The 288,358-nt window shown below is 36.7% G+C and overlaps 4 protein-coding genes, 1 non-coding gene and 1 pseudogene across 5 annotated transcripts; 2 read left to right on the top strand and 4 right to left on the bottom strand.

The window, feature by feature from the left end:
• Window positions 1-49,134: 49,134 nt before the first annotated feature.
• LOC120637012 (laminin subunit alpha-1) lies at window positions 49,135-227,231 on the top strand. Its single transcript, XM_039908594.1, has 51 exons — window positions 49,135-49,177; window positions 52,009-52,183; window positions 53,136-53,301; window positions 80,278-80,541; window positions 83,201-83,365; window positions 86,515-86,697; window positions 86,969-87,074; window positions 87,506-87,708; window positions 88,171-88,311; window positions 88,882-88,989; window positions 89,258-89,420; window positions 89,866-90,053; window positions 90,830-91,025; window positions 92,713-92,801; window positions 93,711-93,850; window positions 94,409-94,556; window positions 95,320-95,476; window positions 96,474-96,635; window positions 189,567-189,673; window positions 192,674-192,845; window positions 198,834-198,995; window positions 200,040-200,224; window positions 201,667-201,870; window positions 202,263-202,511; window positions 203,721-203,926; window positions 204,300-204,561; window positions 204,866-205,031; window positions 206,009-206,215; window positions 207,163-207,671; window positions 207,953-208,189; window positions 208,334-208,572; window positions 208,889-209,127; window positions 209,771-210,079; window positions 210,735-210,901; window positions 211,818-211,968; window positions 213,314-213,482; window positions 213,757-213,996; window positions 214,344-214,515; window positions 214,648-214,801; window positions 215,189-215,436; window positions 215,788-215,998; window positions 216,510-216,625; window positions 216,881-217,056; window positions 217,607-217,739; window positions 219,102-219,272; window positions 219,482-219,616; window positions 221,102-221,248; window positions 222,686-222,827; window positions 223,635-223,798; window positions 224,716-224,920; window positions 225,888-227,231. Exons 1-51 carry the CDS (start codon window positions 49,135-49,137, stop codon window positions 226,028-226,030), a joined length of 9,294 nt encoding a protein of 3,097 aa, XP_039764528.1. The 3' UTR covers window positions 226,031-227,231.
• Window positions 66,404-69,376, bottom strand: LOC120637036. Its single transcript, XM_039908625.1, has 2 exons — window positions 69,165-69,376; window positions 66,404-66,850 (listed from the first exon to the last, which is right to left on the bottom strand). The coding sequence occupies exons 1-2, from the start codon at window positions 69,374-69,376 to the stop codon at window positions 66,676-66,678; spliced, it is 387 nt and encodes a 128-aa protein (XP_039764559.1). The 3' UTR covers window positions 66,404-66,675.
• LOC120637494 lies at window positions 87,185-87,278 on the top strand (annotated as a pseudogene).
• Window positions 183,736-183,854, bottom strand: LOC120637498. The gene has a single exon (XR_005659437.1). It is a non-coding gene; the product is annotated as a 5S ribosomal RNA (ribosomal RNA).
• Window positions 227,232-235,904: 8,673 nt separating the features above from the next.
• LOC120635573 (lysosome-associated membrane glycoprotein 1-like) lies at window positions 235,905-260,775 on the bottom strand. The gene is made up of 6 exons (XM_039906588.1): window positions 260,589-260,775; window positions 258,049-258,420; window positions 243,027-243,251; window positions 241,960-242,145; window positions 237,106-237,251; window positions 235,905-236,176 (listed from the first exon to the last, which is right to left on the bottom strand). Exons 1-5 carry the CDS (start codon window positions 260,644-260,646, stop codon window positions 237,109-237,111), a joined length of 984 nt encoding a protein of 327 aa, XP_039762522.1. The 5' UTR covers window positions 260,647-260,775; the 3' UTR covers window positions 235,905-236,176; window positions 237,106-237,108.
• Window positions 260,776-265,879: 5,104 nt separating this feature from the next.
• LOC120637420 (sodium/potassium-transporting ATPase subunit beta-2-like) lies at window positions 265,880-279,627 on the bottom strand. Its single transcript, XM_039909259.1, has 8 exons — window positions 279,564-279,627; window positions 271,450-271,500; window positions 270,498-270,617; window positions 269,816-269,994; window positions 269,110-269,196; window positions 267,975-268,010; window positions 267,428-267,656; window positions 265,880-265,983 (listed from the first exon to the last, which is right to left on the bottom strand). The coding sequence occupies exons 1-8, from the start codon at window positions 279,625-279,627 to the stop codon at window positions 265,880-265,882; spliced, it is 870 nt and encodes a 289-aa protein (XP_039765193.1).
• Between the last annotated feature and the right edge of the window lie 8,731 nt (window positions 279,628-288,358).

Below are 288,358 nucleotides of genomic sequence, written 5' to 3'. Positions count from 1 at the left end.
TGGTGGTATTGGCGCTGCTGGTGACAGCGGTCGCAGCCAAAGGGAAGAAGCATCGCCATCAGAAACCTGGTATGTATTTTTTGTTTATCCTGGTCTTGGGAGAGGCTTCGGCCGTGACTAATTAATACCCCACCGACAAATATGTGCCACCAGCATTTCAGAACGATACTGAGTAGAAACCTATCAGAGGTATGTGTTTAATGTAGGGTTAGCCTGCCACCATTTTAATTTGTATCATAAGTTAACAATGTTTGGGATTGCAGTCAAGTAAAATATAATTGTTCATAGTGTATACGAAAGTATATTGTGGTCGGAAAATCCCTTTAGGTGACCTTCGTAGATATAATAGGTCCAGCAGTAGGTACTTTGTTACATGCAAACGATTGAGACACGGGTTCCTCGCTCCTAGAAGAAAGGGGTTTAGGGCAGAGTCCCGCCACGCTGTTTCAATGCGGGTTGACGGTTAACGTCATTAGTTTTGTATAATCAACACAGAACCATTTTATGATGATTGCCTAAAGCATGGCCGCTGACTATACTTATAAATACGCTAACGAGTGATGGCCAGTGTGGTGGACTACGGCCTTAACCCTTAGCATTGTAGGAAGATGCCCGTGCCCGGGTGACCGGGTTGATAATATGATGGTGATGTTGATGATAACAGACGAATATTTTTACGAATAATATACATAAATGCTTAAAATATAAATATATTAGGAGATATATTCCCAGAGTAAGCGTATCCCGTGTTACGGGTACTAAGATAACAGATGAATATTTTTACGAATAATATACATAAATGCTTAAAATATATATATATATTTTCACCCGGTCACTGAGAAACATTCATGTTCATCACACAAACATTTAGCAATTAAGGGAATCAAACCCACAGCCTTGGAATCAGGAAGGAGAGTCACTGCCCATTGCGCCAATCAACTGACATTTCGGAAGTTATCGGCCGTCATATTGGGAAGCTAGTGGTAATGAAAAGACTCGGAGCTCCGATAAACCTTAGGTTTCCAATATGCTGTAGTGACGAATCCGCGCTGAAAACTTAGCATTGGACCCCAACCATACAGAAAGACGACATCAAACGAGTTGTCAAACGACGAGACAAAGCTGCACAAGATTATAAATTAATGAAATCTCTACATAGAATATAATAAATACACTGAAAAGCAGTCATGTTCACAAACATTTTCCAGTTGTGGGAATCGAACTCACGGCCTTGGACTCAGAAAGCAGTGTCGCTTCCCGCGGCGCCAGTCGGCCGTCAAAAAAAAAGAAATACATTAAAAAATATATATGTCCAGCAGTAGACGTCCATGTGTTGAAATGCAGATTAATTTAGTAGTCGCAACCTACCTTATGGATAAATATTATAATAATCAAAAAGAAAAGGTCGATCTATCAAGCGAACATCTATCCCAGTGACACGTTCTCGACTATAACCGGATTTCGTTCTGATGTCCATCCCATGTCCCATGACAAGAAGAACAAAAATAATAACTGGAACCGACGGCTTAAGAGCGTGACACGACTTTATTAGATTTCAGAATATGGGAAACTAAAAAGCGACCTAAAAATCATATTGCCTAATAAGGGAATTGAACCAAAGACATCGTTGCCTCGTTGCCATCGTTGTTTATCAATTGACAATCATAGAGAATTAATAAATAACATCACTTAATATTATCATTGAAACGATCATTCAGTCAATAAATAACATTTGTGAATTAGCCACATTAAGTTTCCTTTAAAAAGATTAAAATTTCATTGTTATATATCTCTACCTATATATTTTATATATATATCGGTACCTTTCTTATTAAAAGTTTTGATGGCCATACAGTGATAATTTTTACTGAACATCTTAAGCGAGGCAGTTGACATTATACGCGTACCGACCGGATTCCGAGCTGGGATACAAGTAACAGCGGTCAGTCCAAACAAGCGACCAGGAAGCGGGCTCACGTGACACAGTCACGTTCCTCCTTCTCGGAAACTAATGGTGTAGTTACAGAGATGCTGTTTACTTTGTAATGTAGACATTACCGCTCCTACGCCGGGATTTATGCTATACTTTTACTTTGGTGAACTACGATTTAACAATCTCACCTCACAATTATTATGTAGACAAGTATGTATAAACAGTGCGTGTTGCCAGTGATGATTAATGGTAACGTGGTCGCTAACCACGGGTCTCATAAGCAGGCTAACGGTTACTAGAGTTATGCTTGGGTAATTTCAACGTGATGTTAAATCAGGAATGTGGAGATCCGTAGAAGAAACAGAGTTACCGACACAGAGTCGCGAAGCTAAATTGGCAGTGCACATAGCTCGCAGAACCGAATGGCGACCTCGCACCGGAAAACGCGGCGTTAGTAGACGCCCCACCATTTGGACGAATGAAATCAAGCGAGTCATAAGGAGACAGTGATAGGCCAACATAAATAAATAATTTTAGAATTTGAATTTAACGAAATGTTAGACCTTCATAGCAATCTCTGAGGCTGAGATCGACCAATAAAAAAAGTGTAACGTCCCGGTTTTTAACCCGGCGAGGGCAGTTTGCCAAATTATAATTTCTGAAATTTCTCCGGTCAGGTCTAGTAGGAGGCATTCTAGATACCACACTGACCACATGCAGTCATGCCGCTACGTGATTAAGTGTTTCGGTACGATACCGTGTATAAACCATAGAGCTGTGGGTTGACTAAACCTGTCATGCCTCTAACGTGTCAGCCCGTTAAATCTTAAACTGCATTATCACGTATTGAGAAATGAAAAAAAAACCTCAAGTCGATATTACAATAATTGTGTTTCAGTGGTCGATCCATATATAGGCTCACTGTTTCGATCAATGACAAAAAGTGATAATTAAAAAGTATGATTAAAAAACGTTTCGTAACATTACCAAAACATGTCTGATGCTACTTTTCGCTCGGTTAGTGTAAAATTTAAATAACGAATAGTTTTACGCAAAAGCCCAATCAAAACATAAAGCAGCCTCTCTCCTACAGCGTTTACGTACCAGCGACAGCGGCATTCTTAAGGTATTTGCTGCCAGATACGACTGCCCTATACTTTGCCACTGTGTTAGAGGTGTAATTGGGCGAGTGTAGTATTGTTATTTTTATTTATTTTTATTATTTAAACTAATCAATACTAAATTAGTAGTTAAGGAAAAATTGTTACTAATATATTAACAATCTATGGATGGAAACGTCTGAAATAAATTATTATTATTATCATTATTATAGGTCCATATACTCGTACATACATTTTTTTAGCGCTGTAAAGATCTTCAAGGATTCATTTAGGTATAATATATTTTGCTTGACCTCCATTTTGGACTACGTAAGCGATATCTGTAAATAATGTTAAGAAGACAGGTAAAACGATATGACGGTATCACACTCTAGCACAATCAGCACGGTCAGCTGCAGGAGAAAGGGGGGCGTTAGTCACGGTTGACACGCTTGACATAAAGAATTAAAAAAAAAAAATGATGAAAATTTCACAAGGTAGAATCGTTATCGAGTTCATTATTACTTATAGTTTAAACTAACTGCTGGCTGCGTACTTCGTTCACGTTTTATTGGGGTTTTTTTTTACAAATCCCAAGTGTATGTATATATCTTATTTGTAATCATAAGTGATATATATATATATTATAGTTGTAAATTATATTTATATATTTCAGTAATGTTTCTATCTCATTTATTACATTACCTACCTCTTTTCTATGTTTTTTCCTTTTGCGTCTTTGTTTGCCTGGAAGAAATCGCTATGTAGGCCCCAAAATTGTACTTTAAAAAAAATTAAACTTTTGACTTTTCTTGAATAAGTAGTAGCATTGTGTCATTTTTCGTCCTTTACTATTTGCATACATTTATATATATTATGCGTATTTATTTATATTATGTTTGTATTTGTATCTATACATTTAGGTAATTATGTTGATATTAGAACACTCTTGGCACTATCCAGTAAGTCCTCTCTACAAAAATTGCCTGTAAGAGATTGCTTGCAGCAATAAATGGCTGAGAGTTCTCCAAAAGTGTTCTGTCAAATCCACCTGCGCGGGCCTTACCCCTTCTCATTGTGTGTGAGACTCGTGCCCCGTAGTGGGCCAGTAATGGGATGATCAACCCGTTACGGGTCTACTAAAACTTACCCTGCCTTATAGAAATATATCCTAATTAACACGTGTTCAAAAACTTGGGTTTAATATCTAAAGTCGATCTTCCCGGAATACCCACCAGTCATTTAACGATAGTCAGTAATTGATTCGAGATCCCATTACAGATGAGGAAGTTTACTCTGGTGTCGTGAACTCCAAATCAGATTGTATGGAAATCTGATCCTGCCTCTCTAATAGCTATCTCACTACCTATAGGTTAGCTTCATTTAAAAGCCTTAGAACATTTTGTTTGTAATTTCTATACTGTGAGTATTTTTTCCATAGAATTTCGATTCTAGTACCTGGAATCTGGTAAATAAATAAATTGAGATCGGGCCTCCCTTTCGGAGGGACTGAGTTCGATTCCCAGCACACACCTCTCACTTTTGCGTTTTCAAACTTAAACAAGTACTTACTGAAACTTTAAAAAAACTTGGCGAACAAACCTGCGTTAAAGGCGTGATGTGTGATGAGGACATGTTGGGCTAATTCCACAAAACGCAAGTGTATAAAGAATTTAATAATTGAATATTTTTTTTAAATTTTATCCTACAAGAAACCGATAAACAAGTAACAACGTCGTTGCCCAAGCTGTGTAGTTTCGCCTGATTAAGCGAGTCGAACATGATTCTTCTGGTGCAACGATCCATCGCGTCTAAGGCTTAAATCTGGTACTCGCTGCATGCTGGTTCGGAGTCGGCCGAACTGAGTCAGGTTTATTATAAGAAGCTGAAATACCGCTTAACCTTGTTAAGGATATCAAGTGTTTTAGCAGCAGTTTTGGCCTCAATCTCGATACTTTCCCATAATTGAGATTGGATGAGATTTTGGTACCTGTGAAAAACTTAGCATGTAAAAAAGTCAATGGCGTGCGTAGAGGGTATGCACAGGGTATGCAGATGATAAAAAAATTGAAAAAATCTCCAGCGGGTACGAGTTATAAATACTTAAGAGTAGGTTTTTTTATAACTCTTCAATGCCTTTTCTTAAGTTTTTTATAACTCGTACAGGAGACTTTCTTCATTTTATATCATCTGCATAACCAGTACATACCTAGTATGCTAAAAGCTCGATATGGACGCTTGTAGAAACGGATACACCCCATACACCATCTCGTGGATTGCAACATCTTAATTTTCAATGTGCCGTGTTCTGACAGTAGGTACGAATACAATTGTTGTCACCAGTCCCCTTCTTCCCGCGCAAGGCGAGGCATGCGTTAGGCGAGAATGGGCAGCAGCGTCCGTTATGCTACTACTACCGTGCGATCACCAACCCGTCTGCCCAGCGTGGTGATTAAGTATAGTCAAAACCCTCCCGTCGAGAGAGGCTTTTAAGTGCAGCAGTAGACTTTAATAAAAGGCTATTCATGAATGTTTATTTAGTAAAATGTCTTTTATAATGTTTAGTAATACTTAGTTTCGATCTTCGCCTTTTACATATCCTCCCAGTCATAGATCTTCCTTTACAGACAAACTTTATGTTCATTATTGTAGTTGGCTATTTATTGCGCGTACCCTGCGCGTGCGCATTGTGCGTGCACGCTCGTATTATTTATAGCGCGCGCGGGAGATAGCGCGGCCGTGAGCGATAGCTGTCACTCGTGCTGTTTATTGTTTTATTGTGATTGTACTATTGCAATGGGTTTGTGATTTTATCAATGAATATAGAAAGTTTACAATTTCTAAATCTTGAACGTGTGACGAATTGTGAGCTTTTGTTTTTTTATTGTTGTAATTGACGGACCACGCAGATGGGCCAACTGATGCTATGTGATGTATAGAGGTACAGCAATTCGATTAAATCCGTACCCCTAATCGCTTTTTACGCAGCATCCTAAGAATGCCAAATCGCTTGGCGACACGCTTTCCGGGTATTGAACTCAGTCCCCCTAAAAGCCGGAAATTCTTAAGCACGAAGCTATCACCGCATTTGTATATTAATTGAAATTTGAAAATATGCTTATTTAACAGTGGAGTTTGGACCGAAATAACCATTGTTAGCACCTAACGGCAGTTTACACTTCAATGATATTGGGTGAGTCGACAAAACGTGTCATAGCCCACCCCCGGACACCCTGGCAGCCCCGGACAGGTAGGGGAATTCGTGGAAGGGCATTGTTTCACCCGATTAGCCACGCGTTCCAGCCCTGCGAGGTTGCAGGTGCGATTGTCTTCTTGTTATCGACAAGCGGACTTTTTTATTGATGACTTTGATATTGACTTTTTTTTGAGCACGTATGACCTAAGTATTTATATAATCGTACTGACTCTTTGTAAGCCGACCAATTAGGTACTATGTCAAGGTCAAGATCATGATGATACCGAAAGATATAACTTTAAAAGTTATTATGATAATAACTAAGTATCTCTTATTTATATTATGAATAGCTCGGCTGGCTAAACCAGCTGACTTTTTCCTGTACGGAAAATAAAAAAAATCCTAGGAACTATTCTACCTACCATCCAAGGACCTACTTTTTATCATTTATTTATTTATTAAAACAAAAAAAACATATTTTATACTGTCAGGGTATTGCACATTCCTCTTAAATAACAGATTAGGTACTTATATACTAAAATAAAACGAAACAACTGTTATCATGCTCGTAATGTATAAATGTATAACTTTAACACACATAATAAAATAGCTCTTAGATAGCATGATTTGTACCGACATCTTTAACATAACATCGTCATACTGCAGTGAATATAGGGAAAACTTTAATGAATTATGCACCTAAACTGTCCCCATGAATAAACCCGTCCGTTGGTGAAATCCGTATGAAAATCATATCATTATTTTTGGAGTTTATCACTTTCAGACAGACAAATAGATGCGGGTAACCTGCGTTTGTATTCTTCACTTTCTTCATTTCTTCTCTCTCTTTTTCAATGTATTTCTCTATCTTTCCAACTTCGACAACACAAATATCGGTTGCCAGGTAAGCTTTTAACAGTTCGAAATAAATTTTTAAATCATATAAACCAAGCTTACTCAATAAAGTATTTAATTTCTTAATCCATTAGTCTGAACGAAATATCGACTTTAATCTTGCATTAGTAACTATTAACGATCTTGCATTTAAAAAACTCACTAGTCTGGTGCCCCAGATATCAATCAATCAGCATGTTGATTGGCTATTTCAGTGTACTTATCAACATTGAATAATAATTATGTCTGTGTCAGTCTCGGTGTCGAATAACTGTTAATAATCGTTACTGACGCGCCTGGTGTGAGAATTATTGGTTACGATGCCATCCCTATCCGAGCTTCCTACTAATATTCTTAATGCCATAGTTTGTATTTATTTATTATTTATTTATTTTATTTATTAAGGCCTAAACAGTATACTTAATACTTAAAATTAGTACAAAGAAAATAACACATACACCAATTAAGTAGCCGCTAATAAATCTAACGAATACATTAAAATTGACAGCAAACTTATAACTTAATTATGAAACTTTAGAATATGTATAAAACACATATTACTGACAGATAATGTAAATAAGGGAAGACCCTTATTAACAATATCGATCAAAGTGGATATGTGAAAACATAAGTAGTACTTTTACGTAGAACAATTAGAAGTTAGAATTTAGAATAAAGATGTTTTTTTAACTGAGCAAGAGTAAGATTAAATAAATCTAAATCCGAGAAATTATTATTATAGCTTTGAGGAGCTCTATAAATATAACTATTAAGAGCGTATTTTGATCTGACTAAGGGCAAATAAAATGGAGTGTATGGATGGATAGATGGATGTTTGTTACCCTTTCACGCATCTGAATGTATACTTATTCAATAATTTAACACTGGACAATATTTGTGTGATGAACATGAATGTTTTTCAGTGTCTGGGTGTTTATATATTATAATTATTTATGTATATTATTCATAAAAATTATTCATCAGTTATCTAAGTACACATAACACAAGCTACCCTTACTTTGGGACAGATGGCGATGTGTGTATTGTCGTAGTATATTTATTATTTATTACATAACAAGTAACTAAAAGTGTTAAAAAAAAGAGGGACACTGTTCACTTCGCTCTTTGATTTTGTATAGTACTGACTGCGCTTATAGATTACCTACTAGCTGTTGTTCCCTCGTTTATTACGATTTTTTACAAGTCCAATGGGAACCGGTTTTTTTTCTGGGATAAAACTAACTCTATGCCAAATACCAAGTTGATTAGTTACATAGGTAATATAAATACAACCTATGACTAAATTACGAAATAATGTTAAAGGGTGCATAAGTATATTTCATAAGGAATCACCCAATATTAAATCAAAACAAGTATATTTATTTTTCCGTAACGAATTCAAAACATTGTAAGTGTTTACTTATGACAACCCTATTGAAGATTTTTGAACGAAGAACTTTTGAAACATCGAGTCTGTCTTTTTGCAGAGATTCTACCACCGAAGCATATTCTCCCGAGAAGAAACCGGCAAGAAACTCAGCAGTTGCTATTTTCTTGTCCTATCTCGTGTTAGATGATGTGTGGCGCGACTTACTTCCATGCAGCCTTGTTATTAAGAAATAAATCAATAGTATAGTAACCTCCATGTATTAAATGTGTTTTTATATATTCTTTAAACTTATCTAATACTAAATCTAAAATTACTTTCGGTATAATGTTATAAAAACATATTCTCAGCCCCACAAAGGTTTTCTGTACTTTCCTAAGATGCTGATATCACTAATTTATGACCGTTTAGAGTAATTTTCGTCGTCGTTTAATATTAGTAAGGATTGATTGAAGATGTTAGGTATATAAAAGAACCGCAATCAGTAGTTACTAAAAGGTACGAATAATCGCAAGTACTATCTCGTAATTAGATTATACAATGGGATAAGACGTGAAACAAATTGGACCCAAGTGGCCTGATGGTTATCTTAATATAATGATTTCGCAAGACCCTGCTCGACTCGGTCATGATAGCTGTTTCCTCAATTTGTTAAATGTCTCGTTGTCCCAATAGAAATGATTCATTGATCAAGGCACTGCCAAACAATCAAATGTAACGGATTATTTCTCACAAAATCGTCCCACATCCTTTCTCTACGCCATTAAAAAACTGTATCGTTTTTAAAATTATAATTCAATGATTTCAGTATTGCTTTACTAATTCATTGATTTTCCTATCTTCTTCTATAATATTTGAATGCAACATTAATTTTAAAGATGGGAAAAAGTATGAAGATACGAAACAAAAGTTGGCCTATCATTTCTTGGTTCAGAACTTATTGTTTTTTTTTTACACGCAGTCCGTGGATCAAGTTTACGTAGGACGTTGCTCTGCATGCCCATTTAAAAAAATATGCTCAGGGCGAGGAAATCTGAAATGCGTCGGACTTTATTGTGGGTGCTCCTGTGATCAGCAGGTTTATGAGCAGCACTCACAGCAGACGGTATCCTCCTCAGCCCGCTTCTTATTGGTTGGCAAGCTGGACCGCCCCCTAGATGTACTGGAACGGTGTGCATACGGGCATTAGGGGGCAGACGGGCATCATAAAGTCATAGGTAGACTTTAACTTTATTGACTACTGGTAGGGTTGTACTGACTACTGGTAGGGTAGTGATTGCAACTTAAATAATAAAAAAATAAATTTGTTTTTAAAATGAATATCATTAATCTTTACCTTGTCACTTAAACTCTGTGTGGTTTGAGATGAGGTCGTTAATTGTTTTACGCTTAAGTTAACCAAAAAAAAAAAAAGACAACATATTTATTTCTACTGTCCAGCAGCATTGCTGTGTCCAGGTCTCAAGAACGTGGTGGCTGTTTTTATTGCAAGCACATGGGACTTAACACTTACTCCTTAGGTTGATGGACACAGGGCGCCATTTTGCAACATGCCCTGCGAAGTGTTGATCTATTTACTCGCGATAGTTTTTCAATTATTGGCCGATTGGCGCAGCGGGCAGCGACCCTGCTTTCAGAGTCCAAGGCCGAGGGTTCGATTTCACAATACATATGAAAAAAAAAGATAATCATAACTTATTATAACTATTGTTAAAAGGTATTAAGCGGTTAGGAAGTCTAGACGTGTATCAAAAGTTACGATTTCCTTCAACATCTGATCAATGGATCGCTGAAAATGAGGGGCGGGGAATAAATAGTGCACGACGCAGGGAAGGGGTCGCTGTCGCCGACTACAGATTTAGACCAGACGATGACAAATAGCCAAAGATCATATCGCACGGACTGAATTATCGATAACCTACTTTAAAACGTCCCCCGCTAAGGTTCCAAATAGATTGTTACCGATTTGTCAGATGGTATTTTTGGTATTGAAGATGCATACTGAATCACCGGTCACTTACCCGAGTAGTTAGAAAATATATTTCGAAATGAAATTATTGTTTGTATTGGAGACGGTAAATCAAGCGAAACCACAGCGGAGCCTTGTGAATGACTAAGTTGGATTGTTGAGGTTCTTTTATAGGAACGCTATAGTGGAATAGGGCCGTTAAACTTTGTAGTGTATAAGCTTCAAGATATGTGTCCTGCGGATAATTTATAAAGTTACTTAAAGAGAAGTTATTTATACAATTAAAGTTTGCATCCTATTCTTATATTTTTAACCCAGACTAGCTGTTGCCCGCGGCTTTGTACGCGGTTTTTTTGTTTTTTCATACATCCTGCGGGAACCGTACCTCTTTCCGGGATGAAAGCAGCCTATGTGTTAATCCAGGCTATAATCTATCTCCATTCTCCATTCCAAAATTCACTAAAATTGGTTCTGTAGTTTTTGCGTGAAAGTGTAACACACCATGCAAACAAACTGTCGCATTTATAATATCAGTAGAATGATGAGTTAGTCAGTGTGTGTGTGTATGCCATCCTCAGCCTTATCGCAGCGATCAAAGATAATAAATTCGTTTAAATTTATTTAAGAAAAAAAGCTATAAACATATAAGCAAAAATGCAAGTACTACCTACCTAACCTTTATAACTCATTGTTTTTTTTTACAAAACATGGCAGCAATAAAAAACGGTTCGGATATCTTAATCATGACATCGTGGAGTTGGGCATATGCTTTTATAACATGATACCGATATATGTAATAATACGTCTACCTTTAACTAGTTTAACTGGACTTAAACGCATTTAATAAATCGTGGTACACGATTCTTGCCTTGGAAGTAGGCTTTTCCGCTCTATGTTGAATGAATTGAATTGTTAGAATGATGTTGAAAAACAGCAATCTGCTGAATTTCTCACCGGCTCTTGTCGGTACAACCTGCCTTCCGAACAATTGGTAGAGTCACTACAAATAGATTGACTTGATGTTTCAAAAGTGCTTATAATCTATGCCTATATATACTTTAGAATTATACACTAATTTGGTGTTGTATAAAAATTCCAAAACTTATTATTTTTTTTTAATTACGAAGTTTAAAAATGTTATATACTCCTAGCCGCGTTATCGTCATTGGGAACGAGTACTCACTGAAGAGTCAGGTAAACTTCCGGCCTGGGCCTACTTCTAGTATATTGTTTAACTGAATCTTGTTAGCGAGCGCATTGTGCGCCCTTCCGCCCGTCAGACCATCATTGATATTTCTCATTGAGATAACATTCAAGTGGTTGTCGAGAGCTGGAAGGTTTTTAAATGAGATTTTTTCCAAAGCTTCCTAAGCTTATAACTTGGTTAAAGTGGTATACTTTTGTATTATGTTCTTGTTCTTTGGGTTCTTGTACTGTAATGGTATGTAGCGGTGATAGCTCAGTGAGTAGGACTTCGACTTCACTTTCGGGGTGGCGAGTTCGAATCCCAGCACTTCTAACATGTCTAGTTATGTGCGTTAAAGCAATTTAAACATCACGTGCTTCGACGGTGAAGGAAAACATCGTGTGGAAACATGCATGCCTGAGAGTTCTAAATAATGTTCGCACAGGTGTCCACCAATCCGCACAAGGCCAGCGTGGGGGACTAAGCCTTTTAAACCTTCTCATTGTGGAAGGAGACCCGTGCCCTGCAGTGGTCTGGTAATAGGTTGATATGACGATGATGATGATGTTGACCATAATGGTAAAAACGAACTCTTGATAGCACTTGCAGTTCGCAAACTCTGCGAAGCATATTTGGTAAAAAATCTAAACATGATATTTATTTTCATATGCTCAATTTTAATTCATCCAAGATCAAATGTTCATGGGTAACATAGGCAGTGGCGTGCACTTCATACATACACAAAAGCACTGCTTACCCTAAAATTGGTATATAGCTCTTGTATGAGGAGGATTTTTGCCATTTATGCAATTTTCCTGCTGTATGCATACCCTGGTAAGGAACCCAGTGTACGCCACTGAACATTTTTTGTTTCATGGCTTTTCTCGTTTACCAGCAAAACCTATATTCAATAGTTTTCATAAAGATCCTAAAGAGTGTTTTGTATAGTAGTAGAGGTTTTTGTGACAGATCCAGGAAAGTAGTACCGTCATGCTTATTTCAGCTGCCAAGCAGCATTGTTTCAATGCTGTGTTCCGGTCTAAAGGGCGTTGTTGCGGTGTAATTACAGGCATATGAAGTTTAACACATACGCCTCAGGTTGATGACACGAGATGGCGTTTCCCTACCATATATCTGAAACGTCAAATAATAATAAAAAAATTAAAAAAAAAACAAAGAAAAACAACGACAAAAGTACAAAGTGTTAAAGTGCAAAGGCGTCCTTATCACTTAAAGTGATATTTAATTGAAAAGGCTAAATAAACGCGGGTGACTTTGCAGGTAACTGGCTGGAAGATTTATTGGTGTGGATGTAATCGGCATGTTACCGCACACCTGTCCAGGCTAGCTCTAATAAACAACGTGTGTAATAATAGTGCTAGACGTAGAACACAGGTCCTGTTACGTGTAGTCTAGACGGTATCTGCATACATTCGAGTGAAATGCTAACTGTGCCGTGACTGGTCGGGTAGGAAGTTTATAGTAACATTTAGTAATTATCATGTTGACAGTCTAGCAGTCGTGGCGCCATGAACCACGTCATTAAGAAATACGAATACTGAGTGTGGCGTGAATTTATTTTAATTTTGTTATTGCATTACCAACTTTCAAATTTTCCTGTTGTTTCCATACCTGGAGCCAGAGGCGTGCATAGAGGGTATGCACAGGGTATGCAGATGGTATAAAATCAAGAAAATGTCCAGTACAAGCTATAAATACTTAAGGGTAGGTTTTTTATAACACTTAAAATGCCTATCCTTAAGTTTCTTTGCACGCCACTGGGTGGTGATCCTATTTTCTGATCTGCTCTCAGCCCACAGCAAGATCTTTTTTATAGCCTCCTTAATCACAATACAAATTGAATCATCATCATCATCATCATCATATTAGCCCCCTACAGAGCACGAGTCTCCTCCATTAATGACAAGGGGTTAAGGCCGTAGTCCACCGGTGCCACAGGTACTAATTGAATAGCCAGTTAAAAAGATGTTAAACAAGTCGTTGTAGTGTGAGGTAAAATCAGTGGCGATCATTTCAGCCAAATAACAACATAATCCATCCGTTATTTATTCACTACACGGTGTCCAACAGCAATAACAGTAATAGCCATATTACGTACGATAATCAAAACGTCATGGGACAAAGATACCAGTGAAATAACGAGCGGGAACAGGTCGGTTCCCATAGCAAGTGTATCGGCTATCATCGTTTTTGTCATTAAAATATTTCAAGTAATACGCGTATATCATTCCTCTTCGTGCATCCTTACGGCCAGCTCACATTTATCGAGTAGGCACTCGGTCGAGTCAGTTCACACGGTATTTTTTGTTGACTTAAACTGAAAGTAAAGCTAGGTTTCCAATCTTGGTTTAATCAAAGTGATTATATTATAACTAGATAGCTGTAATTTAGTAAACCAAATCAATATTTCAGTTAGCCAAAAATTTTGAAAGCCTTTGAATATTTCATGCCTTATTGATTTTGGGTGAAAATAAAGATTAAAAACTTTTAAAAAAGTATTGTTAAGATGGCTGAAAAACTGTACAAGCAATTCTTTCTATCTTTACAGGTACGGGTAGCTGTCATAGAATGTCTGAATTTACGAGGATTTCAACATAACTTTAAGATTTTTATTAATCTGAAGTGACTTGTCATTTAAAACAAAATCATTAAGAGTACTCGCTCGAGTTAACTTCGTCTAAAGGAACGTTCTTTGGTACAGTAACTCGTTTGGCATAAACTACGCCTAATGCGAGGAAAGTTATTGTGTACAAATTATAATTATCAGAAGATCAGAGTTTAGCCTCTATTACGTGGAGGAACACGGTTTAATGTGCTTTGGCGTGTAAAAGTCATATTTAAGTGCTCCTGACATTAAAAATTTATGACATTGTCTTCTGGTGATACATTGTCGTAAATTAGAAAGTTTCCAGCTTAATGGCGTTCAATGGCGGTGTAAAGGGCGAAGAGCTTCCGGATAGTCTATTCAGAAATGAGACTATGATAGTCAGTTAGTAGACATCTTTATTTAGACAAGTCTCTTGACAACCCTGGCGCAGCGGTGAGCGCTGTGATTTTAAGTAAGAGGTACCGGGTTCGAATCTCGGTAGATTTGGTATTTGGGAATTTATAACACCTGAATTTTCTCTGGTTTGGTTTAGAGGCTTCGGTCCTGGCTGGTTACCGACAAAGACGCGCCGCATAGCGATTGAGCGTTCCGGAACGATGTCGCCTTATTACCGATTAGGGGTTTAGGTTTAATATAACTTCTTTACCCCTATTAGCTTAGCCGGTTATCAGCAGGTGACATTGCAGTCAAGTGCTAAGTTGAAGTGGGATAAAATAAAGAAATTTTTTTTTTTTTTTTTTAAAATAAAGAAGTTTTGATCTTGTATGCAATTAGATTCCAAAGGATTTATTCCATATCTCCTTTTAATCAAGATAGGATATTATATATTTTGTTGTTAGCTTATTTTACAAGCTATTATATAAAACTTTATGCCAGGAGGCATCCTGGCATAAAGTTTTCTAGGCGTCCCATCTAAGGCCACGTCTTCACTTTCCATCAGGTCAGATTGCGGTCAAGCGTGCTATTACTTTTTATATATCCAATAAAGAATTATTATGAAAATTAAGCTTAGTTTGCTATAGTCCGCGAAAAGCAGGAGAATCGGTATGGTGTAATTTATAATTTCTTCAATCTTTATACTCCAAATTCAAACAGATCTTCGGCAATATACCCTCTACACACGTTCCGCTCCGAAACCGGAGCACCGAGTGTAAGGATTGAAGACATTATAAATTACACCATACAGATTCTCCTGCTTTACGCAGACTATAGAAAATTAAGCTTAATTTTTATAATATATCATGGATTTCCGCAAAGTAACGCCTGCTTCTATCAATACAAAATAAAAAAATTATAACAACCATCGATAGTTGCCAGCTGAAGTGCTGCACAACACGTTATGCAATGTGTAAGTATTGCTATGGCCCTATACTTTCAAATTATGCTTTGTGGACAGTAAAGATTACGAGGTCGTCGGTTCAATGATCGGGTCGGGTAATTGCTTGGTTTTGGGTTATTCCACCCGAAACAATAAAATAAAATTTCTCATGCACAAACGTTAATGTAACTTATCCGAAAAGTAAGTAAATAATTGAGTAAATCACCTATTTCAAATGGCGTAACCGGAAAAACTTGTTTACACGTTGCGATTAAATTGAACGTGACCTATCAGTAAGTGTCCGCCGGGTGTCGGGGCTGTGTCGGAGTGGCCACACGCATTGATGTAATTACACGCGTGAGCCGATGCCGATGGTCGTCACGAAGGGCATTTAGGGCGCTGTTTACAGAACAAATACTAGCCGGTCGCGGGCCCCTCGGCAAGGCACAAGAGGCTAGCGGTAACACCGTAAAACAAGTTGGTAATAAACCATATCGTTCATTATCATAATCGCGTGCCATATTCAAAATGAAGATGCTTAAAGATTTTCTACTCTTACTCATCAATCGAAGGACAACCTAAAGCTTTGAGGGCTAAAAATGAAATAATTCAAATGATTTCGTAATACTCTATGGCAGTTTTACTCCTAAGGGCTGTTTAAAGAAAGTTTGCCTATAGAATGTTCATATGAAAGTCTATAATTTATCAAGTTTTTGCTTATGGTTTAAAATAAAGAACGTGTTTCGTAGTTTTAGTACCCTCGAAGACCACCATTTTTTTTTTAATTTTAGTAATATCAGAAGTACGATTTGTCTGTCTGTTTCTTAGGTACCTATGTTTGTGTCAACCGTTAAGTACGAGTTGATGTACAAAGTTTTACCTATTAATTTACAAGAAAAATTGTCTTTCAATTAAAATGTTCAACGCTTTGCGGTTATAACTTAAGTAATTGATGGTATTCAACCACACGTAAGTGTAACCAGATATTTTGACACCCGTACGCACGATTATTCCACTCAGCCGAATTCGGCATTGGGACATGAAATATTGGAAAGTTTAAGAACGGATTGTCACAAATGTTTGTGATGAATAAGGTCGTATTTTTGTGATGAAGGACAGAAGATAAAGTAGGGCAGTGGTACAGATAAATTGACACAAAAAAAATTAACAGTTAAGAATTATTATTTATTAAATAGTACTGACTAGCAATGCCTCACATTATCGTCCACATCTAGATCGCATATATGCCGGCATAAAAAAGTCTTCAACATAAATCGCTCAGTAATCGGTTAAGCTGTTACGAAGATCAGCCAAGACAAACAAACGGACACTCAATTATTTTGTAAGGGAAAGTTCTAGTTAAATGTCTTTATCATATACTAATTCAATTAAATTTTTCTTAGTATTTAAGTTGAAATCGTTATGTTAACACATTAGAAAAGTGGAACATCTTTACAAACCCACATCCATAGACTGCGAACACAATGCCTTTCATAGTCTGGTAAAAATAATTATATTTTATTAGCTTAATCAAGCTTAATAAATAAAAGAAACTTAAAGACAAAAACTTTGTAGCGAACGTAAGATTACTTTACATACAAACATTCCATACCATACCTGGACCTTATTCTATTCGGTTTACCGTAGCATTTTAAAATATTTTTCTTAATACGAGTAGGTACATACTCAGGGTGGTTTTCTAAAGCAATAACGAAATAAAGTTAAATATGGTCGTGTAGATGAGCCGTAGTGTATAGCTACGTTCGTTATATAATGTAACATGTATAAATTTTTCAACGCTAGCCGCTTCTGCCTTGAAGCCACACAGATGTCCAGCTCTGGTATGCCGCGAGTAACCAGAGCGTTCGACACCCGGAACCGTGTGTGTACTCTGGAAGATTATCCCAGTTAGCCGAATTCGGCGTGAGAACGTGACTCGTTAGAAAGTGCTTTGGCAATCGAGGCGAATAAGGGCGTATGTTTGTGATAGATGGGCACGCGTTGATAATCGCATTTTTATTTGGACAAAGTTGATAAAATGAACACCAACATAATGTTGAGGGCTTTGGCATATCCAACCGAAACAAAGCTTTGGTATACATACTAATCATACATTTTTACCCCGCGAAAGCATCCTGGAAGCGGTGATAGCACAGTGGAAGGACTTTGACTTCAACTTCGGGGGACCGAGTTCAAATCCCAGTACGCAACTCTAACTTTTATATAAGTTATGTGCGTTTTAAGCAATTTGAATAACACTTGCTTCAACGGTGAAGTAAAACATCGTGAGGAAATCTGCATGCCTGAGAGTTCTCCATAATGTTCTCAAAGCTACGACCTTAATAAATAAATAAAAAAAGGCCTTTATTAGTCCTTGATTGAAAATTTAAACAAAAAAAAACATAAATATAAAAATAGATAAGAATATAAGCTTTTGCAAATTTGTTACGTTAAATATTTTTTTTTTTGACAAATTGAGTTACGAAACCAAGGACCCCATGTGGGTAAAGGCCTCCTCCTTTTTCCTCAGCGCTCTTTCAAGCCAGTTCTCACCAGCCTCACTCTCCAATTCATCTGCCCATCTTACCTTTGGTCGACCCCGTTTTCTAATGCCCTTTGGACCTTTCCATAGAGATGTGCGTTCTGTCCTTAACCCCTTCTTATTGTGGGAGTAGATCCGTGCCCTGTAGTGGGCCGGTAATGAGTTGATATGATGATGATAAGTATTTATGTATATCTTTATATATATATTTCTTGTGTGCGTGTGTATGTCACTGAACTCATCCTAGACGGCGGGACCGATTTGTATGATTTTTTTTGTATACGTTTGGGTGGCACCCTGGATGGTTTCGATTCACAAATTAGCCCAACAGATGGCGCTGGGGTCTGCTAGTTATTTATAAAAATATTCATCAGTCATCTTAGTACCCATAACACAAGCTACGCTTACTTTCGCTAGGTGGCGATGTCGTAGTATTTTATTAATTTGTTTATTATAAATTTAATGCCGCTAATATAAAAAAAACTGTTGAGTGAACCCAATACTGATCCGTCTGAAGTTGGCGCATACCGCACTGCAATTTACGTGCCACTACCTCATTAGCGGAACAATGCGGCCCGCAATGTCGCGCGCTTCCAGGTATTGGGCTTCTTACGCTACCGCGCGCGCCTCCGAACGCAGCCTTAGTTTATTTTTCCTTTTTAAAGCGAGACTTTATAATTATTGTCCATTCTAATATTATGAATGCGAAAGTTTGTCTGATTTTTTATGACTAGGTTGACTATGTTTCCGGCGAAAAGGGAGGGTTTTTCTGATAGATCAAAAGAAAATCAAGAAATACTTGCACTTATTATTAGAAGATTATTAAAGTAAGAAAGGCTTATTAAGGCTTATAGTGGTTTGATCCAGGCAACCATTTTGAGGAATATACTCACATGTGAATTGTTTAGCGATCTTCTCGGCGCAGAGGTTAGCACTGCGGCCTGTGGGAGGTGGAAATTTTTGGAGATCTGTGGTCTGGTCTGGTGGGAGGCTTCGGCCATAACTAGACACCACCCTACTCTAATAAAGGCATAGCCCCCAAGCGTTAAATCGTTCCAGCGATTTACCGTGGGATATGGTTTTAATATAAATATTATAACTTTAACACGTTAGCCCGCTACCATCTTCACTTACATCATGCATCTCAGTTGAGTTTGCAGTCAAGGGCTAACTTATAGGGGAATAAATGAAATAAAAAGAGATTATAGATAGAGAGCGGTTCCACCGGTTAGCGACTATCAGAAAAATTATGGAATACGGGGTGAAATGGAACCTGGCCAGCGTTTGTTGCGTGGTCGGCTCCACACAGCAATCCCGAGCGCGCGGTAAAAAGTTCCGATAGAGGCCGCGGAACCGGTCCGAGCCCAATTATCCCGGTGCCCCCGCGACTAATTGGATGGCACAGAGCCTGATCGCTCGCCAACTACAGGAGTGCCCACATGGCTGTTAAATCACTGGATCTTAAAATAAGGGGTTAGTCATCATGACACCGTAATAATAGTATAGATATTATAATAAATTACCAGATGAAATCCTTGAGATGTCTCTCAATAAGTTCAAAGTTTATATAAAACGTAAGCTTATAGAAAAATATTATTATAATATTAAGGATTACATGTATGGTAAAAAAGCTTGGGTGTGAATTTCTCTAACTTCATAGCTCAACAATAACTAGACTGTGAGACGGTGATAACAAAAAAAAAACCTGGCTAAGTTTGTTGTGGGCTCTTATTAGACCAGGGCGCGTTTGGGACCCTCCTAGCTTTAGTTTTAAATTGACGAATGCAGTTATCTCCATCACTGACATTAGTGTAACATGTTAATTGTATGAACGCTGGATATTATTGCGACACTGGTCACATTTAGCACCATTAGAAGTGACAATCTTAAACAAGGAAATACTAGGTGAATAAGAAGTGCTGTGAGAGATCTCTACTAATGGCTCTAAATAGTTTTAGAGTTGGAGAGGGAGAGGGGAATAGGTACAACAATAATAAATAATGGGACTCCGGCAAACGCTTAAAATCAGAATATAGGTAGTACCTACACTGTATGTGTTTATTTTCTCAATAAACTGGACTGAACACTGGTCATTTTACAAGTTTTGGAGGTGGGCGTGATCACTGTTACGCAGTTTCATACTTTTACATTGACCATCGTTTCATTCATTAGCGGTTAAGTTATGTTATTGTTCACAAAATAAATAAAATTAAAAGATTAATTGATAATATTTAAATAGATAATATATGACTAGGTAAAATCAAATAAGATATGGCATACATAAGATTAAATATCATCGACCCTCGCGATAAACTGCTATTTTACAGAGACGTCAAATTTATTACCACTACACGGTTGTGTTCCGTTTGCGTCTAGGGGATCCCGACTCATGTTTTTAATTACCGACGGAAAAACTACGAGTAGGTATAAGTTTGACGTGTTTATGTGTGTGTGTCTGTGTACCACATACACAACCGATTTTGATTTTATCCCTTTTGTTTAAAGGTCAATTAGTCGGGAGTGTTCTTATCTAAATTTGATAAAAATCCGTCCACGGTGACAAGCGCCACAAAATGGTGGATCACATATTTTTCAATTTTTTCTCAATATGGGTATCAAATGGGCTTGGACTAGTGGAATAACGTACAACTAAATTGAAAGCCAGGGAGTTTTTAAAATTTTGATTTGGACCTGCAGCATTGTTGGATGGAAGCCTACTAATCTAAGTGTCCGTCATTCCGTTGCCGTTTAAGATTTCGTCGCATAGCTAAAAATACCGAGCAAGTCGAGTTTCCAAGGTTTTTGGGACAGACAAAAAATCTGTTACCTTATGCTAAAAATAGGCAAGAAACCCATAAATTTCGGAAAGAAAAGCTTTTTTTTTTCACATTTTAGACAGGTTCGCGCGAATTTTCATATTAAATAATAAGAGAGCGGCAAACTCCTCAAAACTATCCTGCTAACTATCCTGTAAGAGATTGCTTGCAGCAATAAGGCCGCCTTTGCATGTCTACATTGTGTACTATTTACTACGTACTGTTTACTCACTACTGTTTCTTTTCCTGTATGTTATAAGTGCAATAAAGTGTTTCTTCGTCTTCTTCTTCTAGTTTGATTAAAGCTAATCGAATGTGTTAAAACACATTTAATTAATTCGATCCATGCAACTGGTTCGAAATATCGACAAATCCAAAAATATTATCGTATGAATGGTACGAACTATATTTAAGAAATGATGATTAACCACGAAAACCTTAGTTTTAGGTCTTTAATCACATTTAAATAATCGTGGTTACTATGCGATTTATGAATTTCTTAACGACAAGGCTGCCGTCCGAACCGGTGGTAGAATCACTACAAACAGACTGACTTGACGTTTCAAAAGTGCTTATAATCTACTTGAAATAGGTAAATTTAGAGTATTTTTTTAAAAAATTTGTCGTTTTGCTTGCTCTTAGTCGGATAAGCATGTCACAACTGTATTATCAGAGACAATAATTAGTGCGAATAAAATCACATGTGATGGTTTTTGTACGATGTGCAATAAATCAGCGGGTGCCAGAGATAGTTCAATAAAGATAAATCGCTGTAAACTACAAACTAGCGAGATTGTATCAGCTGTGCGGATCTGTAACTACCTATTATTTTAAATGAGATCGCTTGTATCGCGCGTGTCAATCAAGCAAGGCGGTTAGTCACTAAGCGCTAGTCACTAGGTGTAGTGTAGGTGAGCAGCAACTTTAGCTGAGTCACTCGCTCGAGTATGAAGGCAAGTGTGCTGGAAGATATAAATAAAACCTTTGCTGTACTACTTTTGAGTTTGAATTATAATCGTCTTTCTAAAATTAGCCCATTACCGACCTACTACCTTATTTTAAATGAGTTCGCTTATATCGTCCGTGTCAATCAAGCAAGGCGGTTGGTCACTAAGCAATATAGTGACTAGGTGTAGGTGAACAGCAACTTTAGCTGAGTCACTCGCTCGATTATGAAGGCAAGTGGAAGATATAAACACAGCAGTTGCTGTACTATTCTTGAATTTGATTTTTTATACTCTTGCTGTAACCCATTCCCGACCCGCGGCACGGGTCTCCTCCTGGAATGTGAAGGGTTCAGGCCGTAGTCCACCACGCTAGCTACAAAGTGCGGATTGGTTTACTTCACACAAGCATTCTGAAGAACTCTCTGATATGCAGGTTTCCTTAACGGCCGACGGGCGCAGTGGGCAGCGACCCTGCTTTCTGAGCCCAAGGCCGTGGGTTCAATTCCCACAACTGGAAAAGGTTTGTGTGATGAACATGAATGTTTTTCAGTGTCTGGGTGTTTATCAATATGTGAATGAATGAATACACTTTTATTGTACACCAAAGTAAAAAAGTAGTTACATAGATATAAATACATATTATATGTATTTACGTGTATAATACATACATAAAGATATCCATCAGCTATCTTAGCACCTATAACACAAGCTATGCTTACTTTGGGGCTGGTAGTATATTTATTTATTTATTCGTTATATTTAATTACTCAGAACGACCGTAACTCCGAAAAGTTAGAGGTGCCCGGGATTAAGCACGGTCCACCCGAAAGAAAAACGAAGTCCGGACCACTAGGCCATTATCGTTTGTTTCGAAACCCTCGTAGCTTTAGTTTTAAGTTGACGAATTTATTTATCGCCATCAACTCACTCCTATGTCATATTTTACATGTAATGTACGCATCAAAAGTGCCATCTATGTGCCTATTTGAATAAAGAAATATTTGACTTTGACTTTATCACATTGGGGTTTAAGCATCTCAAGAAATAAGAAAATGATGGCTTCAGTTAGTCCGTTACTTTTGCCTCGGGGCCATTCGCACTAAACGTGAAAAGCCATTTTTAAAATATTATGACTTAAGCGTATAACTTAGCATACATTACGGTAGGTACATTAACTGTTTGATATCTGGCGCCGCACATACAGCTCCCACGAGCCATAACATAAGCTATATGATTGGACAGGTTCACAATTTTATCATAGAGCAAGAGTTCTCAGATACTCGCAATACACTCTAAAGATTTGAATTATTTTAATTAAGTTGCTCGTTTGACATAGGTTAATGCTTAAAAATATTTATATTTCTTTATAAGCACTTTTGAAACGTCAGGTCTGTTTGTTGACTGTTTGTAGTGACAGCTACAGCATCCGTTCGGAATGATGATTGTACCAAGAAAAAGTTGGTGAGAATCGAGCAGTTATTCTTGTCGCACTAAATTTTACTGGTTAACAGTCATTTCCACCTTAACTACACTCTAAAGAATTTATAAAGCAAATAACATTTCATAAAGTGCATGCTTTGAATATTAAAATATGTCAAGATTTTTTTACTGTCGCCAGGCTAGGTCAACTAGAAGATGTTGATTCTTGGCGTGGTTACATACAAATAAAAATAAAAGGCAATTAAGATAAAAACACAACGTTATAGAAAAATTCTGAGATTTTTATGAAAGAAATAAGTTGTATTCCTGGTAAGTATCTAAGCAAGAAATAAGTCAAAATGCAATATTATCTACGTTCCAATTTCATAGTAGACTCTTTAACTTCTTTAGGTTTTTACCTCCTCCTCCATTTTAAATTAGAAGACTCACAGAGGCTTCACTAAGATGGGTATTAGCAAAACTTTATGTTATCTCATTTTACATTTATGTAATATTGTTTTTATTCTTTGATCGGAAAATGATCAGGCTCTCAGATTTCAACAGCACTTCAAGAAACTGGTTGCAGGCGAAGACTGGTGCTATGATAGCGATCAGATCGATATCGCAGCTTGTCCGTAACTAAATTATATCTTAGCTAATTATGCATTTTATCTAATGATATTGCTAGTTAAAATTAGCACTGTTCAAATTAGTTCTTATCTGATCTTCTAGACATCTTCTTTTATAAACAAAGTGTATACACATACACTTTGTTTGAGAAAAATTAGAGGGAGACTAATTTTTTATACTGCTTCTTTCTTACTTTTTTTATTCTTCTTCTGTATTTTTTTGTGTGCGTATAAATAAATTGATAAATAGTAGTAGAAGAGTATTAATAAATTGAAAAAAAAAAATATTTATACGACCTCCTTTTTTGCGGGCGTATAGAAGCAAATGCTTGTAATCTCGCTTGAAGTATTGCCCAAATATAGTGAATTTAAATTTTTGTCTATCTGTACGGGCTAAGTTTCAGAACGGCTGAGCTGCTTACGACTGATTTTAACAAACGTGCAGAAATCTTGACTCCTCTAGTATTCTAGGTAACTTAATACCAAAGGATGGACTGACTAAACTTTGACTGTAGTATTTGGATTTGTTACGAAGAGTACTTATCTAGATTTGTATTAGTACGTTGATACCGGTAGTGCACAGATACTTTATTTACCTTATTAAAAATACTTTGAGTAACTTTAACGTAAGCCTACTAACTAATAAAATAAGCACTTTTGAACCGTTAATTTTGTCTATGAAAAGTTATTATTCCAGCGGTAAGGAATTAAATTTCATCTAAACTTACCAAAGTACGAGTATCATAACCGAAGCGGAAGTCTCGTAGCGAGATTTATGAAAAACGTTTTTAAATTTTTAAACTGGAATGAGTTCAGTATTCACCATTTTTAATCACAACTTAAAGGTACTTACCCGCTATCCGAACATCTTAATAGTAAATTAAAAAAAAGCTCTTAACAGCCTTTTAACTCCCCGATCAAATATTTATCGCTGTACACTCTAATGCTCCATACACCGAGCCTTGTTGCTTAACCCGTTTTAATGGTGCTTTTTATTTGTTTTTTGTCTGTACCAATCAAATGAGTGAATGCTTGTAGAGGCATGGCTTTTATATTTTTATGATTGTGTGAGAAATGAATGGGGGCCAGTTGTTTGGAGCCATTAGGGGCGGGATGTCTGTCAGCGGCTCTCGGGAACAAAACGAGCTTTGACAAGCCGGCGACGACATATAGCATCTACAGACGCGCTAAATTCCGGCTCCAACATAAGCTATAAAAAAATATGTATTCCTTATCGGTGGTAGGTCACAAGCATACAGACTTCAAAATTTTTTACCTAATATTTTATTTTTTTAATTGGAATAACTAAGATGGGTCAGACGGGCCAACTTGTCTAACAGACATATTATTTGCGAAATAGGCTTGTTTGACTGTGACTTCATTCGCTTAGATTTTTGTTCTCTCGGGATAAAAAGTTGCCTAAATGACTTTGACTCTTATGCTATCAATAAACTCAATCTGGTCATCGTATCGTAATTCAAAAGAACCAAACAATAAACAGTTTGTTGATTATTTATTATATTAGTATAATCCAAGTACTAGTATAAGATCTTCGCGACATAATTTTTGCACAATAATGTTAGCTTGGCTGGCTTTTCAGGCCAACTTGTCTCCACATCTGCACTGTTTACTATATTGGAAATGGTTATTTTAATTAATATTTTCGGCACCTTAAATTTTCACAATAATGTTGGCGTGGCTGGGCACTCAGTTTGACTTGACTTGTCGCTACGTCTGTAGACGCTTTAACAAGCTCCGGAGAGCCGGCAGCCGCGACGTCATAATCTTTCACGAGGGAAGCACTAAGTATGGCTTCAACGCTTTTGAGCATTAATTGAATAAACACTTGAGTTTGAGTTATACTCAACTGGCGATTATAGAATTCAAGAGATGAGAAATCAATACAAACAATTTCAAGACATTCAACGACCGAGTGAGTGGAAGGTTCCCAGTTTGTTTATTAGCCGTAATATTTTTTTTTATGTAATCTTAATCATAATGAATATTACAATTATTTCAAGAATGTATCGCCATAATATTTAATCATTAGCAACAATATTGCATATTTGTATGGCAAATAAATATTCTATTCTAATCCAATCTTCGTGGCTTAGATCGTACCAGAACGCTAAATGGCATGATAGCTGTAATAAATAATTCCCATTTTTTATCTCAGCCTGTGGGTACACTATTTATTAATGTCTGTATTAAACTACTATTTCGTAATATACTAATGAGCTAAGCCAGCAAAAAAAAAGCAATTTGTATTAAGCGCTCCTGAACACAATAGCGGCTGCTAGATTGATTACTAAGCATTTTCAGTTCGCGCTATAAACACCATAATACGGCGGCGCTATTGTGCCGTGTATGGCGCGGCGTGTGCTCGTTATCTCGCGCCATATTAGGCACCGGCGCCTGCATCCTAAGCCGCATCAAACGATCCATGCAGCTCTCAATAGCTTAATGGTGGAAGGGGACGGTTTGGGAATAAAATGCCTTATGGTCCCCGCTTTTCTAATAATATTCTGGGGCAATTTTTTTTTTTAATTTGTCATAGAAAAGAATAAATTGAAGTCCGAATTGTTTTTATTTTTATAGTCATAATTTACGAAGCGGTGATAGCGTATTGGGTAGGATTGAGTTAACTTTCGGGGGGCCGAGTTAGAACCCCAGTACGCACATCTAAGTTTTCGAAGTTATGCGCGTTTTAAGTAATTGAAATATCACTTGCTTCAACGGTGAAGGAAAACATCGCGAGGAAACCTGCATGCCTGAGAGTTCTAAATAATGTTCCAAAGGTGTTTGGGGTCCACACATCTCCACTGGTCCAGCGTGGTGGACCACGGCCTTAACCCCTTTTCATTGTGGGAGGAGACCCGTGCCCTGTAGTGGGCTGGAAATGTTGATGTGATCATGATAATGAATAATTTAGGGGCCAAGAATTTGGCCCATCTTCACGGCTAGCATCGTCAGGAGACAAAAGTTAAATAAAATAATATAGGTAAATTCTCCTATTCCATGTTTCTAGATAGATATTCTGTAGATAATATTGAATTTTATTTTAAGAACATTGAAAATTTCTTGTTTTTATGCTACAACAATGTTTGCTATTAAATATTACATATTAATATGAACAGTTTAACTATTTACACGGAGCAAGTAGCTGTGTATAAACTAAAAATGAGGACTTGACTGACAATAACCATTCCAGCTGTTTTTATAGATGCTCTAAATAATCGTATCGTGTTTAGTACCCAATTTTAGCTGCTGAAATACATTTTGAGTTATATTGGGTAAAAATTAAACACACCGAGATACTCAATTTGCACACTTTTTTTATTTTATTTTTTTATTTTATTTATTTATTTAGATTTATTATACTAAAATGGTTGTGTCCTATTCGAGGTCACAGCTAAAAGTGCCCTGTGGTGTCATGCCACCCTCATGCCAGAGCCGCCATAATTTTCACCCTATTTGTGACCCGATGCTGACGTAACAACGACCGACAAGCTGCCGAGGTGGCGCTTGCGTCGATCTTCGTACATCGTCGCACACGAAGCGCGGTGTTGCCAACAATTGGGATTATCAAAAGCCTTTAGAAGTCCACAGCTCGACTAAAGGCCTTTTCCAACTGGAGGGTCTGTCCATAAGCACCATGCTGGGCTGACGATGGTAGCAGTAGCGTTATATTCCCTTAGCCACATCGTACGACACCCGCGAGGCCTCGTCCTCTCCGGTGACAACTGTATTCTCATCTGCCGCCATCACACGGCATTTATGGATCAAAGAAGCTAGAAATATCAAATTGTTTGGCTTGGCAATGTCTTGGCCACGCTACCAAAATCCCCATAAATATAAGAAGTTGTGTCCGTTACAGCATTAAAATGGACTTCGAAGGAGTGAACCACAACATACAACATGGGACTTATAGAAAAGTCCTATTATAGTATAAAGGATTACGTAAACGATAAAAAAGCTTGGGTGTGAACAATTGCTCTAACCAGGTTGCTTCTTAAATATTTTCTAATGACAATGTGAGATGGTGATAACAAAAAGAACACCTGGCTAAGTTTGTTGTGGGCTTCTTCTTAGACCAGGGCGCGATTGGAACCCTCGTAGCTTTAGTTTTAAGTTTACGATTGTAGTTATCGCCATCACTACTCACTGCTATGTACACATTTTGTATATAATAACGCATCAAAAGTGCCATCTATGTGCCTATTTGAATAAAGAAATATTTCACTTTGACTTTGGACTTTTTGTATAATGTACAAAAACCGGCCGTGGCGTCGTTTGCCGGACCCCCGAGCGGTCCCAAATCGCAGCGGTCACAGCTATTAAATAGTTATTTAAGAGCCGGAATCCTGCGGTGACATTCGTACCTTGTACATTGTGAGTGTTTATCAGTTCGTAAGACTAAAACATCCTGCATATTTTAAAGCTGAGGTCAAACAAAAACTTTGCTTCAAACTCGCGTCCACGTTGCTGGTTGCGACCTATCACAAGACTTTTGTCGACTTCTCTGGTGCTGTGGTATTTTATGAAGTAGTCGGGTGTTGATTTCCATGAAGAGGCATAAAAAATTATTTTGTCTGATTTTTTCTGGTCTTGTCGGGAGCTCTTAGGTAGTTACGATCCAACTGACTAAGACGTGCCATAAAGTGATTAATTAGGCGTTCCGGTACGATGCCGTTTGGAATACGCTTAACATCGCCATGCCATCTGACGCAAAAAAAGTCTGTATGGTTTTTGGTCGGAAAAATCTATTCCTCTAATTTTTTTTTATGGCTGTCTCATTTTTTGCGCAAAGAATCAGCCTGGCTGTTTAGCGCGGAAATGTAGCCAACATTCTTGGCACCATTCAACGCGGGCAAGTAACTAGTTAGTTCTAAGATATATTGTAGTAGCATTTTCAACTCAGTTCTACTAAAAAAAAAAAATATGTATGTTATATTATTTATTTAAATACATTCCTACAACGAAACCTCACTCGAGAGTATTGCTTTCAGCTTTTAATTTTCGTGTGGTGAAGATATTGTAATTAATTAATTTAAATATCTATAAAACAGGGACTAAATTAGCATATTAAGAAATAGAGTAAAATACAAGACAATTTTTTTTTCACGTTTTTGATTTTTTATTTTCAACCTTCACCATAATTTTATGTTAATTACATTAGAAAAATATTGGTACACTAATTGTAGTACTTAATTACTTTTCTGAATAAAGAAGCTAGAAAGCTTTTATATAAATGGATAGCTTTTATATAACGTACAAGCGGTAACTAACAAAACATATTTCTGAACGAAGAAATGATATTTTCTCTTAGATGAATTCTAGTGGACATTTGTCACGGTTACATTGAGTCGGTGACCACAAAGACCCAAAACGCCCATAAATTGTTAATGAAGTGTCCATTTTAATAGCGCACGCTTGCCTTCGCAGCGGGCATCGCCAGGTATCAGCCGTAGGGCTGGCGGACTCGCCACTTCGCTACCTTAGGTGTTGCTAATCCAAAACAAGCGTTTTTTATTGATGTAAACCGATTTCTCCAGAGTTGCGAAAAGATAAAAGCGAGCGATGGAGCTCACTTTCGACTCCCAGCAGGCACCTCTAACTTTTCTAAGTTATGTGTGTTTTAAGCAATTACAATATCTATATACTAGCTTCAACGGTGAAGGAAAACATCGTGAGGAAACCTGCATGTGTGTACTTATAATAAAACTGTAGCTGGAAGATTTCTGTACATTTCACATATTTTGAAAATTGTGACCGGGGGATGCTTTATAATCGATACTGTGTCCAAAACAGATTTTTATTTAATTTTTGTCTGTCTGTCTGTCAGGCAGGCAAGCAGGCGGGTAGCCAGGTGGGTAGACAGGCGGGCAGCCAGGTGGGTAGACAGGCGGGCAGCCAGGTGGGTAGACAGGCGGGCAGCCAGGTGGGTAGACAGGCGGACAGTCAGGCGGGTAGACAGGCGGGCAGACAGGTAGGCAGCCAGGTGGAAAGACAGGCGGGCAGGCAGGCAAGTAGACATGCTAGTAGACAGGCGGGCAGACAGGCGCACAGGCAGGCGAGTAAGCAGGCGGGTAGACAGGCGCACAGGCAGGCGAGTAGGCAGGCGGGTAGACAGGCGGGTAGACAGGTGGGCATAAATTTTCATCCTCTATTTAATGTCTTTGGGGGTGGAATTTTTAAACATGTATCTGTATTTTAAACGAAAACCTTAAGAAAATTGTGATGTATGTAACTTGAAATATAATTTTTTAAGTTATGTGCTTTTTAATAAATTAAATATTACTTGAAATTGCAGCCTAAGCCATCATCATTGCAGAAGGAGGCCTTTAGCTTGTAATGGGTTAATATTATGATGGGTTAATATTATGACGATATTGTACGCCGCTGGAGCGTTGTGTGGCCGGCGCGGTACGACCAGAGGTTTGCATGTCACATCTTACTACTCGTAAACTGGAATCTGAATTCTCAGCTCGTAAAAGCTGTTTGTAGCAAATTTTATGGCTTTTGTTATTCTCGGGATGCTGGAAATTGTAAAACCTGTTGAGCCAAAAACGACTGTACGCCCACACTCATAAAACACACATCACTACAAAGTTTTCAGTTTCAAATCCTTTAAACTTACTGTCCATTGTTACGTGAAGTTGTCCATAAAATTAATTACTACTTTTAATTTCTAATTTCGTCCTTTGTTAAATTTCCCAATCCCAATTTTAGTGCTTTTGGGAAATGAGGTTTAACATTCCGTGGCTACTCCAACTAAGTGGGCAGTTAATGTTTCTTTTATACGATGACCACTGAATACTTTAGTGATGGGCCACGCTTAAATGCAGTATACTATGGTTTTACTCGAAACTAGCTGACCCGCGCAACTTGTTTTAATATCTTTAAAAAACCTAGAAACTAATTGCAGCGCTACCTACCAGGTTCCCAGAGGAAACTTATTGTTTATCGGGATAAAAAGTATCCTATATGTTGACCAACCAAATTCTACTATACCAAATTTTATTTCAATCCGTTCAGTAGTTTTCACGTGATGCCCGGATAGACAGACAGACAGACCCACGGACAAAAATTTATTAAAAATCTGTTTTGGACTCAGTGTCTATTAAAAAACTTCCCCCGGTCAAAATTTTCAAAACATATTAAATGTACAGAAATCTTGCAGTTACAGTTTTATTATAAGTATAGATACAATTTTTATAATTTTTATTAGTGTTTTTACATAAACTTGGAGGAATTATCAATTTTATAAATTTAAAATTCATATAAAAAATTTCGTAACCGACATGATGACACTGATGTGAAAGGCATATACTAATTTCGGCATCGACGGTAGGAGAGCCGTAGCTTAATTGGTGAAAGCGCTCAGGCCGCGATTGCCCGAGAGTCGCAGGTTCAAATCCTGTCGGCTCCGAAACTTTTAATATGCATTTTAAATTTATAAAATATAGATACAATGTCCTAAACTCTTCCCATAAAGTATCTATACAAATCAATAAGAAAGTTTTAGTGGACCTTTTCGTGGCGGGGGAAGTACATAACTTCTAGCACGCACTTGTAAATTGTGGAACAATCTGCCAACTGATGTGTTTCCTCAAAAATACAATCTAGGGTTATTCAAGGGGCGGATAAACAAATTCCTTAAAAGCCGGCAACGCATCGGTGGCTCCTCTGGTGCTGCAGATGTTTATAAGCGGCGGTGATCACTTACCATCAGGTGACCCACTTGCTCGTTTGCCCGCTATTAATATTTAAAAAAAAAATATCTGGCGCCAAGCAGCATTGCTGTGATCGAGTCCGAAGCGCGCGGTTGGCAACTGGCATTAGGTGTCCGTTATTAAACTTAATAACACTAACGGCCCACTACAGGGTACGGGACTCCTCCCACAATGAGAAGGGGTTAAGGCCGGACTACGGCCCAGTGAGGATAATTATTGAACATATTAAATATAATACACAAAAATACTTTTAATATACAGATAAACACTCAGACACTGAAAAACATTCGTGTTCATCACACAAACATTGTCAAGCAGTGGGAATCGAACTCACGGCCGTGGACTCAGAAAGCTGTGTCGCTTCCCACTGAGCCAACCGGCTGTCTAAACCAATGTTAGAGTGATGCAATTTACCACCAATAAGACTTTCGAACACCAAAAGTCTTAATGCAATTTTAGTCTTCCTACAAAAGTTATTTCGCAAACTGCCCACTTATTGCAAGCAGCGCTTATCGCACAGAATTAAGAACATACAGAAACCGTGTATACGATAATACTGAAGCATCAAAAACCACTCCACTTTAGAATGGTTTCTCGAAGAAACGGTAGGTCACTTCATAACATTTAGCAGATGACAGTAATTATATTACCTCTTATGTTTTAAGCGTTCACCATAAAATGCCATAAAATTGGGTAGCAACATTCCGCGGGTGTAAAGTGAGACGTGCGCGGGGCGTTTTCACTGTTTTTGGTCACAATGCACCGTATACAATATGGTTGAATGAGGATCCTGTACGTTCTTAATTCAATGACAAAAGATCTATTATTACCAATTTATAAAAATCGCCGTAACGACTATTAAAGAACGGATCCAAAGAATATCACGCCATAAAGAATAAGAGAATAATTCTAATTCGACACAGGTAATCTGGGCAACATAGCTAGTAGTTACACAATATTATAATGGACAAAGTCTCAACAATGGAGCCGCATCGATCATCCTAGTTGTAAGAACCCTTGTCGAGCAAGGCCTTTGGCGCCGGCGCCCGCGGCGCACCTCTGTACGCGTCAGACCGTGTATTGTATCCCTTCACACTCATTTGTTCCACTGCAATACCACTTAGTGATACTGGTTTATTTTTGCCATCATTATGTACCAACTGAAATAAAAACGAGTGAAACAGAGCGCAAATAACAGAAGAGTCGGTTTGTTGCGAGACCATCAACCGGCATCAGGTTTTGCACGGTAGTAATACTGCACTTGGGGCGGTTTGGAGTGATTGATAATTATATTAAGGATAGCCCAGTGGGTTGTAGCTCAAGTTCACGTTCGGGAAGCCGAGTTCGAATCCTGGAACTCACCCCTAACTTTTCTAAGTTATGTGCGTTATTATAATTTTTATAAGTGTTTTTACCTACACTTGGAGGAATTATCAATATTATAAATTTAAAATGCATATAAAAACATGCATTTTAAATTTATAAAATTGATAATTAATAAAAATATAAAAAAAGCAATGTGCCATCTCCTATTTTCAAACGTGTCTCATTGTAATGTGGACCTTTGAAAAAGTAGATCGAAACTGCAACGTTTCCTACTAGATGACGCTACAGTCGCTATAAGACTGATGTGAAAGGCATATACTAATTTCGGCATCGACGGTAGGAGAGCCGTAGCCTAATTGGTGAAAGCGCTCAGGCCGCGATTGCCCGAGAGTCGCAGGTTCAAATCCTGTCGGTTCCAAAAATTTTTACATGCATTTTAAAATTTATATGCGTTTTAAGTAATTAAAATATCACTTGCTTCAACCATTATGTTCTCCATAATGTTCTCAAAGGTGTGTGGAGTTCACCAATGGGCCAGCGTGGTGGACTACGGCCTTAACCCCTTGTCATTGTGGGAGGCCCATGCCGTGTAGTGGGTCGGTATTGGGTTTATATGATGTGATGAATAATGATTACTTTTCATTGGCACATGAATGAATGCACATGAATTTCTTGGATTTTCATTTAATATTCATGTATTCACACATATTAACCTAACTTTTGAATCACTCTACTTATGGCTGCATTAAAATCTGTTGCGATATTTTAAAGATCAAAGCTTTATTACTTACGTACATAATTGACTCAGTCACGTTATTTACTTACGTAAATTTTGTACTTACATACATTATTTACATTATTTACTTACTCGCTTTATTTACTTAAGATAGATTATTTTCTTTCTTATATAATTTACTTACATTACGTACATTGATTACTTACTGGCTTTATTTATTTGCGTATAATGATTACTTATTTACATTATTTACTTACAGTATATAGTTATTTATTTACTCGCTCTATTTACTTACAAACATTATTTACTAAATAACTTTATTTCATTTGTATATTATTTACTTACATACATTATTTACTTTTTACTTAATTTACTTATGTATATTATTAACTAACATTCGTTATTTACTTACTTACGTACATCATTAACTTACTCTCTAATTCGATACATTATTTACTTACATAATTTACCTACATTATGTACTTATTTATTCACTTGTTTTATTTACTTACGTACATTATCTACTCACTAACTTTATTTATATTATTTATTTTCATACATTATTAACTAACTCGCTTTATTTATTTGCGTATAATAATTCCTTAGGATACTATTATCCTAGGCTTGGCTTTTATTTTTGTTATAGAGTAAGTAGTGTACTATCTGAAACTGCTTCTAGGGATATTAATGTTCACAAAAAAAATTATACTTCGTCATATGTAATTTTTTCGATAATAAAATATTGACATATGATATGCAGTCTCCAATACGAGTGTTCGAGGCTTTGTTCATATTTATGTCATAGTGTAAGTAGTGTTCTATCGGAAACTAAAGAGTTCTAGGCTGTGGGAAACGTCTGATATGCAGTCTAAAGTACGAGTGTTCTAGGCTCGACTTTTAATTATATTTTATTAGTTGTACCCTGCCACGCTTCGCTGTGGCACTTTGTGATTGAATGTTTGAGAAAAATAGATAAAAATAATCCTTGATGCGTATCAATCATGCTAAAATTTCAGCCCGATCGGTGCAGAACTTTTTGAGTTTTTGAAGCGTACACAAAACAACATAACATTTTTATATATATACCCATAGATTAGTGTAAATATTTTTCTATCAGAAACTAAAGAGTTCTAGTCTCAGGGATGTTATGGGTTGCAATAAAAAAATTACCATTTGGAATTATTTCGATGTTAAAATATTGACATATGATATGCAGATTATAATACGAGTGTTCTAGGCTTGGTTTTGGGTTTTGCTTTTGTCTTAATGTTCAAAGACCATAAAGTTCTTATCCTATTAAATATTTAGGGTTTTCAAAAATAAATTTACTGTATTAATTTATTGTATGAATTATTTTGGAAAAAAAAAATTTACCTTCGTTGTGGTGGCTCTGGAGCTTTATTTCTAAGCACTTTAAGATTTTTATACTATAGTCTATGTGCTGGTCTGTGAGAAACCAAAGAGTTCCCAGCGGCTACGGTTCTAAATATTTTGACTCCAAAGGGTTTTGTGTACGATGAGATGTTTTGGGATATTTTTAAAACTTAACTTTTTTCAGTTATTACGACAGAACTATTATAAAAAAAGTATCAGGAACTATAGATCCAAGCTGCATGCATCCAGAACGAGCATCAAATTTTATTTTTTAGGTAAAAACGCCAGAACTATTCGTACATCAGGAACTCTAGAATTCAGCCGAATGCTAAGAGAACTCCCTTTTAATTGTGATCTGCTGACAAATGCTCTTCTTACTTCATCAGAATCTCTGCATCACCCTATAATCCCATGTAAACGGCCATTTACGACCCGAACATGGAATGCAACGCTTGAAAGGAGTTAGATCTACCTATAAAGACTATAACGGGATAACCAAGCTACGAATCCTTAGATAGAAGTCGGAAGGTACTCAAAAGATTCTTAACATTTTCCATGGAATATTGGCCTCTTTTAACTAGAACTGATAGTCGTAGATGAAAACAAGTGTTGATGAATAAATATTTTCTTTTCTATTTAATCGCATTTTATAACATAAGGAATAGAATATGTCGATACTGATAAATCTATAGCTTATCGTCTAACTTATGTGGGTTTAAAGAAATCATTATTTGTTTCTGGTAGATGATCTAAGATGTTTTAGCAATTAGCACAAGTATCCTTTTCAGAGCGCAATATAATGGAACAGGAGATGTTTAAATAATATTCTGGAGGAATTTATGATTTTGTTGTGAACATACATTCTTTACTCAGCATTGATAGTCTAGTGGTTAACACTTATGCCTACCTGTTTTGGAGACCGCGGGCGATGCCCGGCAAGCATCTTTAACATTCCGGAGTTATGCGCGTTTTATAATTTAAGAAAATAATGTTCTTAAAGGTCTGGGAATTCAAGCAGTGGCCTAACCTAGTGGTGAGGACTTCGGCTACACTTTCGGGGGCCGAGTTCGAATTCCAGCTCGCACCTCTAACATTTCTATGATAGATAATATGTGCGTTATAAGCCGGCCCGGCTAAGTTTGTTGTGGGCTTCTTCTTAGACCAGGACGCGTTCGGAACCCTCGTAGCTTTAGTTTTAAGTTTACGAATGTGGTTATCGCCATCATCTCACTACCGTGTAATTCTTATGTACGCATCAAAAGTGCCACCTATGGGCCTACTTGAATAAAGATATTTTTGACTTTGACTTTGACTTTAACTTTGACTTTAAGCAATTAAAATATGACTTGCTACAATGGTACTGGATGCCTGAGAGTTCTCCGTAACGTTCTCAAAGGCGTGTGGATAAATCCGCACTGGACCAACGTGATAGACTACGGTCTAAACCTTTCTCATTGTAAGATTAGCCCTGTATAGGGCCAGTAATGGTTTGATATGATGCTGATGAGGATCCGTGCCCTGTAGTGGTCAGGCAGTGGGATTGGTGGTATCTCATAAATGTATTTGTTTAAAGAATGTTAAATCTTTGATTCTGCCATCTTAAAAGTATGTCAGTGGGGTACAGTGTGTTTCTCAAGCGATGCAACCGCGACGTGGAAATAAAGAAATACGACCTTCAATGCTCAGATTCAGCGACAATGTCCGAGGAGAGCGGGAATGCTATAAATTATCCCGCATCCCATGACGCATCGATGCGTGTGCATGCGTCTCGATGTCGTTTGTCGATCGGGCAGCGATTGCGATGCGTAGGTTGATGGGTAATTCTGATGTTATATTTGTTTCTTAAAAAGAAGGCCGGATTTGATTTATGTACGCAACGTTGCAATTTTTTTTCGTAACTTTAATTTTTTTTTTTTTATCAATTTGAAACTAGCTGAGTAAGTATTTAATAATGCCTACATATATGTAGGTAGAATAGTATTTTTTCTTCAAAAACAATTTATAGTCAGTAATATGATGGAGAAAGACACATACTTATTGTTTTCGCTGCGAAGACATTACTTAGATTATTTATTAATAGTTTAAGTTATTTCAACCTTTTTAAGCCATGCTTAACACCTTCATTAAACCAGAAGATTATGCTAGAACCTAAGTCGCGTATTTCATTGTTTTTTCTTACAAGTCGAGGGTGAGAATACCAGGCTTCCGTATGCAAGGCGCTTTGTAAAACATGATTTTTGTGCCTGGAACGGTCCTGATAGATCTGAAGCTGTTTTTTTTACTACAAGTAAGCGCAACCTTAAGATTAATAAAACATCTAGTTCCTATTCAGCAATTCGTCTACTCCTTAGACTTCGAAAGTAGAAGACGACTCGTGCCTTTCACAATACGTAACGCATTACTCGGATAACGACTGAGCATCTACAGAAGATAAATTCTAGTGTACACAATCGCACATAATATGTATACTTTATTGTTTATGAGCTTGTTAGGAACTAACCAACTGTACTTACAAGGTAACTGGGATGCTTCATTATATCTGAAAAAAAAAATCGATTGAATCGTCCGATCGGATCGTTATAAAATCGCATCGGCTATCGGTGGGTCATAAAAACAGCTCGTGGCCATATTTGGCGTGCACTAATGAGCTTGCGATCGCGCATGGACAGGCCTCGCTCCCACGAGTCACGGAGTTTTCAGTTTTTATACCGAGGGACCCATTTTGAACGTCCAACTATAAGTTTCAAGGTTATAAATACACTTTTAAAATTTTTAAAATGCTTATAAAATTTCGGAACCGACAGGATTTCAGCCCGCGACTCTCTTGCACTCGCGGCCTGATCTTAGTACCCATAACACAAGCTACGCTTACTTTGGGGCTAGGTGGCGATGTGTGTATTGTCGTAGTATATTTATATTTATACTAGCTGTTGCCCGCGACTTCGTCTGCGTTTGATTTTGTTTTTAAAGTATTCAGTATCGCTAAGCCTTAAATGAGTATAGTTGTATATACATATAACATGTGACTGTCAATTAATTATAGACAAATAATTTGCAATAAAATAAAATTGTGACTTTACTTAAAGATCTAAGCTATCCTATCTCTTAAGTTGGACCAGACTGCTCACGGTGTGCCAATTTAATTTAAAATCGGTTCAGTAGTTTAGGAGTCCATCGCGGACAAACATCGTGACAGAAGATTTATATATATTAAGATTTATTAATATTTATACTTCTTACAGGTCCTTATTACAATGAGACACTATTTGAAATAAGTTATTATAGTGCACTCCGAGGTGTGGAATCTCCAATTTCCTTACTTTGAAATGGTCATCATCTTCATCATCAAATCAACCGACTCACTTCCACTGCTGGACATAGATATTTTGTAGGGTGTTCCAAATTCCGCGATTCTGGGTGCTTGTATCCAGCGGCGCCCCGCGACTCGTTTGATGTCGTCTGTCCACATGGTTGGGGGTCGACCGGTGAAGGGTTGCCACTCTAACACCTTGGAACCCCAATGTCCATCGGTTCTCCGTGCTATATGCCCCGCCCATTGCCACTTCAGCTTCGCGACTCGCTGAGCTATGTCGGTAACTTTAGTTCTTCTACGGATCTCCTCATTTCTTATCTGATCATGTACCATTTTTACTCATGAGCAATTAATGGTAGTAAAATAAAATATATTGCACGTTTTCTTTTTTAAAACACCTACCTACCTATATTTCGTTTAAATTTAGCCCGTGTTTGAAATAGCTTCGGTAAGTGAACACTTGACAAACACTTCAACCTTGTAAGGAAGCCAGTGCTAAAGAGGAAGCAATTTAGAATTACTTGTTGGCAGATATTTTTAAACAATACCTACGTGGTTACAAAAGCAATATTAACGGCAGGTAGCTCGCTCTTCTAGTAGAGATACCATCCGCTATTGTTTTAAAGGACTTTTCCTCATTTTAATCTTATTAAGAAACCTATGAAGAAATCTAATAGCAAATATCTGCGTTAGTTATAATTGATTTGAAAGTTATATTTGTAAAAATAAAAAATAAGAAGATAAACCACATATGTAGAATAACTAGTATATAATATGTTTTAATTAATGAACAAAAATATCCGACTCTCCATCTTTCTTTTCTAATGTATATCATTGATGATTATATTTATTTAATATATTTTTATCTACAGACGGCTAAACCACTGTTCCGATCAGATTGAAATTTCTCAAATAATAAGATATCCCGGAAAATTAGCAGGGTATCGTTCCAGGAGTGTTTAAAATTTATAGCCTTTGTTATCTACTCACGGTTTAACTGCTGAACCAATCTTAAAGGAAACTTAAGGTTTCCGCGGGATTTTTAAAAATGGATAACAAAGCTTTTGGCACCAGATAATTTATAAACAATACCCCTATTTGGCTGTCTAACATAGGGTCACCCTACTTAAGTGTCGGTAAAGTAAGAACAAACAAGGGGCAAGCATTTCCTTGGTTAAAATAAGTGTTTTGTTTACACTAGCGACCGCTTCCTCCGTACAGGAGTTGCTAGTGTTGCTATGAGTATGTGTATGGTTTCTATTCGGTATCGTGAATGTTTATATTGAGTGCACTTTACTTTCTGTATAGTGTTAACCTTTACGCTTATTTGAAAGGTTTTTAGGAATACCGGTGCAATATTTTATACCAAATATGAAGATGTCCAAATATTGTAAGTGTTCATTAGTTAAATTAATAAGTCTATCTGATCAACTCGTGCGCATGTTGAACTCAAGCTCTCAAGGTAGGTACTCGGAGTAAGTTTCCTGGGAGAAGAAATTTAAAGTATTATGTTATTGTCATAAAATTATCTAACCATTCCAAAATTCATATAGTTCATAGTTCAAAGTTTTAGATCTACAATAATTTATAATAAAATACCGAATATCATTAGGGAAGAAAACAATGACATCCATTTTAAGAGGAAATTCAAAGAATGGTTATTACAAAAATGTTTCTACAATATTCATGAATTTCTAACTTTATAGACCACAAAATCACGACATGCATTATCTAATCGGGTGTACATTTTAAAAGTAGATAATAGGAAATAATAAATGTATACTAAAATTATGTTATATAATATTAAATAATCGCCTTATTTCAATTTATTTTGATGACATATCACAGTAATTTTTAACATAATTTAATGACAAAACAATTGGCTGAGCAATTATTTAATATTAAAATAGATTTATTAACTTGACGATCTTTAATAGTAACTAATTATTCTGATATTTGATATAGGTATATATTTCTACTCATAATTAGAAACCTGAAATCGTGTATTTGTAATAGTTATAACGGTCAAACTGTTCGTTATTGCTATGCCTTGACAGGGCCTCCTGACTATGTAAAGGCATGGATGCAAAATAAATAAATAAATAAGTTAGTCTGTTGGCGTTGTTCACCGAATTGTCTCGGAGAGCCCGATAAACTGTTAGTCGATTTTTAGCAGTTATTTTAGCAGTAGTTGCAGCTTTTGCAAATTCATTAAAGGGCAATTGTATATTATTTTATAACAAATTACCAAATGAAATATTTGAGATGTCTCTCAATAAGTTCAAAGTTTATATAAAACGTAAGCTTACAGAAAAATCCTATTATAATATTAAGGATAACTTAAACGATAAAAAAGCTTTGGTGTGAATTGCTCTAGCTTCATAGCTTAATATAATTTTACTGGAAGATGGTGATAACAAGTAACAAATATGTATGAACGCTTCATGAGTGCCTGTGATAGGCCTACATGAATAAAGAAATTTTGAATTTTTGAATTTTATGAATTTTAGTAACAGAGCTCGTCCGTCAAGCAGCACTGTTGTATTCCGGTCGGAATGGCGTGCAGGTTGCTGGTATAATTACAGGCACATGGGGCTAAACAGCCACGCGTCAGGTTGATGGACACAGGGTGACACTAAATAGAGCGGGTTCCTTGCGTGCTTTTCAAAGTGCTGTTCATAGGCAATGGTTTTCTAATCACCTTCGTTCTGCCATCTGCTTTTTGCATTTAAACTCTATGATTCTTTTTATGAGAATTGTGCGCACGGAGGAGTATGAAATTTTCCATCCATAGTTTAGATAGTGCAGACTACTAATATATTTTTATTAACAAAAAAAAAAAGTTGTGTACATGAAGAATAGTACGTACGTTAAAGGTCATACTTCATGGGCGTAACGAGATAAAAATCTTTTTAAAAATGTTATCTTACGCGCTTAAAGAGTTCCCTAAAATAAACCGTCACCAAATTAAAATGGGATCACCACTGAAATATGGCATACCAAACAAAAAAAGTTTCATTAAAATCTGTGTATAATTGGCGGAGTAACAAATATACAAAAAAAAGAACATACAGTCAAATTGAGAATCTCCTTTTTTTAAGCTTGTTAAAAATGTATCGCTCTCGTAGAATACTTACATTTGTTTTTGTTTTTCCAGATCACGTAATCGGCACGTTTTTTGCATAGCGGCAGTTCAAGTGTGAGAAAGACATAGGCATCTACATAAAAAAATCGATGCGAACTAAATCGCGGGCATTAATTTTTTATCATATTATAATAACAATGGATGTAACATAATCTTGTCATTATTCAATGTGCCTGTGTGAGACAAAGACTTTTCTCCGATCAACTCCAGTTCGGACCACACGCAGCTAGCTTTCGATTAACTTAGCGCGCCTGCGTCACCTGCCTTTACGAAATCACACTTCTAGTTATTTACGTTATTATTTTCCAAGCAAACCAGTTGCCGACGGCCAAGCTTCCAATGTGGACTAAAATTTAACAATAAAGTAATATTAGCGAGCCAATATGGTAATTTATCTATCTATGAATATCTATATCTACTAATAAATAAATTTTGATTTTGAAATAATAAAATTGAAGGTAGTTTCTTGCCGTTTTCTTCTCTGTAAAATCTGCATTTTGAACCGGTGGTAGAGTAACTAAAAACAGATAGACTTGACGTTTCAAAAGTTCTTATATTAAGGCCTACTTGATATATATGAATTTTGAATTTTATCACCCGACAGTGTACATCGCACCTAGACTAGATGACGTTTAAACTTTATCATCGATGCAGTCTGTGTGTGGTCCACCACATCCAAACCGCAAACCATCTGTTGTCGCGCAAAACTGCATTCTGCAGAGCGGTCTGGACTTTGACCTTTGTCTTACCAAGGAGTAAGGTTAAGTAAGGTACAGGGCGAGGAAAAACCCTTACCTACTGTCCTCTGTTATCTATACTTCTATACTAATATTATAAAGAGGAAAGATTTATTTTTGTTTGTTTGTACCCAATAGGTTTTGAAAGTACGGGATACATTTTAACCATTTATTCGCAAAAGTAAGCTTTACTATCACAAAGTAACATAGGCTAAAATGTATTTTCAAAACAATTGGAGATCCTTAAGAAAATAGCTATAATGGAATAAATAAATAAACTACGCCAGTACACACATCGCCATCTAGCCCCAAAGTAATCGTAGCTGTATTATTATGGGTACGAGGATGACTGATTTTAATGAATAATATACATAAATACTTATGATGTACATGTAAACATCCAGACACTGAAAAAAATTCATGTGCATCACAAATACATTTTCCAGTTGTGGGAATCAAACCCAAGGCCTTGGACTCAGAAAGCAGTATCGCTACTCATTGCGCCAATCTTTCTTAATCTAACCGAAAATATCTAAATTTTGAAAATGTAGATAAAATTCATTGCTTGGCGTGCACTCGGAAACCTATTGATCATACAAAAAATTATGTTAGTCCATCGTTATAGTACTTTTTTTACCTACAAAGAGTCCGCGAGGGCGTGCATATGCACAGGGTATGCAGATGATATAAAATGAAGTAAATCTCCAGTAATAGAAAACTTAAGGGTAATCTTAATATAACTCTTACAAAATCCTATCGTTAAGTTTTTTATAACTCGTACTGGAGATTTTCTTCATTTTTTATCAGCTGCATACCCTGTGCATACCCTCTATGCGCGCCACTTCGCGAGGGAATATTTTACTATCATAGTTCCACGGCCGATAAAACTAAAGAGGGCTACATTAATATCGCGGTATTAATTATTCTTATTCTTATAAATTTCCACGCACGTCTTACTTTTTTGGGTTTATGTTCATTTTAAGCAATTAAATAATAAAAGTTAGCATTACACCTCAGTTGATTGCCTCACCTCTGGATAGAAGGGCTGGCTCATTGTTTGCGGAAAGGATCAGCCTGGCTGTTCAGTGCGAAAATGCGGCATTACAGTAATTAGTTATAAGTTTTATTGCAACATTATCAATAACTTAGAAATAAACTATACGTATCTTTCCCTAAATAATAAACTGCATCCTTTAGAATTCTGCATAGTGTTTGCAAAGGCGGCTGAGGTCTACCAAACCGCACTTGGCCAGTGTGGTGGACTTAGCCTCTATATAATGTCGCCTGTGAATGATTACTCGTAGTAGGTAACCCTTACTAATATTAAAAAGTTTGTGTTGATTCTGCTTCCTTCACGCCCTTACTTAGTAAGGAGTTTATTTTGATATTTAAAAAAAAAACTATTTTATCGCTTTATTTATTATTGTTTTTAAAACAAGTCTCAATTATGTTTAACACATACATCAAAAAATCGTCAAAAAGTCATTAAAATTACTGTAAGACGCACCCTATACTTCAAGCAAGCATTTGCCACGGTATGAAGCAGATCGTCTGCAGTTAATTTCCTCAATTATATGTCATGGACCGGTGATGAATTGACTCTCTTAGCGGCTCGGGCATCTTTTAAATATGTACTTAGGCTTCACAGTTGATAATTGGAAAAAAGTACTTCAGTAGCCTCATTACAAGATTTGGCTCGCAATCGAGGAGTTGTTTTCGAGTATCGCAATATTTGAAAATCGGAGTAAAATGGATCACATTTGCACCGAAGTACAGCTCAATTTTGCCTACCTACTGTACCTACAGAATTTGTGGTTCTACAACGAGTGATTTTAGGACCATTTTACTTTGACGACACAGAGTTTAATACTCAACTTCTCGATCGCGAGCCAACAATCTTGTACCAAAACTACAGACCAATTTGTTCATGCAATTTAATCGCCATAATAATTTATCCACCCTTATTTATATTTTAATAAGTGTTGGAATTTACGCAGTATGATGGTAGTGGGCTTACCTGTTAGGCCAATGACAGTTATATTATACAGTAAATATGGGTTCTAAGCAGAGGTAATCTTGAAATATAAAAGTAAAATTTATGATATGTGGAAAGAATATTTTGATAGACGTTCTAAAGAAAAGGGAATTTGGTATCGAACCATACAGAGTCAGCCTCCTCGAAAGCCTTGGTTCGAAGTTGGTTAGTTTATCATATTATCATAGGCCTCTATGATCAAGATAGCGCATAGGTTTCGTTCTGGGCACGTTCCATCCAATAAATTTTCATTTTTATATTTTATATATAATTTCGGTATTTGTTTAACATTACCGTTTATTCCTGGTTTGGTCCTTATTAATAAACTAGTAGGTAGGTAGGTACTAGCCGTGGCTTTACATTGATTTGTCGGCCGATTGGCGCCGTGGGCAGCGAACCGGCTTTCTGAGCCCAAAGCCGTGGGTTCGAGTCCCACAACTGGAAAATGTTTCTGTGATGAGCATGAATTTAAGCTTTTATTTCAATGCATATTCATTCATTCTTTTAAATATTCAACAGTCATCTTAGTAACCATAACACCAGCTACGCTTACTTTGGGGCTAGATGGCGATGTTTGTATTGTCCTACGAGTAGTATATTTATTTATTTATTATTATTTACTGATTATTTCTTTTTTTTATAAGAAGTAACATTTGGTAGGCCGTTGAAGGCCTACCTGGTAAGGGGAAATAATTCGCCTTTAAACAGTGCAAAACTTAAAAAAAAAAAATCAAAGTTCATTTATTTCAAGTAGGCCTTATATAAGCACTTTTGAAACGACAAGTATGTTTGTGTGTAGTGACTCTACCACCGGTTTGGAAGGCATATTCTACCGAGAAGAAACCGGCAAGAAACTCAGCAGTTGCTCTTGTCCAATGTTAACAATTTACATTTTAAAATTCATTTTTCTATCTTGTGAGAGATGAAAGCGGATCACAGGTCATACAAGATGCAGCCCTGTGTCCATCAATTTGCGGCGTAGGTGTTAAGCCTCATGTGACTGTAATTCCACCGGCAACCGCACCCTTCAGACCGGAACACAGCATTGCAACAATACTGCTTAGCGGCAGAAATAAGCATGGCGATAGTACTACCCGGAGTAGCTCTGTCACAAACAGCTATTACTACAAAACCTACTTTTGCCTACCCCCTTTAGAGTTATTTAGCAAACACAGTCAGTCAGCGTCAGTTACATACTAAGATACGAATTTTTCCTAAAACTTTCCTATTATATCTATAGTTTTATTTACACCATGTGGAAAGGAATTTCCGGCGGATATACCTACTAGTTATATCTAATCTTGAACGACGACGTTTGAAAAATACTTAAATGTACGATAAAAAAAACCTATATTGAAACATTTCCATTTTTAGCGTTGTTTTTTTTTTGGAGTCCTAAAGTTACATTTAAAGTCACGATGTAACATTTAGTAGAATATTGGTAGGTATGTAAATAAAATAATAATCTTTTCCTTCTTCATCTTCATCCAAACACATGGCCTTTTGACCGACTAATAAATATTAGATTAGCTATTACTTAAAAATAGCTTATAATTAGGTAGAAATTTATTTCATAGAAGTATTTTTAAATTGGACAAAAATCTTTTCTTAACGAACGTCTCATTAAAATTCTTGGATAATTCTGAGAAATTTTCTTAGCAGTCAACACATTTTTATATTTTCCTCTACCATGAACTCGTGTTACAGCAATATTATAAATAATTAAACTTTTGGTAGGTAACTATAAATTCGCTAATAGGTAATTATTATTTAATAAATAAATAGTTTTTAAGAAACAATTAAAATTAAATTTATTAAAAACCATTGTTCCTAACATTGAGTTGGTGGAAATTTTGATATAAATACAACTGCATAATCGATACAATTCCGTCCTGTATAGACTCGAACGATGCAAAGATACCTCCCGGTGTCTTAGACGTTTATCACTTGCTTATTTATCTAACCGATCAAGAATATCATCCGCCTATCTAAGTACCACTGTTGGATACAATACTTATACGTCATAACGTCGGGATATAAAGCTTGAACACGTCTCTCCAATTCGATAGATGGACGACACCAATTTTCTTATTATGAGTTTATACTGAGAACTATTTGTCAACGAAAATTTTTGGGAATCTGGAGTAGAACTAGCTTGACACGAGGTAGGTACTTGTAGACCATATGAGGTCACAGACCAGTCATCCGACTCATTATTGCAATTGTGCCAATTTCACTCCACACACCTTTAAGAACATTACTCTTATGTAGAACTCTTAGGCATTAAGGTTTACTTACAATGTTTTTCCTTTACTGTTGAAGCAAGTGATATTTTAATTACCCACTCAGGTAAATCGCAGATAACTCAGAAAAGGTAGAGGTGCGTGTTGAGATTCGAACTAGGCCCCCCGAAAGTAAAGTCGAGCTCCTTCTTACTGTGCTATCACCGCTTCTAAACGCATAAATATTTCGCACTAATATTATTTTATAAATACAGTAGACAGTCTGGACAGTAGGTAGAAGTTTCGCTGTAGATAATTGTCATCTGTATTACATTAAGATCTCAATACAGCATCTGGACCCAGTGTCCTAACTCCATAACAGTTAGGTATTACGACGGTGTCAGATGAAATGGGTGAAATTAAACCGTTCCCACTTCCCGCCACGTATTGAACATCAAATACTATAATAAAACCACGGCTTAGCAAGTTTACAGTACGAAAACAGACGAACATCTACATAAACATGCAGCTTACGTGGCGAAATTTGGAACTATTCTACTACTATATTAATTTTGTCGGTTTTTTAATATGCTAAAGTAATTTTTATTTAACATTGTGAGTTATGGTTGTTTGTTATTAGTTGTACCTATTCGTGTTTGCTAAAGTTATTCATATTTTATCCCACACCGTTACAAACGATTCAAGATACATTACAAAAGTCTATTCGAAAAAAGGCAATTTTAAATCTATTTTGTTAAAACTTAATATCAGATAAAGTGGGTATGACTTTTTTGATTCGTTAAGAATGAAGCTGAAGCACAATTCTAACTTACTAAGTATACTCGTATATACACACCTATACACACACACACACAGCTGAATGGCGCAGACGGTCCGGCTTTTGCAGTTGTTGCGCAATGTTTCTGAATCCAAGGCCTTGGGTTCGATTTCCACATTTGGAAAATATCTGTGTAATGAAAATTAATGTTTTTCTCTATATTAAAAGTATTTTTGTATATTTTTTCATAAAATATTCATCAGTTATCTTAACACTACCCATATCACAAGCTATGCTTACTTTGGGGCTAAATAGCGATGTGTCTTATTGCAGTATATTTATTTATTAAGTGCGTGATTAAGGTGCGAGCGCAAGAAACATATAAAGTACTAGCTGTTGCCTGCTTTTTTTCCTCGCTTTTATTATGATTTTTCGAAATCCCGTGGGAACCGTTTTTTTCAAGAGATGAAAGTAGCCTATGTTACTCTCCGTCCTTTCAACTAACTATATGCTAAAATCAAGTTGGTTGGTTACTTGGTCAGGGCGTTAAGTAAAGACAAACAAACAAACAAACACACTTTCAGATTTTTAACATAGTAAGGATGGTTACAGAACTCCTGTGAATAGAGCGTAAACTCGCAGTCCCAAACAAGAAGAACTCGAAGGCTCCGTACCAGCAAAAATTGTGAAATGGTTATTCTGAACTGTACGATGGCTAGATTGTGGTCAAACTATAATTCCTTGCGGCACGAGTCGTAAAGTCCGCGATTTATTCCACATCGTGTCATAACTATTATGACTAGGTATACGGTCTGAGCTCGTCGTTACTGGGATCGTGCAGCTTTGATACTTGGTTAACTTAACGAGTGCACTTATCACAATCACTTCGTAATGAATGAATGAATAAATCAATACACTTTTATTGTACACCACATAAACATATAGAAAAATAACCACATAACATATAAATTTTTTTTAACAAAAAGTATACAATTAGGCGTAAAAAAAGTATGTATCCTTAATACGAACTTAATTTGAGCAATTAAAAATCATGTGATTTAAAACATAACCTGCAAACCAGAAAGCCCTCCATGATGTTCTCAAGGCCTACGAAGTCCATTAACCCGTGATTTGCCAGCGTGGTGGACTGCGGTCCACCCAGCCCTTCTCATTGTGAGAACCCGTGCCCTGTAGTGGGCTGGTAATGGGTTAACAACGATTAATAAGAACTTGTGATAGGCTGAGATTGATTATTTTAGATTAAGATTATTAATTTAATTAAGATGGAAAAAAATTGCCAGAGTGAATCTTGCAATTCAAGCAGCGTCTACGCCCACGCCCAGTATTGGGACATCATTGTCTATGGTCTCAAGCTTTGTGCCCCTATTTCTTATGGTGCAGTGGGGCACTTATTTTCAGCTATTGATGATTTGGCAGAGACATTGAAATTGGCTATATAAATCAGTTTTAAAAGTAATATTAAAATTTTCCGAACGGATGAACCGATTTGGACAAGTCTCGTGAAAGAGACGATAAACTTGATTACTAGGCTATTTATTTTTCAAGTCGGAAAAACCTGAATTCATTTCGAAGAAACTTTTTAAGTTAACAACATGAAAGAGACAATTTAAGTAGGTACTACTTTACTTAGGTATATCTGTGAATCAGAAATGTTACACGATCGAAGTCGCAGGCACCGCTATTAATGCTAAGTTATGAATGAAAGCTAAAGTTTATAGCTTTTAAATCACATAATACAGCCAGAGTATGGTGACTGCTAATGAAGTGCAAGCAAATAAAGATATCAAACGTGAGACGCGCATCCAAAGTGGGGCCAGATGATAAGCGTTCACAAACACAACTTACGTAATATAAGTGCACATATTGAGCCTGTATTATATCCATGTTAATTATCAAATAGCTATATATATATATATATATATACATAGATAAGGCCGCCTTTGCGCATATATTAATATTTACCTTTTATTTAGTTCAATTTTTTTTTCTGTAGGTGCAATAAAGACTTTCTATCTATCTATTTGGTTTTGTGGTTAGTATGTTTAACTACGGATCGTGAGTCCTCGATTCGAATCCCGGATCGGGCCAAAAAAATTTTAAGGTATAAGTCTATCTGTTAAGTATTCTCAGTATCACCTCGGAGTTAGGTCAACCCCATGCCTCGCATAGAACTGGGCTAAATGCGTCTCGGTTATTCCACCAACTTGTAATACTTAGTCGTTAAAGCTCACTAAGTGTTTTGTGTGGACGACTGGAATATGAGCAAAACTTGTTGATGAGCGTGATCGGAATAAAAGTGGAAGGGTTTCACTGATGAGCCGACACAACCTCAGTTATTACGACATAGGTATTACGCAAAGTGCCCTGAGTAGCCCAACATCTGCGATCGCGATGGACTTCTATGAATTAGTTGCTTCGGCTCATCATTGAATCATACAATAGTATTTAAGTATTCGTTGTAATATTTGGTTCTTATTTTGTTTAATCTTAAGGATCTCATTGTGTAGGTTACGATGGGGATGTCATGTCTTCGAAGATAAAAGTCTCCAAAAAATAAAGATTTAAAAAAAAAAGCTCAGTAAACATTAGAGTAACGTGGTGGGTCTATGCTTTAAAACCCTTTCTTCTACGATATACGCAGACCTGTACCCAGCAGTTGGACATAAATATCATGCCATATTTATTGACTCCCTTCTTCCTAAAACTTCTCTAAAGCGGTATTAATATTGCATATTCTTTGACCCATCAATTATATAATAAGTTATCTACGGACACTATGGACACCTCAAGTCAACACGTATCTACGCTGAGCAATTGAGTTAGCACCTCACGTGTTATAAATTAATGGATGCTAATTGGAAAGACTTTTCAGTTGGAATATGGTGCTGTATTTGCTCATTTACTCCTCCAATAATTGACCTTCAATGGAATATTTCTCAAGATGCTGTCCTATACTTTACGATGTAACTGTACGATAACATCTTTACTATAAACATTTGAAGCGTTCAAACATCTTTGCAATTTATTTACAGTAAAAGTGGTTATACTCTGGAATGGATTGCCGAGGGGCATTAGACAGTCTAATTTATTAAGCATTGTTGGAAGTCGTTTAAAAACATATTACTTATCTTCTGAGTATGAACTTATATAATATGTACTTTGTATATAATGGTATGTCATTATATGTATTGGTGGGAAATTTTGCCATTTTATGCCATGTGCCCGCTTTATGCATACCCTGGTCAGAAACCCTGTGCACGCCACTGGTAAATAAATTAAATATTTGTATGAGCTATTTATGGATTACTAGCTTCTGCCTGCGACTTGGTCAGCGTGGACTTCAGAACTGGTTCTACAGCCTCGCTTGTTAACAATTTTTAATCTCACCACGAGAACTATTCGAGAGCGGTATGGAAAGTACATGTCCTTTTCCGTAGCATACCAAATTTCGAAGCTGTTTGCCTGCGTCGTAGCTCGTAAACAATTTTCTATTTTTCCTCGGAAACTACTTAAGGAATCGGGATTAAAGATAGCCTATGTTCTTTTCCATGTCAAAGGCTACATGCACGCTAAATTTCATCTAAATCGGTTCAGCCGTTTTTGCGTGATTGAGCAACAAACACTTTCACATTTATAATATTAGTAGGATTAGTAGGATAGTTGGACTGTTATGTAGAGTTTATGTAGTTTGTGTTATGACATATTGCATTCCCCTCTTCCAAAATTATTTCCTTCTTTAATTAAGGGTTATCTGGAGTAGATAGCTTTGCGCATTAAACCACTGTTGCGCATTTTAAATTTAGTTTTTTTTTATCTCTTAATTGTTGTCTTTCTATCTATCTTTGTTTCGATATTGTAATGTGATAGCTACAATCAATTACGATATCCTTACTAATATTACAAATGAGAATCGTGTCTGTTTGTTGCCTCTATTTGGCTTAAATACTGCACCTTAAATAAAAGCTTAGCGTATAGATTGCATCCTAAAGATGGGCATACTTTTTACCTATACAAAAAAATAAAATAAACTACGGCTTATGTCCGAATTGCCTGGCTCATGGGCGTACCCAGGCGGGGGAAGTGGAGAGTGGAAGTGGACAGATATTAAAAAAAAAATTGGTTGTATGTAAAGTCGGCTTACTGACGATAGTTGAACGTGACAACGTCGTAAGAAAATACTGATGGAATGGTTGCATTTTTCAAAAGAAAATTTAAATTTTATTTGTTTGATAGATATTATCGTTGCTATAATCAATTGACACCACATTCACTTTTCACTGCACTTCATCCTTGCCGAAAACATGTAAATGTATTATTGTATAGAAGCTGTCCACGCGGACGCATCGCTCACTCAAGTAGGAGAGAGACAGATGTCGAACGCGGAGGCCGACTGTGCCTCTGTGTCGCTCATTCCGCGCGATCGCTTGCACTTCAAGCCTTGAATGGAACGCCTCAGAGCGAGGTAACGCCGCATACGTCATGTTTTTTCGTGCGTGCAGCCGGCTCCATCGAATTATAAGACGTTGTCACGTCAAAAACTATATATTTATTCTTCTAATCTGCCGTCACCACACGTAAGCAATTGGCATACCTAATGATAAAATCTGTAATGTTTGACAGGTCGTGCCGTCCTGGACCGGTTGAGCAGCACTACGCTGAGCGAGGTGGGGGTAGCAAGTGCTGCCAGCGGGCTGCTGCCTGCGCCGCTGGACGTAGCGCCCTTCTCCTCAGTGGCCGCCAACGCCACGTGTGGCCAGCGCGGCGCGGAGGAGTTTTGCAGGGACATGCCGGGGAAGTGAGTTTTAACACCTTGGCGTGGCGGTGATTAAAACCATCCTTACATAGGTTATCACTACGTAGAAGTCGCTGAAGTCTGTCCCTATGTATGCTTAGATCTACAAAACTAAGCAACTGTTTTTTTTAATAGATAGAGTGACTCAAGAGTAAGGTTAAGGGAGATTTATAAAAACATTTTTTTCCCTTACATTGCAAACGCTGGCTGAACTCTACGAGATGGATTAAAATAGTTCGCAATGGTATGTGTATATCTCGAAAGGGTATTCAGTAATGTAATCATTTTTATCTTTAACACTTTCCGAAGAAACATATGGGTGAAATACAAAACTATTCTAAGTAATACAATATTATTCTTTACCCAACTAAATACATTACACTCGTTGAGAATATCATGAGGATAAAAATTGTCCTTTACAGTATATCAAGGATACATATCCTGTAAGATATTCAGAGATTTAAAAAGCGGGGCAGCGAGGATGGCGTTTGCTACATTACACTACAATTTCAAACACCCGATAAATAAATTCAATTTGCTAGGAAATTATAAAACTAAATCTCGCGCCATATCAAAGATACTAAACTGTTTTCACTTCAGTAGTCAATTCGTGTTATGTTTTAGGATCATAGCCACATTGTGGATTTCTCTAAATTGATTTTATAAATTCAAAATGCAAGATTTGAACCTTTCTTTAAATTGGCTGAAATATGACAACGATGTGTGTTTGAAGTGATTTTTTCCAACCGAAAATTACACCGACTGCACGCCGCATGCCTGTAAAGTAACTTTACAGGCATGCGGCGTGCGGCATACTGGGAAATGCCTGATTATTCGTAAAAATTTATAAGTTATGAATATAAAACAATATAATATAAAAATTATATGTAATTTATTTTAATAGATTCGACCTTCCCAACCTTAATTCATATTTTCACCGTCAAATCTATTATAGACGCGGGGTGGTATGCGACGTGTGTGGAGGACCAGAAGGATCGTCTCCGCGGCAGCACCCTGCCTCCATGGCAGTGGACGGTGACCCCGACACCTGGTGGCAAAGTCCAGTCATCACTGAAAATGGCGAATACCAGCACGTGGGATTGGTGGCTACTCTACCTGGTGTAAGTTAACCTTTACATTTTTAATAAGAAATATTTAAAAATTAAAAACGAAAATAACTTTTATCGTACCTACTGCTTCATTTTTTTATTTCTTCATAAGGATGGTTTAAGGTGATGCTTTAGACTCAGTAGGAAGTTGTGCTAAAAAACTCATTTGTAAGTGGGGGTGGCAATGGCAGTGGTAATAGAAGTGGCTATGGCAGAGCCGGTGGGAGTGGAAGTTTTAGTGGGTATTGCCGCAGGAGTGGCCTTGGGAGTGGCAGTGGGTGTAGGGGTAGGAGAGGCTGTGGGAGTAGGATTAGGGGTAGGAGTGGGGATGGCTATGGGATTGCCGGTGTGAGTGGCAGCCTGTGAGAATGTAAGGGCTGTGGATGTGACTTTGGTAGTCGCTGTGGGTGTCGGGGCGGCAGTGCAAGTGGTTCTGCCCGTGGGTTTGAGAGGGAAAGTGGTCGTAGGTACAGCTGTGGGTGTGGTTGTGGGTGTGGTTGTGGGAGTGGAAATGAGATTGGTAGTGAGACTGGAAGTGACTGGAAGTAGAAGTAGCTGCGGGAGTGAGAGCGGGAGTGGCTGTGTGAGAAGTGAAGTGGGAATACTAAAAACTTGAATAATTTTTTTATGCCTGATCAATGCCCTAAATTTATGAATTAAGTGCTGTGATAACTGGCACCTAGGACCTAACAGATTATTTTTTATTTAACTTTTAGTAGAGGGTGTGTTTAAATATTTAATTTAATCTCAAAGCTTCGCTCATGTTCGCTTCGCTCATGCTGACTGTCTAAATGCATAACAGACACGCGAGTAATATTTTTAGCTGAAACTAAGCCGCCGAAGTCTTTACAGATTTATGAGGTGCGTACAAGGTTATTAGAGTTTTAATTAATCGTTAAATTACTTTATGGTGCATACAGAATGGGTAATGTGTTAAAAAAAGTTAAGTTTAACCGTGAAGCAGAACATATTTTAAAAGGCACCTAAATCGATATTATAGGGTCTTAAGGGAAAAGTTATTGTAGACTGTTTTTTAAAAAGCTACTGTATATTCTTTTGGGATGTTTCTTTTTTTTATACTCGATAGACTCGCTTGAAAACTATCATGCCTGATGTTAAGCAATGATGCGGTCTAAGTTGGGTATTCACTCTTGCCTTGAAAGCATTTAGGTTATATGAATCAGGGAACACCGAAGCTGGATGAGCGTTCCAAACTTTAGCAGTCTGAAAATGTTAAATAGCATGAAAATGTGGGCGTAGCAGACTAAATAAACCAAATTGATGGAGGTATCAGTTGCTTAGCTTTCAATTATAGGCCTTCAATAGCTTCTCCATCTACTATCTTGTATAACAGCCGTTTTTAAATAAAGAGGTATAGTCAATAGTCGTGGTATTTAAGTTCAGGTTTATATTTGTGCGCTGCGCTCGCGCTGTGGATCCCACTTTCTGCACTCCTCGAGGGTGAGCTGAGCCGTGTCTACTTTATATTTTTAGGCCTGTCATTTAAGTTTAGGCTCCATTGAAGGGAAATGAAAAGCCTTTATAATATGAGTTCGTATCATATCGGTTCAATATAGGAGGAAAACTGAGTGTTTTGATTTTACAGATCCAACCTCTGAGCCGGTGTTAAAAAATGATTTAAGGCCAATAGGTCTACAGGGCGCAGCGGGAGTTTGTTTTTGTTATAGATTTAAAAAATATTTAATTTCAATACAGTAAAACAAGTAAACAGTTTCCGTGGGTTAGATCTGATTTGGTTTTTGACAAAACAACCGACCGACGTATTTTTTAGATAGTGGTAGTTCAGAAACAGAGAATACATAAAAATAACAACGCGAACGAAGTCGTAGTCAACCAGCCAAGTATTTAATAAAAATCTCGCATTCACGATTGCCATCGTAATTCGTAAGAAATAAGAATCAGAGGTTTAATGAGACAATGATTTTGATTTACTTACGTGCATTTACGGTACTGCAGGCGACATTTTATTATTGGGACCACTGATTTGAAGTTCACCGTTTTACATATCATGCGAATTAAGGCCCCAACTTTCGCAAGTCGTTTTAAATATTTTAATTAAATTACATGTACGATTCTTTCACTCTTTAATTAGTGCCAAAATATTCAGTGGCCCTCTGTACTGGCCGCCGCCGAATGAGTAATGGGGTGAGATATGGGCTCGAAAGAAATTAATTGCATTTTAAGGGCCGTTGCCATTGATATACGTACTTAACAAAAAAATGTATTATTTTATCGATATCGGAATGCCACTGATCTTTTAAAGATGGCAACATTGATAAAATTACAAATTCATTTATTTCAAGTAGGCCTAATAATATAAGCACTTTTCAAACGTCAAGTATGTCCGTTTGTAGTGACTCTGCCACCGTTTCGGAAGGCAGACTCTACCGAGAAGAAGCCGGCATGCAAGAAACTCAGCAGTTGCTCTTTTTTTTCTACATCATCTGTTTACATTGTATATTTTAACATTCATTTTTCTATCTTGTGAGAGATGAAATTGGAGCCGGATGCTTCCAAGCAACTTTGTCATTAAGAAATTCATCAATTGTAACCTCGCTGTAATAAATTTGTTATAAACATATTCTTTAACTTATGTATAACTTATGCAATGGCAAGTCCAAAATTACCTATACATAAAAATTACCGATAAAGCAAGAGACATACATCATTATTATGCGCTTATCCCACTTCTGAAAACAGTCCCCTTCTCATAGAAGACAGGGGTTATATCATAGACCCACTAACTTACAGAAAACCTTTTATTTAAGGGCGTGGTTACCGCTTTAAATACAGACGCACGCGACTTAACTCGGAGGTCTCAAGTTCATGGACACAGTGCGGTACAGGTATTGAAAGACGTGTTCCTTAGATGTTTGGCGAAGTGTTACTCTGTTTTTAGGCTATGGTTTTCCACTGAGGTACACCATCGGATGGGCCAATGCTATAAAAAACAATCCTTAAATTATTAGTATGAATTGTGAGACTAAAATGGCGTTACCGATACTTATTCCCGAAGTCGTTAGCGCATAGTTATGTCTATGAAAGTGTATATCTTTGTTTTTTATAGCCGACCTATACCGATTCGTAAATTACACCGATTACGCCTGCAATGGTGTAACACTAATTTAGTTAATCGGCGTAACTTATATCGATTAATGGTTGAGTAATCTTATCAAAACGGTCAGGTACGTTGGTGAGCTAGTAATTAAACTGGTTTTAAAAAGAGGCTATCATTCAAAACACCGCGTTGGTCTTGTGTTTAGCCTGTTCAAGTACAGGTCACGAGGTCTTGGGTTCGATACCAGTGGGGTCCAGTCCAGTGGGGTGAATACAGGGTATGCACTAGGTATGCACTAAGCGGGCAGAGAATATAAAATAAAAAAAAATCTCCAGTACGAGTTTTAAAAAACTTAAGGATAGGCTTTGTAAGATTTATATAAAGCTTTTATAGCGCGTACTGGAGTTTTTCTTCGTTTATACCATACCATATAAAATGAAGAAAATCTCCAGTACGAGTTATAAAAAACTTAAGGATAGGCATTGTAAGAGTTAAAGAAATCTCCAGTACGAGTTATAAATACTTAGGGATAACCTAAGTATTTATAACTCGTACTGGAGATTTTCTTAATTTTATATAATCTGCATACCCTGTGCATACCCTCCATGCACGCCACTGCCTTTATGACGAGTCACGGAAATAATCTTGCCTAATATTTCGGTATTTGATTATTGGCTTTGGCCGTGGCTAGTTAGATTTAGCGTTCCAGTACGATTTCAATATGGGTTTAATATATCTGCCATGGTTACCCCTAGCAGGTTAGCCTCTCGCATGTGCATAATCATCTAAAAATCGTGACCGATTTATCTCGATGCACGCGCAACCCCATTTTGATAAAGTAGCTAAACCACTTAAATGTATCGATAACTAGATAGGGATGGCTAATAAATAAGCTTAGTCTGACCACCCGTCTGGAGAAGAATGGGGTGAGGCACCCCATTAAATACTTTTGCCTTAACAAAAAATAAATAACAAACCTTTTGAACTATGTTATGTACGTACCTCTGCGTGCTAAGGTTTTTTGAAGTAAAACTTCTTTAGACGCGACTAGGGAGTAAAACAGGATTTTTGTTTGACGGAAGTAACGCTTAAGTCAGAAGCTTGTGTAGTTCCCGCTATTTAAAAATAATTATTAGGGTTGCTCGTAAGTATATGTCATATACTCCACGCTTCTTCACTTATACGCCAGCTAGTGGCAAATATCATAATCAATTAGGATTATTTATTTCAATTATTTTAAAATGGATCAATTGTGAATAACAAAGTGAATAAAAATTCAACAGTTTTAAAAAAAACTATTTTAAATTGCAAAGTTTTTTATAAAGCTCTAAATAAATTATTAATAATGTTTCTGATAACTGCGACATTTTATAATTATCAATAACAAGGTAATATTGACATGTGCTGATCTAAACGTTTTTTCCTTAAATTTTCTACTCTCAATTGAAATATTAAAAAATGTGAAAGTTATATTAATAAATTTTAAATATAATATAAAATGAAATAGTGAATATTAAATGTAATAGCGGAATCCCTGAGTGAGGGAGTGACATTTTACTCTTTCATCAATAACTAATACTTAATAAAAGTTTTACTTCAATAGCGCGTAAAGGTTTACACGCACACACTTTTTTTTATTTATTTTAATTCCACTATGAGGTAGCCCTTGACTTCAATCTCACCTGCTGCTAAATGATTATGCAGTATTTCCTGGTAACGGGCTGACCTATCAGGGGTATGGCAGTTATAGTAAGCCCATACTCCTAAATGGTGTAACCCCATACCGTTTGATCGCTTAGCGGCACGTCTTTGTCGGTAGGGTGGTAACTAGCCAGGTCCGAATCCGCCCACCAGACTTTAAAATTTAAGAAATTATAAATTTCCGAAGAGCCCCAGCCGGGGATTGAACCTTAACACGGGGATGAAACCTTCCACTTTAATCTTTAGCGCTCTGCGCCCGAGAGGTCGCCATAGGTCGCATAATTTCGTTTATCTATTTAAAAGTTACTCGAAAGGTTTTCTGGAAAGATAACTTTAGCGATAAGATCTCATTTTCGCGCTTTAATACCTTTATTAAGTTTGTATTGTGATTGTATCTAATATAACCTAATAGTATCTAATTTCTTCGTATTTAATATTATGTGTGTGCAATTAAGTATAAAACATACAATTTAAGTAATAATTATAATGAAAATTAAAATCTTTATTGATCAAAAAGTAAATACACAGTAAAATATACCAAGTTATTCATTCCAAGTTTCCAACGTTGCGTTTTGTAATTCAAGAAGGCAGTTTCATTTTTGAGATTATGTGTCTTAGCTTGATAAGGACATACAATTTCATCTCCATTATCAGTGCATGCCGTTGTTGTTAAGAATAAAAAGATATGACTAAAGTTAAACAAACGCGGTCATTTGATGTGGCGCGGTAGTTTGATGCAAAGGATACTAAAAATGCATCACATTTGTCAAATGAATTTAATCGTTTAAAAGGCACTATACAATCGTGGATAACAAAAAATAATCTATAGGGTACATAGTTGGATCACCGGCGCTGCAGAGCCATTCCTACAATGATTTAGGGGGCGCCCCACGAGGTCCGACGTAGCGTAACATGACGTAGGTAATGGCGATCGTATCGCCCACTATCCGATACTCCTATTTGCCTCCATTGTGCGGCCGACAGCCGGGCTATTGTTCCCACAAGAATTCACTTATCTTTACAAAAATACATCTTTAATACATACTTAGTGAACAGTATCTACTAAACGATCCCTTCTGGTGCAATCGTTAATGCTTTAGCTTAAAACTCACGCTTGTATGTTTCAGGTTCGATTCTACACCGAGGATATTTGCTATGGCATACCTAGCTATTAAACTTATACAACCTATAAAACCTAAATATAAGCTTATATAACCTATTAAACTTATAAAAAAATATCTCTTTATATTTTAATAACTGGGATTATTAATTTCAATAAGGATTATTATTATTATTAAACGGTTAAGATTGATTCTCTTACGAACTATCCGTACAATTAAAATTAAGCGTGCGAATTTGAACGGTGTTCACTTATTTTTCCTTCTCTGTAAACAGATGGCGGAATATAAGTACCCATGTTAATTTATGATAGTACTCGTGTATAATACAGTATAGTGAAAAATCGTGTCCCGACTTTCCTTTATGGACGAACGGTAGTGATAAGTAGCCAAACGGTGTAATTTATAATTAGGTACTTCAATCTTTATACTCCACACCAAACAGATCTTCGACAGTGTACTCTCTTAAGATTTTGAGAGTTAACAATTAGGCTTGTTTTTAAATTAAATTTGTTGAGCTAAATTTTCATTGTACCTATAAAGACGATATGCGCAGTGGGCAGCGACACTGCTTTCTGAGTCGAAGGCCGTGGGTTCGATTCCCACAACTGGAAAATCTTTGTGCGATGTTCTTGAATGTTTTTCAGTGTCTGGGTGTTTATCTATATATTATAAGTACTTATGCGATGTATGTATTGTCGTAGTTGGTATATTTATTTATTTATTTATAACATGGAATTCCGCAAAGTAATGCCTTTTCCTATACAATGTTCGAACTCTGTATGTTTTCGACCCATGCCTATGAAAAACAATGCTGGAGAACATGCAGAACCCAAAAATAAATTTGTCTTCAGCATCTTTTGGTGTGAAGGCCGTAGAGGCTGCAGATATCTCGCGAGATCAGAGATAACCTGATTGATGGCGCTTATCAGTTTTGGCTCTAACGTTCACTTTAATTAAACTATTTCTTTTTAAACTATTTTATCTACCATCCTAATTGGCCTTTGTTCTCTTATCGGCTATATAGATAGTCCAGCAGTTATTAGATAAGTATAATGAAAATGCAATTCTTTTTCATATTGCTTCAGGCTGATAAAATAAATTTTACAATATCTATTTATAAAAAAGTACATATGTCAATATTTTTTCTAAATTTTTTTCATTTTATGACAAGATTAAGTGCAATTTAGTTCCTAAGGGTATCTATTTGCAGCACTATATTAGGTCTTAATAGACTGTATATTTGTTGTTATATTTTTTTTTTATATTATATATAAATATATAAAATATAAATTTTATACGACAATACACACATCGCTATCTAGCCCCAAAGTAAGCGTGGCTTGTGTTATGAGTAATATAGCTGATAAATATTACGCATAAATACTTATAAACTATTGTAAAATTTGATTGAATTGTTGTACTTAATTATGTTTTTATTTTTGTATTTTTTTTTGTTCTCGTTGTATTTAATTAGTGTAATTGGTGTTAATAGTACTAATTGAATTAGAAATAAATAAATAAAAATAAAATAAATACCCATACCCACGGCTTTGGACGCAGAAAGCAGGGTCGCTGCCCACCGCAACTACCTGTCACTAAATAAGTCTCCCTATACTGTCCTAGGGGGTGAAGCTGTCCTGATCCTCTCTTCCTTAGCGTGATAGCCCTGCCAATCGGTTGGTAGACGTCTGGGAAGTATACAACGGGTTCCCCGCACGTCTACTAAAGCCAACGAGAGGGACTTGCTGTGGTGGTTTTTAGTTTGTGTAAACGAGTCCCACATAACCTCGGTCCTGCCCAAAAGTGCATTTCCACCACGACAAAAAAAAACGGTCGCTGCCCACTGCGCCATTCGGCCGTCTATAAATAGGTTTAATAGACTCGTGGTTAATACACAGTAGATGATTGAAATAGATTACTTAAAAACTCTTCTTCAACGAATGCCGTATGTAAAATACAGATTAATATTCAATGGGATAGCGGATAGCCTGCTTAATTACCCAGCGGTCACTACTCTTATAATTTTCGGTAGTGCAGTATATAATAGTACCTATATCTTTTATATTTTAGGTCACAGACTTCTCAATATTGTTAGAGTGATAAAACATATTAGGTTTATCTAAATAGTTCTCCTGAATTCGGGAGATACGAAAATATCTCGGAATTACCAATCCTTGTTGTTTATGCACGATAAAAAAAAAGATAAATGTATTGCAAAATTGCGTCTATTTATTTCGTGACACGCAATAAACTCCAATTCAGTTACCGGATTAGCATTATCGATGTTCAGACACCACTATCTAATCGACGTCGAAAGTCGTATCAGTAGAATCAACAATTTTCACTTTACTGAGATAATGTTTGCAAATCTTCAATAAACAGGTTGGTAGGTATTGGTTTTTTAATATGCTATAATTTTATTTGTTTTTTAACCTAAAAACGTCTCTCCTCCCACAATGGGAGGAGATTAAAGTTAGTCCAACACGCTGGCCCAGTGCGGATTGGTGGACTCCACACACCTTTTAGAATATTATGGCGAACTCTTAGGCATGCAGGTTTCCTCACTATGTTTTCCTTCACCGTTGAGAGAAGTGATATTTTAATTACTTAAGTTTCTCAAGTTAGAGGTGCGTGCTGGGATTCGAACTCGGCCCCCCGAAAGTGAAGTCGAGCTCCTACCAACAGGGTTATCACCGCTTCTTTAATATAATATAATTTTTATTGGCTTTGTTAAACTAAAAACCTTTATTAAATTGTGTTATTTGCTTTGTTATGCTAAAAACTTTTATTAAAGGTTTATTGTTATCTAACAGGAAAGGATAGCAGTTCTTAATCCAATCTGCCAGACAGTTTAAACGGGTAGAACGCAGTTTTAAACTTTTAATGAGGTCATCGCCTCTCTGGTTTAAATAAAAATAAAAATGTATTTTCAATTAAATTGATTGAATATTTATTTCATGCGGTATAATAAATACAATAAACTACATCAATAAAACTGAAGACATTAACTAAGATATAATACTATTATTATAATTTATAAACATAATAACCTAGTAGTGAGTTTTAGAACCAGTAAAAAAAGCTTTTTAGCTTACTTGTCGACTTTGACATCAGATAACATTTGAAATAGATATTCTTTTATCATCAATTAAAATTGAGTAAAAAACAAATGGATGCATGTTTTATCAGATTCCATTATAATATACCTAATATTAAAATGTTATCTGATAAAGCATGCATACATTTCTTTTTTTTAATTAAATAATACCTGTTACGTTCGTCGGAATACGTAAAAATAGATTAAAATAAAATACATTAATGATTAAAACATGGTATAACCATATCATTTGATAAGACGGCTATCGTGAACGATAATGGAGGTATCGTGACGTGAATTGAAGTAAATGACGTGGAAAACCAAAAATTGGATTTGACTCTGCCACGTTAATCACTAGGACTAGAAGATTATTTTTTTTTATTCCACTACAAGTTAGCCCTTGATTGCCCTAAGATGTTAGCGGGCTAACCTGTTAGTGAGTATGGTAGTCATACCCCTAATTAGTTTCTACGCGACATCGCACCGGAACACTAAATCGCTTAGCAAGCCACGTCCAACGCCTCCCACCAGACCAGACCAGAGAAAATTCAGAAATTATGAATTCCCAAATTGCCCCTGTGAAATCAAACCCGGGACCTCCTACTTAAATTTACAACGCTCACCGTTGCGCCAGGGAGGTCGTCAAAAAAAATGCTTATAGATGAAGCTAGTAACGTAGAGGATAGCAATTGAGTACTTTTAATGGCATACAAGGCAGTACTAGATCCCCAGCCACAGTAGCATGCGAAAGGCCACAGTAGCATGCGAAAGGCCACAGTAGCATGCGAAAGGCCACAGTAGCATGCGAAAGGCCACAGTAGCATGCGAAAGCGATCCTGTGGTGTCTCGGTATGGCGTACACGATTCCGCTGGGTTTAAGTGGGTATTCTGGACTTGTGTCAGCGAGTCCCACATACCCTTCCCGAAACAGGTTAGATTATTCTACCTGTCTCCAGGAGGGATGCGTCAATGAATTTCCCAGCGCAAAAAAAAAAAAAGTACTAGATCCCCAACTGGCTGGGCAAGCGACTCAAGCAGTAAATTTATAGCTTATAACAGGACTAAAGGCCTCCCTGTAAGAGTCGGTGAGTAAATAATGTATGAGGTACATAGTTATAAAAATAAAGTCAGTACATGACTAACGCTGGTGTATCTTTAACACGTCCTTAGATGGCGCAGTCAGTAGCATATTGAAGTTTGCTCATTGTAATCACGCTGGGCAAACAGGTTGGAAATCGAACTATATGGTAGTAGTACCACAGAGGAGGCTGCTGCCTGTTCAGTTAAATTCCCTTAGTCACCTCGTACGACACCTGCGGGAAGAGGCGGGTTGGTGACAACGAATTCGTCTCTGCCGTGACCTCACTTTACAAGCGGCACAAAACCGTGGAATTTGGAATTAAATGTCCAGCAGTGGACGTCCATGGAGTGTCATGCATATGATGATGATGAGACAGCATAGTATATCACTAAGCCGGTGGTACGTACACTGGCGTACAACGAAATCTGTGCGGATGCAAACTATGCTCACATGAGCTACGAAAACAATTGATCCAGAATGTGGGGATGGAATTATATTATACTCATTTTCACTTGTGAAATTTGTTCTATATATTCGGGCAGATTGTTTTTATAAATACTTTTTATATTATTAATATCTGGTTGCTTGTTCTTTCACAATTTAGGCAAAAAACAGACCAATACATTTGTTTCTGAAAAGCACTAAGTAATTATTAAATTAATTAATTATTTATTTTATTAGTATCTATTTGGAAAAATATTTAAATTTTTATTTACGTCAGACTTATAACATATTATATAAAGCAAATCATTACTGTTGATGTAATTCAATAGCAACATTAGCATCAACTATTGTACTATCTTACTATGTTGTACCAGTTTTTTTTAAATATTTTACAAACGTTTCGCATTGCTTATTATCGCTATTATTATTATTTTCAATTTTTTTTAATCTATAGTTCTTTTAACCGATTGTGAAGTGACATAATATGGCGTAGCTTTCGCTTATCAATTGCTAACACAGTATTGAAAAGTTCGTTTTTCTGATTTCTGGGACAGATTGGCATCAGACTTTGGAACACAGGAGGGTACTTTGAAACTTATTTCAGGAGCGCCAGAATCTCACTATTAAAACGTGTAACCCAATAATAATGTAACCGAAATAATGTTGGAGGATACATAAGTATACTTCATGAGGAATCACCCTGTAAAAACATTATATCAATAGAATCATATTATATGAGCATATTTATTTTTTAATACAAATGTTTACTTATGACAACCTTATGTTAAAAGACCGACACGCGCATAGTCCCTAGGCTATGAGACCCGTCCTTAATAAAGTTAAGTGTAAAATTAAAATAATGGGACTCCTACATGATTTTAATTTTGCATGTGATTTAAGGGCTGTACTTGATTTGTTACATTAAAAACTACGCTTTTTGTAGCCATAAGGAGTTTTGGGGTCACGTCTCTTATATAACTTAGTATAATCTGTTCTTCTAAAAGATCATTAACCTTTCTTCATCACAGTTTTGGGCCTTCAAAATGTCTAAACTTCGAAAGATTAACAGATCAGCACCAATAGTTTAGCCCGATGTTAGAATAAGCTCCAGCCGTTGAAAGAGCGCAATATTTGGTAATACTTCGATGCAGTCTCTAGTAAGGTTAGAGTGAATTAGTTTAAACCTCGTATTCTTTACGCCAGAAATTAATAATCAATCTAATCTAAAATCCAAAATATTCAGATTGAATTCAGTCCCAATCTATCCTAATCTAAATGGAAGAGTAGAAAAAGGATATCACTACAGAGTTCAGTTTGCCATCTAAAGATCATCTTGTCAAATTTTACTTGTTGATCAAAATGTTACTAACGCTTAAACAACGTAGTCTTGAGACGCTCTTGTCACAAACCAAGAATGAAACCTGATACAATTAATAATTATGAAAGAACTTATACCTATTACTCAAAGCGTACAAACATTCGAATTAGCTACATTGAGCTTGGACGTATTTTTACTTTTGATTAGCCTAAAACCACGTTGATACATGCGTGACACGAAAATTGCTCATTCACACAAACGAATTTATACAACTAACATTAAATTTAATTTGCTTTAATTCAGACACACAGACCAATTTTTGTGCAAGCTATAAAAATATTTCATTTTCTCAATCTGATACCGGAACATCACCAAAATGCTGATTTTCTTTATCAAATTCAAATTCAAATTCAAATTCATTTATTTCAAGTAGGCCTACTTTATAAGCACTTTTGAAACGTCAAGTATGCATATTTGTGTGACTCTACCACCGGTTCGGAAAGCAGATTCTACCGAGAAGAGCCGGCCAGAAACTCAGTAGTTGCTCTTTTCCAACATCAACATTTACAATCATTTTGCTATCTTGCGGGAGATGAGAGCGAGGCTGGCTGCTTCCATTCTACCTTGTCATTGAGGAATTCATCAAATGTATAGTAACCTCGCTGTACTAGATGCGTTTTTACACATTTTTTAAATGTATGCATTGGTAGGTCAAGAATTTCCTTAGGAATCATGTTGTAAAAGCGTATACTCAACCCCACAAAGGAGTTCTGCACCTTTCGCAGACGATATGCAGATATTACTAATTTATGACCGTTTCTTCTTATCAAAATTGTAGTCTAACGCTTGAGTATAATCACACAAGGGGACGTACTGCCAATGCTTAAAGTAGTATTGTCTTTAAAATAAGGATGTTAGTTAATTCTGAATCAAGAGCGCATACATATTAAAATAATACTTCTTGAATCACTGATAGAAGGCCTTATTAAAGCTTACTATCACTAGGACTAAGATGGAGCTCGCTTGCGTTTGCAGGAAGTTTATTCACTTTTAATTTGAAGGTTTTTACATTATACTCGGTGGGGACAACGGAAGCTCTTCTGGCATTCCAAATATTTGCAAATACAAGGGTTAAAATTCGAATACACTTATCACGCACGTAACCCAAATACAATGAATTAGTACTTTTAAAAAACTAGCACTGTTTATCGAACTATATTATGTTTATCCTTTCTAATATATTCCTAATTATATTTTATCTTTGGGCCAACATTTTTTGTTTTTTTTTCATCTTCCAAACTTTAAATGTCAAAACTGTATTACCACGCACACGCATTACATGTTCCACAAATACCAGGTAAGCTGCAAAACAATGCCACATGGCATTAAGTACGAATTTGTACCTTATTCAATAGTGTGCAATAAAGAATTAAAAAAAAAACAAGCAAACCGTTAACAGTGTTTACACAGTGTGCAGTCCATAGGAATGGAAACTGCAAAAATGTCTTCAATGAACTAGTAAAGTCTCTACAAAAGCAGTGTCCATTAATCAGGCGCGGGATGTGTTCTGAACAAGTCAGTGACATCTTTGTTGTCCCCCCTCAGCACCACAAGGACGGAGAGCCCGATGACGGCTCCGATCAGCACGCTCACTGTTATGACCAGGAACCTCGTCGCGAAAGGCCACTTCGAACACGCCCAGTACTGCTCTCGCATTACACTGAAAATAAATAAAATAGCTTAAATAGTTTCATGACCACGCATTCGGAGTACAGCGCAGAGCTTTACGTGGAGAACCCTAACTTTATGTGGATGGTGAGATATAAAATCGAAAAAACTTCCAGTACGAGTAATTAGAAAACATGAGGGTTGGCAACGACAATACAAAATAATAAAAATAATTCAGGCCAAATACCCATATGACAAAAATGACAAAAATTTAAACAAAAACACTATGAAGATAAGCAAATATGTACAGACTATCTTAAATCAATAAATCAAATTAAAATTGCAAATAAACAAAAAAATTAAAAACAATATTAAAATTAAATAATTCTAATAAAGTATACACGCCACTGCTACCACCCTACCGACATAGATGTCTAGCGATAAGCGATATCTGTCATACCTATAACCTAAAAACCCGCTACCATTTTAGACCGCATCATCAATGACCATCACGTGAGATAGCAGCCAAGGGCTAAATTGTAGAGTAAAAAAATGAATGCGAAACAAAATAAGTGATAATATGATGTTTAGATAATCGCTAATGCATCAAACGGGATTTCCCGGATTAATCTCTCAATAGTGAAATCTATCTTGTTATCACTACTCAAAGTGATATAGATTGGCTAATTTTGAATAAAATTAAAAATAAAACAATTTTTGGGTCTTTTCAGACTAAATCTGAAAAGCACCAGACTTTAGTTACCTACATTGTAAAACACTGCGTTATCTGTGACGTAAGTACTCATAAAATCTTTGTTTGATTTATATTGATCGAGTGCGTTACAAGAATTTAGATTTTAAACAAAATCGAGATTATATTTCAACATCATGGAATAGTCGATTATGAATCTAGTTTTGTTACATTGCATCTTACAATCGAGGCGGTTTTACGCTAAGTAAGCCAAGAGTGTGACCAGTAATGAAACTCTTTCATCCCAAATGAACGGCGCTGAATTTCGGAATAAAAAGTATTTTATGTCCTACCTCGTAGTATGAACTCAAATCGTATAAAGTTTCATTTGAATTCAATTAGTAATTTCAGCGTGATGCGCGGCCGTTATATAGACAGACAGACAAAAATGAAAAAACTTTCGTTTTGGCATCAACAGAGAGTGCCCAGTCCCCAAAAGTTTTTTTAAATTTAAAAAAAAACTTTAATGCACAGAATTCGAACCGCGATGAGGCAAAAAATAATTAGTGTCCCACTATTGACACTATTAGTTTAGACCTGTTCCTATGCGATTTAAAGTTGTGCGCACTGAGGGGTTTATTTTTTTTGCGAGACACGGGCTCCAAAATCCAAAATTTGCTACTAAGTGCGTCGATTAAATTTACAAATGGTGCCTGAAGAATTTAAGGCCCAGGCAAAATTGCTAAGCAGCACCGACCTAATGCTCTGCCAGTTTATTGCAGAAATACTTTTGTGACTTCTGCAACGAATTTCATGATGTTTTCCTCTGTTACCTTTATACCACTATTTCTGCCTGGTGGGAGGCCGAAGCCATGCCTAGGTGGCTAGTTACCATCCTACCTAAAAAGATGTGCCGCTAAGCGATCTAGCATTCCGGTATGATGTCGCGTAGAAACCGATTAGGGGTATAATTGTAATATAACTGCTTTACCCCTTATAGGTTAGCCTGCTACCATCCCAGACCGCATCATCGTTTACTATCCGGAGTGATTGCCGAATTAAAAAAAAGCAAGCTGCCGTGAGCAGTGGCATCCATATATCGTTCAACACGCACATAACTTTTTTATCTAAGTTTCTGATATGTACCGCTAAGCCTTAAGGTGTGGTACATCCTCCTAGCAACTATATTTCCCGCCCGTACCTTCAAGGCAAGAGTGACTAGGCGCTTTCTACGCAAGCGCGCTCAAACCCCCACCTCATCATTGCTCTTCACCAGGCGTTATTGTTGAGAAGCGATAGCCTATCAGTTATAGGTGCGATCTGGGATTAAAACCCGGCCACCCGAAAGTTCAAGTCGAAATCCTACCTACAAGGTATAACCGCTTTGTAGAGTTTTGTTCGTAGCTTCATAAGTGCTACAAATTCCGAACGCTGGACTATGAATGCAGGTGTAAGGATAACCCCGTTCGGGTTTATGTTACAACATACCACGTAATATACAAAAAGGTATATTTTTTTTAAATATGACAACTATTTAAAAATGATATAGATTGACGTAATCATATCTGAATCGGTATCATTGATTAAAGATGTAAAACACATGATATGAACACTATCCATCTTTGCCATTGGAAACACAAACAACAACTTATCACACACAAAAATTTACACACACCTTACGGGAGGTTGCGGAAGCCTAGTGTCATTTACACTGTTCGTACTGCCCACATACGCCGTGTTAATGTACGCAAAGTCACTTTTTGATGTTTTCGGAACACGACAATTTTGATGTTGTGTATTGCTTCGATACTCGATCGCTCGGTTGGGTGCATGGACCATGTCAATTCTGACAACTTGTCCACTAGTCCCAGCACTTTGCTTCGACATGTTTAAGAGTATGAACAAACTCACAAAACACAAATATACTCTTTCATGACCGTGCTGGACCGTTTTCAGCGTAAAACTGAGTCAAGATATTAGATATGATAGTATTTATCGCATAGATAACACAGGTGTTTTGATAAGGTGGATCAATTAATTTTTTTATAGTAATGCATTGTAAATTACACTGGTTCAGCTTAGACCAGGTCACGTTTAGTTGTTTTTGGTAGTTGAATAGAATTAACACGTCACTTTAAAACATTGAGAAGAATAAAAAACACATATAATAAGCAAGGTTACTATACATTTGATGAATTTTTTAATGACAAGGTAGATTGGAATCAGCCAGCTTCACTTTTATCTCCCACAAAATAGAAAAATGATTGTAAATGTTGATGTTGGAAAAGAGCAACAACTGAGTTCCTTGCCAGCTCTTCTCCGTAGAATTGGCTTTACGAACCGGTGGCAGAGTCCCTACATACTTTTTGTTTCAAAAGGGCTTATTTGGTAGGCCTACTTGAAATAAATGAATGTTTAATTTGAATTTAAAAAATATATAATCTATGAATGAATTCATACTGAAAGTTTTTCTATAAAACACCTGATACTGATGCGGTTACGATCTGTCATAAACAGAAGACAAAGAGTAATTTTCAATCTATAGTATATCAAATTTGAATGTCGTCGAAAGAATGCCATCTCTGGCCACCGAGATGGCGCTCTTTCGACGCCATACAAATCATAGTTATCTTTTACGCGATCGAATAGATAAAAATTTTTGCACTCAGTACACAGATACACTTTGTAAATAATGTATCTTCTTCAGTGATTTTAAAACAGCATTGTAAGTGTTATAGGGTTTGATGACCTTTGTCAAGTTCATTAATATGTTTCCAACAAGCATTTCCTCAGTAAATTCAAAGGAAGTTTGTCTCCCATTCCCTTATTAAACCTGACATTTACTAAGAACAACTATACTGATAGTTTATCAGACACATTTATTATATAATCTTAATGGTTAATCTATAACGGACCGATCCAAATGAGGTAATATGGAAACCAAGTTTAGACCAGGATAACTAGACGACAAGATGACGCCATTTTAAGCTAACAATAGCCTTTCAATATCTTAAATTGTTGTGAATATAAATTTATTGTCTAAACTAAAATGGTTACAATGTTATTTATCTATCAGACCTCTAACAACATCAATGTTTACTGTGTTCTTTATTAGATTATCTTTATTGCTATGCCGATGCTATGTAATAAACTAATAAAGTGTGCAAACTATAGAAAATTTATAACTCATCCCTTTACATGGTTTTCTTTGTTGCTTATAATATGAATCTGGCTCAATTCTAATTAACTATTTTAGGGTCATCAAGAACTACATCCTCCATCCATCATCATTAGCTTTTTACAAAGCTGTTGAAACCAATTCCTCCTTTGAAATTCCAATGTAACCTGTATAATTTTAACGTCATTTGCACTTCTTGTATTATCTGCTCTCAAGTATTGTTGTTTTATGATAAATAAGCTAAATTTGCTATACTCCGCGAAAACTCCACACCATACAGATCCTTGGCAATGTACCCTCTACGCACATTGCGCTCTGAAACCGGATCATCTTTAGGAGATGTTGACTTTACAATGAATAACTTTTTGGTGCGGAGTATAAAGATTGAAGAAATTATAAATTACACCATACAGATTCTCCTGAATTTAACGGAGTATAGCAGATTTAGCTTATTTTTCATAATATATCATGAAATTCCGCAAAGTACAGCCTGTTTCTATCAAATACTGTTGTTTTGCTTCGCTAGCATTACTAACGCCTTTTGAGATAATAATTGGTGTCAGGTCTATCGCCACTTCAGCTTTGCGATTAAGTTATGTTCGTAGACAGTAACCAACTCTGTTTCTTACAAATGTGATCATAGCTCGGAGAAACGATAGAGGCTTGAGGGGTACTCAGGTTTCAAAATGGCAACTCTGCTGCGCTTACTAAAGATGGGTTGACGACATCAAACGAGTCGCAGGAAGCCGCTGAACTTAAGCGGCATAAAACTGTGGCATTAAATATTCTTTATAGAATACCTTTGTCAGCAGTGGGCGTAAATCGATTGATATGATGATGATTGAAATATATCGCTTTTTTACTATCCTTGATAAATTTTGTTTAGGTATACATTTTCCGGCTTCCTTTGTTTTAAGCTAGAAAGCTTAAATTCTTGTAATTAGCTTTACGTGTTGTGGACTATTTCAACTTGGTCGGGTCAACAAGAAAAGTAGCTAAAATTCCCTGCTATAACGGTTTACTGAACTATGCTGCTCAAGCTAAATCATCAGTGACCAAATGCGGTCAATGGGAAAACCTCCATAAGTAGAGATGGCCAGCATACGCGTGTTCATTAGTTCGCCCATACATGGCTCAGATCCCATCTTGAATGTAAGTGGTGTCTTCCACGTATCAGAAGCAGGTTTCGTATTGTTTTTTGGCCCGTAACTTATTAGTTACGTGCGTAATGAGAGAAGCCGGTTATGGCACAAGTTAGGATTATTAAGCACCTTTGAGATTTGTAATTAAAGAGGAATTTATCAATTAGCAAGACTTAAGTTCTGCTCAGCCATTAAGCTAGCACCACATAAGCCACTCGCCAAACGCGTTTTTAATATTAAATCTGGGTGTGTCATCGTCATTTGCATTTGTTTTTTCTATACGCTGTTTTTTTTTTAATTCTGCTTAACCATACTTGGAGTATTTTTAATTCAAGCGTGGCTTAGAAAAAACCTCATGTGTAGAAGTGTTAGTTTTATAATGGGCATTTCAAAGAATTCTTAGTTTAGGACCGAACAGAACGCTTAATTTGCTATGTTTAATATAATTTTGTATTGTTTTCAAATTAGGTTAAGTTAAACTTCTGAATTTAACTAAATAAATCAGAACATTAAACTTCAGAACCAAATTCTCCAAAACATTTTTTCCAATAAAAATATATAATCTAAATAAGTCATTTAAACGTAAGGGTTTATATAACAATTCCTCTTTATACTTCATTACAAATAGTAGCTCTTAGTTTACAAATCAAACGGCGTCTCACCTCCATTTAATTGGCTCACGCGATCTCAAGCACGAGCCGGACAATTTGATTGCCTCCTGAATCCATTATTTAAATCTGTCCATCGTAACAAAGCTTCCAAGGAACTCGCCTATTATACACGCTACGAAGGAGCCGGTAATTTCCCCGATATCCTGTGGGAGATTGCTACATTTATTTAAATTACACATGCATTTGACAAAGCACTGAGTCAGGATTCTTGGAAGAAGTTGCCTCTTTCAATTTGTGTCAACTTTTTATTTTTATTCAACCATTTCTTTCAATGTTAATCTACTTAAATCTTTCCTTATATCTTTGTTCACGTATTGTGTCTACCAGCTTCAAGTAGACTTGTTTGTTATAGTAACCGTGATGGAAAGTTGCAACTTTTTTTTTAAATGACTTATTCATTTAAAAAAGAAATGTATCATTATATTTATAACAATCATGCCCCTTAAAGTAAAATGCATAGCTAATTTTTACGTATTTAACATATTTCTTAACGCTTTTTTCAGAACTTATCTTTGCCTTAGTCTACACGCTATCACCGATACACGATATCTGAAGTTTATATATTTGGCATGTTGTGATTACAATTTCCTAGTATTAAATAAATTATATTATCCATGACACTGAATTTTTAGAACTGCTTCGTTCAAAATACTTCTTCAGTTTGTGAATAAACATGTCGTTAATGAGCTAGTGTTCAAATAGAAATGCGTTTTGATTAACACTATTTTAATTCTTCATCCAAACTTATTCAAAAGCAAATCAGATTTCTAAAACGTAATTGTAAAGGCATCAAATATCTGACACCCAGCGCCACGAGTTTTATTTATCCAGCTCTGTTCCCACAGTGGCGGTCGTGCCCAACTGTTAATAGGGAGGCCACGACACCAACTAATTGCGTTCCGAGTGTGAGCTGCTATGGTATCTTGACTGTTTTGTTTGCACTCTTAATGCCGTCGAGATGGAGTGTTTTAAATTGATAAATGCATTGCACTAGTTCAGCATGTTTATGTTGTTTAACAAAACAAATAGTAGTTTATTGTGACTGACTGGATGTATGTTCTGGTATATTACTTTATTAAGGTTTACTGTATCCCCGTGTGAATTAAAACATGCAGATATATATACTATTTCGTAAATAGCATTAGGACTATACCGGATTACGTAAATAATAAAAAAAAATGGATGAGGCGTCACGGGACGCCTGGCCGATGTGAAATATCGAAATTGTTTTGTATAAGTTAAATGCATAAAAGATTAGATGACAACAGGAGTCAGATGTGACATACTGAAAAGACGAAGCTAATACAACCATAATGTGATTTTGCATTCTTTGTAAGAGGCTGCACACTTTGTCTTCCTGAATTATTGCTGTCACACGTCAGACAGTTAAAAATATTTTCATAAGTAAAACACAGGTTATCCTCACATGTGTAACGTAGTAAACAATACTGCATACACTATACACACTACAACGTATGGACTGCGTATAGTACCTACATATAGCGTGGCGATAGGTCTCCACGTCATGTATCGTCACGCCAACAATCACATATGCCACATATTCACATATGCCAGGCGTCACAAGGCGCCTGGCAGATGTGAAACACCGAAATTTATATGAAGCATTACAAATTTATTCCATAAAATAATGACTATTTATTACATTAATCAAAATTTATTTGAAATCTCGACATCTTATATTCCATCATACATCGTGACGATGCGTCGCCACGCCAACAATCAGGTTTACCCTTGCCAATATATGTTTCACATTAAAAGCTTGGGTCTGAATTATTGCCCTATCCTTATTAATAACAATGTGAGATGAAAAAGAAGATGCTGTGGGCTTGTTTAAGACCAGGGCGCGTTTGGGACACACGCACCTGTATTTTTAAGTTTACGAATGTAGTTATCGTCATCATCTCAATAGTATGTACGAGTAAATACAGTTTGACGACCGATTGACGCAGTGGGCAGTGGCCCTGCTTTCTGAGTTGAACATGTTTGTGTGAACATGAATGTTATTTCAGTATCTGAGTGTGCATATGTATTTAACAATTATTTATGTATATTATTCATAAAATAATTATTAATTATTTATCTTAGTAACCATAACACAAGCGTACTTGTACTCAGGGTACTTGTACTCAGGGGCTAGATGGCGATATTGTGTGTATTGTCGTAGTACCTATATTACCCTCGCGATATTTTCCACGTATAATTCGACTTTAAAAGATAGACATATGCTGTCGCGTACTTTTTTTTGAAATTTTAAAGGGAACAACTTTGTTATACATGATTTTGTCGTAACTTTAAACGTTTACGCAGCACACGCAGCGGAAGCTCTCTAAAAGAAAAGGACCCCCCCCCCCCATTTTCAAGCATTATTTTCATTGATGCTATGATCTTATTGGTCTAAGTGTGACGATATATACCCTATATAGTGCCTCGATAAATGGGCTATCCAACACTGTAATCTGAGGATCGATCTCAGGAACTAATAATGGTCTAATTTGAAATTTGAAATCATCGTGTTCAAGTAACCAAACCAACTTTTTAGTATAAGATTATTTATTTATTATACTTAATGTAATCTACGTATGTAATATAGCGGCAATAGTGCAGTGGGTAGGAGCACGGCTTCGCTTTCGGGGTTGCGAGTTCGAATGCCAGCACGTACCTCTAACTTAAATTTCCTAAGTTATGTGCGTATTAAGAAATTAAAATATCACTTGCTTTAACGGTAAAGGATTTAGCGTCGTGAGGAAACCTGCGTGCCTGAGAGTCTACATAACGTTCTGAAAGGTATGTGGAGTCCACCAATCCACCAATTTTCGGCCGAGTGGCGCAGTGGGTCCCTGCTTTCTGAGTCCAAGGTCGTGGGTTCTATTCCCACAACTGGAAAATGTTTGTGTGATGAACATGAATGTTTATCAGTGTCTGGGTGTTTATCTGTATATTATAAGTATTTATGTGTATTATATTCATATAATACACATAAATACTTATAATATACAGCACTAGCTACGCTTACTTTGGGGCTAGGTGCCGATGTGTGTATTGTCGTAGTATATTTAAAAAAAAAAATAAAAAAAAATAATCCGCACTAAGCCAGCGTGGTGGCTTCTAATTGTGGGAGGGGACCCGTGCCCTGTAGTGGGCCGTGAATGGGTTGATATGATGAATGTACGCATCAAAAGTGCCATGAATGCCTATTTAAAAAAAAAATTGACTTTGACTTTAGGTTCAGATTAATTATCACCTGGATTTGAAAAACACCTCAAGTGAATTTCGAGCGATGGCTTATTTCGTTCCCCATTGTTATCTTTCAATGTTTCTCTCTACTAAATATGAATAGCAGATTATTTCCTCTACGTATGTAAAGTCGAAGTGAAACCCGTCGCAGTTATTCTGCTGGTACTCATTATGCAGTTTTATGGTCTATTGTTTGCTAAACGTAATTGAAATATTAAATTTACGTACTATTGCGAGTTATGACGGTATTTAAGCTTTCCAATTCTAAGCTTTCTTTTTTTTTCTTATCACTATGAGCAACCTGGGATGAACCGGGATCAAAAGCCATCCATAGTAGAAATGTTAAGTGACGATACTTACTACAAAGAGACACGTTTAATAAATCGTGGTTACTTTACGATTGATGAATTTCTTAACGACAAGGCTGCTTGGAAGCAGGTGCCGCCCTCATCTTTCACAAGATGGAAAATTCTGAAAACTGTTAAATGAGAGATAAGATTTTCGTGGTTTACATTTCTTATATATAGTTCAACGGGTACATACCGATTACAGTACAGTACGTACGATAATATTTTGGGATTTGTCGATATTTCGACCCAGTTGCACGGATCGTGGTCACGACGGGACCCAATCTATCGAGGATCCATGCAACTGGGTGGATATTATCGTGCGGTTAGTGATGTTTAAAAAAAGCATCTGCTGAGTTTCTCGCCGGCTCTTCTCGGTGGAATCCGCCTCTGTCACTACAAACAGATTGACTTGACGTTTCAAAAGTGCTTATAAACTAGGCCCACTTAAAAATAAATGAATTCCGGCTCCGCTTTCATCTCTCACAAGATAGAAAAATGAATGTTAAAATATAAAATGTAAATTTTTGATGTTGGAAAAGAGCAACTGCTGAGTTTCTTGCCGGCTTCTTCTCGGTAGAATCTGCCTTCCGAACCGGTGGTAGAGTCACTACACACGGACAGACTTGACGTTTCAAAAGTGCTTGTATTAGGCCTACTTGAAATAAATGAATTTCGAATTTTGAATTTAGAATTTAAATTTTTGAGAGCTTACTTAAAACACAAGCAACTACTTAAAGCAGTTTATTGAACCCAAAATGACCCCAAATTATGGCACGGGCTTCCGCTGGGAATATAACCTAGAGCCGCCCATCGACGCATAACGCTGAGCCCCGGAGGTCGTCAGATTTAACGTTTCGCTTCACTGACCGCTGTCATAAATTATTTAATTTGCAGCAATTGGACAAAGTTTTTTTTCTTTATTCCACTTCAAGTTAGCCCTTGACTGGTAATTGATGATGCAGTCTTTTATGGTAACGGGCTAACCTGTTAGTGGTATGGAAATTATATTACCACTACAATCGGCTTCCACGCGACTTCGTAGCGAAACGCTTAATCGCTAACCTGGTGATTAGTGACGACTAATATTGTACCTAAATATGTTAAAAAAATGAATGAACTTCTTGACTTTACCCAGAATCCATAATCATAATTTAGCAACCCATTAGCGGCCCACTGCAGACGATTGGCGCAGTGGGCAACGACCCTGCTGAGTCCGAAGATGTGGGTTCGATTCCCAAAACCGGAAAATGTTTGTGTGATGCACATGATTGTTTTTCAATACTGGGTATTTAACTGTATATTATAAGTATTTATGTATATTATTCATAAAAATCAGTCATCTTAGTACCTATAGCACAAGCTACGCTTACTTTGGGGCTAGATACCGACGTGTGTATTGTCGTAGTACTCGTATATTTTAATGAATGTTTTTACCGAACAAGGTCTCTTTAAGAAAAATATTAATCTTTGATTTTATTATTGTAAACATCTTCACAAATAGTTTCGACACGAAAGTGTTTGTTTATTTGTTGTGTTATTACGGCTTCACACCTATGCCTCAAATTGGTGGACACAAGGAGGCATGTTGCAGAACTTTCAACCTGCCATGGAAAGTGTTGCTCTGAATATAAGCGATGGTTTCCCATTCACCACCAGGTGGGCAGTGGCGTGCATAAAGGGTATGCACAGGGTATGCAGATTATATGAAATGAAGAAAATCTCCAGTACGAGTTATTAATGCTCAAGGGTAGGCTTTTTATAACTCTTACAATGCCTATCCTTAAGTTTCTTATAACTCGTACTGGAGATTTTCTTCATTCTATAGCATCTGCATACCCTGTGCATACCCTCTATGCACGCCACTGCAGGTGGGCCATCTACTTGGTCCATCAATTATTATCATAAAAAACAATACCTATTCATCTCTAGCACTGTACCGAAACCGTTATTAACGCGGACGAAGTCTTTGGAAAGCTACTTTGTAATAGAGCTCAAGCAGATGTTTATTTATTTATTTATTTAAGAGCACTAACAACATGCATATTACACGTTTTTTAAACAAAGCACACACAAAAATACATGGACTGATATTCACGTCAATGACAAGTGCACATAGCATTGACAAAGCGTCATATAAAATTAATTTTCTAAAAAATTAACACAAAATTTAACTCATAGATAAGTGTTCGGTGAGTTTTTTTCTAAAAGCTGTGTGTGAGTCATGGAAGATATCGATGCCAGTATCTTTTTAGATAACTCGTTGTATTTCGAACAAATACGTACTAATAGGCGCTTGTTTTCCGAGATGGGATTTAGTAAATGGTATATGTAAAAAAATTGTGGATTTGCAACTTCTGGTGTACCGGCGCGGGATAGTCAGAGATATATGATTGAGAAGGTTGTTACATTTAATTTTGTTTCGTAATATTTTATGTAAAAAACACAGATCAAGAATATCCCGCCTGTTGAGATAGTTTCATTACAATACAAAGCGGTTTGTGCAAAATCTATTTTTTGTGTACTCACTTGGTATTTACATTATAAGTATACAAACTTGAGATAACTAAGAATGAAAATATCTTATCAGATAGCTGTAAAAGTTACGAAGTCAAAGTCCAATAATTCTGATTTATTATATCTTATCACTTATGCTGAAGTTTGCAGAATTTGATCAATATTATATAGGCCAAATCACGTAGGCAATCATTAAGATCCGGTTTTAACGTGATTTTAATTGAAGGATTAATAAGAAGACGATATTTGACTTTTAAGAGTCATGTACCTAATATCAATAGTTAAAAATTAAGTAATAACTAAATATATTACTGGATTACCTACAAGTACCTAAATCTCACTTTTACATGCATAGTTGAAATAACGAAAGGCGATAATAAGTTTTTTATTTTGTTTCAATTAATAATATATTGAATCTTTACTCCACACCTAACATATCTTACAAATCGTACTCTTTATATGCACGTTTTGCTCCGACACCTGAACATCCTCAGCATATGTTTGATTATTGACGGCCGATTGGCGCTGTGGACAGCGACCCTGCTTTCTGAGCCTAGGCCGTGGGTTCGATTCCCACAACTGGACAATGTTTGTGTGATGAACACGAATGTTTTTCAGTGTCTGGGTGTTTATCTATATATTATAATTATTTACGTTTATTATTCATATAATTATTCATCAGTCATCTTAGTACCCATAACACAAGCTACGCTTACTTTGGGGCTAGATGGCGATGTGTGTATTGTCGTAGTATATTTATTTATTTATTTTATTTATTTATGTTGAATTTTAAGAAGCGGTTATAGCCCAGTGGGCACGAGCTCGACTTCACTTTCAGGGGGCCAGGTTCGTATCCCAGGACGCACTTCTAACTTTTCTTTTTATGTGAGTTTTAAGTTATTAAAATATCACTTGCTTCAACGGTGAAACCATCCAACCAATGTTCTCTCTTATTCTCTCTCTCCATAATGTTCTCAAAGGTGTGTGGAGACCCGTACCCTGTAGTGGGCCGGTGATAGGTTGATATGATGCGGATGAAGCTTAACGTCCATTGCATAGCATTGAATTTCTTATCCCACTAGCTGTTGCCCGCGACTTCGTCTGCATTTGATTTTGTTTTTTGATGTGGCATTAAATTTAGTTGTAGATATAAAAAAAATTAAAGTATTCAGTATCGCTAAGCCTTAAATGAGGGGTTCGCTGCTGTCCGCTGAGGAGTTCTGTCCTCTGTCTCCAACCACAGTTTGGGCAAAATTAATACATATTATAACCTCTATAGCACAAAAATAATTATTTAATCGGTTATTATTTGTCGGAGTTATGGTGTAAAATCGTCAAACACTCATCCCCTCTCCCAAAGGAACCGAGAAGTCGGGATAAAAAGTATCCTATATTACTTTTAACACTTCCAAGAATACGTGTACAAAGTTTCATGAGGATCGGTTAAGTAGTTTTTGCATGAAAGCGGAACAAACAAACTTACACTGACATTTATAATATTAGTAGGGATATCTAGTTGCTGTAGACTTTAAAATATATTTTGCGGTGTTAATTATTGCCACTCTTTTTTCTAATTAAAAATAATCAGCGATTATCCTCTCTGCGTCAAACATTGTGCCTCTAGTCTAGGCAAATCTAAATTATACGCAAATCTATAAATTCATTTATACAATTTCAGAAAATGGAGCTCCTTCACGTAATCATCAAGTCGGGCCCATCGCCAAGGCCGCTAGCCTGGTCTCTCGAGGTTTCGTCAACAGAAAATGGTGACGACTGGCGAATGGTCCGAGCGTTCGGAGATCGCGACCATTGCCGGAAACTCTGGGACCTCAGACCTGAGAGGAGAAGGCGGAAAGCAAGGGGAGCAAAAAGGACCAGTAGAGCCGAGAAACCATCTTGCTCCACACAGTTTACAAGTCCACGACCTTTGGAAAATGGAGAGGTGAGTCCATTATATACATAAACATAGTCCGAACTGTACATGGCACAAAGCTTTCGGAGATGGAGACCATTTCCAAAAAAATTAGGACCTCAGACCTGAGAGAAGAAGGTGGAAAGCAAGGGGAGCGAAAAGGACCAGAAGAGCCGAAAAACCATCTCCCACTTTACATACCTAGTATAAAAAAATTTCCCGCCGTTTGAACGCTGAGATCTTTTAAACTACACAACGGATTTGAATGCATTTTCAGTAATAGATAGAGTGATCACGAGAAAGGTTTATATGTAGTTTATGCATACTATAGTAGAAGCGACGATCCGCTAGCGCGAGGTGTGCGTAGCAATCGCACGCCTCTAATGGTGTTCTGCAGCGAGTAAAATAAAAATAGAATATAAAGATAATTTCCTGGCGTATAAACTAATCACAATCATAATATGATTAATAAGTTCAAACTGACCTTTACAAGTATCTACATTGCACAAAAATAAACGCGTCGATTTTTGTATACTTACCTACTAAGGACTAGATTAATAAACGCATTGTAAAGAAGAGACAGCATCTGTCGCGTTCACATTTTGTTTAAGTTGCATTTTTCTCACACGTGACACGTGAACATGTCATCGTCATCATCAGCGGTTTCGAGACGGTCAGACATTTAAATGAAAACCTTACTCGTTTGATCACATCGCTTTATGACGGTTTGAGAACGCCGCCGCACCGTTTGCGAATGCATAGTGTCATTTGTTCCACAAAACTATTCATTCTTTGCAGGCGCTGGTTCACTTTGGATATTTCGTTTTTCTATCAATTCCGTTCTTACGTATGTGCTTTCGTTACATTCGATAATATCTTAGAAAAAAAACCTAGTACCTTAAGTAATGACGTCTAAGTCAAAGTCAGAGTAAGAAGAAATATTGATGTAGGCCAATAGATTTAATGCGTACATTACTCAAAAAATGTGTATCTACTTGGTAGTGAGATGTTAGCGCTAACTAAATTCGTGAACTTAAAAGTAAAGCTAGGAGAGTTCCAATGGCGCCCTGGTCTTAGAAGAAGCGCACAACAAATTTAATCTAGTATTTTTTTTTTATAGCAACATTGATTTGTGTACGAATAGACCTACCAAAAAAATAGCGTTTTCGGTAAACAGCTTCATACCTATTTACAAATAAGGTAAATATGAAAGTCTTCTAAGGTAATCTCAACACCTATCTATATACTATCCAATCTATATGCTTTTGAATTTCATCCGAAGACTTACCTTTTGTTTTATCTGACTAAGATGAAATTTATTTTCCTTCAAATGAGTGACTTTAAAAGAAAAATAAAAATTTGTTGTCTTTCATTCAAATACTGTTGCAATCTGTAGAAACACAATTTACCCACAGAATTAAGAACATACAGAACCGTCATTCAGTCATTATTGCATGCAGTCCAACAGTATAAACGCCCTGCGCACGTCTTACTTCACATTCACAGTTTAGAACATTAGAGGTAGAATAATAACTGTCAACTGCTGAATGAAATGAAGTTACTAACCACCTGTTCGGGAAACACTACTGACGTGGAGTGGTTTCTGATGCTTCTTGCGTTCTTAATTCTTTGGATTTACCATTGAATTCCCTTTTTGAGCTGTACACCCTTTCTGTCTGGTGTTACACACAGACATTGTATGTTGTATACTATGTTGTTACTTTATTATTATAAGATGTACTGTTTGTAACACTTAACATGAATAAATGTTTTTTCTTTCTTTCTTTTTCAAACTTTTCTTCGTTACTCATCGATGGCTCTGAGTCATTTCAAATATATTGTCGATAAAATTCAGCTTACTTATCAGGTTTAGTGATGATATCTCAAGTTTTCAGAGTAGGTGACTCACTGTTTATTTATGAGCAGCTAGTCTAATACTATTATGCTAGTTAGTCATTTAATTTACTATCACTAGACAGGTTATTTATAGGTTACTTTATCAAGGTGAATCCATACTCCATACCATGTTACAAACTCTCATTACCAGCTAAGATTTCGGAAATTATGAATTGTTATTAGCCTTGAGGATGATGAACGGTGTGTTCAAAATCCACAAGGCAAATGAACGTGCCTAAATCATCATTATCATTATCAACATTTTACTGGCCCACAAGGCTCTCCTCACTGAATTAGAAGGATGTAGGCCCGAGTCCATCACGCTGGCCAAATGCGGATTGGTAGACTTCACAGGCCGTTGAGAAAATTATGGAGAACTCTCAGGAATGCAGGTTTCCTCACGAAATTTTCTTTCATTGTCACGATATGTTTTTAAAACGCACGCAACTCCATAAAGTTACAGATCCAAGTGAGTGCCCCCGATAGGCAGTAGCCGTCCACTGCTGGACTAAGATATTGTATAGGGGGTTCCAAAATTCGTCGTGCGTGCTTTCCAGCAGCCCCAGTGTCTCACTTGATGTCATCTGTCCACCTCGTTGGGGTCGACCAATAAAGCACCTTGGGACCCCAACATCGGTTCTCCGAGCTTAGCCAATCGTTGAGCTATGTCGGCGATTCTCGTTTCATATCTGAGCATCACCATCGTCTGCTGAGGGTCCCCGAGCCTTCCTATAATAAGCGACCTGTCATAATTCATTACAAATACTAGTTTACCTGTTGTGATTTTTACCAGATGCACGTCAGCACTGGAGAAGGAGTACCAGCAAGGCGAGTGAGAGTGTCATTCCGTGCGGCACACTCCTCGACAAGGCACCAGTACTACACCGTGCGGGAGTTGACACTAGCAGCGAGATGCATTTGCCACGGGCATGCTGAACACTGCTCCGTGGATCACAAGGTGAAACACCATCTCTTCTTGCTGCACAGGTGTTAATATGTTGAGTCAGTGTACTTAAACTCCACAGTCTTAATTGACGGATCCCCCGAATCCGATCATTCCATCGTTGTCAAACTGCTGCAATTCACGCTGCAATTGAAAAAATTCGCAAAAATTCTCCTCGGTGCTTTGGCTTTCGTCCAGTGCACAAAGGTCTCCGACAAATATGTGGCTAGCGTCGCAACACTTAAACGTGTGTACGCAAGCCAATGCTGCCGTCTCGTCAACGCAGAACCTGATAGCAATAAACATTCATTAGTTTTCTTTTTTTTGGGAAGTGTATCATCCACCACGCTGGCCAAGTGCGAAATGGAAGAATTCATCCGCCCTAAAGAACATTATCAAAAACTCTCTACAGGTTTTCTCACGATATTGACGGCCGATTGGCGCAGTTTGCAGCGACCCTGCTTTCAGAGCCCAAGGCCGTGGGTTCGATTCCCACTACTGGAAAATGTTTGTGTGCTGAGCATGAATGTTTTCAGTGTCTGGGTATTTATATGTATATCCTTAGTATTTATGTATATTATTCATTAAAATATTCATCAGTCATCTTAACTACTTTGCGGCTAGATGGCGATGTGTGTATTGTCGTAGTATATCTATTTATATTTTTCCTTCACCATGACGGTAAGAGCAAGTGATATTAAAATAGCCTAAATTAAAACGCGCATAACACCAATAAGTTAGAGATTCGTGCTGGGGATTTAACTCGGTTCCCTCGAAAGGGAAGCCAATGCACTAATCACTAGGCTATCATCGCTTACTGAATCCGAATGGGTACGGAATGGAAACATGCATGCGCCCTCTAACACTTTGGTCCGTCGTAAAAATAATACCAAAACCAGTAGATGTTGCTTTAGTGACGTGTAGTAAAGGTAGTATCAGAATACAGTTTGCGCGGATGTCGTACGAGTCGACTAAACGAATATAACGAAGAACGGGCAGCATGGTACTCCGTGCTGCTTGTACCATCTACTGCGATCACCAATATGATGTTGCTTAAGTAGTACCTCTCGATCGGTAGGCCTTCCATGTTGTAGCGAACCATGAGACGTGCACTCGTCGCAAACAGCACAGCATTTGGTTCAGACAGCACGCGTAGCTTCGGGCACGTGGGCACGCGAGAGAACTCTTGTTGCCAGTGCACCGGCATAACCCCGCTTGGCAGAAACGCAGTGCGAGCGGAGGAGTACACGCGCGGCTCCCAGGGCAGCTCTTTGGGCGCGGGCACGCACGCCACTTCAGCGTTACCTAGTAGGCCATATTGGGTAGAAGTAAATTTTGCAGAACTGCCTCGTTGGTCTAGCAACTACACGTGGACCTGTTTTCGAATTTAGAATTTTGCCGAAAATTCCAAAAGTTATTGAATATTCAGTACCAGTCCGGAGTAAGAAAAATGGTGGTGTCAACACACATGCCTCGGAAAGCACGTTAAACTATCGGTCCCAGCTATTATCACTTACTTGTGGTAACAGTCATAAAAGCCATTAGAGCATTAAAGACATGAAATAAATTAATTCTTAATAGTTTTTTTTAATTTTGAAGGATACTGCTTTCACGACTACTTCTGACAAAATCTTACAATTACCAAGTTAAAATTATATACCTAGCACATCCTTGTGCAATAGGTCAGGTTTTAGTATATGGGCGGCAGGGCAGCATCGCGGGACGGTCACTTTGGCGTACCTTTTCGTCCACGCAGCCGATGGCGCCCAGCACGAGCATAGCAGAACGACCAACACCACCCCAATCATTACAAATCGTTCACCCACTTTTAACGACAATGAGCTGAAGTTCAACGATCAAAGTTACTTAACGGAGTAGTTCGAATTTCGATTCTCTTGAATGTTCTAAGAATGTGGTCTATACTAAGGGCCTGTATCACCATTTTCTGTGAGTGTCGGATAGCTGATTCGCATATTTTATTTTTGTTACTCGAAATAAAGTGGCAAAACTAACGTTTGGTCTATCCGACACTTGTCAGACACTTTTATTTTCGCGTAGAGAATGCGTGGCGATTTGACTTATCGTTCCGCGAAATCGTGCGTCACTGAAAAAATTTATTACTTCGATCGTTTGGATTATGTGATAGCGCCAAAGAGCACCGCGATGATAGCCTAGCTGTTAGGACATTAGCCTCTATGTCGATGGATAGAATGAGCAAGCACGTCTAATTTTTCACGTGAAGGAAACCATTATGAGAAAATCTGCATGCCTGTAAATTTCTCAATCAATAGCCCAGAACAGTCCACTGCTGGACTAAAGGTCTTTCCAAGGGTTGGCCTATAATCACCACTCTGGACAGACGGGTTGGTGATCGCAATAGATGGTAGTATTTCAGAAGAAGTTGCTGCCCATTCTCTGTTATAGTGCTTTAGTCGCCTCGTGCGTCACTCGAGAGTAGAGCTGGGATGGTAACAACTGGGCTCTTCTGCTGACATTAAAAATTCTCATTCGGCACTTTCAAAGGTGCGTAGATTTTACTGATCCGGTTCCTTTAAAAAGGAGGAGGCTACCAATTCTGTTGTTTTTTATGATTGGGCATTTAAGTTAAAACATTTTTTGACGAATAAAAGAACGACTCGATGACGACGAAAGACGACTTTGTTATACTAGTTGTATAACAAAGTCGCTATAAAAGCAAGAATAAATATTTTCTAAAACATTTTTTAAGTCGGTGCCGAGGAAAATGTAGGAAAGTTACTATGTATATATATCATATACCTAGGTCGTATTCCTTTTAATAAAGTAGCAAGGAAAATACCAGTAATATTCTAAATTTTACTTGGCACCGGCTTAAAAATGTTGTAGAAAATATTTATTCGGGTAATCGGGTAACGGAAAAAGATTCCGACGAATTGAGAACCTCCTCCTTTTTGGAGTCGGTTAATTAAAGGATTTGCAAAATTATTTTTTGTTCGAAAGAGGATTTTTCCGAAGTGGCCTGATGAACAGTTTCGAAAACAGACAACGGAGCTCTTCACAAAATGTCATCGAATCTACTACGATTGCTGCTATCGCCTAACAAAACATCACGTCTGTACACTTGAAAGGGTTACGCAGACTAAGTATGCCGTTTACTGTTGAAAAAATAATCTTTCTAATTCTAGAGTGCCAAATGCGACTGCGTGCACGGCACGTGCGGCGCGCACTGCCAGCGCTGCTGTGCGGGCGGGCCGTGGCGAGCGCACCGCGCATGCGCCGAGCGCGAGGAGCAGGGTGCCTGCTCGTGCGGCGAGCGCGGCGCGTGCTCCTACGACGACACCGGCGCCATCTTGTGTGTTAACTGCACTGTGAGTTAGTGTTTCATACACAGACTGTATTCTTAGTACAAGATTTGCTCGAAGTAGCCTCGCAATGGAGGAGTCGTTTTCGCATATGTTAAAGTAAAATGGACCTAATATTATAAGCATTAGAGTCGCATATAAAGTATACTTACTTCTAATTTTTGTTTTGCAAACGTTCTGTCGAAAGCCCAAATTACAAAATTGTAGCCAAATTTGAACATTAACTCAATGTAAAAAGGATATAATTCACTTCAATACAAGTCTTTCATATTTACAGGAGAACAGAGCGGGCCCGCTTTGCGATCGCTGTCTTATTGGTTACTACAACGTCCTGCCAGACGACCCATGCATCTCTTGTGACTGCGATCCTGAAGGATCAGATGGTAAGAAAAGGCAGAATGATCGCGATGGTGTTCAGCAATTTTCGAGAGTTTCATCACTTCTCGAAACTCTTCGTTTGTTCCTCTTACTTCTTCCTACCACCAGACCTTACCAGACCTTACTTCATAGGATCATTTCTATAGTAAGCACTTCACGAAACTGGCAGATTGCATATGTAAATTAAAGCCAACATATAAACTCCCGGCTAGTACCAAAAATATCTAGATAGAAAAAACCATTTCAACGAAGAGAGATCCATTGGTCATTCTTGTCAAATTATGACCAAAATATTCATAATAGTGAAAAGTGGATGGTGTTCATAATATGTTACAAGAAATCAAATAAACTTACATGAACAGACATACTACAAATAATAAACAAATAATAATTTTTTATTCTTAATACAATTTTATTAACTATGAAACATTTCCAGGGTCATGCAAATGGGACCGAAAGCACCATCAAGTCCAATGCGACTGTCATACCGGCTTCACTGGCGCCCTGTGCGACACGTGCGAAGGCGAGAACACCATGTTCCCACACTGTCTGGTGGAAATAACCACGACAGCTTGCAAATGTGATCCGAGGGGTATCACAGACCCCGCAAGAGTTTGCGACGATGTCTGTGAGTGTAAGGTAAGATTATAAATAAAATTGAAATTCAAAAAATTCAAAACAAACCCGTTTCGAACCAAAGCAGAATTTTGCAAATCTGTCTAAAAATGCCCAAACATCCAATAAAAAAAACTTTCGATTTTATCGAAGTTGTTAAAAATCATCTAGTTATTGTACAGACCAAAATGATATTTCATAACTTGTGGCGGCGGCCATCTTGGACGAATGTTCATCAAACATAGCTATAAAACACTCCCTGACCTTTTAATCAAAATCAAACGCACGCAGGCACGCATACACATAATAACCACCGCATCGTTTTCGCGGGGTCAAAAACACAAAGTAACCCCGGCTATGAATTATGATAGGCCTACGTGAATATAGAATTTGATTCTGAATTTTTATAAGTTCATCAACCGATATTAATTTCAAATTGTGACCTGATGTTAATGTCTGCTTCTAAGAACCGATCTGGAATTGCAGGCAAATGTGATAGGCGAGAGATGCGACGTGTGCGCGTCGGGACACTTCGGCCTCAGTTCAGATCTACGCGAGGGATGCCGGCCGTGCTACTGCTCTCACGTCGCATCTCACTGTGTTGCCAACCCTGAATCTGGAGACGACGTGAGTATGATTGTCACCGTAACTGATCAAAAGATATACGAAATAACCTGAGGCGAACACGTCATGCCTGTGCCCATTTATTTATTTTTATTTACTGGCTGAACTGATCCCACAAGTTAATTAATTACATCAGCTATAGCTCTTGGTTCTGCAATCATCGCCAAGCCATTACCGGCCCACTACAGGTCTCCTGTTAGAATGATAAGGGTTTAAGGTCGTAATCCATTACATAACAAGCCGTTGAAAACGTAATGGAGAACTCTCAGGCATGCAAGTTTCCTCACTATGTGTGTTTCTTTGCTTGAATAATTGATTCTACACAGCTATCACCTCAATTTTTAACATCTGCAAACTAAACCATTAAGCACGCATACAGTAGGGAATCATTATTATTAGTAGCAAGTAACTTGCTAAGTTAATTCATTGAATTGATATGAATTATTAAATATACTACTTTATTGCTACTACGGCAAAAAAAGTGATCTTCAAACGATTCACTCCAGTTTTGTTCTTATTATTGTACAAAATATAATTTAATTAACTATTACGTATTATTCTGTTGGTGGACAGATATCTCTGCCACTGGGAGACGCTTGGCTCATCAGTGACAATGGAACCTTGGAGACGGTTGAACCATCCGTCGATGAACATGGAAAACCCTTTCTTGTCAGCTACGAGGTTTGTAATTATTACGTTATTAGTAAGTTCTTTATACAGGTCTATTCAAATCTTGTCTCTGTTTTTTTGATAACTTTCGGTCAAACACTGTAAATTCTCTCTTAAACACTTAACGAAGAAATACCGAAATACTTTTGTGTAGGTTAAATATCAAAATCTAACCTTTTTTGGATTTAGAGCACCTATGTGACAAATTCACAATCTCAGCGATAAATTAATTACTGCATTTTAAACAAGATTTTTCTATAGCTGGTTAATGTAATTTCAGGTGGAAGGCTGGGAGTCGTTTTACTTTATGAGCACAGCATACAACGGGGAAAGGACAGAAGCGTACGGCGGAGAGTTGATCGCACTGATCACGTGGGCAGTGGCGAGAGGAGATTCCGGAGGCAGCGCTACACTAATGCCGGATTACGTTCTTGTGGCTAATGGTGAGAACCTAAACTTTGCAGTAAACTTCAGAGAATAAAGATATAAAGTACACCAGATCTTGTATAAAGATATATTACAAGATATGGTTTAAATTAATAATAATTATAATTATCGAACAACCAAGTTTCAGTGAACATTTAAATTTGAGATTTTTGTACAATTGAATCAATTAAATCACCGGAATGAGCCCGCAGACTTTGACAATTGAAAGTGTACACTGACAAACCTATTTAAAGTCAAACTAAAATGTTGACTATAGCTAACTTCAGTCGTTAACAAGAATTGAATTGAATTGATCTAACTTCAGGGTGTCGTTTTTATGTGACGGTGTGCATGCGCATCGTAAAAATTTACTCTCATAATTTTTTTCCCAATGCGCCAAAAGAAGTATAACTTCAAAAATCAATTTCTTAAAGAATCTAATTGGTTTATATCAATTTTCAGATGGCACCAGAGTATCGTTCGGCAACACAAGCTACGAGACTCCGGGGTCGATGGAACTCAAGGCACCGCTGGTGGAAGGCAGCTGGTACTCCGGTTCCGAGTTCGTTTCCCGAGCACGGCTTCTAGATGTACTCAGCAACTTAAAGGCTATCATGATACGTGCACACTTCCATTTTGATCAGGACGAGGTTAGTGAATGGTTTGACTTCACTTTTGTGTTCTACTGATACAGTTAAGTTTCACACATCAGATAGGTTGACTACCTAAATAACTTTATCTCATTACTTAGATACATAAATTAACATATTTTAGTTATTGTCTCGACATGCAAAATTAAAACAAAGTTACCAAAATTACAAAAATGAAATATTGCAGAGACTTCGGAATAGAAAATTGAAGACAATTGAAGTAAATTTTATCAAACTTTTAGTTTCTGTTTATATGTTTGTTTTTTTGTTTTCAAGTTTTTGCTTAATGTTTTCAAACGAAAAATGTTCAAATGTGTAAGCATTCAAAGGTTGGCATGTTTAGTGTCTGTACTGTAAGTTTACAAGTAAAACACAACACGTTACTGGCGCAGTGGTGCGTGTTGTGGTCTTATATCGAGATGTCCCGGATTCGATCTGGGAGGCTTCGGCCGTGGCTAGATGCCGCCCTACCCACAAAGACGTGCCGCCAAGCAATTCAGCGTTAAACGATAACAGGTTAGCCCGCTAGTATCTCAGATAGCATCATCACCTATCAGATGAGATCATAGACAATGCCCTAATTGTAGAGGAACGAAACGTTTTTGTTGTATGAGAATTCCCAACTAATTTTGACTCACATAGCTTATGAACACAAATCAGTATTTTATAAGTTAGGTCTACAATCTGCAGATAACATTTACGGAGCCTGTTAATGGTTTTTAATCTACACAGAAAACTCCAAATGAAGTCTAACACCTATTTTTCCTTATAAACAGGTACGATTAGACAGCGTACAACTAACGGGTGCCCCAAGCAATAGCCGTGAAATCTGCACGTGCCCCGCGGGATACGTCGGTGGCCAATGCACGGCGTGCTCGTGGACGCACGTGAGGTTGCTGCGTGCGCCGGGGAGCACGCCGGCGTTCGAGTGCGTGCCGTGCGCCTGCAACCTGCACGCGCGCTGCGAGGCAGGTGGGCCGGAGATCACGACATACGTGTTTTTATACCTTACGGACCCGGCCCGGTAAAGTAGACCCGCTGTCCACCGGGTCCAAATCTGTCCTCAAACTAATCTTAAATTACCCACAAAATTTCACCAAAATCCTGCTATTTAGGCGGAGCTAGATGACATACACACGTACAGAAGAATCATATCTATTAGTATTTTTGACACCGTTTAAACTTTCCCGACACTTCGACGAATATTTCAAGACGTAAATTGGCCAAATCGAGCCATTCTCGAGTTTAAGTAAGACTAACAAACACCAATTCATTTATATATTTATAGATTTGACTGAATTCAAATAAGCAGTTTATTGTATATGAAATTATAGTTTAACTCAATGCCGATAACTAATCTTAATTAAATAATTTTGAACGCACCATGGATAAGAAATAGCATTCGCTTAAGACTACAGAAAACGCGTTTCTTGCGACACTATTAACTACTATAAAACTCTATTATTTATAAGTACAGTGTGGTGACGGCTGATCAGAATACAGTTGTCACCAACCTGTATTTTCTCTTCGGGGTCGTACGAGGGGACTAAAGGAATATAACCGAGTACGGACAGCAGCGTCCGTAGTAGAAGACTACGATTATCAACCAGTTGGCCTAGCGTGATGATTTTGGGCAAACTCTCCCGATTATAGAAGCCTTAAGTCCATCAGTGGTCTATTACAGCCTATGGCTCAGTGGCGTGCATAGAGGGTATGCAAATGCCGATGATATAAAACGAAGGAAATTTCCTGTACGAGCTATAAATACTTATGGATAGGCTTTTTATAACTCTTACATGAAATTATCTTTATTTTATATCATCTGCATATCCTCTATGCACGCCACTGATATCTGCTGTATTATAAAATTCTGCCACAGAGTATCAAATTCAAATTCAAAACTTATTTCAAGTAGGTCCAGTTTATTAAGCACATTTGAAACGTCAAGTCAGTCTGTTTGTAGTGACTCTAACACCTCCTCTCTCCTCTTTTTCACCCGCTTATTCAACATAATTTTACACTTTACTACGCAAAAAAATAAATATAATAAATGTTCTATCTTGTGAGAAATGAGAGCGGAGGCTGCTTCCAAGCAGCCTTGTCGTTAACAAATTCATCAATCGTATAGCAGCCACAATTTATTAAATGTTTTTAACACATTGTTTAAACTTATGCATTGGTAGGTCCAAAATTACCTTAGGAATCATATTATAAAAGCGTATACTCAATCCCACAAATGACTTCTGTACCTTTCGCAGAAGACATGCAGATGTTACTAATCTATGACCTTTTGTAGTAAGTCGACTGTTTATATCCACTTTTTGTTTATATATACTAATATGTTTTCTTACAAATACTATATTGTTATAAACATGTTGTGAGGCTACTGTAAGCATACCTATTTCTTTAAATTTTTCACGGAGGGATTTACGTGTTTTAAGTTTATATATTGAGTGATTTATTGTTTATATATCTAGTATATCATAATCAAATATTCAAGAAACGACAAATACAAGTAGTAGCATTATCAAGTATATTATTATTACCAAAACTGATTTTAAATTGCCACGCTAATTTTGTCCTTACACCTAGGTTATAATTTATGTATTGTAACTAACTTGTAAACATTGTATGCAAAAGATTTATCATTTTCATTCAGTGGATGGGCCATGTGGAACGTGTCAGCACAATACTACGGGGCCACACTGTGAAAGATGTCTGCCGGGACACTATGGAAATCCAGTACAGGTAAAAACATTTTATTATAATCGTAGCGTTATTGGAGTAGCGTTCTGGCGTTCTAAAGCTATCTCCCTGTAACAGTGGAATAGCCCTGTGGCCCTGCAGTTGGACGTTAGTAGGCCACTATTCTTCTAACCGGTCTATAAGTGTATAAGAAGCTGACTTAGTCAACTTATACAACGTGTTACCAAATTACGAAATACTGTTGAAGGGTGCATAAATATATTTCATAAGGAATCACCGTGTACATATATTATATCAAAACAAGGATATTTATTTTTCCATACAAACTAATTTAAAACAATCTAAGTGTTTACTTATGACAACCCTATTGCAGATAAGAGTCCGTAACGCGCATAGTACTTACGCTACGCGATGCGTACCTAATAAAGCGACAGTCACATGATTTTAATTTTGCATGTAATTTTAGGGCTGTATCCGATTTCTTTCAGTAAAAATTATGGCGGTTGTTTACTTAAAAACTATTAGCGTTTCGGCTTCACAGTTAAGTCTCCGAGACAGTACATAATGTCAAGCCTGTGAATTATTATTTCGGTTTTTATTCACACGTTGTATCGGTGGAGCTCGTGCAATCCAATCCTGTTGCAATCGCGTTGTAATTGTAACTCTTACTTCTACCTTTGAGCTATATGGTGTTTAGGCAATTAAATATCACTTGCTATAACGTTTTAGGACTACATGGTAAGGAACCTGCCTCAAAGTTTTACATAAAGTTCTTTAAAGTGTGTGGAGTCCACCAAAGTGGAATACGGCCTTAACCCGTCCTCATTGTGGGAGGAGACCGGGGCTCTGTAGTGAGCCAGCACTGAGTTGATGTCATGGTGATGTGCTAAAGTCGTCACAACTCGAGAACTTGCTTTCAGATAAGAAACTTTATATATATATTGTCCTCAGGGTGCTTGCAAGCCCTGCGCATGCCCGCTGTACGAGGCTTCCAACAACTTCAGTCCGAACTGCGCTCTCGCGTCAGCTGAAGGTGATGAGTTCGTGTGCACACAATGTCCGGATGGCTATACCGGTGACCGCTGCGAACTGTAAGTACCAACTACAGCTTCCTTGAGAGGCTTAGAGAGTTATCAGTATCTTAAACCTATTTTTTAATTCAAATGATTCTAAAACAAATTTCGAATATACTCGGCCAGGGTAGCATTTTAGGACCACATCTCTTTATAATGTACATCAGTGGTTAACTGGCGATTTTTGGCAATTTTCTTTCAGGTATATGCTACAAAATTATTATAAAGTAAAGAGTCTTATACAACGGTAGGACCCTAGTTGTTAGAGCATCGGCCTCCCTTTTGGGGTAACCAATATCGATCCCTGGCACGCATCTGTAACTTTTCGGAGTTATGGGCCATTTAAGGAACTTAAAATATCACTTGCTTTAATGGTAAAGAAAAACATCGTGAGAACTTTATCCCTGAAAGTTCCGTATAAACTCAACAAAAAAAAAAAAGGCCACCTAATTTAAAATTTTGTATTCATAATCACTAAATTGTTTTTCTTATCGATACTAAAAAGCTGCTTAGTTATCAAAAGTGATTTTATGATTTAACTTGAACGAGTATTGTTAATGTTTAGTTCTTTAACAGCTGTGACTCGGGCTATTGGGGGTCACCAACTACGCTAGGTGGATCCTGCAAGCTTTGCGAGTGTGGCGGTGGACCTTGCCACGCAGACAGCGGAAACTGCCTCGTGTGCCCGCCACATACTGAAGGAGAACGTTGTGATCAGTGCCAAGTAAGTTACCAAGAGGTTTTTTTTAAAGTTACCTATTCTTTATTTCATTTCACATTTAGCATTTAATCATTTTCAGTCCTAGAATGTCAATTTCATTAAGTCAAGTTGTATTTTGTTGCATTTCTCACTGGATAACAAGAATTTATATGTGATTTGAGTAAACAGGGATTGCAGTGGTAATTATAGAAAACCATTAAAATATTTTTAAACAAACATAATATTTGTACTAAAATAAAACTAAATAAAACTTAAACGTCTTCGAAAACACATTTCCGTTTCACTTTTTCATTATTACTTAAAGTAGGTATAACAATTTTCATCCTAAAATTTGTCGTTAAGTATTGGATAGAGGCAGGCTTTACTTTGCGGAATTATATGCCATTTTTTTAAAATAACAATTATTCATTGTAAAGTCAACATTTCCCGAGGTTGCTCCGGTTTCGGAGCAAAACAGAGGGTACATTGACGAAGATCTGTTATGATCTGTACAGTTTCTCATGCTTTTCGCGGAGTGTGGCAAATTAAGCTTAATTTTCATAATGTCGTTAAGTTTCATTTAGTTTCACTTACTGATCAACAAGAATTTATATGTGATTTGAGTAAACAGGGTAGTAACTTTTTAGTAGTAAGTAATTTTTTTTCACGATAGCATCATGGTATCGTGAATAAAAGTCCAGACATTAATGTTGATACTTTAGTCATAATTATCAATTTACTATATTCAATATTTGGAAGTTTATTCAACAAAATTGGTTCCCTACAGGAAGGTTACTGGGCAGGCGGTGCGAATAGTTCGTGTATCGAGTGTGCGTGCGGCCATGGTGCTCTGTCAGCGGCTTGCGACGCCCGCTCGGGACAATGTGCCTGTGGCCCTGGATGGACTAGCCGTGCCTGTGACATGTGTGCTGAAGGATTTGGTGGTAAGTCAACATAATTTTAACCCTACAGCATAAATGTGCCCAAGCTTACGAGGAAATGACGATGCTCCAGATCTTCTTAACCGACTGTGTTTTATAAGTGCCCCAAAAGACAATAACCTTCGTCCACGAAAAAACAAATTATCGTCGTCCCTTCCTGTAACACTGTTGCACGAAGCTTGGCACCTATACCGCGTTCATTGTCATCATTCCACGCGCTATTTTGGTCCGTGAATTGTTGAGATACTCTGAGAATATTGAATGACTTTTACTTCAGTATTCGCAGAGTATCACTATAAGTATTAATATCATGTCTTTTATAATGTTAAATGTTATCCATTCATTTGTCATATCATAGTCAGTTATCAATACATTATGTAGTTCTGTCTAGTTAGTGTAAGTGGCCCTGCCGTAGTAATAAGATGTAAAATAAATAAAGGCGTTGCGTTAAGCTCCATAATAAGACTCATCACCAGTATATTCTTATTTATACATACTAGTTTATTTATAGTTATAGATCTATTTAGATATTTTTATATAGACTCTATAAAGATATTCGGCATATATAATTTAGGAATAAAATTCTAGGTTTTTTTAAGATATTAAGACCTGTAATTTGGTGCAGAAAAAGTTGCGAGGGTCAGCTAGTAACTCATAAAAAAGCTTGGGTGTGAATTATTACTCTAACCTGGTTTGCTCTTCTAATTATTTTTAATGACAAGTGTGATGGTGATTTAAAAAAATAATACCCGGCTAAGTTTGTTGTGGGCTTATTCTAAGACCAGAACGCGTTTTGAACTTTCGTAGCTTTAGTCTTAAATTGACGAATTTAGTTATCGCCATCAACTCTCTGCTATTTTACATGTATTGTACCTACTCATCAAAAGTGTCATTTATGTGCCTATTTGATTAAATACATATTTGACTTTGACTCTTCTGTTCATTGAGAGTCCATGTGGCGTCAACACAATCATGATCTTCTTTTCTCTTCTTTGTATAGGTGTAGAGGAAGGTTGCCCTTCGTGCTCGTGCGGTGAAGCGGCCGTCGACGGAGACTGTGATGCCACTTCTGGAGACTGCACTTGCGCGCTCGGCGCGGCGCCCCCGCGGTGTCTGGACTGCCTCACCGGCTACTACGAGCTGACGCGCGCTGGCTGCTTGGGTGAGTACCTATTGATAAGGAGCCAGCTTCTCACCTGCAAACTAAGCAAGTTTACCTCTAGAGTACACAGGCCTGCAGAAAGAAGAAAGAAAGAAAATAAGTACATTCACAAAGTGTTAAAAACAGAACATCTTATTTTAATTTATTAATATTTTTATAATTTTTATTAGTGTTTTACCTACATTTGGAGGAATTATCAATTTTATAATTTGAACCTGCAACTCTCGGGCAAAAGCGGCCTAAGCGCTTTCACCAATTAAGCTACGGCTCTCCTACCGTCGATGCCGAAATTAGTATATGCCTTTCACATCAGTCTTAACATCTTATATTTTGAGATACAAATAGTTTAAAAGAGATTGATAGAAGAGAGAGAGAAAGAAGATTTTTCTTTAAATCCATTGTGAACTCGTTTTGGGGAGGATTAGTGTTGTTTGTACTTTACATGTATATGTGTTTGTATCGTTCTCACAGTGGTTAGGTGCTTTTATGGGTGATTTCTTTCTGAAATTAATAAGTTCTTAACGAGATTTAAAAAAACCTGATAAGAATCCAACCACCGATCAATTACTTGAACAATCGTCTTACATGCCGTCCTAAGGCCTACAAGCTTGCGCCCACCGAAGATCTGTACCCCTAGTACTTGTAACCGTTAAGTCGTTTTCGAGCACCGAAACGTTATTACGTAATAGTAACCCAATGCAACAATAAAAATCTAAAATCTATTCCAAATCTATAGAATATGCGACTATAACAGTCGCAAATTCTGTAACACAGATTTATATTCCTTAAATTTTGCACTCTGAGCGCTGACTGCAGCAACGGACACGAATTTTAACTTTAAAATGAATAGCATAAGTTCCATTTTAACACATCTTTACAGTGTTTAATTGTACCTATTTAAAAAAAAGACTGTGAACCTATCGTCGTATATATTGTGTCGTACGTAATATCTCATCGTATGCTTTATCATAACATGATCGCATTTCGAATTGTCAAGCTCTGTGCCAACTCTTTTGTGACGATCCGAGCCGTATTGAGTATCGCATTGAGGCGGCATATCATGATGAATACACTAGTATGCGTACATCACCCACCTTCATAATTCATATCGTACGACTATAATACTCCTGGGCAATAGGTACCTACGTATACGATGATCGAATAAGGAAAATCATACTTTATCTGTACCCTTAGTATACCTATGATTGTTATACGTATATGGTATAGAAAGTCGGTTAAGAACATCTATCCTACTAATATTATAAATGTGAATGTAAGTTTGTTTGTTACGCTACACGAAAACTACTAAACCGATATTCATGAAACTTTTTATACATATTCTTGGAGGTACTAGATATAATATAGTATACTTTTCATGAAGACAAAAAAAACGTAAGGTAAAAAAATGTTTGTAAATAAATCTCATGTTTGACTATAGGTGTAGACTATGAAGCAGTACGCTGCCTTCCAAAAAAAGCGGGCGAAGACGCAGGGCACATCTAGTACTCTATAATTTTAGAACCTGTAACATTCCACTGCTGGACTAGAGGCTCTCCCAATGAAAGGGTTTGTCATGCGCAATAGGTGGTAGTAAGACCTTGCTGGCTGCTGCGCGTTCTTCGTTATATTCCCTTAGTCGCCTTGTACTTAACCCGTGGGAATAGTGGTGGGTGGTGACAAATCTATTCTGACCTACCGTTGCCCACATAGCTAATTTTTAATTAAATTAATTTACGGCCGACTGGCGCAGTGGGCAGGGACCCTGCTTTCTGATCCCTACGCCGTGGGTTCGATTCCCACAACTGGGAAAATGTTTGTGTGATGAACATGATTGTTTTTCAGTGTCTGGGTGTTTATCTGTATATTATAAGTATTTATATGTATTATTTTCGTACAAATATTCAACAGCTATCTTAGCACCCATAACCCAACTACGCTTACTTTGGGGCTAGATGGCGATGTGTGTATTGTCGTAGTATTTATTTATTTATTTTATAGCAAAATGCAATATATAAACTTTATTATTAAAATTAAAAACATGTATACATAATTTACGACCCAAAAGTTTGCTCTGGTGTTACAGTTTTTCGAAACTCGAAAACGGCTCCACGATTACGAGCATACAAATTTTATTTTACTAAGCTTACTGGACTCGGTGTAATTCTCTAACGACCAATGGACCTCCCTTGGTGAGGCGCCCCCGGCATTATCCTGAGCACTTTACATTAGGTAGGTACTTAGGTACTCTATATTCAATCTTGTAACAACTACCTCTGTAGAAACACGAGACCATTGATCTATTGAGGCCTGACTTATTGTGTAAATAAAACATGTTCAATAAAGTTAGCTCGTTATGTTGAACGTTCACGGGAAATCAAACAACGCTTTCAAATGACTTCAAAAATGTTTTCTAGATATTTAAGTTTTTTTTAAGTGAACTTCTTATGCGACTATTCGATAACTTTTAGACCGTAACTTTGTTTTACTGGCAGGTATAAGATTTGCACGCTCACTATCGCGGAGTCGTTATCGAGTATCTTAGTTACACTGTAAGGTCATAGCAAAATAGACATAACTCTACTCATTTTAAAGTGACTATTGAAGTGTTGACAAAATGATCTATAAACGACTCCAATTAACTCTTTCTTTACTGTTTACGTTACAGAGTATTTACAATCGAAAACTTAGATTAGAAACGTACTAATCTCGGTTCGGAATTTAGAGTGAAATTTCAATGTTACATTAAGGCACATTAGGTACGTTAGATGATTTAAAAGAACGTTACAAACTTAAACAGGAGGAAAAAGAGCTAGAAATTTTGTATTATCACATGCAGTATTAGTATCAAAAGTTTTACTCCACCCACGTTTCAAATGTTGCACGCAAAATTATTTTAATTTAAACATCCAAGTATACCTATATGAACCAAGTCCAATGTTACTGACATGTTCTGGGAGAGTTTCTGTTTTTTATCTTATGAAACGTGTTCTGGCAGAGTTTCTGTTTTTTATCGGTGAAACTCTCTTAAGTTGTGTCTTTATTTAACTTACCCCATTCTGAAAAATCAATTAATAATTCTAAACGCAACTATAAAATATAAGTCATCATCATCAATATCATATAAACCATCACTGGCCCACTACAAGGCACGGGTCTCCTCACGGATTAAGAGGGTTAGACAGTAATCCACCACTGGCCAAGTGCGGATTGGGGGTCTTCACTTGCCTTTGAGAAAATTATGGAGAGTTCAGGCGTACCAGTTTCCTCGTGATGTTTTCCTTCGCCGTTAAAGCAAATGATAAATAATTGCTAAAAATTCTCATTATGTATGCTTAGTCATAACAAAGATGTTCCGAAAGCCCCCCAAAAGTGAAGCCCATGTGCTAAACTAACAACTAACAGCTTAGGCTATCACCTTTTAATAAATACAAATAATCTTCATGCAATAAAATATATGAAATAAAGATTAATTGTCAAAAAGAAATAATTTAATAGTTCCACCATCACCGACCAATAATGTATAATAGATGACTCGCTCTGAACCATGTACATGATTCAAGGATTGAACTATATCGAGAATCAGACAGAAACCGCGAAAGCGGCTGCGCATACGCACATTTAAAGATATCGTCTTTGATGAGGTATAGCATAAATAGGAAGCATTTCTAGTGGCTAATTAATTTTAATTGCGTGTAACACTCTCTCCAAGAAATCACCGATTAAGCGAGAGAACTTGATGTCAAAAGATTTATGTTTCGTTTATTTTTGTTATTGCTTAGCTTCTGTATGGAATTAAAATAGGATTTTTAAAACCTGTATTGTATACTTCGATGTAGGGATTAATTATTATTATACTAAGTACTTCCTAAATAAATGCACTACATGCGACTAGCGGATAATTTATTATCGTTCGTTGATTTTCATCTGCAAACATCTTCATCAACTAAGATATACCTACTTTAATCATAGACTAAGGATTTTGTGTACTACGTAAACTATCTGGTTACTTATCTGTTTCTCCGAATAACCTTTTTCTGCAAATCTATAGATTAAGCAAGACTACAATAGGATTACAAATTGTAAGTGGATGAAGTCGCCAAGCAACCGCTAGTGACACAATAAATCTGCGACTTATTGCAAAATCGGTCTGCACGATATATCAACGTTATACGCACATTGCGCACGCGCATCTATATTTACCGCGCGCTGCGTGCATGCGTCTGGGTGCAGCGGCCGGCGCGGCGTCTCTCTGTCTGCGATCTCTCGTGCTTATCGTTTTTTGCATCACACGACACATTAAGCAAGTCTTTTTGTTGCGTATAAGACCACCTGAAGCGATTTCAGTACGAGATATGTTTTGATTACTAGAGGAAAGTTTCTTCAATTAGAACTCGAGACACAGAATAGGTTACGTATAAAAGAAACCACATATTCATATCTTACAACGTTTAATCGTTTAAGTATCTCTTATTACAACATGGCACATATTGTAAACTCAAACATCAATCTATCTGAACTTATAGCACACTGTTAATTAACTACAAAGAGATTACTTCTTCAATCTTCCCTAGAAACTTCTGTCTGTTCTCCTCTGTACCTCTATTTTTCCTGTTATTTTTTTGAATTATTTATATTTTTTGAATAGTTCGGTTGTCGTGTTTTTTGTCTCCGAAAACCTTCGTCAGATCTAGGTATATCAAATTTAAATGAGACCATTTTGGAATAACTCCCTTCACAACAAAAAATATTTTTTCGGAGTTATGTCTGTGCATACATAAAAAAATCAACCGTATTAATAGCCTCCTCTTTTTACAGGAAGTCAGTCAAAAAGCATACCAGCATACAATTTTTTTTATTCCACTACAAGTTAGCCGTTGACTGCAATCTCACCTGGTGGTAAGTCATGCAGTCTAAGATGGTAACCTGTTGAGGTGTATGGTAGTCATACCCCTAATTGGTTTCTACGCGACATCGTACCGGAACACTAAATCGATTAGCGGCACGTCTTTGTCGGTAGGGTGACTAACCACGGTCAAAGCCTCCTACTAGACCAGACAAGAGAAATTCAGAAAAACAGAAGCTCCTTTTAGTAGGCGCCAGGGAGGCCGTGAAAAATGAAATACATAATAAAGAATTCACAAAAATATATGGAACTTAGGGAACTTAAGTTACGAGGATGAAGTCCCGGTTACAGCTAGATTATTTATAAAATACGAGGAAGAAGGATAACTTTTCCATTATACCTATCTAACTTTTCAAAGTATTCATATATTTCCGTTGCAAATCATATTTGTCTAGGTAAGTATCTAGGCAAACACTTGCGTTAGAGAAACAGTTCTGTATCCTTTCCTTTGTATTGTTAGAGCACTCGGCACAGGCAACTTCCAGGGGCAGTGTTAACGAGATGGTACACACTTGTAGTCGAAGAGATGGTGTCAATAATTAAGATGGTTTCTAAAAGTAATTTTTCTATCCCTCGGGCATAGATTTTTTGGCCGAATAAAACATACCCTACTATGTCCTTTTATGTACCAGTACATCTGACAACGTACGTGCAAAATTTATATGACAATTAGTTGAGTAGTTAAAGCGTGAAAGCCTAACCAACAAAACAAGGCATACCTGTTCGCATTTATTTTATTATGTACCTAATTATGTTACAATAAAGCTTCTAACGAACTTAAAATAGAACTTGTCATCACATCACATCTTCTGCACGAAAAATGATTCAAACGTTTCGTTTTTATTTCAAATCCTGCCAAAATCGCTTATTCTTTATCTATCAGAATGCAATAAATCTCCTTGGAAAAAAATATGTTTAGTTTATGTCTGAATAGTTATTATCATTATCATCGTCAATTCAAGTGATTGACATCCACTGTTGGACATATTTTTTAGTTTACCGGCGGGTCGCAACTCCAGAACCTTAGGACCCCAACGTCCATCGTTCTCCGAGCTATGTGCCCGCCCATTGACACTTCAGCTACGCGACTCACTGAGCTATGTCTGTAGCTCTAGTTCTTGTTCGGATCTCCTCATTTCTGATTTAATCACGTGGCATAAAAAACAACACTGAAAAACATTCATGTTTTTCACACAAACATTTTCCAATTGTGGGAATCGAACCCACAGCCTTGGACTTAGAAAGCAGGGTCGCTGCCCACTGCGCTAATCGGCCGTCAAATATAAACATAAATACCATATTACAAATTATTATTATTATATTATTACCTCTTCAAATGATTTACGGACCTGAAACGTGGTCGCTTACTATGTGCCTCATAAGAAGGCTCAGAGTAACTCAACGAGCGATGGAGAGAGCTATGCTAGGAGTACTAGATACTCCTAACATATCTCTATCCATCGTCTGTTTAGTGGTAGTGTCTGGGTGTATCTGTGTGTTATAAGTATGTATGTAGCTATATTATTCATAAAAAATATTCATCAGTCATCTTAGTACCCATAACACAAGCTACGCTTACTATGGAGCTAGATGGCGATGTGCGTATTTCTTAAAAATAGTTCAACGGTTACATACCACGATAATATTATGGGATCGTGGTCACGACGGGACTGCGGAGGTACGAAATGTCTAGTTGGATGTCACGGGCAGAATTAGACAACCCGCTTTCGTGTTATTTTTGTTGGTATTTACGAACTGTACGATAAACTACTTTTTTTATGTGTGTATTGTTGTAGTATATATATATTATTTATTATGTGGACTCCTCTGCTATTACAAACGCTTGAACCGGATCGCAATCTGCTTGCACATCTCACAAGGAACAATTGGCATTTAGCTGCAAGCCGGAAATCCGTTGGAGTCGTCCTGAGTCGGCTCTGAGCTAGTTAAGGATTCCAATTGACCAAAACGGGCTTAAAGAGATTACAATTTATATGTCCTGCGCAATGCACTTGAATTAGTACTAGATAAAAATAAAATGTGAGGGCTGTCCTTACATTATATTTTACAAGCCTGCCTTTTACGTTTTGTCATCAAAGTTATTGACTTTCGGCTGATTTGATTCTAATGGTTTGGTAATTATTGCTCTAACCAGGCTACTTCTTGAATATTTTCAAACGACAATGTGAGATGGTGATAACAAAAAAAACACACCCGGCTAAATTTTTTGTGGTGGTTGACCTTCCTCCAATGGGCGTTACGACAAGCCCCGCGCGCCGGGCCCGCACCCCCTCACAATAATCACGCAGCGCGGCTTATTCCGTTCGCGGTTTTGCGCCGCGCATCGCAACGAGCTGGTACGTTCCAATTGCAGAGGTGTTCAACTTTTTTGATTTCAAGGGCCTAGACTTAGGCCTGTAAACAACGTAAAATATGTTTCAATAAATGTTTTATTTATTTGAAGATTTTCGTTGTTTTTTAGAAATAGCGGCCATGCATAAAACATGAGCTTGCATCAATATAAATAAATATTATCTGTGAAAATATATTTGAAAGTGTCAAATTTTCGAAATATAAGCTTTAACCGATTCATTGCGAATGGCACCTGAGGGGTGTCATTAATTTTCGGCGTGTGACTCCCGATCGGTGCCATCAAATATAAAAAGACTTGTTGAAAGGTTTCCGCCGAATAAAACTATAACTATTTTATCTCATAGCTCATGTCTTTAATGTCAGTTTCAGGATTCAGCTTCAAAACAAAAACTTCCGATGTTAACAACCAATTTAATGTTACGTAACAACTCCTCTTTTAGCCTCTTAGCCAATAGGCAATCTGAAACGGGCGACATAATTTAATCTATTTTGATATTATATAGTTACTTAATTATATTTTTATATTATTCTAATAATTATATCAACAAATTAAAAATAATGCAATATTTTTAATGATAAATGTAATGTATGTATTTTAAATGTTTTTATGAACTTAAATCATTTTAAATTGCATTGTTCTATCTCATGTTTCTAGAAATAAAGGCTTTTTTTATTTAATTTTTATTTAACAACTCCGCTTGTGTTGCTTATGGCACCCGATTGGTGTCATCTTAACTTAATCCGTTGAACCCGTAGATTAACTCACATAATCTCCATCTTTTTTATCTCTATTTTATGATATCGAGGTTTTACCACCGAATTAGCGTCTAACCGACAAAACAGTTTACATTTGAAAGTTTACTTTAAATCTTCTTTTGGTAAGGAAGTTGTTGAAGAAAGTGATATTTTAATTACTTAAAACGCACATAGCTTTGAAAAGTTGAGGTGCGTGCTGGGATTCGAACTCGGCTCCCCGAAAGTGAAGTCTCTGGGCTCCTACCCACTGGGCTATCATCGCTTCATTTTATCATATTCGTACCTAGTTGTACTTATGAACTATGATAAAATGATGACTCATGATAGTACGAATATATTTAAATAGACTTAACAGCAACAAATGGCGAGCAAAAGTTCCCAGCAAAAGCAAAATTCCAGAACGCTGGTTCCCAAACGCCAGCGCATATGAATAATGCGCACTATTTGAACTCTAGCAAGGTGTTAACTGTGGTAACGAGGCGTGAACGATGACTAAGATTTTATAAGGAATGTAGCATTAGTATTTAAGCGGTGATAAGGGCGCGAGATGGAATCCCAGCAAGCTACTCTGACTTTTCTTAGTAATGTGCGTTTTAAGTAATTAAAATATCACTTGCTTTAACGGTGAAAGAAAACATCGTGAGGATACCTGCATCCCTGAGAGCTCTCTATAATGTTCTCAAAAGCGAGTGGATCCCACCAATCCGCACTGGGACAGCGTGATGGACTACGGCCTAAACCATGTGAGGGAGTCTAAGAAAATAAAAAAAATGTTTTATAGATGTAGACCTTATAAAAGGCACCTCTGAAGCTTTCATACATTTAACATGTTACACTGTTAGTGATGGTAATAACTATATTCTTTATCATAAAACTAAAGCTACGAGGGTTCCAAATGCGCCTTGGTCAAAGAAGAGCACACAACAAATTTAGCCAGGTTTTTTATGTTATCACCATCTCACAGTCGAGTTAACGTTTAGCTATGAAATTCGAGATTCATACCCAAGTTTTTTCATACATGTAATCCTTAATATTATAATAGGATTTTTCTATAAGCTTACGTTTTATACAAACTTTGAACTTATTGAGAGACACCTCAAGGATTTCATCTGGTAATTTGTTATGAAATACAAATATTATTTCAATTACCCTTAAATGAATTACTAATTTTATGCAGCCTAGTAAACTGCACTACAAGTTGATTTTTACTTCTAATATTAATATTGTTACAGTCCACTTTCTTTTTAAATTTTGGTATATTTTTATGTACATAAATTAAATTTTCAAATATGTATTGATTATGTATCGGCTTTACGCAGTGGGCCGGTAATGGGTTGATATGATGCTGATGATAGCGGATCGTGATAGTTTCACTACAAAAATTGAAGAAGTAAAAAGTGCGAAACAAATTAACATCACATCATAAACAAAGCTGATGAAAGCGGATCGTGATAGTTTCACTACAAGAATTGAAGAAGTAAAAAGTGTGAAAAAAATTAACATCACATCATAAACAAAGCTGATGAAAGCGGATCGTGATAGTTTCACTACAAGAATTGAAGAAGTAAAAAGTTCGAAACAAATTAACATCACATCATAAACAAAGCTGATTAAAGCGGATCGTGATAGTTTCATTACAAGAATTGAAGAAGTAAAAAGTGCGAAACAAATTAACATCACATCATAAACAAAGCTGATTAAAGCGGATCGTGATAGTTTCACTACTAGAATTGAAGAAGAAAAAGGCGTGAAACAAATTAACATATATTACCTGTAACCTTCAAGGCCTATCGAACGCTTTAATAGCAACCTTCAATATAATTAAGCCACATGTGCGAGCGGCCATTATTGGAGCAAGCATAAGCAACTCTTGTTCATGCCAACTGGCTTGTGTGATTCAACACATGTTGCAATCTCGATCTATAGCGTTACAAGGGTTTTGGTAATTATTCATGTCAGTTTCGTAAAGTACCGGAACAATGAACACTAACTTGCATGTAACTTGAATCCCTCCGTGAAAAATTATGAACGAAATAAGTATACTGACGGTAGCCTCACAATATATTTATAACAATACTATATACAAAAATAAAACCTCTATAGTACAAAAATAATTATTTAAATCGGTTATAAATTGTCGGAGTTATGGTTTTAAATCGTCAATCACTTTCATCCCCTCTCCCAAAGGAATCGAGCTTAATGTCGGGATAAAAAGTAGCCTATATTAGTTCTAATACTTCCAAGAATATGTGTACAAATTTCATGAGGATCGGTTAAGTAGTTTTTGCGTGAAAGCGTTACAAACAAACTTACATTGACATTTATAATATTAGTAGGGATAGAGATAGGGATAGGGATAGAGATAGAGATAGGGATAGGGATAGAGATAGGGATTCTCGAAATGGACATAAGTTAGTGACATTTGCATATCGTTTGCGAAAGGTGCAGGTAATTTGTGGGACTGAGTATACGCTTTTATAATCTGATTCCCGAGGTAATTTTGGACCTGCTAATGTGTTTTTACACATTGTTTAAACTTATGCAAGGCTGATTGGATGCAGGCACCGATCTCATCTCTTACAAGATAAAAAAAATTATATATATTTTTTCATTGTAAACTGTAAAATGATGTTGAGAAAGAGCAATCTGCTGAGTTTCTTGCCGGCTCTTCTCGGTGGAATCTGCATTCCGAACCGGTGGTAGAGAGACAAACAGACTGACTTGACGTTTCAAATGTGCTTGTAAACTGGGCCTACTTGAAATAAATGAATTTTGCTTTTTTTAATAAATCTACTCGACGACAAAGATCAACTTTTAAGGTATCGTACTATTGATCTTTAGAATTTTGTTCCCATAAACATTTTGTTATTTCGATTGTCATCTATACAAATTCACAAACTGAGTGGCTTGTGTGACAAAGTAGAAACTAATATCATAGACAAAGTATCTTACCCCTTTTGTAAGTTCGTAAACTCGCTTAAAATTATGTCTTAATTGCGGCCATCTTTTCTAAGTAACTTTAGTAACCGGAGTTGCTAACTGTTGACATTTTAGACCGTAATGGCTGTTAAATATTCTTTGTCTGAAGACAACCACTTGGCTACTAATCCGAAAAGTTACTGAGCAACAGTTGCCGTTTGCTAAAATACCTACGTTGCCTAAAGCTAGTCACCACTAGTATGACACCAGATCGGCCTAAATTTCCAACAATGTCTGGCATTTTGTCTGGTTGGAGACTTTGACCGCCCTACCGACATGGACATGCCGCTAAGCGATTTATTGTTCCGGTGCGATGCGCCTTTGGAACCCTCGTAGCTTTAGTTTTAAGTTGACGAATTTAGTTATCGCCATCAACTCACTTCTATGTTATATTTTACATGTAATGTACGCATCATAAGTGCCATACAGGTACGTGCTTATTTGAATAAAGAAATATTTGACTTTGACTTTGATATTTAAAATAAAAGAAAAGGTACTAATTTATGACAGTCGCCTATTATTAAACCTATCGAAATATTGACAGAATCTCTTTATAAAGGAAACAAGGAACAAGCTCGGATGCTATGAATCAAATTACGTCATACCTCAGTTCAGTCATTGTAACGCGATAACGCGGCGGACACGTCAAAGAGATATATTTTAGGAATTATTCAATGGCTCTCTTTATTATATTGTTCTTTTGTTACTTTGTAAAACTAACGTATTAGTGCTATAGGAAACAATGCTTGCTTTAAGATTTCGCTTCGGGCACTTCCCTCTAAATGAATTTGCACACCTAGTGGGAAAATCCGAGTGCTATACTATCGAGGATGTTTATCACCTTTTAGTGGAATGTGTCCAAAGCGAATTAGAAAGACTCTCGTTCAGGGCTCACTTTAACCCTTGATTTGCGGGAATTGGGGGTATGTAACACTGTTTTGGCGCATCCATTATCTAAGGAGGCCATAAAACTTTATGACATATATAAAGTGGCCATGGCCATTTAGTGTAGGCAGTAATGAATATCCTTACGTAACTCCGATGAGGGTGGCATGTTCAGAATTGAACAAACCCTCCATTAAAATTAAGAAAAAAAAAACAATGCTTGGTAATATTAAATATACTACATATAGAACAGAATACATAGAATGTTGAGTCGACTGTTATTGTTCCGATCGTCGTTTCAGTGAATAGTCTTCTCGCGAAAAGCTTCGACCAATATCTTAAGAAGTTTTCGCTTGGTTCTTGGGTCAAGGGTCGGATACAGAAGGCAGTAGTCCTAGAAACGGCGCGTATTGTTTAGAGGTTCCTCACTCTGGAGCCCTGACCGCCGCGCCGGTTGCTTGGGCGTCCAAAAGCCCCGCAAGCGGAGGGTGGATATTTTTCTTATACATTTTTACTAGTGTTGTTTGAAATGGTTACACCTAGCGGTGCTACTAGTTTGTGATAATACCCGGGACCGAAGGCTTAACGTCACCCCCATGGGGTTGACACCGGTGATTGCCTAACTCCTGGATATTATTGAGATATTTTAACCAGAAGCCCCACGATATCTATAAATATTTGTTCCGATCCGAGATTCCAATCGAGGATCTTATGCATGCTAACCAATAGACGAAGGACGTCTTGTAACTGCATGCATAAATCATCCAAATTGAAACTAAGACTCTACATCTAATTAAAACATATTATGTAAATTACTTTGATTACGCGATTCTATGCTCTATTCCAACGACGGTTATAAGTGATGGGACTTTGTCGTGTTCGCCAGTGGCCCACCCGCGTGTTATCACTCGTTATCAGGCAATCTCGTAGATCGCGGCCTAATTAGTGGACTGTAGCTGTCGGCTGCTGGGTAGGTACCGCTACTGAGTGCTGGATAGGAATCTTGCGCTTCTTGAATAGTTTTGTTAATTTAAATACAAAGAAAGAAAGAACTTATCTTTATTAGTAAAATAAGCCACTCACTACACTATTTTAAGGCTATGCTAAAGGCTATTTCGCAATATTTTTATAAAAATCTAGTCTTTGTGAGACAAAATATTACTCTTTATGAACAAAAAGCTTATATTAACAATCGACTTACCAGAAACGGACATAAATAAGTGATATCTGCATATCGTCTGCGAAAGGTGCAGAATTCATTTGTTGGGTTGAGTATACGCTTCCAAAGGTAATTCTGGACCTACCAATGCATCCATTAAAAAAATGTGTAAAAACACGTCAAAGCGAGGCTACTGTACATTTTTTCGCCCCATGTATGAGTGGCATACACTAGAAGATCACCAGTAGACCGGTTCTTACGGAAACCATACTGTCGGTCTGACACGAGATCGTTTCCTTCTAGGTATGCTAAGAGCTTACTATTGAGTACACGTTCCATAGTTTTACAGAGTATGGACGTTATGGCAATAGGTCTGTAATTGGCCGGGTCCGCACGACTTTCTGTCTTGGGTACTGGCTGCACATTCGCAATCCTCCAAGATTTCGGGACTTGAGCAGAATTTAGAGAGAGTCTAAACAGGCGTGTCAGACATTTGATGAATTACTTAATGACAAGGTCAGCATGTTTAACAACGGATCGCGAGAGCCTGAGTCAAATCATGGATCGGTACAAATACTTTACTATTTTGATTTTTCTATTAATCAATTTTCACCGCAAATTACCTAACTAGGAAATTTGCGGTGTCAACGCCCTTGCCTTGAAGAGAACGTTTAGTTGTCGATTCCGGTTATCATCACTAACTTGTGACAATAGTTGTTAAAGCCTACCAACCCGCATTGTAGAGATGTGGTGGGTCTATGCTCTAAACTGTCTCTCCTATGAGATAGGAGACCTGTGACCAGCAAACACATGATAGTACTCAGAAGACTTTCATATAAGTATTAAAACTTATGACAAAGTATGTAATATTGTACAACCTAAAACGTGGTCAATAGACAATATTTCGTGACAATGCTCCGGTATTAGATGATAACATTAGCACAGAGTTCAGAGTCTTGTGCCGTGTTGTGACGGCACATCAGAATACAGTCGTCACCACCAAGGGGGGTGGAGACGACTGTATTCTGATGTGCCGTCGGGTGTCGTACGAGGCGATTAAGATAATATAATTATCATCTGCTGCGATGACCAACTCGAAAGGGCCTTTAGTACAGCAGTGGATTGTTATAAGCTATTGATTTAATTTCATTAACATAGTGTCACAAAAATTGGTCCTTACGTCTGGTGACCGAAGAGCTGGCGCTTATTTAGCCCAACGGCTAAGTCTAGCTATACAAAGGGGCAATGATGACATTTTGGAGATGTCTCTCTAATAGTTTCAAAGTTTATATATAAAGACAAGTCCCATTTATATTAGGTAAACGATAAAAAGAAATTGAATTATTGCTCTAACTAGGCTGCTCTTGAAATTATTTTAAGAGGCAATGTTAGATTGTTATGTGAAAAAGTATATCATTTTGCTGTGGTCCTTTTCTTAGGCCAGGACGCATTTAGAACCTTTAAGAAGCTTTCATTTTAAGCTTAGAAATGTAGTTAATAACATCATCTCACTACAATAAGTATAAAAATTTGTATGTAAGCATCGAAAATAGTATTTAAACACAAGCTAAAAAATTTATACCTTAACTTACAAATTGAAGCAGCGAGATTTGTCTATGCAAAATGAGTACTGTTTGGAATTATGTATATGTTATGTATTTATTTTTTGTTTTTTCTACAATTTCATTTCATTTTATTTTCATTTTATTTTTTTATTTTTTAATTACTTTTATTTACCTACTTGTTTAATTTAAGTTTGCGTTAGTTTTAGTTTTATTGGCTCTCTTTTACAGTTTATTTGGATTTTTTTTTCTTTTATTTAAATTTCTTTCTTAAATTTACTCGGGCGTCGCGGTTGTTTGCTCAGTCGGATACTGGTGCAGACTGAAAATCAGCGCTAAGCATTGTTGCTAATGCACAGCATAAGGCTGAGTTTGCGGCCATTTGCCATATTGTTAATATTAATGGATGATTCTTTTAGTTATTAATCTTGTATTAGCAATAGTGTATGGCAATAAAGGATTTTTATTATTATTATTATTATTATTAAAATTCCTTATAATAATAATATTAATTATTTCTAGTAACCAAAACTCATTTGTTAGTATTACTTATAAAATATGTTAGTAGGTTAACTTATTTTATTAAATTATAATAGATCATTTCGATTATAGGACTTTTTGGCAAATGGATATTCTATATCGGTTTGTATACCAACAAAAAATATTATTCTTTTACATTCCAAGTTTCCGTAATTTTACAGTCAAATATATTTGAGGGACCAAGCAGATGGTATATTTGGTAAGTGGAAAACCTCGTCTATAAACAGAGTAACATAGGGCATGCAAGGTGCACTTCCCGCAACATGCCGTCCTGTGTCCATCAATTTGACGCGTAGGTGTTAAGCCTTATGTGCTTATAATAACACCGTAAACCAAGCCCTTCAGACCGGAACCCAGCATTGCAATAATGCTGTTTACCGGCAGAAATAAGCATGGTATTAGTACTTACCCCGACGAGCTCTGTCATAAAAAGCTTTACTACTACTGTCTCGTAATAATATCATTCAGAATTTGCAAGTATATTTTAGCGCTATATTTGCTTAAGTCAACGGCCCAATTAAGGTTGCATAACGGTGTTCCGGATACGACTCGTATATAAAACAAGTTTGACACATAATCGTCAATCGGAGCAAGTTGAAAGAGCGCATTTTTAGCATCCCAGGAATAGAGTTGCCAATTTCACGGGGGGAAAATTCGGGAAGTAAAATAATAAATAATGTAATTATTAATATTATTATTTTTATGAATAATCTCTTAAGTTCAAAGTTAGTATTAAACGTAAGCTTATAGAAAAGAACTATTTTAATATAAAGGAATACGTAATCGATAAAAAAGTTTGCATGTGAATTATTGCTCTAACCAGGTTGCATTTCGAATCATTTTAAATGACATTGTTAGATGGTGATAACAAAATTAACACCCGGCTAAGTTTATTGTGGGCTTCTTCTTAGACCAGGACGCGTTTGGATCCCTGGTAGCTTTAGTTTTAAGTTTACGAAAATATGGTTATCGCCATCATGTCACTAACACGTACACATTTCTCATGTACAGAATTAAGAACATAAAGAAACCGTGTACACGACTTATATTGAAGCATCAAAAACCACTGTACTTTAGTATTGTTTTTCGAACAGGCGGTTAGTCACTTCATTCCGTTTGGCAGCTGACAGTAATTATTTTACCTCTAATGTTCTAATCGTTTCCCATAAAATGGGAAAAATTTGTGAGCTAGCAACATTCAGCGGATTCCGGGAGTTTTTAATGTTTTTGAACACAATGCACTGTATGCAGTAAAGGCTGAATGAGGGTTCTGTATGTTCTTAATTCTGTGGTGCAATATATGGGCCTACTCGAATAAAGTTATTTTTAACTTTGACTTTGATGAATTGTTATTAATGCTCAATTCAATAAATTCTGTCAAACCTTCATAATTAAATAATGCCAACTTATTATGCTGTTATACACCAAAGAGTGATATTTAAGCCCTACGACTTTTAAGGTGGCTTTCACTATTTGCTAGCTTAGACTGTTAGGTTGAACCCTTTGATTGGCAGGACTGATTGCCTAAAGCACTGGAATGGAGAAAGCCAAATTTTCAGAGTCCGGGCTGTTGCTCAGTGTTTCGCGACAAACAAATCCACCAACCATTTTAAAGAGCAGTACATACAGAGATTCCTGGAACTCTAGGAGGTCTGGCAACCCTACCCAGGACATGGGCCGTGGAGCAAAACCCATAGCCCTGAGAAATGAGTTCGCGCCAGAAGCACTCGGCCCGCAGTCGCCGCTTCAAAGCCGGCGTGCGCGCACGCATGTCTAGCCTGACCTTGTAACTGCCCAGCAGGACAACTCTGCGTGATTAAAAACGTGTTTCGAGTGTTCTAGTGTCGCATAGATTTTATACAACTTAAAATTTAACGTTTTTGGCCATTCCAAAAAGGTTTTTCAGTACGCTTTTTTTATATCCTTAGTTTTATTCACCTAGAAGTTAGATCCTACAGAATCCTAAAGTTAAATTATCATATCGACACAGAGAAGGGAACGGTATTTAATAATCTATAAAAAAATGAATGGACCTCCATTCATCCAGCTTCAATATAAATAAATAGATCTGTTGCAAGCAATCTCATTTCAATATTATCAGCATCGAAACTAATTGACAGTGATAAAATGCGAGTGCCCATCGGTGGACGTAACCACTAATCAATCAATACACAAGTGGTGCATGCAAGTCATATTGCTTAAACTACGATACATTTTTATTTTAAGTTCTACACAGCTGCTTCGAATTCAGTTAATAATAGCTACAAAATATTTGAAATTAATAATTTACAATAACGCCTAAACCATTCATGATTGATACATTTTCATTCTCTCTAAAATTAAGGACTTAAGTGTTCCCGCAAAATATTTTTTAGTCAGGGAAAGGACAACCGGTGCACAAACTGTGTAAATATAAATCGACGTTGAAAGCATAGCTGGAAATTTCTGATACAATAAGTGGACTTAGTGCGGACAATGGTGATATAAAGTGCGCAGCATGCGTTGGCTTGTGGTGCTGATATTAGTGACAGTGGTAGAAGCAGGTGGACCTAGAAGATGCGCTGGACGGATAGCAAGAGAACGGCTTAAAGCTGCTGAAAAAATTCGCGACAAAAGGTTCTACCTGCTCTGCTGTACACCATCGTGCGGTGCGCCTCAAAGACGTCTTCGCCCACCGCCGAATACGAGGCGGTACCAGCCCTTCCACAAGACCTGGTATGGTCTGAAACATGGTACGATATTTTCTTAACAACTTAACTAAACTCTATTCATTAAGAAAATCGTCTATCTTAAATCTTCGGTAGGGACGGATGTATCATCTGACCACCTGACGGGAACGAAAGGTAAATGGAAAAAGTTTTGTAGGAGACGAATCAGTTTATTTATTTTCAAAATAATTATTTTACTTTTTTAACTCGAATAATTATTTTATATATGTCTTGTCAACGTTTTGAACGTTGACAAGACAATAACAAATAGTATAACTTCTGTGTCTTGTATTACATGTAGCATTTCCGATGCTCCATTTGTATTCTATCATTTTGACGCCACTACTGTTGATACTTCTTTTCAAACCATGAATGTAAACAAAGATTCTACCACTAACCCAAACTTAAGCTAAACAACCCATTCATTAGAATCCCATCTGTAATCCGAGAGACATAATTCTCTATGAATTAGAACTTTTAATGACTCGGTAACGAGGAATAGAATGTCGCGTGAATGTTCGTAAACCTTATCTTTTACTGCCCGCACCTTCCTCCGGCCTAGTAACTCTTTAATCTGATGTTGAGATTTGATGAGTGTTAGTGCTATGCGGGCCAAGTGTGCCGCGCCAAAATTTTTATACTTAACACTTTCACCTTAATATTATTTTCGCTGTGAACATAATTAATGTCAACTTTTTTATGACCGGTTCTGATTTGAACTCAATTATGAACAGTTCATTACAATGGTTAACTGAAATCTAATTATAGTCGTAAATAAATACAGTTGTCTTTCCAATACATTTTATGACGTTTTCTCTTGTCATAACAAATTGTATTTTAGAATGAGTTAAATTTGAATATCAAAGAATATCACATTTCTGTCTTTGCATATTGATTCTGAACCAGGAAGTTTAGTAAATTGGCTTGAATCACAACTGACACTAGCCAGTGCTCTCGAAGTAATATTAAGCTGCGGGGCTTATCTCTCTTTTCTTTATTATGCAAGAGTTCTTATGCTGTAGCTATTCTTGGTCGGTTTTGTTTTTAAAAAGTTCCTGTTTCAGTCTTCTTAATTGGCTTTTAAGTGTGTTCTCTATTGGGAATCATCATTAGCCCAAGATATCCCTAACACTTTGAAATCTTGGCATCTGTTAGGATTTTTTTTTAAATCTTTTGGTCCATGCCTTTATGTTGGTCTTTTAAAAATTCTTTTCAGACAATGGTTTCTAAAAGACCAACAACTGTCAGTAATTAAAAAAATATATCATCATATTAGCTATGGCGTGTGAAATAACTGCATACAGAAATTATTGGAATTTGTTATCAGCCAATAGAGTGCATCTTTTGGACTAGATTTCTAAACTCTATCTTTTTCTCTATTTTCATATACTATCTATATTATTTTCTATAATAGGCAAGATTTTTATGTTTAAAAAAGCTTGGTATACAAGCCATAATATACAGTTTTGAAACGAAAAGTCTATACCTCTTAATTAAGTTAATGTTTTATTACGCTCCAAAAGTAGCTCCTATTTATGTTCCACGTGTCAATCATCTATCACGGTTTTTTAGTGAAATATTATACAAAATCATTCAAAGAAGTGTGAGCCTTTAAATAAATTATAATATTTTTGCATTATTTAACAGTAAAGCATACCTATTAGCACAGCACATCAAGATAGTCGACAACAAATTATTATGACACAGCAAGAGGCCATAATATTGCTGATGTGACCTTTTATGGGGCCGATCAGCTCTCAGGTTTTCTACACTCGCGGGGCGATTGTGATTCGGGGATTGAGATCGTACACGATCAAGGCCAAATGTGTTTTTATAGAGACTATACAACTCGTGAACACGTGAACATGACGTCGGTTTTCGATTTACTCCTTACTAATAAGAATGCGAAAGTATTTTTTTTGTGTATTTCTTTGTTTGTTACCTCAACCACTGCACTGATCAAGACTCCCGAACAGATATAGCTCACTATGCGCTGGAGATGGAAGTAGGTTACTGATTATCCTCAACAGCTAATCTGCTGAGATTCTTTGCGGGTCTCCTCGGTAGAATTTGCCTTCCGCATTGGTGGTAGAGTGACTACAAACAGACCGACTTGGCTTTTCAAATGTGCTGATAAACTAGGCCTATTTGAGAAGAAATGAATTTTGAATTTTTAAATTTCATCATCCTGTAAACACACATTAAAGATTGTCACTCGAAACAACAAGTCGATATGTTTCTCTATCGTTTTCTATATGGTATATCTGTAATCTATTGATAAGTTGCTGAGCAAAGTTGTTATTTGTTTTAAATTATATGGAATTTTTTTGTCAATAACAACGTCGGTAATTAATAAATTTGTGGATTACGGATAGATTTAATATAGAATATGGACATAAATCTACTATTTAGCTTATGTCAGATCAAGCGCAAAACTTTTAATGGATTCTTGGTTTTTATTGTAATTAGATATTAGATATGCATATGTGTTTATCCAGATTTTGGAATTCCAAGGTGCCGGAACAGCGACCTCGAATTTTATAACGCAGCATTGGTAGAATGATATGGAGCTTCTGAACAAGCGTTAAATACCGAAAACAGGCCGCGAAATGTAGCAATCCGCAAAAAGTACTTGTTAATGGTCAGCAATTGACGTCCATTTCTCTAGAGCTATCTTCAGATAGACATCGATAATTAGTTTATGTTTCGATTAACCGACAATTATGTATAAAATATATTTCACGATACCGATTGTCCAATCGCAATTACAATCAGGTCAATGACCCGTATGTGCGGCGTTGCCAAAACTCTCCATTCATAAATCGGCCTGATAATGCGGAACCATTCGGGTTAATGGAACGGATTTAGACCTAAGCGGTCACTAGCGACTTTTCGTTTTACATTTTTCGTCCCGTCGCGACCGCTCCATGCGCACGCTCGATAATCGCTGCAACAAAATTGAGACTTACAAAGGTTTTTCATTAGAATTACTTGCTGAGCTTGTGGTGACATTGTTTCCGGTTTTTTTTTATAATTGAATTATAGACTACTTTAAATCGTAAACCTAATCAAAGTTTCTAGGATGTAACATGAAAAAAAAATGATAAATGAAGTATTGTATAAAAACTTTCATCACCATCTTAGGATTGAAATGTTCAAAAATCCTTTTTTAGCAGAGGCCTACGTTATAATAACTATCTGTGTGCAAAATTTCAGCCCGATCTGTCAAGTGGTCAGAGCTCTCCGTTGATAGATTAATCAGTCAGTCAATCACCTTTGCATTATATATATATATATATCCCTAACACTTTGAAATCTGTATATATGGATATATATATATATATATATAGAATACTTACGTTTTTTATTGATTTAAAAATTGAGATACAATTGTAAAGCAGTCTTGCCTTTTAGTGAACGTTTAGATTCAGCGACTTAATATCTCGAAATGCGTCGCGTGTCTGAGCTTACGGTTGGAGATAAGCCCGGCTGACCTCATCGACCGAAACACTATACCTACCTACCACATAGACAACGCCTTACATGGTCACGCAAAAACTGTGTGGTATGCGAAGTAATAAGTTGTATGAGCCTTTGTGTAGTCTAACGCCTAGATATATTGAAGTATTGATAAACGTGATGAAACTAAGTATGCGTTCTGGATGAAGTGGGGGCTTAGGTGCCGAAACACATAACATAAACCGTAGTATTTTATGTTTGAAGATAGTTAATATATAAACCACCAGTGGGCCACCACTGGGCCAGCTTTGCGGACTACGGCCTTAACCAATTCTCACAGTGGGAGGCCGTGTTTTGTAGTGGACCGGTAATGGTTGGATGTGATGATGATGATGAATATATAAACTGTCTGCTTAGACTTTTCATAAAACAACTACAAATCGCTAGGTTCGATTCCCGACCGCATTATGTGATAACAGCATCTTCCTCAATATCATACAGTTCACTGTGGTTAGCCCATACCATCACCACGCAGATGGGTTGGTGATCGCAATAGATGGTAGTGACAGCACAGAGAATGCTGCTGTCTCTTTTTCTTTATATTCCATTAGTCACCTTGCAACACAACCGCGGCTTCCCGGAGGGCTGGTGACAACCGTTTTCTGAACTGCCGACACTACAGGGCACTTTACAACGTGTAACAGAATTACGAAATAACAATGAAGGATGAATAAGTATATTTCATAAGGAATAACCCTGTAAACAGAAGCAGTACATTATGTAGATAACTCTAAAGCCTGTGAAGTATTATTTCGGTTCTGACCATGTTGTATACGTTCCGTTTTACGATCATCAAGTCACAATGATAACTGCCTCGTTTTTGAAGCCGAATAAAAGCCAGATAAGATGGTAATATGCAAATGATATTTATATAGATATTACATTTATACAGATATTATGTTTGTTGCCTCACTTCACGAGTGTGGTGACGTGCCTCGATCCATCACCCTCACAACGAGCCTGTCTCGGCACGAGGCGGCTCGCCACAGGAAATACGCGAACACAACAATGACACTATAAATACATGTGTCTTGAAAACTTATAATTATGTCAAAGAAAGAGAAACATCTGCCTCGAAAGTTCGTAACTAAAATTTTAAATGAAAACTGGTCAAAGCCTTTTAAATTCGTATGTTTTGTAACTGCCCAACTTTCGTTGTTGTTGTTGTTTTGTACAGTCCTATTTGAAAATGAATGTTTTTCAGTGTCTGGGTGTTATATATTATAAGTATTTATCTATATTATTCATATAATTATTCATCAGTCATCTAAGTACCCACAACACAAGCTATGCTTACTCTGGGGCTAGATGACGATGTGTGTATTGTCGTAGTATATTTATTTATTTATTATTTATTTACAAAAATGGGATATCCTTATCCTGATTTAATCATCCTGAATGAAGAAGTGGTTGGTCTGGTAAGAAAGTCTGCATGAAATCCCAGCAATAGTTTACTGGAACCCATCGACCTTGGACTTGTTACATACATATCATTAGTAGTAGTAGCCTGAAGCAGTAGTCATCATCATCATCAGCAACCCATTACCCAGTAACCCATTACTGGCCCACTACAGGGCACGGGTCTCCTCCCACAATGAGAACGGTTTAGGCCGTAGTCTACAGTTTCCTAACGATGTTTTCCTTCACCGTTGAAGCAAGTGACATTTTAATGACTTCAAACGAACATAACTTAGAAAATTTCGAGGATTAGATAGTGGTCATAGCTAAATAGCTAAAATTGACGGCTGACTGGTGCCGTAGGCAGCGAATCTGCTTTCTGAGTCGTGGCCGTGGGTTCTATTCCCACAACTGGAAAATGTTTGTGTGATGAAAATGATTGTTTTTCAGTGTCCCAGACACTGTTTATCTGTATGTTATAAGTAATTCTATTATATTCATAGAAATATTCATCAGCTATCTTAGTATCCATAACACAAGCTACGCTTACTTTGGGGCTAGGTGGCGATGTAATGTCGTAGTATATTTATTTATTTATTTATAGCTACGGAACCCTAAAATACCTACGCAGAGCTTGCTTGTCGATGCATCGGGCTGGCAATCCAGCTTCCAAGTAAACTTGACTTCCGAGCTAACACAATGCACCACTGTGCGTTTTGCTGTAACATCTCAATCAAGGCGAGCCCCGCGGCTAAAGGACCCGTTCACTGGTACCAGTGAACCGTGAACCGTGACCCAGGGGGTCGAATAGGACCACCATACGTATGATTCTTGTGAGACAATCCCATATTTCATAGTCCCATACTTGTTCCTACAGCGTGGTGGGGTTGCCGGTGTCATTACAGGTTGATGGACATCGGTACATTGCAGCACGTGTTCCTTGCACACCCTCCGAAGTGTTGTTGTTAATAGGCATTTGCTTGGTGCTATTAAAAAAAAAACAAAAAACAAATAGTTATGCCCATATTCCAAAAGATTACGTAGTCCCAGTCAGTTGTACAGTTCCCTAAAAAGAATTATGCTTTTCAGTCGTATCAAATGTTATTTACTTTGAAAAGAGGAGAATAGACTGTCAACAATTCTCTGTTCATCTCAATTAATATATCAAAACGATGCAGCGTACTCCATACATGCTCCTTAAATTAGAATTTACTTTTAGGAAATTGATTATAATTGCGAAAACATCGGTGCATAAATATAGTGAGTATTAAATTATTAACTAGCTGTCCCGGCGCACTTTGTGACGCGGATATTTTTTATTTTTATGAATGTTATATTTTTAATACTTATTATCCTATTCCGGTCTAAGAGGAATCCAAAAAATTAAATATCATAAAAACTGGTCCAGCCGTTCTTGAGTTATAAATGGTGTAACTAACGCAACTTTATTTTATATATAGATATTTACACCAAGAAGTCAACGATTATAATTACATTATTTACCTAAATTCAATTGAAAAAGTAACAAAAAAAAATTAATCAGAAATTAGGAGATCCGTAAAAGAACTAGAATCACCGACGCAGCTCAGCGACTTGCAATACTGAAGTAGCAATGGACGGGCCACATAGCTCGGAGAACCGATGGACGTTGGGGGCCCCAAGGTGCTGGAATGGCGACCCCGCACGGGTTAACACAGCGTTGGTCGGCCCCCGACGCGGTGGACCGACGTCACCAAACGAGTCACTGGGAACCGCTGGAAACAAGTGACCTATGTCCTGCAGTGGACATCAATCGGTTAAAGTGATGATACTTCAACTGATGATGATAAAAAAACCAGTAGGTAAATAGAAAACACATAAATATATGAATATAAAATGTTCCACATAAACTTTTCCGGGGACAGTGGGGATGTGTGGTGACCCCGCGATCAAATCTAGCCCCGGGACCGGTAATCTCTCCGCCAGTAATCAGCAATCACACAACAAAGCGCGCGATCCGACGGATAAGCGGGAAAAAATGAGGTACGACAGGACCTCCTGACGGGAGGTCATCGCACCAAAATGATGATTTGAATTCGGTACGGCTAGTTAATCACAGTTATGTTTGATGTTCCGGTAACTTGGCAATGTAACGCTGATTGTATTAAGTTTTTAGCTTAAGAACGAGATATGCTCTTACTTCTTGGTTCCCTTCTGTCCCTTAAAAAAAAGAGTCAACCTAACTGTAGCTCTGTGTAGAAGGTCATCACATAGATAATATTATTGAATATTGCTCATGATCCCAAATTTAATGGAATATTAGCAAAATTAAAAGATGGATAATGTAAACGTTAAACCTTTTTGTCTTGCTAGTTACCACCCAAGCGACGAAGACGAGCTGCTAAGCGATTTAGCAATCCAGTACGATGTGGCGTTGATGAGATTGCAGTCAAGGGACTAAAGTGGAATAATAGAAAATTGAATTAAAACATTCCCTTTCCTCGAATTATTTCATGGGTCTTTATAGTTTTTACTTCTAGATGTGATAACATTTTACTGTAAGCAATAAAGAATATCCCACACGTTTGCATATAAAATGCAAGATAAGTTTAATAAGATGCATATGACCTGGCTTAGTGTAGTTTTTAAGAACAAAAAAAAAAAGAATATGTCATCAAAAATAGGCCTTTATATTGAACTTTCATTAACCAATTTGAAAGTGACGTCGCATTTCAAATTGTTTCCAAGGCCACAGTGACATTCCTCCTACTCCAGTGCATAAAGTGCAGCAGAAGGTATGTTAAAACCGTTGTTATCAGGGTCCAATAAATTATCTCCATCAATGCATTTGGATTCGTACGCTTCCATCTTTGTAATATCATATATCTCTGACTGTCCCGCGCCGGTACACCAGAAGTTGCAAATCCACAAATTTTTGTCATATACCATTTACTAAATCCCATCTCGGAAAACAAGCGCCTATTATACGTATTTGTGCAAAATACAACGATTTATCTAAAAAGATACCTAGCATCGATATCTTCCACAGCTTTTAGAAAAAAACTCACCGAACACTTATCGGTGAGTTTCATTTTGTGTTAAATTTTTTTTTTTTTTTGCAAATTAAGTTTATATGACGCTTTGTCAATGCTATGTGCACTTGTCATTGACGTGCATATCAGTCCACGTGTTCGTGAGTGTGCTATGTTTAAAAAAGTGTAATATGCATGTTGTTAGTGCTCTTAAATAAATAAATAAATAAAATAAAATACTATCGGGCTAGATCACTGTCGAGTGGACCGCTAACTTGTCATTTAATAAAAAAAAAGGTATTATAATGATGCAGAGAAAGCGGAATGTTGAAAGAAACAAAGATGGCACGCCCAGTTCACGTATAAGCCCGTCTAAACACTCAGCACAATGAAAGCCCTCGCATATCCGTTCGTCGGGAATGGAGAGATGATGATATAATTACAATACACGAAAGAGGCCTTGTATGGAAGTGCCACAGTCACAATACAAAAGCCAAATACCACTCAACCCAATGATTGATTGCGTAAACTGCCCACCAAAAATATCAATACAAATAAAGTTTGAAACATAACTACACTGCACACATGATGACTTTTTCAACTTACAAAAAATACAAAATATTTTTATTTGAAATAGGGTGCATTAAGAAACACCTTACAGTGCGAAGTGCGGGTAACGAAGTGCATCAGCGATATCAATCAAAGTTCCGGATATTTAGTCTAGCGCAAAAAAATTAGAATAGTTACTGACCAATTGAATTTTTAACACTCAGGTTATGAACCGACTATATTGAATATTGTTTAGAGATATTTTTAGGAACAGTAAAGATAAGAGAGACGCCAAATATATTATTAAGACAATAAAGAATCATCGTTCATATTATTAATCTTGTAGGTGATCTCCGCGGATTCAACCGAGTCAAATGAGGGTTGTAGCGTAATACATAGTTTAAGAACCGTATACTCATAGACGTAAACTTACCACTCCACCTCAGTGCGAACGCGTTACCATTTAATACGAAGTTATTTGAATTGTCCGTTATCTCCTAAATTATGCATGCAATTATCATTATGTTAAGACCAAGGTTTAGGTTTTACATAAGATTGTCTCTTCTAAGTGATACTCTGTCCTTTTAAGTATATCTTTTCCAAAAGTCAAGTTGATTTTTCATATTCATAAAATTAGCGAGGATTATTATAGTTAGCAAGTTATTATATACTGCAAAGCTCAAATTGCGAAGCTAAAGTCCGAGTGCGTAAGTTACGCGTTCATCTAAAGGTACTGATATATTATATGTACTAGTATATAAGGCACTTATACGAGTAAAACAAAACGTGCGCCGTCTGCACTCAATTACAAAGGCGGAGACGTAAGCGAGCGGTGCATAAGAATGAGCGCTGATTGACAGAGGATGGACTTTCCATACAATGACGATACAGCGATACATAGGTACCCGTACTCATAGCACTGTACGGCGACCAGAGATTTAGTGCATCCTTGCATATGATTTAAACTATGCGGAAATCAACCGGAGGCTCGATTCTCCTAGAATTGTTGTTGGACCACCCTAGTACAGTGGTGAACGCTTGTGTCTTAGGAGGTTCCGGGTTCTATCTTTGGGAATTCTGGAAATTTAAAACTTTCGCATTTTCTCTGTGCAATAAAATATCTAACACCCAGTTACCAACTTACCGACAAAGACGTGTGTAGAAACCGATTATGGGTATGACACTTACTATAATTTTTTATTCCTTTTTTTTCATTCCACTACACGTTAGCCCTTGACTACATTCTCACCTGGTGGTAAATGATGATGCAGTCTAAGATGGTAGCGGGCTAACCTGTTATATATAGAGTCCCTCACAGGTGAGATTGCAATCAAGGGCTAACTTGTAATGGTAAAAAAAAGAACTGCAATCTGTCAGCCAGTTGCTAGATAGATGACTGCCCAGTGGCCTAGTGGTTATTGTTTTGGGTACGATTCCCGGGTCGGGCCACTAAACACTATTAGGTTTTTTATCCAGAGATTCTTATTATACGAGCCCGGAATTCGGAAATTGGAGGTGAATCACGTGCTGTTAAGATGTCGGTCTTTCGCCTAATCTCTTTCGGTGGTGTGGGTTCACCGACCCACCACGGCATGTCGCTCTTGTTGGCTTTGTTAGACGCCGGGGGAACACCGTTGTATACCTCCTGGAAGTCGGGTTCAACCGACCCATCGGCCTATTCAGAGAAACAGCTGCTTTACAATTGACCTATCAATTGTATAGCAGCAGTTTCTCTGATGTGGTCAATCGATACAATTTTTGATCTCTTAGTTTGGCAGTTCACACAATCACTCCTTAGGATGTGAGGTGTTAATATATTATAGTTTGACAATGGCTCACTCTTTAAGGCTCTTTCTAGAGCGTGGACATAATTTTACAAAGCCTCGACTTGCAAATTTTCCATTTTGAGGCCTCGTTAGTTCACAAAAATCTATTTACAGTATGAAATGAAATGAAATGAAAATGAAATGAAATAAAATGAAAATACACTTTATTGTACACCTAACAGAAATTAAATTATAAACAAAAACAACACAATCAAACACAGGTACAATGGGCGGCCTTATCGCTAAAAAGCGATCTATGCCAGGCAACCCAATCAAGGAAAGGAAAAAAAAAACACAGATTTAAGGGTTAGGTTGTACACAAGAGCAGAGCAGTTAACAAATTAAAAATAATATATATATATATCAATTATTATATCATACAAATAACAAGCCTACAACACAAAAAAAAGTGAATCAGAAGCAAAAAAAATAAATAAATAACTAATTAGAAATTAATTAAATTATAAATAATTAGGGTGGCAGTATTTATTATTCCGGCTACTTATTTTCATAAACATAAAAGTACATATTATTCTATTAAGAAGGTACTTACCTCGTCTATTTCCGTCACTTGAACGTAACTACACGGATCTGTGTCATCAAGATGTATTTATTCAGAGCACGCCTTACCTAACCGCCGCTCATAGTAATTCCCTTGAGAAATCAAACCAGAGCGTTAGTATCTCATGCGAGAAAATCTCTGAGACAGATAGCATCTGGTCGATGTCTACCTCCCTTTGCCTACCGCGTAATCAGCATCCTGGTTATTTTCAACTGTCAGTATTACCGAATGTTCAGGTTAACCTCACTTCTATGAGTTTTCTTTACATTTGTGCAAAATTACACTTGTCACATGTCCTGACTCCTCATCATCATAATATCAACCCATTACCGGCCCACTACAGGGCACGGGTCTCCTCCTACCATGAGAGGGGGTTAAGGTCATAGTCCACAACGCTGGTCCAGTGCGGATTGGTGGACTTTACACACCTTTGAGAACATTATGGGGTAACTCACAGGTTTACTTGTCGGTTTGCGGATTACAGGTTTTCTCACGATGTTTACCTTCACCGTTGAAGCTACAGATATTTTAATTAATTAAAACGCACATAACTCAGAAAAGCTAGAGGTGCGTGCTCGGTCCCACGAAAGTAAAGTCGAGCTCCTACCCAATACGCTCTCATTGTTATTTCAATTACGTATATTTAAAAAAAATATTCATCAGTCTACTTTTAATTAACAATGAAATAGGTATATTGAAATAGCGGTGATAGCTTAGTGGTTAGAACTTAAGCAATTAAAATATAACTTGCTTCAACTTGCTTTGGTAAAGGATAACATCGTGAGGAAACCTGCATACCCTTCTTCAAAATGTTCTCAAAGGTGTGTGGAGTCCACCTATCCACACTGGGCCAGCGTGGTGGACTACGGCCTTAACCCCTTCACATTCTTCACCCGTGCTCTGTAACGGCCCGTTGATAGGTTGCTTTGAAGAAACACCAAAACTCTGAAAAACATTCATATGAACATAAATGTTTGTCAGAGTCTTGGTGTTCACACAATCATTTTACTGTTGTGGAAATTGAACCTACAGCCTCGGATTTAAAAAGCAAGGGTCGCTATCCATTCAGCCGTCAAAGGTAACATAGTCGTATGTCTATCGACCCAGAAAAGAGAGCATACACCAAGCATGGGATATTCATGATAAAGCTTTTTGCATCTAGTACAAAACTTAACACGTGGTAAACATCAGGTATCTCCCTCCAGCGATCAGCCTGAACCGTGGTTATTTTCACCCGTCTAAATTACTCAACGTTTAGAATCAGGGCATTGAGTTCAAATGCTCGTTGCTGTTTACTGTCTGTGTTGACGTTGGTTGGAAATGGCAGATATATTGTTCTGTACTCTGAATAAATTGGCTAAAATTTCTGGGACATGTTTATAGGGCGAGTTGTGTAAGCAACTGAAATGAATTCACTAGAAAATAAACACTGTTTGTTCAAATGGAGTACGTATCGTTTGAAAGCAATGTACGTGTTCTACTCTCGTTTCATGCTGATATTTGATGTTAGATCGACGAAATTATTTTAATGTAGCCCTACTTAGGAATAATTATATGGCTAGAATTATTATAGATCGGATTTTTCGGTCAAAGAATGGTCAGTGCGATCTCGGATTTAGGAATCGCAACCGAACGTATTTTTATTTTTAAAAAACATAAAACTACCAAAAATATTCGTGACATACCTCTAATGCCTGCTTAAGTTATAAAATGTTACAATACGTTATTTAACATATTGAATCGACTTCAACAAAAATAAGGTTCTCAATTCTTTGAATGTTAGTTATGACACTGTCACAAATGCTATTTTATTTAAACCCGCGGGTAACTTTAACCATAACAGCTTTCCGGGATACGATGGGATTTAAAAATTCCGCAGGAACCGTTTATTTTCTCAACATATAATGTAATGTAGCTTGCATTTTGGAGACGGATCTCTATCCGTTTACATTTGTGCAGATCAGTTTAACGGTTGAGCTGAACCTAGGTAACAAAAGACAAACTTTCGGTTTTTATTATATAAGTAAATATGGATTAAAAAAATAGGTAGGTACATACGCGATGGGATAGTTTTAGGGTTTAGATAGATAGAATTATAAAGAGAATGTGACAACGTTTTTATCAGTGTGGGTGAGTTTCAATATTTCGCATGAATGGAAGCGGTGATAGCGCAGTGGGTAGAAGCTCGACTTAACTTTCGTGGGGCGAGTTCGAATCCCAGCACGCACCTCTAAATTTTGTTATGTGCGTTTTAAGTAATTTAAAATATCACTTGCTTCGACGATGAAGGAAAATATCGTGAGGAAACCTGCATGCCTGAGAGTTCTACATAATATTCTCAAAAGTATGTGGAGTCCACCAATCCGCACTGGGCCAGTGTTGTGGACTACGGCCTTAACCCCTTCTCACTGTGGAAGGAGACCCGTGCTCTGTAGTGGGCCGGTAATAGGAGGATATGATGAATGAATGGTAAATTAAATTTAACAATTATTATAGTAAATGTGAAAAATGTTCAATAATGTTATGAAAACATTTTATTAAAGCTTCGCGGCAGCTCCATAAGAAAAATAGTGTTTGAAACAAAAATGAGGAACAGTTCTTTTGCCTACTTATTCAGTGCTTGTCTCGGCTTTTCTCACGCCAGCCGGTTAATGTGACGAGGCCCTATACCCGTTATGTAGGCCGGAATGCCAAGCAAATTGTCCGTGCCGAATTAATTGCTCGCAATAAATAAAACGCACTTTTTTGTTACCGACGAATGCTGATGTTAATTGTGATTTAATTTGTTTAATGCGGCACGTTTGGCCTTATGTGAGATAAACGAGGTTTTTGATTGCATTTGATTTATGGGAAGATGCTGCAGACCCGCAAAATAAGTCTGTTTTGCGGTAGAGATTCCAAATTAATAATAATAATAAATGTGTGTGTGTGTGTATGTGCGCGTGTGTGTGTCTGCGTGTGTGTGTGCTGATGGGGATTCGATTCGCGGTAGAGGCAATTTGGGAATTTATAATTTCTGAATTATCCCTGGTCTGGTCGGCTAAGAGGCTTTGGCCTTGGCTAGTTACCACCCTATCGACAAAGACGCGAAGCGATTTAGAGTTTCGGCGATGTCACTTAGAAACCTTTCAAGACTACCATACGCTGTAACAGATAAGCCCGCTACCATCTTACACTGTATAATTATTTACCACCAGGTGAGATTGCAGTCAAGGCTAACTTGTAGTATAATAAAAAAATACTTCTGAACGGTTTCTACGCGACATCGTACTGGAACGTTAAAATGCTTAATGATAGAATACTACTTTTTTTATTTCAATTGAACGTAATTGGATAGACCACGGGCGAAAAATGGGGTTCTTCCGTCGGAAGTAACTCAAATCTCATGCAAGTTGTTTAAACAAGTAAAAAATTGCCATATTGAAAGAGGTCTAGTAAATTAATAAATATATATTATTTTAATAAATATAATTATTAAATAATATAATATAATCATTAATATATAATTGTTGAATTTTATTTACCATTCATTCATCATATCTATGAGGATAATCGTAAAACACGTACAGACAAACACTCTGAATTTTAAAACATAGGTACATAATATCGGCTATCGCTACTAACAAGAAATTGATCCGGAGGACTCATGAATTCAAAGTCGTCACACTTTTTGAACCAAAAAGTAATTCTAATTCCTTAAAGAAGGAATTAAATTCCCAAAACGTTTTATTGCTGTTTTAATCGTTTCTCCGAATCGATATAGACTTGATTTAAATTTATTCTGCACGTTGGAAGCCGTTCGATCACTAATAAGTCGGTTTGGAACTCAGTTAATTTATGACCCCCTTGGAGATTTAACTACTGAAATAAAAGAAGTAGATATGTCTTACTTTCAAAACCGAAGTAGACCTTCGCTCCAAATACTGTTTATTGTTTATTAATTACTTTCATGTACTTACAATAAGAGATTACATGACGCCCCGCGCGCTGGGCATAGCAATAAACTTATCGAAATTATATTGAATCCGTTACTGAATCTACTTACATTATGGTCGAATTAAATTATTATTACCTAATACAATAGATTAAAAAATATAAAAAAACTTTAAAATATGCAAACTTTAAAGATAAAAAATAATTTCCTTTTTGCAATTAAATTAATCAGTTATAGAAGTGAGATTGGATGTCATTTACAATTTAAGTATTAAGATGTTATATTACGTAGATTCTATTTGTTGTATCAAATATAATCTGGAATGGAAATATAATTTATTAGTTCGCCCTTGACTGCAATCACTAAGTTAAAGTTAACGGAATTAGAGGTTTTTTTAATTCAATATTTTTTAAAACAGTGCCCAAAGTATTGTTAAACGGTATTCCCGCCAATGTTTATCATTTAAAAAGTAGTCTCACAAGATTATACTTCACTTCAATTTCCATCAGTGAAATTAGTAAGGCGTATCAAAGTGCGGTGACTACGCAAGTGAATTCCGTATAGGTCTGTCTCGTATAGGTCTGTCGTGGGACACACAGAGTTTTTAGTGGGTGCAAGTCCCACATAACTTCACCGTTTCCCCTGACGGAGTGGTATGTGTCAGGCATTTATTCTGTATAAGAAAAGGTACCGTATCAAATATATTTCTATTACAAGCTCTTTCCTAAAGCCCATCTTATAATCGTCATATGTATATGCACGTTTGTGCTAACTCTATAACATATGGAACCATGAAAAAATCATGCTTCATTGCCTTACGCACTTTCCATGAAACAATCAGCCTTTTCGGTATTCTTTTTACTATACTAATAATGGACGGACCTAGCAGATCGTAAGTGAAAAACCATCGCCTGTAAACAGCGCAATACTTCGAAGGGCATGCAAGGAACACGTACTACAAATGCCGCTCTGTGTCCATAATTTCGTAGGTGTTAAGCCAAGTGACGCTCTGTGGTCATAATTTCGTAGGTGTTAAGCCAATTAACGCTCTATGTTCATAATTTCGTAGGTGTTAAGCAAAGTGACGCTCTGTGTTCATAATTTCGTAGGTGTTAAGCCAAGTGACGCTCTGTGTCCATAATTTCGTAGGCGTTAAGGCAAGTGACGCTCTGTGTCCATAATTTCGAAGGTGTTAAGCCTAGTGACGCTCTGTGTCCATAATTTCGTAGGTGTTAAGCCAAGTGACGCTCTGTGTCCATAATTTCGTAGGTGTTAAGCCAAGTGACGCTCTGTGTCCATAATTTCGTAGGTGTTAAGCCTAGTGACGCTCTGTGTCCATAATTTCGCAGGTGTTAAGCCAAGTGACGCTCTGTGTCTATAATTTCGTAGGTGTTAAGCATCATGTCTATAGGCTGTTATTACACCAGCAACCACGCCCTTCAGATCGGAGCACGGCTACTTTGCTTGGCGGCAGAATTAAATCTATTCATCTCAATCTGAAAATTTCGTCAAAATCAGTTTAAATGTGAAGTCGTGCGTAAGATACAGACCAATTATTCAAATCCTCCTAGAGTTACCGATTTGCTACTCCAGCATATATTGTATCATAACTCGTACGTACGTACACTTTCGCATTTATAATATAAGAATAGATACAGACATGAATCTTCTCATCAATTAGAAAAACACGTATTTCTTTAATTTATTGTGTGCTTAAACTTTAGACTTCCTAAAATACACATTTCATAGTTTCTAAGCGCTATTTATGTAAAGCGAGGCGTGTAAAATTAACATTTAACGTTAGGATCAAAATACAGTAAACCGGTATTTTGCCGGCATGTGCTTCACATTACGATATTTACTATGTTTAGAAACGGTTCTCGTGTAATGTTACTAAAATCAAAACTATTTCTTAATTAACTATCCACGATTGTCGCTGTTATATATAAGCTTTTAAATTATTGTGAGTGGTATTCATAATTCAGTAAGAATAGGTGTGCCTATTTATCATCATCATATCAACCGATAGACGTCCACTACTGGACATAGGTCTTTTGTAGGGAGTTCCAAATTCTACGGTTTTGTGCCGCTTGAATCCAGCGGCTACCTGTGACGCGCCTAATGTCGTCCGTCCACCTCGTCGGGGGTCGACCAACGCTGCGTCTACCAGTCTGTGTAAAACACCCAGACTTATTACTTTGACAACCTTCCTGGTGCATGGAACAGCGCTGTGGTTCTATATCAGAGACAATTCTCTTTATCTCCTGGACCAAGGATGGTCACCGAAACTATATAATAATAAGTATTACACTAGTTGCGCTTTGATGGTTCAGTGCCAGGAGAACTCCTCAACCATTATCGCCCCGGCTTCGGGAAAAGTAGTATATTGATGAAGGTTATGGGCAGTTGACATTTGGCTATTTTAACTTACATATAATTGCGTTGCATTGGTTTGTTTTGAACCGTATGTACTTACTTATACTTCTATGTCGCCCTACCTGTGTACCGCATTCACGCTGTCATACTTGGCTATTAGCTCAGCGAGATCGTAAACTAGTTTTATCTACGACTGGCTTATGCTAAGCTTCATAACTTCAGGTATTGCTAGTGATTACTAATTGAATTGATATTACATACTGCCATACTTAATAGCTCGTCTGGTTAAGTGCGTTCCATTTTGTTAGCCTTTCTGGTGCGGTGATGTAGGAGCATTTCTTTTACTGGAAGGGTTTAGAAATCAAACGTTGTATACAATGCCTTATATCTAACATTATTATGATAGTTACTTATTTGATACATTTCATGCATTTTGAAATTTAGACGCTCTTTGACAATAAAAAGAGAACAATATTCAAAAATTAAAACAAAAATAATTAAAAATAAAAGTATAAAGATCACGTAAATAACTGTTTTTCAACTTTTAAACGTTCCATTGAAAGTAAAGCGAAGCGCTTGGTGGTGCTATAAAAAAATACAAAATTGAAAAACAGTTATTTACGTAATCCTCTTCATATTTTTATTGGTGGTGGTGCGATCACACGTGCGGTGGTATACGGGAAGCGATCGTTGTATTTAGGCAAGGCCTCATTAGTATGAGGCCTAACCCAGCTTGCCTAGTGGCAAGTCACAAAATTGTCAGTCATAGACCCTAAAGGTACGCGTCGATATATGCGAACCCACCCTCACGTGCGCATACAAAGGATTTTACTTAATTTAACTTTATAGCCTTAAGCCAACTCGCTCACTGGGCAAGTAGTTTTTTTTCTATATTCCACTAAAATTAGTCTTTGACTGCAATCTCACCTGGTGGTAAGTAATGATGAAGTCTAAGCGGTAGCGGGGCAACCTGTTCGGGGTATGATAGTTATATTACACCCATACCCCTAATCGGTTTCTACCAGTGGCGTGTATAGGGCTCGCCATCATTGGCATATCCTGTGCATACCGACCAGGATATGCAGATGATATAAAATGAACAGAATCTCCAAAACTAATTATAAATACTTAATAAATAAATAAATTAAATAAATAAGGGTAGGATTTTTATAACTCTTACAATGCCTATTCTTAAGTTTTTTATAGCTCTTACTCGAGGTTTTCTTAATATAATTATGTGTAATATTGAGTATTTATTGTTGGGAAATTCTTATTTCCAGCTCAGATATAGAAAATTGATGCTGATTAAATGGATATCTTTTTGTCTTGGAAAATACTAAAGAAAGGATCGAATACAGTTGGACATTATTATGATGATGCTGACGACGATGATATTAAAACAGTGAACGTTTGCAACAAACTCATGCCTTTAATCTAGTGGCATATGCGTGCGTTGCGGCAGGTACGAACCATTCGACGATTATCTTTAGCAGACACACAACTTTTTGCATTACTAAGCGATTTTTTTTTGCTCACCTCGTGTCAACAGTCAACTCGTCAAGGGTAATCGATTAATCGAAAGATTTCAATAAGATGTAAAAAAAATAAAACCTCGAATGGTAATTAATTTGTGTATTTTAAAGATTAATCTTATGCGAATAAAATGGATGACAATTAAAGAGTACGTACGTAGAAATCACGAAGGTTTTCTGGAATGAAATGACAGATAAACAATATATTTTAATGATATAGGAGCAATAGTTAGGAGCTAGTTGTTCTAACCGAGAATTCATCCGGCTGCTATTTTAAGACTTCTGAATGCCACTTGACCAAACCTTCATCGGTTTTGAACAGCATAAGTAAGCTAAGAATCTTCTGTGTCGAGAAAATTTAAAGTATCAAAAATTTTCGAGTTCCGCTTTTGCCATTTCTTTCCACTTATGTTAACGATTAGTCAGTGTGTATACCTCCTTAATACATGATGCAGGAACAGGTTCAGTGGGTTCGTGACCTTACGTCACATAAATTCGCCCGAGCTTGATGCCCACTAATTTAAAATTTTGGCAAAGCGTGCGTTGCATCAATTTGTAAGATTACACTGTTATAACATTTTCATGTTTATTCTCAATTATGGTGATTTCAAAATGAAATTTTAAGGGTTCCGTTACGAAAATACGACTGACAAATATTAAAAGTTCTTTATTTTATCTTAAAGGAGGCAAAAACACACCAATAGTGTAGATATATTTAAGATAATTCACCAGGTCAAGAGGGATATTATTTCAAAGGCCTTCAATTCTTCGATTTGACCGAAATTCATTACATTTCCAAGCAATAATTTTAACTGAAGTGTGTGTAAATATAACAGAAAAAATTAAATACTTTCTCTAAATAGCAGTATTCTTGGAAAAATAATTTTTAATTCAGTTATGTAGTGCGGTATTTTCCTGGCAGTCAATATCACCAATTATCTTCATTATCTTCATTACTGCTGAAGGATTAATATCCACTGCTGATCATAGGCCCAAATAATTGTACTATTTATAAGTTTCCTTTCAAAGAATATCATACGGAACCTTCGTTAAGCCAGTCTCATTTGAACTTATCTCATTTTGTTCCATGGACCACCATGAAATCTAATTTATACGAATTGCAATCTTCTTTTATTATGTTTATAATATTTGGAATCTTCTCGCCTCAAACTGTTTTGCCCGCGACGGATCATAAGATGCATTTAATCTAAGAGGTTATATATTAAGTCTTGTTTATGATCTACCGCGTAAAAATTTGTCGAAAAACCCTGTCGGATTTTAATGTGCATTATATAATATTGTTTAGCATTTTCAGACTAGATCTTCGCTAGGTTTTACTAGTATTCTTAGGCCACTAGTATCCGAGATTGTATTTTGAATTTAAAATTAAATACTTTCTTTATTGCTGCCTTTTTAACCTTTATTTTATTCTACTTTCACTTTCTCTCTCTCTGGTCATTACTTCATTACTGAAGATCGTGGTCCTGGTGATATCTCAACTTTGAGGGGGTAAACTGCAAACCGCAGATAGAACAGCGCGGGGAACACCGTGGGACGCAGCTAATAAAAATCTAATTTAGAAAAAAAATCTATAACAAATGATAGCTATAGTTCTAGCCCATAAGTTGATCACTAATCGCAAGGGCACTATGAATGTTTCCGGGATTAAAAGAAGTATATTTTAAAGAGTAACACTCATACATACACTGTTTATCACATTTCAAAGGATAAGGCAAACATGCCAAAATACAATTCTACATATAAGAAACTCTATCCTTGCACCGCATGTAGTTACCAGGTAAAACAGGTGTTTTCGCACTTCAGCTCTTAGCCGTAACATTTAGATGGAGACGTCATCTTGCACAATCGATAACCGATCTGCAGCGAGCAGTATGCAATCAATCACGCCATCCTCGTCAGCGTCTGCAGAGATTACATCTAAATCCTCCCATTCACCGCCAACCTTTGCTTGCGGTTTTGCAACATCGCTTACTAAACGTCAGGTGTTAACTGCTTTTAAGTTTAAATGAAAATAGCCTTTCCTATCAGCGGTCGGTCGACTTTAATTTGAACGGACTTCAGGATTTCTATTAGTATCAATAACGCAATTTACTTTGTTAGGTCTATTTTCACCTCTGAACTTGTTGTTTTGAGCTATTTATAGTTTACAAGCTAGTTGCCCACGACTTCGTCTGTTGTATGTTAAAATACCTCGTGGATTTTTATTTTCTCTTATTTCATTTCTTTAAAAATCAGCCTATGATTTCGGTGCTAATATGGTGCATGGGCTATTTTCAAAATTACGAAAAAACGGTTCTCGAGAAATCATCCGGGATAGAATTCCTATATAGAATATAAGCATATAGAAAAGTCCTGTTATAGTATAAAGGACTACGTAATCGATAAAAAAGCTTGGGTGTGAATTATTGCTCTAACCAGGTTGCTCTCCTAATAATTTTAAATGACAATGTGAGATGGTGATAACAAAAAAAAAAACACCCGGCTAAATTAGTTGTGGGCTTCTTCTAAGACCAGGACGCGTTTGTGAACCCTCGTAGCTTTAGTATTAAGTTTACGAATGTGGTAATCGCATTCATCTCACTACCGTTTAACTCTCATGTACGCATCAAAAGTGCCGCCTATTTACTTGAATAAAAATATTTTTGAATTTTACTTTGACTATATTAATTTTCAGGATATAAGTTATGACTGGCCTGTTTAGGTCGAAGGTAAATTTGACTTATAACGTACTTACATCCTTCAAGTATAAAGTTGTTCACCATCATATTATTTTGTATTTTTTTATATAAACTTTTTTATTTTTATAAGCACTTGAGTCGAATATAGGTAACAAACTAACGAACTCATAAACAAACAGACACACTTTCTTATTTTTTAAATGATAAATACTAGTTTTATAAATACAACAGTATAGAAGTATTTTTTACGTATTTTATTTTTTTCTTATTGACTTGTCAAAAAAAATAGCGTGAACTGGGAACGAATCAAGTTAATTTAAAAAATTGGTCTTTTTTGTAGGGCTACATACAAAAAGCTTAATTTGAATGAAGAAATCCACGTAGCCACAATAGGCTTCTAAGTCATAAAACTAATCGTGATGCCTTTTTTCAATTTATTATGTACGACATCTGCCTACAATTATTTCGCCATTTAGGATTCCGGTACTAAAACGGTAAAACAACAGATTTTCTAAACACGCCCTTTACGAACGCCCCTTACGCTATTTTTGTTTCGACGACTCATTTGGCTAAGTTCTTAATTGTGTATACATTGAAAACTCAATATTTGTTCATGATGCTCAGCTACATCCTTCCAAAAAAAACAGCCTTCTTTAATCATTATTTAATCTAGTGAAGTACAAATCAGGCCAAGAATTAACAAGATAGTAATAGCCTACTAGAAGTGATGAAACGGTACGCACTTAACGACATGTACGCAAGATAATAAAATGGCAGTAACTTGAAAATTATAAGGAAATAATATTACCCGTCACGTATACCTAGATAGGGTGACATTTCGGGATCAGCCAGTATCAGTTAAAAAGTTAAGCCTTTGATTGATTTCAGGTTAAGAATGTTTCATTAATTTTATTTAAATCTCAATGTAATCAACATGCCTTTTGCAAATGTGGTCAAAGATATTTATTTATTGTCATCATTCCCTACGTCTCAATTTAGCATTGAGTTAATTTCTGTAAAAGTAAATCTCTTGTAGTTACAACTGCCACTTTAAGGTTTCAAAATCGCCGTGTATAATTGTGGCAAAATTTCCATGTATGGTATTCAAAAAAATCAATATATATATTCTATTATTTTATTATTATAATTTAATAGCCTGATGTGTCCCACTATTGCGCAAATGCTTTCTATTCGTTCTTTTTCTCGTCACGGTCTGTTGTCAAATACGTGATCTTTAAAACCAATAAAATATTATCAGTCTAATTGAATTTGTGTTAAGGATATTGTCTCTTAAGTACAACAGACCAACAACGTGATTACGCGTTTACGCGGTAGATTAATTTCAGCAAAGCTTTGCCGGGTACCAATAATATCTATTATAGCGTATTCCTCACTAAACGGTCCCAAAATCTCACTCCGTATAGTTCCATCTATGAGCCAATGTGTTATTAGTGTCATTATGTTTATATAGCGGCATTTATCTCGTGAATTAAATCGTCTAGCCCGAGCCGGGCCGAGAATCGAGATATTTATGCGCACGCAACATCGATATTAACTAGTGGCGGAGTAACTCAGTTTCATATTGTAAATAGGCGCAGGTAATTATTTCTCCAGAGCCTAGATAGAATTACATCCTCTAAGCATTGCTCGTGTAAAGCTCTAAAGGGTGATTTACATTTGACTTTAATATAAGATAAATTTACGATAGGTAAGAGGGTTGTTACTTAAAGTGCTTTTGTGCTATCCGGTTTACCTGAGCCTATATTTTTTTACACAATAACACCTTTACAACTTAAGCTTTGTTTAGGATCGATCTATAAAAATAGATCAAAATTCACTTTGATCCATTTTGATAGATTGATCTCAGTAAAGACAAAATTACTTGTTATTTCAAATGAAAGAGTGTGTTGATTTTGAACGTACTTTGCTGTTAGCTAGTTTAGAATAGATCATATTCGTGTTATATTAGGTTTTAAGCATACTTGCTTGCCTGAACGTTCTGAATGTATTTTCAAAAAAAAAACTTTATAACGTAGGCGTACCAAAGTCTAATCACCCTAAGGCATAGTCTCTAATCTCTTAAGAAGTTATATGTCCGATTTGTCTTGACTAATTTGATTAGGGGCAGACGATCTCTCGCACTAAACAGTGGATCTTTTATTTTTTTATTCATAACTTATAGCGACCATCAATCCTACGCCAGGCTGCGTGATGGATGCGGCTATCAAAACTCCTTTTACCTTTATTTTATGCCGCGCGCTATTTTACAAGTTACCAAAATTGAAATACTTGGAATAATCAACGAAAAGAACTTGAATTGTTACGAATGCTTTGTAAAATTAGTAGAAATATAAGAGAAAGCTTAAAATGGAAACTTCATGGTAACATTGATAAAAAAAAGATGAAGAAATACTTTATTGCACACAACACATTTTACACAATAAACAATAACGTTAACAAGTAAAAATAACAAAATTGTAGGCAAGCATAGCCTTATTTCTATAAGAAATCTCTAACAGGTGACTTTTCATAAAAAGGACTAGCTGCAACTGAGCGGGATAGTGCACAAATCAGAAGAAGAAAAAGGTTGGAATAGGCGGAAAGAGCCATTTAAGACTTGAGTGGAGACACCTACTATAAGAACCCTACTCTTAAATTAAATAATGAGAAGAATAAAGTTATATTGTTAATGTCAAATGATTTTTGACAACGAACTACAGATGTCATTAAATTCATCAATTTTGCTTTATCAAATCATCGATTCCGCTTTTAACAATATTTATTCTTTTTATCACATGCCCCTTTGTTAAACAATAAAAATTGTATTTTTGTCACTTCGACTCTTACAACTTCTTCAATTGCATAATAACATCTTGAACATATCGAAATAGGTGTCATGAATAATGAACAGAAAGCATTTGTAAATATTTGTTTCATCATAATTATCTAAAATAAAATTGTTTAATCTTAATTGAATTTCTGGAATACAGCGTTCTTGAAGTCTCATAATCTTTCGTTGATCTCAGATCCTAATCCACTAATACCTGTTCGACGGCCGGTAGACAACTTAATTTCGCCGAATAATAGGAACGAATATTACTAATAAGTATAGCCAATAGGTACATATCATAACTGACACTTTCTCTTTTTATCTTCCAACTTTCGAATTGCCCAACAATATATATTCAAATTTCGAATTTCGACAACAGCTCCGTCAAACTAATTACATAGAGTGTCAAATTAGCTGAGGAACAACAATCGTAAGATAAAATAGAGGATTACATCATCGATGTCCTCAATCGATGCGGGTCCGATCAATTCGACTCGATTAGACCTCGCTTCAACGCTCCATACAAGGCGAACTTCAAAGTGCTTCTAGCCAAGATCACTATTACCCCATAGAAAATCAATTGCAACCTTAATACCTAAATCTTTAAGTTTAAATTCTAACTGTTTATCTAATTGTGGATGTCGTTCAATATTTGGCAAAACATGTTAAACCAATTTATCTTTGCCCTTCCAAAAAGTACCTACGACCTTATTACGTAAATCGTTAAGACTACATTTGTATTTGCTTAGTTACATTAAGGTGTAAAAGAAGTTGGACGAGCTATGTATGGTGTGGCAAATCGTTCGTGTAATTAAAGGGATTAGAAAATGAAACAGTGATTGCGTACTGACAAATTGCATGGTGTGGTCGTTATTGATGGAAGACGAATATTTAAGTAGTAGCAGAGCAGCTTTTTGACGTAGTACATCTGGAAGTACTTCCGCAATGCTTATTCCTTGCCAAGCAGCTTTTCTGGTCTGAAGGGCATGGTTGCGAGTGTAATCTTTTGCTTCAGGGGTTCCCTGTTTATAGCCGATGGTTTCCCACTTATCATGGTGTCAACAATGGTAAGTGGGAAACCATCGACATCTGCTTTATTCGTCAAATTTATAAAAAAGTGTGTTCGTGTAACCTTTACGTGCGATTGAACTAAAACTTTTATGATTATATATTGATGAAAGAGTAAAATTCACTACATTTAATATCCACTATTTCATTTTAAATTCTATTTAAAATTCATTAATATCACTTTTACATTTTATATATATTTTTAATTGTCATATATAATAATTGAGAGTAGAAAATTGAAGGTTAGATCAGCACATGTCAATTTAACCTTGTCATTGAATATTATAGAAAGTCGCAATCGTCAGAAAATTTATTAATAATTTATTTATTACAAAAGTAATTTGAAAATATTGGAAATAAATAATCCTAATTGATTAAGATATTTGCCACCAGCTGTCGTATAAGTCAAGAAGCGTGGAGTATGTGACATATACTTACGAACATCCAAATTATTATTTTTTCAATAGCGGAAACTACACAGACGTCTGACGTAAGCGTGACTTCCGTCAGGAAAAAATATACTACTAGTAGTAACTAGCTTATTTATCAGAAAAGGAATTACGGTTGCTCATGTTTATAGCACAAAGATTATTAAGAAAGAATTAATGTAATCAACCTTTAATTACTACAATTAGTGTTGCCCAAATTCAGTCTTGGTCTTGCAGTCTTGGTCTTGTTCTTGCGTTTTTGCAAGACCAAGACCAAGAACAAGACCGCGTATTTTTAGCAAGACCAAGACCAAGACTGACCGTGCAAGACTTGAGCAAGAACAAGACATAGCCTGCAAGACTCTTGCGTCTTGCAGCTAGGACTTAGCGCTATTTCACGGAGTAGTTAGGTGTAACAGTTCGGTGTATAGGTAGGTAGGTACGCTTAGGAATTCTATGAGACGCAAAAAACTATATCAAAGAATATGAAAAACTGGACCTATGCGCATTACGACTAATACCATAAACATAGCGAATAAAAAAATATCTATTAAAATCAAACTGAGTGCATGCATAGTTATGTTTTAACCATCGGCACTTTGATAATGCGGCATCAAAGGTTTTGTACTTACTTCTCAAAGAAATTTGCCGCTTTTCGGAAGTACATGGTTATGATACACGCGCCGGCGGCTTCTTTTGAAATCTAAAACAATCGTTGCCGCCGCGCCGAAATCATAACATTTGACACTATTCATGCAAAATAATTTCGAATTTTAAGAGTACCTACAGGTGTTCCAAAGAATAAATAAGTTTCAGAGTGCTTAGAATGAAAATGAATACATTATACTGATCACGCAAGTAGTATTATGATTAGGATAAAATGGTGAGGATAGGTAGTAGATGTCATAATAATTCATTCTAGTAAGTAATTATAATATTGATTACTTATATGGTTTTAAACTAATTACTTAGGTACTATTATTGTACATTTAGTCATTATATTTCTTAAGTTTTTACAAGAAAAAATAGCAAAAAAGTGTTCGAATATCTCTGAGAGAGATGATGAGAGTAAGTATTTACTAGCTGTGCCCGCGACTTCGTCCACAAGGAATAGTAACTTTGGAGGTATAGTGACGTTCAGGATTTATTTATTTATTTTAAAACTTCTGTCATCAAACATACAAACGAACTCTTCAGCTTTATAATATTAGTATAGATGCACGCCAAAACATTCACTTATATGTAAAGAATAGTGATTGGCACTAATTCTTTACATATATTTTATTCACGGGTCGCGTCTGTACAAGTAGGTAATATTTAGTGTGTGTTTGTACGCCGCACGCGGCATCGTTCGATTTGCGGCGGCATCCTTTTCATAGAGCCGGCACGTGGCGAGGCGGCGCGGTAAAAAGCAAGGAAACGTACTATAAATGAAGGAATTATTTTAATTCCAGTCATTTCCAATTGAGCTGTGCTTCGATTCTAACTTAATAATTGTTTTTACTAATTCTCGTTGTTTTCTAAAAACGTATCACGTGTACAATTTAATATGAGTGACGAAGATTCAAATTATTCTAGTCCGAGTAACGAGAGTTTGAGTCACAGATCTAAAAGACCCAAAAGCAAATTTGAGGAGTTTTTCGAAATAATTCATGCATCCCAAACTGCCTTGTGTAAATTGTGCCAACATAAAAAGATTGAAATAAAAATGAAAAACAGAAACACTTCAGGCTTAAGGAAACATCTAATGTCTTTCCACAAAAAGGAATCAGAAATATTTCTTCCTGTTAAACCAAAATTAAGTGGAGATATCACAAGCTTTTTAGTAACCGCTGGAAGAAGTGGACAGGTAAGAATATTTTTTTAACAGTTAAAAGAATTTTAACTCCGCGTAGCTATTCATGCGATACTTTCAAAAACGCCATTAGCTTACGTAAGTATTTTTGAGTTAGTGGTGTTTTCATCTAGGGGTGCGACATATTAAGTATGTAATTATCGTCTTAAATATTTTTTATAAACACCCATATTTTCATTTAATCGGCCAGTAACAACTAAGTACTTTATTTTGGTAAATTACAGTACAGTGCAACCTTAATATAACAAATATCAATTTAACGATTTTCTCGATTTAACAACAACAAACCTCCTGCTATTATACGCTCAAACCTAGTATGTTTTAAATAATAACACAAGATTTATTGTTTTGTTTCAGTCGGAAAACAGCAGTGACAACATCACGACAGCTACAGTTGATTGGGTGGTGAAAAAATATCTTCCCTTCTCATTTTTCGATGACGAAGCTACACAAGTATATTTTCGACGTATTTGCCCTAATATGGTGTTTGCTAAAAGGTCTACACTTAGAAGGAAAGTCAAAGAGCGATTTGAAGAGCTCCAATTGAATCTCAAGGAACGACTTCAACCATTATCATCTAAAATGTCGTTTACCATTGATGGGTGGACGTCAATTGCTGGTAGGAGTTACTACGGGGTTACTATTTATTATATAGACAACGAATGGAAGTATCGATCTGTAGTTCTTGATTTTATACCATCACGCGGTCGACATACTGGGGAAGATATTGCAACGATTTTCCATGAATGTTTATTGGAATATGGCATAATTGATAAAATACAAGGTATCACGGTCGACAACGCAACTGCAAATACCAAATTTATGTATGAACTGGGCAAACAGCTGCCGCCACACTTTGATTCAGACAATCAACATTTCCGGTGCTTTGCTCACATTTTAAACCTTGGTGTACAAGATTTATTAAAGACCTTAGCATTACACTGTGAGTCTGACACTAACGCGCAAGATCAGCAGTACGAAGACTATGCAGACGAAACTGAGGATGAGGAAGATGAAGAATCTGCACCAAATATTGCTGACTCGCGTACATCTGTAACAAAGTTACGCAGTATTTCCAGTAAAATAAAAAGAAGTGAGATAGTGAAGAAGAAGTTTCAGTCTGCTTGTGAAGCAGCTGGCGTGCCATCAAATCTAAATGCCATTCTTGACTGTCCAACGAGATGGAATTCCACACATGATATGATTGGATTTGGTTTAAAAGTGAGAGCGGGCATTGACATATTGTGCAGTTCTGTCACCGAATTGAATGATTTTCAAATCACGGCTAATGAATGGCAGGTACTCGAAAAATTACATAAATTTCTAATAAACTTTAAACTTTTAAGTACAAAACTTGGTGGAGACAAATATGTTACGTTACCGCTAGTCATTGTATCATTTAATCTCTTGCTAGATAAAATTGAATCCATGGTAAAACAGTTAGATGAGAAACCTAATCGATCTGAAGTGGATGAAAGGCTCATTCTAGCTTTCCAAGCAGCTCGAGACAAAATGCTTAAACATTACAAGAAGAGCAACTGGATTTATTGTACTTCTTTAATTTTAGACCCAAGGCATAAAACTCAGACTTTTGACCTGACAATGTGGGGGAAGCAACTTAAAACAGAAAGTCTGCGCAAGTTCAATGAACTTTATGAAGAATATAAAAGTCTACACTCACTGAACAAATCTCTGGAATTACCAGAAAAAGACAATAAAGTATGTGATGAAGATGAAGACGTATCCGATTTTATCGAAAATGGCCCGTGATTTTCTCTCAATACCTGCAACTTCAGTACCTGCTGAGAGGTTATTTTCTAAAGCATCATTAGTAATTAGAAAACATAGAAATAGGTTAAGTGATGAGTCAGCCAGATGGTTACTTTGTATTAATTCTTGGTCAAAAGAATTGATATAAAGTATCATAACCTAATGATAAAGCTGTTGATTTGTGTTGTATTTTATTTTTTATTCAAATAAATGATAAATCGTAAAACTCTTTTATTAAATTTCTTATAAGTTGAGGGTTCAATCTCTTTCTAGACAGATAAGTATTGTTCTTTAAAATACAGTCAAGTTATTGTAATTAATTTGTTTTTTTACATGTTTTAGCAAATGTAAGCTTATAAATCATAAATGTTTATTAAGAAACAGTTACTTCCATGGAAAACGACATATAGGTCAGTTGATTTTTCGAATTTCTTATCAAATCTTCAGTTATTTATTAATCTGCTTGATCTTTACTATGGCTATGTTAATTCAAGCTCACAATGTTCCAATTCTAATACGTTTTTCTAAGATTTAAAGTAAACTTTAATAAATAGTAATAGACTAATAGGTAATTGCAAGACTTGCAAGACTCTTGCTGCAAGACCAAGACCAAGACCAAGACTGGTAGCGCAAGACCAAAACCAAGACCAAGACCAAGACCAAGACTGGCTAAGTCTCGTCTTGTTCTTGCATTTGGGCAACACTAACTACAATAGATATATGTATTTTAAAAGCATAAGCATAATGGTATGAACCGCCTTTCATAATTCTGCGTCTGTAAATCTGTATAGTTACCACATTTCATGATTTGACAGCTCTATGGGAATTTTATATAAGTTTTTTCTTTGTTTACTTCAAAACATATACAAGAGTATAGTGAGTATACTTAAACGGACATGTTGCATCACTAAAATTTAGGGCAAAAGTTTAAAAAACAGTTTGCAGTTAAAATATGAATATTATAAATAGCTTAAAAACCTTTTTTTATGGTGTGATAGAAACGTTTTATGCTGGCTACCTCCGACTCTTGGGCAGGGCGGAGATTATGTGGGACTCTCCACTCTAAAGGGGATATATCCGCCGCCTCCCAAGAGTAGCCACCCAAATATCCACCGTCTGTTTCCACCCATCTACGTCTGAGCGGAGCCTCTTCACGCACTCACTCCGTGGCCTCCTTCGTCGAAATGACGTCTTTGCAGGAGTCGGGTACGGCTTCCCAAGAACTCTCGCTGCTCATAATGGCAAGCACTTTGTTGATTTTTTTCGAATCAAAAGCATCCATACAAATTTTCGCTCTATAATATTAGTAGGAAGTAGGATTTTGCTAAGCTGTGTAAAATGATTGCAAAGGCTATTTTCCTTTCCCGCGAAAATGGTGCCAGGTACGTACTTAACAAAAAGCGTAATAGTTCATCAAATAGTTGGACGTGTGTCTATAATCATTGAATCAGTTTCCTAGAACAAAAAAGGCGAGCGAGACAAGATCGGCGGCGGAACATGAGCCAATCTACCGTAGGGTTGCCATCCAACAATTTTTTTTTTCCACTACAAGTTAGACTGCAATCTCACCTTGATGGTAGTGTGCTAACCAGTTAGGGGGTAATCGGTTTCTACGCGACATTGTACGCTACATCATTTAGTAACACGTCTTTGTCAACTACTGCGGTCAAAGCCTACCACCAGACCAAAAGACCTTCAGACTTCCAGGACCTAAAGAGGGGACCACTCGGTCTGGTTTGGGGGCAACGGTTTATTTGTAATTTCCTTTAGTTACATTTAATTTGGTTAAAATAATGCTCTAGCTAATATTGTAATAATGTATAGTTTATAATTGTAAATTCAAACACCAGAACCGATTTATATAAATGGTGTGCTTAACTTAATTATTTATTGAAGTAATGAAGAAGTGGTTTTTAATTTTCAGGAGTGTGTAAAAAATTGCGGTCGGTTAAAAACATTCATTTTCAAAGGGGCTACCACCTTAACAGAAATCATTTTGATAATTCCTAGTAATAATGTAATGTTAATATTGCGGGGGAAGTTTACGTCTATGAGTAAAGTATCCGAGTTGCCAACATAACGCGACGATGAATGAATACACTTTTATTGTACACCACATAAACATTAATTATAAGTAAAAAATTTTACAAAAAGTATACAATTTGGCGGCCTTATCGCTACATGGCGATCTCTTCCAGGCAACCAAAGGCGTTAAAAACAGCTCAAGAAGAGAGGTAGGTCGTGCATTTAAATAAACATGCATAAACCTATATATACAAATATAATATATACATATAACAAACTTACAATAAAATATATAGATAGTGATAATAATTAATATATACCTATATAATTAATATCAAAAATAAATAAATAAACCACAAATAAAACAGAAGGGAATAGGCATGTTAAAGATCCGCAGATTTAGACAAAAAATGATCTTTGACAAGTTTTTTAAAAATGGTAATAGACGATCTTTAGTGACGCGAATGAAATTGCTGTTGTTTTAGCTCCGTGCCTCCGAGAGTACGTTCCTGATTGTAGCTTTAGTTACTCATATGTAATAACGGTCCTCTTAGACCGTAATTGAACTCCATTTTTATTTAATCTCTAATAAGAATCCCTATTATAAATGCGAACCTTTGTTGGTTCGCCTTTCCTTTACGCCCTTACGAAACAACCAATAAAGTAGAATAGGAAGTAGTGAAGCGAAACAAAATTAGTAGAAAGCATAGGGAAGAAAACACAGCCTACTTTTTATCCCTGGAAAGCTAACCGTTCCTATGGGATGTGCAAAAAACCGTCAGAAACATTGACGAAGAACATGGCAGTAAAAAAATAAATTAACTTGGAATTGGCATGCTATGACAAAGGTAGTAGCCCTAATTATTGATAGGCGCGGCTTGTTGGGAGCGGCTAAGATGCCGTTAGCGGACTGGCAGCGCGGCTGTGACGTCACGACACGTGCGCACACGCTTTTCCTACGACTTTACGTGCTCGTGGATTTACTTGAAAAAAATGCAGCTTTTGTTAAACAATTACTGGTTTATTTTAAACAGATGGTGGATGTTTACACGGCAATTATTTGGTGAAATAACCGGCTAACATACACATACATAGTGTACCTACACTATGTTAGCTGAAATTAATTAAGTTTTTTATCTATCTATCTCTTATTTAAAGGTTAGCAAAATCCTCGTACACAGTTAATTTTTTTATCCACTTTTGTGTATACTTTACACTTACAGTATGCCCAACTGAGCTACAGTTTTTCGGCAGTGTAAGCTCTCGTGGACTTTTACACATCATGTACTTAGCTAACTTAACTGTATATTTATTTGAATAAATTTGACTTTACTTTAATAATGAATTATTGATCATTGTTTTTTTTTATCATTAATATGAGTGTTATTATTATATTTATTAAACAAACAATGTATGACGTTCATAAGTAATTTATAAACAACGACAACGCACACATCGCCATCTAGTCCCAATGTAAGCGTAGCTTGTGTTATAAGTACTGAGATGACTGATGAATATTTATATGAATAATATACATAAATACTTATAATATACATATATACACCCAGACACTGAAAAACATTCATGCTCATCACACATTTTCCAGTCGTGGGAATCGAACCCACAGCCTTGGACCGAGAAAGCAGGGTCGCTGCAAACTGCGCCAATCGGCCGTCATAAGTTCTGTACCTATAGCTTAATCTGAATACAGATTTGATTGATTGATTGATTGATTGATTGATATATATATATATATCTTTATCATTGATCCTTATATCAGTGAATTAAACGTAAACCCGATCATTTGTCAGCGCTCGATACAAGATTAATTGAAAATGCTATCCCCTTTCAAAGTAACCGTGCCAAAGGAGAACTCATTACAGTATTCATGGTACTGAAAAACTTCGTTACACGACTTTTTTTTTACTTTTTAGTGGAAAATCTGATAAGTGCCTATTAAGTTATCCATTGTGTATTTGTTTTCTTTGACATTGGTTGCCTGGACGAAATCGCTATGGCCGCCAAATTGTATACGTTGTTTTGTTATAAGTACTAAATAAATATACCTACTATGACAATACATACATCGCCATCTGGCCCCAAAGTAAGTGAAGCTTGTGTTATGGGTACTAAGATATCTGATAAATCATTTTATGAAAACAACACACATGAATACTTATAATATACAGATAAACACCCAGACACTGAAAAACATCCATGTTAATCGCACAAACACATTCCAGTTGTGGGAATGTGAAAAAAGTGCACAGGACGTGACAGGTTTTCATTCCCCTACAGATTAGCCCTTGACTGCAATCTCACCAAGTGGTAAATGATGATACAGTCTGAGATGTTAGACGGCTAACCTGTTAAAGAGTATGGTAGTCCTAATCGGTTTCAACGCGACATCGTACCCGAACACTAAATCACTTAGCGGCACGTCTTTGTTGCTAGGGTGGTAACTAGCCACGGCCAAAGCCTCCAGACCAAAAGCTTTTTATGATAGCAACATATTAACTCAATTATTCACGTACGGACAATTTTGATTCTGACTGTCTCCAGAAGATCGTGATTGTTAACTAAGTCGCATTATGTCAATAAGGCTTCACCTGAGCTCACAAACGATAAGTCTGTTAGCACATTTTTAATGCTATTGGGATTAAAACCATGTCATAATACCTGTGTACAGATTGCGGCTTGTTCTGGGCGCGATTCTTCTAATCTGCATAATATTCAAGCAATAAAACTTCTCGTAGCTTGACCCAAATTTAAGAGATACTTTGCTCTATTAATTTTCGATGTTACTAAAGTTTAATAAAATTAGTTACGAACGCCCTAATAACTATAAAGCTTGTATATCTACCCGGATTCATTTTTAATCAATTATCCAAATTTTCAATCTGTGTCTAAAATCATAATATGTTAAAATAATAAGTGAAAATAAAAACTGAATAGGTAGATTGTCATACCCATATTCATGTAGTAAGAAACATCCTACACTGAGTGCGAAGGATGCGGCGCAAACGCTGTCTATCACGTTATTAAAGACGCAATCGAATTTAATACATTAGACTTTGGTACAATAGACTAAGTAAAAGACAGGTCCTATCCTAAGTGTTTTGCTGTTTTAAAAATATATTCTGTTGAGTTATTAAATCACGTTTTATATCCATGCTACCACTGCTAAACTGATTTTAATGGAAATACGAACTAAGCTTCTTGAACTGCGCAAATAAGAGTATAATTACCATAAAATAAACTACTTTACTCTCGTTTGTTCTGGTTGTACTCTAAACTCTAAACAAGTAACATTTTATGTATTATCAATGATTTGATAAATCATCACAGACTGTCACTGGACACCACCATGGTATAGTATAGTTGGTTAGATTGTAATCCTAACAATAGGAAACTGTACTCTTTCCGTCACTTTCGTGGGCTCTCGTGATGCGATGTTATCAGCAGATAAGCCGCTGGAATTTAGTAGCTGCGGAATATGGCCAATCGCAGTGATTTGTTGCTACGTCTCTAATTGATGTCTCTGTTATCAAAGTGTTTGATCTCATGGTTTGAAGTGTACATCTATTCAAATATCTAAGTTCCCATATTTGCTTCATGCTAAGTTTTGTCACATAGCTCGGAGAACCGACGGACAATAGTATCCCAAGGTGATTTCCCCGAACGGACATGCCGTGGTGGTTTTCAGTTTGGGTAAACGAGTCCCACATAACCTCTGTTTTGCCCAGAGGTAGCCATAAAGCTTTTCCACCGCGACAAAAAAAAAGTCCCAAGGTGATGGAATGGCGACAACGCTTCGGGAACAGACTTCACCAAACGAACCGCTCGGAGTTGCTGGAAACAAGCGACCCAGGACCATGGGTTTAAGAACTCTCAACAAAAAATATGTCCAGCAGTTGGCTACAATCGGTTGAAGTTTGGTTAACCAAAGTCTAAACCGATAAATGGGTGGGTGTACGACTCTGGAGTTTACTTTTCTTCCTTGCCTTGAAGAGTAACTATTACTACGTAATATCTAAAAATAATCAACCAGTCTTAGTAGGTTATCTAGGGAACACAGCATTGCAACACTGCTTAGCGGCAGAAATAAGCATGGCGGACATACTTTCTCGGACGAGCTCCGTCACAAAAAGCTCTACTATACGCCTAATCAAATTTGATATAACTGACAAGTTCACTGTCACTATTATTAATTTATGTTCATAAAGCAACAAGAAAGCTATTTTATCAATTAGATTTGTGAATTTCGTTGTATTTTTATCGCTATAAAGGTCAAATACCGGCACCACGTTTTAGCCATTTTCATGCGATTTCGGTGCAAGTTGAAGCATTCATTACGATTTTTATAAATTTCATTGTAGACTTATACTTCTATAAATAGCACTATGATAAATATAAATTATTTAGGAAGCCAATGCCTTTTACAGAATCATGAAACATGAGATGGATATTGTTTTATACGCATTTCCCCAAAAAGTTTTAAAAAAAAGAACGGCTTCCAAATTTGAACTGTTTGAAACTGACATTTAGATTTTTGCGGATGGATGGCGCGCTTCAGAGGTTAATATAAAAAAATTGGCGTGACTCTAAAACCCTTTTCATAATTCAGCATCAGTTATCAATAAGATTTCGATCTACGAAATTTAATAAGTGTTTCTGGACTGTCATCCACGTTTATAATTGCGTTTTATTCCGTGACCGTCGATTGTTTGGCAAGATAACATTGCCTTGATTGCGAAGTGTGGTACCGTTCAAGTGATTTATTGCGATCGAATGATTAAAGCATCAAACTGGGGGTTTTATTAGTTTCATCGGCTATCTTAAACTGAAGTCATTCGCCTTTTTGTATACAGTAAATATAATCCATGATATTTTTGCGACGAGTGATGAGTCTCGTGTTTCTCATATTTCGACTACGGATCACGAAATGTTTAGATTGATTTCCGGAATAGATATGTTTTCTGTAAAAACTAGTAGGTATGTATTTTCCATTGCCCACTCTCGCATCGGCATCAATAACATGAGATAATAATTATTGTTAAAATTATGGAGAATCTAAGCTTGGAATCCGTCTCATGAGCAAGCCCAGCAGTATGACATTATAAATTAGTTTTTTAAACCGGCTTAAAAAGTTTTCAATTAGACTGTATGGCTTTTTTTTCTTTTTTATATTTGTTACGCGATTACTCCTCCAATTATACACCGGTTTTGATGATTCTTTCTTTGTTTGATATGTCATACCTCAGAGGTGGTCGCATTTTAATTCTATCCTGGAAAAAACGTGGCAACTCTTCATTTAGAGTATACAGATTGATTTTAATTTAAATGAATTCAAAAACAACGGTTTTGTTTTTATTTATATCACTAGATTTATTTAAGATTATGGTTCTCGATCCAGAAACGGGCGTTATTAACTGCGACTCAGACACTAGCAGTATTATCGAATTTGGATTTCTTGATACACATTACCTAATCTATTCGCCTAATCTGGTTTTGTTTTTAATTTACTGTTAAATAAACTCATTACTGTTATTAAATGTTAAAGGAACACCAATAGCGATTTAAGTATTTTTTAATTTAACTTGAGCATTATTATCTCCAAAAAGTACTGTCACGTCGTACTGATGATGGAAGGCCGGCAAAACTAGTTACGTTTGCAATTATTATAGTACATAGCCACTCACGCGCTCACTCCGTACCCTCATTGTGATAGCCGAGAAGACGGATTTATTTTGTTGCACTCTGAGTGAACTCACAAATACAGCGATTTGGATTTTATCATATACATTAGAGTTATATATAATAATGTTTATTATATCCCCTTAAATGTGTAGTTGCAATAAAGAAGAAACTGCTTTTCTGTGAAAATACAAGAAACATCATTTAAAGTCTTTACTTCAGGTCTTTAAATAATTTCTTGTTAAATAACACTGGTGACTTTAAAAAAGGTTCAATATACGAACTCGAGAAAAGAGATTTTCTTTACACATATATTATTACATAACATGCTGCATTGTCGCATCTAGAAAACTTTTTCCTGTAATATAATGCCGGTTACTCATCCAATTTCAAAATGACAGTTTTTTTGACAGATCATGTCCGTGGAAGTACTACCACTACGCTATTTTTTGCCGCCAAGCCATAATGCTGTGTTCCGGTCTGAAGGAAGCGGTTGCGTTATTACTGGCCCATGAGGCTTGACACCTACGCCATGAGGCGGTGTGATGCGGAACGTATTCCTTGTATGCCCTTTTTTTTTTTAAACAGAGAAAATGCCTGATGCATGCCACTCCGTTATGGGAAACGGAGTGGTTATGTGGGACTTGCACCCACTAAAAACTCTGTGTGTCCCTCGACAGACCTATAAGTGAGAGTATGGTATGCACTTGCGTATTCACCGCACTCTCGCCAAGGTTTTGACAATGCATGGGGGGTCCCAATGTCGATGGCCTGGTCACAGCCGAATCCTCCAGGTTTCCTTGTATGTGTTAATAAAGTGTGTGTAAATGCAAAGTGTTGCTCTGATTTTATGCAATGGTTTTCCATTTACCATATGTTGGCCATCTGCTCAATCACAAGTAATATTATAAATGCAAATGAGTGTTTGTTTGTTTCTTCTTCCTTCACTCCATAACTAAGCAACCAATCATTTAGATTTTTAGCATATAGTTAGTTGAAACCGCGGAAAGTACTTAAAATAGTAAAACAAACGGTTCCCTCGGAATTTGTAAATAAACTCGAACAAAGTACTCTGACAAAAGCTAGTTGTGCTAACGTACAGATTTAATAGGAAGATGCCTATTAATATTATAAATGTAATGTAAGTTTGTTTGTTACGCTTTCACGAGAAAACTACTTAACCGATCTTCATTAAACTCTGCACACATATACCTGGAGGTATCAGAAGTAACATTAAAAAAATATATATATTTTTTACGAAAGATAAAAAATGTTAGTCAAAAATCTCATGTATGACTACGACGGTGTAGACTATGTAGCAGTACACTGCGTCCCGAAATTTACGCGGACGAAGCCGCAGGGCATGTCTAGTAATATTATAATGTGAAAGTGTCGATGTTCGTTACTCAATCACGCAGAAACGGCTAAACGGATTTGGATGAAATTTGGCACGCATGTAGCCTTTGACGTGGAAAAGAACAAGGCTAAGGTAGCCTATCCTTATCCCGACTCCTTCAGAAGTTCCCGAGCGAAAACTAAAAGTTGTTAACGAGCGAAACTTTAGAACCAATTCTGAAGTCCACGCAGATGAAGTCGCGGGCAGAAGCTAGCTAGCTAGTATAAAATAATGGAGATTTAATGAGGCCAATTACAAGGCCGTTGCAGAGTTGTTAGAAATGTCACCCAGCTCTATTCCCAATGGGCCTACTTAAAGTCTGAATCTAACTAAACATCAATTTGAACGATCGGTCAGGCATTAAATCACTGCGGCTGTGTACATTGTGCATTTCACGATTTCGAAACGAAAGGTCCACGCTGTCTGATACCATCGCGCCGGTAACGGAAAGTAACAAAACCTATGCGCAAAGTTTGCTACGGAGTTGTACTGATTTAGTTATCATAAATCAGAACACAAGCGGATTATTAGGATAGCCTAGTGGTTGTTCGGTCTACCTTTCGGGTTGACCGGGTTCAATCCACGGCACGCATTTGTGGCATTTCAGATTATACGGGTTTTACATTTATGTTATTACTAGCTGTTGCCCGCGACTTCGTCCGCTTTAGTCGAAAGACATGTGCCTCATATATGTGGCAGCACTTTATGTATTTAGGATATCTAAGCCTGGTGTAAAATCGTCAAACACTTTCGTCTCCTCTCCCAAGAGAACTCAGCTTAATTTCAGGATAAAAAGCATCCTATATTACTTCTAATACAGGAATCTGTGAATATTATTACTTCTAATAAATCAGGAATATGTGTACAAAGTTTCGTGATGGTCGGTTAAGTAAGTAGTTTTTGCGAGAAAGCGTAAAAAACAAACTTACATTCTCATTTATAGTATTAGTAGGGAAGTAGGGATAGGGATGTATCACTTACTTTAAGATAACTTGCACGACTGTTTGTTGCACGACTGATGAGTTCCACCAATCCGCATTTGGCTGCCAGCGTGATGACATGATCTAAACTATTCGAATGAAAAAGACTTAATTTTTATTCAAAGAAGTTTTATTTTTATTCAACTGAAAGAAGACTCGTTTCCTGTAGAGGGTAATAAATTAAGAACGCAACTTCACCAGAGCTCCTCCATTGTCACGAGCATAAATGGCTTGTCTACTATATTTATTTATTTATATCCCATCTTACATGTTTGTTTGTGTGGTTGTATTATGTTGTGTCATTAACCTCCCTAGGGCGGTAACGGGCAATTGCATAATGCAAAAAAAAAATCGAATTGGTAGTTTTTGGGATTATATATTTTAAACCTAATAATAAAAATATATACAATTAAGTGCTGAGTGCTCTTGACCAAATTTGTACTCGTTTTACATGATTCCGTAAAATTTTCTCGATAGAAAAAAATGTCTAAGTTACCCCTAACAAAAAATTGCAGTAGGTTCGTTTTTATTGGTTAATTTTTAATATTTTGGGATAAAGTCAGAAGTAATTTTTATGTGTGGACATCACTTAGGTATATTTTTTTCAGTTACTAACATATTCTTATATTTCCTGTATTAATTTCTAAACACTATAGGATGCTTTAGGATGCTCATAACTAGAGATAATTCTATCTCAATATAGGTTTTCTAAACACTATAGGATGCTTTAGGATGCTCATAACATTGAGATAATTCTATCTCAATATAGGTAAGACTATTATTATTATAAAATTTATAAGTGTTTATCTAGATTTAGAGGAAATTTCTAGAAGATTTACGGATGGTTTTATGTGTTAACTTTAAGAGGCAATTATTTCCTATAATAGAATATAGAATTAACAGCCATTGGGCAATCCACATTGTTGAGATAGCGGAATGCCCTACACGACCGGCATGCTGTGTTAATCGCAGTTAATCTCCATTAATCGGCGCGACATTGCCTAACCCGGCCATTTATTATCATAAACTAGATTCACCTTTTATGGCGTTTCCTAAGAACTGGGAAAAATTATACAATGAATAGACAATTGGCTATTACAGCCCACGGGCATTTTATTTTCTCAAAATAAACTGAGCACATTCATGGATTGATTTGTATTTGTTACTAGCTATATACCGCGACATTGTTCGCATTTGTTTCACTTTATAAAAAACCTGTGGGAACGTAGGAAAGAAAGTATCCTCGGTCCGTCTCCAGAATAGTTGCATCTACCTATTATCTTAAGTACCTTCGGAGCCTGTCTTAGAGTCACTACTATTAAATAAGCCTACATACAAAAAAAAAAATTTAGAAAAGCTTTTTCCAATTATTGGTTAGAAGCAGGCGTTACTTTGCGGAAATCCATGATATATTATCAAAATTAAGCTTAATTGGCTGTACTCCGCGAAAAGCAGGAGAATCTGTGTGGTGTAATGTATAATTTCTTCAATCCTTACAATAATAATTGTTAAGTAATTCATAACTAAGTTATTCATACAATGAATAATTGTTAAGTTATTCATTACTTAACAATTATTCATTGTAAAGTCAACATCTCCTGAGGATGCTCCTGTTTCGGAGCGAAACGTGCGTAGAGGGTGTATTGCCGAGGATCTGTTTGGTGTGGAGTATAAGGATTGAAGAAATTATAAATTACACCACACAGATTCTCCTGCTTTAAAGCATAATTAAGCTTAATTTTGATAACTTTTTCCAATTCAAAATTAGGAACATACATAACCCTCATTCAGCCATTATTGTATGTAGAGCATTGTGTCCAAAAACAGTGAACACGCACGTACACGTAGCCCCGCACACGTCTAACTTCACACCCGTGAAATTTTGCTAGCTCACAAACTTTTTTCCATTTTCCCATTGTATGGTAAACGGTTGGAGCATTAGAGTTTAAATAATTACTGTCAACTGCTTAATAGTAGGAAGTGGCTAAACGCCTGTTCGAGAAGCACTACTAAATTGGAGTGGTTTTGGATGTTTTAATAATAGTCGTGTAGACGGTTTCCGTGTGATCTTAATTATGTGGTCAGTAAGTAGCTTCTGGCCATGGCATAGCCGCTGGAGAGTTTCTTAATTTCACAGAAGACCAGAAATTGTACAAGTCAAATATAAAACTGAGTACATATTAAACGCCAAAGAAACGTAGGCTAAACATAATTACGCCCCCATAAACATGTCTATCGTATCGTAACCCTGACTTTACAGGCTCGCTTTACAACTGAGGGGTGATAGCCTGTTATTAATAGGATTATGAATGATGTTAGAAAGTACTTGGGAGCTGCGATCCGGAGGCGGCCGGGTCTCCATTGAGGCTCGTTCGCCCACGCGTCTAGCCTAGGCCGAATTAAGCGTCAGCTTCCTGCCTTGGTAAGGTGAGGGTTACATGACTGCCACGGCCACGCAAGCCTTAAAGGCTAAACAGTATAATATATCGGAACGTTATGGCAAAAGGTGGTTTATTTTTTGGTGTTCATATATTTATAATATATTGAAAAACATCCAAAATTCCGCGTGGTGGCGGTGGATCAGAATATAGTTGCCACCTAAGTCAACATCTCCTGAGGATGCTCCGGTTTCGGAGTGAAACGTGCGTAGAGGGTACATTGCCAAAGATCTGTTTGGTGTGCAGTATAATGATTGAAGAAATAATTAATTACACCATGCAGATTCTCCTGCTTTTCGCGAAGTATAGCCAATTAAACTTAATTTTCATAATACATCATTGATTTCCGCCAAGTAACGCCTGCTTCTATCTTATTTTCATGAATAATATCCATAAATACTTAGAATATACAGATAAACACCCAGACACTGAAAAACATTCATGCTCATCACACAAACATTTTCCAGTTGTGGGAATCGACTGCCTTAGACTCAGAAAGCAGGGTCGCTGCAAACTGCGCCATTCGGCGTACCGTCAATATTACGTAAAACAGGAACAAATGCGTTCTTTAAGCTTAAAGATCAAAATGATTAGAGAGCAGCCGCGGCCCCTGTGCTACTACTGGAAACTACTGCCATAAACAACCCGTCTGCCAAGCATTTTGTTAGTATAAAGAAATAAATAAATAAATATACTACGACAATACACACATCGCCATCTAGCCGCATAGTAAGCGTAGCTTGTGTTATGGGTACTAACATGACTGTTGAATATTTTTATGAATAATATACATAAATACTTATAATATACAAATAAACACCCAGACACTGAAAAACATTCATGTGCATCACACAACACCTTCCAGTTGTGGGAATCGAACCCACGGCCTTGGACACAGAAAGCAGGGTCGCTGCCGACTGCGTCAGTCGGCCGTCAAAGAGGTCTCGGATTATATTTAGATGGTTCAATTACTCTACGATTAGTGTTTTAGACCCATAGGGCCAGTCAATCCCATGTCTGTAATGGTATATTATAAATTCATTCTGTGTTAAAATTACCTCCTGACTCGCCCTAAAACGCCCATGAAAGGATTAGAGGTAGGTGCTTGTGAACGTGGGCGGAACCTTATTACGTCTTCATAAACATGTCTATCATAACCCGGCTGAGGGCTGAGTGTACACGACCAATGCCACGGGCGGTTATCTGGTTAATAGTACACGATATTTTACTAAGTTTGTAGGGTTGGCGGCATTTTTATTTATTTATTTGTTTTTATTATTATTTTTCATGTACCAAAAACTAAGATAAAAAAAAAATAAGGAACTAAGGAAAGTTTACCTCCTTAAGAGATCTCTTTCCTTTCTTGATCCTAAGATTTAAGTTGTATTATTTTATAAAGTAGTTAGTATACTTCAAAATATGGGTACAATAATAATTAATAAATAGCCCACCAACCCGCATTGGAGCAGTGTTTTGGGTCCGTGCCCGCAGTGGGACGTTTATAAGACGTGGGCTGCGGATGATTATTTTTTCCTTTTCTTTATTAGTCTACAAGTTAGCCCTTAACTGCAATAACCTGTTAGGGAGTAGCGTTGTCATACCCCTTCTATGCGAATTCGCACCGGAACACTAAATCGCTTAGCGGCACATCTATGTCTGTAGGGTAACTAGCCACGGCCAAAGCCCACCAGACCAGACCAAATTTCCCCTGCTGGGAATCTTACCCGGGACCTTCACAGCGCTCACCATTGCGCTAGGGAGGTAGTCAAAAATAAAATTAACAATCGACTTACTGAAAACGGACATAAATTAGTGAATATACAGAAATCCTTTGTGGGGATGGGTATATGCTTTTATAACATGATACCGAAGGTAATATTAGATCTACCTTTACCTAAGTTGAAACAATATATTGCACATTTAACCAATCGTGGTTACTACGCGATTGATTAATTCCTTAACGACAAGGATGCTTGGAAGCAGGCCACTCCGCTGTCATCTCTCACAAAACAGAGAAATTCTAAAGATTGTTAAACTATAAAATAATGTTGGAAAAGAGCAATCTGCTAAGTTTCTTTCCCGATGTTCTCAGTGGAATCTGCCTTCCGAAGCGGTGGTAGAGTCATTTCAAAAAGACTTGAAGTTTCAAAAGTGCTTATAAACTAGGCCAACTTAAAATTAATGAATTTTGAATTTCTAATGATACTAAACATACAATATATATATATGTAGGCACATAGTAACAAGATTGTATATACTATATATTATTTATGTTATTATATTGTTCAAAATTACATAATGAATTCTCTATTATAAATGTTGACGTTTAGACTAGATTTAGTTAAGATTTAGCAGGAACTGCGTGTCGGTCAGTGGCCACCTACGCACGGGATCTAGGTCAGGCTATCCGTATGACTTCCACCGGCTATAGATACTAGAGTGTATTGCCATCACTGTACAATTAGGTATAGCCATCCGTAGACATTATATTTATTTAACTATAATATTGTGGGTGCTGTGATAGCCCAATAGCCAGGGGCGAGCACTTCATACATGCACAAAAGCACTGCCTACCCTAAAATTTATATATAACTCGTATAAGAGGAGGATGTTTGCCTGTATGCATACCCTGGTAAGAAACACAGTGCACGCCACTGCCAATAGCATTCTTTCCTTCTAACTTATGTGCGTTTTTAATTTAATCAATTGATATATCACTTGCTTTAATGGTGGAGGAAAAACATCGTGAAAAACCTGCACGCACGACTAACTCCGAACAGTTAGTCGTGCGTGCCGGGGCTCAAACTCGGTCTCCAAGTCAGAAAACCGAAGCCTTACCCACTAGGCTTTCACCGCGTTTATTTTTTTTATATTGTTATTAGGTATAAGTATTTGCCATAAATTAATCGTGTATCTCTGGAAAATTTAATAAATATGTTTCATCATCGTAAGCATATAAAAGTCTTCTGCAAGGACTCCTTTCACACTGAAGAGAGGCTTTTATAAAAGCGTAAATGTGGTTGACGGATTTTAACGATGGTTTTCACGTTCATGATAACAACCCAGAGCGACGGCTTAGCCTGCTTTCCGTAGCAACGCGGTGTACGACACAAAGTTCCTAAATAAAGTCTCCTATTAAAATTTACTTGTACTAAAAACCTAACAATAATAAAAGGTTGCCGACGTCTGTGTATTTAATCAAAGCCTACGGATACCACGTCAATAGTCCATGTCGAAGTGATCGATTGTCAAATAACGGGAGAATATCCTTCGATACATACATCAGCACCGTCTCGTAACGGATCCCCATACCGGCGTTATCACTTATCAAAGCATTCCATCAACGTGTTGCGAGTGAGACAATGTCACAAGAAGCTAGCGACAAGAAGCGGCGCGCGCTGAGGGCTCGTGCGACGATCTGGAGCGCGCATTCCACGCCCTGCGCAGGCGCATGTTCGCAGCTCAATAACGTTATAGCACACAATACATATACAGGGGGATTTTAGTAAATTCAAAAATTTCAAATTCAAAATCAAGTAGGCACTTTTGAAACGTCAAGTCTGTCTGTGTGTAGTGACTCTACCACCGGTTGGGAAGGCAGATTCTACCGAGAAGAAGCCGGCAAGAAACTACGTGACTGTTTCCACTGCTGGTATATTTTATAGCACATCGCTAGCTAACATACTTAACTTCCATCCTAAAGACGCATTTTTTTATCCAAATAACATCAGCACCGCGTCGATAAGCGTTAATTTTCACCAGTATTCAGCTAAGCCAGTAATGAACTACAGATCTTTGCACATCTCTGGTGGATAAGCAGTCTAAAACAATACGTCTTTGGTCAATAAACGATCATAAGATTGTCACTGTCACCGAGCCCTAGTGAATCCCCATGGTTCTTGAAAATTCACTAGTTCTTGTAACTTAATTTTAAAGCCTCTAAATAAATTGGAAGCGGTAGGACTTCAACTTCAGGAAGCGAGGTGTTTATGGACAAACACTGCCGTTGGGAAATGCCTTCATACCTGCAGATGACTGTTATAGTTAGGTTTTTGATGATGACTAACGCGTAACTTACAAATATTTCAATTATATTCCAATATAGTTAGATATACTTAATGCAAAGTATAGATTTAGCTGTAGGAAAAGCCAGATGACATGGATATAGCTGTTTTTATTCGCTAACAGAGAATACATAGCTGTATAAAATAAATAATCTATGTTATTCGATATCCTGGACTTTCACTAAACTGTCTAGTTCTATGTTTCCAGTAAATATCATATCAGTACACTTTATTGTAAGGACACGATAATAAAGAGTAAATCGATGTCGGATAAACAGACTCGTGCTGATCCTATCAGCGAAGCGGCTCCGTTCTCACTGGGCCACGTTGACTTCACTACTGATACGTCGTGGCTTCTTGCCTTCTCGGCTTGAAAGGTTTTAATTATTAATATATTTATCTAAAACTTTATCCAGCTTTCCATACTTCTTTTGTTACACAACAAGTTAGCCCTCGACTGCAATCTCACCAGCAGGGCTAGCACGGGCCGGAGACAAAAATAATATGCCCCGATTATATCCCCTGACAGTATGGCATGGGCAGGAGACAATTATCTCCCCGGGAAAGGATATAAATTTACCTTCTCCAACAGCTTTATCAACTTTCTGAGCACTGGTGCACAAGTTAAAATAATACCCAAATAATATATGTGTAATAATAAACGGGGGTAAACTTCTTGTATTCCCTTGAGGGTATATAATCGGGGGATATGATTTTTATCTCCCGCCCGTGCTAGCCCTGCTGGGGATATAATTAACGTCTCCACCTGCTAAAGCACGGGAACAGGGGATAGGAGAAGTTTACCCCCGTTCATTATTACACATATATTATTTGGATATTATTTCCACTTGTGCGCCAGTGCTCTGAGAGTTGATAAAGCTGTGGGAGAAGATAAACTTTTACCCTTTCCCCGGGGATATAATTGTCTCCTGGCCATGCTAGCCGTGCTGGGGCGAAGTGATGATGCAGTCTAAGATGGTAGCGGGCTAACCTGTTAGGGAGTATGGTAGTCATACCCTTAATCGGTTTCTACTCGACATCGTACCGGAATACTAAATCGCGGCACGTCTTTGTCGGTATGGTGGTAACTAGCCACGGCCAAAGCCTCCCACAAGACCAAACTTACTATTTACTTATAGTTAAGCTAAAGAGTTTTTTAAAACTTGAATGGACTTAACTACCATTCATGGATTCAGGATGTACAGAAAGCTTTTATAAGTACTATTTGATAGCACAATTCTTGAGCAAGATTTTAAGGTAATTTACACGCGCTTACAGAACTACCAGTAAGATGTACCAAAAATCTTTTTGCATTTATAGCCCAATTCCTTAGCAACGTTATAAACTATGTAACAACCATCAATCCTCCAAATCCAAGCAAAAATATAAGGGAGACGGAGCGTACGGAAAAATAAAGTAACAACACACGAGAGATATATTTACCAAATAAATAAATATACTACGACAATACACATAACGCAACTCTACGATACGCATGCTCCGTTAAGACCAATCAAGCTGAAACATCTACCGGCGCCTTGGTTATCAGAAGAGATAAAAATTTTAATGGACAAAAAGATCGCGGCGAAATATAAATACAAAACAAATAATACTGACGCTAACCGGGAAAAATATCATAAAGCACGGAATCGCTGTAATACATTGTGTAGGGATGCTCAACGACGCCATATTCATAAGTCTGTTGAAAGTGGTGACACTGCTAAAACCTGGAAGTTTCTTGAGTCTCTTGGAGTTGGTAAATCATCTCATAGATCTTCTATTAGCGTTGATATCGAACTCCTAAATAAACATTTTTCTACTTCTGATACAATTAATAGTTTCGATAAAGAACGTACTCTTAGAATTCTTTCTTCCCACTCAACTCCTAACTTTTTACCATTTACCTTCGAGTCTTTTACTGAATGTGATGTTAAGAAGGGCATAATATCCATTGCATCGAATGCTGTTGGTGTAGATAGCATTACCCGTAATATGATCATTCCAATTCTTAACGTTGTATCCCCTATTCTAACCCATATCTTAAACTCTTCCAGTCTCTGTAGCAAATTCCCTGAAGAATGGAAATTTGCTCAGATTATTCCTCTACCTAAAAAAAACAACCCTTCATCGTTTTCTGATTTTCGCCCCATTTCTATATTACCATTTCTCTCAAAAGTTCTTGAAAAACTCGTATCTCAACAACTTAGTCTCTTTCTTAATAAGAATAACCTTCTCAGTTCTTTGCAATCCGGCTTTCGTCCTGGTCATAGTACGGCTACTGCTCTTGCTAAAGTAACTGATGATATTCGATGGGCGATGGATAACAAGCAGCTAACAATTCTTATTCTGCTTGACTTTAGCAATGCCTTTAATACAGTTGACTTTGACATCTTGCTTAGTCTTTTAGGCTCTATTAACATATCTCCATCAGTAATAGACTGGTTTCGGAGTTACCTCAATGGCCGTCGACAGCGCATTCAGATTGACGAGTCCTTTTCGTCTTGGTGTGATGTTGCGGCTGGGGTACCTCAGGGTGGCGTGTTATCTCCTTTACTTTTTTCTATTTTTATTAACTCTATTACTCAAAACATCTCTTCTCTCTATCACATGTATGCAGATGATATCCAAATATATCGCTCATCTACCCTTCAAAATCTTGGTTCTGCTGTTGCAGCTATAAATAATGATATGGCTGCAATTTCTGAGTGGAGCAGGCAATATGGGCTAAAGGTCAATCCTGCAAAATCAAAAGCTATCGTTATTGGTAGCTCAGGAATGATCGCGAGGGTTGATTGGCTGAGCATTCCTTCTGTTATTTATAATGGCATCTTTATTCCTTTTTGTGACTCTGTTAAAGATCTTGGTGTATACCTCGACCGGGAATTGTCATGGACAGTGCATGTCAAAGAGCTGAGTCAGAAAGTGTTTGTGGCGATGAGCTCGTTGCGAAGGCTGCAATCATTTCTTCCAATTCCGACCAAAGTTATGCTAGCACATTCTCTCTTTCTATCTATTCTCGATTATGCGGATGCAAGCTTTCTTAATCTGACGAGAATCAGCTTAATAAACTTGAGCGTCTTCAAAATCTTGCTATTCGGTTCATATTTGGCCTTCGCAAATATGACCATGTTTCCGAATTTCGACAAAAACTCAAGTGGCTTCCTATTCGTCGTCGCCGGGATATGCATGTACTTTCTCTTCTGTACTGTGTGTTATTTCATCTAAATACTCCCTTGTATTTAAAAGAGAAGTTCACTTTTCTTGGTGAGCAATCTGGTGTAAGATCGTGCCGTGCGCTGACGCTGTGTATGCCTTATCATAGGACAAATTTTTTTAAGCGTTCGTTTAGCGTACGAGCTGTGGAATTGTGGAATGCGCTTCCATTGAGCATACGACGATCCAAATCACTGGCGATGTTTAAAAGAGCAGTTAAGGCCCATTATATTGTTAACGACTTTTAATAGTATGTATATACTTACTCATTTATTGTATGTTAAACTATTTAATTATGTAAGTGTTGTTATTATATATATTAGTTTATTTTTATATTTATTTATTTATTATATTATTTACTTTTTATCTATTTGTGCACACTAGTTTATGTATTAGCATGTAGTTATTTGCATGTATGTATTTTAATATTTGTACCACCAGCAGTCTATTCTCCTCTTCTTTTTTTTTTCCTAATTCTAAGGTTGCCTGGCAGAGATCGCTATTAAGCGATAAGGCCGCCTTTTGTATTACTACTTCTTTCGCTGTTTATGTTTTTGTTATATTTTAAATGTTGTGGTATACAAATAAAGAGTTTAATAATAATTATAATAATAATAACGCCATCTAGCCCCAAAGTTAGTGTAGCTTGTGTTATGGGTACTAAGACGACTGATAAAATATTATTATCAATAATATGCATAAATACTCACATTTTTCACATTTCATCACACAAACATTTCCCAGTTGTGGATCAATCCACAGCCTTAGACACAGAAAGCAGGGACGCGTCAAAAAACCGCAGAACTGGATTTTATTGTAGTAAAAAACTAAAATCACATAATCGTACGGTTCATGAAGGCATAAGAAAGCCACGTAAATCTTCTCGATGGGCGTGCATCATCATTTCCTGTCGCGGTACAAGAAATAAATTGCCGGCAATGAAAATGCAGTAGAAAACTATAATTTCTATTAATGAAAACAAGGCAGGGAAAAACTTAATACATAATGCAGGGGCTTTCAGACCAATAATGCGTTTGCGGCTGGCAGCTGGTCCGATTGGAAACTGTGGTGACCACAAAATTTACGTTTGTTGCTTTTCTTAGATGAGAACGCGTTTGGAACTCTTGTCGCTTTTGTCTTAAGTTGTCGAACTTAATTATCACCATATATCAAGTATGTAAACATATGTATGTATGAACGCTTCATAAGTGCCTGTGATACATGAATAAAGAAAATTTCGATGTGAATTCTGAGGACGACTGCTTTTGTGATTAAAAGGCGATTATAACCTTACCCGTTTGAACCAAAAGATGATGATTATTCCACCAACAGAAACATTCCGAGAAGAGGCAGTCGTTGAAAATATGCTGAAACCACACAAACAGGAAGCCTTCTTGTATCAGACCTGTTAGAGTTTAAATTTGTTTTTTCCATTATTTCCCATTTTCGATGTATTATCGCACATCGCACAGCCATACGTACGCCGAGGTGTAACAAACCCCACATATTTAAAAATCTGTTTTATTTGGTTACGAGCGAAATATTCATAGATATACATAAACCTACATATAAAGAAACCAACAGACTTCTTAAATCCAAACCCTTCTGTAGCCAATTAACTTGGTACCTACTATAATAAAAATAATAATTCTTTACGTGGTAACTATTTCCCATCTACACTATTATACGAGTATAACAGGATTATTAAATAACAGTAATAATCAAAAACTAAATTAAAAAAAACCATGGGATATTAATATTAAATAAGTATACAAAATAGTGATAAATAAGAATGTCTGCCTCCAGGCAGCCCTACATGGAGTTTTATATATATCTAGCTTGTAAATTGGAGAATCGTATGTATTAATGCCTTCAGAATTAAGTTATTGCTTACCCACGTTATTTTCAAAAAGGATGCTATTCGTTACCTAATTAATGAGGTTTTGAAAGCTCGTGATCAAAAATTTCAGATTTTTTTTTTATTTACTTATTTATTTATTTATTTGTGAACAATAACATATCTTAACCACTAATGAATGAAACGATGATCACTGTAAAAGTATGAAACTGCATAACAGTGATCACGCCCACCTCCAAAACTTAAAATTTACCACTGTTCACTTGATATTTATCAAAAAATCTAAATACATTCAAAAATATTAATTAAAATATTTTAATAACAAAAATATGAATTATAAAATAAAACTAGCGGACCCTAGCGCCATCTGTCGGGCTGATTTGTAAATCTAAACCATCCAGGGTGCCACCCAAACGCATACCAAAAAATTCATTCAAATTGGTCCAGCCGTTTAGGAGGAGTTCAGTGACATACACACGCACACAAGAATTATATATATTTTCTATAATAAACATATCCAGGAATCGAATACATCCTTTCACAAGGAAGCCTATAATAATATGTAAAGTGAAACCAACGGACAAACCTTTGATGTTTCCACAGACCTTGTTAAGCCTATTTGAATAAAGCATAATTTGAATTTGAATACTCCGATCCGATGTGGTGTGATAGCCAACGTACAGACAACTATGGTCATATAAATGCTTATAATATCTCCAATTATACCTTGTTGGTCTTGTAGTACAATGTACCGCTACGGATTACGTGGTACCAGGTTTGATCAAACATTTTTTTATGCTACCACAAGTTAGCCCTTCGCAATCTCACCTTTTTTTTATAATTATTTATTGATGAACCAAGTAGATAGCCCACCTGAAGGTGAGAGATTTTAGCCATTACATATCTATTTGAAAATTTAATGTATGTTCACAAAAATATATCGAAATTGAAGAGAAAATGGACTGCAATAATTTGAACATTAGAAGCAAAAATAAACTTGCGGTGCAATATACTAGACTACATAAAATAAGTAATTCGTTTAAAGGAAATTGTACACAATTTTACAATAAACTACCAGTTGATATCTTGGAGATGTCTCTGAAAAAGTTCAAAGTTTGTAATAAACGTAAGCTTATAGAAAAGTCCTATTATAGTATTAAGGACTACGTCAACGATAAAGATGCTTGGGTGTAAATAATTGCTCTAAACAGGTTGCTTCATTAATAGATTTAAAATAAATGACAATGTGAGATGGTGATAACAAAAAAACACGGCTAAATTGGTTGTGGGCTTCTTCTTAGACCAGGGCGCGTTTGGAACCCTCGTAGCTTTAGTTTTAAGTTGACGAATTTAGTTATCGCCATCAACTCACTCCTTTGCCATATTTTACATGTAATGTACGCATCAAAAGTGCCGTATGTGTGCCTATTTGAATAATGAAACATTTGACTTTGACTTTGACTTTGTTAGTGGAAAACCATTATCTATAAATAGACCAACACTTTGCAGGGCATGTGTAGGTACACATCCTGTGGCGTAAATGTAAATCTTTAAGCTTTTTGCTTAAAGTTGCACAATAAAGTACTATTATTGTATTAAGGAATAAACCAACGATAAAAATCTTGGGTGTAAATTATTACTCTAACCAGGTCGCTTCTTAAATGGTAATGTGAGATGGTGACAACAAAAACAAAACAAACGGCTATCTATGTTGTCTTGGGCTTCTTCCTAGACCAGGGCACGTTTAGAAACCTCGTAGCTTTAAGTTGCCGAATTTAGTTATCGCCGTCAACTCTCGTATAAGTCATATTTCAAAAAGTCAAAGTCAAAAATATCTTTATTCAAGTAGGCCCATATTTTGCTTGTAATAATAAACTATAGTTTATTATTTGTGTACATTAGTTAGTTAACAAAGTTTAGTTCTCTGTAATGCCTGTAATTACACCGGCAACCGCGCACTTCAGACCGGATCACAGCATTGCGAAAATGCTGCTTGGCAGCAGAAATAAGCATCGTGGTAGAACTTCCCCGGACGAGCTCTACTACTATTAACTTACTGATAAATAATAATAATATAATATTAATGATCCATAATGATCCATAATTTATATTTAAAATGGTTTAGTTTATAACAAATATTCATTTACATCATAATAACATTTTTCGAGAAGCATTTTACTTAATTTATTCTTAAACATATTAAGATTCATGTTTTCAAAATCGGTTGGTAGTTTATTATATATTTTTACAGCCTTTCCGCAAGCACATTTCATATATGTACTATTGCATTGTTTTGCAATACAGAGCTTGTTGGGATATCTGACGACTTTATACGCATTATATTCACAATTTCTTTTGAAATAATATGGATATCTTTTAACAAATATACACATATCTCTTATATACATACAAGGCAGTTGTAGAATACCTAATTTCCTAAAAAGAGGTTTACAACATTCTAATGGCCCTACGTACGTACGTTTTATTAATACCGAAAAAAATAAACCGTGATAAATGCAAACATTGATGATGCTTTATTATTGCTGTCCTTATCTACACTTAAGAGTACGAAAAGGATACTAAATTCAGCACGTCATCAGCTGAGGATTATGGATTGGATTTATTAATAATTTCAGGCGTAACCAGTTAGGGATACCCATGGCAATTGTATACACATACCCCTAATTGGTTTCCATGCAACCTCGTACCGGAATGATTTTTACACGCAGGGCATTAGAAAAGATGTTAGTTACAGTATCGGATAAGGATAAATACAAGCGCGTAAATGGTTCCTCGCTTAATAAATGATCTTGCGGATAGGCTTAGGAAGGAAATAGTGATAATATTAAGAGTAAACTTAAATCATATTTCATTTCTGTCTTAATATGAGTAGCCGGATTGGATATCCGGTTAAACCTGAGTTGTTTTTGTGTTGCTAATATATTATTTTACCAAAAATGTTTTCAGCAATCCTACTAATATTAGAAATGTAAAAGTGTGGATGTATGTTACTCACGCAAAAACGGCTGAACTGATTCGCATGAAATTTGGCATACATATTGGCCTTTGACATGGAAAAGAACATAGGCTACCTTTTATCCCGATTTCTTAAGTTGAAAATCTAAAATTGTTTACGAGCTAGGCCGCGGGCAGACAGCTTTAAAATGTGGTAATTTGGTATGAATGTCACCTATGCTATGAAAAGGACATATACTTTCTATACAGATTTCACAAATAGGGACCTATTGAAGATGGGAAGATTGAAAATTTATAACGAGCGAAGCTTTAGACTCAATTCTAAAGTCTACGCAGCCGAAGTCGCGGGCAGAAGCTAGTAGTTAATTAAAAATAAAAACAAGCTAAATCGCTATGACGGTAGTATGGTAACCAGCCAGCGTAAGCCAGACCAGAGAAAATTCTGATATTATAAATTCCCAAGTTGCCCCTGCCTCTTAAGACTTACCTGCACTAGGGAGATCGTCAAACTATTTGTTTATTATTTAAACAAAAACACTAACTATTTCATTATTCACCTTAGACAGACTTTACAAATTTCTGCGGCAAAATCACTTACTCTCAGTCAGTGGCCTCTTTCATTGTTCTAAAATTAGCGTGAAAGTTCCTATCGATATAACACGTGGCGAACCCTTGCCTTGCAATAACCCGCTCTTAAAACAAACATTTCCAATTACGTCCCGATTTACATTTAGTATCCGCTACTAGCTTACAATGTTTTTTTTTTTTTTAATCTTTATTTATTTGGGACTTTTATCCAACACGGATATGCCAGCCCCATTATCCCTTAAGTAACAAAAAACCTAATAATTATATTAATATAAGGGAAATGTAACAGATACAATCTGTTATTGCTGCCTATGCACAAATATCTCAACAATGTTTTAATGGAATTAAGGAAAAAAACTAAATTGCATAACCATATAACGACAACCGTGGCACCTATTCAGAGCAAAAGCCGCATAAAGATGGTCTCTCACACCATGTCAGAGTGCGAAACAGAAAAGAAATGTTTTAATGCATCGTTGAAATGTTTTAGTAGTAGGCTTTTTGTAGCAGAGCTCGTCAGAGAAAGTACTACTACCTAGCTTATGATAATGACCAATACACCGATAGGTATCTTTGTATCGTTCGAGTCCATAAATGGTGGAAGGAAGGACTATACCCTGATTCTGCATGACCTCAGATGAGTGTCATACAGAATCAGCGTTCTACACGGGATAGAGGTATAGGAGGGGGAAAGCGGACGTACGTGCTGCGGGGGGAAATCGCAGCCCGTACCGCCATGACCATACTTCGCTATTGCAGCCCGCGGCAGATGGAAATGAGGTGCAAACTCGTTTGGCTGCAACATTGCCCACGGTGTACGACTGAGCACCCCTCACCCACTCAGACACCGACTCAGAAGAGTCCAGGTCTAAGTAAGCAAGGGGGGTTCAGCAGCGGGGACGTGTATGGTTCGACTTATGGTGGACCCCAGTAGCACAATTTGCACGCCTGTGTGTAACATCCACCATCAACACCCCAAATTAATTTGCTATACTCCGCGACTTTATTGACATTGTAAAGTCAACATCTCCTGAGGATGCTCCGGTTTCGGAGCGAAACGTGCGAAGAGGGTACATTGCCGAAGATCTGTTTAGTGTGGAGTATTCATTAATTTATTTATTATTTATTTATTCATAAGACACACCAGCAATTAATTGCAACTACATTCATAAAAAGAAAACATTATGTGTTAGAATTACAAATTCTGTAACAGAGTGTAAGAATTGAAGAAATTATAAATTACACCATACAGATTCTCATGCTTTTCGTGGACTATAGCAAATTAAGCTTAATTTTAAACCCTATCCCTACTAATATTATAAATGTCAATGTAAGTTTGTTTGTTACGCTTTCACGCAAAAACTACTCAACTGATCCTCATGAAAATTTCGTACACATATTCTTGGAATTGTTAGAATTAATATAGGATACTTTTTATCCCGTCATTAAGCTCGGTTCGAGAGGGGATGAAAGTGTTTGACGATTTTACACCATAACTCCGAAATTATAACCGATTTAAATAATGTTTTTGGTACTATACAGGTTATAATATGTGTTTAATTTTGCTCAAACTTTGTGTAGATCTGATGAATGTGGTTGGAGATAAAGGACAGAACTCCTCAGCGGACAACAGCAAACCCCTCATTTAAGGCTTAGCGATACTGAATACTTTAAGAACTACAACCAAATTGAATGCCACATCAAAAAACAAAATCAAACGCAGACGAAGTCGCGGGCAACAGCTAGTAACTAATATTAATATCTACTACAATAAACTACACACATACATTATATATATGTTACCTAACCTAACAATCATCTATAGCATTTTATCCTACGCCTTTAGTTGCCTGGAAGTGGCCGCCAAATTGTACATTCTACCTCAATGCTCACAAAGTGAAAATTCACAGAGATACAATAGTATTTGTATCTCTGTGAATTTTCTCTGTGGTGCACAATAAACGTGTATTGATTCATTAATTAATTCATACATACTAAAATAATTGCATTCAATGTTCGTATGTATAGAAAGTATTCATGTTCACCACACTAATACTTTCTATACATACGAACCCTTTGCATCGCTGTAATCAAAAGTTCGCTTATTTCTAAGTGTAAACATGCAATATAAGAATTATGACGTCATTACTTACACGTGCCTATTCCAAAACACCATAACAGTCCAATATAAATAGTAGAAAGTGCTGAAACTGATGGAGCGGCGATAAGACTGCCCATTGAGAACGCGAGTACTATATTATCGAACATGAGCAAACATTTACCCGTAGCAAGAGGTCGCATATTCTCGAATGAATTTTGACTATCGAATACTGCATTTATTTCTGTTCCTTATCTATATATAAATATATATTATCCTTTATATATTAAAACATATTTATATAAATATATACAGTAGCATGCACTTCATGCATGCATAAAAGCACTGCCTACCCAAATTTTTTTATATAACACGTATTGGAGGAGATTGTTTCTATCTTATGTACCATGTACCTGCTTTACGCATACCCTGGTCGATGACCCTGTGCACGATCTGATGGCAGTATTGGTGGATTTTCACATTTACATTCATTGTCATCATCAAAGATCAAATTTGGAACTCGTACAAGATTGATGATGATGAATGTAAATGGGAAAATCCACCAATACTGTCATCAGATCAGCTTTACGGTAACATTCTATCGCATTGACGCCGATGTTAATTAGGTGCTAATAGATACAATGCTAAATTCCATCACAATTGCCTAAGCGGTAACAGCAGTGGCGTGCACTTCATACATGCACAAAAGCACTGCCTACCCTAAAATGTATATATCACTCGGAGAAGGATTTTTGCCATTTATGCAATTTTCCTGTTGTATGCATACCCTGGTAAGAAACCCAGTGCACGCCACCGGGTAAAAGATACGCTTTATACGCAATTGCACATGCGCTTAAAACTAATAAATACCTTTAGGTCATTAAAACCTATAATTTTTAATTACTTTAACTTTCTCTTTTCCCATAACACATTACCTAAACCACCTTAGAAATGAATTCTCAACATTCCAAAAATTTTTTAGGTCTATGTCTTATTTAATATCAGTTTTCTATAGGTTATATATTGCGACTGTTGATTTTCATAATAAATAATCACAAAATTAACTACTCGAAAACCATCGACGTTTTCGAGTGACGACTCGAATTATTTACTATGGTACTAAGGGTGCTGATTAACGATCAATCTCATAGATCGATAGCTATGTTTTATCATTTCTAGTGATTTATTGAGGAGTGCAAGTTTCGTGATTTAGTAAAACCTTGACTTTCAAATCGTTAATATTGAACTCTACCCCCTTTGGTATTTCAGTTATGCTTTTCTTCATTTTTCACTTAAGTGTTCTTTGTTTTTTTTGCTATAGTTCAATGTGCAAACTTGCAAAGAAAACGCTAATGAATTATTACAGAGGCCCAATTTGTATTCGGGCTATAAAAATTGCAACTTTCTGTAAATCTAGCTGACAACACAAAATATCGGACAGCAATATTCTTTTCCAATTTTTCTGCAATATAAATGCAAATAAATTATTAAAATTTTGATAAATATAATTTGGTTTGCAAGATATATTATTTAATTGTTTAGCATTTTTAAAATTAATGTGCTAACAACAAATTTTTATTTAATTTAATAAAATGTTTAAGAAATAATTATAAAAAAATATATTAATTGATTTACAGCGAATGTTCATGCCAAGGTATTTTGATATAAATACAGGTATAGCGATACATTTCAGACTGCTTAAGAGACTCAGACGGCGCAAAGATGGTGCCTTATTCGCGATCAAAAGTCTGTAAATGTTAAGTTTTGAATAAAAAAGTTTTGGAGACTTGAAATTCGACCAACTAAAACTGGCATAGGCCTCCTGTTTCTTAAGAAAATAATATAGACCCATCACGCCGGTCAAAACCGTAGCAAAAAAGGTAACGATAACTACCGATTCATAAGTAACAGTGTGTTAGTGCGATAAGACCGGGACAAAACGGCTACAAAGCACTACTTGCTGACTATATAGTACGATTACATCTAGATATTGCAACAAACCTAGCCCGTCTGTTACTGCCTTAGGTAGGCAAATGTAAAATGCGCTATGTCAACGCCTCGGCAAGCGTTGTGTTCTGGCTCGGTCACGATTTCCCACTTACAATCTAGACCTACGTATAAACCTCACTTAGTAACTTAGGGAGTGATCTCACATGGCGGCCATCGTACGTACGAGATTTGCACGTTTTTTTTTATTCCACTAGACGTTCAACATCTTTACTTACATCTATACTTATCAACAAGTAAGATTGTGGTCAAGGACGAAATTTAAGTTGAATAAAAATTAAGTGTATAACGTTTGAAAAATTAAAAAGCATAGAATATTATACCCTTTAAAAACGGGCGTATAGTTGTAAGCAAATTTTAAATTTATGTATATTATTTTGTGTGTGCTTATATCGTTAACCGTGCCATGGTTATGAGGTTTTTTAGTCATGTGTACGACAGTAATCATGTGCTTAATAATTACTTTAGAGGAGTTATTTGACGATACAGAAACACAAAGTGGTCCAAATAATAAACCTTCTCTTCTTTCGTCGAGAGTTTAAGTACTTATGTTATATCAAAGCAGGAAACAGATGACGCAACCTAAACTTCAACATTGCTACGCATATTGTCTTCAAAAACTGTGATCATGTGTAATGGAGTAATTTGACTTAAGCCGTCGAAAACACGCCTATTGAGAGCGCGCCTTAAGTCGTTGCATTACATTACGATGCGAAGCTCCGACTGCAGGTTATATGTAAATGAAACAATAAAGCCTTCGATACTGAAGAGAAACTGCCGATACTTATCATATCTTTATATCTCCGCTTTACTACATCTGATAATAAAAAAACTTATATGTTACGTTCCATTATCATCATCATCCGATTGGCGCAGTTTGCAGCGACCATTTGACAGCTGAGTGGCGCAGTGGGCAGTGACCCTGCTTTCTGCGTCCAAGGCCGTGGGTTCGATTCCCACAACTGGAAAAATGTTTGTGTGATGAACATGAATGTTTTTCAGTGTCTGGGTGTTTATATGTATATTTTAAGTATTAATGTGTATTATATTCATAAAAATTCATCAGTTATCTTAGTATCCATAACACAAGTTACGCTTACTTTGGGCCTAGATAGCGATGTGTGTCTTGTCGTAGTATATTTATTTTATTTTATTTTATATTTATTTATTTACCATGCTTTCTGACCCTGCATGTCCAAGGCCGTGGGTTCGATTCCCACAGCTGGAAAATGTTTGTGTGATGAGCATGAATGTTTTTCAGTGTCTGGCTGTTTATATGTATGTGTATTTATGTATATTATTCATAAAAATATTCATCAGTCATCTTAGTACTCATATAGGCGACGTGTGCGTTGTCGTAATATATTTATTATTTATTTATATCATCATTTTAACCCATTACCGGTCCACTACAGGGTACGGGTCTCCTCCCACCAGTGGCTTGCATTTCATACAAGCACAAACGCGCTGCCTACCCTTACATTTTCATATAACTGGCAACAGAGGAGGATTTTGCCATTCTATGTCATTTTACTGCTTTAAGCTTACCCTGGCCGAAATTCCTGTGCTTACCATTGCCTCCCATAATTAGAAGTGGTTAAGGCCGTAGTCCAACACGCTGGCTCAGTGCGGATTGGTGGACTCCACACACCTTTGAGAAGATTATGCAGAACTCTCAGGCATGCAGGTCTCCTCACGATGTTTTCCTTCACCGTTTAAAGCAAGTGATATTAAATGAAAAACGCACATAGCCCCGTAATGTCAGTATTGCGTGCCGGGGCTCGAACATCGTCTCCACGAAAGGAAAGCGAAGCCTTACTCACTAGGCTAACACCACTAATAATAATACACTAAAAATCCCTATCCCTACTAATATTATAAATGTCAATGTAAGTTTGTTTTTTGCGCTTTCACGCAAAAACTATTTAACCCATCCTCATGAAACTTTGTACACATATTCTTGGAAGTGTTAGAATTAATATAGGATAATTTTTATCCGACATTAAGCTCAGTTCCTTTGGTAGAGGGGATGAGTGTTTTACTATTTTACACCATAACTCTTACAAATTCTAACCGATTTAAATAATTATTTTTGTACTATAGAGGTTATAATATGTGTTTAATTTTGCCCAAACTGTGGTTGGAGATAGAGGACAGAACTCCTCAGCGGACAGCAGCAAACCCCTCATTTAAGGCTTAGCGATACTGAACACTTTAATTTTTTTTAGATCTACAACTAAATTTAATGCCACATCAAAAAACAAAATCAAACGCAGACGAAGTCGCGGGCAACACCTAGTTTACAATAATTTTTCTTTAACTCTGCGCTGTTGGGTAAAACAGTTTTTTAATAACCGAGATTTCTATCTTCATAACTCCTAATGATTCCATCTGAATATAAGCGATGTTGGATAGATTAAAACCAGATGCGGATATGATATCAACATCCATGGACACTATTTCCCACAATCTCGATTAAATATCTTATTTATCAGAATCTCGACCGATATGCTCCGTTTCAAGATTAACCGATTAATATCTAATCTGTACACGCTTAATAGTTAATTTAGCCTACTGTTAATAAAGTCATTATATGCCACGTTGGGCGTAACGGTATAATAATAAACCTGTGGTAGATTATATAACTGTGATATAGCTCAAAGCCAAAGTTCTGAAATGGTGACCCCGCACGGGTAAACGCAGCGTTGGTCGGCTCCCAACGACATGGACGGACGACATTAAACAAGTTGCCGCTGGAATATATTTTGATTTAAACTAATAATTAATATATTATTGCGTTGGCAGCAAAGAGTTTGAAGAATTTCAAATCCTGCCAACCAACACTGCCACCTCTCTCACTCTTTTGGGATAGAATGGTAAATAACTTTTAAAAATTATGTGGTTCCAAGGTTAGCTAGTGGTGATAGCCCAGTGGACTGGAGCTCACTTCACTTACGGGGGCCCGAGTTCGAATCCCAGAACTCACCTCTAACTTTTCTAAGTTATGTGCGTTTTAAGTAAATAAAATATTACTTGCTTCAACGGTGAAGGAAAACATCGTGAGGAAACCTGCATGCCTGAGAGTTATCCATAATGTTCAAAGGTGTGTGAAGTCCACGAATTCGCATTGGGCCAGCGTCATGGACTACGGCCTTAACTCCTTCTCATTGTGGGAAGAGACCCGTGTTCTGTAGTCGGCCAGCAATAGGTTGATATGATGATGATGACGTAGTAGGTAGATAGGTTAGTAAGATACGACGTAGATTACGAAGTTCTTGAGCTCAAAATACATCCTTTATACCTTTATTTATGTAAATCTTATGCAACCAATAAGTAATACCACTATACATTTAAATGCCACTTAACCGTACTTCTAGTAGTATAAATTTTACTGATAAAATTCCGCTATTCAGTAAAATATCCAAAGCGTTTAGTGCCCTTAACTGACATATTTTGAAAAGTGGACTGTAAGAGTATGGTTACACTCGAGACTTTTGTCACAATATTTTGCCATGTCGCTTTCATCTTGTCGCACAAGAACACAAAATTATCTATAATACAAAACCCTTTTTGTGCCCTTTTGTATATGTCATCTTATTTGTATAATTAATAATTATTACGAGAAAAAGCATAAACGTGAAAATAAATCAAAATTTTTCACAAAAGTTTCAGACACAGATATATATATTATATATACTCGTACCACCTTGGTAAACTTGTATTGTGGGTGCCTATTATACATTTAACAATAAGTATTAAAATATAAAAAAATGTTGCATTGCATTTCTCAATCATTAATTCAGTTTCCCATAGTATACTTATTTATTTAATAGTTATTTAGTATTTGCTGTTAAAACGGCAACAAATATTTCAACTGTCTGACTATCGCGGTTCATGAGATACAGCCTGTTTACAGAAGGATAGGCAGACACACAGACAGATGGACGGACAGTGGAGTCTTAGCAATAGGGTCCCGTTTTACCCTGTGGGTAAGGAACCCTATAAATGGGTTAAATTAACTTTCGGTCGACCCTGTTGGTCGAGTCAAGTCAAATCAAGTCGCTAGTGTAAACGCACACTTAACTGACATAATATTTTGAAAGGTGAACTATAAATACGCCGAACTTTACGTTCATTTTATTGCCTGTAACCACTTGAACGAGATAATACGTTTGCTTTTCGCCTTTGATATAATTTCTCAGATATCGTGAATACGATTATGCGTATTTTTATACCTGCTTTAACATCTTAACAGGAAATTGAAACCTGCTCTGGTCAGACTTAAACTTTTACTCATAATAAATTGTATTATAATATATTCAGGCAAAACTCCTCTGTAAAAATATAACTCAATGCTTTTTTTTTTTTATTAAACATTCTTTAATTCTAGTAGAGATCTTTTTTAAAATGTTTATTTAAATTAGAGCATATTACAATTAGAGCATTCTAGATACTTAATCATCGTCTTAAACATGGTTCAACGGGTACCAAGATAATATTTTGGGATTTGTCGATATTTCGACCCAGTTGCATGGATCATGGTCACGACGGTACGAGATGTCAAGTTGGAAGTCACGGGCAGAATCTGACTAGGCGCTTTCGTGTTCTTTTTATTGGTATTTCACGAACTGTTCGACATAGTACACTGACAACGTCACTTTCAATTGAGAAGCTGTACGATTCTTTCTTGGTTTACATAATTCTACACACTTGCTAATTTAATATCCAATATTTAGTATACCAAAATATTATCGTGGTTTGTACCCTTTGAACTATATTTAAGATATGTTGATTAACAACGAAAACCTTAGTTTAAAATCCTAAGTTAACTATCGTTATTATAAACTTGCAGGGGTTTTTAAAGTTTTAAATTTATTTAGGGACCAAGCAGATGGTTACTGGAAAACCGTCGCATATAAGAATATTTTCAATATTTTGAAAATATTAACCAATAAATGGGAAAATCCCTTTATGGAGCACTGGGTTGGTACACACTCCCACACCAAGTGCTCAAGTATTTACCTTAGTTAGCAGCTTCCTAATTTTTTATTATTTATAGGTTTGGCCAATTTTAGTATATAATATAGTAAATAAGATAATTGTTGTTGTTGTTGCTATTGATTTTTATCTGAGTAAAACGTTATTATTATAAGCCAAGAAACACTTATCAGGTCAGGCGAGTGCCATCGTGTCCAGCCCTTAAGGCCAGCCCTTAAGGCGTAGGTGTTGAGCCTCATGGGCCTGTAATAACACCGGCATTTACATCATTCAGACCGGAACACAGCAATGCTCCTTGGCAGCAAACATGAGCATTATTGCAGTAGTACTTCCCTGGACGAGAGCCACCACAAAAAGCTCATAAAATATTATTATTTAATGTACGTTCATAAAAACATTTCTAAATTTAAGAAAAAATGTGACTGCAATAATTTAAACATTAGAAGTAAGAATAAACTTACAGTGCAATATACAATATATATCATCTCACTACCGTGTAATTCTTATGTACATGAATAAAGATATTTTTGTCTTTGACCTAATACTAATTGCTGAAATCCACTAAATACAAACTATTTTCTATCCTAACAACTGAAATCTTTATATATATATCATATATAGATAGTGATCAGTTATAACACCGCAATAAATAGTGTTTAAACGATTTAAATGAAACCTTAAAAACACATATTTATTGTAACTACGTAAAATGTTTTGGTTAATCTATGGATTAAAATAAACTAAAAACTCATCGCCAGTTGGTACCTGTAATATATATTATTATACTCATATACTTTATAACATAAACTGTCAGGTACGTTGGCATTAGAATTTCTTATCGTTTGTAAGCCATTACAGATCGTAAGCACGCTGCAAAATACCTTTTTATTCAAATCCCATGTAAATGGGTGCAGTTATGCGAGCCGCTCCAGTTTAGATGTTCAGTCTAGAGCTATTACCGGGACATGGTAAGATTGTAGTTGATGGCTCTTAAATTGATTCCCAGTCAACATCAGTGGGCTTTCAGTTAGATGTAATGGGCTCTAGATTTAATAGATTGCGTATTTACTTGTATGTAAGAGTCGTCCCGCAACTGACTCCCGCAGTGATGTCATTCTAGAGTTGATATTTAAAGCAGAAATTACTTTGTTTAACGTTTTCAACATTGAACTTGTATAATGAACTTAAGATGCTGAGTTTGAGACCAAAAAACATATACCATTATAAAATCTATGAAGTTCCTTACATAAAAAATAGACAAAAAAGGTGATTCAGTAAAATTTTCTCGGTGAAGCATAAAATACAAAACTTATCTCAATCACGAATTTGCGGTAAGGTTTTCTTAGCTAAGGTATCCTAGGCAATTAACGCCCACTTAATTCCAAATTGATATATTATTTAATGAAATGATTGAATTTAAAAACTGTTTTGAAAAATAGTTTTATTGACAAATAAAGAACACAGAAAAATAACACATAAGTGCTTTCAGTCATCTAAGATAATGCAAACAAAGACATTTTGAATACCCTGTCATGGACGTTATTGAACATACAGTTTTTAGTAACGCCCATATATTAATTTACGTATTATCTTAATAAACATAAATATTTCGACTTAGAGCCGTACAAAACCTAAAAGTATATTATATTGTCTTTTTTAGATAGCACTATAATTATCATTATATGAACAACAAATACTACAATATTCAAATTTTGTAACACGTCCAACACATCACGTAGGTACTTTCTTCATATTCATCTTTGACAAAAATATCTCACTTCTAACTTGTGTTATAGGTATAGAATATCAACATCTAAAGGATTTTTAATTAAAATATAGATAATTATGAAATGCTTATTGGGCGCTATTAAACGTAGATGGCTAATGACGTCCCAGACTAGCGCGTCAATTAACGCCCTGAATTGGGTACAACATTAAACATGAATGAGATCAGTAATCTTTCATAGTATCTTCCGACCAAGACTCCCCTCTTCTCTTACGTGTGGAATGAGATGGATTCATTTCACCGATCTGTAAAAAGCAAATCATTATGATACACAGAAATTTACGCCTTGTATAAATGCGCCCACATAAGGATAATAGCGCCCATACAGGCTATTCACGCCCAAACCTCACTTTACGGGGCGTTACTACCCGAATAGTACCTTCTACCTAAAACTCATATTTTCACACATAATTAAAAAAAATCAATCAAATCGTCAATGAAATATGAAAAAAAGGTATCTAAAATAAACGCTAATCACAAAATTAGAAATGTTAATTATAGAAAATATACTAAAACTTACGAATTTGTCAGAGTATTTTTTATAATAACAGCGTGCACTGCCGGCGTCCATGAGGTAAAGTTCGCAACTGAGCATTTGGTGGCGTGAGCCCCGTAGCATTGCGTCTGTGCGTTCCTATTGTTTTATTCTATGTGTGCGTGGCGTGTAACGTAACTCGTGCGGCAGTATCCCCAATTTTTAGCATTCGGGCGTTATTCCACATTGGGCGTTAAATGCCATACCTACCTTATTTGTCAAAATATATCTCATTCTATGTAGGGCATACTTATTTTGTTATTATTTTAATTAAAACAACTAAGTTTTAATTAAAAATAATAACATAATAAGTAAATAAGTTAAGTATTGCAAATAAGTGTGAATGAAAAAGAGCACAAAGTGGCCAACAGTGCACAGAGTGTAACGTTCTGAAATTAAATCCGGTCGTGTCAATATCAAAATTATACAGGGTTAATGAAAAATATCTAAATTAAAATAAAAAATATTTTGTTCTACGACTTTTGTAAAATTCAGTATTTATTTATTTATAAAAAAAAACCTGTGACTTCTATAAAATGACATTAACTGTAAAACCAAAAACCTACATCTCACCCGTTGTCAAACCGCTGTGCGAGCAAAATAAAATCGTGTTTATCGCGCTGTTGCCGATGTTACATTACAGAGTAGCGACAAGAAGAGTATCTATGTAAATAATAATAATATGGCATATAAACCCATATATCAGCCATATATGTAGGGACAATACAAAAATCTATAATTAAATATACACATTAAAACTTACATCTAACTTAAATATGTAGTTAATAAACTTATTTTAGATGTCATAGGATCTTAGTTTATTTTCTGTTCCAGTCTCGATGAACAGACAACCAATAGTCTAAAATAGGACTTACAGATGACCTTGAGTATTCTATTGTTAGAGTTCCTAATACTTTCCCTGAAGCACTACAATACCGCGGTAGGCCCATGAGTATTCGGAATCGTTGTATTGCACTCTTATGGCAGAAAATAACTTAATTAAAGTAAAGTAAAATAATGAATATTGAATATTTAACAAACTATAGCGTTAAAAAAAAAGTCGCTGATTAAATATTGTTACTTATAGTACTACTCCAGGTTGTTAGCTTTCTAATATTTTTTATTTAACTCTGTATATTGCTATATTCCGCGTCATACAGACGAATCTGTGTTTTTTGGAGTTCGTGTTTATTGTTTTTATATACTCCCATATTCTTTAAGCTCGTTTTGCTACGACATCAAACGCATCGGCATCGTTGGGAAATCTTGAACTTTAGTTTGACAGTTTTACTCTTGTCATTAGCTTCGATTAGTTCAATTACTTTGACTCTAGCCATTTTCATCATCTTATGTAACTAATCTGTTTTTATAAACTGCTGCTGTAACCTTTTCAATGTACCTGACGTATTAAACAGTAGAAGCCAATAAATTAATATCGTTGCTATTGCTAATATTGTCGGTGCAACTAGGCCGGCCCGTCACGCCGTCTGTCAGCTAGATAGGCGCTCATTAGCGCAACGCTGACATCTGCATTATCGCGCCCGGGGTGCCAGTTAGCGCTTTTGCCATGAAATTGTTTGTTGAATTTTGATTTAAGAGACTGACTGTCATTTTCTGAAATATGTGTATCTACACCACCGTGGTAAATAATAAATAACGCATTCTGATGAATGCTTCATCAATGAATCGGAGAGAAAAAATATTTTCTAATTTACGGTCTACATATACTGGCAGAGTCACTACAAACAGACTGACTTGACGTTTCAAAAGTGTTTAATAATTAGGCCTACTTGAAATAAATGAATTTTGAATTTTTTTGAATTTCATTTTTATCTAATTAAGAAGTTGTAATTGTTAATGAGTTATGTATGTTATTATCTTATCCTACTTATATTATAAAGGCGAGTCTTTGTGAGCATGTATGGTTGTATATAAATATATTTGTTTGGATAGAGATAGATTGTACACCGGAAGAATTCATGGTTCGAAAACTGAATTTCACTTCGATGAGGTCTTCGGCCAGGGTAGTCTGCTGACTTACTTTTAAATGGAAATCTTATTTGGTCACAGTAGGCAATTTTTCATCATCATCTTCATCATCATATCAACCCGTTACCGGCCCACTACAGAGCACGCGTTTCCTTCCGTGAGGTTAAGGCCGTAGTTCACCACGTGCGGATTGGTGTACAATTTTTATTAGGAGCAAAACTTGGGTGTGCGTCACCAATATGACTGACAACACGTAGTGATATATAAACTACTAAAAATATTTTAGTCGCGTCTATAAAGAATATGCAAGCATACTGTGCAAAAGAGATAGCACGACATCGCCTGCTTTTCAAAAATCTATTCTTTAATGTCATAGGCTATATTTTATAGTTCAACCTTTTTACGGCAGTTCTTATGACTGTCTTATGTTAGCCAGTGGCGTGCACAGAGGATATGCACAGGGTATGCAGATGCTACTAAATAAAGAAAATATCCAGTACAACTACAAGTTATAAATACTTAAGGGTAGGCTATTTATAACTCTTACATTGCCTATCCTTAAGTTTTTTATAACTCATATTGGAGATTTTCTTCATTTTATATAATCTGCATACCCTGTGCATACCCTCATACTGATGTTAGCATAGGGTTTTTGTTTAATCTGCATGGATACCCCTGTGGCACGGTGAGGCGCGAAAGTTATATATTCGTAGGACCCCTACTGACTGAAACATCATGGTGTTGGAACATCCACGAACTTCTTTTGAGAGATCCACAGACCCAAGGAATACCCGAAGGTGCACTAAAAACATGCATTAGTGTGCTGGATATTCCGAATCTATCGCCACGGGACCTTATGAATAGCGATAAGGGCACCAAATTGTACCCTCTTGCACTATGTTTTGCATGTTTATATCTCTGTAACTATTTTTTTCTTAGGTTTACAATAAAAGTGTATTCATTCATTCATTCATTCATTCAATAGCATGCAGCGCTATGCTATGCTATGCACACTTTAGACCAATGCAATTATTTAAGAACTGTTTTTCCCGGCGGATATCGGAAGCTATAGCAGAACCGCTTATAAACACGTACTTTTTCTAAAATACCAAAAAGAAAAAAAAAATGTATGTGTATTAGTGTACACACATAAGTGAAACTTCTTTATGACATAATTTTTTTTTGTTTTAAAAAGGAAAAAAAAACAATTTTATTCAATATAAAGCAAAAAGCCAACATCACGCGGTGTTCCCAGGCGGTCACCCATCCAAGTACTGACCGCGCCCGATGTTGCTTAACTTCGGTGATCGGACGAGAACCGGTGTATTCAACATGGTATGGACGTTGGCGACAATTGCATTGAATTACACAATGACAATATGTCTGCCAGATAATATAAATACCCTTAATGTAAACTTTTAACGCAACTTTGTCGTAACTGGCATTAGAAGTCTTCAATTATTCATAATAAATTATCTTTGAAGCGTTTTTTTTTTCAGAAATCGAATCCAATACCACGTCTTGATCCATGATGGAACACGATAGCAACTAAACCAACGAGGTAGTTGTTCTAAACAGTACATACATGAACTGACCTATTTACAAAAGCATATTGGTATGAGTCTCGTATATTTCATTCTATATCTCGGTACAGTTAATGTCAGTCTACGCTTTAACCGAGCCAAGCCTTGCCGGTGCGTCAATCTGTCTGGCGATTACGTCCACGTCGCAAACTGCGTGAAACCGAATTCATTTGGCACGCTTGGTTTATGACGGCAACATTTAAAACAATACCTTAGTGGCTCGTGTTGGTGGTCCTGTGTATTCAAACTCTGAAATTAAACTTTTGTTACAGTAATTTTATAAAGTGGGTAAATAATTAAACTTTTGATAACTTTAAATTCATATTTGCCAGATATTTCATTCAATTTATCAGGATTTTTACAAATACGTCAATATTTATTATTTAATTAATAAATAGTTTTCAAGAAACACTTAAAATTATATTTGATTAACAACCAACGTTCATGACATTGTGGTGGGTACTTTGATATAAATACGACTGCATTATCGATACACTTCAGTGCAAAGATACCGGAGATACGGTGTCTTAGTCGTTATTACTTTATTAAAGCTTTTATATTACGAGTACTTGGTCGTTAGCCGAGAGGAATAATTTTTTGCACTCCGAGTACTCATATCACTCATATAACATAATATAACTCTTTAGCTATTTGGACTACATTATATGCATTAAAGTTATGTATTAATGTAACATTTACATATCTTACTACATTATCGCAATAAATAATGACAATTAAGTAAGATTTCGAAAAATAAATCGACTTCGACTTCCACTTCACTTTCGGGATGCCGAGTTCGAATCCCAGCACGATCCACTAACTTTTCTAAGTTATGTGCGTCTTGCAATTGAAATTTAATTTGCTTCAACGGTGAAGGAAAACATCGTGAGGAAACCTGCATGCGTAAAAGTTCTCTATAATGTTCTCAAGGGCGTGCGAAGTCAGTCGGTGACTGATGATGCAGTCCAAGATGGTAATGGGCTAACCTATTAGGGGCAAAGGTTATATTAACATTTGTAGCGGTCTTCACGATACTAAACTAGATGGCGCCACAAATACCCTGCATCGCGCTAACAAAGTGCTTAGAAAAATTTACCATATATACAACGTCCAAGGATGAATGGTTGGACTTCGGTCCCCGAACACGATCCTTCAAGGTTTCCTCACTATGTTTTTCTTCAACGTTGAAGCAAATTATATTTAATTCCTTAAAACTTAGAAAGCTCCGTTAGTTAAAGAACATTTATTTCTGGTAGGAAAAATTTATAAGTATTTCTGAAACGTCAAGTCCGCCTTTGTGACTATAACAATTAAAAATCATTATTCTATCTTATGAGAAATTATTTGTCTAAGAGGTGGTGTTTAGTTATTTCGATATTAAATTTATATATTCCACACCTCACTATAATTGAAAAACGAGACCTATGTATTGTATCACATTTTTGATCTTTTGTCTGCATATCTGTCAGTTTATAACTGTCTGTCAGTTTTTACGACCAGATCTTGATAACATTTGACACCGATGTAGCTTGCATTCTGGAGACGGTAAAACTAAACTAAATGTAAAGCTAACCTAAATATTTATGAGTGAGGTAGCAAATGAGTTGTTAAAGCAAGAAGAAAATGACGCTTTACAGAGTATAGAGTTTTGTTATCAGAGTATCAAATTCATAGTTACACTTGTTAAACAAAAACGCTGAACTTGTATGGATGGAAATTTAATACGGCTATTTTGATATAACAATGAAACGGTCGGCTGGTCCAATAAAACAATGGGAATAATAAACTCACGTGTCGGGAAGGTTTAAAGTATTAAGTTTCGTTCACAGCTTACTCGAAGATCTTCTGACGCTGTGCTTATTGTGTGAGGCTCAAAATGTCCCTAAAAGATTCCTGAATTACCTAATCATCTTTCAATCAAGTGTGATTTCCACTTCACGGTCTCGAGATGAGATTGTCTACCTGCGCCTCCCTATTCGAGAGAGTTAACTACGATTTGTATAGACTCGAAAATGCACCATCTAATACTTGGAAACAGTATTGTCACTAGATGGCACTCTTGCGATTCCATGTATATAGAAAATCTCATTTAACGTGTGGTCACTATGTCTAAAAGACCTGTAAATCATACCGCTTTATACCTCTAAAAATTCAAAAAAATCGAAATTTATTTATTTCAAGTAGGCCAAAAAGCACTTTTGAATCGTCAAGTCTGTCTGTTTGTAGTGAATCTACCAACGGTTCGGAAGGCAGATTCTACCGAGAAGAAGCTGGCATGAAACTCGGCAGTTGCTCTTTTCCAACATCAACAATTTACATTTCACATTTTAACATTCATTTTTCAATCTTGTGAGAGACGAAAGCGGAACCGGATGCTTCCAAGCAGCCTTGTCGTTAAGAAATTCAGCAATTGTATAGTAACTTGGCTGTAATTAATTTGTTTATATTCTTGAAACTTATGCATTGGTAGATCCCAAATTACCTTAGGAATCATATTATAAAAGCATACACTCAATCCCACAAATGACTTTTGTAACTACTTTTCGCAGACGATATGCAGACGACACTAATTTATGACCATTTCTTGTAAGTCGAGTGTTTATATCCACTTTTTGTTTATATCGACTAATATGTTGTTGTACAAATAAATATTTTATTACCAAAAAATAACTTCTATCTAAAAAGGCCACCCTCGAGATGGCGGTGTAGCTGGCCAGCTAGTTCGCAATAAAACCTAGATAGTTATCTTTTACATAGTTTTGCGCTGACTGTTCTAGTTATCTATTATTACCGGCACGCAGTTAATTATGAAAACACGATGGCGTTTGCCACTCGCCGTTAAAGTCGGTCAGGCCGCGCAACGATCTTATTATCTGTAATGTATTTAGTAATGAACACCTATTGCTGTTTACATTGTAAGGTAGCTAATGAGGTAGGCCAGTGCAGTTATACAGGGTGTAGGTACCTGCAATGCACATTAAACTTTATTTGCTACTTTGTATGCCGACAAAGTAGCAAATACAAAGTAGCTACGTTGCTAAATAAATAAATGTATACACAATTTCTAAATTCAGGAAAATTGGCGTATGGGAAAAGTCAAAATTGACCTCATGAATACAGTTTTTAAGTGGTCTAAAACTGTTATTGCTTCCATATAATTTGCTATAATCCACAAAAAGCAAATAAATTTGTGTTATTTAAATATTTAACATCTATAGCTTTTTCAATTGAGATCAACTAATATAACTTAACTATTGATATCCTTTTAAATAACCAAAAAAATGGGTGATTTTACAGTTTATCCTTGACCGGTTTGCCTCTTACTCCTCTTACTATTACATCATATATTATATTTGCATCATCATATTTACCTGATTAATCTAATATTTCATCATGAAGAGTCAAAACTCTAAATCACTATCTACTGTGAGAGGAAGCCACTGTGCGCCACTTTCTTTTCCATAATTTTCTTTTAACACACTTTTATTTTCACGACTAAGACACCGGGAGGTATCTTTGCATCGATCGAGTCCATGTAGGCAATATGTATTTATAGTTATCAAAAGTTTGGTTATTTACCCACTTTATAAATTTAGGGGCCAACATTTATACGACCTTATCTAAAAATACGTACATAGCGAAACACAAAAACTAAGGTTCAAAAACTATATGCTCCGAAACGTTAGGTATGGCATAGTTTTAGCTATCCCATATATATATAATTATTCACTTCAAATACTTCTACAAAGTATTTTATTACCCTTTAATTTGGGGGGCTACTATTAGGTGTGAGATTTGTTTTTTTATTTCACTACTAGTTGGCTCTTGACTCCAATCTAACCTGAATAGTGATATACACATCATCTATATGGCCCGTTATATATAGATGTGGATTATGATATCATAATCCATAATCCACATTTATGTATATAACGGGCTAACGTGCTAGAACCATGGTAGTTATGTTAAAGCCATGCCTTAACCTAACCTATGGCTATGAACGTATGGCTTTACCGCGGTCGGCATACAGGAAGACTAAATCGGTTTGCGTCATTGCCGTTAGGGTTAAACTAGCCACAGCCGAAGCAAAATTCAAATTCAATTCAAAAATATTTTATTCATGTAGACCTTATCACAGGCACTTATGAAGCGTTCATTTAACATGTTAACTCTAATGTAAGGTGATGGTGAACTGGGTCAAGCTGTCCTGATGCCCTCCTCCTTAGCGTAGTAGCCCTGGCAATCAGTTGGGGTTGTTGGTAAACGTCTGGGAAGTATACAACGGGTTCCCCGGACGTCCAATAAAGCCAATGAGAGGGACATGCCGTGGTGGTTTTTAGTTCGGGTAAACGAGTCCCACATAACCTCTGTCCTGCCCAAAAGGACAGAGGTAGCCATAAAGCTTTTCCAACACGACAAAAAAAAAAAAGGTCATGGTTAGCTGCATTCGTTAACTTAAAACTAAAGCTACGAGGGTTCCAAACGCGCCCTGGTCTAAGAAGAGCCCATAACAAACTTAGTCAGTTTTTTTTGTTATAACCATCTCACAGCCTCCCACCAGTCCATCGATGGAATCTTAAATTCCTATCCTAGGCACGTATCTATCTAATCTTTTAGCAAACGAAGGTTGCTGCGCGCTTGGTGCATTAATAACAAGATTAAACGCTTGTAAACGCTTAGCTGGTATCAGCCGGGTATACTGATGGCTGCGAGAGCAAGGCGCGCCGATTTGTGTTGCCCCGATACCATTAATTAAAACCTACATTCCAAGACCCGTGTACTGTGACTGCGCTAACGAGTAAAGTACGTTTCGATTGTTAAAATCACCACATTGTTTTGATGCTTTCTTTGGGCGATGCGATGACATTTGTATGCTTGTCCGGATTTGTTTTTAGTAAGACTAATTTGATCTTGGTTGGTTTTTTCTCGCAAACAAAAACATGATTATGCAGGATCTAGATAAACTATGGGAAGGCCATACGTGAAATATTGAAGGTTGTAAGATTAAAAAGACTGTTGTAAAGTCTCATATTATTACTCAAAGTTAAAAAATAACTATTATATGTTTATTTTAGAGTAGGTACTCGAATAAACGATGTTGGATGAAATCCATTTATAAAGATGTCAAATTAAAAGTTGAAAATTGCATGAAAAATCTTTATTTAAATAAACTCTTGCGCAAGCATTGACAATAACTAGGTACTCAGTTTAATTTCCGTTCGAGCTACCTATAAGTTATTCTGTTAGGAAATTCTCAGTACCAAAGTGGCTTTGTCAAGCACCATGCCTCGGAGTGCACGGAATGTGTTAAGGCGTATGTTAAAACCCACAACCTCGCATTAGAGGAGCGTGGTGGGTTTGTACTCTAAAACACTCTCTTTAATGAGAGACATAGCCTGCAGCAACAGGAGTATAATAGACTAAGGATGATCGCATTACGTGTTCACGATGTTCATATGATGTGTACCCTTGTTACAGGGTGCAACTGTTCGTCTGTGGGCGCAGAAAGCAACGCGTGTGACATCCGCACGGGACAGTGCCGCTGTCGACCGCACGTCACCGGCCGAGCCTGCGACACCTGTGAGGTAACTATCCAGCTAAGACCTGACTTTGGAGACCATCCGATTCCGCAGAGTGCATTTAACGACCATTTTTCCCTATATAATTATAGTCCAAGAAATTTATTCAACGTGGTACCGAATTACGAAATACCTACTGTTGGTAGGATGCTTAAGGATATTTCATAAGGAAGCATTCTGTAAAAATATTTAGCCAAAAATAGCATATTTATTTTTCTATACAAATCGTTTCTGAGTTAAATTATGACAATTGACAACCCTACTGCAGATAAAAGACCGACACGCGCATGATACCTACGCTACACAACGCGTACCTTTTATAGTGTCAGGCGTTTTGTGGTTCTGATTTCATTCAGCAATAAATACCGTAGTGGTTTACTCAAAAACTTTTAGCGTTTGTGTTTCACAGAAAAGTCTCATAGACTGTGAAAGATGTACTTCTAAAGCATGTGAAGTAATATTTCGGTTTTCATTTACACGTTGTATACTGTCAAATAAGGTCTTCTGGAGGAATAAATTTATTTATTTATTTATTCCCCATCTTACATTTTTGTCATTACAGGAAAAAGTTATCCTAATACGACAATGCAGCATGTTATGGAAATTTTAATAATATATATAACTATTATGTATATGATAAAATCCAAATCGCTATATTTGTGAGTTCACTCAGAGTGCAACAAAATAAATCCGTCTTCTCGGCTATCACTTGAGGGTATCATTTGACAGACTACCTCTACAACAACTTACAAAACATGATGATCGTCATAATTATTAACCGGTGCACTACAAGACATGGGTGTCCTCCCCCTATAAGAAGGGTTATTGTTAAGGAAGGAAGGCTGTAGCCAAGGGTGAGACCTTCTCAAAGGTCTCTCTCGGTCTCTCGAACTCTAAGGCATGCAGGTTTCCTCACGATGTTTTCCTTCATCGTTAAAGCAAGTAATATTTAATTGCTATACAATACATTAAATTTTTACAATTGCTATAAAGTACACATACATTCACACACACACACACACACACCACAATTAAAAAAAACTTGAATCATTGTAATTAATTTAATACATATATTTTTGTTTTGTATATTATGTATCGCGATAATTGTATTTTCCTAATTTCACGTTGTTGTAATGGGTCCGAAGGAAGGTGGCGACACTCGTAACACAAGTTACCTTAGTGCGAGTGTTTGAGCACTCCTTTGTGCACAAATCATTGTGTCCATAAGGAGATCCCTGCTGTACACATTTTTCTATATGAAATAAATAAATAATAATTATTATTATTGCCTAAAACGCAGATAACTTAGGAAATTTAGAGGTGTGCCAGGGTTCAAATACGACGCCCAGATAGTAAACCGCTAAGTTTTAACCACTGGTGTATAAAATAGTACAGAAATATATTTACGCATCAGAAATCGCTAAGCCAAAGCAACAAATCCTTCACAACAAATTGCGGCCCACTCACACAAATCACAGTTCACTTGTAACAGAATGGCATTTAATTGAATAAGCAGCGGGTAATTCCAGGCTTTAGCAATTATTGGAATTAGGGCCACTTCACACGACCACCTGGTAGATCTGAGGAACAAAACAGCTCCTAATGGCAGCCATTACAGTTAGCTGGTCACGACTTAATTATATTCAATTTCTAATCCTCTTTGTTCATGCATTTACGTTAGTGCATGCTGCAGTAATCGGGCAATTTTACTCGCTTACGGCTCTTGCTTATAAACAGTATTTAAGTAGAAGAAGAGGTTTTTGTGACATAGCTCCTCTAGAGAAGTACTAACGGCATGCTAATTATTTGACGCCCGATTGGCGCAGTGGGCAGCTGCTTTCTGAGTCCAAGGCCGCGAGTTCAATTCCCACAACTGGAAAATGTTTGTGTTATGAATATGAATGTTTTGCAGTGTCAGCGACACTTTTTCATAACAATATTCATCAGGCCGCCTCACAGATCACAGGTGGACCAAAACAGTAACCACATGGAGAGGCCCACCAGGCAAGCGCTACAGAGGCAGACCGTGTACTCGATGGGATGATGATATTAAGAAAATCGCGGGTCCACAATGGATCCAAATAGCTCAGGATAGGGAAAGATGGCAGTCTTGGAGGAGTCCTTCACCGAAGAGGGTTCCTGATACATAAAAATTATACATAAATAAAAAATAATAGTTGAATAATAGATTAAGTAGTACATAATTCACTGTAGTTGTATAAGTTAAGTACAGGAAAGTTATAAGGCTTAAATAAATAAATAAATAAAATAATTCATCAGGCATCTGAGTACCCATAACACAAGCTACGCTTACTTTGGCGCTAGATGACGATAAATCAATCAATCAAAAATACTTTATTGTACACTAGAAATAAATAAAAACAACAAAGGTACAAGTCATTTAAATTTGTGTAACAAAGGCGGCCTTATCACTTATAGTGATTTCTTCCAGGCAACGATTATGAGGAATTGGCTCACATATGAATCCTTATAGCGGTGCGTAAAACTCTAAGAATATACATACATGCGAATTGAATTTTAAAAATGTATTAACCGCGATAACGAAAACCCGTGACGTCATAGGCAAATTGAACATATAAAGCTACATATAAAGTCCTTGTTGCATAACTAATAGTTAAAAACTATTCACAAAATACTTGATACGCAGCTATTTTCGAAGTTCAAGTTTTCGGTACAAAAATTATGTTTATATAGACGTGACGTCATTCAGCGTATCACCTTTCATGGCGGATCGCTAGATTTTGCAGTTTTATTTGTTGAAATAAACAATCTCAGTTGACAGACGTGCCACCAAGCGATTTAACGCTCCAGAACGATGCCGCGTAGACACTAATTAGGGGCTTGGGTTTAATATAACCCTTTATAGGCTAATCTGCTACCATCTTAGACACTTATCCAGGTAAGATTTCAGTCAAGGGATAACTTATAATGGATAAAAAAAAGTTATTTCTTATATTACATGTCTTATAAAACATGTCTCCACAGGAAGGTTACTGGGGCCTGGAGCAAGGCGGCTGTCGGCGTTGCGAGTGCGGCGCAGGCGCGTCAGCCTGCGATCCCGTCACGGGCCTATGCGCCTGCGCAGTGGGTGTAGGCGGACCGCGCTGCGACCGTTGCCTACCCGGATACTACGGATATGGACCCACGGGCTGCTTACGTGAGTAGAACTAATTACGTTTCATACGGCGTACCGTAAGACATTGTTAGGGTTTTAGTAACCATTAACAATCGATTATCAGCTCTCTACTAGTCACGAGTCTCCTAACAGAATTAAAACCCGAATTACGCGTGGATTGGGAATTTTCACACGCCGGTGAGAACATTATGTACAAATGCTTGCAGGTTTCCTCATGATGTTTTCTTCACATTTAAAGCAAGTGATATTTATTTAATAGTACTTTCACCACGGAGAAATTTCCAAAAAAAATAAAATACAATAGAGCAATAACGTACCGCGAAACGCTCGCCGGTTCTCATGGCCGTACTCATAGGCAAATAAGAGCTTAGCAAATAACAATGAGAAGGGGCCTAAGCCGTAATCCACCACGCTGGCCTAGTGCGGATTGGTGGACAAGTATTTATGTATATTATTCATAAAAATTTCATCTGTCATCTTAGTACCCATAGCACAAGCTACGCTTACTTTGGGACTAGATGGCAATGTGTGTATTGCAGTAGTATATCCTTAATATTACAAATGTGAATGTATGCTTGTTTGTTACGCTTTCGCGCAAAAACTACTTAACCGATCCTCATGAAACTTTGTACACATATTCTTGGAAGTGTTAGAAGTAATATAAAATACTTTTTATCCCGACATTAAGCTCGGTTTCTTTGGGAGAGGGGATGAAAATGTCTGTCGATTTTACACCATAACTCCGACAAATTATAACCGATTTAAATAATTATATTTGTACAACAGAAGTTATAATATGTGTTAATTTTGTCCAACCTGTGTGTAGATCTGAACGTGGTTGGAGATAAAGGACATAACTCCTCAGCGGACAGCAGCAAACCCCTCATTTAAGGCTTAGCGATATTGAATTTTAATTTTTTTTTTTAGAACTACAACTAAATTTAATGCCACATTAAAAAACAAAATCAAACGCAGACGAAGTCGCGGGCAACAGCTAGTTTATAATATGCAAATTTTACCTACCAATAAAATTTTTATTATGTTTCCATAGACGTCCGAAGTCCATTATGAGAGTACATCGTCTTCGTTCCGTGTTCACCGCTAGATGGCGTTGTACCTACCCGTAACCTGCGCCTGCGCCTCAAGCGCCCTCCGTACGAAGCTGAGTGAACTAAGTTACTTACGACAAGCCGCCATGTTCTCTGATCATTGTTCGGCTCATAATACTAAAGGGCTGAGGATAAACACCAGGAAGACCTTAGTCTGGACTTCGGACGTCTATGGAAACATAATAAAAATTTTATTGGTAGGTAAAATTTGCATATTATGTGTTCCGATTGACGTCCGAAGTCCATTATGAGAGAAATGTTTGTTATCTCCTGGTGGCTTGTAATAAAACGCAACAATGTGATAATCATTAAATTATGCAATATTCAACGAAAATACTACAATACATTTGGAGAGTACTTTCAACATTCATCAAAGCTTCACTGCAATATACAATAAGGATTAGAATGACTGTTAAGCAATCGAATAATATTAAATAATCAAAGTAAACCACTACAGGGCACTTGAGATAATTTAACAAGGAATATGGTCTACAGTTTAATAAGCAGAAAAATATTCCGCAAGAGATTTGTCAGAAGCATTTTGGCTGGGTTGATCTATCTGTTTTTGATAAAATTTTCGAAATGTTGATTCATGTTGCCAATTTGCTTTAGACAAAATATCATTAATGGGGTAGTTTTCTATCCAGTTTAAGGAAGAGACCGCCGATCTAAAGCTACCAGGCGAGGCCTTTATACCGGCATCTATGAGGATCCGCTTTACCCAACCTCCGATGATTGTTGGACTAGCTGCTCTAACTGACCCTCTCGTTGTAATAAAGAGATTAGAAATTGTGTTTCGGTATTCTTTTGTCACGCTAGACAAAGTCCTAAGCCAGAAAACTGGGTCAACGTTCCTGTCAGGTGCTTTACGTAATAACCAACTGGACTGCTGATGATGGATACTATCAGTCTTAGATCCAAATTCCGGGTGCAAGATAATACTATCCTCATTATCTATGAAGTGCTTTGAATCGCAGTGTAATAGTGAGAGGTCGTGTACTCTACGACTAGAACAAAGAAGTAGTATAGTGGCGGTACGTCTAGAAACATCGTATAAATTACTGATGTCGGGATTAGTTTCTTTGAGGTATCTAATAAGGATTCTTGCATCCCATATGGGAGCCTTAGGCGGTATCGGTTTCGCTAGAGAAATCGCTTTTAAAACATGTTTTACGATGTGACTACTCGATATCTTCACATTGCAAGAAGTTTCACAAATAGATGCTATGGTTGATTTATGAACAAGAATGGTACGATAAGCCAATTTTTCAGTTAAATAAAGAAAAGCTAAGTAACGTGCTACATCTGCTGGGTTAGGAGAATGACAATTTAAATTATGTTTCTGACACCACAACAACCACTTCTGCCAAATGAGCTTATAGGTTCGAAGAGTAGATGTTCTCCAACACGATGATAGTAACTCTTTCTCCTGGACAGACCAGTTGTCGGTCAGTGCGTCCCACCCGAAATGAGCCAGGCTTCCAGAAGAAGGCTGGACACCCGAGTCGGCGGTCGTCCCGTGAAGGTGTCTACCAAGTTGCGCTCTAGGTTCCGGATCTTCGTTGGGCGTTTTAGAGCTCGGCGCTTCAGGTCTGGGCGCCAAAAGGGTTTCGTCCACCTGGGTGCAATTATTATGTACCGGCCTTCCGCTTTGTTTAGGTGGCGCAGTACACGCGGGATGAGACCCGGTGGTGGAAAAATCCAAGCTAGATGGTATGTCCAAGATTTGCTGAACGCGTCGTGATAGCAAGCGTTCGAGTCTGAAAAGTCTCTGGTAACATAATTCGGAACGACGTAAGCGTGTTTTGATGCAAAGAGATCTATTTCGGGGGTTCCCCATAGGCTGAAGATTCTTTGATATTCTACTTGTTTCAGATGCCATTCGGAGGCTGTTCGATTTCGGGAGAGGCCGTCGGCCTCCACGTTGTATATTCCGGGAAGGTAATGAGGAACTAATACAACATCGAGATCGTCCACTAGGGCTAAGAGCTGTTTGGTCAGTTCTAACAGCGGAAGTGACTTCGTCCCTCCCTCGTTTTTCACGTATGACACAACGGTTTTGTTGTCGCTCTGCACGATTACTGAAGATTTTCTGAGGACTGACCCCTGCGCTGTTATTGCAGCTATTACAGCGTACATCTCTTTGAGGTTGCAATGCCATCTTCTCTGATGTGGACTCCAAACTCCGTGAATATTTTTGTTGTTTACTACAGCACCCCATTGAATATCCGAGGCATCTGTTATCAAGTAGTTTACCGGTTTGTCTACGGGATGTATCGGTCTCTGTTGATTGATGTTCTCTAACCACCATTCCAGTTCGATTGATACCTCTTCGCTGAAACGAGTAGTTTCTAAAGGTTCTTTGCGAAGGAGATTGCAGTGACGCTGCAACGTCCGGCAATGCAACCTTCCCCGATGGGTGATGAAGGTTGCAAAATTGAGGCACCCTAAGAGGCGTTGCGCCTGCTTGAGGGTCCATGAGCCTGCAGCTAGGAGAGACAGCAGATGATGGCGTATTCTGCTTACTTTTTCTGGGGGTAGGGACGCTGTATTGGTGTCGGTGTCCCAGTGGATTCCCAGAAACTCTACTGTCCTTCTCGGAGTGGTGACAGATTTTTCTGTGTTTAGACACCAACCTAGGCTGGTTAAGAATTTGATGGCCATCATTACCTGAGTTCGGAGAGTCGTTTTGCACTGATGAACAATCAGGTAATCGTCTAAATAGACTACTAAACGAAGACCTTTCATACGGAGCATTTCTGCTGTCCAGTTTGTGACTGTGGCAAACATTCTCGGCGCTGATGCCAGGCCAAATGGTAAGCACGTCATTTGCAGCAGGAAACCGTTGTAACTGATACGGAGGAAACGTCTGTGTTCTTGTTTGATCGGTATGTGGTAATAAGCCTGACTGAGATCCAGTTTGACCATCCAATCGGCAGGCTGTAGAAATTCGGGCATCTGCTGGTAACGGAATAGATGAAAATGTCTTGGCATCATATAACGATTCAAAGCCTTTAAATTGAAAATCACTCGACTCTTTTTGCTGTTCTTTTTTATTAGAAATAAAGGTGAGAGAAACGAGGGCGTTGTTGGTGCTGGTTCCACAATGTGTTTTTGAATCATTTCCTTTATTTCGTAAGTCATGGCTGGTGATACAGGGGTTCGAAATTTTTCTAGAATTTCTGAAGTTGGCATAACCAATGGTGGACTCTGATTCAATGGAATACGAGCCCCTGAAATTATTTTGAGCACAGGATTTGGAGGTTTGTAATGCTGCCAGGTGCTTCGGTAATGCTGTAAGCAACCTCCTGAGAAAGTCGGTGAGTCATTTATTTCGATTTCCTGTTTTTCTTCCACTTTTGTCCTTTTGTCCCCCTCTCTTTTTTTCTGTAGCAGTGAAATGTCTTTTGGTTCGAAACTCTTTGTCTTGGTTATGTTTCTTTGTTTTATTTTGCGGATGAAAGGTTTTATTCTGATGAAATGATGAGGTAGACGGCTCTGGAGATTTCGGGCGGGTAGTTCGCGGCGGATTTTGTTTCTCTAATTTATCTAGCCCCCCCATCTTACTCAAATAGGCCGATAGACCGTCTGGATTAAATATGTATTCAGACGATGGTGGAATCTTGTCAATATCCTCACGAGCGTACTTCGACTTCAGCTGCTTCAAAAGTGAGCGACGCCTTAATTCCATGACCTCAGCACGCTTGCCGCAAACTATTTGCAAGATATCCTGGGTGACGTTGGTATATTTAGATTCTCTACCAAAGGACTCACTGATTTTAACACATAGAGAACTAGGTGTAAGTTGTGTATCTGACTTACCTGCCCAGTTAATTATTTCCTGTAAGGATTGATTAACACATTCATTTTGCGCCAGAAGCGCGTTAGAAAGGGCCGCAAAACTTCTTTCCATTTGAAACCATCTCAATGGTGACAAGGGGTCTTCAAAACGCCTGAGTTCTTCATTTACTCTAAGGTCTGTGAAGGCAGGGTAGGCCACATATTTTTTCTGAATATCGGTATAGCGGACAGAGTTCCACTCGGGCGAATTAAATCGTTGCAAAGATACAATTTTAGCCACACGATCCGGATTAGCGTTTGGCACGGTAGGTTCTTTGATAAAAACACCGAGTTCCGATATATTATCAAAAGTCTTTGTGTCTGGAGGTTGCAAATAAAAATCATGACTGAGGGTACTCGATACATTTGGTAAATTGGCCTCGAAACGTTGGCCTTGATTAGCATTAGAAAGCGTTTGAGAGGCAGCAGTATTTAACGGGAAATTCGAAGTTAAGATATTGTTAACATGACTCACCAACTGTTGAGATAATACCTCAAATCTTCTATCAAGGTCAGACTCCTTCGAAATCGCACTTTCGCAGCGGCGTCGGCAACGTTTGTTCAGCGGCTCGCTGCCGTTCGAGGAATCGTCTGAACTGTTTGACGAGGAAGTCGAGGGGCCCGGAGTTGATCTTTTCCTTGAAGGCTCGTTCGGCGCACTTATTAAATCGTTTTCCATATTTAAAACGATTGGTTACGAATAGATACACTAACACTTTTATTCACTTTTATTTTTAAAGAGAAAAAATAATTTAAATACGATATTAACTTTTTACTTTAAACTCAAAAGTTAAATCTTAAGCCAATGCTAGCAGTCGACCGCACGGTTCGACGAACGACGCAACAATGTTCAGAGAACATGGCGGCTTGTCGTAAGTAACTTAGTTCACTCAGCTTCGTACGGAGGGCGCTTGAGGCGCAGGCGCAGGTTACGGGTAGGTACAACGCCATCTAGCGGTGAACACGGAACGAAGACGATGTACTCTCATAATGGACTTCGGACGTCAATCGGAACACATAATATTTTTTTATTATTTATTTATATTAAGCTGTTTTGCAGCGTGCCCCACCTGCACAGACGGGCGAGTATGCTCGCCGATCACAGGACGCTGCGTGTGCCCCACTCGGACCCGCGGGCCGGGGTGCCAGCACTGCGCCCGAGGGTTCTGGGGACGAGCGGCCGGCTGCCGGCCGTGTGCTTGCGGCCCGGGCGCTCTGACTGGTGAGTTACCATATCGCTGAAGGAATCACTGTTATTGGATAGAAGCAGAAGTAATTCTGGTTGAGACATTGCTGTAAAACGCCTTAAATCCATAACAATCAGAAAAAATATCTATATATTTTATTTTCTTATTATAGAGTTTTTACCTACACTTGGAGGAAATATCAATTTCATAAATTTAAAATGGATATACAATTTTTCGAAACCAACAGGCAATCGCGGCCTGGGTCGAAGACTGTTTATAAATGCATATATACTAATTTCTGCATCGGCAGAGAACCGTAGCTTAGTCAAAGCGCTCAGGGTGCGGCTGCCAGACATTCGCACACCTGTCGGTTAAATTTATAAAGTTGTCTATATTGGTGACTAGATCTAAGTGCATTATTTAGAGTTTTTGTTCATATATAGTAATAATTAACTTTTATCTTAACCATCATCATATTACCCTATTACTGGCTCAGTACAGCGCACAGGTCTTATTCCACAGTGAGAAGGCCAGAGGCCGTAGTCCACTACGCTGGCCCAGTGCGGATTGGTGGACATGACTTTGAGAACATTATGTAGAACTCTCAAGCAGATGCGTAGGTTTTAAGCCTTATGTGTCTGTGATCACACCAGTAACCACTGAAGCTTGGTGGTAAAAAAAAATATGGCAGTATGGCCTATAGACGCACTCACAGCAGCCATAACGTGAGTTTATGAAATATAACCTGATCGAAGCGTTCCCGCTGAAACGCCTTCAGTACTATTTGCCTTCCGATTGGCGCCGTGGGCAGCGAATCTCCTTTCGGAGTCCAACCCGTGGCTTCGTTTTCCACAACTGGAAAATGTCTGTGTGCTGAACATGAATGTTTTCAGTGTCTTGATTTTTATATGTATATTATAAGTCAATACTTATAAATATATTGTCGTAGTATATTTATTTATATTTAATATTTACCAATTTGGGTTTTTTTTATTAGAGGGCTACATTGAAATTTGGTGAAAAATTTGAAAGTAGACACCGATCCATGGATGTTAAACATCAAATTAATGTTCTTCCAGATAGTTGCGACGCAATCTCCGGGAAATGCGAGTGCCGAGCTGGTTGGACGGGTCGAGAGTGCTCGCGCTGTACCGCGGGCCACTTTGGGCCGCGATGTCGACCCTGTGGCTGCAATATTGCTGGCACAAGAGGCTGTGAACAGGGCTTGTGCGCTTGCGACCAGACCGGGCAGTGTCCGTGCAAGGCGAGTATAAGCTTTTCTCATATTATACTTACCTATCGCTTGGTTATTGGATAGAAGCAGGCGCTACTTTGCGGAAATCCATGATATATTATGGAAGCATCCTCAGGAGATGTTGACTTTACAATGAATAATTGTTAATATCCTTAACAATAATTAACCTATCAATTATTCATTCTAAAGTCAACATCTCCTGAGGGTGTTCCGGTTTCGGAGCGAAACGTGCATAAAAGGTACATTGCCGAAGATCTGTTTGGTGTAGAGTATAAGGATTGAAAAAATTATAAATTACACCATACAGATTCTGGTATAGCAAAATTAGCTTAATTTCCTCGCTTGGTTACTTTCTGATGACATGAAAAAAGGTCGATATGTGGTCAAAAAATACGGATGTTCCTGTAACCCATCCTTGGAAATTTGATGTTTTTTAAGCACCAAAAGTAACCTAGGCAGTCTGCGTCCTTTCAACTATAGGTATTTATATCGTATTATTTATTAAGTAAGGAGAATCAGATAAACACACTTGCGCATTTATAATATTAGTATGGACTCAGTCTGAAGATATAGCAGCATCAGATCAGTTTATTATCAGCAAAAGCATGCAAGCCCTTTAACGCACCTGGTGGCGAAGACGAGTGGTCTGATTTTCATCATACCTACCCTTAAATATTCCTGAATCTTATAATATAAGCTTAAGTATTTGTTTGTTTACTTGAACGCGATGATCTCAGAAACTACCGGTCAGCCGGATTTGAAAAATATTTCAGTCTTGGATAGCCCATTTATCGATGAAGGATGAATCATCACACTGAGACCAATAGAAGCATGGCAAGAATGAAGAATATTTAAAAAACGAGGTTTATTTTCCTTATGAGAGCTTTTGTTGAGAGCGCTGCGTAAATGGTTAAAGTTTCAAGAAAAATTAGTATGACAAAGTCGTTCCCCTTTGAAAGTTCTAAAAAATAATCCGCGCTAGCATATGTCTATCTTTTAAGGTTGAAACGGTCGCGAAGGACCGCTTGTATGTTATAACATGATACTTGTATATTCTCGACTCTTGTTAGCAGAACTTTTTATTTTTTATTTGCTCTAACTTATATTTCAGTATTTATGGTATGCTAAAGTATAATATCAATTTATTTATTTTTTATATTTATCAATAGTTTTATAGGTTTATGTATGTAGTTATTCGTATGTGTGTTATAAACAGTGTAATCCACCTTTTCGTTTTCTTTTTAGTTTTCCTAATCCTAAGGTTGTCTGGCAGAGATCGTTCCTTAGCGATAAGGCTGCCTTTTGTACTTGAAGTGTCTGTGTTTTTTTCTGAATTTACTGAAATGAGAATCGAATTCATTCTTTCACAAAAACATCTACTACGTCTAAAAATTCTCGTTTAACCAGGGGCCCATGCAGAGATATTTGTTAATTTGTTTAATTCCTTGCAGGAGAACGTTGTAGGCGAGAAATGTGACGAATGCTTAGACGGGACATTCGGTCTGTCAGAAACCAACCCTGTGGGCTGCACAGCATGCTTCTGCTTCGGTCGAAGCGCCAAATGCACGCAGGCAGAAGTGACGCGAGCAGCGTTGCATGCCGCTACTCCATTACACCTGAAGGTTCTGAGAGGAGATATGGTCAACACTGCTACAGTGAGTCATCTTTAAGCTGTATTTCTTCCACCATTACACCACTTACCAAAAGATATCTAAAAAACGTCTGTCCACCTGGTTGGTGTTCAACCAACGCTGCGTTTACCCGTCGGGGTTGCCATTCCAACACCTTGGGACCCCAAAGTTTCATCGGTTCTCCGAACTATGTGCCCCGCCCATTGTCACTTCAGCTTCGCGACTCGTTGAGCTATCTCCTGATTTCTGATTTGATGACAGCATTACTCCTAAGATAGCTCTTTCCATCCCTTGCTGAGTGACTCTGAGCCTTCTTATGAGGCCCATAGCCATACCATACCTTAGTAAAGTGTTCATAATAACTGAACTATGAACTTGAAGATATTAAAAACTGTACCGAAGGTTACCCGTTTTAGATGGACATAGATTCACCATTCGCAGTCCGCACTAGTCTCCAAGAAGCCACGATACCCCTGCCCTGGCCACCTGCACCAGTGTATGCTGAGCTCAGCGAGCTGTTCCTGGGTGACCACGTGTTGTCATATGGAGGAGCCTTGCGTTTCCAAGTGGAAGAAGAGGGTGGTGAAGCGCTGCCACAGCATGTGCTGATGAGGTTTCCGCTCGTCAGCATTTATGGGAATAACATTATACTGGACTACTATGAGGTATTTAATAAAGATACTTATTAGTTAAAGTCGTATTTTTTAAGGATCAAAATTGTTTTTTCTTATAATTCATAATTCATTTATTGTACATAAACTTTGAATTATGAATTATAAGACCATGCTCCATCAGACTTATGAGCTAAATACAGTTTTCCATTTCAGGCGTGCAATATTATTCAAGCTTACAAATAGTTACATATTAAAAAAACGTATTAAAGCATATCGCACATGTCATATTTTAACTGAAATAAAAATAAAATCATTACATTGTCATATATAATAAATGAAGAAGAAGAAGAAGAAATACTTTATTGCACACAAACATCGAAATAAACATAAAATATAGAATAAGCAACAGAACAATAATTGTAGGCATGCAAAGGCGGCCTTATTGCTGCAAGCAATCTCTTACAGGCAACCTCTGGCAGAAGGAATTAAAAAAAATCTTTTTATTTTTATTTTGAAATGCTTTACCTAATTTTTTTTATTTATTTATTCATAGCCAACATTTCATTCACTGAATAATAACACTTATTAAATATCCACAGCCAGTATAGTAAAAACAGTAATTTTTTATTATAAATGGGCCTGACCTGATTGTAAGTGGCACACCATCGCCTATAAACCGAGCAACACTTCACATTGCACAGGTTATGCAGATGATATAAAATGAAGAAAATCTCCAGTACGAGTTATAAAGAACTTAAGGATAGACATTGAAAGAGTTATTAAAAGCCTACCCTTAAGTATTTATGACTCGTACAGGAGATTTCCTTCATATTATATCATCTGCATACCCTGTGCATACCCTCTCTGCACGCCACTGGGTGGTAGTATTTCCCAGGACGAGCTCTGTCACAAACAGCTCAACAATACATTCATATTTTAAATGATAACACGGATTTTACGATCTATGAATTAAGAGCCAAATTTGTATTATTCGGTGAGAATATATCGGAATCATAAACAACACTGAATTTTGAAATTGAATACCTACAAAAGCTTGCATTTAAAGTTTTATTTATTGATTTATTTATTTATAAGACACGCCAGATATTTATTGTAACAACATTAAAAAAAAATCAGTCTGGCTCCATTGCAACAACCAATTATAGGTGTATACAGCATAATCATTATTTCCGGTGAAAAAAAACTAAAATAAGTTTTAGACAGAGTGAGAGTCAAGTTCATCAAATCTTATTTGAACAGCGTATGCCAGCAGTCAACGGTTCTCATGCAGTCTACCTACACGAGTCGCTATGGGAAGTCCGACCGAGGGCCGGTGATCGCGTTCGGACAAGAGGGCCTATTGTCGCATCAAGATCAGCTCTGATGTTGGGCTTAATTGATGTACAACGATTACTTTTACGATTGAGTACCCGAGCGCCTCTTACTATGGAACCTCTACATGTATTGTGAGTATCAGTTAATTCAAATTCAAAAAATCCTTATTTAATAAGTCGCTCAGTTGCTTTGTTAGGGTGAAGGAGGGACGATAGTAAGTCAAAAAAATTATAATAATGTTCCTGTAAACCATCGTTGCAAGATAGCCTATGTTACTCGCCGTATTTTTTACTGACTCTGATCCAAAAAATCAAGTCGATTTTTTGCTAAGTTAGGGTGTGAACGACGGACAAGCAAACACACTTTCGCATCTATAGTATAAGTATGGGTTACCCCTTTTATTTTGTCTTTCCAACGCGTGGGTGGTCGACCGCGTTCCCGTTTGCCTTCCTCATTCCCCTGGACTACTAGTTTTGATTATATCTTCCATTATTTCATTCGCAGGTTACTTAACGTGTCCCTAGAAACAGCAATAGCAGGCCTGACTCGTGGGGCCCCAGCTCCTGGAGTAGAACGTTGCTTATGTCCCCGAGGGTACGATGCAGCCTCGTGTCACCGACCTGCCACTGGTTTCTGGATGCCGCCCTCCCCTCCTCAACTGCACCATATAGGAGGAACTATCGTGATTAACGTAGAAGGCACTGCGAAGCCCTGCGAGTGTAATAACAGGGCAATTGAGTGTCATCCACGCACTGGGCATTGTTTGGTAAGTTGTCTTTATTTTTTTAATATGATCTAAGTTGGGGCAAGATTACCTAAAAAATTTACACTGATTCTTGCTTTGATGGTACCCAAGTTATCTTGTGGTACCTAAATAGATTCCAAATTTATCTTGAGGTGTTTTAAAAATTACATAATTCTTATTACAATGCCTGAGGTTTATATTATAGTCATATAATCTAATTCGCCGGGAGAACTAATCTAACTTTATTCTTGCCCAGTGGCGTTTACGGGCTGCTTGTTTCACAAAAAACATGTAACTTAAAATCTGTCATATGTCAACTTTATAGAATTGCACGCACAACACTGGAGGTCCGAAGTGTGAACGGTGTGCAGAAGGGTACTACGGGTCCCCGGAACTTGGCTGCGAGCCGTGCCCGTGCCCGGCGCGGGACCGTCCGCGGGCCACTTCATGCGCGGTGGCGCACGGACGTCTCAGGTGTTATTGCAAGATTGGTGAGAACTTTGATAATAACAACTTTGCCTAATGCTTCAAGACAGAACATGAAATGAATGATAGAGCTTACTGTGACAGAGCTTGTCAGGCGAAATATGTAGGTACTACCGCCATGCCTATTTTTACCACAAAACAGCAGGCAGGGCGTGGTTGCCGGTGTAGTTACAGACATACATAACACGTGCGTGTCAGATCGATGGACCCAAGGCGACACTTTGCAGGAAGTGATCCTGGTATTCCCTGCGAAGTGTTGCCCTGTTTATGGGTGATGCTTGTCCACTTCTTCTGCTTGATCTGTCAATATAAAAAAAGGTGAACCGAAATTTGGGCAGGAAATATGTTTGCCTAGCATTAGCAGTTCTACAAAATATAACACGCTATACTTCCTTATAATAATAAATGCGAAAGATTGTTTGTTTGTCATTCCTGCAAGCCTTAACTAAGCAACGAATTAACTGTTTTTTTTGGCATAAAGCCTTAAGAGATAGAGAGTGATATAGGCAATTTTTGGTGGTTCGAATTAAAATAGATTAAATAAAATAAATTTAAAATTGAGATTATTTTCACTTGTAGTTTTTTTTTAATTCCGACTCATATCAAACCGGCCCACTACAGGGCACGGGTCTACTCTCAGAATGAGGACATTATGGAAAACTATCAGGCGTGCAGGTTTCCCCACGATGTTGTTCTTCACCGTTGAAGCAAGTGTTATTTATTTGCTTAAAACGCTCATTACTTATTTATTATTATATATCATCATCATATAAACCCAATAGCAGCCCATTACAGGGCACGGGTTTCCTCCCACAATGCAGATTGGTGGACTTCACACGCCTTTGAGAAAATTATGGAAAAAATTGCTTAAAACGCACAAAACTTAGAAAAGTTAGAGGTGCGTCACGGCTTGCGAACTTTGCCACCCCCAAAGTGACATCGAATTATGAACCCTTGTTAATTCACAGTATTATATTGCCAGGTTACACCGGCCCAACTTGCGAGTCATGTGCGAGCGGCTTCCGACCGCAGGGCGACCAGTGCGTGCCTTGTGAGTGCGACACACGCGGCGCCGTGTCCCTGCGATGTGACGCCCAGGCGCGCTGCCATTGCAGATCGTTCGCTACGGGGGACAAGTGTCAAACGTGCGCCATGAGACGGCATTACTTGGACGAGGATGGATGTAAACGTAAGTCATTTTTGAGGTTATACTTCTTTTGGCGCTTTAGGGAAAAATGATAGGATAATTTTTTACGATGCGAGCGCACGCCGTCAGAAAAAACCGCCACCCTGAAGTTAGCTATAAGGTTTGACAGTGTACACTTTTGTCAAAGTCTGTGGGCTCATTTTGGTGATTCAATTGATTCAAATGTACCTGCATAAATCTCTAATTTTAATGTTGGTTGTCCGAAAATGAGCCTACTTATTTCCGGCGGTAAACTTTTGCTAGTGACTTACCTGCGTCTGGTGTCTATTTATTCAGAATCTTCCTACTTTCTTCATTCATCGTCCGTCGTCGTTTGTCGTTCGTCCATAGGACAAAAGGGCTTCCTGAATAATCAGAGAATTGAAATATTTATGAAAGATTAAGATAACAATTAAATAATTAATAAAGAAAGTTAAGCTTAGTTTGCTATAATCCGTAGCATCCTCAGGAGATGTTAACTTTGCAATGAATAATTGCTAACCCAATTTAATTTAATAATACAATTTTAGTAGTGTAGACCTTATTGTGACAGAGCTCGTCCGGACGTACTATCGCCATGCTTATTTCTGCCGCTGAACAGCATTGTTTCAGTCTGAAAGGCGTGGTTGCCGGTGTCACAGGCACATAAAGCTTAAATTGATGGTCATAGGGCAGCATGTTGCTCTGTTTATAGGGGATGGTTTTCTTCTTACCATCAGGTGGTTCATCTGCTTGGCCCATCAATTATAACTATAAAAAAAATTCAGCCTACCGACGATCGTTCAATTAAGGGTATGGGTTTAATATAACTGTCATATCCACAACTGGTTAGAAGGTTAGATTGTGGTGGAAACAAAATACAGCGTTTTCTAGCTATACACTTGAATTAAATTTATTATTCTTTTGAAGTAATGTGCTACAAGTCATTATTGTGTTTTATTTTTTTACAGCTTGCGACAATTGCACACAAACACTATTAGACACAGTCGAGAGCCTCACCAGCGACTTGCACTTACGAGTAGATCCAACAGAGCTAAGCAGAATACCACAACCATTTCCCGCTTTACGGGAGTTTGCCCACAACGCTTCTGTATTGAAAATCTCACTCCAACACGAAAAAAGAAAGCTAGAGAATTCTAAACATCTGGAAACATCAGTTGGTAAATTGGAGGCATCAGAACACGAGTTATTTACAATAGCCAACCGAGTGAAAACAGAAGCTGCTAGAAGAGAAAATGAGGCTCATTCTTTGAGTTTAGAAAGTATGAGTGGTTTGGAAGAAGTTTTAAAACACCGAGGCATTATTGGTGAACAAGTTGCAGTGTTAGACGATTTCGCTAGAGGAGAAAAACATTTAAGCGCACACAGAGCTTTGAAGGAAGCACGCCACTTATTGAAATCTATAAAAGAATTGAGTTTGATTGGCGCCATTGCTAGAGCCACAGATATATCCGATTTGGTAAGTAACTTTGAACATTGTTGTATATATTTTGGTATGCTTTTTGCACGAACGCAATGAAGCAATGTCTACCATATATATACAGATATAAATTATTGTCGTGGAATGTTATGTAGCTTAACGTATTTAGCATTTCTGGGTCAATTTCTGGGTTTTCTTTACATAAATATTAAAACGAAATTAAGACTTTTCTTGGGTAGGGTGTGCTTAAAGGGCTATCGTCAACTGTGTGACATTAGGACGATGATTTTAAATTAATTTTTTAAAGATTTTTGTTTCAGGCAAACATGCAATCGACGTCAATTCAAGAATTCAATTATCGAATAGATGATGAGTTGAAAAGGATTCACCAGCTTGAGTCAAGTCTTGGGGAGTGGGAAATGAAGGCAGAAGACATTCCTCGACTTGCTGAGACTGTCTGGAACGCAGGAGATGTCGTAGTTGAACTGAAAAGACGAGTTTTGCCAAAATTGGCTGCTGTCAAAGATGTGGGACTGCGGTGTCGACTTGCTTTAGAGGTTCATAATATTTTACTTAGAAAGGGAAATTTTAGATTCAAATTCAATATTGTTTTCTTTCATAACGTATATTGTCACATGATGAACGTCTTGAGTTTTGCATTAACAATAGGCCTAAAAAATTTGATTGATTTTTGACCACAGGACATCTCAAAGCTTGCTATTCAAAATCTTACCGATGAAACGAGATCCGGACTTCTGCATACACAAAACTTGGCTGTGGGATTCCCAGCGATCCTAGCTGAACTACAGAATCTCACAGCGGCAGCTGAGGAAAAGGAAGGCATCCTGTATAATCTAACGCCAAAATATAAGGAAAAGTACTTGGATACGGTTCTGAAGCATGTAGCGGTGCTAGGAGAAAAGGCGAAAGAGTACAAAAAGTAGGTAGATACCACAGTAATTTCTCTTGCCTTAAGATTTCTTTATAATATGACTACTAATCAAAAAAACTTGTGTACGCTACTTCTTTTGTTCTTTTGCTGTACGCCCCTGTAAAAGTTGGAGTTTATAGAATACCAAATACATGACTGAAAATCAATAAATCATATTAAAAGGCCTTGAGGCAGATTCTCGAACAATAATCAAGATAAGTCTTCCTAGTTTTTACTTTTCGTTTACAATAGTTGCGTAGGAGTTTCATATGATGGTTATCGCATATAAATGAAATATATTATCTAGTTCACGAATAACTTTCAGTTTGTTCGCGGGCACGCGCGCCGTGGCGTCGGCGGGCGTGCAGGCGGCGCGGGCCTGGGCTGAAGTGGCCGAAAGGGTTCGCGACGCCGCCGCCGCCGCCGACGCTGCAACGGCCGCCGCGGATTTGGCGGCCAAACTCTCTAGAGGACCGCAGCCGCTGCTAGCTACAGCTGACGAAGAGAAGTCCACCTCGGAAATGTTGAAGAGGCGGGGGACGGAGGTTCTTTCCAAAGCTGATGGTATGTTCTATGTTTGTAAATTGTAAATGTAACTTGGTTTCTAAATGGCCTAAGAATCTACGAACATCTAAGCTTGGTTTGTTAATGTATGTCGTCTAAACTTTTCGTTACTATATAATTGCTCTAGTTTCGAAAATATTAGAGGGAGGGCTTTTTATAGTAATAAGTCGAACAATTGAACTAAATAATAACAATAGAGGCAGATGTAGGAGCTCTGTCGCAATTTATAATAATATTATACATCTAAAGAGTTTTTTTGGTTAAACGAGTTAATCTAAGGACCTACTGGTGCGAATTGGAAAAATTTATGTCGGAATTTTACTATTTAAAAGTTCTGAAAAAAAATTGTCTGTAAAGTCGGTTTATGGACGATAATTTCACGTGTGACGTTATGACATGCTTTTTAGTAGTAGTAGAACAGAGATAGATGCGTCACCAGCCGAACGCCTTACGCTGATTGTGCCTTTTTATAGCTTGTTCTGCGCTCTCGCGTGCACGCTCGGCTCAGGCAGAACGTGACAATGAGTCGTGCTTTTTCGAGCGTGCGTTAGCCGTCGTTAGTACTCAACAGTATATCTTTCAAGGTTACGCGGACGAACTCCTGGGGTACCGCTAGTGTTATCGTTATCTTTATCGTTAACAGAACTTCGCCGCCAACTGGAGACCGCGCAACGCGGCACCGACGCGGTCAGCCTGGGGCTCCGAGCGCTCGGGTGGCGGGAGAGAGCGCTCGCGAGCGGCGCAGAGAGCGGGGCGGCGAGCGGCGCCGGGAACCACGCCGTGCCCACGCTGCGCCTCGCGGCCGCGCAGGCCGAGCGCGTGTTCGCCAGCACGCGCGCGCTCTACGACGAGGCCGCGGAAACCAGGCGGAAAGTGCGCTACCAGTTGCGGCGGAACCTGGCTGCTTTACAGAGACTGGGCGACACGGCGCTGGGAGCTGCCGAGGAACATGGTGAGTAAGTAGGTGTGTTGATTATTTATCTCTTCGCTCATTTAATGAAGTCGAAGCTATTCAATAAATTGACGAAGAATCAAGAACGCGAAATGTCATAAAGTTGATTTAAGAAGACAAATCAGGAGTCTTGAAACAGAAAATTTACAAATTTCAGGTGAAATAGATAGATGTGTCATGTGATATATTTAAAACAATATTTAAAAACTACATTTTATATAACTATATTTTATATTAGACTATTGCAGTCTGTGCATCGACATCCCCGAACGCCAATTTATTTTTTATTTTTTTATTATTAATAATAAATATACTACAACAATACACACATCGCCAACTAGCCCCAAAGTAAGCGTAGCTTGTGTTATGGGTACTAAGATAGCTAATGAATATTTTTATGAATATCATACACATAAATACTTAAACAGATAAACACCCAGTACTGAATTCATGGACTTCATACAAACATTTTTCCAGTTTTGGGAATCGAAGCCCATTGCGCCAACCGGAGGTTCATACCAGCTATGTTTGATGACAATGAGTACAAAATGGCGGATTACATAACTTTTATTGTAACGTTTAAGGTTAAGACGGTCGCGGATGACGCTTTGTTCCATATTGGTAGTCTGTTATAATAACAATACAACGGATGTAGTGTCCCAGATCCGCGGCAACGCGCTGCGAGGGACGGAGGTGGCGGAAGCGCTCGCAGCGGCTGCAGCGGCCAGGGCTAAGGAGCACCAAACCGCCGCAGCGTCGCTGAACCCAGCGCTTCAAGCGCTGAGGGAGCAAATACAACGCGCCAAGCACGCGGCGTCTTCTGTGAGTACATCATCTGAATCCTGAATGGTCTGCATGAGAAGTAGGAAACCACATTCGATTGCATTTTTGTATCCTGCTGTCCCCTAAAATAATATTCAGTAAATTTATTTTCAGCCAATATATTTTCTAAATGTATTATCTTCATTATTGTAAAATTTAATTCACAGATTTTCATGCTTTCTATAAAATAGTCTTTGATAAAAACTGTAAAATATGTATATATTAAAAGATAATAAATTGAAATATTTTTGATACAACATCTAAGATTTAAAAATATTATACAAAAAATATAGTTCAAGACTAAGTAAGAGAGCTAGAATTATAATATATTATATATATTTTTATATAAATGAATGAATGAATGATTTATATATTTCTTCACATTACTTAAATGCATAATGTTATAATGACACTTGTTCGATAATATTTAAATTTAAGTAAGGGTAACTTTAATTTTCAATTTTTAAAAAAAAAAAAAAAAATATACTATTTTCGAAAATAAGTTAAAACGAAAATCTCGCAGGTTATACTGGATTCTATAATAATATAAGACAGCTGTGTCAGCTAGTCAGCGGCATATAAAAACTAAAACTTTTGATACTAAATAAGCCTCTGTGTCGATTAGACAAAAGAGGTGCTATATTGACTAAATCTTACCACTCTTATATTACTAAAAATCTTATAAGAGACTGCACTTTTAACGTCAGGGGCCAGATGGTGCCATCATGAAATATATTCATAAGCTCTTACTTTCTTATAAAATAAGAGTAAGTTTTTCTCCTTGTTGAGTAAAATAAATCTTTCTAAGTCAACTAGTACAGTATTATAAGTGATAGGAGCGTGCCACTGAAATGCTTACGGACGAGTATGCTCGTGTATATGCCAACATACAGTATTATGTTTTTTATGTTCATAGATATCGGTGTCAGTAACATCGCCCCCAGGGGATGCGGGTGTGGGGTGCGCTCGTGCGTACTCCGCCTGGACAGGGCCTGCCGCAACGCGTGCTATACTAGCTTTGAGCTTCGAAACTATTGTGCATGATGGCACACTACTATATTTGCCTGATCAGGTGAGAATGCATTTCACAACTTTTTACCATCTAAACCTGAGAAGAAAAGTTTCCGCGCGCATATAATTCTACTTCTTGCAGTCCTATGCCACAAAAAAAAACATTTTTCTTCATATTTCTTCTCATCCTTTAACAGTCTAGTAATGGACTAAATGCCTCTCTCAACGGAATGTTTTTCCCATATTCACCATGCCGGGCAGACGGGTTGGAGAACGCAGGGGATGGAAGTCGTAGCACGTAGGACACTGCTGCCCGTACTCCATTATATTTCCTTAATCGCCTCGTACGACACCCGCAGTAAAAAAAGGGCGGTGACAAATGTATTTAGATCTGCCGTCAAGACACAATTATAATAAATATACTAATAAATAAATATACTACGACAATACACACATCGCCATCTAGCCGTAGCTCGTGTTATGGGTACTACGGTGACTGATGAATATTATTAAATGAATGAATGAATGAATGAACACACTTTTATTGTACACCACAGAGAAAATTTACAGAGATACAAATACAACAGCACAATAAGGTAGAACGTACAATTTGGCGGCCTTATCGCTAAATAGCGATCTCTTCCAGGCAACCAAAGGCATACAAGAAAATGTTATAAGAAATAAGTAGGTGGTATAACAAACAAAATTAAATATTAGGATTTAAAACTAAATTAACATAAAAAAAACATAAAACATAGTATATACTAAACATAACATATTAAAGATATATACAAAAATATAAAATATATTCCATACATATATCCAAACATATAAACATACAAATACGCTACTATAAATACTATTATTATGAACAATATACATAAATACTTAGAATATAAATATTAACACCCAGACACCGAAAAACATTCATGCTCATCACACAAACATTTTCCAGTAGTGGGAATCAAATCCACGGCCTTGGACTCAGAAAGCAGGGTCGCTGCAAACTGCGCCAATCGGCCGTCAAAATTAATTTCTTCTCATCAGTCCATATTAGTATTATTTACCTTTATAATGCCTGTTGAGTTTAAAAAGGCTAAATACTAAATATGTGACACAGAGACATGCATAATATACAAAAGAACAACTTACACGTCTTCTTTCATACTTTCAGCTAACACGCATACAAACATTCTCCATTATATATACACAGCGCACACAAGCATAGCCATCCCAATTAAATAATGTGAAATACTTATAACCAGTCGCAATTAAACCTTAACAAAGTGCATACGTATTTTCTTTTAAAGTATCCACAAGCTGCACAAATTAACCTTATTACATTCAACAATGCCATTTAACATTTCTTACGTTTGTGAGTTAGTGTTAACAATTGAATACATTGGATACAGGAGGACTCTGAACGGTTCATGCGTCTGGTGGTTGAAAATGGAAGGCTTAAGCTGAGATGGAATGTAGGTGGTGGTGAAGGCGTTGTTGAGCATCCTGAAATACTCCAGCCAACACTTGACGATGCTGATCATACAACCTACAGTCTGCATATAGAGAGGTGACCACCTACACTTTTAAAATCCATATACAAAATTAATACTCGGCAATTTTTTTTTTTTTGGAAATTTGACTTACTTTTGAACTGACAAAATTGACCCAAGAATAAAAAAAATCTGGATATACAAATAAAAATACAAAACGAGACATAAATTTTTTTAATTGATTCCCAGAAATTTCGTTCTGAAAATGCTTAAGTTCCTCCACCTTTAACAAAACTACTTAGCAGCAACATATTAGACTAGTTTTATTAACATTTTAGTTGCATCCGGCAGGGTATGGGGCACTGTCAAACTGCGTGTCGAACGCGTGGGACAACCGGTCATTACGTCGTCCAACAGCACAGTGGTTACTCCAGGGTCAGGGCTTCTCCGACCGGCATTGTGGTGGCTTGGAGAGACGGGTGCTCCGCTGCCAGCCTGTGTTCACTCGTTGCATGCTGATCATGGAGCGATAGGGTTGTGGGCTTTTGCAAAGCAGCCACCTACAGCAAAGTGTATTGGCTGCACGCAGAGGTAAGTGAAAATTGTTAAAAGACTTACAATTACTCAACAACTAACGACAACAGTACTCTTCACTATCGACTAGAATTATTGATTTGGGAAATACCCTATTGTCTGTTGACCCTATTCTTGATGGCAAAGATGATTTGAACCAAGTTCGAATTGTTGATTTTGGAAAGACTATTAGAGTATTTCCCAAATTAATAATTCAAACTTATTAAAGTCTCACCTGTCATTCCTTTCTATCATAGATATATTTAACTGTTTGATGTGCTCAAATCATCGTTGCGATCAAGAAATGCTTAGATTATTCTTGTTTCAGTTGTCTTGTATTCTAATGCTAGTTTTATTGATTTCAGATGGTATAGTAACTCCCGAGGAACGGAAGGTATGGTCTGGCTGGGTGGTTCAGGCTACGTAGCTTTGCGTCGCTCCCGCCGCCCGTCGGACCGACGTCGATTCAGCCTTGCACTAACGTTCCGCACTACTGACACTGATGCGTTACTCTTCCTCGCTCATGATAAGGCTAATGTGAGTGTAGACTTTACTTAATTAAACCTTGGTCACTACTAAATTAAGATAATCTTAACCTCTCAACCTCTACACATTAATTTTCTAGACTGTTTCAGGCATAAATCGAAAGACAACTGTATTTTTTTTCAGAATCGTTCGGTGTCTGTATGGGTGCGTTCTTGCCGCGTGGTGTTCTTGGTGCAGTACTCGGAATCAAGGCTTGAAATAACGGCAGGCGGGCGACACTGTGATGGCCGTCCAGCTCATCTTCAGGCTACGAGGGTTTTCAATGGCCTTGAGAGAGGTACTGTGTCCTTTTCTTTACAAATACAGTAGTTTAACTGAAATGAAGACATTTTTTAAATCTCTAGAAAAAGTGGTTTCTTAATCGTAAATTAATTTCCGTTCTAGGAAATAGTTTTTCGTATTTTGGGACATCATCTGATTAAGTGGGGCTTATGGGCCATCCATATCATGCCTAAATAGAAAGATTGGTAGTAAGGTTTGGGTAATTTTATCACACGCAAAACTAATCTGAGTTAAAACATTGTAATGACAAATTATCCTACTACTCTCATACAAAGTATAAATCCTTTATATAAGTACTCATGCTATTAGTGGTAAGATTATGTGAATTTATTATTGAATCTGTTGGTGCTGTTTATGATATGTATGCGGCCCTGGTCCCCAGGCAGTCTGCGCGTGAACGGCGAGGAAACCCTCGGGTCTCCTTCCCCGCCGGTCCAATCTGCAGCGTCTCTACCAGAACTCTCGAGCTCTACCTACTGGGTCGGAGGGCTGCCTCCAGAAGGCGAAGGCCTTGGATACGAGTCCCTGCCATTACTGGGCTGTGTTGGTGGCATCATGGTGGATAGGGAGGGCTATGATTTGATGGATACTTCCACCAGACATGGAGTTGAATCGGGATGTGCTGCTAGAGTAAGTCAAAAGTCAAACTAATAACTAGAAAGTCAATTTACCTCCTGCACAATAAGCTGGTAGTGCTAACTGCTATACGAAAAACAAACTTCTTACCGATGAACAGCTACATTTCTCTTTCAAATCAAAATAAGTACAGTACAGTAATCAAGATAAGATCAATCTTAATCCATAGAAAGAACAATAATTATACAGTGATGCAGACCTGGTAATGGATGCTAAAAGCTTCATAGTTAATGGTACGCCTTCAGTAACCATTAATTTTACTGTTAGAATCAAAATACAACTTTTCATGACCGAATTTAGACTAGTCGAGAAGGTTAAATCACTCAGCAATTTCTGATCTTCCAGCCACTCCGCTCTGCAGTATCTGAAGGATCGGGTTTCATTGAGCTCGCGTCTCCTGTGATTCGCCGCAAGACCTCGGTGGGCATATCATTTTTGGCCCGCTCCCCCTCCGGACTTCTACTGTACAGAGCTCCGACCATCGCGGTTGATGACAATGAGGTTGAAGAAGAGGACGGAGACGACCATCATTACCTCGTTTTAGCTCTTGTAAATGGTACGAACTATTTCAATATACCCATACTTACAGATGATGGCTATTAGGAATAGATCTATAGTTAGAGGGTACTTCAACTTTGCTTAGACTTATAAAACTGTTAGAAATGTATCTGACATAAATCTGTCTAGCTTAAAAACTGACTTTTAAAAAACAGCGTGCACTTATGATACTGACAAAGGTAGTTTACTTTGCTGGAACATAGTGTAATAGATGAATAGAACATGATTCCGCTATCTAGGAGCTTGCAAAAGACGCAATCATCATATCAACCTATTACCGGCCAACTACAGGCCCAGTGCGGATTGTTGGACTTCACACACCTTTAAGAACATTATGGAGAACTCTCAGGTATGCAGGTTCCCTCACGATCTTTTTCTTCACCATTGAAGCAAGTGATATTTTAATTTCTTAAATCGTACTTCACTTAGAAAAGTTAGAGGTGCGTGCTGGGATTTGAACTCGCCCCCCGAAAGTGAACTTAATAATAGACCTGTTAACGCTTTTCCAGGTGAGCTGGAACTAACGGCTAACGCGGGAAAAGGAGAGTTAAGACTACAACTTAACGGCACTAAGCTGGACGATGGAGTTTTGCATACTGTTCGACTGGTACGAGCACATAAACAGGTAATTTTTTATCATATTTTTTATAGATAATTACTTGACATAATGTTTTAAGGTGATAAGTCTTACGCATTGGCTATAGATAATGCTATACATATTACCTGTTTGCAACAATCTTATGCCAAAAATCACCATGTGTAAAAGGTACACGAAGCTTTGTTACGCTGAATAAATTGAGGTAAGGGACAGAATTATACTGTCTAGTAAAAGTCGATTAATACGTGACCAAATTTTAAAACCTTCAATTATTGTTTCTAGGTGGAAGTGTGGGTAGATGAGAAGCGATTGGGGAGTGGAGCACTGGCGGGCGGTGCGTTTGCGGCGCGGAACCGTGGCCTTTATTTAGGAGGTGTCCCTCCTACGCACTCATCGGGATTGCAACTCCCCGCTCAAGCCTTTACTGGCACTTTGGCTGACCTTATTGTCGACTCTACGTAAGTTCATTTACTTTAATATTCTTCTATGTTGTAGTATATTGTTTAACATTATCTAAAGAAAACGAATCTCATCTGATCGTGGCCGCCAATTGAGACGAGCTTGGCAACTAGCTTCCCTTGGACAGGAGAACCTATCTTTGTATGAATGGAGAAAAGAAAGCCGCAGCCCCTAGTTCCCAGCAGCCCCACTATTTCTCGCTATGGTACTGGTGGGGCAAGGGTGTCAAGAATCTCCGGAAGAGATTCTGAAACGCGAAGGTCAGGTGGAACAGACAATAGATATCATATAATATTGCAGCTTGTGTAATGAAAAATGATTTAGGTATTCATAAAAATTGTTGGAACATCCTTTTATGTAAGTAATATACCAGTGCCGCACAAGAGATCCACAGGACACAAAGTCTCTGATATATCAGATACACGCCTATATTGTTCAAGGCTTATTTTCAGCAGTGGATATCCGCAGGCTTGAATGATGAAGATACGTGTGCTAGAATTTCCCTGGACTATTAAATAATGACAATCTTTATCTATCTTGTTGTTTTAGGTGGATAGGTCTGGAGACTAGCGTCCGTCGAGCCGGAGTGAGGTTGGCTCGAGCCGACGGCGAGCTGCGGGATGCGCGCAACGAGCCAAGGGCTTTACACGCCCAACCCGATGCAGACACTAGTTGTGCTAAGGTTACCTTTTTGAGAAAACACTTAATATCATAATTGGTGTTTCGGGAAAACGATTTTCAGAGTGTCCACATAGAAAACAATACTATTGTTTTGTGTAATTTTAATAATGATAGAACCATAAAAATATTTCTTGGAATTGATTCCATGTACCAAATATTTGTACACCGGAAACTTTACAATATGAAAGAATCTGTACTATAATTGACAACAAAAATGACAAAAAAATAATAGCTACAAGCAGGCGGTACTTTAATGAATTCCACGATACTATGAAAACTCAGCTCAATTTTCTACACTCCGCGAAATCAGGAGATTATGTACGGGGTAATATATCTTCGCCAATGGACGCTCTATGCATGTTTCGTTACGACACCAGAGCATCTTCAAAATGTTTACTTGACTTTAGAATGGATAATTTTTAACAGTCGGTAAAGCAAAGCAACTTCATTTTCATAATAAATAAATAATCTTTTGTTATTTCATGCGAGTGCTTGTTTCTATAAAGGCAGTCTTGTTTTGGAGGAAAGGATGATTTGAATCGACATCCTGTATTTTCTCTATAAACAGTTTTTAATATTTTTTTTTTAGAGTAAAATTTAACCTACCATTTTGAGATGCTGCCTTTCTTTGTATTCTGTGTTCATCATGTTTTAATGATTTTCAAGTCTCATTATCAATTTTATACTCTTATACTAATGTATAAAGCTGAAGAGTTTGTTTGCGCGATGATCTCAGGAACGACTTGAAAAATTATTGCAGTGTTGGATAGCCCATTTATCGAGGAAGATTATAGACTATTGGTCCTATTGGTCTTAGCGTGATGGCATCACGCTAAGACCAATAGGAGCCTAACACCAATGAAGAATGTTTCAAACGCGGGGTATTTTTTTCCTTTTGAAAGCTTCCGATGCGTTCGCGGCATAAACGGATAAAGTTTCGATTAAATCACGTAATACAAAATTGATTCCCTGTAAAAGCTCTAAGAAAAAATCCGCGACAGCATATGTCTGTGTAGAGAGCCGGTTGGCGCAGTGTGCAGCGACCCTGCTTTCTGAGTCCAAGGCCGTGGGTTCGATTCCCACAACTGAAAACTGTTTGTGTGATGAGCATGGATGTTTTTCAGTGTATGAGTGTTTATCTGTATATCATAAGTATTTATGTGTATTTTATTCATAAAAAATATTCATCAGTCATCTTAGTACCCATAACACAAGCTTCGCTACTTTGGGGCTAGATGGCGATGTGTGTATTGTCGTAGTATATTTATTTATTATATTTATTTATCTTTGAAGTTTACGCGGACAAAGTCGCGAGAGACCGCTAGTATAATAATAATTATGATCTTATTTCTATGATTTTCAGATGGCTTCGTATACCGTAGAGGCGGGTGCGGTGAAGTTCGGAGACGCGACTGGCAGCTATGCTACCCTGCGGATAGGGCGCGAAGCCAGGGACAAGGGTGCCAAGGCTGAGCTGGCTTTCACACTACAGCTGCGAACCTTTGCCAGTGAGGGACTGATGATGCTACTGCCTGTGAGTCATCATCACGTCAACCCATTAATGGCCCACTAAAGAGCACGGTTCTCCTTCCACAATGAGAAGGGTTTAAGGCCTCAGTCCACCACGCTGACCCAGTGCGGGTTGGTGGACTCAACACACCTTTATCAGGCTCTCGGCTCTTTCAATATGTACAAAATCTGAAACTTCTGGCATAATGTCATCTCTACGTCTTTGGTTTCCAGGGATCAAAACTGAAACCGAAACATTACACTGCACTACTCATACGGGAAGGCCGGTTGCGGCTAGTGGTGCGCGGCCGGAGGCGACGCGAGATCACTCTGGCTGCCACGAGAATGGACGACGGACTATGGCATTCGGTTAGTACATTCTTCTCATGGTTTAAGATCTTTATTTCTGAAAAGAATTACAAAAAAACGCTTGGTAGTGAAAACATTAAACTGCAAACTATAACATGTATTGCATTAAACAAACTTTTGATGGAGTCTCCTAACTGTAACATATTTTAGACTGGAATAAATTACTACGTTAATAAATTATTACCAGTACTTCACTTTTCTGAAAGAATTTTATTTATCTGTTTTTTTATATTAATTTTTGTGTTTTCTTTTTATTGTTGTTAGCATTACTTTGATTTTATTCAATTTATCTGTGTTTTTTTTTTCATTTTAATTTGTATTAATTTTTTTGTTTCTTTTTGTTGTTTAGCATTATTATTAGTATTTCTCTCTTTTCTATTTTTTGTATCCTAATTTAAAAAAAACATATTGTTCGTGTAGTTTATAAGTATAATGAGAATAACAATGTAATTGTTAATAAGTTTAAGTGGATTTGTCCGTACTAATTAATTGATAATAAATCAATAAATAAAATGTAGTGACACATATACTAGCACTATAGAAGGTACATATAAATCTATAAACTATAATAATGTAGATAACTATTTGCATAACAAAATGCAGCTAAATACAAAATTTTTGTATAAGCGGGTAGTTGCGCAAATATTACCGAGCAAAAAACATACGACTAAAACAAAGATCATCATTTACTGGAAACAATTTATGGTGACTTAGCATTTATCAAGTAGAATTTTAATTCTTCTTTCCTCGATGCGTTAACCTCTGATTATGTTAGGCATCTTCAAGGGTAATTTTAGCTTTTTTCTTGAGATTGCCGGATACTCCATAATTATAGGGTAACTCTGTTTTAAGAACTGTGGGAATGCCCATATTAGTAGCATAAATAAAATACAATTAAAAGAAGCTACTGTTCTATAAAAGTAGGTACCTAAACGCCAATTCTCGGTCTTTTTTATTTTACCGATTTGTTTCTTCTGTGATAGATTTCGGAACTTGCAACGTTTTACAAAAACGCAATCTAAAATTCTACGTGGCGATCTAAAACAATTAGTAATTTTAAAATTTAGCGAATCCTTTAAACTTAATTTAACTTAATTGTGTAGGTGCACGAATAAATTAGGGAAAGAATTAATTAAATTAAGTAAGGTAAATAGCAGAAAAACCTATCTCTGTAAGCTGTTAAGAACTTCATAGATTTAATAATAGGAAGAGTATCATATAACCGAAACGATAAAATTGTTTGTTTGTAAAATTGTTTAACATTATTTTAGAATACTTTGCATCTTAAGGAAGGTAGGAAATCCTCCCTAAATTTACGTGGAGGATAACAGGGGTGTGCATTTCGTACATGACTAAAAGCAATACTAATTGGCTACCCTAATTAATAAGCTAAGCTACCCTAATTTTTTTTTAGGTAACTCGTATACAAGGATCTTTTGTAAAAAAATTTGAGAATAGGAACATATAATTTGTTGATCGTTGCAGGTAACAGCGCGGATATCTAAGAGTCGCATCGTCCTGTCGAGCGCGGGCGCGGCCGCCACCGCGCGCGCGCCGCCGCACTCGCGCGCCGCGCGGCTTTACTTCGGGGGCCCACCGCCCGAGGCCCTGGTGCCGCATGTGCCCAACTCGGTAATTACTCACAATCTATTCCAAGTGTTATTTAGTTTAACTAAACCTAGGAATCGCCTAAATAGAATGCCGAATGATTTAGACGATGTCTATACAACGTGGAACGGGATTACAAAATACTGTTGAAGGGTGCATATATATATTTCATAAGGAATCACCCTGTAAATATATTAAATCAAAGGAAGCATATTTCTTCCATACAAACTAATTCAAAACATTCTTAGTGTTTACTTATGACAACCCTATTGAAGATAAAAGATCGACACGCGCATAGTACCCACGCTACCTAATGAAGTAACAATAGTTACATGATTAGCTCTATAATGTTAGGGCTGTATCTGATTTCTTTCAGTTAAAACTACGGCAATGGTTTACTCAAAAACTATTAGCGTTTCGGTTTCACAGATAAGTCTCAGAGACAGTAAATAGTACCTCTAAAACCTGTGAAGAATCATTTCGGATTTCGTTTACACGCTCACTTAGGTGATAACTATTGGTCCAACGTAGATGTGAAACTAGGAATATCCTTAGATTAAGAGTTTACTTATTTGTGTATTGCCTTTATCGTCTTTAGTCAAAACAGGCATTTATTTCCATTTTCAAAGTTCTACAAAAAAAGGTATCGTACTATATTACTAATAGAAGAGCTTTTTTGTGCTCGTCCTAGGAAGAACTACTACCCCTCTTGGTCATGCCGCCAAGCACCTTTGCTGTGTTTCAGTCTGGAAGGATAAAAAAGAATCCTTGAGTTGATTCCTAATAGCCTAGTGGTTAGTTCTTCGGGCTCCTTTTGGGGGACCTACATCTTTCGGGAGTTAACGCACATAAATTTTCTAAGTTATGTGCGTAAATAAAAATATCACTTGCTTAAACGCTGAAGGAATAAATCGTGAGGAAACCTGCATGCTCGAGAGTTCTACATAATGTTCTCAAATGTATGTGGAGTCCACCAATCCGTATAGGGCCAGCGTGGTGGACTACGGCCCATCTCATTATGGGAGGAGACCCGTGCCCTGTAATGGGTCGATTTGATAACATGAGAATATCACTTTCTTTAACTTGAAGACAACCATTGTGTGGAAACCGGTGAGTTTCTTCAAAATGGTGTAAAAGCCCTGTGGGGTCCATCAGTCTGCATTTGGCCAGCATTGTGAGACGGGTTCGGCCTATACCCGTCTCACAATCGGCGGTGCTTCTGGGGATCAAACTCAGTCCCCCAAAAAGAAAGCTGAAGTCCCCATCACTTAAACTTTAGTAACTTATTATTCAATAAAACGTTACTATAACAGCGAACGGACAACAGCGTTCTCTGTGCATCTACCGCCATCGACTGGGACTGGGTACCCATTGTGGTGATTATGTGCGTACTCTCTCATCGGGAGAGGCCTTTAGTCCAGCAGTGGAATGTTATAGGCTTCGATGACGATGTTACTCCAGATTTTACGAGTGGGCGGTTTCGTGGGCTGCATCAGGCGTGTAACGATAAACGGCCGCGCGGAGGACCTGGTCAGGGACTCCCGCGCGCACACGTCTGTCGGGCAATGCTTCCCGCACATTGAGAGAGGAGCTTATTTCGCCGGTAAGTCTTCTTCTATTTCCAACATTTTCACAGAGTATTTTCTCTGCAATTCTAAAATATATATTTACGGGTCAAATGCACTTCAAATTTGATACTTCTTCATACAAAAGCTAAGTCAGTTGGATGGCACAAATAACACAATGTGATTCGAATATCATCTTCACTTGTATTTTTAAAATGTGTAAGAGTTTTTCCTCCTTTCACGCGGCAAATTGATTACATATGATATAAGAAAGAGAGCGCGAAACCTTAGCTACTATCTAGTACATCAAACAAATCAGTTGAATCGCCCTTAACGCACTTGCACTACTCAAATAGCTCACGCTCGATGCGCTTCTTGGCGAGACAGAGACGCGTTTTTTGCCTGCCGCGTCTAATACCGCTTTTGACGACAACTCATACCATGGAATTCAAGTAGAAAGGCAGCATCTAACTGTACTGGATTGTGAGCAAGCAAGCATTCTGAGAACTTATTTTTTATTGTTTATGTATTTATCAAAACCAAAACATAATTAAATGAGAAAAACAATATAATTGTACACTACATAACAATCCTTAAATATGTATTTCACATAAATACAAATAAAAACATACCTAAGACTACCTATCGGTACAGAACGCCCTCAGACCAAAAGTCCAAACTGAGGAACACATCCTTGCACTAAGCTGGAACGGTAAATTCGTAAGAGCTAAAAGTATGTCTTTCCCTTCACCTTTATCCAGAGTATCCTTAACTTAACTAGTAGTTAAGTATATAGAGATGGAGGGCTTAACTCACAAGGATATAATTGTCGATTTCTCCCTTAGGTGACGCATACGCAGAATGGGCGGGAGGGTGGAACGGAGCTGGGGCGGGTATCGAGGGCAGCGAGGGTGAATCAGTAGAGCTGAGACTGCAGTTCCGCGCTGCCAGCGGGACGGGGGTGTTGGCAGCTGTGGCGGGGGCACTGCTGGAGTTGAAAGATGGGACGGTAAGTAACACAGAAATTTCTTGATATAAAAACAAAATATTCAAATATCCTTTAGCTAACCTCTAGATGAGACTGAGTCATTGAATTGTTTATAAGCAAGCGCTTTATCGAGCAAAGAAATAAATAAGTATACTATGGCAATACACCCATCGCCATCTAGCCCCAAAGTAAGCGTGGCTGTGAGTTGTGTTATGAGTACTAAAACGACTGATGCATATTTATTTATGAATAAATTACATAAATACTTGTAATATACATATAAACACCAAAACAATGAAAAAAATCATGTTCGTCACACAAACATTTTCCAGTTGTGGGAATGGAGCTGCTGACCGAAGCGGCACAAGATCTTGGTATTTGGTTTACTTCCTATAAAAGACCTATATCAGTAAAAGTCCATTGACATGATGCTGATTACGAGGACACGTTATGTTTGTTCGATAAGCAAACGCTAGTAGCTGATATAACTACTTTCTGCCTACTGAGAACTTCTTGTTATATTATGAAAATTGAGCTTAATTTACTCCCCGAAAAGTACACTCAAAGTAACGTCTGCTTCTGTCTAACTTCTTGTTAGATAAACTGAATAACTAAACCATCATTCATCCGACCCACGAACAAACTAGTAGACTAAAGAGGCATTTAAATTTATTTATTATTTTCAAGTAGGCTTTCTCAACAAGCACTTTTGAAACATCCAGTCACTCTGCTTGTTGTGACTTAACCATCGGTTCGGAAGGCAGGTTTTACCGGGAAGAAGCCGGCAACAAACAACAACAAAAATTTACATTTTAAAATTTTTTTAACTTGTGGGATGTTAGAGCGGGATGCTTCCAAGCAACCGTGTCATTAGGAAATTCATCAATTGTATTATTCGGTGAAAGAATCGCTTCTAAAGGCTAACAAACGAACTTTAGGTGGTCATAACGTTGGGCGGAGCGCGAGTGGAGTCCGGCTCGCGCGTGTGCGACGGGCGCTGGCACGCCGTGCGCGCGCGCGTGTCGCGGCAGAGCGTGTGGCTCGCGCTCGACGCGGCGCCCGACGAACGCGCCGCGCCCGCGCTGCTACCTGCCGCGTCTAACAGCGCTTTAGACGCCCCTCTGTACGTGGGTGGATTGCCAGGTAAACCCCGCCTTATGAAGTTAGAATAAAAAAAAAACAAAATTCATTTCAAGTATGTATGTTTGTAGTGACTCTACCACCGGTTCGGAAAGCAGATTCTACCTAGCCGGCAAGTATCTCAGTCAGAATGTACTCTACATAAAAGAAAAATGCATACCTACTTTATTTCTCTGGAATAGTATTGAATAAATGGTGTTTCAGTTTCCTTCTTAGTCCTTCTTTTTAGTTTAATTGTAAGTATTCATTCAAATTAACAAAGTGTTAGATATTATTTTATAATAATTTCTTTTCCATTATTTTATGGGGTAGCCAATCTTGCCGGCCCAGGGGTCCGAATGTTAATAACGCAGCACTGGTGTAGTGGTGTATAAACATTAGAGAAATTGTAACTAGCACCGTGCACATTTGCCTGGTTTGAGCGAATTAATCTAATGTTGACCTTGAGATTGTTGACATAAATTTCAAATGCAAATTATTATTTTTCATTAATATAGGCCAAGTATTATTACATGCACTTATTAAGTGTTCATACATATTTGCTCATATAATGTGAGGTGATGGTGATAAAAACTGCTAACTTTAAACTAAGGCTAGCAGCGTTCCAAACGCGCCCCGGTCTAAGAAGACTACAACAAACTTAGACAGGGGTTTTCAATCAGATGGCCCACCTGATGGTAAAAATCAGCCTATAAACAGACGAACACTCCGTAGGGCAACTAAAGGACGCCCAAGATTCACCAACCCGAGGCGTAGGTGTCATGTGACAACCTCGCCTGAAAACCGGAACACAACAATGCTGCTTTGCTGCAGAATTTAATAACCTTATTTTTTTTAACGTGGCGGAAAAGCTTTATAAGCTACCTCCAACGCTTTATAAGTACGGAGGTTATGTGAGACTGCCCCCTCTAAAGGGGGTATACCTTGGCATTTTTCTGGTTATCAGTCAAAAGATACATTATATTCACAGAAGGTGCAAGCGAGCTGGCAGAAGGGCGGGAGAGCTTTAAAGGCTGCATCCGTGACGTCATAGTGGGCGGCTCAGCTCGGGACTGGAAACACGCGCGCGCCATCCACAACGTCCTGCTGGACTCCTGTCCCGTGGCGCAGTGACGCTACACTAAAATATGGACTTAGAGAATATTCCAGAAGTGTCTTACGTGCCACTTCTGTTGGACTCCACGTTGAAATACCGCGCTGTAACGTGCTGCATTCAGTTGCATAATCTTACATAAAAGCATGAACCGACATAATGTTAAACCACCAATATATTACGATAATAGGTATAAAAATAAACTTCACATAATTAAGAACATACAGAATCCGTGTACACGACTAATACATCATCAAAAACCACTCCACTTTAGAGTAGTAGGTATACCTACTCGAACAAACTGTTAGTCATTTTGTACCATTTAGCAGTTGAAACTAATTATGTTACCTCTAATGTTCTAAAAGTTTACCGCAAAATGGGAAATTGGGAAGTTTTTGAGCTAGCAACATCAGATGTGAAATGAGACACAATTCACTGCGTACAATAATGGCTGGATGAGGATTATGTATGTTCCTTATTCTGTGGTAAACTTCTTATTCCCTGTCGCCGTGCTTTGGCAGGTGGACACGTTAATTTTATCAGTAATCGGGGGTAATAATTTTTGTCTCGCACTAATGCAGTTAAGGACCACTTTGGGTAACATTGCTATAAAACAGTGCCTTTCAACGTATGCCTGCGAAGCCACTTTAGAGGGGTCGCGAAGCTTCTATAGTTGAGTTGCAAAAGGCTAACCTTTTCTTCTAAGGACAATCAATTTTATCAAATAAACATGTAACAAAAATAACTTATGAGATCTCGTCCACCTCAATCATTTGTATCAACCAATTTCTCGTCGATCCGTGTTTGCTACATTGAGAATTTAATCGTTTTCCGATTTTAAGCGATTTCTTTCAACTAATTATTATGAAAATGAATAAATATGCTGGATTGAATATAAAAAACTAATAACGAAATAAAATACCTGAAAAAAAGCAACAACATCTGGGTGGATTGCGAAATATTACTTACTAAAGGGGCCGTGTCATGAAAAAGGTTGAAAAGCCTAGACCGCTGCTCTAGAACGAGACAGTCAGTTGTTTTTCTGTACCCAAAGTTAAAGGTTTGGAAATTAAATGTCAACATTATTTGATAAGCAAACGAGGCTATGTCTAGAGGCTGATAACGTATGTGTTATTGTTTATAGTGAGTCAACTAGCTGTCCTTTTGACTGGTAGGTCCCGGGTTCAAACGCCGGCCGGGGCAACTTGGCAATTTATAATTTCTGTATGTTCTCTGGTCTGGTCTGGAGTGTTTGGATGTGGACGGTCACCACCCTACCGACAAAGACGTGCCGCCATCCATTTAGTGTCCCGGTACGATGTCGCGTAGAAACCAAAGGGGTAATAAAACTGCCCAACCCCATCTAAGACATCAGGGGTCAATTTCAATATTTTATTAAAATTTCTAAGTCTCAGTTATAATAATAACGCAACGGGCGACGCGGTTGTTTGCTCAATTTGATACTGGAGCTGTCTGAAAATCAGCGCTGAGCATTGCTGCCAATACACAGCATAAGGCTGAGTTTGCCGTCATTTGCCATATTGTTAATAATACATTGGTAATAATTTTCAAGTTCAAGATCTTGTATTAACAATAGAGTGTGGCAATAAAGGATTATTATTATTATAGTGGAATAAAGAAAGCACCCGACAGGGCAACAAACGGGTGTGATGCGGAGAAGTGCGGTGCCCGCGACGCCGGCTGCACTTTGCTTGCGCGCCGCTACTTCCAATGAGTACAGTAAAGTTGACTCAGTATACATACTCTTAACACATATGACGATTAAATAGATTTTATGTCGTAGGTATACCTATCAATTGTAAATAATTTATTATTAAGCTTAAGAGATAATTACATTTTAATATATGTAAGTAAGATGCTAATCAAGTACGATTTAATATTAATTTTCGGTGCCATTTTTTTTTTAATCGAATAGGAACTGATACTGAAGTGAAACATTACCGCTATTTTGAAGAAACAAAATAACTCGAAACACTAGTTTAATCATAATTCGGCGTATTACCCAGTTTTTTTTAAATAAGTATTCTAACCAGCTACTAGCTTTAAGCCCACATTTTTTTTTTAGTACCACGGGAACCCAGGAGGGCAAAAGCAGCATAGCGGTACACTATAATTCTTTAGTTCTGAATCGACAGTTAAATTTAGCCTGCGTAAAATTAAGTAACTACATACGTCAAAAGTGTACCTACTTTGAGGTCTGTATCTCTTCATTACCCATATGTAAATAATGCAGTACAGTATCTTCTAACAACGAGCAGTATTCATTTTGTTATAATAATTGTAAATATATTATCTACGTAATATTTGTGTGATTTTTATAATTTATTGTAATGTGTGCAGATTAGTGGTATAGAATAATAGATAAGTATAATAAGTTGTTTTATATAAGGTAGCCACTTAAATAAAACTACGTGGAATAATAGAAGTGCTTTCAAATTAGCCAAGAATTGTGCGAGGAAAGCGGCAGCTGTCAAAATAACCCATAAAAAATAGATAAGTGTTCAACAACTAAGTTCCTATTCTTCCTATCCTATCCTCATCATTCGCAGGCTATGTCAGATATTTATTAAGAAAATCGGGACTAAATTAACTCACGGATTCCATAGACTTGGTTTAGTGGTCACTGTTTAGTGGTTTACAAAAAAAATATTTTTTTTTAATATATTTTAAGACTTTACTGCAAATGGTAACGGGCCAGCTATTCAAGGGTATTGCCTTTATATTCAAAATTCAAAATTCATTTATTTCAAGTAGGCCTAATTAATAAGCACTTTTGAAACGTCAAGTCAGTCTGTTTGTAGTGACTCTACCACCGGTTCGGAAGGCAGATTCCACTGAGAAGAGCCGGCAAGAAACTCAGCAGATTGCTCTTTTCCAACATAATTTTAAAGTTTAACAATCTTTAGAATTTTTCTGTTTGTGAGAGATGAGAGCGGAGCGGCCTGCTTCCAAGCAGCCTTGTCGTTAAGGAATGCATATTAAACCTATAGGTACCTACTCGAAATTGCTTAGCGGCACGTCTCTGTCGATACGGGCGGTACGAGTATATAGCCAAAGCCTCCCACCATTCTGAAATCAGTAACTCCTTAACTTCCCTGCCGGGGACCAGGGGATCAGTCATGGGACCACACACTCACCTAAATGCCAGAGAACTCACCGAAATCTTGATACAATCCTTTTAGCGCCGCAGACGCGCTGCTTTCGCGACGGCTACTTTGAATGTAACCTTTAATCCATTAATTGCATAAAATTATGTAAATGCTCTTAATAAATAAATTATAAATTATAGTATATTTATGTTTTAAATAAACAAAATATTATTTGCAAATATTGGACACAACGGCATTCTTTAACCCTTAAATGCACGATTTTATGCATGATTTTATTTTTAGACCGAGAAAAATATATTTTGGAGCCATGAATATGCTGATTTAGGGAAAAATAATAAAAAAAATAGTTTTTTTTATTATTACACTCGATTAAATATATCACCATGATAGTAATAATCCTGCAACAGCATGCATTGAACTCATACTGATAATTTTATGGTCGTTTGAATGGTATGTTGCAGTTTTACTACTTTATGCATTTAAGGGTTAAACATTATAAATAAAAGAGAAACATCCATTTTAAACAATAAAGTATAGCTCAATTATCGGATGATAAAGTGCTAACAAACTTTGGTTTTATTTCTTGTAAGAGAAAAAGACGAAGATAAACATAACCTATACAGGTTATTTTATTCGTACGCAAATAAATAACGTTTTTTTTACATTCTTTGTTATAAGTACCTCGCTTTACTTTATTCGAAATCAGAATTTAATAAACATGTTTTCTAATGATTAATGGGATTAAGATAATTCGAAACAAACTTGCATTTAAACAAATTGTAGTCATTAGATTATATTATGTTTAATGATTTTTTTTGTAATTTACGTTTAAGATCTAATTGTATACTTAATAGTTATACACAATAGTTTATTTTTAAAATAGAAATGTGAATTTTGTACATAATAATGATACAGCTTTAATAGATAAAAATGATTTATTATTATCTTCGTGTTGTAAAGTAATTTTGTATCTACGTCAAAATACTACTTTCCTCAAAAACAAAGCTTATTAACTGTACGATTGGGCAGCGAATGTAAAATGCACAAGGCTAACAATTTACGAAACTAGAGTTCACCCCTAAAACTGCCTTTAAGTGTTCGAGGTAGCGCATCGAAAACTCGAAGTAAACATCATACCTACCAACTAAGGACCATAATATTCATTAATTTAGAAGTACCTTCACTACTAAATACTTCTAAAATATTAATATTCTTAGATAAATTTTGAAGAAACTTGAAACGGAAATAATCTAGTTACCCACTACACTTTTTAAAACTACAATTACAAAGATGCCAACTCAATAGGACTGTAGTTTATGTTTTTATTTTTCCATTCTTTCAAATAAAATACCTTTTAACCGAGTTCAAAATATAGAGGAGATTCTCAATTCGACTGTATTAATATGTATACCAACTATATTCTTTACAACCTTTATCTAAATCAGGGCTAAGTTAAACATAAAAAAAATACTCGATACTTTGTATACCGTCTGTTCGCTAAAGCTAGGAAGATACCTAGTATTTTTTCATTTTACTTGGAACCGAAAACTTTAAAAACGTTCTAGGGATTTTTCTACTCTTAGGTTGGTAAGGTTATTTACGAAGTCGATTTTTTTTCGCAATCGCTAAAGAAATAATACTTTGAGCCACTTCAACTTAACAAAACGTTTTTTTAATAAATTTAACAGAAGCGAGTAAAAAAAAAAAGTAGTTAAACTCCTTTGATCTTGTTATAAATACCGACGACTTCTTGAGAGCGTTGCGACAGTGTATAGTTTCTTTGTTACTACTGAGGCCAGTAAGGGTCCTTTGCTTGCGCCGAATCACTCATTTTCAGTATACAGAGTTGAATAAAAAATACCAGAAACTCCACTTGTAATTGTTTCCATTTCATTTCCTTATAACTATTTTAGGAATCGTAGGTATTTCGTTTCACAGTGTAATGTCACTAAACAGAAATAGCTTGATTTTTTTATGAAATAAATTAATACTGAAATTTGAGTCTTAAAACAAAAGTTTTTAGTTTTAATGATAGGGACAGCAAGGCCGAGAGCTTTCTGGTATTTTTATTTAACCATGTATACGGCTTCGTCGGACCTCTGTATAACTCCTTACTGTGTGATATAGTTCAACTTTTCGAGTAACGATTTAACGACAAGAGTTACTATCTGCAAAATTCATACCACAGCCACGTGCGATTTCTATTAGGAAAGAAGGTTTTTAGAACTTAACCTGCTACGCTGTGCTCTTAACTCATTTTAAAAATTATTAAAAATATGTTTCTATGCAGTCTATATGATAATTTGCCATGCGTGGCGTGTTGCCATATTTCCAATCAAAGATATTTCGGTACAAAAAGTTACAAACAGTGTAATAATAATTCAAATTCATAATGTCATACCTAGTGAATAAGATTCGTGTTCAATAGTTTAAAATGAATGAATGTGTTTAGGTTTTAATTAATTTTGTACATAATAATGTTCGTATTTATTGTAATTTGTATGAGATTCGTAAATAAAAGCCCACTTTGGCAATAAAAAACATTTATTTTTTCATTATTTACTGTCATTACATCACAAACTGTTTCGACGCTTGTCGGTCTGTGACTCACAGGAATTTCACAATGATTGTCCTTTTATCGTACTCTACTAGCCCGACTCGGCAGAGTTTTGCTCTCTGATATTCGCATTCGGTCAGAAACTTAGAAATAAAATGTATATAAAAATATTAATTATAATTATGTATTAAACATCAACCAAATACCGGACCACTACAGGTCATGGATATCCTCCCACAATGAGAAGGGTTTAGGAATTCCACGACGCTGGTCTAATGCGGATTGGTGGACTTCACACGCCTTTGAGAACATTATGGTGAACTCCCAGGCGTGCAAGTTTCCTCACGGTGTTTTCCTACTCCGTTTAAACAAGTGATTTTTTTAATTAAATCGCACATAACTTAGAAAAGTATGATTTGCGTGCTGGAATTCGAACCCGGCTCCCCGAAAGCGAAGCCGGAGTCCGAACCACTTAAACTTAATATATTAAAGAAACTAAATTTAACGTACATATAGAAGGCGAATATTTCCTCGTAATAGTAGTTGTAGATCTTTTCCTATGAGTCACATACCAAAACTACCCCATTGTCCCCTATAAGAACCCCCGACCCTCAGTTCAGCAATCCATACTATCTCAGGACGCCTTCTGGACAATTTAGCAATTACACAGACTAAATGACAAACATAGACGGAGCGACTATTACTCTTCTTTATGGCCAATTTACACATATAAAGTGTTTTCGAGCTGCGGGTCACCCTATTTGTGAAACCAAAAAGTTAATTGTTCATACAGGGAATCAATGAAATATTAATTTTGTTTTCATTATTGGTTCGAAATAATGGCAATTCAAACAGCGTCAGGTCAAGTAAAGAATCTGATATTGACTGATTTCTATACTAGCAATCAGTCGATTATTAACACAATTCACCGTCTATATTTTTCCTTTAGTCTGTGAACAAAAGATAAAGTTAAAAATACGAAAATTAAATTCAATTGCCCAAAAACCAAACATTTTTGACATAAAAAAACCGACAGTATTAAAGTAAAAAAAAAAAACTTAAAATAAATTTAAATGTATGGCGTTTAATTGCAATGAATTGTCCAGATTAAAACCTCCTCCGACAAAATGCGCATTTTTTGCCGGTAACTCTAAATACCTATGTTTTTTAGGGCATTACTTCGATACATTGCTATTTTTCAGAGTAATATCACGAACAAATTTTGCATAGACGTAGTTATTCCGGCCGGCAATTCGCACATGTTCGGAAAGACGTTGTTACCTCTTACACTAAGCGAGAAAGTTCTCGAATAATAGTTGCATCTAACAATAAATGAAGGCATGATGATATTAAACCAACTGTAGTGTTCACAAAACTAAAACTAAAACGTATTGAATAGTTTTTACGTGCGAAAGGAAAATACTGGCATTGCGTGGACTCCCAGAACCCAAGTGGACTCACTTCTGGTACTATAAAAAAGATATGGAATTTAAGATAAGTGTTATTAGGATTTAAGACGCTTAATTATGGTAGGACAGGACTAACCCAATCAGATCAGTCGATTGCGTTGATAAATATCTATAGACTCTCGTACGTTTAAACGTACCATTTAATATATTTTGCTGTCTTTAATCAAAGAAACAACAGAACGTTATGCTTGAGTTTAACATTTTTAGCCACAGCATTTTACCCCTATTTAAAGGTAAAATAATCTTTCATATTTCTCTTTTACACTAAGAGACGTTCAAAAGTAAAGTTAGTAAAGTTTTGTGTACAAAATAGTTGACGTTATACTAAGTAACCTATGATCATCTTTAATAACATTTTATATGGATACTCAAGGTTTAGCGATTTGATACGAGCAGTTTTCTGGATTCGTAGTCAACCATGATGACTATGTTTAAATAAAACGATAACTAAATATGCTAGTTCGGTGTAAGTATTAAAATTGGTCTTTACGAGTCACTATGACTACATAACCTCGGAGCGTTCCCAATTAAAAAGCGAAGTCCTATAAAAGTGGGCGTACATAAATGTTGTTAATGAAACGTCGATGATGAATCATGATATATTTAAACAATAGAAAATATGCTTCTTTCACTCATACAATTCGCCACAATGTGGTATCATAATTTTATGATTCAAAAAGACGTGAGGTTACGTTTACAGGCTTTTACAATTAAAAATATTATCGATCACGACATCGCCCATTATCACGTACGTATTAAATACCAATGCCCTCATTATGTTTATAAATATTATAATAGTCCGCGCTCCACTTTCCATCGTATCAAATCGCTCACATGAAATTAGAATAGTGTTACAAAAATTACATACATTAAAATGATTGAAAACAAATTAAATGATAATAATTAATAATTAATCCTTTATTATACAGAAGTATAACGAGACAGACCATTTATATATTGCATTCAAATCTTTGGAAATATCAAAAGAAAATTTTAAAAAATATAATATAATAACGATACGAGCTTAAAATGAAATGATTAAAAACGAGAAAATGAAATTAAACAAAAATTTAAATCCCCTGCATGACATTACAAACTACTGTAGTATAGCCATTTCAGTAGGCCACATTTGACAGCTGTCACTGATAAAATTGTCAAGACTAGTAATAAAACAGTGTTTTAAAACATGAAGTTTCTGAATGCACGTTGGCAATAGGTTCTTACTCATAAAAGTGAAACGAGCGAGCAAACAGAAGCGACACGTAATAGGTAGGATATAAAAACAACCGGAAACAAACTATAAGTTGCGAAGCTTGTTGACATGCAATTTTGACCATTGTAAAACCTTATAGTAACGACAAAATAGTTCTTGCACAGGAGGATATATTTAGCTTGTGCAAGTAATCCTTGTTAAATCCATGTACAGACATAGCTGGGATATTTTAGTAAAGCAACAGATAACATTAAAGAATTTTTCAGGTATTTACGGTTCAGCTTTAATGAATCGGGGTTGCGGGTCTCGAAGCCTTTTGCGCGGAATTGACGAATTCACTTTCGTTTCACAGTCCTCATGACCTTTCCGTGCTATAAAATTATCTAAATTCCTAAATATTACGTAGCCAAATGTGAACGTGCACAAAGCACAAACAAAAGACGTAGTACTATCGCGAAACGTCACAAGTGACCTACTAAAATGGCTATACTATAAATAACATCACATCTCATCTCTCTATAGTTTTTTTTTTTTTATATACACGTCAGCAAATCGAGATTTTCAATTCTAGGCGTCTAATCATTACTCCACACAATAACGGATTAAAACAATTTTTTTTGTTTATTTTGACTCAACTCGTGTTAACTCGTGGATTGGCTTCATAAAGATTAAATAATAGTATGACGTAATAAGTAGAAACTAGAAAAAAAATTGCAATATCGTTATTTCTTAATTTTTTATTTGAAGAATAGTTCAGTCCATTTTGCAAAATAATAAGCATTTTTTTAACGTTTACAGGCATCATTATTTTTTCACTTACACGTATACATTATAATATCGGAAGTTGTAAGAATTATTAAATTATAGTACCTATTGTTATTATTTTTATTCAATGTTTGAAATACTGGTTAGACAATAGTGATTGCTTTCGGACTGACAGACAAGTATTTTAGCGTCTATTCGCAGAAAGTATTTTTTAATTATTTAGCGAGAAATATGATCTTTAAAAAGAAAAGTCTTCTTCCATTGGCATTGAAATTTTTTAATAAATTTAAAAATGTAAAATAAAAATTTGTTAATATGAAAACGTGTCAAAATGTACGGCAACATCGTCACGTGCATTTTGACAGCTCGTCGTAAGAGGTCTGTCGATTTTTACATCAAAAAATATGGTTATAGTCTAGTTTTTCATCTTTGTAAATAATAATTTTATTAAGTGTACAACCAAATAAAACAAAAAGACTTTTTTTTTAAGAATTGTATGTTTATTGGAATAACATATTTTATACTAAAAATTTATGAAAAAAATGTTTACAAAATAAATATGACAGACAGGTACGAAAAATTGGACTATAGAGCCGTATAAAGTCAGGAATGTTATAGAGATTCAGATTCAGAGCAAACTATTTTTTTTTAATATTTACTTTCTTTTAATTATAATACAGCAAAATTTTTGCTTTTCAATTTAATTTTAAAATAAAAAAGGCATTGCCGCAATCCTACGTCATTTAAAAAAAAAATTTATTTTTTATTCTTAGTTTTATTTTGATGTGATGGGAGATATACAAGTGTATCATAGACGCAAAAATAAGTATCAGTCAGTCCAATAATCTTAAAACAATAAATACAGTGTAGCCAACATAGAACTTGAGCAAAACTACTAATGCATACAGTATGTATATAGCTAATTAATGTGACTCTATTTTTGTGTATAAATGCGATGAAATGAAATGATTGTATGCTTTTATACTTCTACACTAGTTGTCTACGTACGTTGACCCTCCTTCGCCCGTTTTCTGAAAAGTAAACACACTAAAGTTAATTCAGGTGACTAAACGTATGCACAATACGACATGGAATTTTCTCGCGTTTTATTACAATAGCTCTATTTATTTATAATATTTACTTTAGCCATTACATATGAAAAGAGAGGTCGTATAAAGTTATATTTTTTACTAGTTAATTAACCTTTCATATAACTGTGAAAATCATAAATAGTACACCGTTTTATATCTTTATTATAATGACTTAGATTTTTGGATAGCCAAATAATCTGTAACTGAAGAATTAATTAGGCTTAATACAAAGAAAATCTGCCAATGTTCGCTTATCGTCTAAACACCGTTTTAAGGTAAATTTTGAGATATTTTCTATTTTTATTAAAGAAGCGATAATTATGTCGCTCCGTTTACCATTTAAATGTAACGATACATCTTTCACTCTAGTTTTGAGTCTTCTAATTTTTTTCACGTAAAGGCATAAAAACAGAATGTAAATTCCATTTGAACCAGTAGTTTAAGAATTATAACTAGTAAAAATTCGCCGCTCACTGACTGACTGACTGTCTAACCTATTATTAAAAGTAAATCACTTTTCTACAATAAAATCTTAGAACAAGTTATTTTTTAGTTATTTAGTTTTTGATATGAAACATCTATAAAGAGTAAAATCTGATTGTTGGAACCTATAAGATAGAATATACTCGTATGTACTATACGTAGTTGAGTTGTCGCAATCTCAAATAAATTGTAAAAATTCAGATTTTTTTTTGTATTTAATAAAAAAAAATGTATGGAACAAATTTATCTTTTCATTATGCTATATCTGATTCCTGTCGTAATTTGTTATTTTATGCATATAACTTATAGGAAACAATTTCGATGTTTCACATCTGCCAGGCGTGACGGCTCGCACATTTTTTTTTATTGAAGCAGCTATTGTTTACCTTTTACATGGAAAGGTATCCCTGCGCGGCGGAGCGGCGGCGCGCCACCAGGTAGGCCACCAGCACCACGACGACCAACGCGCCCAGCGCGCAGCCAACGGCGATGGGCACCGCGTCGGGCACGTCCGTGCCGCTGCATTCGCGAGCTGGGGACAACACACACATGGATTCTGCAAGTTACCGACGCGCTGACGTCTCTATTCCAATCTCAGTGGTGGTCTCACTACGATTATGGTCAACACGCGAATTATGATTGGAAATTTCAATTGATAATTGGTGGTATAAAGAAGTTTCTATGCGCTGTTTGCCGAAATAAATAACAGCACTCAAATGTTTATGTGGTGTCTTTTTATAGCACCTGATAAGTTATTTAACTCATTGTAACCAGCCGCGTTAGAACGTTCTTTCCATTAGAAAAAAATATGCAATACCAACAATATAATTTATTAGAATGGGAGCATCCAACAACCCAACGAGTATTGTATACCGAACTATTAAATTGTCTCTTTCGATTTTTACTAGTTTTAGAAATACATAAGTCTGGCGTAGGTTTCGGTAATGTTATTAGCTGTTTTTTTTTCCAAAAAAGTTAAATAATTTACATTTTGTTCACCAATTAACGTTTGCACACATCTGAGCCCGCCACAAGAAACAATTTTCACACAATTTGAACACATTGTCAATAAAATTAACTTTAATTAATAATGAAAAAAAAAATGTAATGCACTATTCCGCAAACAATAATAAACTTCAAATTATGAATCACAACATTGGAGAAGTTTGAAGTAGTTAAAATTTGACATCCTGACGAACTTCAACCCGTAATGTTTGCTTGCTCGTGCTTTTTATGTCCATATAAATTATTAAATAATTTAGATTGTCTCTGCTAAAAACACTATTATTTCTATCGGTGAAAGCAGTAAAAAATTAGCCCCCATGCAAGCCAACGAGAGTAAGTGAGACAAAGCGAAAGGTCTTCGTGCGCGACCTTGATATTTTGGCATTCTATCGCCGCCAGTCGGAAGCTCGCTGCGTTCGGAATATTCTGTACCGCTGCGTTCGGAAATCGCGCAGTGTAATTCTATCAAAATTCAAAAAAATTCAAAATTCATTTATTTCAAGTAGGCCTAATACAAGCACTTTTGAAACGTCAAGTCTGTCCGTGTGTAGTGACTCTACCACCGGTTCGGAAGGCAGATTCTACCGAGAAGAAGCCGGCAAGAAAATCAGCAGTTGCTCTTTTCCAACATCAAAAATTTACATTTTATATTTTAACATTCATTTTTCTATCTTGTGAGAGATGAAAGCGGAGCCGGATGCTTCCAAGCAACCTTGTCATTAAGAAACTCATCAATTGTATAATAACCTCGCTGTAATAAATGTGTTTTAACACATTCTTTAAACTTATGCATTGGTAGGTCCAAAATTACCTTAGGAATCATATTATAAAAGCGTATACTCAATCCCACAAATGATTTCTGCACCTTTCGCAGACGATATGCAGATGTCACTAATTTATGACCATTTCTTGTAAGTCGACTGTTTATATCCACTTTTTGTTTATAAAGACTAATATGTTGTTTTACAAATACCTACTATATTGTTTTAAATGTATTGTGAGGCTACCGTAAGTATACCAATTTCTTTAAATTTTTCACGGAGGGATTCACGTGATTTAAGTTTATATATTGACCGTACAGCTCTTTTCTGCAATATGAATATAGTTTCAATATCAGCAGCTTTGCCCCATAATAAGATCCCGTAAGACATCACACTATGAAAGTACGCGAAGTAAACAAGTCTTGCTGTTTCTACGTCAGTAATCTGTCTAATTTTCCTTACGGCGTAGGCAGCCGAGCTTAGTTTACCTGCTAGTGTATCTATATCGGCCGGTTTCTACCAAACCTGCCGTAGTGTTTGTATACTCATTGTGCATACACTATTGAGTCAAAGTTCATCGTGTTTATTTCCCCATTGCTATCAAGTATGAATTATTTTAGATTTATTGTGGTAACGCAAGCCGGGCTTTTCGGCTTGTATGGCACTACCGCCACTGCTGCTTCGCATTTGTGCAATCTAGATACTAAAGTGGGGCATTTTGAGTTATAATAGTACATTATGTATCAAGTATGGTTACATTGCATTTTCACAGCCGAGGTTGTATTGGGCGCGTTATCTAACAGCGAACGCGCTAAGCTAGCCGTGAATGTAACAAGTAATGTACCATACGCGTTTCAGACGACGATTTGACGGCTGATTGGCGCAGTAGGCAGCGATCCTGCTTTCTGAGTCCAAGGCCGTGGGTTCGATTCCCACGACTGGAAAATGTTTCTGTGATGAACATAAATGTTTTCAGTGTCTGGATGTTTATCTGTATTTTATAAGTATTTATTTATATTATCCTTAAAAAAATATTCATCAGTCATCTTCGTACTCATAACATAAGCTACGCTTACTTTGGGACTAGATGGCGGTGTGTGTATAGTCGTAGTATATTTATTTATCTATTTATTTTCATCACAGCGAGGATAAATAAGGATAAACTTTTAAATACGTTCTCTGAAAATAACTGACACCTTTTTGGTTGAAAGAGCTAATTCACATTCACTCGCAATTCGAGCCTCGATTATTATTCCCGGCGAAGTAAAATCTACTATAGTTCTAATTTCAAATTTACTTAGAACTTTAAAACTACGGAACGGGATTTTAATGCAGTGTTCAACAATAGATAAAGTGATTCAAGAGGAAGGTTTTTTAGGTAGTAACATTTATATTACATTAGAGAAAAGATATAAATTAAAAGATTTGTAATAAGATTTTTTTTTCGTCGAAGTCGTAAGCATAATTTGATACGCTTACACACGATACATGGATTTAATCTAATTCCGAATAACCCCACATTTGTATCTACATTGTACCGATGCGTAGTAAGGGCGGGCGCTATTATTTTACTTTTTTTTTTTCATCATCAAAAAATAATCTAGGGTGGATTGTTGTTATGTGCACATCGTTCAACTCTGAAATCAAACCCAGTACAACGTGATCCAAAGTTAAAAAATGCTATGTAGTTTGATTGTCATCATTACAATATAACAATAATGTAATAGGTACCTGTTCACTAATAATAATAAATCATTTGCAGTGTGATTACTAACAGCGCGCTTCGTGTGCCGAGTAGGTAGCGCTTGTATTATTATTGCTGGCTTATCGCGCCAGAGCCGCGCGATAACAGATACGGCGGCTGGGGCCAGTGTGTGTGAATCCTTATCACCACATTGCCAATGAAAATTTACAAACGTAATCGAATGTAATTAGTTATAAAAGATGCATTAAGAAAACTTCCGCGGTGAACCCTACAGCTGTATAACCCATTGAATTAAGATCCTACAGGACCCTCATTCAGCCATTATTAGTCCAAAAACAGTCAAAACGCCCCGCGCACGTCTCACTTTACACCCGCGGAATTTTGCTAGCTCACAAACCTTTTCCGTTTAGAACATTAGAGGTAAAATAATTACTGTAAACTGCTAAATGAAATGAAGTGACTAACCTTGGTGCTTCTTTAATAGTTTTAAATGACAATGTGAGATGATGATAACAAACAACCGTCCAAGTGTGTTGTGGGCTTCTTCTTGGACCAGGGCGCGTTTGGAACCCTCGTAGCTTTAGTTATAAGTTGACGAATTTAGTTATCGCTATCAACTCGCTTTTATGTCATATTTTACATGTAATGTACGCATCAAAAGTGTGCTTAAACTACTGCTAACAACTAAACTATCTATGTGCCTTTTTGAATAAAGAAATATTTGACTTTGACTTTGAACCGTTTGTTCAAGAAACCATTCTAAAATGGAGTGGTTTTTAATGATTTAATATTAGTGGTGTACACGGTTTCTGTATGATCTTAGTTCTGTTGTATAACCTTGAAGACCTGCTACGCTATGATGTATGCCGCATAAAATTAAATATAGTACAAATAATTGAGCAAAAAACACCGTTTCCTAAATAAAATTTACAATATACAAATTGTGTACACATACTTTGGGTTGTAGCTTAGAACATAACTTCTTATAACTTACCTTTAGTTATTACCTGTTTTGTGTACCATCACATTAAACTTTTGCGTTTGACACTGAAAACTTATTTGTTCATAGGTATACAATGGTACCATTTCTGTTGTAGACAACTCTTATTAATAATAACTATTTATAAAAAATACTTTTTAATACAAAAATAATCTATGGTTAGTAAATTGGTAGATATTGTTAATTTCTGTTAAAAAAGTCCGTACCGGCCCGGACTTAGCGAATTAGCGGTGTGCAGCCCCCGTGCCTACACGAAAGCACGCAAACGGTCAATCACGGTCATTATCACTTGCGTTTAAGCCCACCAACCCGCATTGGAGCAGCGTGGAGGGTTTTTAATATGCTACGGATTATAATGACTTAACTTATATCAATTAATGAAGAGGTAATCCCTCTTGAAAGTTTCCTCAAAAAATTAAAATCAAATCCTTTTATTTGCATAAAACATTGTACAAACATACATGTTTAGTCATAATATATGACATGCAAATCTTAATTTAAACAAATTCATTTAATTTCAGTAATAATTAATATAACATCAAAATAATCAGCTGAATATAATAAAATTTCATTAATTTTACTGTATGGAACAATAAACATGGAATGTCAAGTAAAAAATAACTAAACTAATAATTATTTTTTATTATCCGAGTAAATGTTAAATAAGTTCATGCAAAGGCTATAAGGTTTATTTAGGTTTAACAGTTCCTTGCAGAACATAGCCTAATTACGGCTTAACGACTTGACGTGTGAAGAGTTCATCACTCACCAGCACTGAAAGTCTCATCAGAGGCGGTCCTGAAGGCCTCCTCCTGGAGCTGCGACAGCGTGAGGGTAGCGGCGGACAGGTCCGAGGTCATGTTGAGCTGCGTGGGCGCCGCGCAACGGTACGAGCTGGCGAGCTGCGTAGTCCATTCCACGCCGTGCCAGAACGCCACCGGTGCTTTCGTGTTCGCTGGAAGGAGTTTACACACTTTACTGATGTCCCCGGCTTAGTACCTATTATACCTACTTTAAAGCGACATATGTGGAAACTAAAGGTAAATCAGACGAAGAAGGAGAAACACTTTATTGCACGTATAACATACAGGAAAAGAAACAGTAAGGAGTATACAGTACACAATGTAGACATGCAAAGGCGGCCTTATTGCTGCAAGCAATCTCTTACAGGCAACCTTTGTAAATAGGACTTACAGCAAGAAAACGAACGAAGAGCAGACGAAGTTAGACCACCACCTCGGTCTCAGTCACCAATAGCCAATAGTCGTAGGTCTCAGTCACCAATAGCCAATAGTCGTAGGTCTCAGTCACCAATAGCCAATAGTCGTAGGTCTCAGTCACCAATAGCCAATAGTCGTAGTTAGTGAGCGAGCGCTGTTGTACAATAACTTACCTGAGATAATCGTTAACACTAAAAGTTTACCAATATTTAAAAAAACTTGTTATTGAACATGTAATAAATACCGTTCAATTAAGTAAATGTGACTTCTTCCTTATAAAACGATTTGTATTATCGCTCGCTAACTTTTTCTTTAACCACCCACAATTTTTTTATTTTTAAATAATATGGTAAATTTTATTACATTTATAATTGAGTATTTTAGGATTGGTCGATATTTCCACCCAGTTCCATGGGTGGTAGAAATATGGTAAATTTGTAACGGTCTTTGAGATTTTGTATTTACCAATTTTAAAATATTATTGTATTCTCGATGTAAGTGAACTATTGTGTTCTTTTGAACCAAATGTGTTTAAGCCGAGTTTCAGCGGTAGGTTTCTTCTGCTAAAGTTCAGAAACAGAAGTGGATCATACAAAGGGATCAGAGTTAAACTTACAACTGTTCGGGAACATCTCTGGCGCGAGGGAGATGTTTAGGTACTTAAGCGAGTACTGCTTTGTGGTGTCGTTGCGGTGGAAGAACAGAACCATGTTGTTGTACGTGACGTTCTCTGTCTCGTTCCTGACCGGCCAGCCCAGGTTGAGCCACTGCTCCGTGCCGTTGCAGTTGCCGTCCACCACGCTGGCGGTCGGCGGCACGTTCACCACGAAGTACGTGAGGGCTGTGGACAATGGGACGTTTTTAAATCAAAATCAAAAAGTAATACGGCCGTTTGACGGCCGATTGGCGCAGTTTGCAGCGACCCTGCTTTCTGAGTCCAACGCCGTGGATTCGATTCCCACAACTGGAAAATGTTTGTGTGATGAGCATGAATGTTTTTCAGTGTCTGGGTATATGTATATTCTAAGTATTTATGTATATTATTCATATAAATATTCATCATTCATCTTAGTACCTATAACACAAGCTATGCTTACTTTGGGGCTAGATGGCGATGTGTGTATTGTCATAGTATATTTATTTATTTATTTATAATACTATAAACTGTAAAAGTTTTTTTAAATTTTTACAGTTTTAACAGATTGAAAGTATGGAACCTTCTTTTTCCGATGTAGTAGTACTACAACTGCATTTGAAGACTCCGCTCCTCCATAACAATATCAGGAATATGCGAAAAAGATGTAAGTTGCATTTTAAAATAAGTTTAGATAAACTGAAATAAATAAATGTTTAGCAAGTTAAGCGGTGATAACCTAGTGGGTAAGGCTTCGGCTACCCTTTCGGAGGGGCCGAGTTCGATACCCGGCACGAGCCACTGACTTTTCGCAGTTATGTGTGTTTGTAATTAAAGGAAAACATCGTGAGGAAACCTGTATGCCTGAGACGTTTTCCATAATGTTTTGAACGCGCGGCGTGTGGTTTCCACCAATCCGTACTTGGCCAGAAGTAGTTGGACTACGGCCTAAGCCCTTCTCATTCTCGGGGGAGACCCTAGTAGGGGGCTAGTAATGGGTTGTTGATGATCAAGATTTAACTTGTCATACTCACAAGGCAATCAGGCCAAAAAGCATAATACATTTGTCACCTAATAATACTAGCACCGTCCGCGTTGTTTAATCGCTAGGTATAACCGACGTAACAATATTGCTTACCTAAACACCTACTACAATGGTTGCCTCAAACGCGAGATCGCAATTACTTTGATGGCAAATTGCATAACTACATGCAACGAGCGCCGAGCGCTGCCAAACGGAATCTATTCAAGCATTTACAGCCAATAGCCTATAAATCAACCTACTACAGCAGACGGGTGGCCTCTCAGAATGTCCTTGGCTTTATGAAAATTAAGCTTAATTTGCTAGTCTCCGCGACAAGAAGGAGAATCTGTATGGTGTAATTAATAATTTCCTTAATCCTTATACTCCACACCAAACAGATCTTCGGCAATGTAGAGGGCACGCACGTTTCGCTCCGAAACCGGAGCATCCTCAGATGTTGACTGTACAATGTACTTAACAATCATTCATTACATTATTCATTACAATTATTCATTACAAATATTCATTCATTGCGGAAGATCTGTTTGGTGTGGTACTCCACACGGATTGGAGAAATTATAAATTACACCATACAGATTCTCCTTCTTTTCGCGGATTATAGCAAATTAAACTTAATTTTCATAATATATCATCGAATTCCGCAAAGTAACGCCTGCTTCTATCCATTTTGGATTTGAAATTTATCATTGTTTATAGTATTCTTCTGGTCAAGCTCTTTTATTTGATACTCATACTGAGGGAGTTGTGAAAAATATGTAATCCGCCATTTTGTGGAGGCGCCCATTTTTGTCCGATTTTAATCAAACAACTAATTCAACTTTCAATCAAACAAAATAAAACGAAATCAAAATCGGGTTTTCCGTTCGGGAACTACGATGTCACAGATTAACACACACGCGTTACATCAGACTTATTTTACGTTATTTTTACGTCGAGGGTTAAAGAGACGTTTTTTTTTTTCATAAACTAGCTTCAAAATAGCGGTTCGTGCTAACTGCATTGACATAACTCCGGTACAAGATAACTGTCCGCCATCTATATGAGGCATGTCTGGTGACTCACACATGCACAGTTCGCTTCGATCACGTTTCACAACTATTTTATTTAAACTAACTGCATTAGTACCTACCACTTACTAATGTGCCTACATGGCCGGGAAACATTGGATATTAATAAGATTTTATGACTAGTTTTTTTATCAATTAGAATCTGAAGGCTGTGCGACTGATATGTCTATTATATGGAGGTGGGCATGAGAGTTTCAGTTAATCTGTTATTATCAGTTAATCTGTTATTGTATTATATTATACTATATTATATTAACACTAATTATATAATTGCAACATTTTATTTATTTATTATGTAATTAACAGTATTTCTGATTTTTTATTATTTTTTAATATAATCATAATTTTGCTGCTTTTATCACTTTTATTACCTACTTTAATGTGAATAGCCTGTGCTTAACTTTATTTATTTCATTATTTTTATTTATCTATTTAGTTTGCCGTATCGTCACTCGGGTCTCGGCTGACAATCAGCGGCATGCATGTACTCAGGTACAATGCATGGCAAATGCTGAGCTGTACACCCTTTCTGTCTGGTGTTACACACAGACATTGTATGTTGTATACTATGTTGTTACTTTATTATTATAAGATGTACTGTTTGTAACACTTAACATGAATAAATGATTCTCTTTCTTTCTATTATTTGAGAGGACAAAACATTATCATCATATTAACCCATTCATTGCAGACCCAATACAGGGCACGGGTCTCAAACAATGAAAAGGGTTCAGGCCTTAGTCCGACACTGGCCAAGTGCAGATAAGTTGACTTCACATGCCTTTGAGAACATAATAACTCACAAGCACGCAGGCTTCAGGTTTCGTTGAAGCAAGTGATATTTTAGTTACTTAAAACGCCCATAACTAAAAAAAAGTAAGCGGTGCGTTCTCCAAAGTTCCGAGTTCGAATCCTGAGATTCCTTTCCCGAAAGTAAACACGATCATCGCGTCGTAATAAAAACCTATTCTACTAAAACTGGTGCAATCCCCTTACACGAAAACGCCTGTAAAGTTGTATGGTTGAATGTTTGTTACTCTTCCACGCAAAAACTTACGAACGGATTTTGATAAAAAATATTACTTTGATAAACTTGCTGTAACATATAGGTTATAGGTACATCAGAATAAAACATATGCTTTAATAAAAATATTGTGTAAATTTGCGAAAAAAAGATCAAGTGTCACGTAAATCGGAAAAACTTGTGCCATCTGAGAACTATCTTGACGTGCGCTGCATAAACCGTTAAGAGTTAGACCAATATAATGTACCTATGTTCGGATTACTGCTCTCAAACAGTTTCAAAGTCTGGAACAGCAAACATCTTGCCTTTAACGTGTGAGCATTATTGGTCAAAATAAATTTAAATTGCATGTGATATTTACATTGCACATTTTGTAGTATTACTAGCTTTATCTGCGACTTCGTCCGCTTTTATTTGGATATTTATATTTTAGCATGCCACATAAAAAAATTTCAATATATTCTAAAAAAAAAATCAGGCCGTTTAGGAGGAGCATGGTAACTTATATTGTGACATGAAATACTTTTATCGCTTTGGTATTTAAAGATATAAACTCACGACCAATTCTACGCGGAGTCGCAGGCTTTCACTAAAACGTATAAAAAAAATAAGCAGTTTCTCAATTTTACAGTGTTTTTTGTGTGTGGTAGCCGATTTCTATTTTCAAAGATATATATTTACTATAAATAACAATTTAATAAAAGAAAACCGCCGTAAGTTTCAATGTTGACTAAGTTCTCCAGTTGTAGATGACTTGTTGACGTCAAGCGGAGTCGTGGTGCATTCAACGTGACCTACATTCGGCGTCTCCGAGACTAGACGCGAGGCTGTACACGGAGACAGGGGTAGCAAACTACTGGTAGGCGTGCCAATTAAGGCACGCCAATGTAAATTTTCAGTGGGTAATTCGTAGAGAAATTACAGAAAAAAATTTGAAGAATTACTACCAACGGAGAATAATTTGAAGAATAATTACAAACTAGCTACTGCCCGCGTTCTTCTTCCGCATTTAAAATGTTTTTACAAATCCCGTTTGAACCTTTTGTTTTTCTGGCATAAAAAATAACCTATGTCCGTCCTCCGTCCTTTCAACTAACTCAATCTATGCCAACAATGAAGGACAACAAACAAATGAACAATTAAATACACTTTCGCATTTATAAAATTTACTAATAAAATAACGCCCAGGATAGTGGAGTTTGATCTTTTTTCATTGTAAACTGTAAAAATGATGTTGAAAAAGAGCAATCTGCTGAGTTTCTTGCCTGTTCTTCTCGGTGGAATCTGCCTTCCGAACCTGTAGTAGAGTCACTACAAACAGACTGACTTGATATTTCAAAAGTGCTTATAAACTGGGCCTACTTGAAATACATGAATAATGAATTTTAAATTTTAACGTTTCAGAGTTACGCAAGTTTTTTTTATGCAACTAAATATCTCTCGCTTTTACGGTTAAAGAAAACATCGTGAGGAAACCGTCACGCCTGTTCTATCTAGTTGGTGTAAGTGGCCCTGCCGTACTAACGAAATGTAAAATAAATAAATAAATTACTGAAATACCCCGTCGATTTGGTTCCACCCCCTCTAAAGAGCCTTGTATAATATATATAGTTGTCCATGACATGATTTTTATACAAAATGAGATACAACTTACGTTTGTACGCCAAGTTGGGGTTTGGCCAATAATGTCGGTCATTCAAAGAAAATGCAACCTTCACTGGAAGTGAATTATTAATATTTTATGGATTTAAATATAAATTTGACGGCCGATTGGCGCAGTTTGCAGCGAACCTGCTTTCTGAATCCAAGGCCGTGGGTTCGATTCCCACAACTGGAAAATGTTTGTGTGATAAGCATGAATGTTTTTCAGTGTCTGGGTGTTTATATGTATATTCTAAGTATTTATGTATATTATTCATAAAAATATTCATCAGTCATCTTAGTACCCATAACACAAGCTATGCTTACTTTGGGGCTAGGTGGCGATGTGTGTTTTATCGTAGTATATTTATTTATATTTATAAATCCATTAAAATAGAATAAATTCGGTTCAGTATTGTTAGTATAACCACTCTCGGCTCAACAACGATTCGGATAAAATTTGACGGATTGACAAAGGATAATGTTTAATCTGGTTAGCATAAAAAGGATAGGTTTAGACTTGAGGACTGGTTACCATCGACCATAGACTATTGATATTCGCAAACTAGCGATAAGGCCGCCTAATCGTGTAAAGTAGTTTTTTTTAAATAATTTTTCCTATATTTTTATGTGGTGTACAATAAAAGTGTATTCATTCATTCATTGATGAATGTTTTTTCAGTGTCCGGCTGTATATATTATAAGTATTTATGTGTATTATATTCATAAAAATACTAGCTGTTGCCCGCGACTTCGTCTGTGTTTGATTTTGGTTTTTAATGTGGCATAAAATTTAGTTGTTGATCTAAAAAAAAAAGTATTCAGTACAGCTAAGCCTTAAATGAGAGGTTTACTGCTGTCCGCTGAGGAGTTCTGTCCTCTATCTAAATTAAACACATATTATAACCTCTATAGTACAAAAATAATTATTTAAATGGGTTATAATTTGTCGGAGTTATGGTGTAAAATCGTCAAACACGCATACCCCTCTACCTTAGGAACCGAGCTTAATTTCGGGATAAAAAGTATCCTATATTACTTCTAACACTACCAAGAATATGTGTACAAAGTTTCATGAGGATCGGTTAAGTAGTTTTTGCGTGAAATCGTAACAAACATACTTACATTGACATTTATAACATTAGTAGGGAAGTAGGGATTCATCAGTCATCTTAGTGCCCAGAACACAAGCTACGCTTACTTTGGGGCTAGGTGGCGATGTGTGTACTGTCGTAGTATATTTATATATATTTATAATTACCCTACAGACAAAGAGATGCCAAGCGAATAAGCGGTACGATCTCGCGTAGAAACCGATTATGCGATTGGGTTTAATGTTACTACCATAACCCATAATAGATTAGCCCGTTACCATCTTAAGACTGCATCATTACCACCAGGTGAGATTGCAATCTCCAACTTGTAGTGGAGCTGAATAATGTGATTTTAACAAATTAAAAAAAAATAGTCGATCCAACATACGCCCAGGAAGTAAAAAGCAAAAATACTTGTTTCTACCGGCGATCTATCTAATTGAATTATAGAACAAAACGCTACTATCATGACCTAAATATGATAGTTAGGTAAATTCCTTGCGGACTTTTTTGTAGGTAACAATGAGTACTTTAATCATGTAGTACATATTTTTATGTATCATCAATACTTTTCTCAGCGCATTAAATAAACTTTATAGCCAAAAATTTGCTACATTGGCTTATATTATTGATGATTTTTTAATAACAACTCGACCAATTTCGAAAAAAATTTAATGGGAAACAAAAAAAAAGATTTTTTCAAATCAGGTGTCTTCGAGTAATCGGGTAACGTAAATACAAAAAGAAAAGGAGGACGAATTGAGAACCTCCTCCTTTTTGAAGGCGGTTAAAAAACTTCTATTGAAGATAAGTAGCATGGTACCGTTTCCGTAGGATTTAAAAAGATAGCCTGTTGTACCGGTCCTTGACCACGGTTCCACAGCTAAGACGTTCTTAGCGAAATTTGATCCTGTACGTTTTTGCGCGCTGGGATTCGAACACGGCCCCCCGAGATGGAAGTCCTTATTAAGCAAAACTATAAACAAAAAGTCGATATAAACAATCGACTTACACGGAACGGACATAAATTAATGATATCTGCATATCGTCTGAGAAAAGTACAGAAATCCTTTGTGGGGATGGGTATGTGCTTTTATAACATGATACCGAAGGAATATTATTTACCTAAATTTAAACAATACTAGCTGACCCGCGCAACTTCGTCTGCACCAAATCGGTTATTACCGGAAAACACGAATAAAATGACATTTCTAAAAATGAATCCTAGCTAGATCGACTTATCGCCCCCGAAACCTGTATACTAAATTTCATGAAAATCGTTGGAGCCGATTCCGAGATTTCAATTATATTTAAAAATCGTGGTTACTACACGATTGATGAATTCCTTAACGACAAGGATGCTTGGATTCAGGCCACTCCGCTCTCATCTCGCACAAAACAGGAAAATTCTAAAGATTATTAAACTATAAAACGATGTTGGGAAAGAGCAATCTGCTGAGTTTCTTGCCGGCTCTTCTAGGAGGCCTTTAAACCGGTGGTAGAGTCACTACAAACAGACTGATTTGACGTTTCAAAAGTGCTTATAAATTAGGCCGACTTGAAGTTTTTATCTGTGGAAGAGATTTCCTTCATTTCTGACATTAGATCTTCACAACAATTAAATTAAATTAGCTACTTGACACTGGCAAAGTACATTGTGCTGTTTTGGCACTACGAAAAGCCATAAATCAAAAGAAGAAGAAGAAGAATAAATTAACTAAAACAATGCACTCTTTGCAACACAAAAAGGAACTATAGACATTTGCAATGCAGATTTACGAAAGAAATGAATTTTGTTTTCTTTTTTTGAAGTGCTAACGCTCACTGGGCTATCACCGCTTCGCAGTAAAAAAAAAAGGCAACTTCGATCGCGCGTATTTCTTAACTGTCTTCCCCCGACCTTGCAGCGTGCTAGGCAAAGTGCAACGCTCACAGACATTTGCATTTGTGAACAGTTAGCATGATCGGCTACGCTACTGTGACGATCTGGTCAAACCTGATAGCCGTTCCTAAAACCAGTTTCAAATGAAAGCAACATTATTGTGTTTATATTATATACCTGTCTGTAAAAAATTGTCTTATGACCTTAAGTAAACTTTTTATAATAACTACCTATAATTGAAGTTAGCTGTATAAAGCCACAGATAATAAAACTTCAATAGCATCTATTTGCAACTTTCACAGAACTCTCAGGCATGCAGGTTTCCTCACGACGCGACGCGACGTTTTCCTTCACCGTTGAAGCGAGCTATATTTTAATTGCTTAAAACGGACATAACTTAGGAAAGTGATTCGAACTCTCTTTAAATTGTAGTTAATCCAAACTAATATTTGAAATGCAAATGTGTGTTTGTTTATTTGTTTGCGTGTTTGTTTGCCCTTCCTTCACACTCTAACTTTGAAGAAAATTTTTGAAGATTACTTCTTATCCCAGGAAAAAAAATGTGTTTATGGGATTCGTAAAAAACCCTAAAAAGCGCGGCCGAAAACGCGGTCAAATGCTAGTTGCCCTGTTGTTTTTATTGCTCAACGAGAAAACAGAAATTCCACCACACGAAGTTCCGAACATAGTTAGTCATTCATATTTTTCAATGGGCGTAACATTTTATCACAGTTGTTCCGGGAATACGTACAATGAGATAGCTATAGCGAAATATCTAGTCATGATAAAATCATAAAGCAACAGTATTATATGATATCCTTGCACTGTGGACTATGCAAAAAAATACCTATCTGACTAAGTAAACCTGCGTAAAACCTAGTAATATTATAAATGCGAAAGTTTGTATGGATAGATGGATGGATGTTTGTTACTCTTTCACGCAAAAACTACAGAACCAATTTGACTGAATTTTGGGATGAAGACAGATTATGTCCCGGATTAAAACATAGGCTGCTTTTTATCCCGGGAAAATGTACGGTTCCCGCAGGATTTATGAAATATAAAACCGCGTACAAAGCCGCGAGCAACAGCTAATCTGGCATAAAAAAATAATAAACTACTTGTTCGTATTGTCTATAATAATAAAACATCACGCTACGACCAACAGAAGCGGATCATCGATGGAAAGTTTTTGCAAGAACGGGACAATTGATCCATTCGAGAGCTTCCGATGCGTGCGATGCGTAAACGGTAAAAGTTACGCCACAATGATGTATGACGGAATGGTAACTCTTTAAAAGTTCTAAAAGTTCGTGACAGCATAAGCCTTTTTTAATGTTAACTCATACGCGGCCGAAGTCGTTGGGGAACGCCAGTTAAAAATAAGTGTCAACATACGTAGTGGTGCAAGTTTTTAAGCACGCTCTTCAAATGATACTCAGACGATGCACTAAGGTCAGTTTCGTGTCTCTTTAAAATATTAGTATCCTGGAATTAGTCACGGATAGCCATAACTAAGCTATATAATAAGGGGTGGTGGGACTTTGTGATATTTATTATTGTGTAAAAAAAAATTTTTTTTTAACTGCCAATGTTATAATAATTAAAAAAAAAACAAATAAACTCATGCTAGCAAAGACTCTGGGCCTAATTGGGCTGCACCTTCTAGGACAACAGCAACGAAATAGAAAGTATAAAAGAAAAAAACCGCCCCTGATCAAAATTTCATCATGTCTTATAACAGTGGTTCCCAACCTTAAATCCAGCGCGTCGGCGCTCTTACAAGTTAAGAAAATCGGCGCGACGCCCGCGTTCTAACTTAGCTAGTTGAAATAGTCACCTAGGAACTTTTTAGTTAGGCAGATAGGCGCAAAAACTAAAACGTCCTCATTATGAACATCATTAGAGAACATTATGGAGAACTCTAAGGCATGCAGGCAATATGTTTTCCTTGACTGTTCAACAGGTTGAATGAAAAAACTCTCATTGTTGTTAATCCGCACTAATGTTATAAATGCAAAACTGTGTTTGTTAATTTAACTTAGCCAGTTAAAATAGATACCTAGGTTCTTGTTAGTGGAGGCAGATAGGCGCTAAAAATAAAACATCCTCATTATGAAACTAATAAAACTATAATAAATTATAAATTTTAACAATCTTTCGAATAAAACAATGGGATGGCTGAGCTTGGTGGATCTGCACACAATTTTTCAATGTGACAAACAGTGTCAGAGCTGCCAAAAACTATCAAAAAAATTTTTTTTATTGATTTTTTTGAAGTACAGTTACTAGTAGGCCTCGCGGTGCATCTCTTTACTTTCTTCGGCGCCCAGGTTGAAAAGCCCCGACTCCTACAATGGTACTATTTTTTTTTTTGTGAATGCATGCTGCTTTGTGAATAGAGCGCGTTATCACACATACAGCGAACAGGGGCTCGGTTGTATGAACGGACGCATTCATCCATTGTGCCAATGCATTCATAGCATCTGTTCAGGGCAATTCTTATCTGCCGATCCTAGCCTTGTGTTAAACGTTATATTCTCTATATATCTGTTAGCAGAATAGAATAGAATGTGTGTATTTACCACAACTACAAATACAACACAAACAGATATATTACGAAAATAAACTTAAATTCCGCGAAAAGCAGGAGAATCTGCTGGTTTAATTTATAATTTCTCCAATCTTATACTCCACGCCCAAACAGATCTTCGGCAATGCACGTTTCGCTTCAAAATTGGTGCATTCCAGGAGATGTTGACTTTACAATGAATAATTGCTAAGAATAGATATAGATAGATAAGGAGACTTATCAATAACCTTAAGAAAAAGAAGGAAAGAGATTTTAACAATTACTCATTGTTAGGTCAACGTCTCCTGATGAGGCACGGAGCGAAACGTGCGTAGATGGTACAGTGACGAAGATCTATTTGGTGTAACTTAAGTCTCATAATATATTAAATCATTTATTTCTCTCCGTTTTCATTCTCTTCTATTCTCTTCTCGGCGGGGGAAGATCATTATCTACACCCATGTTCAACAACAATAGAATATCATCATAGTAAATAAAAGCTATATTTGACAGTTCGAAGCCTATACGGAACATACCCACACAATTTTTTTTTTCAAGGGAAACAAACAGTATAATTATACATAAAAGTAATGCCGTATTTTTGTATCACATAGACCAATAAAGTTTCCACAACTTCGTTATACATATAACACAATAACATTAACCACAATTGCTTAGGAGTAAGTACCTAGCAAGCAATTATTATACAAAAAAAGAAAAAATAATAATAATGTAAGTAAAACAAAAATGAAAAAGCTATAGTACTTATTTTGTCAAAATAAATTTTCTAAACGTGCCAATTTTGACATGAAAAATGTCCGTCTCACAATATTTGTTGTTAAAAGCATTGCACGCACGAGATAAAAAGTTATTTGCCGAATACCTTGTTTTCCATCTAGCCCACGCAAAGGGAGGTTTACGCCTTGCATTTAACCTACGACATGCAAAATCGATATTACTTAGAAGAAGTGGGGAGTCAACTAAATTATGTATTATTTTATATAACAACATTTGATCTCTTAAATCGCGTCTTTTTTCTAAAGTAATTTCAGTTGCAGATATACTGTGATCACATAACAAATTACGACGTTTAATATAACGCAGAAATTTTACGCAGAATTTTTCTTTTATATATATAGATATAGATGTTTAGAATCGCGTAGTTATAGACGTAAACTAAGTGACATTTAGTGTTGTTTTGCCTGGTGGTAGACTTCGGTCGTGGCTAGTTACCACCCTATAGAAAAAGACGTGCCGCATAGCGATTCAGCGTTCCGGTACGATGCCGCATAGAAACTAGAAACCGATCAGGTTTATGGGTTTCATATAACTACTATACCCCTAACAGGTTAGTCCGCTACCATCTTAGGACTTTAGTCACACTTACCACCAGGTGAGATTTTAGTCAAGGGAGTTACCCTTGTAGCGGAATAAAAAAGTGATACATTGCAGATTGAATAGGATTAAAGTTTAGATCACAGATTAGAGAGGAATTTATTTAAAAATTTATAAACCTCAACTATGCATCAAATTAACTTGCTACAAAGGGCAAGGTACGACGGCCGATTGGCGCAGTGACCCTGCTTTCCGAGTCAAAGGCCGTGGGTTAGATTCCCACATCTGAAAATGATTGTGTGATGAACATAAATGGTTTTTCAGTGCTGGGTGTTTATCTATATATTATAAGTACCCATTTATGTACATTAGTCATAAAAATATTCATCAGTCATCTTAGTACCTGATAATACAAGCTACGCTTACTTTGGGGCTAGATGGCGATGTAAATACTGTCGTAGTATATTTATACTATACTAGCTGTTGCCCGCGACTTCGTCTGCGTTTGTTTTTGTTTTTCGAAAGACATGTGGCATTCGATTTACGAGAAATTTAATGATGTAAGTTTATTGTTTAAATAAAATTAAGCATAATCTATCCCGGCGAAGCGGGCTGGGTACGCTAGTAATATTATAAAATGATATGTATCTATAACATAATTCGGATGAAATCGCGATGAACAGTTAGAAAGCATTAAATATATAATAGAATATTTTATGAAATACGTTCAGACTCTTACACCAGAGTTATAATAATAAGAAAATCAATAAGATGAAATGGCTTACAGCCAAATCTTTGTTAAAGACCGAAACAAGGAAAATGACAAAAATATACCTACTCTACTTTATTAGATCACTCTGTACACTTATGTTTTTTAGGAGATTATTTTTCGATTCGATACATATGTATTAGTGTTTTTTAGAAAATCGTAAATTTTTGTTACAAAAATACGAATTGAATGCGAGTTAGTGCACCGACAGAAGTACATTTCTTTTATAGTAATAATTGACCAATCAGATGTCCCACGTGATGTCAAAGTCAAAAATATCTTTATTCAAGTAGGCCCATAGGTGGCACTTTTAAACTTAAAACTAAAGCTACGAGGGTTCCAAACGCGTCCCGGTCTAAGAAGAAGCCCACAACAAACTTAGCCGGGTGTTTTTTTTTGTTATCACCATCTCACAATGTCATTTTAAATTATTAGAAGAGCAACCTGGTTAGAGCAATAATTTACACCCAAGCTTTTTTATCGATTACGTACCTTTATACTATAATAGGACTTTTAATACAAACTTCGAACTTTTTAAGAGACATCTCCAAGATGTCTATTGGTAGTTTATTGTAGAATGTGTATTGTGATGGTATCGTGTGTATTGTGATGGTAAGTGGGAAACCCATCGGATATAAACAGAGGGCATACAAGGAGCAAGTCCTGCAACATGCCCTGGGTACATCAATTTTAGGCGTAGGTGTTAAGCCTCATGCGCCTGTAATTAAGCGCTCGTATATAAGCATAAAAAAAAAATACAACAATGCTTCTTTGCGGTAGAAATAAGAAAGACTTAAGTACTTCTCCGGACGAGCTATGTCACAAAAAGCGCTATCAGGCACTACAAAAACTCTGACAGTAAAGACATGATATAGATAAGACACTTTATTTAAACAATAATAAGAATACATGCAGCGAATCCGGAAAAGGGCGAAACTAACCGCGGCCGAAGCATCCAAGACGATGAAGCATGAGACGATTTTTATAAATCTATTTTAGTAACCCCCCGACGCAAACACGGGGTGTTATAAGTTTGACGTGTCTGTGTATTTTTATTCTGTGTTTTGAAAGGGTTCTTTCTTAGCTTGATGAAAATCGGTCCAAAATGGTCGCCGATAGAAAAATGGCGGATCACATATTTTTCACATCTTCATCTACATCGAACACCAAACTTACTTTGATACAAACCTTATAACTTCTTCTTTATATTAAAACGTAATTAATAGATTAATAAGATAGGTTAGAAGAGTAACCTATAAATTAAATATCGCATCAAATTAAGATGTCACGATTGATAGAATACCTGTTTTCGCGATGGTTGCTTAATCATGACAAAGAGATATTTTCACAGTCATTACCTAACCCAACTGAAAGTCGCACTGCTCTACAAAAAATATACGACCTACCAATAAATTATAATGACTACAATTCGTTCCCCATTTTATCTCACTTTAAATAGTTTTGTATATTGATATTGCACTGTTTGGTAGCAAATTAGGGTTTGTTTTTGTTTAATGTACAGAAATCCTTTGTGGGGATTGGTATAGGCTTTTATAACATGATACCGAAGGTAACATTAGATCTACCTTTACCTAAGTTTAAACAATATATTAAAATACATTTAACCAATCGTGGTTACTACGCGATTGATGAATTCCTTAACAATCAGGCTGCTTGGAAGCAGGCCACTCCGCTCTCATCTCTCACAAAACAGAAAAATTCTAAAGGTTGTTTTGACTATAAAATGATGTTGGAAAAGAGCCATCTGCTGAGTTTCTTGCCGGCTCTTCTCAGTGGAATCTGCCTTCCGAACCGGCGATAGAGTCACTTCAAACAGACTAACTTGACGTTTCAAAAGTGCTTATAAACTAGGCCTAGTAGAAACAAATGAATTTTGAATTATTAGAATTTTCTATCCGTGGATGAGTTTTGTCCTTCATTTCTGACATTAGATCTTCACAACAAATAAATTTACTAAAACAATGGACACTTCTAAATAAGAAAAGGAACTATAGAAATTTGCAATGCAGATGCAATGCAACTTGTACCTATGTTTTTTTGAACAATAAACATTTAATATTATTATTAAATTTGTTTAGACTTTTGGCAAAGATAAAAACAAGAGATATATTTCACATACTAGCTCCATATTGCCAGCATTATTTGTTTGTGTTAATACAGTTTTTTTACAAATCCTGTGGGAGTCTGTCGGTATTTCTGGGATAAAAAGTAGCCTATGTCACTTTCAATCCTTAACTGAACCCATACAAATAATTAAGTTTATTGATTGACGGGGTGGAAAGACAAACAAACAGACTAACTTTACACATTTATAATACATATTAGTAAGGATTCAAGAAAAGATTAAGTTTAAATAAATATACAGATCACTAAATGTTCACAACTTGTTAAATAAAAACATTCTCCATTTACAAAGATCTCAATCAGATATTCACCTTCATGTAGAACCAGTATTTTGTTGCAATATGTGTACAACAAAAAATCAAAAACAATTGCATCTAGTATTAATGTAAATAAAATTTAATCGCTAGTTAAAATTTTCGAAAGTACTTACAGGAATTCACAGCCTTGGTGTAAGTGACGTTGAGTTGCGCTGCAAACTGGACCATCACGCAGGTTACGTTTTTGCTGTCCTTGTATGACCATTTTCCTTGTTTAGGGGCAGGGGTAGGTGTAGGGGCAGGAGCAGGTGTAGGGGCTGGAGTAGGGGCTGGAGTAGGGGTAGGTTCAGGGGTGGGGGCTGGGGTAGTTGTGGTAGTTGTTGTAGTGGTAGTTGTTGTGGTCTTCTCCGTGGTAGTCTTAGGGGTTGTGGTGGTACTAGTGGTATTCGTAGAGTCTGGTTTGTCGGTCACCGTGGTAGAGAGGATTGGTTGGATCCCAGTAACTATTAATGTTAATGGCTTCACATCCGGCACGTTACCTTGACCTGAAGACGTAATTGTTATTAAAACAAAACTAGCTGACCCGTGCAACTTCTTTGCACCAAATCGGTTATTACGGTAAAACATAAGTAAAATGACATTTTTTAAAAATGAATCCTAGCTAGATCGATTTATCGCCCCCGAAACCCCTGTATACTAAATTTCTTAAAAATCGTTTGAGCCGATTCTGAGATTCCAATTATATATATACAAGAATAGCTCATTTAAAGATATAAGATATATGATAGATAGAGATCACTGGCTGGATTGTGGTTTAGACAAGATTAGACAAACAATAAAAAAACTAAATTGAGATGCTATGACAGAGGAAGTTTTTATGTTAGTTGCTTAATTTCTTGAATAAAAGATATTTGCCTTATAGCAGGTAGGTATGATGACACCAAAGGAAAAAAAATAGGGTTGATTGTAATAGTCACAATCTTTAAATTTGAATCAAGATTACTTGTATTAAGTTTTTAAATACACAGTAAAATAAAAAACATCTTATCATTTGCATTATACACACATCTACAATCTCTGTTCCATTGTGGGTTAAACTAAAACAAATTAATTCAATACTATAATGACACTATCTCATTTTAATCAGCAATTTTATTTATTACTTATAGCTACATACTTCCTAGTCAGATTTAGATTTAAAACTGTCATATTAAACAAGTAGACTTCTAGAGTAGAATCTACTTAATAGTTGGTCAATAGATGCTAAGCAAATTAGAATATTTTTATATAATTGCAATAAAAGCACATTTTATTCATTAAAATGTGACTTTTTAGATACAGGTGAGTTTTCAAACAGCTTAGCTTTTCAGCTAGCAAATATCATTTTGGTGGTGCACCCTAAAATTTGATGCTCCGATTTTGCTTATTAGGGCTTATCCTGAACTGATTATACTACCGCCCCTGGGCAATATTTAACATCCTTAGCAGAGAATTGCTATGCAGCCCTGGTTAAGCTACATTTATGTTTTTGGTATTGCTTGAGTGTTACTTTGTAATTTTAGAACTATATTATAATTACAGTCAAAATCTGTTAAAACAACATTGAAGAGACTACTCATATTTAGTCGTAAAAACCGATAGTTGTAACAACCGGTGACAAGTATTAATAGGAAAGATAATACATGTATGTAATACGCAATTTTTCTTCGATATTGATTTGTTTTCTTTTTTGCAACATGTTGCAATTTTCACAGTTAACTCAACAATATGTTTTGGTGCATCTTGTGTAAAGATAAGTAACAAGCTGACTTAAGAGGTATGACGAAATGGGCCATAAAAACCAATGTTTTCAGATAAGGCCGTCAGATAGCATTCAGACAGGACCTTTGATTTTGGTCAATTATGTATGATCCGGTATGTTGTTCTAAACAATGTTGCCATAAACGGTTTTGACTGTATATTTATTCAGTCTTTATTGAGGGTTTTAGTTACATTTTTCTTAGTCAACACATTAGGCTAGTGAGACATTAGCCTCAAACTTCTTACAGCTGCTTGTTTGACCTTTCAAAGCATATCTTCTAATCTGACTTAAATATGGCTTCTAAAGTATATGGAGTCATAAGGTAGTAATTACCAATTGAGTCTATTGGTCTATACCAATAGACTCAATCAATTTAAGATTGAGCATATTCTTCTTTTGATACTTTTCAAGTATATAGGTCTGTCATAAAAGACATTTTTTGTTGCAGCAAGGAGTCAAGGACTTACTTATCTTGTACTTTGAATTCAAGTGGACCGCAAAAAAAGGACAACTTGCCTTGCGACATCCCTATTATGTTGTACTGAAGGGACAAAAATCAAACCTAATGGATGATGTTTACAGATTTGTCTAATGAAATATGGATGGTCATCCATATTATAATGGTTGACATAAGATTGGATGTTTAGGGGCTTTATGACATTAATCTTATACATAAAACTAGGTACATGAAAAATTCACAAAAACAACTGTAGGTACCCTCTATCCCTGACAAATACAGTGTAAAGAATAACGCTATATACCAGATACTTTCATGCAAGTGATGACAAAAGATCTTTGTTGTACAACATGTGTAATCAGTTACAAAGTTACTAAAATCCTAACGTTGCTGATAAGTAACAAAGGAGATGTTTAACTTTAACCATTTTAACTTTCGTCAATTCTCGTACTTACCGAGTACAGATAAACTGCATAACACTACCGCGATTAAATAAAAACTTAACCGTGCCATTTTGAAATATGGAAAATGCAATTAGATAGTTATTTTATGTAGTTTCGCGAACAATCTCACTAGTACGTTGCAATTAAAATGATTTTGTAAGAAAAGAATCGACAGGAAATGTCAAATGTCATGGAGTATAATGACAAGACTGCTGCCGAACAGTGTTGTCAGAAAAGGATGCAAAATTTGTACTAATTTGTTAAGGTTTTGACAGACACACCAATTTGACGTAGGCGCTTTAATTCGTGCTTCATTAATAATGGAGATAGAAGTTATCAAGTAGTGTATGAATACTCATATAAAATATCTTAAAATGTCTAAGACCAACTTGATACACATAAACAAAATTTAATGTTGTAGCGAAAAGACATTTTCTAGGCAAGCGCACTCCAACTTAGACTGCTTCATTGCTTTCTTTGATACTGGCTTACGTTATCCTCACCAGCTATAATATGAGTAAAGTCGCCTAGTAACCGCATGGACTCACCGAATACTAATTTAGCGGCCCTTCCTCCACTATCCTGCGCATGGAGGCTCGCAACCCTAACATAGCTGCTGCAGTGTAAAACTCGTCTACCCAAGACTCATTGATCAATCTTGCTTTTAAAGTTACTTTCAACGACCTATGCAATCTTTCCACCATTGCTCTGCGGACGGTGGCGGATTCTTCAAATACCTAAAAGAATCATTATTTTTGTAAGAGATTCCATTCAAACGGTTTTCCGAGATACGAGGACAAACTGACCGGTGACCCGTAGCGTGTAATCCATTCGTCATAAATGTACATTATTCATCAGTCATCTTAGTACCCATAACACAAGCTACGCTTACTTTGAGGCTAGATGGCGATGTGTGTATTGTCGCAGTATATTTAATTATATTATTTATTTATTGAAATATTAATATTTTAAATGAGGGTACACTTTTAGCAGATTTCTATAATCAAATAGAAATCTGCTTTTAGTTACTGGGGATCCCCACAGTAACTACTAGATCGCGGATACAACTGCAGGCATAATGCTCTAGATTATCATGTCTTGGAAAAACGACCGAAGTAAAAGTAGGCACACTTATCTTACTTATAAAGTTGGTAAGCAAGACCTTAAACCTTACGTTAAATCTAAAACGATTAAACAGATATTTGATAAATGATAGCTAATAACAATTTTGGTCAACTTGAAAACAGACAAATACCGTATCAAAATCAATCTTTTGGGATTGGGATAGGATTCTGTAGGAAATTACTATGCCACAAACATGCAGATACACAAACAATCACATATGCAGACACACAATAAACATCTTGCATTGGAGGTTTAAAAGGGAGATCTTTATTTTTGTCGCTGGTAAATACTTACCTCATACAGTTAAAATGCATAATATTGCTGCGTGGAAATAAAACTCTAATCGTACCATTATCACAACAAATTTTGAATCAGGAACATAATGGTTGTAAAAAGAATTGGATAAAACTTACTGCGTACAAGATTAGTGGTTAGGACTTAGGGGTTGTCTTAGGGTTATTAGGTAGTTATTTATGTTCTGTAGTAGTTCTACAGAGGTATTATATTTATTGCAGTATTTGTTTAGTGGAATCAAGACAGCTGTAGAATGGTGTTACCAGAACAGATGCTAAAAATTGTACGAATGTAACGCTTTCAACAGACCTTCCAGCAAGGTTGGTGTTTTAACTGATGTGGTGGTCAGACCGATCTGTAATATTTGTAGTATATTTAGGGCCAAACTGACCAAATAATCTATATATATATAATGCAAAGGTGACTGACTGACTGACTGATCTATCAACGCACAGCGCTAACCACTTGACGGATTGGGCTGAAATTTTGCACACAGATAGGTATTACAACGTAGGCATCCGCTAAGAAAAGGTTTTTGAAAATTCTAACCTAGATTTAGGGTTAAATGGGGGATTTAAGTTTGTATAAAATCCTTCATTTATCATTTTATTTTTCATGTTACATCCATGAAATTCTGATTTTAGGTTTTCGTTTATAAATAAATAAATACGTGTTTCACAAATTTAAAAAAGTCCAACTCCAAAGGCATATAATAGGGGATGAAAATTTTAACCAAAACAAAAATTGAACTTAACGTGAGCGAAGCCGCAAGTACAATATATATATTTAGAGAAAAATTAACGAAGTAGCCACTGAATAAGATAGTTATGTCGGAGGGTCATGTTAAGTAGCATTATATAATCTTTCACAAAAATGGCCTAACAAAAAGAACAAAAGATTTGTTAAATCGGGATGTTATTTGCTTCTAATAAATAAACTTTAACCCACAAGTGAACACCTTTGGGCGTTAAATATTTATAAACCATGTATTTTATTATTTTAGTTGTACCTAAAAATAAACACCAAGTAGATACAGAGATACAATTATTTTGAAAAGCCTTCCCCTTAAACTTGGGTTATCAACTAAGAAAAAGTTTACCAAATACGCGTTGTAGTCCTATTGATTAGTGTGTAAAACAAAACTAAACACGTTATTACTTGGATAGAAGCAGGCGTTAGTTATGGGAAATCCATGATATATTATGAAAATTAAGCTTAATTTGCTATACTCCGCGAAAAGCAGGAGAATCTGTATTGTGTAATTTATAATTTCTTCAATCTTTATACTCCACACAAAACAGATCTTCGGCAATATACCCTCTTCGCACGATTCGCTCCTTAACCGGAGCATCCTCAGGAGATGACTTTACAGTGAATAATTGTTAAGTTTACTGGTATTTTTTATAGATATACCTACTCTCAAACGCTTACTATAGGCCTAATAAGAAGAATCATTCGGTAGGCGATTGATAGAACTACGCTGAATGAACCCAGGACCGTAGATTTTGGACTCAACAAAATATCTATACAGTCTAGACGTGGACGTGACGGTTGAAGTGATGATGACGACGATGATACACACACACAGACGCAGACCTACCTACTGAGATAGATTAGGTAGACCTTGTATTTTTTATCTAATATTAGCTTCTGCTCGTGACTTCTACTGCGTGGACAGAATCAGAATTGGGTCTAAAGCTTCGCTCGTTCACAATTTTTAATCTTACCACGGCAACTATTTGAGAGACTGGTATAGAAAGCACATGTCTTTTAGCATAGCATAGGTGACATGCACACCAAATTTCAAAGCTGTCTGCCCGCGGCTTAGCTCGCAAACAATTTTCACTTTTCCTTCAGGAACTACTTAAGAAATCGTTATAAAAGGTAGCCTATGTTTATTTCCATGTCAAAGGCTACATGTATGCCAAATTTCATCCATATCCGTTCAGCCGTTTTTGCGTGATTGAGTAACAAACATCCACACTTTCAGATTTATAATATAACTAGAGGTGCCCTGCGGCTTCGCCCGCGTAAATTTCGGGACGCAGCGTACTGCTACATAGACTACACATAGAGTCATACCTGAGAATTTTGACAAACAATTTTTTACCTTTCGTAAAAAATATATATTTTTTTAAAAAAAAGTATCCTATGTTACCTCTGATACCTCCAAGAATACGTGTACAAATTTTTTAATGATCGGTTTAGCAATTTTTGCGCAAAAGCGTAACAAACAAACTTACATTCACATTTATAATATTGGTAAGGAAGGAGAAGGATATCATTTATAATATAGTAGGACTATTACAATTATATGAATGACCAGCTGTTGCCCGCGGTTTCGGACGCGGTTTTTCATGAATTCTGCGGAAACTGTACATTTTCCCGGGATAAAAAGCAGCCTATCTATCTAGGGTAAAATCAATCTCCATTTCCACATTCAGTTTCATTCGTTTTTGCGTGAAAGAGTAACAAACATCCATCCACCCATCAACTTAGTAAACAGACAGGAAAATGATATTAATTACACGATAAGGATACTTGCATAAGTAAAACTTCAATCGATATAATGTTTCTATTTATTTAATTTCAAAGGCAACACGTATTTCAAAAAATGTCATAGTCGATATACCTACTGAAGTATTCTTATTATTGTGTATTTCTGAGAACAACAAATAACATCGACAATTACGTCTGAATAATAAATAAATAAAGAAAAACAATTTTTTCAACCTATTTATAATACAAAAATACAAATTACCTTCTTAACTAAGTACTTATTAAAGAGATTGCACTTTAGTGACACAAATGAAATAAATAAATATCTAAGAACTAAACTTAAATAATATGTATCTATACTGGTTAATACCGGCTAAAATATTAATATACACCTATGTATATTGTGTAAGGGGCTTACAAATTGACAAGGCATAACGTCGAAATAGTTTGGTAGAGTCTTTTTTTTATAAGAATATTAATATTCATATCTTTATTTAGCTTTCTTAGCGGAGCCACCATAAAGCAGACTGACTGCAATACTTACAGTACCTACTCGGCTATGCACGACCGAATCTAAGCATTATGTACGAGTACTTACGAGTATGTTAGTGTGCAAATAATTATCATTAAATCATTTTTAAATTAAGCTTAACTCTAGAAATCTCCCTCTTTCCACGAATATAATACTATTGCACAAGTTAAAACAATAATTATCCAACAACATTTAATTAATTCTGTATTCCTTCAGTAAAATACTCGTACTATATATAAGTACTTAATTCTAAGAACGATCTTACTTATTAACATTTGTTATGCATTTATTTGACTTAATTGGCTCTTGATAGAATTGGAAAAATACTTAATAGATAAATAAATAGTTAAACAATGATAATTAATTCTTTATAAATATTTTTAATTATTTAACCAGGACACAGGTCTCCTTCATGCTTTTCCAATATACGCTGCATTAATGCAGGTTGGTGGGCTGAGTAACCTAATAATTTTGGTCGTACTTTTAACTGTTTATGTAAGGTATAAAATTAAGATAGTGTGAAGAAAGTATGAAACCTTATGGAATCAATTTTCACAATACATAATTAGATTGCAACAAAACAAAATTCCAAAGTCAACAACTCTGGAATGTCTGGAAGAATACCTAAGGAAAAGAGTAAATACACCAACAGAAGTCAAAAAGTAGCAATAAAATAAAAATTAAATTTTGGAGATTGGGACCAGTGGCCAGGGCGTGCATAGACGGTATGCACACCCTTTATGCACGCCACTGGCTGGGACCCATGAAGGATTGCAGCGCCTCAGGATTGATGTAAATACGTAAGTGCACACCACAGCTTATTTACTACGTAAGAATTACTTCTTGGCTTAATCTACTCTACTAAAATCTCGAATCGGGCTCGTCCCACCCGACTGGACCGGTCGTACACGATATCGCGTGTCCAGATCCGACATTCCACGTTGATCACCACGCCACCTGATGAACAAAACATTTGCATTTAAAGAACTTCTATGTTAGCGCTACTTTTTTTGTATTATATAGTTAATGGACACTTTTATGCTTTAAAGAAGTAATTATTTATTTATTTTGGGGATGCCCACTGACTGAAATAGTGATCTTTACACAATGTGTCTTAAAGAAAAGGATGTCATATTAAAATCTAAGGCTATTTTTTTCAAATAGCCTTAGATTATCAGCACTTTTAAAACGTCAAGTCAGTTTGTTTGTGACTCTACCACCGCCTCGGAAGGCAAATTCTACCGGTTAGATCCAAAAAAACTTATCAATTTGCTCTTTTTCAACGTCATTTTACAGTTTAACAAACTTTAGAATTATGTTTTAGAAATGAGAGCGGACCGGCTTACTTTCAAGTAGCCTTGTCGTTAAGAAATTCATCAATCGTGATGTAACCACGTTGGTTAAATGTGTTGTATCATCGTTTAAACTTAGGTAAAGGATTTACTATTACCTTCAGATTCATGTTATAAACCTCTATATTATTAGATTTATTTGAGAGTTCAGAGATTTGGGAACCTACAAGGGCATTTTGACACCAAAGTTTAATGTACAACCTATTCTATGGGCGTTATAAATAAATGTGGCATAAAGTTGAAATAGTTATAAAAGTTAAGCTATACTCCGCGAAAAGCAGGAGGTGTAATCTGTACGGTGTAATTTATAATTTCTTCAATCTTTATACGCCTCACCAAACGGATCTTCGGCAATGTAGGGTATATTTCGATCCGAAACCGGAGCATCCTCAGGAGATGTTGACTTTAAATTGAATAATTTTTAAGTTAAGCTTAAATTTCATAATACGTTAATGTCTATCTGACACAGAAATTTCATCAATTTAATCTACTATTTCTATTTTATAAAAACCGAATTAATATTATTTTCATCTGTCAAGTGTCAATTTACGATTCCCCTAAACTTTACGATCCGCTGATCGGTTCGGTGTCATAACTTAAGACGGCGCCTAATGTCGTTAGATAATCGTGAAACGTATTTTTAACACGCTTTTATTAGCCTGTATGTTCGTATGTATGTTTGTATGTCAAAATAGCGTCCAAAGAAGTCGGTTACAAGACTTCTTTGGACGCTATTTTGACTCACTTTAAACGGTCAGATTCGTTCAAAGTTTGTAGACATATCGAGGACCGATGACAATACACTAATTTGAGAAGATTATTCCGATTTTCAATATAAAAAATAAGATTTTTTAGTTTTTTCGAACTATTAATTACAATTACTACAGCGCCATCTAGACCTAAATGTAAAAAAACCTATGGCGTTATCAACAGATAGCGTTCGCGTACCTAGCAGTGAAATCTAAGGTAAAATACTTAACACGCTTTTATCCCTTGGCACCCAATTGAAGCGTTCCCAAAGTTTGTGAAAGCGGGCATAGGAAACTTACGATGGGGGTTCTCGAAGTATACCGCCACCAAAGGTGCAGGGTTTAGGTCTGGCAAAGAGCGAGCAGCGCGAGGGATGCGGTCGGCGGTGTGCAGCCGGTTGATGGGGAAGCCTGGCGGGGAGTGCACCGGGATGTACTGGATCGGCCCGATGTTCTCCACGTCAGAACTGAACTCTCCGTTGCAGGACACCCACACGTAGTCACCGTGTAAAGTGCTTGGAAGACGCTGCTGTAAGAGTGAAAGTTGATATAGACGAGACTAATATAATATACTATTGTCAATTAAAGGAAACAACTGCTGAGATAAGGCATCTATAAAAAACCTTGTTAATATTATAAATGTAAATCTGTGCATTTTTGTTTGTTTGGCGTTCCTCATACAAATTACGATGATTATTTGGATAGAGGTGAAAGTACGGAAAGTAACATAGGATACTTTTTATACCTCCTGGTATAAAAAGTATAAAAGTAAACATGGTTGCCATGGGATTTGTAAAAACCGTAATATACGTGGATACGCGCTAGTTTGAAATAAATATAAACTTACCAAATTTTGATTCCTTTGTTCGTTCGCCAGGATTTGCTAAGGAACAAAAGAAAGTTGAATTTTTAAGACCAAACTATAAAACATAATTCATATGCATATTTCATTGCAGCGTCAGACACAATGGCCTGAGGAGCCACAATAGTTTCAATTAGAGTTTATTTAAGAAGTTTCTGAAGTAAATATACTAAATAAATAAATATCATCATCATCATCATCATCATATAAACCCATTATCGCCCCACTACAGGGCCCGGGTCTCCCACAATGAGGAGGGGTTAGGGCCGTGGATTACGGTCCTAACCCCCCTAACGCCCTAACGCTGCGCTAGCCCAGTTCGGATTGGTGGACTATAGAAGTAAGCAACTCGTGTTATGGGTAGTTACTAAGATGACTGATGAATATTTTTATGAATAATATACATAAAAAATATATTGGATAGAAGCATTGGATAGAAGCAGGCGTTACTTTACGGAAATCCATGATATATTATCAAATTAAGCTTAATTTGCTATACTCCGCGAAAAGCAGGAGAATCTGTGTGGTGTAATTTATAATTTCTTCAATCCTATAAGGATTGAAGAAATTATAAATTACCACACTCCTCCTCCACACCAAACAGATCTTCGGCAATATACCCTCTACGCACGTTTCGCTCCGAAACCGGAGCATCCTCAGGAGATGTTGACTTTACAATGAATAATTGTTAAGTCAACAAGTTTTCGCGGAGTATAGCAAGTTAAGCTTAATTTGATAATACATAAAAAATATAATATACAGACAGACACCCCAGACACTGAAAAACATTCATGTTCATCACACGAACATTTTGCAGTTTTTGGAATCAGCCTTAAGCTCAGAAAGCAGGATCACTGCCCACTGCGCCACTCGGCTGTCCAAAAATTTATGTAAAATTAATTACTAAAAGCAATGGCATGCAATACTTGTGTGAGATACTAGAAATAACGCGAGTTTTAAAAATTTAGCTCTGTAATGGTCATCATCTTTCGATTGAGATGATGTTCACCAGTACACGGAACTAGTCACCTCTCACAATGAGAATGGGTTATAATATGTTGTGTTGAATGTTACAAAAACAAACATAAGACCAGGATAACATAAACGAAAGAAAGAATACCATAGCTCGCTTGATGTTGTCAGGCATATCATCCGGAAGAGACATGCGAGTTGTCATGTTGTAGGGTTCTGGAACCCAGTAGTGGATCTGAAAATAACCGAAACTGCTTTATAATATTTATTCCTGCACGTCCTTTAATAATAAGTAATGTTAATTCCTGTTTCATGAAGCTAGGTAAGATGTGCTTAGGACATGCCCTCTCGGGCCTCTTTCACTATAAATAATTAATTTTCATCACATCAACCTATTACCACAATGAGAAGGGGTTAAGACTGTAGTCCACTACGCTGGCCCAGTGCGGATAGGTGGAACTCTCAGGCATGCAGGTTTCCTCACAATGTTCTCCTTCACCGTTGAAGCAAGTGATCTTTCAATTACTTAAAACGCACATAACTTGCAAAAGTTAGAAGTGCCTGCTGGGATTCGAATTCAGACCCCCGGAAGTGAAGTCGAGCTTCACCCACTGCTCTATCACCGCTTCAAATTAATAAATAATTAATTATGCAAAGCTCCAAATACAAGGTCAAGGTAGAAAAGTCTAAACCGAGATACGAGTAGCTACATAAGAATTTCTAGATCTCCTGCATCTCTGATTCATATTTCGATTAATGCCTATAAAGTAACTTTTACCCATGAGGTAAAAGCCGAGCGGTAATTTATCTTGGAATAATATTTTAAAAAAACTTTGAATTCCGCATATGCTTACATGATTTAATCGCAGGAATACGCAGGGTTTGCCCAAATTGTACCCATAAAACTTGTCCGCAGTGCAAGGCATCCAGGCTCTGAGGGACTGTTCGCAGTTGGGAGAGGTCAGCCGCTGGTCGTGGCGTTGGATCGAGCATGGCGCCCGGGGCGGATCCTCAGGGACTGTCGTCTCGTAGGCTGCAGGAAAATCATTGTATTTATAGGTGGCAGGATGTTTGAAACCTTTATATGTTTAATGTTTAATGTTTTCTAATGTAATTCACAAGTCACAACTTAAAAATGTTGCAATAGTACATTATGCAATAAGTATGGTAAATTAAATTTTACACTCGAGGCGGTTCAACGTGCTCGAGCTTTAAGCGAGCGTTATATGGAAGCTACATTATATGATCGTTACATTATATGTAACTATCAGTGAATACGCGTTTAATCATAGCACAAAATATATGTTCATTTACATAACTTGCAGTGAGGTGTAAACTTCTAAGTCGGGGCATCGTAATTAAAACACAAGTGTGGTAATCTAAACGCGTGTTTAATGTCATGGATTATAAACCTTATAAAATTGTATTAAGGCCCCCGTTAAGTTGTATTAAGTGTAATGAAAAAGGAAGGAAGAGTCGTATGAATATGGATGAAGGCATTTTGTATGTGGCTTTCGAATTTTAAAATGGGTAAACCTTGGAGGAATGTGTTGATCTTGTCGAACCAGGGTTGCCAACTGCCGGGGTCAGCCGCGCGGAACTGAATCAGGGGTTGCTCGTAGTTGTACACGTCCGCTCTCGGCCACACCTCCAGCTCTGTGCGGGACATAACACAAGCACTTTATTTTACCTGACCAATTTACAGGAGAACTCCCGCAGGGCACGGCTAGTTAATAACCTCCTGGAAACTGCACTTAATCTTTTCCTGCCCCGCGCTGACGCATAAACGCAGCACTCTTTTGGGGAAGTATATGCAACCAGAGGATGCTAAACTTCTTCCAGCAAGGAAAGTGCTGCTATTCCTGGCGGCGACGAATGCTTGCTGGGAGATCTAGAGAGCGGCGTCACAATAGATCGTAGCCGGTCGACGTGACACCAGGGACCAGGCTAACCTGAGTCGCAAGCAGAAGAAGAACAAGAAGAACCTCTCTCGAAAGTTCCAAACTTTTAAAAATAGAGAGAAAACCTGCAGCAACCACTTTATTTGTAGGTATTCTTACGCCTTTAAGTTCAACCCCTTTCTTAAAGTGTGATAAAATAACCAAACTGAATTTTGGAATATGTTAGGGGTCATCAATATTAATCTCGTGAGGTTTTTAGCATCTTGAATAAATACGCATGATATCACACAACTCCCTGAGCCCCTCAGCTTTAGGATCCCCTATGTACTTTAAAATTATAGTGTTCACTAAACGATTGCACGTTACGTCATTTTCTCTGTCGAGACCTTCTCTCATTTCCTAGGATCTTAATTATGCCATAACAAAATTAGGAAATAAATTAATTAAGGAAAGAATGAAATCATCCTCATAGTCTACTTTAAGATTTCAAAATAATAGGATCCGCATTTAAAAATAATTAATGTTTACTTAAACTCTTAACTATTATAATTTTTTTTAAGGAAGCCGATTATTTTAAAAGTACTCACCAACATAACGGTAGGGCAACAGTAGACCAAGTAAAAGGCCGATGATACCACCTGTTGAAAATGTTTATCATTTATTTATTTATTTTACATCTTGTTAGTACGGCGGGGCCACTTACACTAACTAGATAGAACTACATAATTTACGGATAACTATAAGACAAATGAATGAAAGATGACATTAAACATTATAAAAGACATGATATTAATATAGTGTACTAAAATGATACTCTGCGAATACTGAAGTAAAGGTTCAATATTCTCAGATTATCTCAACAATTTACGGACCAACGCTCTCCATCCGTCATGGAACAGATCCCATTGAGCATTGCTGTCCAAGAGCGCATAGAATGACGACAATGAACGCGGTACAGGTACCATGCTTTTTGCAACAGTGGTAAGGGAAAGGACCACAAATAACTTGTTTTTTCGTGGACAAAGGTTCTTTGTTTCTCGATATATTTTCTATTATCTCAATACTACCCAATGTGTTAAAAATCAACAATTATCCAAGAAACTATCTTTGGAACGACCGTTCAAGACGTGTATAGTATATAGTATGTAGCTGCAAAATAAAAACGGAAAACGGGATAACAGAATTAAGTGCAGATGAAGTTGAGAATATATATATTAAATAATTGTCGGATTTTTATTGGTTTTAAAATCTCCATTAATAGTAAAACACTTCATAATTAACATTAAAAAAAGTTATTTGGGGATCATTAAAGTAAAAGGAACCTGATGGTTTCAATATTCTCATCATCATCATATCAACCCATTGCCGGCCCACTACAGGCCACGGGTCTACTCCTACAATGAGAAGGGGTTAAGGTCGACTACGGCCTTAACCCCCACGCTGGCCCAATGCGGATTGGTGGACTCCACACACCTATAAGAACATTATGGAGAACTCTCAGGCATGCAGGTTTCCTTCACCGCTGAAGCAAGTGATATTTTAATTATTATAAACGCACGTAACTTAGAGTTAAAGGTGCTTGCTGGGATTCGAACTCGCCCCCTGCAAGTAAAGTCGGAGTCGTACCTACTGGGCTATCACCGGCTAAATATAATATACTGTTTAAATCAGCAGGTTAATAACATAATTAAATATTTTCTTTACAAATAAAAAGGCAACGAAGTACCAATACAACGATATGCAAAATTAATGACAGATATGAAATGAAATGAAATGAAATGAAATGAAATAAAATTTATTCGCTGAATATGAGCTTACATAGGGTCTTATTATAATATAACATTCCTCCATATTCTACTATTAAGCATGCGAAATGTAAAATGCACAACAAGAACAATCATTACACATGTCTGCATAATCTTGTTGAGCAAGCATTGAAAAGTTATTTATTAAATTATACAGGTAATATTAATGTTATCATAATAATGTCAAAATAATATCATTTTTAATTCAGATATATAATTGGGTAGAGATAAAACCTCCTTTTACCCAAGCACAGACATCGGATATGCACTGACCTGATTTAATTTCTAGGACTCCAATGAACTATGAAGCCCGATGAGTTCTGGCTGGTAATAAGGTAATAGGCTTAAAGGACTGATGCCCGTAGTTCAAGCATAAGTAGGTACGTTTAGCTTGTACTTACTGGAATAGTATATTTATTTATTTATTAGCTTTTCAAGGGAAACAAACACTACTATAATTACACATAAAAGTAATGCCGTGTTTTTATATCACATAAACCAATGAAGTTTCCACAACTTAGTTATACATATAATATGATAACATTAACCAAAATTGCTTAGGAATAAGTACCTACCAAGCGAAAATTATACAAAAAAAGAAAAAAAAAATATTAAAACAAAAACTTTAATTATAATACTTATTTTGCCATAATAAATTTCCTAAAAGAATTTGACATGAAAAATCTCACAATATTTGTTGTTGAAAGCATTGCACGCACGAGATAAAAAGTTATTTGCCCTTTATATAATAGTACTAGCTTTTGCCCGCGACTTCGCTCACGTTAAGTTTTATTTTTGATTTGTTAAACTTACTACAAAGGGTTAAAAAAAGGTCTTGCTGCTTATAGAAAAATATGAACGGAAATTACTTAGAAAATCAGAAACTTTCATATAAATTTTGATCCCCTATGAAATACGTATTTCTTTATTATAAATCGAAAACCTAAAATTTAACTTTTCAAGCTACATCAATTAAACCCAAAGTTTAATTGATGTAGCTTGAAAAATAAATTGATAAATGAAGAATTTTTTACAAACTTTCATCCCATATTTAACCCTGATGGAATTTAAAAAAATCCTTTCCTAGCGGACGCCTACGTTGTAATAACTATCTGTGTGCAAAATTTCAGCCCAATCCGTCAAGTGGTTCGAGCTGTGTGTTGATAGATCAGTCAATCAGTCAGTCAGTCAGTGACCTTTGCCTTTTATATATTTTGATAATATACAAGTTATCAGCTGCTCAATAAATATTTTACGCAAAAAGGGTAGGTTAGGTATACTTTCGAAAATTTGTGCAGTTATGCTGATAATGCGTTTGGTGAAAATAATTGGTCATATACAATTTCCAAACAAGTAATCGGTGAGTACTAAAGCAAAAATGATAACTTTTAGTTTTTTAATCGATGAAGTGCGTTTGAAATAAAAAAAAATATTTTCTAAGATTACGTTGACGAAACAGAGACAACTATTGCAATATCCTGTACAACCAATAGCTTGGACATGGTAATTATTAATGATATTATCACTCGCGTTTAGATGTAATTAATGTTTTAAAAGATAAAATTTAATTAAAAAAAAAAATAGGGATTTTTCATAAAATAAACTTCTTTCTAAAAATATAAGATAAAATTAAATTTATATTTAAAAAAAAATGAATTAAAATAAAACGATAATTGTAAATAAGAAATGTGAATAATAAATGATTAAATGTAGATTAAAATTGTAGCTATATTTAATTAAAAATCGATTAAAATAATTTCTCAGCTTGAAATGACAGCTTAATTTATGTTATTTTTATTTATAAATAATCTGTTTTATCTATTTACATAAATAATTAATTAGTTAATTCTTTTCTATTTACAATTTAAATTAACTATTTATTATTATTAAAGTCTTGAGTATACTTACTAATTAAGAGTATTATTGACTTTCATTAAATTACACTTACAATTAAAATTACAAATCAATTTTTTTAGTACATGATCATGTTATTTTAAAATAATAATTATAAGTTATTTTTTATTTTATTGCTTTATTTTTATTTTCAATAACAAATGATATATTTGAAGTTAGCTGATTTGCTTTGTAAATAAATTATATTTTTTTGTTTACAAAAGAAAGTTAGTTATTTCTTTTATTTTCTTATTTAATATAAGTTGTAAAATAACTCATTGAATTTAATGAGAAAACATTTTATTGCATTCATTGCCGCATATAAAATTGAGTTACATCAATGGACATAGCATGTTCGTTTTCTCCGTGGAAAAATAGATGGTCATACCAATTTTTATGACAATCGGTTGAACGGGGCGGAAGTCGATACTTGACAGCGCCGCCTGGTGGGGAGTTACATCAATGGACATAGCATGTTCGTTTTCTCCGTGGAAAAATACATGGTCATACCAATTTTTATGACAATCGGTTGAACGGGGCGGAAGTCGATACTTGACAGCGCCGCCTGGTGGGGAGTTACATCAATGGGCATAGCATGTTCGTTTTCTCCGTGGAAAAATACATGGTCATACCAATTTTTATGACAATCGGTTGAACGGGGCGGGAGTCGATACTTGACAGCGCCGCCTGGTGGGGAGTTACATCAATGGGCATAGCATATAAACCTTCTCCGTGAAAAAATACATAAGCATACCAATTTCCATAATGATCGGTCAAATAGTTTCTGAGTTTATCGATGACATATATACAAACATCCTCTTTTATATATATAGATACGAAATGAAAACACTTCCTGTTCAGTGTATCTAAAATTGTCTAATACGGCGCGTTTTGTACCTAAATAAAAATATTGTAATATCTACCACATGTTATAAATTCTAATACTGCACATATAAATATCTATCTATCTATCTATAAATATAAAGGAGAAAATGTGTGTCCGAAACGGCTGGACCGATTTCATTGACCAGACGGTCCAGCCGTTTCGGAGCTTATACGGAACATACCCACTTTCTCTTTTAGATAGATCAATAGATAGATAGATTAAATAATTTTATGAATTTCAAAACATCGTAGTAAAACCGATTTTATTGGGGATGCTCAAAAGCATTTCTCTATGAGGTATTTTTGTTAATATTTTATTAAATTCATTAAAATTTTTAGTGTTCCTATACTAATAAAATCTGGCAGATGGTTAAATATTTTTATAGACATTGCGTAAGGATTTTGCTTGTGGAGTGCTATTTTTTAATGTTCCCATATTAAAACTTAACGGAAACACTGCAGAGGGTACCAAGCTTTATGGGAAGCAATGACGAGGTCTAAGTTAGGTCATAGAAAATGCCTTTTCACTGTTGCCTTGAACACTCCAGTTATACATAGCAGGGAACATAAAAGCCGGAAGGGCGTTCCACGCCTTAACGGTTATTATGAACGTCGATAATACTAGCAGGTTACAAAATCAGTTGCTTACTTAATTAGTGCTGCTATAAAAATACTTATTTCTACTTTTACCATTTAGTTCATTTACATTTTTGAAGTTATACTTCTTTTGGCGCGCTAGGGAAAAATAATGATGAGAGTAATTTTATACGATGCGCGCGCACACCGTCAACCGACACCCTGAAGTTAGCTATAAGGTTTAACAGTGTACACTTTCTCTCTTAGTGTCAAAGTCTACGGGCTCCTTCCGGTGATTAATTTGATTCAATTGTAGGAAAATGTCAAATGTTTATATTGAGTGAAACTTGATTGTCCGATAATGAGTCTTTTAACTTTCCAATTTAATTATGTTTAAGGTTCAGAATAAAAGGTTTGCTGATGTTAACATAAGCTTGTCAAACCAATATTCTGAGGCCGCAAAATATTTATATAATAGATTTAAGATTAATGTAGGTAGACGTAGAATAAGCTAGTTTGTCAGGTAGTATAGACTAGACTCACAAGAGCTACATATTCAATTAAGTGACTCAGCTCTTTAAAAGAGATAAAAAAAAAAAATGTTTATTATGTAAATTTTTTTAATAAATGATAATGCGTTATAATAAAACATTTATGTATTAATTACCTTTTTTCTATTGTTAGTGTCGTTTTTTCTACAACGGCGAATAAGGAGAAAGATAAAAGTTTTAAAAAGATTTTTATCTTGTTACGCCAAAGAAGTTTAACTTTTAACGCGTGTACTTACGTACGCACACGTTTGTTTTTCTTTTATCACTAATTATTTAATCTCTTTTCGCAATTTGCGGCAACTTAATAAGTGACTATCGTCTTAGGAAAGTACAGAAAACCTTTGTGAGGCTCAGTATATTTTATAACATGATACCAAAGGTTATATTGTTTACCATTACATAAGTTTAAAGAATGTATAAAAACACATTCAATACATCGAGGTTTCTATACTATTGATGAATTTCTTAATGACAAGGTTGCCTGGAAGCAAGCCGCTCCGCTTTCATCTCACACAAGACAGAACAATGATTGTTAAATTGAAAAGTTTGAAAAGAGAAACTGCTGAGCTTCTTGCCGGCTTGTTCTCGGTAGAATCTGCCTTCCTAACCGGTGGTAGACTTAGAGTCACTACAATCAGACATACTTGACGTTTCAAAAGTGCTTGTGCTACTTTTTTTTTTTAAATAATAGCGGGCAAACCAGCAAGTGGGTCACCTGCTGGTAAGTGATCACCGCCGCCCATAAACATCTGCAGCACCAGAGGAGCCACCGATTTTTTTTTTTTTTTTAAGTATATAGACAAGTGCTTGACTGCAATCACACCTGATGGTAAATGATGATGCAGCCTAAGATGAAGCGCGCTTGCCTAGAAGATGCCTATTCACTCTTGATTTGAAGGTACCCAGATTATAGGTATTAGGGAAGACGGAAGATGGGAGGGCATTCCAGGCCTTTGCGGTGCGGATCAGAAAGGAAGAAGCAAAACGCTTCGTACGTGTTGATGGTATTTCAACCACGTAACGGTGCAGATTCTTTCGGTGCCTCGCAGTTCGATGGTAGAAAGGAGATGGTTTGACCAAATCGAATAGCTCCTAAGCACACTCTCCGAAATGTATCTTGTAGAAAACGGCCAGACAAGCAACCTTGCGCCGGTGTTCAAGGCTTTGAAGTCTACTGACTACAAGGTCGTTGCCAATGAGTCTCCTAGCACGACGATCCACCGAATCCAAAGCATCGAGCTGGTACTTGGCAGAGCCATCCCATAAATGGCTGCAGTACTCCATGCACGACCGAACCTGAGCTTGGTACAGGGTAAGAAGCTGTTCTGGCGTGAAGTAGCGCTTAACTTTGTTGAGGATGCCAAGTTTTTTGCCAGCAGTTTAGCTTTGGACTCGATGCATTGTCCAAAGTTTAGATTGGACGAAATGCTGATACCTAGGAGCTCAATACTATTCGTGATTGGCACAGATACATTTTGGAAAGTCGGAGTTAGGGGGAACGGACTCCGTTTGGCGGAAAACAAACACGCTTGGGTTTTAGAAGCATTAAACTGTACCAGATTAGTGTCACCCCAATCGGACACCTCGCTTAAGGCCAGATTAACGCGTTCCACCAAGGCCTCTCTGAGCACAAGAGTTTCGTCTCTACTAGCTCGTGGACTGGACATGTATCTAACCGTCACAGTGCTGTCATCTGTATACCCAAAGATGCCGGGTTTTAACAGATCATTTATATGCAGCAGGAAGAGCGTAGCGGAAAGAACCGATCCCTGAGGGACACCAGCGTTGATGGCCATTAGGTCAGACGAGGACCCATCGACGACAACCTGAAAAAATCGTCCACTCAAGAAATCAGCGATCCAGTTGCAAAAACTAATGGGTAACCCGTAGGCTGGAAGCTTGTGCAGAAGAAAAAACCGATGCGTTGCCGGCTTTTAAATTTTTTTTACTTGAAATAAATGAATTTTCAGTTTTTTTGAATTTTTGGCTCGAGTTTCCAATTTTCTCAGGAATGTCTGTTCACCGAGTTTTATAGTTTTCCAGTGTACCGAATGTATTAAGGATATATTTAGTTTAAATCCGTTGAGCTGAATATGCGTTACTTAGTTTTTCGTATAATTATTAAATTCCCTATAGCTTTACAAATATTCGCTAGTAATTGACACAACCATTCATTCTTTTATGTATTGTAATTGTATATAATATTTATAAATAAGTTTTGAATTAAAATTAACGTATAAATTAATATTAAATAATTTTGTACAATAATAAGTAATACCAACAATACTAATATTAAAAGAAACTTATAATTATGGTAGATAAATGGCTTTTTTAATTTTTTGAATTTTTTATAATTGACACAATCTATTTAATGTGATAGAGTTATTTTGTGTGGACTCACAATTGCATCGGTTTTTAATCAAAGAGATACTACTCTCGAAATATTTGAGAACCTATTTTCTATTTAAAAGATGCAGTTATGTATAGTGCGCTGCTGTTATGATAAGTGGGAAACTGTCCGGGACTATCAACAATTCCTGAATTCTCTCTGATCGGGTCTTGTGGGGAGCTTCAGCTTTGGCTAGTTATCACCATACCGATAGACGTTGCCGCCAAGCGATTTAGCGTTATTGTACGACGTTTCGTTGAGTCCGATGAGGAGTTTGGTTATTTATTTTAATTTTTTTTTTTTTTGTTTTTAATTTTTACTTTTTATTTTTAAGATACCTTTATTTATCTTTAGTGTATTCAACTTGGAAGGTAGTTATTTCCACGACACACGACACAGGGTATCCTAGTGTGGAAATCACAGACTTTATCTGTATTCTTTGGCTTACTATTTATGAAATAAATAAACTTTATATAAAAACAATACAACAGGTTAGCCCGCTGCTATCTTAGACTATATCATCAATTAGATTGCATCTCGTGGCTTATCAGTCAAGGGCTAATTAGTAGTGGAATGATAAAATAACAGTTTAAAATACTCACCAATCACAAGAACTGTTACGGCCACGATCACAATGATCTTGATTGTACGTTTTTCCAAACCCATTTTGAACTGCTTCACTGCAGCTTAACCCTAAAAACCAATTTGACTTGAGTACACTGACGTCATTATCATCAAGTTAACAACCTAGGTCTTTAGGACCTACTACGCGTTAGGTCCCCTCGGTCCACCTCGTCGGTTTCTACCAACGCTGCATTTACCAGAGCGAGGTCGCCATACCAGCACCGTTAGAACCCAGCGTCCATCGGTGTTCACTGAATCTTCTAATAATTTTGAGATCTATATGGTAGGTACAGTCGATACTTAGGTATGATCCAATCCTGTTAAATTTTAGTTCTTTGTTGTTTTGTTATGTTTTATTACGCTCGGAATGCATTCTGTGTCGTAAATTTCGACAACAAGGACTGTCACTGGTAGCCACTATAATACTTTTAAAGGTTTAAATAAATATCTTCACAGTTCGAAGATTATTTTTATTTAAAAGTATTTTTTGTATTCATGCTAGTAATTAAAAAAGGCTTTGTGCGTAGCCGCCATTAATGAAAATAAACAAAATGGCGGACATCGTATGCTAGATATTCGGTCGCAGCATATTTTTATAAAACATTTTTTAAGTCTTGGTGCCAAAAGTTTTGGCTAAGAATGAGTTGTAGTGAAAAATTATACTGGAAAATTGGGCCTTTTGACTTTTACAACCGGCAGCTATAAAAAAAAGCGTTCCGCATTGTGTCTGTTTCTTACACCAATATTACGTTTTTGTTTTTCAGTGCCAAACCCCAAAGCCCACCAGTCCTCACTCCTCCCAATTTTTTTGCTTAATAAGCTTTTACTCCGTAAGCTACATTGGCAACTCTTCTACAGATCTCTACCCAGTGATAATGCAGCAAGCCTAGCATAGCTCTGCCCAGGTTTCGACTGTTTTAATCGTTCTTATTCCCACAAGAGCTGTGCGATGTAGCTAAGCAATGAGTGAGGTCAAAGCTAGACTACGAAGCCCATTGTCCATCGCTGTGACCATTTCGGTCAAAACAAGGTGGTGTAGCAGAGCGGGTAGGACGTGCCCTACGATACGATGCACGGCACGTGCGTATACGTGCGTAGTACGTAGCAACACCACTGTCCACTAGCTCACAAACGTATCTCTTATCCGAAGGCCGTAGCTCCCATCCTTAGCACGGATCTTTAGCAAGCATCCTTAGCAAATAGCACGCTACCTTATCACGTATCCTTAGCATGCATCCTTAGCACGCATCTTTAGCACGCATCCTTAGAACTCATCCTTAGCATGCATCGCTCAATACAAAAAACAACTTTGCTAAACCTCTTCCCAACACTCTAAGTTTATCGAAACTATGAACTTCAAGCGATCCTATTCGTAGTATACACGTCCACATAAACACATTAGCGACGCAGCACATCTCTGATGGAAAAGCGGCGTTATAGTTAGTAACGTTATGGACAAAGGCGTGGTTCATAAAATTTAATTTTAGATACGCTGTATATACTTTTACCTTCGTAAAAATATTATCCCGATAATTAACTCAAAATAATTGGTAGTTATAATAATGAAGTTACAAAACTTTCGATGGAACTTTCAGCGACCAGACTTAAGAAAATGAACTATATGTATAAACTTCACATATGGACTACATTGTTACTCGTAGGCACTCAGCAGCCACATCTCGAAGTAAATAAATAAAAATATACATATATTAAAAAAGAAAATCTAGTATTTTGTACTGACTGTATTAAAAATTATATTCTCGGATTTTGAGTACACATTTTGTAGCCCCATGTGGCTGTTCGCTGGTGATACTGCACATAATCACAGTTACGATTAAGTCAGTTGTATAAAACAGGTGAACTTAAAGAGTTTTTAAAGTAACCCGTCATAGAGCTTTTAAGTAACTTCAAGAGAAAACGGTGCTGTTATATTTAAAAAAATAGCATTAATTCGAAAACCTTACATTTAAAATTAACAAAGAAATTAAGTTAGTAAACTAATTACATGAATTTCACTAACGGGTAATTCCAGAGTTCCCAATAACTGAAGAAATGGATTCACTCACAAACTTATAACTTTATGAAACTTTATTGTAAAACGTATTATAACAGCTTAAAGTCTTTGTACTGACAGACAGGCACTCTTTCGCAACGTCCGATATGCGAGTCCCGGGGTTGGAGAGTGAATGGATCAGATTCTGAGAACTGGTGTGGAAACAGGTCACTGGGGATGTACGATGTCCATTGAACGTTTTGGACCGCTTGAAATTTTACTTTGCCTGTTTGTTCATTCGTCTTTCAGAACCCTAGCTTTAAAAACATACTCGTACCTGAAATAAAAAATATTATAAATTGTAATAAATATTATTACAAAATATTTGGACGCCATATTCACTTGGCCAAATGTAAGTATTAAAAAAAAGATTACAATTAAAATAAAGATTACTTGATTTGATTTGAAAATTGATGAACACTTATACACAAATAATAATGTAAAAAACCCAAATCGGAAATCACCTTCAAGCATTTTGGGGTAACAACTATTTAAAAACCTAATTAAGTTCGTGGGGTAATGTTGGAAAGCTCTTAACTATTTTTATTTTATCTTATCAACCCATGACCGAATCACTGCGGGGCACGCCGGGTCTCCTCTTACAATAAGCAGGGTTTAGGTCGTAGTCCACTAGTGCTTTAACTTATAAAAGTTAGAGATGTGTGCGTGAATTCGAACTCAGCCTCCGAAAGTGAAGTCGAAATCCTAAGAACAAGACTATCACCGCTTTTGGGGCATATCAAAGACGTGATAAAGTTTCTCGAACGCTGCCCATCCAAGTTGGATTCGGTGGCTCACCGCTTTCTCTAAATCAGATCTACCTAACTGTATCTTAGGTATATGTACTTATCTAAAATTTAGAGTGCAGAGTTCCCAAGTACCGCTGGGTAGAGCGGAACATGTTCTTTAGACATAATTTTCGACGTGATCATGTTCATACGTAGGCCAACCTGTCGAGAAACTCTGCTAAGATCATTGAACATAGTATCGTCGAATCGCAGTGAGACATATTCCCAAATTCGCATCTATAGGTAACATTTATGGCACAATATTAAACGAAAACGATAATTAACAACTTTGATGACCTCCCTGGCGCAACGATTAACGCTTTGAATTTAAGTAGAAGGTCCCGGGCTAGATTCCTTGCAGGGCCCATTTGGGAATTTATAATTTCTCAATTTTCTCTAGTCTGGTCTGGGCTTTGGCTGTGGCTACTTACCAGCTTATCGACAAAGACGTGCCGCTAAGCGATTTAGTGTTCCGGTGCAATGTCGTGTAGAAACTGATTAGGGGTATGACTACCGTACTCCCTAACAGGTTAGCCCGCAAACATCTTGGACTCTAGTGAGATTGCAGTCAAGAGCTAACCTGTAGGGGAATATAAAAAAAAACTCGCACATAAAAATACAAATATGGAAATACACAAATTACTTATTTGTATCATTAGATAATTAAGCAATGGGCAACTCTATCATTTGGAGGACCTTTAGCAGAGTACTTTCATAGACTATAGATGATTATTAAAAAAAAACATGTTTTCAGAAACTCGCAATGTACATCAAAGTGGTTGTAGTTTAACACGCCGCTACGATCCCTCTACGACAGACGGCGATATAGCCGTCCGGCGCCGCGTCGCATTGGCGCCGACGTTGGGTTCAAACATCCCCTACGCCCTACCCGCTCACCCTGGGACCAAGGGCTGTGTTGCGAAACCTGCAATTACGTCATCCTCGCAGTTTATTAAACAATTGCTTATGTGAATACTAAATCGCCTTCTTTGTCCGTGTTTATTGAATTTCTTTACAAATCTCTTCGGAACGGTTTGTTTTCCTAGGATACAAAGTTTGTTACTCTCCGTGCTTTCAACTAACTCTATGCTAAAAATCTAGTCGATTTTTGGTTTATTTAGGGCTTGAACTCAGGATAAACTAACAAACGAACGCAAATTCGCATTTATAATATCAGTAAGGATTGCTGAAATGATGTCAATGTGTAAGATTTGAAATAAGCGCCTGAAAACATCCAAGCAGTATAAATAAATATTAAGATATAGTGCATATTATTAGTAGTTATCATTTTATTCATTGTACCTTATTTGGCATATACCACAATTAAATCATCGTACTCACATCCTGGGGTAGCTGGAAGAGATCTCTTATAGAGATAAGCTTTCCTTTGTACACTTCATGTACCATATGTTCACAATCACAATTTATGGTACATAAATAATAAATAAATAAATAAATATACTACGACAATACACACATCGCCATCTAGCCCCAAAGTAAACGTGTCATGGGTACTAAGTTGTCTGTGAATATGTTTTGAATAATATACAAAAATACTTATAACATACCTATAAACACCCAGACACTGAAAAACACTCATGTAAATCACAAACATTTTCCAGTTGTGGGAATCGAACCCACGGCCTTGTACTCAGAAAGCAGGGTCGCTGCTCACTGCGCCAATCGGCCATCAACACTTCTTTTAATGACAATGCGCAATGACTTACAAGTTAAATACTTTTCTACAAACTATGTCTGTTTGACTGTGAAACATGTGATTCTTATTTTTTGACTAAACGCCCAATTGCTAAATTTCTTGGATATACCATACAGTCTTTCATGCAAACATTCTTTCCTTGTCTTAACGCCCTTTTAAGGGTGGAATTTAACATACAGTGTTTTAAGGATATTCTATTAAAATTAAATCCCACGTTATGTATGTGTTGTTATTATATATATTAGTTCATTTTATATTTAATAATTATATTATATACTTTTGATCTAGTTTATGTATTAGTATGTAGTTATTCACCTGTTTTTTTTAAATTTGTACCACCAGCAGTCTATTCTCTTCTTTTTTCCTAATTCAAAGGTTAGCAGAGATTGCTATTAAGCGATAAGGCCGCCTTGCATTCTACTTCTTTCTTTATGTTTCTGTTTTCATTATATTTTTGTATATGTTAATGTTGTGGTATACAATAAAGAGTTAAATATATAAATAAATTGAACTGTGGCTTGTCTGCCAGTCATTTTATGTTTAAAGATAGACAAAAACTAACTTTTTTACACCAATCCGCACTTGGCCTACTGAATACTTCTCTTTCTGTTTATTTTTATGTTGATTTTTTGAAATGGTACTTGCACTACATATGGGCTACGCCTGAAATAAAATCTTCTTATTATTATATAGTTACATTTGGAGATAACTTGTACATTCGATCATGTATGTGTTGATATCACGTACATCAAAACAAATGATAAAATCATAACCAAGTTTTTTTTGAAAAACTCTATAAAGAGTTTTCCAAAAAAAAAACTGGGAGACGTTAGAAATACGTATTATAAAGCAAAAATGCAATTCCTGAATCTATTGTCTTTTTGTCTGTATATCAGTTTCTCTGTACGCTACTACTACTGAACGTAGTCAAAGTCAGAGTCAGAGTCAAAGTCAAAAATATCTATAGTCAAATACGCCCATAGGTACTCTTGATGCGTACGTTAAATGAAAATTACACGGTATGTGTCTCACCATTCTATTTACTGACTGAAGACAACTTTGCTTGCCTAGGGCACTTAACTTACATTTGTTGCTTCTACTACCATTGTCCTGCAATTTAATATAATTGCTTAAAACGCACATAACTTAGAAAAGGTTAAGGTGCGTGCTGGGACTCGAACTCTGCCCCCTAAAGTGAAGTCGATTTCCTACCTATTGAACTATAGTAGCTTCGTATTAAAGTTATAAGTAGTAATTTTACTACCAAGTGTTATCAGGCTTACACGAACTACAAAACATCCCAGTAAATAGGTCCCTGACACCAGTAGCCTTCTAGTACAAAATTTGGTCGCTCGCGATGTAGTAGTCGTTTTAGAGTATGGAAATACTTGAACATCGAAGTAAGATGGTTCTTATAAACATATAATTAAAGCTCGAATTGGCCTACACAGCTTTAGCTCGGGCTTTTGACAGAACGTTTGTAAAACAGAAATCAGAAGAACGGGATTTGCGACTCTAAAACGAGTGACATTAGGTCCGTTTTACTTTGACGTAATAGAGTTTGATATGCGAAAACGACTTCTCGATCGCGAGCTTACAAATCTTGTACTAAGGCTGCCGGGATTCGCAACGTTTGCCAATACCAGGCGCCGCGCCGTCGCCTATGCCGCCCTGGTACCCCACATTCATCCCTCTCCCCTCCTACCCCATATAAAACAGTACTAGGGTTACGTCTTCCTTTCAGCGATCTATTAAGCGAAAGTATTCACCGTCTCGTTTACATTGTTAATGCATTTTTGATGGACGTAAAACGTTTGCTTAACATTTTTATACAAGATTTTAGAAGTAATGGGCTATCCCTAAAGAATAAAGATCGCTTTTGGACTCATCATTAGCCTTTTGAAGTCCTCACTGCTCGGTAAAATCCTCACATAGGTGAGAGGGCCTCAACGGGGGGGTTCTCAACCTGGGCGACGCGGCGCCCGGCCCTGAGGCCTGGCGCTGTAGCACAGAGGTGCACCGCGAGGCACTTCTAAACAAATCAACAAAAATATTTTTCTGACAAGTGCAGAGATGTCACGGACCTCTCCCACAATCAGAAATTTGTGGGACAAGCCCGATCACGAAGATCAGACATCCCACTCTTAGGGTATTTTAGGGCATTTGACAGCCGGTTGGCGCAGTGGACAGCAATCCTGCTTTCTGCGACCAAAGCCGTGGGTTCGATTCCCACAACTGGAAAATTACATTCATGTTTTTCTGTGTCTGGGGTTTTATCAAATACTATTCCCAAATAAAACTGTGGAATGTGGCTTATGCAATAATTTATTTTTCCTGCGTTCGTTTTCACGATATGTAAAACAAGTGATGGTTCTTTTTGATAAATACCAGAACTTAAATATGCAAACTAGGACACGTTAGTATTTTCAGTTTCTCAAAATAATATAATATAATAAATAAGTAGGTAAACTGCCTCGTAAACTGTCCCGATTGTTTCCACTTACTTGGAAGCTTGGTGGGCCTATGATGAGGTGGCTAGCCACTAGACCAACGAGGCAGCTACGAGGCTTTCACTGCCTCATCCCTTGCTAACTAGACGGTTTACATATTCAACTCGAGTGTTTGAACCCACATCGGGCCAATTAAAAGTATTAGGTTTTTCCTATCAATAAATTCTTAGTACCAGCACTGGACGGCTGTCTGGCGCAGTGAGCAGCGACCCTGCTTTCTGAGTCCAAGGCCGTGAATTCGATCCCCACAACTGTAATATGTTTGTGTGATGAGCGTGAATGTTGTTCAGTATCTGGGTGTTTATCTGTACATTATCAGTATTTATGAATGAATGAATGAATACACTTTTATTGTACACCACAAAATTTCATGAAAAATTATAAAAAAAAACTAGTTTATACGAAGTATACAATTGTGCGGCGGCCTTATTGCTACATAGCGACCTCTTCCAGGCAACCGATGGCGCAAAATGCTGCTCAAGACGATTTATGTGTATTATATTCATCAGCTTTCTTAGTACCCATAACACAAGATACGCTTACTTTGGGGCTAGATGGCGATGTGTGTATTGTCGTAGTATATTTATTTATTTATTGAGTTATGAAATTGTTTGTGATTCACCCCCCGTGCCTCGGAGAGCACGTTCAACGGTCCTGCGCCTGATCTCTTTCCGGTCGTGTCGAAGCTGCCTTCCCATCTACTATGAAAGTGAATAGAGAGTTCACCTACGCAGTTTGGGCACACAGTTGGGCACTGTAATATCCTTTATTTATTTAATGGACAATGAACAGGTTCTAATAACTCTTATAAAACTAAAAATGAAAAAAACATATTAACTGAGACCCACTTAGAGACTGCCACAACTTGCGAATAAAAAACTAGATTGTCAGTTAGAAGGAGAAAAAACAATATAACAATATATTATAACAATATCACTATATTGCCAGATTACACACGTTTCCCTTAATTATTACATAAATAATACATTATTTTTCTCCATAAAACAATGCCAGCTGATCGCGAGCCCTGTTTGCGGCCTTTCGAGTTTCTTGCCGACCGAGATTTAGCCTCAGAAAAACCGTAAGCCTGGGGCTCCTCAGTCACCGTCCTCCTTCTTTTGGAGAGTGGGTCTACAATATAACATTAATATGTTTTTTTTAATTTTTGCTCAGTTTTATAAGAGTTATTGTAACCTGTTGATTCTCCATTAAGTTAATAAATAAATACGGTGGTGCTTATTTAATTAGCATAACTATTATCTTTTCTTTGTTAAAGGGGAAAGACGTTGTGTATTTAAGTTAATTTATTAGATTATATGTGGGTAGTTAATAAACAGTCACAATATAGCAGCTGGTCGTTTCAGCTAGTGTTAATCCTCATGCGCCTGTAATTACACCGGCAACCACGCCCTTCAGACCGGAACACAGCATTGCAGCAATGCGGCTTAGCGGCAGGAATAAGTAAAATTCCAAATTCAAATTCATCTAATTCAAGTAGGCCTAATTAATAAGCAATTTTGAAACTCGGCAGATTGCTCTTTTCCAATATGAAAATGAGGTTGGAGAAGAGCAATGATATAACAATCTTTTGAAAATTTCTGTATTGTGAGGGATGAGAGCGGAGTTGCCTGCTTCCAAGCAACCTTATCGTTAAGGAATTCATCAATTGTGTAGTAATCGTGATTTGTTAAATGTGTTTTAATAT

This window comes from Pararge aegeria, chromosome 3 (genome assembly GCF_905163445.1).
Source record: "Pararge aegeria chromosome 3, ilParAegt1.1, whole genome shotgun sequence".
Taxonomy (NCBI): Eukaryota; Metazoa; Arthropoda; class Insecta; order Lepidoptera; family Nymphalidae; genus Pararge; species Pararge aegeria.
This window is presented reverse-complemented; position numbering and strand designations above follow the sequence as displayed.

Bases quoted from the DNA above. Each gene is read 5' to 3' on its own strand.
- LOC120637420 (XM_039909259.1), bottom strand. From the start codon at position 279,627: ATGGGTTTGGAAAAACGTACAATCAAGATCATTGTGATCGTGGCCGTA. The intron at 269,995-270,497 runs GTTTACCCATTT...ATTTTCCTGCAG, and splicing joins GATCAACACATTCCTCCAAG to CCTACGAGACGACAGTCCCT. The intron at 267,657-267,974 runs GTAAGTTTATAT...TCACTCTTACAG, and splicing joins AACAAAGGAATCAAAATTTG to CAGCGTCTTCCAAGCACTTT.
- LOC120637012 (XM_039908594.1), top strand. From the start codon at position 49,135: ATGGTGACTGCTAATGAAGTGCAAGCAAATAAAGATATCAAAC. The intron at 207,672-207,952 runs GTAAGTAACTTT...TTTTTGTTTCAG, and splicing joins CCACAGATATATCCGATTTG to GCAAACATGCAATCGACGTC. The intron at 219,273-219,481 runs GTGAGTCATCAT...TTTGGTTTCCAG, and splicing joins GACTGATGATGCTACTGCCT to GGATCAAAACTGAAACCGAA.
- LOC120635573 (XM_039906588.1), bottom strand. From the start codon at position 260,646: ATGGCACGGTTAAGTTTTTATTTAATCGCGGTAGTGTTATGCAGTTTA. The intron at 258,421-260,588 runs GTAAGTACGAGA...TTACGTCTTCAG, and splicing joins ATGCAGTTTATCTGTACTCG to GTCAAGGTAACGTGCCGGAT. The intron at 237,252-241,959 runs GTGAGTGATGAA...TGTTGTCCCCAG, and splicing joins TGATGAGACTTTCAGTGCTG to CTCGCGAATGCAGCGGCACG.
- LOC120637036 (XM_039908625.1), bottom strand. From the start codon at position 69,376: ATGTCGAAGCAAAGTGCTGGGACTAGTGGACAAGTTGTCAGAATTGAC. The intron at 66,851-69,164 runs GTGTGTGTAAAT...ATTTATTTTCAG, and splicing joins CTTCCGCAACCTCCCGTAAG to TGTAATGCGAGAGCAGTACT.